Below are 288,358 nucleotides of genomic sequence, written 5' to 3'. Positions count from 1 at the left end.
AAATGGACCTAACAGACATAAAGAATATTCTATTCAATAGCAGCAGAATGCACATTATTCTCAAATGCATATAGAACATTTTCCAGGAGATCATATGTTAGGCCACAAAATAAGTCTTAACAAATCTAAAATTGAAATTATATCTTTTCAACAACAATGGCATAAAATTAGAAGTCAGTAACAGGAGAAATTTTAGAAAATTCACTAATACGTGAAAATTAAACAGCATAGTCCTGAATAACTATGTTGCCAAACATAATGAGCCAAACATAAAACAAAAGGGAGTTAAAAAAATAACTTGAGACAATGGAAATGAAAATAAACATTTCAAAACTTATGGGATGCAGCAAAAACAGTTCTAAAAGGGAAGTTTATGGCAACATTTTCTCTCATTTCTTGAGAGAAAAGAGAGATCACAAATAAATGACCTAAATTTACACCCCAAGGAACTAAAAGAAGAAGAACAATCTAAGTCCAAGGATAGCAGAAAAAGTAAACAACAGAGATCAAAGCAAAAATAAATAAAATAGAGGCTAAAAAGACAATAGAATAGATCAATACCACTAATAGTGGATTTTTTGAAAAGAAATACAAAACTGACAAATCTTTAGCTAGACTAAGGGAAGAGTTAAATAAATAAAATTAGAAATGAAAGAGAAAACATTACAACTGATACCCTACAAAACAAATGATCTTAAGCTATATTGAACAATTATATGCCAACAAATTAGATAACCTAGACTAAACAGATAAATTCCTAGAAACATACAACTTACCACAAATGAATCAGGAAGAAGTGAAAAATCTGTATGGACCAATAGCAAGTAGGGAGATCAAAGCCCTAGTCAGAAACCTCCCAACAAGAAAAACCCCAGAACCAGATGGATTTACAGGTGAGTTCTATCAAGCATTTAAAAAAAAGAATAAACAACAATTCTTCTCAAACTCTTCCAAAAATTTCAAGAGGAAGTAACATTTTTAATCTGATTTTATCTCATTTTATGAGGCCAGTATTACCCTCATACTAAAGCCAAATTAGGACACTATAAAGGAAAATGTAACTACAAGCCAAAATTTCTGGTAAACATAGAGCAAAAATCCTCAACGAAATACTAAACACCAAATTAAACAGCATATAAAAAGAATCATACGCCATGACCAAGTGGAATTCATCCTTGTGATATGAGGATGGATCAACCTGTGCAAATTAATAATTATGGCATGCCACGTTAAAAAAATGAAAAATAAAACTATGTGATTATCTAAATAGATGCAGAAAAAACAGTCAGAAAATTCAACATTCTTTCATAATAAAAAATCTCAATAAAGTGAAGTAGGACTGCACCTCAACATAATAGAGGACAAACATGAGAAGCCCTGAGCTAACATCATATTCAACAATGAACCTTTCACTTTTTCTTCCAAGATCAGAAACAAGACAATGGCACTCACATTTATATTTCTATTCAATATTGTACTGGAAGATATAGCCAGAGCAATTAGCCAAGCAAAAGAAAAAGACATAAAAAGGCACCAGAATCAGAAATGAAGTCACATTGTCTCTGTTTGTAGATGACATTACTTTTTTTAAAAATAGAAATCCCCAAAGGGTTTCTGAGGCAGAGCAAGATGGTGAAATACAAACCTTTACTGATCATCCTCCCTACAAGGACACCAAGTTAATCACCATCTACACAGAGAAAAACACCTTCATAAAAACTAAAAATCAGGTGAGCACTTACAGTACCTGGTTTTAACTTCAGAGGCACTGAAGAAATAGACAAAGCAGCCCTGAATTGCCAACGCCACCCCTCCCCCATCCCTGGCAGCAGCAGCGTCATGTGGAGAGCACCTCTGAGTGCTGAGGAGGGAGAATACAGCAATTGTGAGGCACTGAACTCAGTGCTGTTTAGTTAGAGAAGAAAGGAAAACCAGATGAAACTCAGCTGATGCCTGCCCATGGAAGGAACATTTAAACCAGCCTTAGCCAGAGGGGATGACCAATTCCAGTGGTCCAAATTTGAGTGCCTACAAACCTTGCCACCAAGGTCCCTCTACAGCACTCTGTATCTCCAAGTAAACTTGAAAGGCAATCTAGGCCATAAGGACTGCAACTCTTAGGTGAGTCCTAGTGCTGAACTAGTCTCAGAGACAGTGAACTGGGGAGGTCTCAGAGACAGTGGATTGGGAAGACAGTGGATTGACAGTGGATTGTCTCAGTATGCAACACACTGAGACACAAGCTGGGGCAGCCAAGAAAGTGCTAGCATTACTCCTCTTCTAACTGAAGGCTACACAGCTCCAAAAGACACCCCTTCCTTCCACTTGAGGAAGGGAGAGGGATGAGTAGGGAGGACTTTGTCTTGCATTTAGGATACCAGCTCAGCCACAGCAGGATGGCAACTAGTCAGAGTCAGGAGGCCCCTGTTTCAGGCTGTAGCTACCAGACAACATTTCTAGACACACCCTGCACCAGAAGGGAACTCACTGCTTTGAAGGAAAGGACAGTCCTGGCAGCATTCATCACTTGCTAACTGAAGAGCCCTTGGGCTCTGAATAAACAGCAGCAATACCCAGGTACTACGTTGAGGACCTTGGGTGAGCCTCTGAGACTTGCTGATGTCAGGTGAAACTCAGCACATTACCAGCTGTGGTGGCTACAGGGCAAAACTCCTGCTCAAGAAAAGCAGAGGGCAAAGTAAGGAGAACTTCATCTTGTACCTTAAGTACCAGCATGGCCACCAAGGGGTAGAGCACAAAGTGGGCTCTTGGAGTCCCTGATTCCAGGACTTGACCCTTGGACAGACTTTCTGGGCCTGCCTTGGGCCAGAGGGGAGCTCACTGCCGTGAAAGGTGAGTCCCAGGCCAGGCAGCATTCCCCAAAATCTGACTTAAGAGCCCTTGGGACTAAAGGAAACATTGGCGGCAGTCTGGCAGTACCCCTTGTGGGTTGGCGTGGTGGTGACTATGGAGTGAGGCTTCTCTGACTTTGGAAAGAGGAGAGAACAGGTAGAAGGACTGTGTCTTGTGGTTTGAGTGCCAGCTCCACCACAATACCATAGCACACCAGGTAGACTTCTGAGGTTTTTGACTCAAGTCCCTGACTTCTGGGCTGCATCTCTGGACACATCTGAGGCCTGGGGGACCTTGTTGCCCTGAAGGGAAAAATACTGGCATGGTGATTGTAGAGTCCCAGGACCTTGAGTAAACATAGGCAGTAGCCAGGGAGTGGTTACAGAGAGCCTTGGGCAAGACCCAGTTCTGTGCTGGCTTCAGGTCTGACCCAGTGCAGTCATAGTGGTGTTGGCGACAAGGGTGCTTGTATTACTGTACCCCCAGTTTTAGGTGGCTCAGAACAGAGAGTGAGACTCTGTTTGGGAGAAAGTAAGGAAAGAGTACAATAGTCTCTGGTAATCCAAAGAATTCTCCCAGATCTTGTTCAAGACCATAAAGATGGTCCCTCTACAAGTCTGCAAGAACCACAGGGTTACTGGGCTTGGGGTACCCTCTAAAGCAGATACAGCCTAGATCACAACACCCAAGTCCTTTCAAATATCTGGAAAACCTCCCCCACCCCCCAAAAATGGCTTCAAATAAGCCCTGACAGTGGAGACTACAATAAATATCTAGCTCTTTAATACCCAGACACTCAGGAACACCTACCAGCACCAACACATTCCAGGAAAACATGAGCTGACCAAATGAACTAACTGAGGCACCAGTGACCCATCCTGGAGAAACAGAGATATGTGACCTCTGAGGTGAGACAGAGAATTCAAAATAGCTGTGTTGAGGAAACTTGAAGAAATTCAATGTAACACAGAAGGAATTCAAACTTCTCTTCGGTAAATTTAACAGAGATTAAAATAATTTAAAAGAACCATGCACAAATTCTGGAGCTGAGAAATGCAGTTTGGCATACTGAAGAATGCATCAGAGTCTTTTCATAGCAGAATTGATCAAGCAGAACAAAGAACTAGTGAGCTTAAAGACAGAATATTTAAAAATACACAGTCAGAGGAGACAAAAGAGAAAAGAATTTAAAAAAATAAAGCATGCCTACAATTTCTAGAAAATAGCCCCAAAAGGGCAAATCTAAGTTATTGGCCTTAGAGAGGAGGTAGAGAAAGATAGTTGTAGAAAATATATTCAAAGGAATAGCGGATAACTTTCTAAACCTACAGAAAAATATATACAAGTAGAGGAAGGTTATAGAACATCAAGCAGGTTTACCCCCAAAGAAGACTATCTCAAGGCATTTAATAATCAAATTCCAAGGGTCAAAGATAAAGCAAGAATCCTAAAAGCTGCAAGAGAAAAGAAACAGGTAACATACAATGAAGCTCCAATAAGTTTTACAGCTTTTCAGTGGAAACTTTACAGGCCAGGAGTGTGGCATAACATATTTAATGTGCTAAAGGAAAAAAACTTTTTTTGTTTTTTTGAGATGGAGTCTCACTCTGTCATCCAGGCTGGAGTACAGTGGCATGATCTTGGCTCACTGCAAACTCTGCCTCTTGGGTTCAAGAGATTCTCCTGCCTCAGCCTCCTGAGTAGCTGGGATTACAGGTGCATGCCACCATGCCTGGCTAATTTTTGTATTTTTAGTAGAGATGGGTTTTCACCATGTTGGTCAGGCTGGTCTTGAACTCCTGACCTCCTGGTCCACCTACCTCGGCCTCCCAAAGTGCTGGGATTACAGGCATGAGCCACCACGCCCATCTGGAAAAAAGCTTTTATCCTGGAATACTATACTCAGTGAAAATATCCTTCAAGCCTTAAAGAGAAATGAAGACTTTCCCAGAGAAATAAAAGCTGAGGGATTTCATCAATACTGGACCTGTCCTACAAGAAATACTAAAGGGAGTACTTCAGTCAGAAAGAAAAGGACGTTAATGAGCAATAACCTCTTGAAGGTACAAAACTCTCTGATAATAGTTAAGTACACAGAAAACACAGAATATTACAATATTGAAAGTGTGGTGTGTAAGCTACTCTTATTCCAGGTAGAAAAACTAAATGATGAGCCAATCAAAAATAATAACTACAAATTTTCAGGACATAATCAGTTCAATAAGATATACATAGAAAAAAAGTTAAAAAGCCAAAGGACAAAATTAAGGCATAAAGTTTTTAAAAGTTTTTTTCCTGTTTGTTTTTCTGTTTATGCAAATTGGGTTAAATTATCAGGTTACAATAATGAGTTATAAGATAGTAATTGTAAGCCTCATGGTAACCTCAAACCAAATAATGTACAATAAATACAAAAAAAAAAAGAAACTAAATCATATCATCAGAGTAAATCACCTTCACTAGAGGAAAACAGTAAGGAAATAAGGAAGAGAAGACCAGAAAACAAATAACAAGATGGCAGGAAGAGAAGACCAGAAAACAAATAACAAGATGGCAGGAGTAAGTTCTTACTTATCAATAATAACAGTGAATGTAAATGAACTAAACTCTTCAATGAAATGACATAGACCGGCTGAACACATGAAAAAACAAGACCCATCTATCTGCTGGTTACAAGAAACAAACTTCACCTATGATGTGATGCACGGACTAAAAAATAAGGCATGGAAAAGGATATTCCATGCCAATGGAAACCAAAAAAAGCAGGAATAGCTATTTTATATCAATCAAAATAGACTTCAAGACAAAAACTGTAAGAAGAGTCAAAGAAGGTTACCATATAATAATAAAGAGGTCAATCCAGCAAGAGGATATAGCTATTTTAAGTGTATATGCAACCAACACTGGAACACCTAGGTATAGAAATCAAACACTGTTAAAGCTAATAGAGAGAGATAGACCCCAATAAAATAATTACTAGAGACTTCAACAGCTCCCTTTCAGCATTGGACAGATCTTCTAGAGAGAAAATCAACAAAGAATTATCAGACTTAGTCTGCACTGTAGACCAAATGGATCTAATATTTACAGAACATTTCATTGCAGAATACACATTCTTTTCCTTAGCACATTTATTATTCTCAAAGAAAGATCACATGTTAGGTCACAAAACAAGTCTTAAAACATTGAATAAAAATTAAAATAATATCAAGCATCTTCTCCGACCCAATGACATAAAACTACAATCAATAACAAGAGAAATTTTGGAAATCATGCATATATATGAAAATTAAACAGTATGCTCCTGAATCACCAGTGGATCAATGAAGAAATCAAGAAGAAAATAAAAATAATTTCTTGAAACAAATAACAATAAAAACACAACATTCCAAAACCTATGGGATACAGCAAAAGCAGTACTAAGACGGGATTTATAGCAATAAGTGCCTACACTGAAAAAAGAAAAAAACTTAAAATAAAAAATCTAATGATGCATCATAAAGAACTGGAAAAGCAAGAGCAAATGAAACACAAAATTAGAAGAAAAAATAAAGATCAGAGCAGAGAGAAATGAAATTGAATAAAAAAGTACAGAAGATCAATGACAAAAGTTGGTGTTTTGAAGTTAAACAAAATGGACAAACCTTTACTCAGACTAAGAAAAAAAAGAAATAACCCAAATAAATAAAGTCAACAACAATAAAGGAAACATTGCAACTGATACTGCAAAAATTCAAAGATCATTAGTGCCCGAACACACCAATAACAAGTAATTATAACAAAGCCATAATAAAATGTCTCCCAGTAAAGAAAAGCATGAGACCTGATGGCTTCACTGCTGAATTCTACCAAACTTTTTTTTTTTTTAATTTTAAGTTTCAGGCTACATGTGCAGGATATATGGGTTTGTTACATAGATAAACCTGTGCTGTGGAATTCTACCAAACATTTAAATAACTACTAATACCAATCCTATTCAAACTATTCTGAAAAGTAAAGGAGGAGGGAACACTTTTAAACTCCTTCTATGAGGCCAATATTAATTACCCTGATACCAAAACCAGATAAAGGCATATTAAAAAAAACTACAAGCCAAATCTCTGATGATTATTGATGCAAAAATTGTCAACAAAATACTATAAAACAGAATTCAACAATAGATTAGAAAAACCATTCATCATGCCCAAGTGGAATGTGAGAAGGATTCAACATACACACATCAATCAATGTGATAAATCATACAACAAAATAAAGGATAAAAACCACATAATCATTTCAATGAATGCTGAGAAAGCATTCGATAAAATTCAACATTGCTTCATAATAAAAACCCTAAAAAAACTGGGGATAGAAGAAACATACCTCAACACAATAAAAGTCATATATGACAGATCCATAGCTAATATCATACTGAATAGGGAGAAACTAAAAGCCTTTCCTCTAAGATCTGAATACAAGGATGCCCACCGTCACCCCTGTTGTTCAAAATAGTACTGAAAGTTTTAGCTAGAGCAATCAGACAGGAGAAAGACATAATGAGAATCCAAATTGGAATGGAAGAAGTCAAGTTATCCTTGTTTGCAGATGATATGATCTTATATTTGGAAAAACCTAAAGACTCCATGAGAAAAATATTAGAACTGATAAACAAATTCAGTAAAGTTTCAGGTTACAAAATTAACACACAAAAACCACTGGCATTTGCATATTCCAATAGTGAACAATCTATAAAAGATATTAAAGAGTAATCCCATTTATAATAGCCATACATAAAATTAATACCTAGAAATTAACCAAAAAAGTAAAAGATTTCTAGCATTAAAATGATAAAACACTGATGAAAGAAATTGAAGAGGACATAAAAAATATAAAAATATTCCATATTCATTGATGGGAAGAATAAACATTATTAAAGTGCTCAGACTACCCAAAGCGACCTACAGATTCAATGCAATCCCTATAAAAATACCAATAGTATTAATCACAGAAATGGCGAAAAAAGCTCTAAAATTTATATGGAACCACAAAAGACCTAGAATAGCCAAAAGTATCCTAAGTAAAAAGAACAAAAATGGAAGAATCACATTACCTGACCTTAAATTATATTACAGAGCTGTACTAACCCAAACATCATGGTCCTGGAATAAAAGAGACACATATAACAATGGAACAAAATAGAGAACCCGGAAACAAATTCACATACCTAAAGTGAATTAACTTTTGACAAAGGTGCCAAGGACATACACTGCAGAAAATACAGTCTCTTCAATAAATGGTGCTGGGAAAACTGGATATCCATATGCACAGGAATAAAACTAGACCCCTATCTCTCACTGTATATAAAAACCAATTCAGAATGGATTAAAGACTCAAATTTAAAACTTCAGACTATGAAACTACTACAATAAAACATTGGGAAAAATCTCCAGGACATTGGTCAGGGCAAAGATTTCTTAAGCAATACCCCACAAAGACAGGCAACTAAAGCAGAAATAAACAAATGGGATTACATCAAGTTAAAAAACTTCTGCACAGCAAAAGATATAAACAACAAAGTAAAGGGACAACCCACAGAATGGGAGGAAATATTTGCAAACTACCCATCTGACAAGGGATTAATAACCAGAATATATAAGGAGTTCAAACAGCTGTAAAGGAAACCATCTAATAATCTGATCCAAAATGGCAAAATACTTGAATAGACATTTCTCAAAAAAAGACATATGTATGGCAAACAAGCATATGAAAAGGAGTTCAACATCACTGACCATCAGAGAAATGAAAATTAAAACCACAATGAAATATTATCTCATCCTACTTTAACTGGGATGAGATAATATCTCATTGTAGATTATCTTCAAAAGACAGGCAATAACAAACGTTGGTGAAGATGTGGAGAAAAGGGAACCCTTGTACACTGTGGGTGGAAATGTAAATTAGTACAATCACTATGAAGAATAGTTTGGAGGTTCCTCAAAAAGCTAAAAATTTACTTACCATATGATCCAGCAATTCCTCTGCTGAGTATATATCCTGAAGAAAGGAAATTAGTATAGCAAAGAGATATCTGCACTCCCATGTTTGTTGCAGCACTGTTTACAATAAATAAAATTTGGAAGCAAGCTAAGTGTCCATTAATAGATAAATGGATAAATAAAAGGTGGTACATATTCACAATGGAGGATGATTCTGTCATAAAAAGAATGTGATTCAATCATTTGCAACAACATGGATGGAACTGGAGATCATTTTGTTTAGCAAAATGAATCAGATACAGAAAGACAAACATCGCATGTTCTCAACTATTTGTGGGATCTGAAAATCAAAACCATTAAACTCATGGACACAGAGGGTAGAAGGATTGTTACCAGAGGCTAGGAAGGGTAGTGGGAGGCTCGGGAGTATATTGGGATACTTATTGGGTACAAAAACAGGAAGAAATAATACACCTACTATTTGATAGCACTATAGGGTGACTATAGTCTATAATAACTTAATTGTAGATTTTAAACTAACTTAAAGAGTATAATTTGCATTGTTTGTAACTCAAAGGATAAATGCTTGAGGGGATGGATACCACATTCTCCGTGATGTGCTTATCTCATATGGCATGCCTGTACCAAAATATCTCATGTATCCCATAAATACATACATCTACTATGCACCCACGAAAATAAAAAAAGGAAAACCCCAGAGACTCCATCCAAAAACTGTCCCAACTAATAAATAAATCCTGTAAAGTGGAAGAATATAAAATTCAACATACAACAATCAGTAGTGTTTCATGCACGTGTATGTTTACTGCAGCACTGTTCCCAATAGCAAAGACTTGGAATCAACCCAAATGCCCATCAACGATAGACTGGATAAAGAAAACGTGGCACATATACACCATGGAATACTATGCAGCCATAAAAAGAATGAGTTCATGTTCTTTGAAGGGACATGGATGAAGCTGGAAATCATCATTCTCAGCAAACTAACACAGGAACAGAAAACCAAACACTGCATGTTCTCACTCATAAGTGGGAGTTGAACAATGAGAACACATGAACACAGGGAGGGGAACATCACACACCGGGGCCTGTTGGAAGGTGGGAGGCTAGAGGAGGGATAGCACTAGGAGAAATACCTAATGTAGATGACGGGTTGATGGGTGCAGCAAACCACCATGGCACATGTATACCTATGTAACAAACCTGTACATTCTGCACATGTATCCCAGAACTTAAAGTATAATAATAATAAAAAATCAGTAGTGTTTCTACACACTACAGTAAACTATTTGAAAAAGAAATTAAGAAAGCAATTGAATTTAGGATAGCATCAAAAACAATACTTAGAAATCGAACAAGGAGATGAGAGATATGTACACTGAAAAATATAAAATATTTATGTCAAAAATTAAAGAAGACACATATATATGAAAAGATACCCCATGTTCATGAACTGGAAGAATTAATAAATTATCCATACTATCCAAAGTGATCTACAGATTTAATGTAATTCCTACCAAAATTCCAATATCATTTTTCAAAAAAAATAGCAAAAAATCCTAAAATTAGTATGTAAACACAAAAGACCCCAAATAGCAAAACCAATCTTGAGCAAAAAGAACAAAGCCGAAGGCATCATATTTCGTGATTTCAAACTATATTACAAAGCTATGTAATCAGAATAATATCATACTGGCATAAGAACAGACAAATAGACCAATGGAAGAGAATAGTGAGTCCAGTAATAAACTCACATATATATGGTCAACTAATCTTTGACAAGGATGCCAAGAATGCACAATTGGTAAAAGATAGTCTTTTCAATAACTGGTGTTGAGAAACAGCATACCCAGACTCAAAAGGATGAAATTTGACCCTTAGCATATACCATAAGCAAAAATTAACTCAGAATAGATTAAACTTACATGTAAGTTCTGAACAAAAACTTCTAAAAGAAAATATAGAGAAAAAGCTCCTTAACATTGGTCTTGGAATGATTTGTTAAATATGATGGTGAAAACACAGGCAACAACAACAAAAAAACAAGTGGGACTGTATCAAACTAAAAAGTTTCTGCAAAACAACAAAATGAAACAGCAAACCCCAGAAACAGAGAAAATATTTTCAAGTCAAACATTCCACAAGTGGTTAATGTCTAAATATATAAGGGACTCCTGCAAGTCAAAAGCAAAAAAGAAAATCTGATTAAAAAATGATCAGAGGACCTGAATAGATATTTTTCAAAGAGGACATACAAATGGCCAACAACTATGTAAAAAGGTGCTCAGCATCAATAATCATTAGGTAAATGCAAATTAAAACTGTAATGACGTATTACTTCATACCTATTAGGATGGCTATTATCAAAAAGTCAAAAGATAAGTGTTAGTGAGGATGTGGAAAAAAGGAAACCCTTGTACACTGTTGTAGTGAATGTAAATTGGTACAACCATTATGGAAAAAAGTATGGAGGTTCCTCAAAAAATTTAAAAGAGAATTACCACAGGACCCAGCAATTCCATTTCTGGATATATATTTAAAGGAAATGAAAGTAGTATATCCAAGAGATATTGTCATCACCATATTCATTGCAGCATTATTCGCAAGATTCAATATATCAATATAATCTAAACATCCACTGACAAAGAAAATGTGGCATAAAATGAGATACCACTTCACACCAGTCAGAATGGCTATTATTAAAAAGTCAAAAAATAACAGATAATGTCAAGATTGTGGAGAAAAGGGAACTCTTACACACTGCTAGTGGGAATGTAAATTAGTTCAGCCACTGTGGAAAGCAGTTTGGAGATTTCTCAAAGACTTTAAAACAGAACTACCATTTGATCCAGCAGTCCCATCACTGGATATAGACCCAAAGGAATATAAATTGTAGCATAAAGACACATGCACATATATGTTCATTGCAGCACTATTCACAATAGCAAACACATGAAATCAACCTAGATGCTTATCAGTGGTGGACTGCATAAAGCAAACATCATACATATACACCATGGAATACTATGAAACCATAAAAAATTATGTTTTCTGCTGTAATATGGATGCTGCAAGTGGCCATTATCCTAAGTGAATTAATGCATAAACCAAATACTACACGTTCTCACAAGTGAAAGCCAAACACTGAATACACATGGATACTAAGAAGGGAATGATAGATACTGGGGCCTAATTGAGGGTGGAGAGAGGGAGAAGGGCAAAAATCAAAAAATAACCCATCAGGTACTATGCTCATTACCTGGGTGATAAAATAATCAGACTACTAAACCCCCATGACATGCAACTTATCTAGTAACAAACCTGCACATGTACTCCTTGAACCTAAAATAAAAGTTGGAAGAAAAAAATTTAAAAAGCACTTAAACCACCCACCCTACAAAATAATAAAAAATGTTATTTCCTTTATCAAAAAAAGAAAATGTATATATACAATGGAATAGTATTTGACAATAAAAAAGAAGGAAATCACGCCATTTCTGAAAACATAGAGAAACCTGGAAGACATTATGCTAAGTGAAAGAAGCCAGACTCAGAAAGAAAGAAAAATAGTATACTATCTCATGCATATGTGGGATCTAAAGAAGTAGAGCACATAGAAGCAGAATGTAAAACATAGGTTGCCAGAGGCTGGGAAGTGGAGAAAATGGGGAGATGTTGGCTGATCTTAGTATATACTAAGAATTTTACTTGGTAGTAGGATAAATATAAAATATGACTGAATAGGTAGCAGATTTACTTTAGGCTGAATTAACAGAAATATAGTATGTAGAATGAAGCAGGCGACAGTCCTATCTTCTTGTGCTCTGATTAACTCCTGAAGTACTGCATTCATTTCAGAAAGCCACACCTTAAAACATGCCCAAACAAGCTAAAATGTGTTTAGAGAACCAGCATGGTGAGGGGACTCCAAATCAAGTCACATGAGGAAAGGTTGAAGAGATTTTGAATATTTGGTATAGCCAGGAGAAGACTGAGGGCTGAAGGGATAGTAGGAAGAAGGACCACTATCTTTACGAGTTTGAAGGCCTATCATGTAGAGGCAGCATTAGATTTGTCATATATGGTCCAGAGGAGTTGAATTAGAATAAACAGTTAAAAAGTAAAGCTCTTTCCTTGGCATAAGTAGAAAACTTGAAACAGTAGAGCTATTCAAAGATTTAACAGACTTCCATGGGAGGCAATTAATTCCTCATCAATAAAAATATTTAACAACATGCTGGAATATTATAGAAAATTGAAATACAATATGACTTGTTAGGTGATCTTTCCTGCAACCAAACCTTAAACATAAGGGTTTGCAGACCTGTGAACATACTCAGGATCCAATTTTTAAAATGGCATATTATAGGGGCATAGTCATTTTTTTTTCTTGCTCCCCAAAATACCTTTACAAATAGGAAGAGAAGAAAGAAGAAAAAGAGAAAACTCTATGAGTAATTATGTGTCCATCTAGCCACATATTTTTATTTTAAAGCTCTAAAAGCAAGATGTATAGAAGATCACAACCAGTAGCTAAATATACATTATAAGTGTACTTCAATTTTCAGTGGACAACACTATCCCAGCATGACACATAAGCAAATATCTTCTTTAAAAAGTTTTTTTTTTCTTTTTACTATACTTTAAATTGTGAGATACATGTGCAGAACATGCAGGTTTGTTACATAGAAATACACATGCCATGGTAGTTTGCTGCAACCATCAACCCGTCATCTCTATTAGCTATTTCTCCTAATGCTATGTCTCCCCTAGCCCCCCAGCCTCTGACAGGCCCTCGTGTGTGATGTTTCCCTCCCTGTGTCCATGTTTTCTCATTGTTCAACTCCCACTTGTGAGTGAGAACATGTGGTGTTTGGTTTTCTGTTCCTGTGTCAGTTTTCTGAGAATGATGGTTTCCAGCTTCATCCATGTCCCTGCAAAGGATGTGAACTCATTCCTTTTTATGGCTGCATAGTATTCCATGGTGTATATGTGCCACGTTTTCTTTATCCAGTCTATCGTTGATGGGCATTTGGGTTGATTCCAAGTCTTTGCTATTGTGAACAGTGCTGTAATAAACATACATGTGCATGTGTCTTTTTTTTTTTAAATTATATATGATTCTTTTTATTTATTTTTATTTATTTATTTTTTTTCTTCTTTTATTATTATTATTATTATACTTTAGGTTTTATGGTACATGTGCGCAATGTGCAGGTAAGTTACATATGTATACATGTGCCATGCTGGTGCGCTGCACCCACCAAATCGTCATCTAGCATTAGGTATACCTCTCAATGCTATCCCTCCCCTCTCCCCCCACCCCACAACAGTCCCCGAAGTGTGATGTTCCCCTTCCTGTGTCCATGTGTTCTCATTGTTCAATTCCCACCTATGAGTGAGAATATGCGGTGTTTGGTTTTTTGTTCTTGCGATAGTTTACTGAGAATGATGATTTCCAATTTCATCCATGTCCCTACAAAGGACATGAACTCATCATTTTTTATGGCTGCATAGTATTCCATGGTGTATATGTGCCACATTTTCTTAATCCAGTCTATCATTGTTGGACATTTGGGTTGGTTCCAAGTCTTTGCTATTGTGAATAATGCGGCAATAAACATACGTGTGCATGTGTCTTTATAGCAGCATGATTTATAGTCCTTTGGGTATATACCCAGTAATGGGATGGCTGGGTCGAATGGAACTTCTAGTTCTAGATCCCTGAGGAATCGCCACACTGACTTCCACAAGGGTTGAACTAGTTTACAATCCCACCAACAGTGTAAAAGTGTTCCTATTTCTCCACATCCTCTCCAGCACCTGTTGTTTCCTGACTTTTTAATGATTGCCATTCTAACTGGTGTGAGATGGTATCTCATTGTGGTTTTGATTTGCATTTCTCTGATGGCCAGTGATGGTGAGCATTTTTTCATGTGTTTTTTGGCTGCATCAATGTCTTCTTTTGAGAAGTGTCTGTTCATGTCCTTCGCACACTTTTTGATGGGGTTGTTTGTTTTTTTCTTGTAAATTTGTTGGAGTTCATTGTAGATTCTGGATATTAGCCCTTTGTCAGATGAGTAGGTTGCGAAAATTTTCTCCCATTTTGTAGGTTGCCTGTTCACTCTGATGGTAGTTTCTTTTGCTGTGCAGAAGCTCTTCAGTTTAATTAGATCCCATTTGTCAATTTTGGCTTTTGTTGCCATTGCTTTTGGTGTTTTAGACATGAAGTCCTTGCCCATGCCTATGTCCTGAATGGTAATGCCTCGGTTTTCTTCTAGGGTTTTTATGGTTTTAGGTCTAACATTTAAGTCTTTAATCCATCTTGAATTGATTTTTGTATAAGGTGTAAGGAAGGGATCCAGTTTCAGCTTTCTACATATGGCTAGCCAGTTTTCCCAGCACCATTTATTAAATAGGGAATCCTTTCGCCATTGCTTGTTTTTGTCAGATTTGTCAAAGATCAGATACTTGTAGATACGTGGCATTATTTCTGACGGCTCTGTTCTTTTTTTTTTTTTTTTTTTCAAGATTTTTAGCTGTTAAAGTTTATTCTTTGTGATCAGCATGGGATATATTTTATATGCTTGGTACAAGGACTGTAACTTAATGTCTTTATTTCTTGAATACCTCAGACTTAACAGTTTAAAGAGAAAACTGACCTTAAAAAACAACAACAACAAAAAACCTCTGCTTTATTTACCGCAATCCGAGTATCAGAATTGCAGCGATTTTCCCCCTAAATCCTAACAATATAGGAATGCTCATTTGCATCCTTTTACTCTTCACCTTCTCATTTTTCCCTCCCCTTTCATTTTTTTATTTTTTTTATTTTTTTTTAATTTTTTTTTCTTTTCTTCTTCTTCTTATTATTATTATACTTTAGGTTTTAGGGTACATGTGCGCAATGTGCAGGTAAGTTACATATGTATACATGTGCCATGCTGGTGCGCTGCACCCACCAACTCGTCATCTCGCATTAGGTATATCTCCCAATGCTATCCCTCCCACCTCCCCCCACCCCACAACAGTCCCCAGAGTGTGATGTTCCCCTTCCTGTGTCCATGTGTTCTCATTGTTCAATTCCCACCTATGAGTGAGAATATGCGGTGTTTGGTTTTTTGTTCTTGCGATAGTTTACTGAGAATGATGATTTCCAATTTCATCCATGTCCCTACAAAGGACGTGAACTCATCATTTTTTATGGCTGCATAGTATTCCATGGTGTATATGTGCCACATTTTCTTAATCCAGTCTACCATTGTTGGACATTTGGGTTGGTTCCCAGTCTTTGCTATTGTGAATAATGCCGCAATAAACATACGTGTGCAAGTGTCTTTATAGCAGCATGATTTATAGTGCTTTGGGTATATACCCAGTAATGGGATGGCTGGGTCGAATGGAATTTCTAGTTCTAGATCCCTGAGGAATCGCCACACTAACTTCCACAAGGGTTGAAATAGTTTACAGTCCCACCAACAGTGTAAAAGTGTTCCTATTTCTCCACATCCTCTCCAGCACCTGTTGTTTCCTGACTTTTTAATGATTGCCATTCTAACTGGTGTGAGATGGTATCTCATTGTGGTTTTGATTTGCATTTCTCTGATGGCCAGTGATGGTGAGCATTTTTTCATGTGTTTTTTGGCTGCATAAATGTCTTCTTTTGAGAAGTGTCTGTTCATGTCCTTCGCCCACTTTTTGATGGGGTTGTTTGTTTTTTTCTTGTAAATTTGTTGGAGTTCATTGTAGATTCTGGATATTAGCCCTTTGTCAGATGAGTAGGTTGCGAAAATTTTCTCCCATTTTGTAGGTTGCCTGTTCACTCTGATGGTAGTTTCTTTTGCTGTGCAGAAGCTCTTCAGTTTAATTAGATCCCATTTGTCAATTTTGGCTTTTGTTGCCATTGCTTTTGGTGTTTTAGACATGAAGTCCTTGCCCATGCCTATGTCCTGAATGGTAATGCCTAGGTTTTCTTCTAGGGTTTTTATGGTTTTAGGTCTAACATTTAAGTCTTTAATCCATCTTGAATTGATTTTTGTATAAGGTGTAAGGAAGGGATCCAGTTTCAGCTTTCTACATATGGCTAGCCAGTTTTCCCAGCACCATTTATTAAATAGGGAATCCTTTCCCCATTGCTTGTTTTTCTCAGGTTTGTCAAAGATCAGATACTTGTAGATATGTGGCATTATTTCTGACGGCTCTGTTCTGTTCCATTGATCTATATCTCTGTTTTGGTACCAGTACCATGCTGTTTTGGTTACTGTAGCCTTGTAGTATAGTTTGAAGTCAGGTAGTGTGATGCCTCCAGCTTTGTTCTTTTGGCTTAGGATTGACTTGGCGATGCGGGCTCTTTTTTGGTTCCATATGAACTTTAAAGTAGTTTTTTCCAATTCTGTGAAGAAAGTCATTGGTAGCTTGATGGGGATGACATTGAATCTGTAAATTACCTTGGGAAGGATGGCCAGTTTCATGATATTGATTCTTCCTACCCATGAGCATGGAATGTTCTTCCATTTGTTTGTATCCTCTTTTATTTCCTTGAGCAGTGGTTTGTAGTTCTCCTTGAAGAGGTCTTTCACATCCCTTGTAAGTTGGATTCCTAGGTATTTTATTCTCTTTGAAGCAATTGTGAATGGGAGTTCACTCATGATTTGGCTCTCTGTCTGTCTGTTATTGATGTATAAGAATGCTTGTGATTTTTGCACATTGATTTTGTATCCTGAGACTTTGCTGAAGTTGCTTATCAGCTTAAGGAGATTTTGTGCTGAGGCAATGGGGTTTTCTAGATATACTATCATGTCATCTGCAAACAGGGACAATTTGACTTCCTCTTTTCCTAATTGAATACCCTTGATTTCCTTCTCCTGCCTAATTGCCCTGGCCAGAACTTCCAACACTATGTTGAATAGAAGTGGGAGAGAGGGCATCCCTGTCTTGTGCCAGTTTTCAAAGGGAATGCTTCCAGTTTTTGCCCATTCAGTATGATATTGGCTGTGGGTTTGTCATAGAGAGCTCTTATTATTTTGAGATTCATCCCATCAATTCCTAATTTATTGAGAGTTTTTAGGATGAAGGGTTGTTGAATTTTGTCAAAGGCCTTTTCTGCATCTATTGAGAAAATCATGTGGTTTTTGTCTTTGGTTCTGTTTATATGCTGGATTACATTTATTGATTTGCGTATATTGAACCAGCCTTGCATCCCAGGGATGAAGCCCACTTGATCATGGTGGATAAGCTTTTTGATGTGCTGCTGGATTCTGTTTGCCAGTATTTTATTGAGGATTTTTGCATCAATGTTCATCAAGGATATTGGTCTAAAATTCTCTTTTTTTGTTGTGTCTCTGCCCGGCTTTGGTATCAGGATGATGCTGGCCTCATAAAATGAGTTAGGGAGGATTCCCTCTTTTTCTATTGATTGGAATAGTTTCAGAAGGAATGGTACCAGCTCCTCCTTGTACCTCTGGTAGAATTCGGCTGTGAACCCATCTGGTCCTGGACTTTTTTTGGCTGGTAAGCTATTGATTATTGCCACAATTTCAGCTCCTGTTATTGGTCTATTGAGAGATTCAACTTCTTCCTGGTTTAGTCTTGGGAGAGTGTATGTGTCGAGGAATTTATCCATTTCTTCTAGATTTTCTAGTTTATTTGCATAGAGGTGTTTGTAGTATTCTCTGATGGTAGTTTGTATTTCTGTGGGATCGGTGGTGATATCCCCTTTATCATTTGTTATTGCATCTATTTGATTCTTCTCTCTTTTTTTCTTTATTAATCTTGCTAGCGATCTATCAGTTTTGTTGATCCTTTCAGAAAACCAGCTCCTGGATTCATTAATTTTTTGAAGGGTTTTTTGTGTCTCTATTTCCTTCAGTTCTGCTCTGATTTTAGTTATTTCTTGCCTTCTGCTAGCTTTTGAATGTGTTTGCTCTTGCTTTTCTAGTTCTTTTAATTGTGATGTTAGGGTGTCAATTTTGGATCTTTCCTGCTTTCTCTTGTGGGCATTTAGTGCTATCAATTTCCCTCTACACACTGCTTTGAATGCATCCCAGAGATTCTGGTATGTTGTGTCTTGGTTCTCGTTGGTTTCAAAGATCATCTTTATTTCTGCCTTCATTTCGTTATGTACCCAGTAGTCATTCAGGAGCAGGTTGTTCAGTTTCCATGTAGTTGAGCGGTTTTGAGTGAGATTCTTAATCCTGAGTTCTAGCTTGATTGCACTGTGATCTGAGAGACAGTTTGTTACAATTTCTGTTCTTTTACATTTATTGAGGAGAGCTTTACTTCCAAGTATATGGTCAATTTTGGAATAGGTGTGGTGTGGTGCTGAAAAAAATGTATATTCTGTTGATTTGGGGTGGAGAGTTCTGTAGATGTCTATTAGGTCTGCTTGGTGCAGAGCTGAGTTCAATTCCTGGGTATCCTTGTTGACTTTCTGTCTCATTGATCTGTCTAATGTTGACAGTGGAGTGTTAAAGTCTCCCATTATTAATGTGTGGGAGTCTAAGTCTCTTTGTAGGTCTCTCAGGACTTGCTTTATGAATCTGGGTGTTCCTGTATTGGGTGCATATATATTTAGGGTAGTTAGCTCTTCTTGTTGAATTAATCCCTTTACCATTATGTAATGGCCTTGTTTGTCTCTTTTGATCTTTGTTGGTTTAAAGTCTGTTTTATCAGAGACTAGGATTGCAACCCCTGCCTTTTTTTGTTTTCCATTTGCTTGGTAGATCTTCCTCCATCCTTTTATTTTGAGCCTATCTGTGTCTCTGCACGTGAGATGGTTTTCCTGAATACAGCACACTGATGGGTCTTGAGTCTTTATCCAATTTGCCAGTCTGTGTCTTTTAATTGGAACATTTAGTCCATTTACATTTAAAGTTAATATTGTTATGTGTGAATTTGATCCTGTCATTACGATGTTAGCTGGATATTTTGCTCGTTAGTTGATGCAGTCTCTTCCTAGTCTCGATGGTCTTTACATTTCGGTATGATTTTGCAGTGGCTGGTACCGGTTGTGCCTTTCCATGTTTAGCACTTCCTTCAGGAGCTCTTTTAGGGCAGGCCTGGTGGTGACAAAATCTCTCAGCCTTTGCTTGTCTGTAAAGTATTTTATTTCTCCTTCACTTATGAAGCTTAGTTTGGCAGGATATGAAATTCTGGGTTGAAAATTCTTTTCTTTAAGAATGTTGAATATTGGCCCCCACTCTCTTCTGGCTTGTAGGGTTTCTGCTGAGAGATCCACTGTTAGTCTGATGGGCTTCACTTTGATGGTAACCCGACCTTTCTCTCTGGCTGCCCTTAACATTTTTTCCTTCATTTCAACTTTGGTGAATCTGACAATTATGTGTCTTGGAGTTGCTCTTCTCGAGGAGTATCTTTGTGGCGTTCTCTGTATTTCCTAAATCTGAATGTTGGCCTGCCTTGCTGGATTGGGGAAGTTCTCCTGGATAATATCCTGCAGAGTGTTTTCCAACTTGTTTCCATTCTCCCCGTCACTTTCAGGTACACCAATCAGACGTAGATTTCGTCTTTTCACATAGTCCCACATTTATTGGAGGCTTTGCTCATTTCTTTTTATTCTTTTTTCTCTAAACTTCCCTTCTCACTTCATTTCATTCATTTCATCTTCCAGGGCTGATACCCTTTCTTCCATTTGATTGCATCGGCTCCTGAGGCTTCTGCATTCTTCACGTAGTTCTCGAGCCTTGGTTTTCAGCTCCATCAGCTCCTTTAAGCACTTCTCTGTATTGGTTATTCTAGTTATACATTCTTCTAAATTTTTTTCAAAGTTTTCAACTTCTTTGCCTTTGGTTTGAATATCCTCCCGTAGCTCGGAGTAATTTGATTGTCTGAAGCCTTCTTCTCTCAGCTCGTCAAAGTCATTCTCCGTCCAGCTTTGTTCCGTTGCTGGTGAGGAACTGCGTTCCTTTGGAGGAGGAGAGGTACTCTGGTTTTTAGAGTTTCCAGTTTTTCTGCTCTGTTTTTTCCCCATCTTTGTGGTTTTATCTACTTTTGGTCTTTGATGATGGTGATGTACAGATGGGTTTTTGTTGTGGATGTCCTTTCTGTTAGTTTTCCTTCTAACAGACAGAACCCTCAGCTGCAGGTCTGTTGGAGTACCTGGCTGGCCGTGTGAGGTGTCAGTCTGCCCCTGCTGGGGGATGCCTCCCAGTTAGGCTGCTCGGGGGTCAGGGGTCAGGGACCCACTTGAGGAGGCAGTCAGCCCGTTCTCAGATCTCCAGCTGGGTGCTGGGAGAACCACTGCTCTCCTCACAGCTGTCAGACAGGGACATTTAAGTCTGCAGAGGTTACTGCTGTCTTTTTGTTTGTCTGTGTCCTGCCCCCAGAGGTGGAGCCTACAGAGGCAGGCAGGCCTCCTTGAGCTGTGGTGGGCTCCTCCCAGTTCAAGCTTCCAGGCTGCTTTGTTTACCTAAGCGAGCCTGGGCAATGGCGGGCACCCCTCCCCCAGCCTCGCTGCCGCCTTGCTCTTTGATCTCAGACTGCTGTGCTAGCAATCAGCGAGACTCTGTGGGCGTAAGACCCTCTGAGCCAGGTGCGGGCTATACTCTCCTGGGGCACCGTTTCCTAAGCCCGTCAGAAAAGCACAGTATTTGGGTGGGAGTAGCCCGATTTTCCAGGTGCCGTCTGTCACCCCTGGAAGGGGAATTCCCTGACCCCTTGCACTTCCCGAGTGAGGCAATGCCTCGCCCCTGCTTCGGCTGGTGCACGGTGCGCTCACCCACTGACCTGCGCCCACTTTCTGGCACTCCCTAGTGAGATGAACACGGTACCTCAGATGGAAATGCAGAAATCACCAGTCTTCTGCGTCGCTCGCGCTGGGAGCTGTAGACCGGAGCTGTTCCTATTCGGCCATCTTGGCTCCTCCCCCTGCATGTGTCTTTATAGTAGAATGATTTATAATCCCTGGGGTATATACTCAGTAATGGGATTGCTGCGTCAAATGGTATTTCTGATTCTAGATCCTTCAGCAATTGCTACACTGTCTTCAACAATGATTGCACTAATTTACAATCCCACCAACAGTGTAAAAGCATTCCTATTTCTCCACATCCTTGCCAGCATCTGTGGTTTCCTGACTTTTTAATGATCGGCATTCTAATTGGCATGAGATGGTATCTCATTGTGGTTTTGATTTGCATTTCTCTAATGACCAGTGATGATGAGCTTTTCTTCATATGTTTGTTCGCTACATAAATGTTTTCTTTTGAGAAGTGTCTGTTCATATCCTTTGTCCACTTTTTGATGAGGTTGTTTGTTTTTTTCTTGTAAATTTGTTTAAGTTCTTTGTAGATTCTTGATATTATCCCTTTGTCAGATGGATATATTGCAGAAATTTTCTCCCATTCTGTGGGTTGCCTGTTCACTCTGATGATAGTTTCTTCTGCTGTGCAGAGACTCTTTAGTTTAATTAGATCCCATTTGTCAATTTTTGCTTTTGTCGCTTTTGCTTTTGGTGTTTGAATCATGAAGTCTTTGCCCATGCCTATGTCCTGAATGGTATTGCCTAGGTTTTCTTCTAGGGTTTTTATGGTTTTAGGTCTTACATTTAAGTCTTTAATCCATCTTGAGTTAATTTTTGTATAAGGTGTAAGGAAGGGGTCCAGTTTCAGTTTTCTGCATATGGCTAGCCAGTTTTCCCAACACTACTTATTAAATAGGGAATTTTTTCCCCATTGCTTATTTTTGTTGGTTTCACAGAATTAGAAAAAACTACTTTAAATTTTATATGGAACCAAAAATGAGCCCACATAGCTAAGACAGTCCTAAGCAAAAATAACCTAGCTATAGGTATCACACTACCTGACTTCAAACTATACTACAAGGGTTCAGTAACCAAAACAGCATGGTACTGGTGCCAAAACAGATATACAGACAAATGGAACAGAACAGAGGCCTCATAAATAACACCACACATCTACAACCATCTAATATTTGACAAATATCTTCTAAATTCTTCCTCTTTTGCCATTTTCCATGCTCTTCAGTTTCCGTTGTCTTTGCATTTATCTGTTCTTCTTGTCCCACTTACACTCTGGCAAATATCTCCATTATCAGCATTGCTAATCCTGTTTTATTGAAGAACATCTTGCAGGAAGGCAAATGATCCTGCGTGGCTAGGAAAAAAAATAAACGATATAAGAATAAACACTCTGGAGAGCTGTTTGCCCCAATGCCATATTGTATACAATTCAAAACAGAGAACTTAGTAGTAGTCTATTATTTTAAGGGCAATCCAAACACTAGAACAAAGTAAATGAGTAGTTAATATTGAATTCAATAATGCATACAACAGAATGCCGGCTCTCCCTAAAGGGAGATTATGAATCACCAAGACCAAATTCTTTATTTTACAGATGAGGAAATGAAAGCCCAGGGAGATGAATTCATTTTCTCATAATTCTATAGCCAGATGCTTTAGTTTGTTGAGCTGAATAGATATTTTGCTTCAAAATATTTATGATAGTTACAGCAAGTTCACTTGATGTCTTTGTTTTGGTTACTGATTACTTTTTAAAAAATGCTTCACTTTGGAATTTCCACAGTTTTTTCCTGTTTTTGGCTCAAGTCACAGGTATTAAGTTAAGTTTTGATTTCCAATATTATTAATAAAAGTAGGTTTACCAGTGATAACAAAGTGTTTTACCTATGTTGCAATGATAATTCTGAGCCATTCACAGTGGAAAACATGCTTGTCTAGGCAAATGAAGTTGTGCTTCTGCAAAAGGGAATGGTTGTACTTTGAGTCTCCTATCCCCTGCTCTCATTATTAAATAAATAAGCTCTAAGAAAACTCTAAATCTAAAATCTCATTTTCTCCTAGTGTTCCTGGTAGTTCAGTTTACCAGATTTCTAAGGCATTGTACTTCATTCTTTAGAGTTATCAGCAATCTCAGTCCATTTAGTCTTGGGATGATCTGGGGCTGAGAACTGAGTACAAAACAGAAGTTGGCACCGACCACCTTCCATAAACAATGGTGGAAGAAGAACATGAGTAATCAAGACTCCAAAGACACCTTTTTTTGGAGGCTTGTTCCAGTAGTACTCTTTTGAGTCAGAAGAAGTTACCAACGTCAGTGAGTAGAGAGAGCAAAGGTTTATTTCTGTTAACAAATGAAGTGTGATAAATTCCTAGCTATTACTCCAAAATGTCCCAGGAAGGGGTACACCTTATGTATGCTTCACCCCACTATGTAACAAGATAGTTTAGTGCTTGTTGTTCATTTTAATTCAATACAGCTGTCACCACAAAGTTGACAATTAACATGAATACAAGTTTTCATAACTTACCCTCCAATAATAATCTGTCCTTCTGCCGATGGGTATTATTATCTATAAGTTTATTTTAAAAGCTAATATAAGAACTCAAACCAAAAGAAGAAGCAAAGGAAAGATAACTCCTTTGCTTTGAGATAACTCAAACCAAAAGAAGAAGCAAAGGAAAGGTTGGAGAACTCATTGAGGTGAACTGCTAGTGTCAAAGAAACCCTATTATGCAGAGCCATGTTCTGTCATTAGGTTGATACCTTTTCTACCAGAATCAGGGACTATTATGAGCAACTATTCACTAATAAACCTAGAGGAAATGAATAAATTCCTGGACACATATAACCTACCAAGAATGAATCAAGAAGAAATAGAAAACGTGAACAGGCCAATAACAGGTAATGAAATCAAAACAATACTAAAAACTCTCCCCCCACCAAAAAAAAGTCCAGGACTGGATGGGTTCACTGCCCAATTCTACCAAACTTTCAAAGAAGAACTAACACAAATTATCTTAAAACTATTCCAAAAAATCAAAGAGGAGGATTTCTCTCTTACTCATTCTACAAGGTCAGTATTATTTTGATACCAAAACCAGACAAAGACACAAAAAGAAAAGAAAACTACAGTCCAATACCCCTGATGAGCATAGACACAAAAATCTTCAGCAAAATACTGGCAAACCAAATCCAACAGCACATCAAAAAAAGTAATACAATATGATCAGTTGATATTTACCCCAGGGATTTAAGGGGTATTTACCCCAGGGATTTAAGTTGATATTTACCCCAGGGATTCAATATGTATAAATCAATAAGTGTGATACATCATGTTAACAGAATCAAGGACAAAAACCATATAATCATTCCAACAGACACAGAAAAATCAGCTGATAAAATTCAGCAAACTTTATAATGAAACTCAACACACTCTGTGTAGAAGAGACGTATCCCCCCCAAATAAAGACCAGATATGACAAACCCACAGCTAACGCTGCACTGAATGGGTAAAATCTGAAAGCCTTTCACTGAGGACTAACTGGAACAGGGTGCCCACTTTTACCACTACTATTCAACATAGTACTGGAAGTCTTAACCATAAAATCAGGCAAGAGAAAGAAATAAAAAGCAAAGAAACAGGAAAAGAGGAAGTCAAATTGTCCCTCTCTACTAATGACAATATGATCTTGTATCTAGAAAAATCCATAGTCTGTTACTGAAATGCCAGGGTCTAGTTCCTGTTAATCACCACACAGAAAGCCAATCACTGAGATAATGACTATTGCCAGGGAAGATGGCTTTTATTTAGGCAATATCAATCAGGAGAATGGGAGATACATCTCAAATCTGTCTCCTCAACTGACTAAAACTGAATGTTCTCATAGTGGGGAAGGAATGTGAAACGGGAACTAGGGAGGGGTATGGAAGGTAATCATATGAGGGGTCTAGCATCTCACTGTCTGGATGCAGTGATCTGGTGAGCTTCATTCGCTTGCTTGACAGACAGTTTCCTGAGGAAAGAACTCACATGAGACAAATATTAAGTTTCAAGTTTGAAGACTGGCGGTGGTGGGGGGGTCAATTTCTATGTTTATTCCAAAAACCTCATAAATATTAGTTCTATAGGACAATTGGGTTGGTTTAAGCTACACCTAAAAACTCTTATCTGATTAGTAAATTTGGTAAAGTTAGAGAATACAAAATCATACATCAGTAGTGTTTCAAATCAGCAATGATAAACTAGCTGAGAAAGAAATCAAGAATGCATTCCTATTTTCAATAGCTACAAAAATGACATACCTAGGAATAAATTTAACCAAGAAGGTGAAAAATCTCTATAAAGAAAGTTACAAAAGACTGATAAAAGACATTATAGAGGACACAACCAAATAGAAAGCAATCCCATGCTCATGGATTGGAAAAAATAATATCGTTAAAATGACCATACTGCCCAAAGCAATCCATAGATTCAATGCAATTCCTATAAAAATACAAAAGTCATTTTTCATAGAATTAGAAAAAAAATCCTAAAATTCCAGTTGAATCACAGAAGACACTGAATAGTCAAAGAAACCCTAAGCAAAACAGTTAAAAGCTGTTGGCATCACACTACTTGACTTCAAAATATATTACAAGGCTATAGTAACCAAAACAGCATAGAATTTATATAAAAACAGACACACAGACCAATGGAACAGAGTAGAGAATGCAGAAACAAAGCAATGCATTTATAGCCAACTGATTTTTGACAGAAATGTCAAGAAAATGCACAGGGGAAAGGACACCCTCTTCAATAAATGGTGCAGGGAAAATTTATATACATATGCAGAAAAATGAACCTGGACCTCTATCTTTCACCATATACAAAAATAAAATCAAGATATGTTAAAGACTTAAATGTGAGACCCAAAACTATAAAACTGCTAGAAGAGACCATAGGCAAAACACGATAGGACATTCGTATAGGCAAAGATTTTATGGCTGAGACCTCAAAAGCACAGTTAACACAAACAAAAATAGAGAAATGGGACTATATTAAACTAAAAAAGCTTCTGTACAGCAAAGGAAGCAATTGAGAATGAAGAGACAACCTATAGAATTGGAGAAAATATTTGTAAACTATCAACTTAACAAGGGACTAATATCCAGAACAAAACTGGACTTTATCTCACCATATACAAAAATTAACTCAAGATGGATCAAAAACTTAAATTTAAGCCCCAGATTAGATGGATTCACAGCCAAATCCTATGAAATATACAAAGAAGAGCTGGTACCTATACTATGAAATTATTCCTTTCTGAAAAAAAAATAAAAGAGGACCCTAACTCATTCTATGAAGCCAACATCACCCTGATACCAAAATCTGGCAAAGACAATTAAAAAAGAAAACTACAGGCCAATATCCCTGATGAATATAGATGCAAAAATCCTCAACAAAATACAAGCAAATTGAATCCAACAGCACATCAAAAAGTTAATTCACCAGGATCAAGTAGACTTCATTTCTGGGATGCAAGGTTGGTTCAACATGCAAATCGATAAATGTGATTCACCACATAAATAGAACTAAAAACAAAAGCCATATGATCATCTCAATAAATGGAAAAAATAATCCAACATATCTTCATGATAAAAAATACCCTCAAGAAACTAGGCATCAAGGGAACATACCTCAAAATAATAAGCGTCATCTATGAGAAACCCATAGCCAATATCATACTGAATAGTCAAAAACTGTAAGCATTCCACTTGAGAACTGGAGTAAGACTGTGATGCCAACTCTCACCACTCCTATTCAACATAGTACTAGATGTCCTAACCAGGGAAATTAGGCAAGAAAAATAAATTAAAAGCATCCAAATAGGAAAAGTGGAATTCAAACTGTCTTTGTTTGGAGATAATATGATTTTTTACCTAGGAAACCCTATAGACTCTGCCAAAAGGATCTTGGAACTGATAAACAACTTCTGTAAAGTTTCAGGATATGAGATCTAAGTACAAAAATCAGTAGCATTTCTATACACCAATAATGTTCAAGCTGAGAGTGAAATCAAGAACACAATTCCATTTACAATACCCACCAAAACATAAAATACCTAGAAATACATCTAACCAAGGAATTGAAAGATGTTTATAAAAAGAACTACAAAACACTGCTGAAAGAAATCAGACATGACACAAACAAATAGAAAAACATTGTATGCTCATGGATTAGAAGAATCAATATCAAAAAAAGATCATGCTGCCCAAAGCAATATATGCATTCAGTACAATTCCTATCAAATTGCCAATGTCATTTTTCACAGAATTAGAAAAATTATTTGAAAATTTGCATGGAACCAAAAAAGAGACCAAATGACCAAAGCAATCCTAAGTAAAAAGAACAAAGCTAGAGGCATAACACTACCTGACTTCAAACCATACTACAAGCCTACAGTAACCAAAACAGCATGGTACTGGTAGAACAGACATATATACCAATGAACAGAATAGAGAACCTGGGAATAAAGCTTCACATCTACAGCCATTTGATGTTTGACAAAGTTGACAAAAATAAGCAATGGGGAAAAGATTCCCTATTTAATAAATGGTGGTGGGATAGCTGGCTAGCCATATGCAGAAGAATCAAACTGGTTTCCTATGTTTCACCATATACAAAACTTAAATCAATATGGACTAAAGATTTAAATGTAAGACCTCATACTATAAGTAGAAGAAAACCTAGGAAACATCATTCTGAACATTGGTCTTGGGAAATCATTTATGACTAAGTCCCCAAAAGCAACTGCAACAAAAACAAAAATTGAAAAGAGGGATCTAATTAAACTAAACAGCTTCTGAACAGCAAAACAAACTATCAACAGAGTGAATAGACAACCTACATAATGGGAGAAAATATTTGTAAGTTGTGCATCAACAAAGATCTACTATTCAGAATCTATAAGGAAGTTAAACAATTCAACAAGCAAAAAACAACCCCATTAAAAGTGGGCAAAGGCATGAACACATATTTCTCCAAAGAAGACACACAAGTGGCCAATAAACATGAAAAAATGTTCCATAAAACTAATCATCACAGAAGTGCAAAGCCAAGCCACAATGAGGTACCAACCCACACCAGTCAGATGGCTGCTATTAAAAGGTCAAAAAAACTTCAGATGCTGACAGGGCTACAGAGTAAAGGGAATACAGATACACTGTTGGTGGGAATGTAAATTAGTTCAGCCACTGTAAAAAGCAGTTTGGAGATTTCTCAAAAGAACTTAAAACAGAACTACCATTTGATCCAGCAATTCCATTTCTGTGTATATATCAAAAATAAAAGAAATCATTCTATCAAAAAGATACTTGCACCCATATGTTCAACACAGCACTATTCACAATAGCAAAGATATCAAATCAATCTAGGTACCCATTATTGGTGGATTGGGTAAAGAAAATGTGGTACATATGCATGTTCTCACTCTTAAGTGGGAGTTGAACAATGAGAACACATAGACACAGGGAGGGTAACATCATACACTGGGGCCTGTCGGGGGTGGGGAGAAAGGGGAGGGAGAGCATTAGGACAAATACCTTATGCATGCAGGGCTTAAAACCGAGATGATGGGTTGATAGGTGCAGCAAACCACCATGGCACATGTACACCTATGCAACAAACCTGCACGTTCAGCACATGTATCCCAGAACTTAAAGTTAAATAAAAAATAGAAAAATAAAAAATAAAAAACCAAAAACTAAGTTGTGATGATAGATCACTATGATTTTTAGCATTTAAAAAATTGAGTGATACTCATGAAAAATAAGTAAAACTTCCTTCCATTTCTCTCCAAAAAAGAAAAAAGAAAATGTGGTACATATACACCATGGAATACTATGCAGCCATAAAAAGAACAAAATTATGTCATTTGCAGCAACATGGATATAGGTGGAGGCCATTATTCTAAGAGAATTAATGCAGCAACAGAAAACCAAATACAACTTGTTCTCATTTATAAGTTAAACATTAGGTACTCATGGATATAAAGATGGCAACAATTGAAACTGGACTCTTAGAGTGGGGAGGAAGAGAGGGGGACACAGGTTGAAAAACTATTGCATACTATGCTCAGTACCTGGGTGATGGGATAATTCTTACCCTAAACCTCAGCATCATGCAATATACCCAGGTAACAGACCTGCACATGTACTCCTGAACCTATAATAAAAGTTAAAAATAAAATAACTAAAAAGTGGCCAAATTTGGCCAAAGGACATTAAGAGACATTTCTCAAAAGAAGATATACAAGTGGCCAATGAGCATATGAATAAATGCTCATCACCACTAATCAGAGAAATACAAATCAAAACCACCATGAGATACCATGCCACAACAGTCAGAATGGCTATGACTATTATTTACAGACAAGGTCTTACTCTGTTACCCAAGTTGGAGTGCAGTGACATGGTCAGAGCTCACTGTAACCTCAAACTCCAGAGCTCAAGTGATTCTCCCACCTCAGCCTCCTGAGTAGCTAAGACTACAGGTGTGTGCCACCATGCCTGGCTATTTTTTTTTTTTAAGTAGAGACAGGTTCTTGCTATGTTGCCCAGACTGATCTCAAACTCCTGGCCTCAAATGATCCTCCTGCCTCAGCTTCTCAAAGCACTTGGATTACAGGCATGAGGCACCATGCCAGGTCCAGAATACTATTATTAACAAGTTTAAAAATAACAGATGTTGACAAGGATGCAGAGAAAAGAGAATGCTTATACATTGTTGATGGTAACATAAATTAGTATTTCATCTATGGAAAATAGTATGGAGATTTTTCAGAGAACTAAAAATAGGACTCCCATTTGACTCAGCAATGCCACTACGGGGTATCTACCCAAAAGAAAAGAAATTGTTATATCAAAAAAAACACCTGCACTCATATGCTTATCACAGCACTATTTGCAATAGCAAAGTAATGGAATCAACCTAAGTGTCCATCAGTGGATGACTGGATAAAGAAAATGTGAGGTGAGTGTGTGTGTGTGTGTGTGTGTGTGTGTGTGTACACCACCAAATACTATGCAATCATTAAAAGGAATGAGATTACGTCTTTTGCAACAATGTGGATGGAACTGTAGGCCATTATCTTAGGCGAAATAACTTGAAAACAGAAAACCAGCCCTTTTGCGGCCATCACCGAAGCGGGAGCGGCCAAAATGAAGTTTAATCCCTTTATGACTTCCGACCGGAGCAAGAATTGCAAAAGGCATTTCAATGCACCTTCCCACATTCGAAGGAAGATTATGTCTTCTCCTCTTTCCAAAGAGCTGAGACAGAAATACAACGTGCGATCCATGCCCATCCGAAAGGATGATGAAGTTCAGGTTGTACGTGGACACTATAAAGGTCAGCAAATTGGCAAAGTAGTCCAGGTTTACCGGAAGAAATGTTATCTACATTGAACGGGTGCAGCGGGAAAAGGCTAATGGCACAACTGTCCACGTAGGCATTCACCCCAGCAAGGTGGTTATCACTAGGCTAAAACTGGACAAAGACTGCAAAAAGATCCTTGAATGGAAAGCCAAATCTCGCCAAGTAGGAAAGGAAAAGGGCAAATACAAGGAAGAAACAATTGAGAAGATGCAGGAATAAAGTAATCTTATATACAAGCTTTGATTAAAACTTGAAACAAAAAAAAAAAAAGAAAACAGAAAACCAAATACAGTGTATTCTCACTTATAAGTGGGAGCTAAACAAGGTGTACACATAGACACAGAAGAAAATAACAGACACTGGGGACTCCAAAAGGGGCAAGGGTTGGAGGGTGATAAGGGTTGAAAAATTACCTGTTAGGCACAATGTTCACTAGTCAGGTGATGGATACACTAGAAGCCCAAATTTTACCACTACACAATATATCCATGTAACAAAACTGAAAATGTACCCTCTGAATCCTTACAAATAAATTAAATAAACAAATAAGAAAACGTGGTATATACACACAATGGAATATTATCAGGCCACAAAAATAATAAAATCATGTCATTTGCAGCAACATGGATAAATGTGGAAGACATTATGTTAAGTGAAACAAACCAGACACAAAAAGACAAATATTGCATGTCCTTACTTATTTGTGGGAGCTAAAACTGTTGATCTCATGGAGGTAGAGAATAGAATGATAAATACCAGAGGCTGGGAAGTAGGTGTACATGGGAGGGAGGGATGAAGTGAGGTTGGTTAATAGGTACAAACATACAGTTAGATAGAAGGAATAAGTTCTGAAGTATGATAGCAGAGTAGGGTGAATGTAGTTATCAACAATGTATTGTATATTTCTAAGTAACTAGACGAGAGGGCTTGAAATACTCCCAACATATAGATAGAAATTATAAATATTCAAAGAGATGGATACCCCAAATATCCCAACTTGAGCATTAAACATTCTATGCATGTAACAAATACTCACATGTACCCCATAAATATGTAAAATATTACGTATCAATTTAAAATCCCAGCCAGGTTTGGTGTTTCATGCTTGTAATCCCAGAATTTTGGGAGGCTGAGCTGGGAGGACTGTTCGAGGCTAGGAGTTTGAGATCAGCTTGGGCAACATAGCAAGACCTTTCTCTACAAAAAAATTGAAAAAATTTAGGAAGACCCTGTTTAAAAATACACCTAGGACAAAAAATAGAGATCCAAATGCAAACAAAATTTGTGTATTTAATATCTTAGAGGTCAAAGTGCTTTGCAGACATTTATTATTGCATGTTTCAGAAAGGAAAGAATCAGGATTGTGCATTAATCCTGATTTTATGGAAGGTGAGACTGTGATATGGGAAGGTTAAACACCACTTTCCCACAGTAGTAAAAATGATCCAATGTATGTTTTAAATGCTTCCATTTATAGGGCTTGTTTATCAGATAGTTCCTTAAATTTGTTCAGTAAACAATATCGGATACTCTACCTAGGAGGGGAGAAGTAGAAAGGGTATCCTGAGTTCATTTCACACTGGAAAAACCTAATTTCCTCTAACATGTCCCCAACCTTTCAATGTGAACTTATCTAAATGAAATACCAGAGTGGTTTCAACCCTCAGGAATGGAATCCACACCTCAGCCACTTCAGCTCTTACCTCTAGAAGGAAGTGTCCACCTGCAGTCACAGGGATTAGTATGAAATTCCTATTCATCTCAAGGTTTAGAAGGCTGTATTGTTCATCAATCTGGGTCTCTTCAGTTAAAGGGAACTCCTGATTCAATTCAATAGTTTAGCAGATAGGCAAATAACTTACAAGTCAAGGGAGAGGTAGTATGACAAGCAAAAGTTCTGGGGAGATAAGAGGTGGTTTCTCCTTTGCTCATGGGGAAAAAAAAATATATATATATATATATAATCTATGTATCTATATATAATCTATCTATCTATCTATATATCTCTCTCTATATAATCTATCTATCTATCTATCTATCTATCTATCTATCATCTAGAGAAAATGAATTAATCTGAGTATCACTGAACCTATGACCAGGGAAGGTCTAATTCTCCCTCACACTACCAATAAGAATGTATGTACTTACCTCTGTAAAGCCACTCAGGGTTCATCTTCCAGCTTCAAGTCGCCCCTTGCATTGCACTCTGCTTCAGTTGACTCTGGTTCCTGCTCTCTAGACAGCTCTGGGTTTAGGCCTCTGGATCTGTGGACAGGATATGGGTAGGCATGCTGTAGGAACTAAACATTAATGGTAACTGTTGTAGCAACCACAATAACTAGCCAAGAAGGAGAGAAGCAGACAAGCAATGAGTGAGGGATGCTAGAGTCTAGGATTGGGTAGAGATGAATGTTAGCAGAGGTGAGGTCATGTAGAGTGGGAGGAGGGAGATAATGTCAGTTCAGTGGCCTGGCCCCTGGCTGGCAGAGAACTAGCACAGACTTTGGCTAGAGCATAAGCTTTTGTCACAGCCCTTCTCCGAGTCTTCTAAAAATAAAAACGTGTGTGTGTGTGTGTGTGTGTGTGGTGTGTGTGTGAAAGAGATGGAGAGGTGAGGTAGAGATTGTGAGTTTCAGTTGGGGAGGGGTTATCTAGGATGAGAGGAAGTATACATTTATAGAGCCGTAAGGGCTTACTGTCTTTGGAGGGCCTAGAAAACACTGGCACCTAGGTTCTCCACTAGGGTGGAAGTGCTAAAATAAATGTCGGTGGACCAGTTGATATGTTGTAGGGTAGCTGGTTGACCCTATACTCTTTTTTTCATTGGGTTGCAGGGCGGGTGGGGGCGGGTGGCGGCACACAGCCTCTGGGTCAGGTACTGGATCTCCTTCCCTTACAAAGCTGCCAAATCTTTCCAACAGAGCTGGACTCTCCTTCCTGCCCAGCTGCACAGAGTTTTAAATAGTTACTTGGTTTCTCAATAGTTCTCCCAGAGGGCTAAAGATTGAGTCCCTTTGTTCTTCTGTCAACCCAAATTGTAGACTCATTGGATTGAATGTGCTCTTAATGACAGTTAAAAGAAAGCAAGAGAACAGTATTTATGCTCATTGGCCTCTCCCTGTTGGAACGCTGCCACAGTTCCCTACCATCCACCAAGCCTGGTGGCTGGGACCTGGGTGCAATGCCTATAACTCTGCTGCCTATTCTAACATCTTTAAAGCCCATGCTAATGGCATGGATGCACATTAACTCTGCTAGCTCTTACCCCAGACTCCCTGCCATTTCTTGACAAAGGGCACTTCTGGCCCCCATTATCCTCTCAATTATTGTAGAAGTGTCAACGTTACCCAGTGGTCTTCCCTCCAATGCCTGAAATAACACCATCAGCCCTATTTTGTTCTTGTTCAGTACCCTGAACATGAACCACTGTACTAAGGGCTGTCACTCCCTTTCTTGACAAAATAGCAGCTCCCTTTTTGGCTTTTGTTCAGGAAAAAATGCCTTTTGCCTTCATACTAACCTCTGGGTCTATATACTGGTGTTGTACCATGTACAAACATTTTGGAAGGCAGGGACATGCAGGAGAAGGTTGCATATTAGGATTGGGATGAATATTGCTTTCTTATTTATACTTTTTCCTATTTTGCTAAACATTTAGTTTAAAAAATAGCACTTAAAAAAGACAAAGTAGGGAAAAAAGTACCACATTAGGGTACTTTCTTTTTCTTTTTCTTTTTTCTTTTCTTTTTGAGATGGAGTCCCACTCTGTCGCCAGGCTGGGGCCCAGTGGCACCATCTCAGCTCACTGCAACCTCTGCCTCCCGGGTTCAAGTGGTTCTTCTGCCTCAGTCTCCTGAGTAGCTGGGACTACAGACGTGCACCACCAGGCCCAGTTAATTTTTGTATTTTTAGTAGAGATGGGGTTTCACCTTGTTGGTCAGGCTGGTCTTGATCTCTTGACCTCGTTATCCACCCGCCTTGGCATCCCGAAGTGCTGGGCTTACAGGCGTGAGCCACCACACCTGGCCCACATTAGGGTACTTTCTAGGGTACTTGCTGGGGTTCTTTTTATCCAGTCCAACCTTTGCTTGGAGACAAGCAACAGGCGCCTAACTCATTTCAGGTGGATGAGTGTTTCTACAACCATTTTCATTTTAAAATTCTTTAGGAAGTTTCTTATAAGTCTGGGATCTTCTTACCTGTCATCTCACAACCTCCACTCAATAAAGCAATATTTCTGTTTTAAAAGAAAAATACCATCTCCTTTCACAGTTCCTTCCCTTTAAATTACTTCAACAGACTTTCTTTGACCCTAGGTTTCTTTGTGTCCTCCTTAAATGTATGGCAGTTCCAACTGCTTGGGTTCTCAATAGGCCTAGGGCTTGTATGTTTTATAAATACTGCCAGCCACAGTGGTAAGGGGGAGGCATTAATGTATTAGCCATAACTACACTAGACACCAGGGCAATTGAACTGATTCACTATGAGTATCAAACATTTAGAAGCAGTCAGGATATCTGATACTCTAATTTAATCTTCACATTTGATGTGTAAGAAAAAGAGGTGGATTTGTTCCAGGCCACATAGTCTGAACTACTAAAATAACTCAAGTCTTCTGTTTCACAACTCTAGTGCTCTTTTTACCATATTACTTAAGGGATTTTATAAAATGTAGATATGTCAAGCATTTGGGCACCACTTTGAAATAAGAAAACTAGTCTTTGGCACCATTCTACCCAGGACTTTTACTGGGAGCTTGCCCTATATTCTGGGCTTTTCCTTTTTCTGCATCTTTCATTAATACGTCTACCCCAGGCCAGCTCTTCAGGGCTTTGTTGCTGCTTTCCAAGGTGACAGCAGGTATGTTAACAGCCCACTCTCTCTCCATTCCTGTATTCTGGCAACAGTGTCATAGCTTAGAAGAATGATTAGCAGAATAAACTTCAGGCACTGTGAAAGATCAGCAAGAAGGATGTTTAGGGATGGTGAGATTCTGTGATGGTTCTCAAATCATACTATGTTAGTGGTATTTTAAGATTATACATTTGGCCAGGTGCGGTGGCTGACTCCTGTAATCCCAGCACTTTGGGAGGCCAAGGTGGGTGGATTACCTGAGGTCAGGAGTTTGAGACCAGCCTGGCCAACATGGCGAAACCACATCTCTACTAAAAATACAAAAATTAGCTGGGCATGGTGATGGGCACCTGTAATCTCAGCTATTTAGGAGGCTGAGGCAGGAGAGTTGCTTGAACCCAGGAGGCGGAGGTTGCAGTGAGCCGAGATTGTGTTATTGCACTCCAGCCTGGGAAACAGCAGCAAAACTCCGTCTCAGGAAAAAAAAAAAAAAAAAAAAAAGCTTATACATTAATGGCCAGAACTTACAATGTTGTAGAAAATGGAAAAATATCTTTACTGTTGATAGAGGCACATCATTTTCCAAGCTTACCAGCCTCTCTAACTTTAGAGGCATGAAACCTCATGGACTTATAGGCAAGTCACTTGATCTTATATACCTTGTTTTCTTCATTACGGTTGATATGGTTTGTCTCTGTCTCCCTACCCAAATCTTATCTCAAATTGTAATCCCCACATATTGAGGGAGGGACTTGGTGGGAGGTGATTGGATTATGGGGACAGGTTACCCCATGCTGTTTTCATGATAGTTTCATGAGGGAGTTCTCATGAGAGCTGATGCCTACACAAATGTTTGGCAGTCCCTTCTTTGCTCTCTCTCTCTGCTGCTGCCTTGTGAAGATGTGCCTTGCTTCCCCTTTACCTTCTGCCATGATTGTAACTTTCCTGAGGCCTCCCCAGCCATGCAAAACTGTGAGTCAATTAAACCTCCTTTGTTTATAAATTATCCAGTCTCAGTATCTTTATAGCAGTGTGAGAATGGACTGATACAGAGAATTGGTACTGGCAGAGTGGGGTACTGCTATAAAGATAACCTGAAAATGTGGAAGGAACTTTGGAACTGGGTAACAGGCAGAGGTTGGAACAGTTTGGAGGTCTCAAAAGAAGACAGGAAGAAGTGGGAAAGTTTGGAACTTTCTAGAGACTTGTTGAATGGTTTTGACCAAAATGCTTATAGTGATATTAAAAATGAAGTCCAGGCTGAGGTGGTCTCAGATGGAGATGAGGAACTTATTAAGAACTGGAATAAAGGTCACTTATGCTATACTTTAGCAAAGAGACTGGCAGCATTTTGCCTCTGCCCTAGATATCTGTGAAAGTTTGAATTTGAGAGAGATGATTTAGTATATCTGGCAAAAGAAATTTCTAAGCGACAAAGCATTCAAGAGGTGACCTGGCTTATTCTGAAAGTGTTCAATTATATGCGTTCACAAAGAGATGGTTTGAAATTGGGACTTATGTTTAAAAAAGAAGCAGAACATAAAGGATTGAAAATTTTGCAGCTTGACAATGTGGTAGAAAAGAAAAACCCATTTTCTAGGGAAGAATTTGAGCTGGCTACAGAAATTTGCATAAGTAACGAAGAGCTGAATGTTTATAGCCAAGACAATGGGGAAACTGTCTCCAGGCCATGTCAGAGACCTTCATGGCAGCCTGTCCCATTACAGGCCTGAAGGCCTAAGAGGGAAAAATGATTTCATGGGCCAGGCCAAGGGCCATGTTGCTCTGTGCAGCCTTGGAACTTGGTGCCCTGTGTCCCAACTACTCCAGATCCAGTCATGGTTAAAAGGTGCTGACATGCAGCTCAGGATGTTGCTTCAGAGGACACAACCCCCAAGACTTGGTGGCTTCCATGTGGTGTTGGGCCTGCAGGTCTCCCAGAGATTCTGATTGTTTTGGAGTGGGGCTCATGCATTGATGTTTATTATATTTCTCAAGTAAATATCAAAAGTTGGGTTTGAAAACTACTGGACTATGTGTGATTCTATGAGATGACCATTCCCAGAAAAGCAGTTGTAAATATAAGCTATGTTCAAAAGGATTTGTAAAAGCAGCTCAGGCATGTACAGAGACACAGGAGATTTACATACTCTGGCCCCAAGATCCCCGGCAAAGGTGACTACAACTCAGGCAAGGCAGGCAGGTCCATACATACCCCTGGGAAGACGGATGAATCCAGGGGGTCAAGCAGCGTTGGTCTGCAGGCCCCACTTCCATGGCATCTCACAAGATAAGACCAACTGTCTTGGAATTCCATCCAGCCACTGGCAACAGGGTAGCACCTGCCTGAGGTGGGATGAAGTCATTGCGGGGAGGGCTAGGTAATCAACTTTGCTGTTTGGATGACTCAGGCATTCCAGCCTGTGGGTCATGGAGTGTCCAAACAGTTTGGACTCTCAGCTGCTTTACCAATACATGGTCAGACTGCTTCTTTAAGCAGGACCCCAATCCATTCCTTTTCCAGCCAGGGCCTCCAGGCACCCTCACCCATATTCTCTTTTTTTTTTTTTTTGGCTTGTAACAATACATTTATTATTTTAGAGTTCTATAGGTTAAAAGCCCAACATAATTCTCATGGAGCCAAAATCAAGGTTTCATCAGAGATCTGTTCCTTTCTGGAGGTTCAAAGGGAGATTTTATTTCCTTGTCTTTTCCAGTATTAAGTCACCACCTTCTACCACTTTCAAAGCCAGCAATGTTATATCTCTCTGACCCTTATTTTTTCTTTTTCTTTTTTAATTAATTAATTAATTAATTTCTTATTATTATACTTTAGGTTTTAGGGTACATGTGCGCAATGTGCAGGTTAGTTACATATGTATACATGTGCCATGCTGGTGCGCTGCACCCACTAACTCATCATCTAGCATTAGGTATATCTCCTAATGCTATCCCTCCCCCCTCCCCCCCACCCCGCAACAGTCCCCAGAGTGTGATGTTCCCCTTCCTGTGTCCATGTGTTCCCATTGTTCAATTCCCACCTATGAGTGAGAATATGCGGTGTTTGGTTTTTTGTTCTTGTGATAGTTTACTGAGAATGATGATTTCCAATTTCATCCATGTCCCTACAAAGAACATGAACTCATCATTTTTTATGGCTGCATAGTATTCCATGGTGTATACGTGCCACATTTTCTTAATCCAGTCTATCATTGTTGGACATTTGGGTTGGTTCCAAGTCTTTGCTATTGTGAATAATGCTGCAATAAACATACGTGTGCATGTGTTTTTATAGCAGCATGATTTATAGTCCTTTGGGTACATACCCAGTAATGGGATGGCTGGGTCAAATGGAATTTCTAGTTCTAGATCCCTGACGAATCGCCATACTGACTTCCACAAGGGTTGAACTAGTTTACAGTCCCACCAACAGTGTAAAAGTGTTCCTATTTCTCCACATCGTCTCCAGCACCTGTTTCCTAACTTTTTAATGATTGCCATTCTAACGGGTGTGAGATGTTATCTCATTGTGGTTTTGATTTGCATTTCTCTGATGGCCAGTGATGGTGGGCATTTTTTCATGTATTTTTTGGCTACATAAATGTCTCCTTTTGAGAAGTGTCTGTTCACATCCTTTGCCTACTTTTTGATGGAGTTGTTTGTTTTTTTCTTGTAAATTTGTTTGAGTTCATTGTAGATTCTGGATATTAGCCCTTTGTCAGATGAGTAGGTTGTGAAAATTTTCTCCCATTTTGTAGGTTGCCTATTCACTCTGATGGTAGTTTCTTTTGCTGTGCAGAAGCTCTTGAGTTTAATTAGATCCCATTTGTCAATTTTGGCTTTTGTTGCCATTGCTTTTGGTGTTGTAGACATGAAGTCCTTGCCCATGCCTATGTCCTGAATGGTAATGCCTAGGTTTTCTTCTAGGGTTTTTATGGTTTTAGGTCTAACGTTTAAGTCTTTAATTCATTTTGAATTGATTTTTGTATAAGGTGTAAGGAAGGGATCCAGTTTCAGCTTTCTACATATGGCTAGCCAGTTTTCCCAGCACCATTTATTAAATAGGGAATCCTTTCCCCATTGCTTGTTTTTCTCAGGTTTGTCAAAGATCAGATAGTGGTAGCTATGTGGCGTTATTTCTGAGGGCTCTGTTCTGTTCCATTGATCTATATCCCTGTTTTGGTACCAGTAACATGCTGTTTTGGTTACTGTAGCCTTGTAGTATAGTTTGAAGTCAGGTAGTGTGATGCCTCCAGCTTTGTTCTTTTGGCTTAGGATTGACTTGGCGATGCAGGCTCTTTTTTGGTTCCATATGAACTTTAAAGTAGTTTTTTCCAATTCTGTGAAGAAAGTCATTAGTAGCTTGATGGGGATGACATTGAATCTGTAAATTACCTTGGGCAGTATGGCCATTTTCACGATATTGATTCTTCCTACCCATGAGCATGGAATGTTCTTCCATTTGTTTGTATCCTCTTTTATTTCCTTGAGCAGTGGTTGTAGTTCTCCTTGAAGAGGTCCTTCACGTCCCTTGTAAGTTGGATTCCTAGGTATTTTATTCCCTTTGAAGCAATTGTGAATGGGAGTTCACTCATGATTTGGCTCTCTGTTTGTCTATTATTGGTGTATAAGAATGCTTGTGATTTTTGCACTTTGATTTTGTATCCTGAGACTTTGCTGAAGTTGCTTATCAGCTTAAGGAGATTTTGGGCTGAGACGATGGGGTTTTCTAGATATACAATCATGTTGTCTGCAAACAGGGACAATTTGACTTCCTCTTTTCCTAGTTGAATGCCCTTTATTTCCTTCTCCTGCCTAATTGCCCTGGCCAGAACTTCCAACACTATGTTGAATAGGAGTGGTGAGAGACGGCATCCCTGTCTTGTGCCAGTTTTCAAAGGGAATGCTTCCAGTTTTTGCCCATTCAGTATGATATTGGCTGTGGGTTTGTCATAGATAGCTCTTATTATTTTGAGATACGTCCCATCAATACCTAATTTATTGAGAGTTTTTGGCATGAAGTGTTGTTGAATTTTGTGAAAGGCCTTTTCTGCATCTATTGAGATAATCATGTGGTTTTTGTCTTAGGTTCTGTTTATATGCTGGATTACATTTATTGATTTGCATATATTGAACCAGCCTTGCATCCCAGGGATGAAGCCCACTTGATCATGGTGGATAAGCTTTTTGATGTGCTGCTGGATTCAGTTTGCCAGTATTTTATTGAGGATTTTTGCATCAATGTTCATCAAGGATATTGGTCTACAATTCTCTTTTTTGGTTGTGTCTCTGCCAGGCTTTGGTATCAGGATGATGCTGGCCTCATAAAATGAGTTAGGGAGGATTCCCTCTTTTTCTATTGATTGGAATAGTTTCAGAAGGAATGGTACCCGTTCCTCCTCATACCTCTGGTAGAATTCGGCTGTGAATCCATCTGGTCCTGGACTCTTTTTGGTTGGTAAGCTATTGATTATTGCCACAATTTCAGCTCCTGTTATTGGTCTATTCAGAGATTCAACTTCTTCCTGGTTTAGTCTTGGGAAAGTGTATGTGTCAAGGAATTTATCCATTTCTTCTAGATTTTCTAGTTTATTTGTGTAGAGGTGTTTGTAGTATTCTCTGATGGTAGTTTGTATTTCTGTGGGATCAGTGGTGATATTCCCCTTATGATTTTTTATTGCATCTATTTGATTCTTCTCTCTTTTTTTCTTTATTAATCTTGCCAGCGGTCTATCAATTTTGTTGACCCTTTCAAAAAACCAGCTCCTGGATTCATTAATTTTTTGAAGGGTTTTTTGTGTCTCTATTTCCCTCAGTTCTGCTCTGATTTTAGTTATTTCTTGCCTTCTGCTAGCTTTTGAATGTGTTTGCTCTTGCTTTTCTAGTTCTTTTAATTGTGATGTTAGGGTGTCAATTTTGGATCTTTCCTGCTTTCTCTTGTGGGCATTTAGTGCTATAAATTTCCCTCTACACACTGCTTTGAATGCATCCCAGAAATTCTGGTATGTTGTGTCTTGGTTCTCATTGGTTTCAAAGAACATCTTTATTTCTGCCCTCATTTCGTTATGTACCCAATAGTCATCCAGGAGCAGGTTGTTCAGTTTCCATGTAGTTGAGCGGTTTTGAGTGAGATTCTTAATCCTGAGTTGTAGCTTGATTGCACTGTGATCTGAGAGATAGTTTGTTATAATTTCTGTTCTTTTACAGTTGCTGAGGAGAGCTTTACTTCCAAGTATGTGGTCAATTTTGAAATAGGTGTGGTGTGGTGCTGAAAACAACGTATATTCTGTTGATTTGGGGTGGAGAGTTCTGTAGATGTCTATTAGGTCTGCTTGGTGCAGAGCTGAGTTCAGTTCCTGGATATCCTTGTTAACTTTCTGTCTCATTGATCTGTCTAATGTTGACAGTGGGGTGTTAAAGTCTCCCATTATTATTGTGTGGGAGTCTAAGTCTCTTTGTAGGTCACCGAGGACTTGCTTTATGAATCTGGGTGCTCCTGTATTGGGTGCATATATATTTAGGATAGTTAGCTCTTCTTGTTGAATTGATCCCTTTACCATTATGTAATGGCCTTCTTTGTCTCTTTTGATCTTTGTTGGTTTAAAGTCTGTTTTATCAGAGACTAGGATTGCAACCCCTGCCTTTTTTTGTTTTCCATTTGCTTGGTAGATCTTCCTCCATCCTTTTATTTTGAGCCTATGTGTGTCTCTGCATATGAGATGGGTTTCCTGAATACAGCACACTGATGGGTCTTGAGTCTTTATCCAATTTGCCAGTCTGTGTCTTTTAATTGGAGCATTTAGTCCATTTACATTTAAAGTTAATATTGTTATGTGTGAATTTGATCCTGTCATTATGATGTTAGCTGACTATTTTGTTCGTTAGTTGATGCAGTGTCTTCCTAGTCTCGATGGTCTTTACATTTTTGCATGATTTTGCAGTGGCTGGTACCAGTTGTTCCTTTCCATGTTTAGTGCTTCCTTCAGGAGCTCTTTTAGTGCAGGCCTGGTGGTGACAAAATCTCTCAGCATTTGCTTGTCTGTAAAGGATTTTATTTCTCCTTCACTTATGAAGCTTAGTTTGGCTGGATATGAAATTCTGGGTTGAAAATTCTTGTCTTTAAGAATGTTGAATATTGGTCCCCACTCTCTTCTGGCTTGTAGTGTTTCTGCCGAGAGATCCGCTGTTAGTCTGTTGGGCTTCCCTTTGAGGGTAACCCGACTTTTCTCTCTGGCTGCCCTTAATATTTTTTCCTTCATTTCAACTTTGGTGAATCTGACAATTATGTGTCTTGGAGTTGCTCTTCTCGAGGAGTATCTTTGTGGCATTCTCTGTATTTCCTGAATCTGAATGTTGGCCTGCCTTGCTAGATTGGGGAAGTTCTCCTGGATAATATCCTGCAGAGTGTTTTCCAACTTGGTTCCCTTCTCCCCGTCACTTTCAGATACACCAATCAGACGTAGATTTGATCTTTTCACCTAGTCCCATATTTCTTGGCGGCTTTGCTCGTTTCTTTGTATTCTTTATTCTCCAAACTTCCCTTCTCGCTTCATTTCATTCATTTCATCTTCCATCGCTGATACCCTTTCTTGCATTTGATCACATCAGCTCCTGAGGCTTCTGCATTCTTCACGTAGTTCTCAAGCCTTGGTTTTCAGCTCCATCAGCTCCTTTAAGCACTTCTCTGTATTGGTTATTCTAGTTATATATTCTTCTAAATTTTTTTCAAAGTCTTCAACTTCTCTGCCTTTGGTTTGACTATCCTCCCATAGCTCAGAGTAATTTGATCATCTGAAGCCTTCTTCTCTCAGCTCGTCAAAGTCATTCTCCGTCCAGCTTTGTTCCGTTGCTGGTGAGGAACTGCGTTCCTTTGGAGGAGGAGAGGCACTCTGCTTTTTAGAGTTTCCAGTTTTTCTGCTCTGTTTCTCCCCCATCTTTGTGGTTTTATCTACTTTTGGTCTTTGATGATGGTGATGTACAGATGGGTTTTTGGTGTGGATGTCCTTTCTGTTTGTTAGATTTCCTTCTAACAGACAGGACCCTCAGCTGCAAGTCTGTTGGGGTACCCAGCAGGCCATGTGAGGTGTCAGACTGCCTCTGCTGGGGGGTGCCTCCCAGTTAGGCTGCTCAGGGGTCAGGGGTCAGGGACCCACTTGAAGAGGCAGTCTGCCCATTCTCAGATCTCCAGCTGCATGCTGGGATAACCACTGCTCTCTTCAAAGCTGTCAGACAGGGACATTTAAGTCTGCAGAAGTTACTGCTGTGTTTTTGTTTGTCTGTGCCCTGCCGCCAGAGGTGGAGCCTGCAGAGGCAGGCAGGCCTCCTTGAGCTGTTGTGGGCTCCACCCAGTTCGAGCTTCCTGGCTGCTTTGTTTACCTGAGCAAGCCTGGGCAATGGCGGGCGTCCCTCCCCCAGCCTCACTGCCGCCTTGCAGTTTGATCTCAGACTGCTGTGCTAGCAATCAGTGAGACTCTGTGGGCATAGGACCCTCTGAGCCAGGTGCGGGATATTATTCTCCTGTTGCGCCGTTTTTTAAGCCCGTCGGAAAAGCGCAGTATTTTGGTGGGAGTGTCCCAATTTTCCGGGTGCCGTCTGTCACCCCCTTCTTTGACTAGGAAAGGGAACTCCCTGACCCCTTGCGCTTCCCGAGTGAGGCAATGCCTCACCCTTCTTTGGCTCATGCATGGTGTGCACACCCACTGAGCTGTGCCCACTGTCTGGCACTCCCTAGTGAGATGAACCCATTACCTCAGATGGAAATGCAGAAATCACCCGTCTTTGCGTCGCTCACACTGAGACCTGTAGACCGGAGCTGTTCCTATTCGGCCATCTTGGCTCCTCCCCCTCACCCATGTTCTATGGATTGAATTCTGATTTCTCCCTGGGACAGAGTACCCAGAGGGTGGGGTGGGCCACCAACTTTGCAGTTTGCACAACTCAGCCATTCTAGCCTGTGGGCTTAGGAGAATCCAAGCTGCCTGGGGCAGAGGTGGTTCACCCGCACAGTACTGCTGTTTTGTTGAGGTGTGGCCAGATTGCTTCTTTAAATGGACCCCAGCACATTCCTCCTTGCTGGTTGGTCCTCCCAGCCAGAAACTCTGGCCACCCCCACCTGTGTCTTATAGCCAATAGAGTTCTAATTTCTTCCTGGGATGGAGAGTACCACCTTTGCTGTTTGAGCATCACAGTTGTTCCATCCTGTGGGCCTTGGAAATCCAAACCAATTGGTGGCTGAAGGGATCCCCAATACAGCACAGCCACTCTACCAAAATGCAGGCAGATTGCTTCTTTTTGTTTTTATTTTAAGTTCTGGGATACATGTGCAGATTGTACAGGTTTGTCTCATATGTATACATGTGCCATGGTGGTTTGCTGTACCTATGAACATGTCATCTATGTTTTAAGCCCCACATGCATTAGGTATTTGTCCTTATGCTTTCCCTCCCATTGCCCCCCACCCCCGACAGGCCCCAGTGTGTGATGCTCCCCTCCCTGTGCCCATGTGTTCTCATTGTTCAACTCCCACTTATGAGTGAGAAGATACAGTGTTTGGTTTTCTGTTCCTGTGTTAGTTTGCTGAGAATAATGGCTTCCAGCTTCATCCATGTCCTTGTACTCATTCCTTTTTATGGCCGAAATGCAGCCAGCCTGCTTCTTTAAGTGGGTGTCTGATCCCCTTCCTGTTGACTGGGTAAGAACTCCCAACCAGTGACTCCAGCCACATTCTACAGGTGTGTTCAGGCAGGCTCCCAGAGGTAGGAGCAGGCTGTTATCTTTACTGTTTTGCAGTCTTCAATGGTGATGCCTCCAGATACTGGAAAAACTGAGGCAACTAGGCTCTGGAGTGGACCCCCAGCAAACCACAGCAGCCCTAGGGAGGAGTGGCCAGACTGTTACAAGAAAAACAAACAAACCACCAACAACAAAACTACAAAAGACGAAAACCCCATCCAAAAATTAACAACTTCAAACTCAAAGGTAGATAAGTTCACAAAGATGAGAAACATCAGTGCAAAGACACTCAAAACTCAAAAAGCCACAGAGCCCCCTTACCTCCAAATGACTGCAGCACCTCTCCAGCAAGAGATCAGAACTGACCTGAGGCTGGGATGGCTGAAGTGACAGAAGTAGGGTTCAGAAGGTGAATAAAAATGAGCTTTGCTGAGCTAAAGGAGCATATTGTAAACCAATGCAAAAATCTAAGAATCATAATAAAACAATGTAGGAGTTGGCAGCCAAAATAGTATAGAGAGGAAAAAAGAACCAACCTGATAGAGCTGAAAAACAAAACACAAGAACCTCACAATGCAATCACAAGTATTAATAGGAGAATAGACCAAGCAAAGGAAAGAATCTCAGAGCTTGAAGACTGTCTTTCTGAAGTAAGCAGGCAGACAACTATAGAGATAAAAGAATAAAAAGGAATGAACAAAACCTCCAAGAAATATGGTATTATGTAAAGAGATGGAATCTATGACTGATTGGGGTACCTGAAAGAGACAGGGAAAATGGAACCAAGTTGGAAAATACACTTCAGGATATAATTCAAGAGAAGTTCCGCAATCTAGCTAGACAGGCCAACATCCAAATTCAGGAAATGAAGAGAGCCACAGTAAGATACTCCATGAGAAGATCTCCCTAAGACACAGAGAATCATCAGATTCTCCAAGGTCAAAATGAAAGAAAAAATATTCAGGGCAGCCAGAGAGAAAGGCTAGGTCACATACAAATGAAATTCCATCAGACTAAGGGCAGACTTCTCAGGGAAAACTCTATAAACCAGAAGAAATTTGGGACCAGTATTTAACATTCTTAAAAGAATTTCGAACCCTGAAGTTCATGTCCAGCCAAACTAACCTTCCTAAGTGAAGGAGAAATAAAATCCTTTTAGGACAAGCAGATGCTGAGGGAATTCATCACCACCAGATCTGCCCTGCAGGAAGGAAGCTCTAAATATGGAAAGGAAAAGCTGTTACTAGCCATTACGAAAACATACTGAAGTACATAGACCAGTGACACTATGAAGCAACCACATAAACAGGTCTGCAAAACCACCAGATAACGTCAGGATGAGAGGATTAAATCTACACATAACAACAGTAACCTTAAATGTAAATGGGCTAAATGCCCCAATTAAAAGACAGAGTGGCAAGTGGGATAAAGAACCATGACCCACAGGTATGCTGTCTTCAAGAGACCCATCTCAAGCAAAAACACACAAAAAATGGAGAAGTGCCTCCCTTTGGACAGATGCTGGCCCAGCCACCCCATGAATCCTCACAGAAAGGCAGCTACCACCACAGCCCCCAGGAAGAAGAAAAACGAGTTGGGCTGTGAGGGAATAGAGATAAAACAATAAAAAGAAATGAACAAAACCTCTGAGAAATATGGGATCATGTACAGAGACCGAATCTAGGACTGATTGAGGTACCAAGAAAATGGAAAACACAGAAAGCAAGTGTTGCAGGCCTAGTTTCTGACAAAACAGACTTTAAACCAACAAATATAAATAAAGACAAAGAAGGGCATTACATAATGGTAAGGAGTTCAATTCAACAAAAAGAGCTAACTATCCTAAATAGCTATGTTCCCAACACAGGAGCACTCAGATTCATAAAGCAAGTTCTTAGAGACCATTAAAGGGATTTGAACAACCACACAATAATAGTGAAAGACTTTAATACCTCACCAACAATATTAGCCCAATCATCAAGACAGAAAATTAACAAAGACATTTGGGACTTTAACTCAGCACTAGATCAAGCAGACCTAACAGACATCTACAGAACTGTCCATCCCAAATCAACTTTACTATGTAAAAATAACTAGCATTCCTGTACATCAACAATAGGCAATCCAAAAGCCAAATCACGAGTAAACTCTCATTCACAATTGCCACAATAAGAATAAAATACCTAGAAATACAGCTTACAAGGGAAGTGACAGATCTCTTCAAAGATGGCTAAAAACCACTGCTCAAAGACATCAGAAATGATACAAACAAGTAGAAAAACATTCCATGCTCATGGATGGATAGGAGAAATAAATATTGTGAAAATGGTCATACTTCCCAAGGCAATTTATATATTTAATGCTATTCCCATTAAACTACCATTAACATTTATCACAGAATTAAAAAAAACTATTTTAAAATTCATGTGGAATCAAAAAAGAGCCTGAATAGCCAAGGCAATTCTAAGCAAAGAGAACAAAGTTGGAGGCATCATACTTCCCAAATTCAAACTTTGCTAAAGGCCTACAGTAACTAAAATAGCATGGTACTGGTACAAAAACAGACACATAAACCCCTGGACAGAATAGAGAAACCAGAAATAAGATGGCACACTTACAACCATCTGAACTTCGACAAACCTGACAAAAACAAGCAATGGGAATATGATTCCCTATTCACTAAATGGTGCTGGGAGAACTGGTTAGCCATATGCAGAAAATTGAAACTTGACCCTTCCCTAACACTATATACAAAAATCAACTTAAGATGTATTAAAGACTTAAATCTAAAACCAAAAATCAGCTGGGCATGATAGCTCATGCCTGTAATCCTGGCACTTTGGGAGGCCGAGGTGGGTGGATCACCTGAGGTCAGGAGTTCGAGACCAGCCTGGCCAACATGGTGAAACCCTGTCTCTACTAAAAACACAAAAATTAGCTGGGCGTGGTGGTACATGCCTGTAATCCCAGCTACCTGGGGGGCTAAAGTAGGAGATCTCTTGAACCCAGGAGGCAGAGGTTGCAGTGAGCTGAGATCGTGCCATTGCACTCCAGCAAGGGCAACAAGACTGAAATTCTGTCAAAAACAAACAAACAACAACAACAACCCAAATCACAAAGTCTCTAGATGAAAACTTAGGCAATACCATTCTGGATGTAGGCATGGGCAAAGATTTTATGACAAAGCCACCAAAAACAATTGCAATGAATGCAAATACTGACAAATGGGATCTAATTAAATTAAAGAGCTTCTGCACAGCAAAAGAAACTATCAGAGTGAACAATCTACAGAATTGGGGAAAATTTTTTCCATCTATTTATCTGACAAATTTCTAATATCCAGCACCTACAAGGAACTTAAACAAATTTACAAGAAAAAAAAAACCATTAAAAAGTGGGCAAAGCACATGAACAGACACCTCTCAAAAGAAGATATACATGCAGCCAACAAACATGAAAAAAGCTCAACATCACTGATCATTAGAGAAATGCAAATCAAAACTACAATGAGATGCCATCTCACACCAGTCATAATGCCTATTATTAGAAAGTCAAAAAATAACAGATGCTGGAGAGATTGTGGAGAAAAAGAAATGCTCTTACACTGTTGGTGGGAATGTAAATTAGTTCAACCATTGGGGAAGACAGTGTGGGAATTCCTCAATGATCTAGAGACAGAACTACCATTTGACCCAGCAATCCCATTACTGGGTATGTACCCAAAGGAATAGAAATCATTCTATTATAAAGACACATGCATGTGTATCTTAATTGCAGCAGTATTCATAACAGCAAGGACATGGATCAATGTAAATGCCTATCAATTATAGACCGGATAAAGATAATGTGGTGCATATACACCATAGCATTCTACACAGCCAGGAACAAGATCATGTCCTTTGCAGGGATATGGACGGAGCTGGAGGCCGTTATCCTTAGCAAACTAATGCAGGAACTGAAAACCAAATACTGCCTGTTCTCATTTATAAGTGGATCAGGAAGAATAGCTTGTGGATTCTGGGATTAATACCTGGGTGATGGGATGATTTGTGCAGCAAACCACTATGCCACACATTTATCTATGTAACAAACCTGCACATTCTGCATGCATACCCTTGAACTTAAAATAAAAGTCAGAAATAAAAAAAGGAAACATTGGACTTAAATTGGACTTTAGACCAAATGGGCCTAACAGACATTTACAAAACATTGTACCCAACAACTGCAGAATATACATTCTACTCATCAGCATATAGAGCATTCTCCAAGATAGACCATATGTTGGGCCTCAAAACAAGTTTCAATATTTTTTTTAAAATGGAAATCACATCAAGTATCTTCTCAAATCAAGCAGAATTGACCTAGAAATCAATAACAAGAGGAACTCTTGAAACAATAGAAACACATAGAAGTTAGACAACATGCTCCTAATTGATCTCTGGGTCCATGACAAAATTAGGGCATACATTAAAAAAATTAAACAAATGGAAATGGAAACACAACATAAACAACATACCAAAACCTCTAAGAGACAGCAAGAGCAGTGCTAAGAGGAAAGTTCATAGCATTAAATGCCTACATCAAAAAATACAAAGATCAGAAATTAAAAGCCTAACATTGTACCTCAAGAAAATAGAAAAACATGAACAAACTGAAGCTAAAGCTAGCAGAAGAAAATAATGATCAGAGCAGAACTAAATAAAATTGAGGCCAATAAAACAATACAAATGATCAATGAAATGAAAAGCTGGTTCTTTGAAAAGACAAATGGAATTGATAAACAGCTAGCTAGACTCACCAAGAAAAGAAAGAAAATCTAAAATCATAATCAGAAATGAAAAATAAGACACTACAACTGATGCCTCTGTAATACAAAATATCATCAGAGAGTACTATGAACAACCATATTCTTACAAACTAGGAAACCTAGAGGAAATGGATAAAGTCCTGGAAACACACAACCTCTCAAGAGTGTGCCAGGAAAAAATAGAAACTCTGAACAGCCCAATAACAAATAATGAGACTGAATCAATAATTTAAAAAAGTCTCCCAACAAGAACAGAAAAAAAACCCAGGACACTTGGATTCACAGATGAATTCTACCAAATGTGAAAAGAAGAACTGGTACCAATTTTCCTGAAACAGTTTTAAAAAATGGAGGAGAGAATTCTTCCTCTCATTCTATGAAGCCAGCATCACTCTGATTCTAAAACCAGGCAAAGACATAACAAAAAAGAAAATCATGGGCCAATATCTCTGATGAAAATAGATGCAAAAATCCTCAAGAAAAAAAATACTGGCAAACTGAATCCAACAACACATCAAAAAGAGAATACACAAGTGGGTTTTATTCCAGGGATTCAAGGATGGTTCAAATATACAAATCAATAAATGTGATTCATCACACAAACAATTAAGGGTAAAAACATAGGGCCATTAGAATAGATTAGAAAAGACATTTGATAAAATTCAGTCTCCCTTCATGATAAAAACCCTTAGTAAAGTAGGCATAGAAAAAACATACCTCAAAATAATAATGGCCATATACAACAAATGTCAGTCAACATGATACTGAAGGGGAAAAGTTGAAAGCATGCCCCCTAAGAAGGGAACAAGATAAGGATGCTCACTTTTACCTCTCCTATTTAAGATTGTACTAGAAATCCTAGCTAGCCAGAGCAATCAGGCAAGAAACGAAATAAAAGGCATCCAAAGCGGAAAAGAAGAAGTCAAATTATCTCTCCTTGCTGATGATGTAAGCTTATATCTAGAAAACCCTCAAGACTCCTCCATCAAAAAACTTCAAAATATACTACACTTACCTAACTTCAAAATATACTACAAGACTATAGTAACAAACACAGCATGGTACTGGTGTAAAAATAGACACATAGACCAATGGAACAGTTGAGAACTCACAAATAAAGCCACATATCTATGCCAACTGATCTTTGACACAGTTGACAAAACATACACTGGGGAAAGGATACCCTTTTCAATACACAGTTCTGGGAAAATTAGATTTCCATATGCAGAAGAGAGACACAGTGGGAGGTGATTGAATCATGGGGGCTGGTGTTTCTTGTGCTATTCTTGTGGTAGTGAATAAGTCTAATGGGATCTGATGGGTTTATCAGGGGTTTCCGCTTTTGCTTCTTCCTCGTTTTCTTTTGCTGCTGCCATGTAAGAAGTGCCTTTAGCCCTCCTCCAGGATTGTGAGACCTCCCCAGCCATGTGGAACTGTAAGTCAAAATAAACCTCCTTTTCTTCCCAGTCTCAGGCATGTCTTTATTAGCAGCAGGAAAATGGACTAATACAACCTCAAACAATAAAAATACTTGATGAAAACCTAGGGAAAGTTCTCCTGGACATTGGTCTAGGCAAATAATTCATGATTAAGATCTCAAAAGCACAAGCAAAAAAACCAAAAACAGACAAATGGGATTTAAGTAAACTAAAAAAACTTCTGCACAGCAAAAGAAATAATCAGAGTGAACATACAACCTACAGAATGGGAAAAAATATTTTTGAACCATTAGTTCAAATTATTAATTGGGACTAATATTCAGGATTTACAAAGAACTCAACAACAACCACAAACCCAATAAGCCCATTAAAAAGTGGGCAAAGAACATGAACAGACATTTCTCAAAAGACATGCAAATGGCCAATAAGCATATGAAAAAATGTTCAACATTGCTAATCAGAGAAATGCAAATTTAAACCACAATGAGATATCATTTTATGTAGGAGATTGGTCAGGGTGGTGGGAAAAGTTGTAGAAAGATGCAAACCTTCTTTGAAGGCTGGGTGATTTTACAAGAGCTTTGGAAAAGGATTTAGCTGAGGGCAGCCAAATTCTCTTATCCTGTGCCTGAAAGATTAGGTTGGATAACAAGGGGATGTAAAGAAACTGATCTAGAGAAGTTAGTTTACTTAGGCCTCAGAACCTGGCCTTTAATCATTCGCACACAGGACTGCTCTCTTGGGAGGTGGTGTGGGGGCAATCATGTTAATTACCCACAAGTGTGTTAACTCAAGGCCTTTGTCATTAAATCTGTACGAAATAAATGCCCGCAGTGCCAGCTTGTCAGGGCCACAGCTGTTACAACTCTTTCTGTGAGTGGTCTGGTCCCCTAGCCCACTCTTTCACTGGATATCTGTGTTGGAGTGCATTTGTTCATCCATCGTTCAGCCAGGGTCTGTGGGTCAGACCCAGCATTTTTACATCAGTTAGGACACCTACTACCAAAAAGTTAAAAAATAACATGTTGGTGAGGATGCAGCAAAAAGAGAACACTTATACACTGTTGGTGGGAATGTAAATTACTACAGCCTCTATGGAGAACAGCATGGAGATTTCTCAAAGAACTAAAACTAGAACTACCATTTGATCCAGCAATTCTACTACTGGGTATCTACCCAGAGGTAATCATTATATAAAAAAGCTACCTGCACTCATATGTTTATCACAGTACTCCTCACTATAACAAAGATATGGAATCAACATGCTTGTCAACTGATTATTGGATAAAGTAAATGATATATATATACACACAGTGGAATACTATTCAGCCATAAAGAATAATAAAATCATGTCTTTTGGAGCAACATGAATGGAACTGGAGGCCATTATCTTAAGTGTAACAACTCAGAAACAAAATCAAATACCACATGTTCTCACTTATAAAAGCAGGGGCAAAATACTGTGATCACAGGGACATAGAATGTAAATTAATAAACACTGGAGACTTGAAATGGTGGGAGTGTGGGAGGGGGAGGGGGATGAGAAGTTACTTAATGGGTACAATGTTCATTATTCAGGTGATGGCTACCCTAGAAGTTTAGACTCCACCACTACATGATATATCCATGTAAAAACACTACACTTGTATCTGTTAAATCTTGACAAAAAATGGAATAATAATAAAGGAACCAATGTTGGAAAGGTTTTCAAGAAGCAGGAACAATTATGAATTGCTATAATGATATAACTAGGCAGTATAAATCTTTATAGAGAGCAGTTTGGCATTGTGCATTGAGAGGTCATTAAAAAGTCAGCTTGCCCTTTAACTCAGCAATCTCATTTTTGGAATGTAGCCTAAGGAAACACTTATAAATAAATTAAAAAATATCTGTATAAAATGATTCATATTTTTATTAATGAAAAATTGGGAATTGTCAAAAACCCTACAATGAAAAAATATTTAAATCCTAAAATCATAGAATGCTAAAGCTAGAATCTTTGAGGTCATTTTGTCCAAATATCATTTATTTTCCACCCCTTTTTATTTTTCAGAGGAAGCAACTGAACTCATGTAAACTCTAATATCAACTGAAATGCATATGCTACAGCCAAACTTGATAAAGACTATAAAATATAAGAAAAGGTATGGCTACAATATGGTAGTCACAGCTTTCGATGAAAATGTAATAAAAAGGGGAAAACAAAAATACAGCCTGTGAAAAGTTAAATTTTTAGGCCCACTCTTTGACAGCTATTTGACATCTCTAAATTATCAAACAGCTGGCAACATGCTTCTTGGATAATTTGCCTGATTCAGTGACAATTTGTCCAGAAATAGGCATAGAGAAAGGAGGTGGTCTTGTACTTAAAGTGAATATAATTCAATGGAAACAGAATAAGAAATACTACATTGAAAATAAGGCAATTTTAGCTTCAGTTCCAACTCTGCCATTAAAACCAATCTCTGACTCCACTCTGGGACTGTGCTTTCTTGTTTCTTTTGGAGTAGATGACCTCAAAGATCTTTATTTATAGCCAACATTTTATGTCATTCTATAATATGGTTCCTGGAAGCTTAAAATTAAATTCAAAGAGTTGGTTAGAACATCATGCTCCTAATGCCAAACCCCTGAGTTTAAATCTTACATGCTTCCCTTGTTCTAGAATCGCAAGCTAACCCCTCAACCCTAGGTAGCAATCTTGAAAATATGTTACTTGTCATGGGGAGGCCTGAATGAAACTGTTTGGGCTACATTCTCAAAACTGGCAAACAATGCCAATATAATACTGCCTGATATTAGGACAGCAAGGCATAATCTGCTTATTCCAATCAATAGAAAAAGAGGGAATCCTCCCTAACTCATTTTATGAGGCCAGCATCATCCTGATACCAAAGCCTGGCAGAGACACAACAAAAAAAGAGAATTTTAGACCAATATCCTTGATGAACATTGATGCAAAAATCCTCAATAAAATACTGGCAAACAGAATCCAGCAGCACATCAAAAAGCTTATCCACCATGATCAAGTGGGCTTCATCCCTGGGATGCAAGGCTGGTTCAATATATGCAAATCAATAAATGTAATCCAGCATATAAACATAACCAAAGACAAAAACCACATGATTATCTCAATAGATGCAGAAAAGGCCTTTGACAAAATTCAACAACCCTTCATGCTAACAACTGTCAATAAATTAGGTATTGATTGGACGTATCTCAAAATAATAAGAGCTATGTATGACAAACCCACATTCAATATCATACTGAATGGGCAAAAACTGGAAGCATTCCCTTTGAAAACTGGCACAAGACAGGGATGTCCTCTCTCACCACTCCTATTCAACATAGTGTTGGAAGTTCTGGCCAGGGAAATTAGGCAGGAGAAGGAAATAAAGGGTATTCAATTAGGAAAAGAAGAAATCAAATTGTCCCTGTTTGCAGATGACATGATTGTATATTTAGAAAACCCCATCATTTCAGCCCAAAATCTCCTTAAGCTGATTAGCAACTTCAGCAAAGTCTCAGGATACAAAATCAAAGTACAAAAATCACAAGCATTCTTATACACCAATAACAGACAAACGGAGAGCCAAATCATGAGTGAACTCCCATTCACAATTGCTTCAAAGAGAATAAAATACTTAGGAATCCAACTTACAAGGGACGTGAAGGACATCTTCAAGAAGAACTACAAACCACTGCTCAAGGAAATAAAAGAGGATACAAACAAATGGAAGAACATTCCATGCTCATGGGTAGGAAGAATCAATATCGTGAAAATGGCCATACTGCCCAAGGTAATTTACAGATTCAATGCCATCCCCATCAAGCTACCAATGACTTTCTTCACAGAATTGGAAAAAACTACTTTAAAGTTCATATGGAACCAAAAAAGAGCCTGCATGGCCAAGTCAATCTTAAGCCAAAAGAACAAAGCTGGAGGCATCACACTACCTGACTTCAAACTATACTACAAGCCTACAGTAACCAAAACAGCATGGTACTGGTACCAAAACAGAGATATAGATCAATGGAACAGAACAGAGCCCTCAGAAATAACGCTGCATGTCTACAACTATCTGATCTTTGACAAACCTGAGAAAAACAAGCAATGGGGAAAGGATTCCCTATTTAATAAATGGTGCTGGGAAAACTGGCTAGCCATATGTAGAAAGCTGAAACTGGATCCCTTCCTTACACCTTATACAAAAATTAATTCAAGATGGATTAAAGACTTAAATGTTAGACCTAAAACCATAAAAACCCTAGAAGAAAACCTAGACATTACCATTCGGGACACAGGCATGGGCAAGGACTTCATGTCTACAACACCAAAAGCAATGGCAACAAAAGCCAAAATTGACAAATGGGATCTAATTAAACTCAAGAGCTTCTGCACAGCAAAAGAAACTACCATCAGAGTGAACAGGCAACCTACAAAATGGGAGAAAATTTTCGCAACCTACTCATCTGACAAAGGGCTAATATCCAGAATCTACAATGAATCCAGATATACTCTTTTAATTATTTTAAAATTTACAATTAATTAAAATTGAAATCTGGTGAGGATAAAGGAAACAACTTGGCTGATCATGCAGTAAAAGTGCCTGCCTTGAGTTTTACTAAGACTGAAAACCTTACAGCTAACATTATTTTCCAAAAAAGGATTTAAATGATGTGGTTAAACACGGTCAGTCTTGAGTACCACATAAATAAAAATTTATTTGGGCTGATAATGGTTGCATTATTTGCCCAACAAGAGATTTATGGTATGGTTCCAATAATAAATTGGTATTATTAGAATCTATGAAAAAAACCTTACTCAAAATGACACATAAGAGGACTCACTGTTCAACAAAGTTATAAGTTTACTTTTTATTTTTTTCTTTTTCTTCTTCTTCTTCTTCTTATACTTTAAGTTCTAGGGTACATGTGCACAATGTGCAGGTTTTATACATAGGTATACATGCGCGATGTTGGTTTGCTGCACCCATCAACTCATCATTTACATTAAGTATTTCTCCTAATGCTATCCCTCCCCCAGACCTCCACCCTGCAACAGGCCCTGGTGTGTGATGTTCCCCGCCCTGTGTCCAAGTGATCTCATTGTTCAATTCCCACCTATGAGTGAGAACATGTGGTGTTTGGTTTTCTGTCCTTGTGATAGTTTGCTGAGAATGATGGTTTCCAACTTCATCCATGTCCCTGCAAAGGAGATGAACTCATCATTTTTTATGGCTGCATAGTATTCCATGGTGTATATGTGCCACGTTATCTTTATCCAGTCTATCATTGGGCATTTGGGTTGGTTTCAAGTCTTTGCTATTGTGGATAGTGCCATAATAAACATATGTGTGCATGCATCTTTATAGCAGCATGATTTATAATCCTTTGGGTATATACCCAGTAATGGAATTGCTGGGTCAAATGGTAATTCTCGTTCTAGATCCTTGAGGAATCGCTACACTATCTTCCACAATGGTTGAACTAATTTACACTCCCACTAACAGTGTAAAAGCATTCCTATATCTCCGCATGCTCTCCAGCATCTGCTGTTTCCTGACTTTTTAATGATTACCATTCTAACTAGTGTGAGATGGTATCTCATTGTGGTTTTGATTTGCATTTCTCTGATGGCCAGTGATGATGAGCATTTTTTCATGTGTCTGTTGGCTGCACTGATGTCTTCTTTTGAGAAGTGTCTGTTCATATACTTTGCCCACTTTTTGATGGGGTTGTTTTTTTCTTGTAAATTTGTTTGAGTTCTTTGTAGATTCTGGATATTAGCCCTTTGTCAGATGGGTAGATTGAAAAAATTTTCTCTCATTCCACAGGCTGCCTGTGCATTCTGATGGTAGTTTCTTTTGCCATGCAGAAGCTCTTTAGTTAAATTAGATCCCATTTGTCAATTTTGGCTTTTGTTGCTATTGCTTTTGGTGTTTTAGTCATGAAGTCCTTGTCCATGCTTATTTCCTGAATGGTATTGCCTAGGTTTTCTTCTAGAGTTTTTATGGTGTTAGGTCTAACATTTAAGTCTTTAATCCATCTTGCATTTATTTTTGTATAAGGTGTAAGGAAGGGATCCAGTTTCAACTTTCTACATATGGCTAGCCAGTTTTTCCAGCACCATTTATTAAATAGGGAATCCTTTCCCCATTTCTTGTTGTTGTCAGTTTTGTCAAAGATCAGATGGTTGTAGATGTGTGGTGTTATTTCTGAGGCCTCTGTTCTGTTCCATTGGTCTATATCTGTTTTGTTACTAGTACCATGCTGTTTTGGTTACTGTAGTCTTGTAGTATAGTTTGAAGTCAGGTAACATGATGCCTCCAGCTTTGTTCTTTTTGCTTAGGATTGTCTTGGCAATGTGGGCTCTTTTTTGGTTCCATATGAACTTTAAAGTAGTTTTTTCCAATTCTGTGAAGAAAGTCATTGGTAGCTTGATGGTGATGGCATTGAATCTATAAACTACTGTGGGTGGTATGGCCATTTTCATGATATTGATTCTTCCTATCCATGAGCACGGAATATTCTTCCATTTGTTTGCATCCTCTTTTATTTCATTGAGCAGTGTTTTATAGTTTTCCTTGAAGAGGTCCTTCACATGCCTTGTAAGTTGGATTCCTAGGTGTTTTATTCTCTTTGAAGCAATTGTGAATGGGAGTTCACTCATGATTTGGCTCTCTGTCTGTTAGTGGTGAATAGGAATGTTTGTGATTTTTGCACATTGATTTTGTATTCTGGGACTTTGCTGAAATTCCTTATCAGATTAAGAAGATTTTTGCCTAAGACGATGGGGTTTTCTAAATATACAATCATGTCATCTGCAAACAGGGACAATTTGACTTCCTCATTTCCTAATTGAATACCCTTTATGTCTTTCTCTCACCTGATTGCCCTTGCCAGAACTTCCAACACTATGTTGAATAGGAGTAGTGAGAGAGGGCATCCTTGTCTTGTGCTGATATTCAAAGGGAATTCTTCCAGTTTTTGCCCATTCAGTATGATATTGCCTGTGGGTTTGTCATAAATAGCTCTTATTATTTTGAGATGTGTTCCATCAATACCTAGTTTATTGAGAGTTTTTGCATGAAGCACTGTTGAATTTTGTCAAAGGCCTTTTCTGCATCTATTGAGATAATCATGTGGTTTTTGTCATTGGTTCTGTTGATGTGATGGATTACGTTTATTGATTTGTGTATATTGAACCAGCATTGCATCCCAGGGATGAAGTTGACTTGCTCGTGGTGGATAGGCTTTTTGATGTGCTGCTGGTTTCTGTTTGCCAGTATTTTATTGAGTATTTTCACATCGATGTTCATCAGGGACATTGGTCTAAAATTCTCTTTTTTTGTTGTGTCTCTGACAGGCTTTGGTATCGGGATGATGTTGGCGCATAGAATGAGTTAGGGAGGATTCCCTCTTTTTCTATTGATTGGAATAGTTTCAGAAGGAATGGACCAGCTCCTCTTTGTACCTCTCGTAGAATTCGGCCGTGAATCTGCCTGGTACTGGACTTTTGGCTATTAATTATTGCCTCAATTTCAGAGCCCGTTATTGGCCTATTCAGAGATTCGACTTCTTCCTGTTTAGTCTTGGGAGAATGTATTTTTCCAGGAATCTATCCATTTCTTCTAGATTTTCTAGTTTATTTGCATGGAGGTGTTTGTGGTATTCTCTGATGGTAGTTTGTATTTCTTTGGGATCAGTGGTGATATCCCCTTAATCATTTTTTATTGCATCTATTTGATTCTTTTCTCTTTTTTTCTTTATTAGTCTTGCTAGCAGTCTGTCAATTTTGTTGATCTTTTCAAAAAAACAGCTCCTGGATTCATTGATTTTTCAGAGGGTGTTTTGTGCCTCTATCTCTTTCAATTCTGCTCTGTTCTTTGTTATTTCTTGCCTTCTGCTAGCTTTTGAATTTGTTTGCTCTTGCTTCTCTGGTTCTTTTAATTGTGATGTTAGGGTGTCGAGTTTAGATCTTTCCTGCTTTCTCTTGTGGGCATTTAGTGCTGTAAGTTTTCCTCTACACATGCTTTAGATGTGTCCCAGAGATTTTGGTATGTTTTGTTTCTTTTCTCATTGGTTTCAAAGAACATCTTTATTTCTCCCTTCATTTCATTATTTACCCAGTAGTCATTCAGGAGCAGATTGTTCAGTTTCCATGTAGTTGTGTGGTTTTGAGTGAGTTTCTTAATCCTGAGTTCTAATTTGATTGCACTGTGGTCTGAGAGACAGTTTGTTGTGATTTCTGTTCTTTTACATTTGTTGAGGAGTGCTTTACTTCCAATTATGTGGTCAATTTTAGAATAAGTGCGATGTGGTGCTGAGAACAATGTATATTCTGTTGATTTGGGGTGGAGAGTTCTGTAGATGTCTATTAGGTCTGCTTGTTCCAGAACTAAGTTCAAGTCCTGGATATCCTTGTTAACCTTCTGTCTGATTGATCTGCCTAATATTGACAGTGGGGTGTTAACATCTCCCATTATTATTGTGTGGGAGTCTCAGTCTCTTTGTGGGTCTCTAAGAACTTGCTTTATGAATCTGAGTGCTCCTGTATTGGTGCATATATATTTAGGATAGTTAGCTCTTCTTGTTGAAATGATCCCTTTACCATTATGTAATGGTCTTATTTGTCTCTTTTTATCTTTGTTGGTTTACAGTCTGTTTTATCAGAGACTACGATTGCAACCCCTGTTTTTTTTTTTTATTTCCATTTTCTTGGTAGATCTTCCTCCATCCCTTTATTCTGAGCTTATGTGCATCTTTGCTCATGAGATGGGTCTCCTGAATACAGTACACTGATGGGTCTTGACTATCCAATTTGCCAGTCTGTGTCTCTTTTAATTGGGGCATTTAGTCCATTTACATTTAAGTTTAATATTGTTGTGTGTGAATTTGTTTCTGTCATTATGATGTTCACTGGTTATTTTGCCAATTAATTGATGCAGTTTCTTTATAACATTGATGGTCTTCACAATTTGGCATGTTTTTGCAGTGGCTGTTACCGGTGTTTCTTTCCACATTTAGTGTTTCTTTCAGGAGCTCTTGTAAGGCAGACCTGGTGGTGACAAAATCTGTCAGCATATGCTTGTCTGTAAAGGATTTTATTTCTCCTTCACTTATGAAACTTAGTTTGGCTGGATATGATATTCTACATTAAACATTCTTTTCTTTAAGAATGTTGAATATTGGCCCCCACTCTTCTAGCTTGTAGGGTTTCTGCCAAGAGATCTGCTCTTAGTCTGATGGGCTTCCCTTTGTGGGTAACTTGGCCTTTCTCTCTGGCTGCCCTTAACACTTTTTCCTTCATTTTAACCTTGGTGAATCTGATGATTATGTGTCTTGGGGTTGCTCTTCTTGAGGAGTATCTTTGTGGTGTTTTCTGTATTTCCTGAATTTGAATGTTTGCCTGCCTTGCTCAGTTGGGGAAGTTATCCTGGACAATATCCTGAAGAGTGTTTTCCAGCTTGGTTCCATTTTCCCCATCACTTTCAGGTACACCAATCAAATGTAGATTTGGTCTTTTCACATAGTCCCATATTTCTTGGAGGCTTTGTTTATTTCTTTTTACTCTTTTTTTCTCTAATCTTGTCTTCTTGCTTTACTTCATTAATTTGAGATTTAATCACTGATACCATTTCTTCCACTTGATTGAATTGGCTATTGAAGCTTGTGCATGCATCACTAAGTTCTCATGCCATGGTTTTCAGCTCCATTAGGTCATTTAAGGTCTTCTCTCCACTGTTTATTCTAGTTAGCCATTCATCTAATATTTTTTCAAGGTTTTTAACTTCCTTGTGATGGGTTTGAACATCCTCTTTAGCTTGGAGAAGTTTGTTATTACCGATCTTCTGAAGCCTACTTCTGTCAATTTGTCAAAGTCATTCTCCGTCCAGCTTTGTTCCATTGCTGGCGAGGAGCTGCGATCAGAGGTGCTTTGATTTTTAGAATTTTCAGCTTTTCTGGTCAGGTTTCTCCCCACCTTTGTGGTTTTATCTGCCTTTGATCTTTGATGTTGGTGACCTATAGATGGGGTTTTGGTGTAGATGACCTTTTTGTTGATGTTGACGCTATTCCTTTCTGTTTGTTAGTTTTCCTTCTAACAGTCAGGTCCCTCAGCTGCAAGTCTGTTGGAGTTTTCTGGAGGTCCACTCCAGACCCTGTTTTCCTGGGTATCACCAGCAGAGGCTGCAGAACAGCAAATATTGCTGCCTGATCCTTCCTCTGGAAACTTTGTCACAGAGGGGCAGCTGCCTATATGATGTGTCTATGGACCCCTACTAGGAGATGTTTCCCAGTTAACTACACAGGGGCCAGGGACCCACTTGAGGAGGCAGTCTGTCCATTTTCAGAGCTCAAATGCCATGCTGGGAGAACCACTGCTCTCTTCAGAGCTGTAAGAGAGGGAGGTTTAAGTCTGAAGAAGTTGTCTACTGTCTTTTGTTCAGCTATGCCCTGCCCACAGAGGTGGAGTCTAAAGGATGTACTTAAGGCTAAGGCTTAAAAGTGGAGTCAGGAGATTGTGAGATGATTGCACCCTCACCTGCTGAGTAAAGCCACAGGATGTTCCAATAGACTTGGATAATTACAGAAGTCAGTATCCGCTGGCCTTTAACATCTCTCAGCTGAGAGTACCCTAATAAAACAATCAAAATGGGTTTGCAATTTAGGATTACTGCATAGCCAAAGAACTGTCTTTAAAGACAACATTTTATGGAGAGCCTGTAATAAAAAAAAACCTTCCTGAGCTTCTTTTTTTTTTTTATCACTTTGCACAACGTATTTTCATTTTTAGTTATTTATTTATTATTATTATTATTATTATACTTTAAGTTTTAGGGTACATGTGCACAACGTGCAGGTATGTTACATATGTATACATGTGCCATGTTGGTGTGCTGCACCCATTAACTCGTCATTTAGCATTAGGTATATCTCCTAATGCTATCCCTCCCCCCTCCTCCCTCTCCACAACAGTCCCCGGTGTGTGATGCTCCCCTTCCTGTGTCCATGTGTTTTTATTGTTCAGTTCCCACCTATGAGTGAGAACATGCGGTGTTTGGTTTTTTGTCCTTGTGACAGTTTGCTGAGAATGATGGTTTCCAGTTTCATCCATGTCCCTACAAAGGACATGAACTCAACATTTTTTATGGCTGCATAGTATTCCATGGTGTATATGTGCCACATTTTCTTAATCCAGTCTATCATTGTTGGACATTTGGGTTGGTTCCAAGCCTTTGCTATTGTGAATAGTGCTGCAATAAACATATGTGTGCATATGTCTTTATAGCAGCATGATTTATAATCCTTTGGGTATATACCCAGTAATGGGATGGCTGGGTCAAATGGTATTTCTAGTTCTAGAACCCTAAGAATCGCCACACTGACTTCCACAATGGTTGAACTAGTTTACAGTCCCACCAACAGTGTAAAAGTGTTCCTATTTCTCCACATCCTCTCCAGCACCTGTTGTTTCCTGACTTTTTAATGATTGCCATTCTAACTGGTGTGAGATGGTATCTCATTGTGGTTTTGATTTGCATTTCTCTGATGGCCAGTGATGATGAGCATTTTTTCATGTGTTTTTTGGCTGCATAAATGTCTTCTTTTGAGAAGTGTCTGTTCACATCCTTTGCCCACTTTTTGATGGGGTTGTTTTTTTCTTGTAAATTTGTTGGAGTTCATTGTAGATTCTGGATATTAGCCCTTCGTCAGATGAGTAGGTTGTGAAAATTTTCTCCCATTCTGTAGGTTGCCTGTTCACTCTGATGGTGGTTTCTTTTGCTGTGCAGAAGCTCTTTAGCTTAATTAGATCCCATTTGTCAATTTTGGCTTTTGTTGTCATTGCTTTTGGTGTTTTAGACATGAAGTCCTTGCCCATGCCTATGTCCTGAACGGTATTGCCTAGATTTTCTTCTACGGTTTTTATGGTTTTAGGTCTAACATGTAAATCTTTAGTCCATCCTGAATTCATTTTTGTATAAGGTGTAAGGAAGGGATCCAGTTTCAGCTTTCTACCTATGGCTAGACAGTTTCCCAGCACCATTTATTAAAAAGGGAATCCTTTCCCCATTGCTTGTTTTTGTCAGGTTTGTCAAAGATCATATAGTTGTAGACATGCGGCATTATTTCTGAGGGCTCTGTTCTGTTCCATTGAACTATATCTCTGTTTTGGTACCAGTACCATGCTGTTTTGGTTACTGTAGCCTTGTAGTATAGTTTGAAGTCAGGTAGTGTGATGCCTCCAGCTTTGTTCTTTTGGCTTAGGATTGACTTGGCCATGCGGGCTCTTTTTTGGTTCCATATGAACTTTAAAGTAGTTTTTTCCAATTGTGTGAAGAAAGTCATTGGTAGCTTGATGGGGATGGCATTGAATCTGTAAATTACCTTGGGCAGTATGGCCATTTTCACGATATTGATTCTTCCTATCCATGAGCATGGAATGTTCTTCCATTTGTTTGTATCCTCTTTTATTTCACTGAGCAGTGGTTTGTAGTTCTCCTTGAAGAGGTCCTTCACATCCCTTTTAAGTTGGATTCCTAAGTATTTTATTCTCTTTGAAGCAATTGTGAATGAGAGTTCACTCATGATTTGGCTCTCTGTTTGTCTGTTTTTGGTGTATAAGAATGCTTGTGATTTTTGCACATTGATTTTGTATCCTGAGACTTTGCTGAAGTTGCTAATCAGCTTGAGGGGATTTTGGGCTGAGACGAAGGGGTTTTCTAGATACACAATCATGTCATCTGCAAACAGGGACAATTTGACTTCCTCTTTTCCTTATTGAACACCCTTTATTTCCTTCTCCTGCCTAATTGCCCTGGCCACAACTTCCAACACTATGTTGAATAGGAGTAGTGAGAGAGGGCATCCTTGTCTTGTGTCAGGTTTCAAAGGGAATGCTTCCAGTTTTTGTGCATTCAGTATGATATTGGCTGTGGGTTTGTCATAGGTAGCTCTTATTATTTTGAGATACATCCCATCAATACCTAATTTATTGAGAATTTTTAGCATGAAGGGTTGTTGAATTTTATCAAAGGCCTTTTCTGCATCTATTGAGATAATCATGTGGTTTTTGTCTTTGGTTATGTTTATATTCTTGATTACATTTATTGATTTTCGTATGTTGAACCAGCCTTGCATTACAGGGATGAAGCCCACTTGATCATGGTGGATAAGCTTTTTGATGTGCTGCTGGATTCAGTTTGCAAGTATTTTATTGGGGATTTTTGCATCAATTTTCTTCAAGGATATTGGTCTAAAATTCTCTTTTTTGGTTGTGTCTCTGTCTGGCTTTGGTATCAGGATGATGCTGGCCTCACGAAAAGAGTTAGGGAGGATTCCATCTTTTTCTATTGATTGGAATAGTTTCAGAAGGAATGGTACCAGCTCCTCCTTGTATCTGTGTAGAATTCGGCTGTGAATCTGTCTGGTCCTGGATTTTTTTTTTTGGTAAGCTACTAATTATTGCCTCAATTTCAGATCCTGTTATTGTTCTATTCAGAGATTCAACTTCTTCCTGGTTTAGTCTTGAGAGAGTGTATGTGTTGAGGAATGTATCCATTTATTCTAGATTTTCTAGTTTATTTGTGTAGAGGTGTTTATAGTATTCTCTGATGGTAGTTTGTATTTCTGTGGGATTGGTGGTGATATCCCCTTTGTCATTTTTTATTGCATCTATTTGATTCTTCTCTCTTTTTTTCTTTATTTGTCTTGCTAGCAGTCTATCAATTTTGTTGATCTTTTCAAAAAAAAGCTCCTGGATTCATTGATTTTTTGAAGGGTTTTTTGTGTGTCTATTTCCTTCAGTTCTGCTCTGATTTTAGTTATTTCTTGCCTTCTGCTAGCTTTTGAATGTGTTTGCTCTTGCTTCTCTGGTTCTTTTAATTGTGATGTTAGTGTGTCAATTTTGGATCTTTCCTGCTTTCTCTTGTAGGCATTTAGTGCTATAAATTTCCCTCTACACACTGCTTTGAATGTCTCCCAGAGATTCTGGTATATTGTGTCTTTGTTCTCGTTGGTTTCAAAGAACATCTTTATTTCTGCCTTCATTTTGTTATGTACACAGTACTCAATCAGGGGCAGGTTTTTCAGTTTCCATGTAGTTGAGTGGTTTTGAGTGAGTTTCTTAATCCTGAGTTCTACTTTGATTGCACTGTGGTCTGAGAGACAGTTTGTTATAATTTCTGTCCTTTTACATTTGCTGAGGAGTGCTTTACTTCCAATTATGTGGTCAATTTTGGAATAGGTGTGGTGTCATGCTGAAAAGAATCTATATTCTGTTGATTTGGGGTGGAGAGTTCTGTAGATGTGTATTAGGTCCGCTTGGTGCAGAGCTGAGTTCAATTCCTGGGTATCCTTGTTAACTTTCTGTCCTGTTGATCTGCCTAATGTTGACAGTGGGGTGTTAAAGTCTCCCATTATTATTGTGTGGGAGTCTAAGTCTCTTTGTAGGTCACTAAGGACTTGCTTTATGAATCTGGGTGCTCCTGTATTGGGTGCATATATATTTAGGATAGTTAGCTCTTCTTGTTGAATCGATCCCTTTACCATTATGTAATGGCCTTCTTTGTCTCCTTTGATCTTTGTTGGTTTAAAGTCTTTTTTATCAGAGACTATGATTGCAATCCCTGCCTTTTTTTGTTTTCCGTTTGCTTGGTAGATCTTCCTCCATCCTTTTATTTTGAGCCTATGTGTGTCTCTGCACATGAGATGGGTTTCCTGAATACAGCACACTGATGGGTCTTGACTCTTTATCCAATTTGCCAGTCTGTGTCTTTTAATTGGAGCATTTAGTCCATTTACATTTACGGTTAGTATGTTAATTGTGAATTTGATCCTGTCATTATGAGGTTAGCTGGTTATTTTGCTCATTAGTTGATGCAGTTTCTTCCTAGCCTTGATGGTCTTTACAATTTGGCATGTTTTTGCAGTGGGTGGTACCGGTTGTTCCTTTCCATGTTTAGTGCTTCCTTCAGGAGCTCTTTTAGGGCAGGCCTGGTGGTGAAAAAATCTCTCAGCATTTGCTTGTCTGTAAAGGATTTTATTTCTCCTTCACTTATGAAGCTTAGTTTGGCTGAATATGAAATTCTGGGTTGAAAATTTTTTTCTTTAAGAATTTTGAATATTGGCCCCCACTGTCTTCTGGCTTGTAGAGTTTCTGCCAAGAGATCAGCTTTTAGTCTGATGGGCTTCCCTTTGTGGGTAACTCGACCTTTCTCTCTGGCTGCCCTTAACATTTTTTCCTTCATTTCAACTTTGGTGAATCTGACAATTATGTGTCTTGGAGTTGTTCTTCTTGAGGAGTATCTTTGTGGCATTCTCTGTGTTTCCTGAATTTTAATGTTGGTCTACCTTGCGAGATTGGGGAAGTTCTCCTGAATAATATCCTGCAGAGTGTTTTCCAACTTTGTTCCTTCTCCCTGTCACTTTCAGGTACACCAATCAGACGTAGATTTGGTCTTTTCACATAGTCCCATATTTCTTGGAGGCTTTGTTCGTTTCTCTTTATTCTTTTTTCTCTAAACTTCTCTTCATGCTGCATTTCATTCATTTCGTCTTCCATCACTGATACCCTTTCTTTCAGTTGACTGCATTGGTTACTGAGTGTTACGCATTTGTCACGTAGTTCTTGTGCCATGGTTTTCAGCTCCATCAGGTTCTTTAAGGACTTCTCTGCATTAGTTATTCTAGTTATCCATTTGTCTAATTTTTTTTCAAAGTTTTTAACTTCTTTGCCATTGGTTCAAACTTCCTCCTTTACCTCGGAGTAGTTTGATTGTCTGAAGCCTTCTTCTCTTAACTCATCAAAGTCATTCTCCATCCAGCTTTGTTCCATTGCTGGTGAGAAGCTGCGTTGCTTTGGAGGAGGAGAGGCGCTCTGAATTTTAGAGTTTCCAGTTTTTCTGCTCTGTTTTTTTCCCATCTTTGTGGTTTTATCTACCTTTGGTCTTTGATGATGGTGACGTACAGATGGGGTTTTGGTGTGGATGTCCTTTCTGTTTGTTAGTTTTCCTTCTAACAGTCAGGACCCTCAGCTGCAGGTCTGTTGGAGTTTGTTAGAGGTCCACTCTAGATCCTGTTTTCCTGGGTATCAGCAGCGGTGGCTGCAGAACAGGGGATATTGGTGAACTGCAAATGCTGCTACCTGATCGTTCCTCTGGAAATTTTGTCTCAGAGGAGTACCCGGCCCTGTGAGGTGTCAGTCCATCCCTACTGAGTGGTGCCTCCCAGTTAGGCTACTTGGGGTTTAGGGACCCACTTGAGGAGGTAGTCTGCCCATTCTCAGTTCTCAAGCTACATGCTGGGAGAACGACTACTCTCTTCAAAGCTGTCAGACAAGGACATTTAAGTCCACAGAGGTTATTGCTGTCTTTTGTTTGTCTGTGCCCTGCCCCTAGAGGTAGAGACTACAGAGGCAGGCAGGCCTCCTTGAGCTGTGGTGGGCTCCACCCAGTTTGAGCCAGGGCCGCTTTGTTTACCTGCTCAAGCCTGGGCAATGGTGGGCGTCCGTTCCCCAGCCTCGCTACTGCCTTGCAGTTTGATCTCAGACTGCTTTGCTAGCAATGAGTGAGTCTTCGTGGGTGTAGGAACCTCTGAGCCAGGTGCGGGATATAATCTCCTGGTGTGCCATTTGTTAAGCCCGTTGGAAGAGCGCAGTATTAGGGTGGGAGTGACCCGATTTTCCAGATGCCGTCTGTCACCCCTTTCTTTGACTAGGAAAGGGAATTCCCTGACCCCTTGCACTTCCTTGGTGAGGTGATGCCTCGCCCTGCTTTGGCTCATGCACAGTGCACTGCACCCACTGTTCTGCACCCACTGTCTGGCACTCCCCAGTGAGATGAACCCGGTACCTCAGTTGGAAATGCAGAAATCACCCGTCTTCCGTGTTGCTCATGCTGGGAGCTGTAGACTGGAGCTTTTCCTATTTTGCCATCTTGGCTCCACCCTCTTCCTGAGCTTCTGTGAGAGGATATTAATTGGGGTTGCATGATTCAGTATACATGAATTGCAACTTTTAAAAAATTATACTTTAAGTTCTCAGACACATGTGCAGAACGTGCAGGTTTGTTACATAGGAATACATGTGTCGGTGTGGAGCCAAGATGGCCGAATAGGAACAGCTCCGGTCTACAGCTCCCAGCGCGAGCGACGCAGAAGACGGGTGATTTCTGCATTTCCATCTGAGGTACCGTGTTCATCTCACTAGGGAGTGCCAGACAGTGGGCGCAGGTCAGTGGGTGAGCGCACCGTGCGCCAGCCGAAGCAGGGGCGAGGCATTGCCTCACTCGGGAAGCGCAAGGGGTCAGGGAGTTCCCCTTCCAGGGGTGACAGACGGCACCTGGAAAATCGGGCCACTCCCACCCGAATACTGTGCTTTTCCGACGGGCTTAGGAAACGGTGCCCCAGGAGAGTATAGCCCGCACCTGGCTCAGAGGGTCCTACGCCCACGGAGTCTCGCTGATTGCTAGCACAGCAGTCTGAGATCAAACAGCAAGTCGGCAGCGAGGCTGGGGGAGGGGCGCCCGCCATTGCCCAGGCTCGCTTAGGTAAACAAAGCAGCCTGGAATCTTGAACTGGGTGGAGCCCACCACAGCTCAAGGAGGCCTGCATGCCTCTGTAGGCTCCACCTCTGGGGGCAGGACACAGACAAACAAAAAGACAGCAGTAACCTCTGCAGACTTAAATGTCCCTGTCTGACAGCTGTGAGGAGAGCAGTGGTTCTCCCAGCACGCAGCTGGAGATCTCAGAACGGGCTGACTGCCTCCTCAAGTGGGTCCCTGACCCCTGACCCCTGAGCAGCCTAACTGGGAGGCACCCCCCAGCAGGGGCAGACTGACACCTCACACGGCCGGACAGGTACTCCAACAGACCTGCAGCTGAGGGTTCTGTCTGTTAGAAGGAAAACTAACAGAAAGGACATCCACACCAAAAACCCATCTGTACATCACCATCATCAAAGACCAAAAGTAGATAAAACCACAAAGATGGGGAAAAAACAGAGCAGAAAAACTGGAAACTCTAAAAACCAGAGTACCTCTCCTCCTCCAAAGGAATGCAGTTCCTCACCAGCAACGGAACAAAGCTGGACAGAGAATGACTTTGACGAGCTGAGAGAAGAAGGCTTCAGATGATCAAATTACTCCGAGCTACGGGAGGATATTCAAACCAAAGGCAAAGAAGTTGAAAACTTTGAAAAAAATTTAGAAGAATGTATAACTAGAATAACTAATACAGAGAAGTGCTTAAAGGAGCTGATGGAGCTGAAAACCAAGGCTCGAGAACTACGTGAAGAATGCAGAAGCCTCAGGAGCCGATGCGATCAAATGGAAGAAAGGGTATCAGCCCTGGAAGATGAAATGAATTAAATGAAGCGAGAAGGGAAGTTTAGAGAAAAAAGAATAAAAAGAAACGAGCAAAGCCTCCAAGAAATGTGGGACTATGTGAAAAGACCAAATCTACGTCTGATTGGTGTACCTGAAAGTGACGGGGAGAATGGAACCAAGTTGGAAAACACTCTGCAGGATATTATCCAGGAGAACTTCCCCAATCTAGCAAGGCAGGCCAACATTCAGATTCAGGAAATACAGAGAACGCCACAAAGATACTCCTCGAGAAGAGCAACTCCAAGACACATAATTGTCAGATTCACCAAAGTTGAAATGAAGGAAAAAATGTTAAGGGCAGCCAGAGAGAAAGGTCGGGTTACCATCAAAGGGAAGCCCATCAGACTAACAGCGGATCTCTCGGCAGAAACCCTACAAGCCAGAAGAGAGTGGGGGCCAATATTCAACATTCTTAAAGAAAAGAATTTTCAACCCAGAATTTCATATCCTGCCAAACTAAGCTTCATAAGTGAAGGAGAAATAAAATCCTTTACAGACAAGCAAATGCTGAGAGATTTTGTCACCACCAGGCCTGCCCTAAAAGAGCTCCTGAAGGAAGCGCTAAACATGGAAAGGCACAACCGGTACCAGCCACTGCAAAATCATACCGAAATGTAAAGAACATCGAGACTAGGAAGAGACTGCATCAACTAACGAGAAAAATATCCAGCTAACATCATAATGACAGGATCAAATTCACACATAACAATATTAACTTTAAATGTAAATGGACTAAATGCTCCAATTAAAAGACACAGACTGGCAAACTGGATAAAGACTCAAGACCCATCAGTGTGCTGTATTCAGGAAACCCATCTCACGTGCAGAGACACACATAGGCTCAAAATAAAAGGATGGAGGAAGATCTACCAAGCAAATGGAAAACAAAAAAAGGCAGGGGTTGCAATCCTAGTCTCTGATAAAACAGACTTTAAACCAACAAAGATCAAAAGAGACAAAGAAGGCCATTACATAATGGTAAAGGGATTAATTCAACAAGAAGAGCTAACTATCCTAAATATATATGCACCCAATACAGGAGCACCCAGATTCATAAAGCAAGTCCTGAGTGACCTACAAAGAGACTTAGACTCCCACACATTAATAATGGGAGACTTTACCACCCCACTATCAACATTAGACAGATCAACGAGACAGAAAGTCAACAAGGATACCCAGGAATTGAACTCAGCTCTGCACCAAGCAGACCTAATAGACATCTACAGAACTCTCCACCCCAAATCAACAGAATATACATTTTTTTCAGCACCACACCACACCTATTCCAAAATTGACCATATACTTGGAAGTAAAGCTCTCCTCAATAAATGTAAAAGAACAGAAATTGTAACAAACTGTCTCTCAGATCACAGTGCAATCAAGCTAGAACTCAGGATTAAGAATCTCACTCAAAACCGCTCAACTACATGGAAACTGAACAACCTGCTCCTGAATGACTACTGGGTACATAACGAAATGAAGGCAGAAATAAAGATGTTCTTTGAAACCAACGAGAACCAAGACACAACATACCAGAATCTCTGGGATGCATTCAAAGCAGTGTGTAGAGGGAAATTTATAGCACTAAATGCCCACAAGAGAAAGCAGGAAAGATCCAAAATTGACACCCTAACATCACAATTAAAAGAACTAGAAAAGCAAGAGCAAACACATTCAAAAGCTAGCAGAAGGCAAGAAATAACTAAAATCAGAGCAGAACTGAAGGAAATAGAGACACAAAAAACCCTTCAAAAAATTAATGAATACAGGAGCTGGTTTTTTGAAAGGATCAACAAAATTGATAGACCGCTAGCAAGATTAATAAAGAAAAAAAGAGAGAAGAATCAAATAGATGCAATAAAAAATGATAAAGGGGATATCACCACCGATCCCACAGAAATACAAACTACCATCAGAGAATATTACAAACACCTCTATGCAAATAAACTAGAAAATCTAGAAGAAATGGATAAATTCCTCAACACATACACCCTCCCAAGACTAAACCAGGAAGAAGTTGAATCTCTGAATAGACCAATAACAGGAGCTGAAATTGGGGCAATAATCAATAGCTTACCAACCAAAAAAAGTCCAGGTCCAGATGGATTCACAGCCGAATTCTACCAGAGGTACAAGGAGGAGCTGGTACCATTACTTCTGAAACTATTCCAATCGATAGAAAAAGAGGGAATCCTCCCTAACTCATTTTATGAGGCCAGCATCATCCTGATACCAAAGCCTGGCAGAGACACAACAAAAAAAGAGAATTTTAGACCAATATCCTTGATGAACATTGATGCAAAAATCCTCAATAAAATACTGGCAAATCGAATCCAGCAGCACATCAAAAAGCTTATCCACCATGATCAAGTGGGCTTCATCCCTGGGATGCAAGGCTGGTTCAATATACGCAAATCAATAAATGTAATCCAGCATATAAACAGAACGAAAGACAAAAACCACATGATTATCTCAATAGATGCAGAAAAGGCCTTTGACAAAATTCAACAACCCTTCATGCTAAAAACTCTCAATAAATTAGGAATTGATGGGACGTATCTCAAAATAATAAGAGCTATTTATGACAAACCCACAGCCAATATCATACTGAATGGGCAAAAACTGGAAGCATTCCCTTTGAAAACAGGCACAAGACAGGGATGCCCTCTCTCACCACTCTTATTCAACATAGTGTTGGAAGTTCTGGCCAGGGCAATTAGGCAGGAGAAGGAAATCAAGGGTATTCAATTAGGAAAAGAGGAAGTCAAATTGTCCCTGTTTGCAGATGACATGATAGTATGTCTAGAAAACCCCATTGTCTCAGCCCAAAATCTCCTTAAGCTGATAAGCAACTTCAGCAAAGTCTCAGGATACAAAATCAATGTGCAAAAATCACAAGCGTTCTTATACATCAATAACAGACAAACAGAGAGCCAAATCATGAGTGAACTCCCATTCACAATTGCTTCAAAGAGAATAAAATACCTAGGAATGCAACTTACAAGGGATGTGAAAGACCTCTTCAAGGAGAACTACAAACCACTGCTCAAGGAAATAAAAGAGGATACAAACAAATGGAAGAACATTCCATGCTCATGGGTAGGAAGAATCAATATCATGAAAATGGCCATCCTTCCCAAGGTAATTTACAGATTCAATGCCATCCCCATCAAACTACCAATGACTTTCTTCACAGAATTGGAAAAAACTACTTTAAAGTTCATATGGAACCAAAAAAGAGCCCGCATCGCCAAGTCAATCCTAAGCCAAAAGAACAAAGCTGGAGGCATCACACTACCTGACTTCAAACTATACTACAAGGCTACAGTAACCAAAACAGCATGGTACTGGTACCAAAACAGAGATATAGATCAATGGAACAGAACAGAGCCGTCAGAAATAATGCCACATATCTACAAGTATCTGATCTTTGACAAACCTGACAAAAACAAGCAATGGGGAAAGGATTCCCTATTTAATAAATGGTGCTGGGAAAACTGGCTAGCCATATGTAGAAAGCTGAAACTGGATCCCTTCCTTACACCTTATACAAAAATCAATTCAAGATGGATTAAAGACTTAAATGTTAGACCTAAAACCATAAAAACCCTAGAAGAAAACCTAGGCATTACCATTCAGGACATAGGCATGGGCAAGGACTTCATGTCTAAAACACCAAAAGCAATGGCAACAAAAGCCAAAATTGACAAATGGGATCTAATTAAACTCAAGAGCTTCTGCACAGCAAAAGAAACTACCATCAGAGTGAACAGGCAACCTACAAAATGGGAGAAAATTTTCGCAACCTACTCATCCGACAAAGGGCTAATATCCAGAATCTACAATGAACTCCAACAAATTTACAAGAAAAAAACAAACAACCCCATCAAAAAGTGGGCAAAGGACATGAACAGACACTTCTCAAAAGAAGACATTGATGCAGCCAAAAAACACATGAAAAAATGCTCACCATCACTGGCTATCAGAGAAATGCAAATCAAAACCACAATGAGATACCATCTCACACCAGTTAGAATGGCAATCATTAAAAAGTCAGGAAACAACAGGTGCTGGAGAGGATGTGGAGAAATAGGAACACTTTTACACTGTTGGTGGGACTGTAAACTAGTTCAACCCTTGTGGAAGTCAGTGTGGCGATTCCTCAGGGATCTAGAACTAGAAATTCCATTCGACCCAGCCATCCCATTACTGGGTATATACCCAAAGGACTATAAATCATGCTGCTATAAAGACACATGCACACGTATGTTTATTGCCGCATTATTCACAATAGCAAAGACTTGGAACCAACCCAAATGTCCAACAATGATAGACTAGATTAAGAAAATGTGGCACATATACACCATGGAATACTATGCAGCCATAAAAAATGATGAGTTCACGTCCTTTGTAGGGACATGGATGAAATTGGAAATCATCATTCTCAGTAAACTATCGCAAGAACAAAAAACAAAACACCGCATATTCTCACTCATAGGTGGGAATTGAACAATGAGAACACATGGACACAGGAAGGGGAACATCACACTCTGGGGACTGTTGTGGGGTGGGGGGAGGGGGGAGGGATAGCATTGGGAGATATACCTAATGCTAGATGACGAGTTGGTGGGTGCAGCGCACCAGCATGGCACATGTATACATATGTAACTTACCTGCACATTGTGCACATGTACCATAAAACCTAAAGTATAATAATAATAATAATAAAAGAAAAAAAAAAAAAAAAAAAAAAAAGGAATACATGTGTCATGGTTGTTTGCTGCATCCAGCGACCTGTCATCTATATTAGGTGTTTCCCCTAATGCTGTCCCTCTCCTAGCCCCTCATCCCCTGATAGGACTTGGTGTGTGATGTTCCCCTCCTTGTGTCCATGTGTTCTAATTGTTCATCTCCCACTTATGGGTGAAAATATGTGGTGTTTGGTTTTCTGTTCTTGTGTTAGTTTGCTGAGAATGATGGTTTCCAGTTTCATCCATCTCCATACAAATAACATGAGCTCATCCTTTTTTACGGCTGCATAGTATTCCATGGGGTTTATGTGCAACATGTTTTTCATCCAGTCTATGATTGATGGGCGTTTGGGTGGGTTCAAAGTCTTTGCTATTGTGAACAGTCCAGCAATAAATATACGTGTGCATGTGTCCTTATAGTAGAATTACTTATAATACTTTGGGTATATACCCAGTAATGGGATTGATGGATCAAATGGTATTTCTGCTTCTAGATCCTTGAGCAATTGCCACACCATCTTCCACAATTGTTGAATTAATTTACACTCCTACTAACAGTGTAAAAGCATTCCTATTTCTCCACATTTACTACAGCATCTGTTGTTTCCTGACTTTCTAATCATCTCCATTCTAACTGGTGTGATATGGTATCTCATTGTGGTTTTCATTTGCATTTCTCTAATGACCAGTGATGATGAGCTTTTTATCATATGTTTGTTGGGTGCACAAATGTCTTCTATTGAAAAGTGTCTGTTCATATCTTTTGCCCACTCTTTGATGGGGTTGTTTTTTTCTTGTAAATTTGTTTAAGTTCTTTGTAGATTCTTGGTATTAGCATTTTGTCAAATAGATAGATAGCAAAAATTTTCTCCCATTCTGTAGGTTGCCTGTTCACTCTGATGATGGTTTCTTTTGCTGGGCAGATGTTCTTTAGTTTAATTAGATCCCATTTCTCAATTTTGGCTTTTGTTGCCATTGCTTTTGGTGTTTTAGTCATGAAGTCTTTGCCCATGCCTATGTCCTGAATGGTATTGCCTAGGTTTTCTTCTAGGGTTTTTTTGGTGTTAGGTCTTACATTTAAGTCTTTAATCCATCTGAGTTAATTTTTGTATAAAGTGTAAGGAAGGAATACAGTTTCTGTTTTCTGCATATGGCTAGCCAGTTTTCCCACCACCATTTATTAAATGGGGAACCATTTCCCCATTGCTTGTTGTTGGCAGGTTTGTCAAAGATCAGATAGTTGTAGATATGCAGCATTATTTCTGAGGTCTCTGTTCTGCTCCATTGGTCTATATCTGTTTTAATACAATACCAAGCTGTTTTGGTTAGTATAGCCTTGTAGTATAGTTTGAAGTCAGGTAGCATGATGCCTCCAGCTTTGTTCTTTTTGCTTAGGATTGTCTTGGCTATATGAGCACTTTTTTGGTTCCATATGAAATTTAAAGTAGTTGTTTCTAATTCTGTGAAGAAAGTCAATGGTAGCTTGATGGGTACAGCACTGAATCTATAAATTACTTTGGGCAGTAGGGCCATTTTCACAATATTGATGTTTCCTATTCATGGGCATGGAATTTTCTCCATTTGTTTGTGTCCTCTCTTATTTCCTTGACCAGGGGTTTGTATTTCTCCTTGAAGAGGTCCTTCGCATCCATTTTAAGTTGTATTCCTAGGTATTTTATTCTCCTTGTAGCAATTGTGAATGGGAGTTCACACATGATTTGACTCTCTGTCTGTTATTGGTGTATAGAAATGCTGTGACTTTTGCACATTGATTTTTTAATTTAATTTTATTTTTATTTATATTTATTATTATTATACTTTAGGTATATTGCCCAATGCTATCCCTCCCCCTCCCCCCACCCCACAACAGTCCTCAGAGTGTGATGTTTCCCTTCCTGTGTCCATGTGTTCTCATTGTTCACTTCCCACCTACGAGTGAGAATATGTGGTGTTTGGTTTTTTGTTCTTGTGATAGTTTACTGAGAATGATGATTTCCAATTTCATCCATGTCCCTACAAAGGACATGAACTCATCATTTTTTATGGCTGCATAGTATTCCATGGTGTATATGTGCCACATTTTCTTTTTTTTTCTTTTCTTTTTTATTTTTTTTCCTTTTTTTATTATTATTATTATTATTATACTTTAGGCTCTATGGTACATGTGCGCAACATGCAGGTAAGTTACATATGTATACACGTGCCATGCTGGTGCGCTGCACCCACCAACTCGTCATCTAGCATTAGGTATATCTCCCAATGCTATCCCTCCCTCCTCCCCCCACCCCACAACAGTCCCCGAAGTGTGATGTTCCCCTTCCTGTGTCCTTGTGTTCTCATTGTTCAATTCCCACCTATGAGTGAGAATATGCGGTGTTTGGTTTTTTGTTCTTGCGATAGTTTACTGAGAATGATGATTTCCAATTTCATCCATGTCCCTACAAAGGACATGAACTCATCCTTTTTTATGGCTGCATAGGATTCCATGGTGTATATGTGCCACATTTTCTTAATCCAGTCTATCATTGTTGGACATTTGAGTTGGTTCCAAGTCTTTGCTATTGTGAATAATGCTGCAAAAAACATACGTGTGCATGTGTCTTTATAGCAGCATGATTTATAGTCCTTTGGGTATATACCCAGTAATGGGATGGCTGGGTCAAATGGAATTTCTAGTTCTAGATCCCTGAGGAATCACCACACTGACTTCCACAAGGGTTGAACTAGTTTACAGTCCCACCAACAGTGTAAAAGTGTTCCAATTTCTCCACATCCTCCCCAGCACCTGTTGTTTCCTAACTTTTTAATGATTGCCATTCTAACTGGTGTGAAATGGTATCTCACTGTGGTTTCGATTTGCATTTTTCTGATGGCCAGTGATGGTGTGCATTTCTTCATGTGTTTTTTTGGCTGCATAAATGTCTTCTTTTGAGAAGTGTCTGTTCACGTCCTTCACCCACTTTTTGATGAGGTTGTTTGTTTGTTTCTTGTAAATTTGTTGGAGTTCATTGTAGATTCTGGATATTAGCCCTTTGTCAGATGAGTTGGTTGCGAAAATTTTCTCCCATTTTGTAGGTTGCCTGTTCACTCTGATGGTAGTTTCTTTTTCTGTGCAGAAGCTCTTGAGTTTAATTAGATCCCATTTGTCAATTTTGGCTTTTGTTGCCATTGCTTTTGGTGTTTTAGACATGAAGTCCTTGCCCATGCCTATGTCCTGAATGGTAATGCCTAGGTTTTCTTCTAGGGTTTTTATGGTTTTAGGTCTAACATTTAAGTCTTTAATCCATCTTGAATTGATTTTTGTATAAGGTGTAAGGAAGGGATCCAGTTTCAGCTTTCTACATATGGCTAGCCAGTTTTCCCAGCACCATTTATTAAATAGGGAATCCTTTCCCCATTGCTTGTTTTTCTCAGGTTTGTCAAAGATCAGATAGTTGTAGCTATGTGGCGTTATTTCTGATGGCTCTGTTCTGTTCCATTGATCTATATCCCTGTTTTGGTACCAGTAACATGCTGTTTTGGTTACTGTAGCCTTGTAGTATTGTTTGAAGTCAGGTAGTGTGATGCCTCCAGCTTTGTTCTTTTGGCTTAAGATTGACTTGGCAATGCGGGCTCTTTTTTGGTTCCATATGAACTTTAAAGTAGTTTTTTCCAATTGTGTGAAGAAAGTCATTGGTAGCTTTATGGCGATGGCATTGAATCTGTAAATTACCTTGGGAAGGATGGCCATTTTCACAATATTGATTCTTCCTACCCATGAGTAAGGAATGTTCTTCCATTTGTTTGTATCCTCTTTTATTTCCTTGAGCAGTGGTTTGCAGTTCTCCTTGAAGAGGTCCTTCACGTCCCTTGTAAGTTGGATTCCTAAGTATTTTATTCTCTTTGAAGCAATTGTGAATGGGAGTTCACTCATGATTTGGCTCTCTGTTTGTCTGTTGTTGGTGTATAAGAATGCTTGTGATTTTTGTACATTGATTTTGTATCCTGAGACTTTGCTGAAGTTGCTTATCAGCTTAAGGAGATTTTGGGCTGAGACAATGGGGTTTTCTAGATGTACCATCATGTCGTCTGCAAACAGGGACTATTTGACTTCCTCTTTTCCTAATTGAATACCCATTATTTCCTTCTCCTGCCTAATTTCCCTGGCCAGAACTTCCAACATCATGTTGAATAGGAGTGGTGAGAGAAGGCATCCCTGTCTTGTGCCAGTTTTCAAAGGGAATGCTTCTGGTTTTTGCCCATTCAATATGATATTGGCTCTGGGTTTGTCATAGATAGCTCTTATTATTTTGAGATACGTCCCATCAATACCTAATTTATTGAGAGTTTTTAGCATGAAGGGCTGTTGAATTTTGTCAAAGGCCTTTTCTGCATCTATTGAGATAATCGTGTGGTTTTTGTCTTTGGTTCTGTTTATATGCTGGATTACATTTATTGATTTGCATATATTGAACCAGCCTTGTATCCCAGGGATGAAGCCCACTTGATCATGGTGGATAAGCTTTTTGATGTGCTGCTGGATTCGGTTTGCCAGTATTTTATTGAGGATTTTTGCATGAACGTTCATCAAGGATATTGGTCTAAAAATCTCTTTTTTGGCTGTGTCTCTGCCTGGCTTTGGTATCAGGATGATGCTGGCCTCATAAAATGAGTTAGGGAGGATTGCCTCTTTTTCTGTTGATTGGAATAGTTTCAGAAGGAATGGTACCAGTTCCTCCTTGTACCTCTGGTAGAATTCGGCTGTGAATCCATCTGGTCCTGGACTCTTTGGTTGGTAAGCTATTGATTATTGCCACAATTTCAGCTCCTGTTATTGGTCTATTCAGAGATTCAACTTCTTCCTGGTTTAGTCTTGGGAGAGTGTATGTGTCGAGGAATTTATCCATTTCTTCTAGATTTTCTGGTTTATTTGCATAGAGGTGTTTGTAATATTCTCTGATGGTAGTTTGTATTTCTGTGGGATCGGTGGTGATATCCCCTTTATCATTTTTTATTGCATCTATTTGATTCTTCTCTCTTTTTTTCTTTATTAGTCTTGCTAGTGGTCTATCAATTTTGTTGATCCTTTCAAAAAACTAGCTCCTGGATTCATTAATTTTTAATTTTTTGAAGGGTTTTTTGTGTCTCCATTTCCTTCAGTTCTGCTCTGATTTTAGTTATTTCTTGCCTTCTGCTAGCTTTTGAATGTGTTTGCTCTTGCTTTTCTAGTTCTTTTAATTGTGATGTTGGGGTGTCAATTTTGGATCTTTCCTGCTTTCTCTTGTGGGCATTTAGTGCTATAAATTTCCCTCTACACACTGCTTTGAATGCATCCCAGAGATTCTGGTATGTTGTGTTTGTTCTCATTGGTTTCAAAGAACATCTTTATTTCTGCCTTCGTTTCGTTATGTACCCAGTAGTCATTCAGGAGCAGGTTGTTCAGTTTCCATGTAGTTGAGTGGTTTTGAGTGAGATTCTTAATCCTGAGTTGTAGCTTGATTGCACTGTGATCTGAGAGATAGTTTGTTGTAATTTCTGTTGTTTTACATTTGCTGAGGAGAGCTTTACTTCCAAGTATGTGGTAAATTTTGGAATAGGTGTGGTGTGGTGCTGACAAAATGTATATTCTGTTGATTTGGGGTGGAGAGTTCTGTAGATGTCTATTAGGTCCTCTTGGTGCAGAGCTGAGTTCAATTCCTGGGTATCCTTCTTGACTTTCTGTCTCGTTGATCTGTCTAATGTTGACTGTGGGGTGTTAAAGTCTCCCATTATTAATGTGTGGGATTCTAAGTCTCTGTGTAGGTCACTTAGGACTTGCTTTATGAATCTGGGTGCTCCTGTATTGGGTGCATATATATTTAGGATAGTTAGCTCTTCTTGTTGAATTCATCCCTTTACCATTATGTAATGGCCTTGTTTGTCTCTTTTGATCTTTGTTGGTTTAAAGTCTATTTTATCAGAGACTAGGATTGCAATCCCTGCCTTTTTTTGTTTTCCGTTTGCTTGGTAGATCTTCCTCCATCCTTTTATTTTGAGCCTATGTGTGTCTCTGCACGTGAGATGGGTTTCCTGAATACAGCACACTGATGGGTCTTGACTCTTTATCCAATTTGCCAGTCTGTGTCTTTTAATTGGAGCATTTAGTCCATTTACATTTAAAGTTAATATTGTTATGTGTGAATTTGATCCTGTCATTATGATGTTAGCTGGTTATTTTGCTCGTTAGTTGATGCAGTCTCTTCCTAGTCCTGATGGTCTTTACATTTTGGCATGATTTTGCAGTGGCTGGTACTGGTTTTGCCTTTCCATGTTTAGTGCTTCCTTCAGGAGCTCTTTTAGGTCAGGCCTGGTGGTGACAAAATCTGTCAGCATTGGCTTATCTGTAACGTATTTTATTTCTCATTCGCTTATGAAGCTTAGTTTGGCTGGATATGAAATTCTGGGTTGAAAATTCTTTTAAGAATGTTGAATATTGGCCCCCACTCTCTTCTGGCTTGTAGAGTTTGTGCTGAGAGATCCACTGTTAGTCTGATGGGCCTCCCTTTGAGGGTAACCCGACCTTTCTCTCTGGCTGCCCTTAACATTTTTTCCTTCATTTCAACTTTGGTGAATCTGACAATTGTGTGTCTTGGAGTTGCTCTTCTTGAGGAGTATCTTTGTGGCATTCTCTGTATTTCCTGAATCTGAATGTTGGCCTGCCTTGCTAGATTGGGGAAGTTCTCCTGGATAATATCCTGCAGAGTGTTTTCCAACTTGTTTCCATTCTCCCCGTCACTTTCAGTTACACCAATCAGACGTGGATTTAGTCTTTTCACATAGTCCCATATTTCTTGGATGCTGTGCTCGTTTCTTTTTATTCTTTTTTCTCTAAACTTCCCTTCTCGCTTCATTTCATTCATTTCATCTTCCATCGCTGATACCCTTTTTTCCCTTTGATCGCATCGGCTTCTGAGGCTTCTGCATTCTTCACGCAGTTCTCAAGCCTTGGTTTTCAGCTCTTTCAGCTCCTTTCAGCACTTCTCTGTATTGGTTATTCTAGTTATACATTCTTCTAAATTTTTTTCAAAGTTTTCAACTTCTTTGTCTTTGGTTTGAATATCCTCCCATAGCTCAGAGTAATTTGATCATCTGAAGGTCCTCTCTCAAGTCGTCAAAGTCATTCTCCGTCCAGCTTTGTTCCGTTGCTCGTGAGGAACTGCGTTCCTTTGGAGGAGGAGAGGCACTCTGCTTTTTAGAGTTTCCAGTTTTTCTGCTGTTTTTTCCCCATCTTTGTGGTTTTATCTACTTTTCGTCTTTGATGATGGTGATGATGGGTTTTTGGTGTGGATGTCCTTTCTGTTTGTTAGATTTCCTTCTAACAGAGAGGACCCTCAGCTGCAGGTCTGTTGGAGTACCTGGCCGTGTGTGGTGTCAGTCTGCCCCTGCTGGGGGGTGCCTCCCAGTTAGGCTGCTCGAGGGTCAGGGTCAGGGACCCACTTGAGGAGGCAGTCTGCCCGTTCTCAGATCTCCAGCTGCATGCTGGGAAAACCACTGCTCTCTTCAAAGCTGTCAGACAGGGGCATTTAAGTCTGCAGAGGTCTGCACACTGATTTTGTATTCTGAGACTTTGCTGAAGTTGCTTATCAGCTTAAAGAATTTTTTGGCTGAGACGATGGGGTTTCTAAATACACAATCATTTCATCTGCAAACAGAAGCAATTTGACTTCCTCTCTTCCTATTTGAATACCTTTATTTTTTTCTCTTGCCTGATTGCCCTGGCCAGAACTTCCAATACTATATTGAATAGGAGTGGTGAGAGAAGGCATCCTTGTCTTGTGCCAATTTTCAAAGGGAATGCTTCCAGCATTTGCCCATTCAGTATCATATTGCCTGTGGGTTTGTGATAGATAGCTCTTATTATTTTGAGATATGTTCCATCAATACCTAGTTTATTGAGAGTTTTTAGCATGTAAGCTGTTGAATTTTATCAAAGGCCTTTTCTTCATCTATTGAGATAATCATGTGGTTTTTGTCATTTGTTCTGTTGATGTGATGGATTACATTTATTGATTTGCAGATGTTGAACCAGCCTTGCATCCCAGGAATGAAGCTGACTTGATCATGCTGGATAAGCTTTTTGATGTGCTGCTGGATTTGGTTGCATTTTATTGAGTATTTTCGCATTAATGTTCATCAGGAAATTTGGCCTGAAATTTCCTTTTTTTTTTTTTTGTTATGTCTCTGCTAGGTTTTGGTATCAAAATGATGCAGGCCTCCCTCATAAAATAAATTAGGGAGGATTCCCTCTTTTTCTGTTGTTTGGAATAGTTTCAGAAGGAATGGTACCAGCTCCTCTTTGTACCTCTGGTGGAATTCAGGTGTGAATCTGGCCCTGGGTTTTTTTTGGTTGGTAGGCTATTAATTACTACCTCAATTTTAGAACTTATTATTGGTCCTTTCAGGGATTCGACTTCTTCCTGGTTTAGTCCTGATAGGGTGAATGTGTCCAGGAATTTATCCATTTCTTCTAGGTCTTCTAGTTTATTCACATAGAGGTGTTTATAGTATTCTCTGATGGTAGTTTGTATTTCTGTGGGATCAGTGGTGATATCCCCTTTATCATTTTTTATGGTGTGTATTTGATTCTTCTCTTTTTTCTTCTTCATTAGTTTGGATACTGGTCTAACTATTTTGTTAATCTTTTCAAAAAAGCAGCTGCTGGATTCATTGATTTTTTGTGTCTGTATCTCTTTCAGTTCTGCTCTGATCTTAGTTATTTCTTGTCTTCTGCTAGCTTTTGAATTTTTTGCTCTTGCTTCTCTAGTTCTTTTAATTGTGATGCTAGGGTGTCAATTTTCTTTCTTTCCTTTTTTCTCTTGTGGGCATTTAGTGCTATACATTTTCCTCTAAACAGTGCTTTAATGGTGTCCCAGAGATTCTGGTACATTGTGTCTTTATTTTCATTGGTTTCAAAGAACTTATTTATTTCTGCTTTAATTTAGTTACACAGTAGTCATTCAAGATCAGGTTGTTCAGTTTCCATGTAGTTGTGCTGTTTCAAGTGAGTTTCTTAATCCTAAATTCTAATTTGATTGCACTGTGGTCCTAAAGATTTTTTTTATGATTTCTGTTCTTTTGCATTTGCTGAGGAGTGTTTTCCTTCCAATTATGTGGTCAATTTTAGAAGAAGTGCCATGACATGCTGGGAATAATGTATATTCTGTGGATTTGGGGTGGAGAGTTCTGTAGATGTTTATTAGTTCTCCTTGGCCAGAGCTGAGTTCAAGTCTTGAATATTCTTGTTAATTTTCTGTCTCATTGATCTGTGTAATATTGACAGTGGGGTGTTAAAGTCTCCCAATATTATTATTTGTGAGTCTAAGTCTCTTTTTAGGTCTCTAAGAACTTGCTTTATAAATCTGAGTGCTCCTGTATTGGGTACATATATATTTAGGATAGTTAGCTCTTCTTGTTGCATTGATCCCTTTAGCATTATGTAATGCGCTTCTTTGTCTTCTTTAATCTTTGTTGATTTACAGTCTGTTTTATCAGTGACTAGGATTGTAACCCCTCCTTTTTTTTTGCTTTCCATTTGCTTGGTAAATATTCCTCCATCCCTTTACTTTAAGCCTATGTGTGTCTTTCCACATGAGATGGGTCTTCTGAACACAGCACAGCAATTGGTCTTGACTCTTTATCTAATTTGCCAGTCTGTGTCTTTTAATTGGGGCATTTAGCCCATTTATATTTAAGGTTAGTATTGCTATGTGTGAATTTGAGCCTGTCATTATGATGCTGTCTGGTTATTTTGCCCATTAGTTGATGCGGTTTCTTTACAGTGTTGATGGTCTTTACAATTTGGTATATTTTTGCAGTGGCTGATAACTTTTTCTTTTCCATATTTAGTGCTTCTTTCAGGAGCTCTTCTAAGGCAGGCTTTGTAATGACAAAATCTCTCAGTATTTGATTATCTGTAAAGGATTTTATTTCTCCTTCACTTATGAAGCTTAGTTTGGCTGAATATGAAATTCTGGGTTGAAAATTCTTTTCTTTAAGAATGTTGAATATTGCCCCCCACTCTCTTCTGGCTTGTAGGGTTTCTGCTGAGAGATCAGCTGTTAGTCTGATGGGCTTCCCTTTGTGGGTTACCTGACCTTTCTCTCTGGTTGTCCTTAACATTTTTCCCTTCATTTCAGCCTTGGTGAATCTGATGATCATGTGTCTTGGGGTTGCCCTTCTTGAGGAGTATCTTTGTGGTGTTCTCTGTATTTCCTGAATTTGAATGTTGGCCTGTTTTGCTAGGTTGGGGACGTTCTTCTGGATAATATCCTGAAGAGTGTTTTCCAGCTTGGTTCCATTCTCCCCGTTAATTTCAGGTACAACAATCAAACGTAGGTTTGGCCTTTTCACATGGTCCCATATTTCTTGTAGGCTCTGTTCATTCCTTTTCATTGTTTTTTTTCTCTAATCTTGTCTTCACACTTTATTTCATTATGTTGATCTTCAATGTCTGATATCCTTTCTTCTGCTTGATTGATTTGGCTATTGATACTTGTGTATGCTTCACGAAGTTCTCGTGCTGTGTTTTTCAGCTCCGTCAGGTCATTTATGTTCTTCTCGAAATGGGTTATTCTAGTTAGCAATTCATCTAACTTTTTTTCAAGGTTCTTAGCTTCCTTGCATTGGGTTAGAACATGCTCCTGTGTTTTTCAGCTCCATCAGGTCATTTATGTTCTTCTCTAAATGGGTTATTCTAGTTAGCAGTTCATCTAGCTTTTTTTTCAAGGTTCTCAGCTTCCTTGCATTGGGTTAGAACATGCTCCTTTAGCTTGGAGGAGTTTGTTATTACCCTCTTTCTGAAGCCTACTTCTGTCAATTCATCAAACTCATTCTCCATCCGTTTTGTTCCCTTGCTGGTGAGGAGTTGTGATCCTTTGGAGGAGAAGAGGCATTCTGGTTTTTAGAATTTTCAGCCATTTTATGCTGGTTTCTCCCCATCTTCGTGGATTTATCTGTCTTTGGTCTTTGATGTTGGTGACCTTTGGATGGGGTTTCTGAGTGGACATCCTTTCTGTTGATGTTGATGCTATTCCTTTCTGTTTGTTAGTTGTCCTTTTAACAGTCAGGCCCCTCGGCTGCAGGTCTGCTGGAGTTTGCTGGAGGTTCACTCCAGACCCTGTTTGCCTGGGTATCAGCAGCAGAAGCTGCAGAACAGCAAAGATTGCCTGCTCCTTCCTCTGGAAGTTTCATCTCAGAGGGGCTCCCATGAGATGCCAGCCAGAGCTCTACTGTATGAGGTGTCTGTTAACCCTTCCTGGGAGGTGTCTCCTAGTCAGAAGCCATGGGTGTCAGGGACCCACTTGAGGAGGCAGTCTTTTAGCAGAGCTCGATCACTGTGCTGAGAGATCCAGTGCTCTCTTCAGAGCTGACAGGCAGGAACATTTAAGTCTGCTGAAACTTTGCCTACAGCTGTCCCTTCCCAAAGGTGCTCTGTCCCAGGGAGATGGGAGTTTTATCTGTAAGCCCCTGACTGGGGATCCTGCCTTTCTTTCAGAGATGCCCTGCCCAGAGAGGAGCAATTTAGGGAAGCAGTCTGGCTACAGAGCCTTTGCGGAGCTGCGGTGGGCTCCACCCAATTCGAACTTCCTGGTGGCTTGTTTACACTGTGAGGGAAAAACCTCCTACTCAAGCCTCAGTAATGGTGAACACCCCTCCCTCTACCAAGCTTGAGTATCTCAGGTCGACTTCAGACTGCTGTGCTGGCAGTGAGCATTTCAAGCTAGTGGATCGTAGCTTGCTGGGCTCTATGGGGGTGGGATCCACTGAGCTAGACCACATGGCTCCCTGGCTTCAGCTCCCTTTCCAGGGGAGTGAACAGTTCTGTCTTGCTGGCATTCCAGGTGCCACTGGGGTATGAAAAAAACTCCTGCAGCTAGCTCAGTGTCTGCCCAAATGGCCAACCAGTTTTGTGCTTGAATTTCAGGGCCCTGGTGGCATGAGCACCCGAAGGAATCTCCTGGTCTGTGGGCTGCAAAGACCATGCGAAAAGCATAGTTTCTGGACTGGAGTGTATCGTTCCTCATGGCACTGTCTCTCAAGGCTTCCCTTGGCTAGGGGAGGGAGCTCCCCAACCCCTTACACTTCCTGGGTGAGGTGACGCCACACCCTGCTTCTGATTGCCCTCCATGGGCTGCACCCACTCTCTAATCATCCTAATGAGATGAGCCAAGTACCTCAGTTGGAAATGCAGAAATCACCCACCTTCTGCATTAATCTCGCTGGGAGCTGCAGACTGGAGCTCTTCCTATTTGGCCATCTTGCCTCCTCTTGCCAAATTACAATTCTTTATTTCCCAATCAAATGCTATTTTCTTTGACCTCTGTGTAAATTTTTTCTTTAGTTAAAATGGCAGATTTATCTTTTGAAAACATTTTGTGGTCTCCTTTGATCTCCTTCTGCCTTACATTCTGACCATTATTGATGCCACTCTAAATATCTGCATTGCTACCCACTTTTCATCTGTGAAACCTCTTGTCAAACTGCAAGTACTTCAGGATGCTTTCTCAGACAAGAGAAATGAGAACTGGACTTTCAGATACCTCAGTGTTCTGCTGGTTGATTGGATCCACTTCTGTCCTCCAACTTCTATCAAATAATTCATTTCTAATCCATACTGATTAAAACATGTTTTATTAAAAAAATACAAAGCAGAATGCAAAGCTTCTCAAGTAACAATATGGTTGCTACTTAATGTGCTGTATCATTAGATGTATTTATTCAAGTGTATTGTGTGTGTATATGAAGTATTAAATATGTATATGTGTATATTCATAGGGAGTGTATGATGTCACAATAGCAAGGTGGCTAAGAATATAGTCTCTGGAGAGACAAAAGTGTGGGAATAATGCTTAATGTTGTGCCTAGTACATAGTAACTGCTCACAAAGTATTGACTGAATAAATGAAAGAATGAATCAATGAACTGTGCTATCTTAGAGGGTTAGCTTCCAGAAGGTAGGGATCATATCCTCTATAGACATGGCAGGGAACCATGCACATGATGGGTGTATAAGGAATGACCAAAAACCTGAGGAGTGCCCCTAACTAAACAGAACTGAGAAACAACCCTTAACCTCTACCTTGGCAGAGTTTTGAATGGTCAACATATCTAACATAAGAACCAGCAGGTGATCCTTACAGTTCTTTTTAAAAGGTCAGATTATTTCTATTTTACAAAAGAAATCAAGGCTAAAACAGTTTACTTTCTGAAAATTTTCTAGAGAAAGAAATGGCAGGCAGGAAGCATAAAGCCAGTTATACTTAATCCAGTGCTCCTTTCTCTGAATTGTTCCTGCCTTCGAGAACGGATAAAGCAGGAAAGAGGCAGCCATGTTAGGGGAGTGTAAAATAACCCTAGAGGGGCCCAGAATATGGCAAGTAATATGTGAGGCGAGAGCTTGTTCATAGTTTTCAACAGGTGAAGTCAAATTTTAAAAATCGCCAAAGGAAGCAGTGAGGGAAAATGGCCATTGAAGTCTGTGGTTGATGTTTGGGAGAGGGGAATAAGCAGTTTGTTTTCCCATCTGATTGCTGAAAGATGGGAGGGGGATATTTACAGACTGACACATTTCTCTTTCTCTCTCTCTCTCTTTTTTTTTTTTTGCTGATGCTATTCAGCTATAAGAGCTCTGTAAATCAGAATTCAAGAGGTGATGATTTCTTTCACTGATTTATAGTGACAGTTCTGCAGGGCTGACGGTTGATGGTATTTCATGTGCCCTTGATTGGAGGATCAAGAATCCTCTATTCTACTCTTAGCTGCTAGGGATGGCCATTTTATTCCTACATTTTTTTTTTTTTTGCCTGCACCCAGCCCCAATTAGCAGCTCTAAGTAATGTGTCTGTTAATTCCTGCTCTTATTTAACCTCATCTATCCAGCAGAAGACATGCCCAGTTTCAGAATGTATCTCCCACGCCTTTCCTAAATCAATTTTGCAATACAGACTTCATACCCATTCAACCAATAATCAATTTATAGAAACCAATATGAAGGAAATGATCAGATTGAGGCAAAGATTTCTGTATAAAGATGCTCATGAAGTCATTATTCATTGTTGTAAAATACTGAAAACAGACGAAATACCAAATAATGGGAAATAATGAAATTATAGTATATTCATACATTGTGCTGCTATATAACCATAATTTAGTTTTGAAGAATAGATATATGGAAAAATGTTAAAATGTAAAAACAGTATTCAATAGACAATATAATTAACTACCAGTTACACATTTACTGGTAGTTAATTATATAATTAACTACCAGTATATATATTTACTGGTAGTTAATATATAATTAACTACCAGTTATATATATACTGGTAGTTAATATATAATTAACTACCAGTTATATATTTACTGGTAGTTAATATATAATTAACTACCAGTTATATATTTACTGGTAGTTAATATATAATTAACTACCAATATTCAATAGACAATGTAATTAACTACCATTTGACCCAGCAATCCCATTACTATTAAAGGAACTATTACTAATAAAGGAATAGACCCAGCAATCCCATTACTATTGAAGGAACTATTACTATTAAAGGACTAGAAGTCATTCTATTACAAAAATACATGCACATGTATGATTATTACAGCACTATTCACAATAGCAAAGACATGGAACCAACCCAAATGCCCATCAATGATAGACTGGATAAAAAAATGTGGTGGTACATATACACCATAGAATAGTATGCAGCCATATAAAGGAATGAGATCATGTCCTTTGCAGGGACATGGACGAAGCTGGAAGCCATCATCATCAGCAAACGAACACAGGAACAGAAAACCAAACACATGTTCTCACTCATAAGTAAGAGCTGAACTAGAACACACGGTCACAGGGAGGGGAATAACACACACCAGGGCCTGTTGGGGCGGGGAGAGAGGGAAGGAGAGCATCAGGATAAATAGCTAATGCATACCGGGCTTAATACCTAGGTGATGGGTTGACAGGTGCAGCAAACCACCATGGTACACATTTACCTATGTAACAAACCTGCACATTCTGCACCTGGAACATAAAATAAAAATTTTAAAAAGTACTATATGCATATACATAAGTAATATAGTGCAATTTTAAAACATTAAAATGGTAGTAGATGGTTGGGTTAATGAGAGATATTAATTTTCTTCTTCATAATTGCTTCTACTAGAAAATGTATTTTTATAATAAAGAAAAAATTCTGTTAACAGCCATATCTCTCATTCATCAGACACTAATACAGGCCTCATGGAAAAAAAAAACCTAATTTAGTCCTGGTTGCAGTGTCTAAACTTAATGAGTTAAGCCTATTTTTGAAATAAGAAATTTTCATTTAGATTAATGCCAATTTGGTTCAATGTAATGTAAGAAAAAAATCCCAATCAGTAGTCTTATCCACATAAGAAAATAAAAGGCAGGTTATATAGATTCCCACCAAGAGTTTTTTTTAACCATGTTAATATCACCTTGGGCAATATCACCCTTGGGAGATAACAAAGCCAATGCTGCTTTGGGTGGCTGACCAAACTTTGCTGAAAAGATATGAAGTGAAAAAACGGTTCTAAAATAATGTGTTGGTCTTCCCAGCTAGTGGCTATGTTTCACTAAAAGCAGTCTGTTATGCCACTATTCTATTTGGAAGCTTAGCAAGTTTCATAAACAGCATCCATTCATCATCATACACACACTTACAAAGGCATAATGATTTCAAATACCCCAATGTTCTAAGAATCATTTCATGGAAACTCAATGTCAGAATTAGATGAGACTTTAGAGATTGTCTCTAAGGGATCTCAGGGATCAGGAAATCAAGTGCCCACAATCACCAGATAACAACAATGAACGAAGCAGGTCATTTTCAAAATGGTTCCCTTTCACATACACACACAGTAGTCTCTTCATTTCCATCTCCCTCAATTTTTGTAAATAATATATGTAGCTATCATGGTCTGTATTTTTTTGATTTTGAAAGAAACATGGGTTCAAGAAATATTTTGCTTTCCTTTTAACTGAATCATAAGAAAACTTGGATTTCAGAAAGACAAGAGGGAATAATGGTGACCATGGCAAAACAGAAAATAAATCTTCCATCTAAAAGGGACAGGCTGTTACTCAGCTCTAGCTGATTGTCCATATGTGAAATTCAAAGAAAGCCAGAAATCTGGATTTCTATATGAAGACTTTTAAGTCTGTTACGATGTGTAAAAGAAATTCTGTAGGTCAAAAAGACATGTCTGAGGACTGGATACAGCTCAGTTTACAACCTTGATCTAGCTCAACCTCCCACCTTGGGTACGACAGACAAAATTAGGCTCACTGAGTGTACTAAGTTTTCGCTAGAGGTAACCTAGGTGACCAAGGATTTTAACTCAAATTCCTAGTAATTATAACTGGAGCATTCTACTATCCCCCAGAGGATTTCCTACATTTATGTAAGTGAAGTATCTTATAAAGCATTAAGTATTTAATAATAGATGTAATGTCATATGGCTTCTGCCCTCAATGTAAAGTTGAATGTAAAAGTATTTCCCACATAGCATATTCTACTTCACTTCTAAGAAGTCATCAATAAAAGTATGCTTTTTTACCCCATCCATATAATAAAGCTTTGAAAAAAATTTTAAACAAAGCATTATGAAACTTTTATATAAGTTTAAGTGTGTTATCATCTCTGCTTTAACATTTTGAAATTCATAATCTTTTTGAAATATTCGGTAAAATTACCAAATATATTGGGAAATATTCATGTTTGTCTTGTATATGTTGTACTTTGAATTTGCAAAAATTAGGCATAACCTTAAAAAATCTATTATTGCATAAAATCAGCTTGAGTAGTAACTGAAGTAGAAGATATTAACACTTGAATTTCTTACACAATCTGAAGAAGTGTCAAAACGTTTGCCAAGTAGCTTCACATTTCCACATCCCTGCACTAAAAATTTATACTCAATAAGGTGGAACTATACTTATACTTAAATTTTACAGTTTATAGGTAGCTATGCAGTGTAAATGCAAAGTCATTTAGAAATAACTTCCTACTTAGCCAAATGCCAAACGCTGGGAACAACACAGGTCTCCAAACCCAATATACAAGCAAAGCTCACGTTACTGTGCTTCATTTTGTTGTGCTCTGAAGATATTGTGGATTTTACAAATTGAAGATTTGTGGAAACTCTGCATTGAGTAAGTCTATTGGCACCATTTTTTTCGAACAGCATGTGCTCACATCATGTCTCTGTCACATTTTGTTAATTCTTAAAATATTTCAAACTTTTTCATTATTAAAATCTGTTATGGTGATTTATGATCAATGATCTTTGATGTTACTATTGTAATTGTTTTGGGGGACCATGGACTGCACTCATGTAAGATTGCAAACTTAATAAATGTTGTGTTTTGACTGCCCCACTGATGTGCTGTTTCCCCAGCTCTCTTCTTCCTCAGGCCTCCCTATTCCGAGACAAAATAATATTGAAATTAGGCCGGCTAATAACCCTACAATAGCCTCTCAATGTTCAAGTGAAAAAAAGAGTTGCATGTTTTTCACTTTAAATCAAAAGCTTGAAATGATTAAGTTTAGCAAGGAAGGCATGTCAAAAGCTGCGAGAAGGTAAAAGCTAGGCCTCTTTCACGAGTTAGCAAATTGTAAATGCAAAGAAAAATGCCTTAAAGGAAATATAAAGTGCTATTCCAGTGAACAAATGAATGATAAGAAAGCAATACAGCCTTATTGCAGATATGGAGAAAGTTTTAGTTGTCTTGATAGAAGATCAAAGATCCAACCAGCCACAACACACCCTCAAGCCAAAGCTTAATCCAGAGCTAGGCCCTAATTCTCTTCAATTCTATGAAGGCCGACAGAGGTGAGAAAGGAGCAGAAGAAAAGTTTGAAGCTAGCAGAGATTGGTTCATAAAGTTGAAGGAAAGAAGTTTTCTCTATAAAAGTGCAAGATGAAGTAACAAGCTATCCAGAAGAGTTAGCTAAGATCATAGATGAAGTTGGCTACACTAAATAACATATTTTCAATGTAGGCAAAACAGCCTTATATTGAAAGACGACACCATCTAAGACTTTCATAGCTAGAGAGGGGAAGTCAATGCCTGGCTTCAAAGTTTCAAAGGACATGCTGACTCTCTTGTTAGGGGCTAAGCCAATGCTCGTTTATCATTCCAAAAATCCCAGGACCTTTAAGAATTATACTAAATCTTCTCGGCCTGTGTCCTACAAATAGAATAACAAAGCCCGGATGACAGCATGTCTTTTTACAGCATGGCTTACTATTTTAAGCCCACTATTGAGACCTACTGTTCAGAATAAAAAAGATTCCTTTTAAAATATTACTGCTCATTGACAATGCACTTAGTCACCCAAGCTCCAATGGAGATGTACAAGAAAATTAATGTTGTTTTCATGACTGCTAACACAATATCGATTTGGCAATCCATGGATCAACAAGTAACTCAACTTTCAAGTCTTTTTAAGAAATACATTTTGTAAGGCTATAGCTGCCATAGATAGTGATTCCTCTGATCGATCTCTGGGCAATGTAAATTGGAAATCTACTGGAAAGGATTTACTGTTCTAGGTGCCATTAAAAACATCTGTGATTCATGGAGGGTCAAAATATCAATGTTAACAGGAGTTTGGAAGAAATTGATTCCAACCCCTCAAGGATGACTTTGAGAGATTCAACACTTCAGCGGAGGAAGTAACTGCAGGTGTGGTAAAAACAGCAAGAGGATTAGAAGTGGAACCTGAAGATGTGACTGAATTGCTGCAATTTCACGATAAGGCTTGAATGGATGCTCATCTTACAGATTAGCAAAAAAGTGGTTTCTTAAGATGGAATCTACTCCTGGTGAAAATGCCGTGAATACTGTTGAAATGACAACAAATGATTTAGAATATTACATAAACTTAGTTGATAAGTAGTAGCTAGGTCTGAGGGGACTGACTCCAATTTCGAAAGTTCTGTGGGTAAAATGCTATCAATCAGTATTGCATGCCGCAGAGAAATCTTTTGTGAAAGGAAGAATCAAGCAATATGGCAAACTTCACTGTCTTAGTTTAGGAAATTGCAAAAGCCACCCTAACCTTCAGCAATGACCTGCCCCATCAGTCAGCAGCCATCAACACTGAAGCAAGACCCCCCACAAACAAAAATATTATGACTCGTGGAAGGCTCAGATGATCACTAGTATTTTTTTAGCAATACAATATTTTAAATTAAGGTATGTACTTTTTTTTAGAAATAATGTTATTGCATACTTAATAGACTACATTATAGTGTAAACACAAATTTTATATGCACTGGGAAACCCCAAAATTTGTGTGACTTATTTTGGTTGTCTGGAACTGAATTCACACTTCTCTGAGGCATGTGTTTATAGCATAAAATACTTACAGGATTGAACATTAACACTAGTATATGTGGAAAAAGGCCAGATATAAAATGCAATTTTTAAAAGGAAGCCTAAATTAATTGCCTTATAATGATGGACATATAGGGAAGGGAAGAAAGGAAGATGCATTAAAAAAACACAGAATTCAATTCATTAACATAGATTTACACTTTATTTTAAATTTGCATCCTGAGATAATAAAATTTTATCTGACAAATGAACAATGACAGAAGCAGCAGTGAAAGTTTCAGAGAGGCAGGTATCCTTCATTTTGGCACAGCTGTATATAGATTGAGTTTTTCCAGGGAAGTCATTCCTGGACTCAAGGGAGAAAAAATGAATTCATTCCACAGGCTATGTAACAATGCAAGATGCATGAAAGTTCTTAATTTGGATGAATATATCCACTATTATTCTTTTCTGGTAAAGCTGTCCCAACAGGAATCCTCTGACAAAAAGTCGAAATCCTAGGCTTCTCCACCAGATATTTTTATCAATGCCCACTCTCTAGTTACCTGGATATCCTGTTTTTGCAGCCAGATTCATATTTGTATGTGGTTAGTCCAAGGAGGGCAAATTCGCTTGTAGATTATATACTTTCAAACACTTGTTACTTGTTTCAAAGTCCAGGCATTAAAACAATTTTACACTATTTGCGTACTAGAAAAAATGGAAAATAAAAAGTCGAGATAAAAACAAAGAAATAAAAGAACATTTGAGAAATTATTGCCTTGATTCATCATGTTGAATTTATATACAGAACTACTTTAAGAATCAGAAATTGATATTTAGTCCAATGCTAGAAGACGACATTATAACATTTTCCACATTTGTAATCCTATATGTGTGTGTATGTATGAGCAACATGTACACACCTAAATAAATTAGGCCAGTGATATTCTAAAACAGAAAAAAAACTGAAGGCAAATTCTAACCTGAAGTTATATAGCCTAATATAGCCAAAACACACAAACACACACATTTCATTATTTAGAGACTAGGTAAGCAATCTGTGGAGGGGGTCAAATAATCTTAGTTCCTTTATAAAAGTGGTTCCCAACATTTTCACCATAAGAATCCCTTCATTATTGTTTTCCCATGTTTCCAAGTACTTAATAAGTTGCACATAATAGGATTTCTTATTTTATTATTAATCAAAAACATACTGCCATTCACAGCTTTTGAGAGAATATAGGCAAAATGCATGGAAATTTAATGTCTTAATTGGCTTGTGAAGCAGGAATATTATAGGTAAATGTATAATTTCTAATATACTTTTTGAAATATTACAAAAAGCTCAAGGATACCCTCCACTGCTATCATCTGCTGAAGTTGGGAACCACTGATTTACATCCACCTGCTTTTTCTCCCTAAGTATGTATTAACATAATACAATTATCCACGTTTAACACATAGGGGATTAATAACAAAATTTACTATTAAAATAATAGACCAAGTGCAACAGTCATTCTGTAGGACCTGACTGAGAAAGAAAACATAGCATGGATTTAAAGAAATCTATTTAGAAATTATATAATTATGATATCCAGTATATCTTTCAGTCAACTTCAAAGCACATTAATATATGAAAATATCCTCAATTCCCCTGTGAGGTAGGTCCAGATTATTGTCCCCACTTCAACAATGAGGACGTGAGGTACAGAGGAATTAAGCAGCAGAGCCAATAATTAAACCAGAAGTGACTTGCATTTGTGTTCCATACCACTTTCCTTTCCACCTAATTTTATCAATTTGTTCCAACACATCTTTTTGAGGGTATGGAATTTGATTAGACACTAAAGTAAATGTTGGATAGGATATGAAATCTTTACATAAATGCCAAAGTGGGTCCTCCAATATTTCCATTGTTGTTACAGCTATAATTCTTGCTTGAATACCAACTGCATAGACAGATTTTACACAGGCAAAGCACACAGACCTCAGTGCTCAGTTCCTAGGAAAACAACATTTACTCTTAGCATCACCGAGGAACTAAGGTCTAGCAAGTATCAGGTTCTTGGAGTCTGTGTGATAATTAACACATGTCAGCTAGTCGGCAAATCAAATTTTACTGCATGCAAGGCACTGTGAGAGTTTCCACCAAGGACAGTAGATCTGAGAATAATCATTCTGAGATTCTATAGAGTAAAAATGTCCTAAGAATTCCTTGAATCACAGAATGTTAAGTGATCTCTAATTTTTTGTCCAGCTCTAGGTTCCACCTCATAATTTTACAGAAGAAGAGACAGACATGCAATTAAGATGACCTGCCTGGGGCCCACAATATTAGATCCTCATATAGTATGAATTTGACAAAGTTCACAGAAAATGGAACATACTCACAGGGTGCCATCAAAACAAAAAGGCTGGCTCAGAATCAGGTAAGAAAAATTTGGGGCAAGATAAGATCATTCATTTTTATACACAGATATATATCAATTGTTTTAGTCCACATACTACATGAACAGGTATTAATAAAACCTATTCATTTTTGTGGAAAATTTCCCAACTGTTTGCTATTTAAAGGAACTCAAATAATTTGACAGTTGTTGCAAAATATTTTTAAAGTATACTTTTATAGGCATAAGAGAATCTAATTTCAATAAATTTGAGCACTTATAATCAAATTAGCAAAAAGTATTTCCACTATGTGAAACTGCTCCAGTTAATCGGGTGAATATAATTTCTATATCCTCCCAGGTTGATATAGTACATTTTAATACAATATTGTTTGGGAGCTTTATGTTCAAGTAGTGAGGTTTTATTTTTTTTAAATGGCAGCTTATTTGTAAACAAAATAAAAATGCTAATGATCTTTTAAAGCTTTCATACATTTGTTCAAAGGCTTACACGTTTTTAAACTTTATTCAAATTTCATCAAAAATGGTGGATAAAACAGTTTGAATCCTCAGATGTTAGTGTTTACAGGCCATAATAATATGAATAGTATGTACATTAAATACTTTAATGGGTTTTGGTGGGGCTTTAATCAAAGACAACTGTCCTTCCAGAACTAAATTAAATTACATGTTTACTAGCATTAGAATTATACTGTTTTTTTAAGTGACTGATAGTCCAGTTCTGTAATATTTTGTCACTAATACATCATGATTGGGGAAAAGGAAGGAAAGAGGCTTTACATAATAAATAAAAGATAATACACTAGTAAAATATTCTTAGACCTAGTTGAAAAGGATGATTTCTAATCTAATGATCCACCAATTCATTTATTATGCTTCCTTACACGTAATGTGTTATCTTTGTTCTAAAAAGACAAGGCACTTCTCCATCTTCTTCTAAAGTTTTACTACAGTGGTCTCTTTCCTAAATTAGCATAAGTGTTAGGAGGGAACAAAGAGTGGAGATATATCTGGGATGGAGTTAATAAATCTGTAAATAACACTTGCCCATATTAGTTATTAGGAATAAACATGTTATTGGCTTTTAGGACAAGCTTAAAAATAGCCAGTTGGACAATTTATTAAGCCAGAATCTTGGGCCAAATAAGAAAAATTGGAACATTAATTTTAAAAAACAATTTTAGCTTGTAACCTCAAAGCCTTGTGAGATTTATATACTTTGGCAAATACATGTTGTTTTGCTCTGGAAACTATCACAAGTTTCATAAAGGAATATTATGTAACAAAGAAATACAAAATTACTTTCTTCAGTCTAAAAACAACTTTCACAAAAGTATGTTACTAACCTAATGGAAAATTACAAGTGTGTTCTATCCTAAGCATAACAGAAAAAAAGCTCCACGGGGGAGGAATTAATCACCAGTGTGCTGTGTCATTTTAGCATTCATTGCAACCAATTTCACTGAAAACAAAGCAAACCCCCCAAACATTACAAAATACTCAATTGCTAATCAGCCCCCTGCAAAGGAAAACAGTTTGAAAAAGTAGTCATACAAGAGAGGAAAAAAACTGGTATTTTTTTGGGTAGTTGAAAAACTAAGATGAGTCAACCAGCATAGCGAACAATAAAATAATAAACTCGAGTGATTAGAATAGGCTTTAAAATTAAGTTTACACATGCTGACAAATGGTTTTTGTGACAAATGCTACTGTAACTTGTATTATACTGTGTCATTTCCAGATACACTCTATTCTCATTCTCAATAATTGTTTCATGGAAACAATTCACCACTTCCTGCTGTTCTTTGAGCAAAACCAAGTGTGATTTATACATGGCAGAAAAAGTTCCTACGACCATCATATGATCAAATTCTAAGGTTACAGAAAAAAATAAGATTTCTAAGGATCAACACTTAAAAGCAATTATTCTATCAGTGAAAATGAGACATTTTGTATTATGCTGAAAATCGATTTTGGTATTAAAATATCACAGTTTGAAGCATAAATCTGATAACATTAGCTGGAACATAAACCTCAGATACAATTTTTCCCTGACCTTAGCTATAAAACAAGACATTTGGTATACATTTTCAGAGGCTTCTACCTTGTCTATAAAAATACACCTTCAATTTTGCAGCAGGCAAACACGTGATATTTGCAGGCATACACATTACTAAAGGTTAGAGATTTGGGGGTGACTGAGTGGCATAGAGGTAATGGGGCACAGAGGAAGGTGGAAAAGTGTTTGTGCAAACAATTATAATCACATATCAAATAGTGTCTTCTTTTTCCTCTCTTTTTTAAACTGGTCAAGGACTGTGGATTTCAAATAAGGCATAAATTTTAAAAGTGGCTTAAAAAGGCTTGACCTTGTATGAAGAAATGATTGTTTACTTCACTGAGAAGAATCTTGCCTAAAAGGTTTACTAAAAGCAGTAAGAGTAAGATGACAAAATATTACTGAGCCCTAGACACTTTTATTTTTAGCACTATGAATTACAAATAATGCCTACAAACAGGCATACATTTGCAGTTGAATTAATGTGATATAAAGCTTTCATTATACTGAATTTTCGAATTCTAGTTGTGTGGTGCTAGCAATCATTTTAATTGTGAAGAAAAATAGAGAAATATGTACCAAATAAATGTTACATATGTGCTGAATTTATAAACTAAAATACTTTTGTCTAAACACTTGTCTTTCCTCATTAATGTTTTATAAAGGATCGTCAAAAACAGAATTGAGAAATCTTTTTCAATTATGAATCAGCTGCTATATACTCTTTAGCTACAGCTTCTCAATTAGTTCTCTCTCTTTCTCAAACTAGAATATCAGAACTGCAGAAAGGTGTTAGTGGCTTTCAAGAGGGTCTAGATACCTTCTGAAGATGTCTGAAATCTCAAAATACTCCTTAAAGGTCATAATTGTGTGTATTTTCAAAGGAAGAAAAGGCTAATAAATGCAGGATAGTGAGACTGTGAAATGTGTCAGATGTCAAATAATTTTTTTGTGGGAAGGAGTAGAGAACAAAATGGAAATTATTAAATGAAATGGAAAAATAAAGGTCATGGTTTCAGGTGCAATACAGAATATCTGAGATAATAATTTCAATTTTAATCCACTTGTTACAAAGGGCAACCTTGCCCTACACCTGAAATTCTTAACATACTCATTATGGCCTTGCCACAAAACAGCATGTTAGCAGTCTCTACATTCAAAGGGATGCTTGCAAACTTCATTCATATTAAAATCTACGTAAAATTGTTGGCAATACAATAAGAGTAATATTACATTATGTAAATCATGGCATACCACATTTTACATTATGCAAAGAGGCAATATTTACAAGTCTTTAGGAGTTTAAGTATTTTATCCACTAACATAAGTGATAAAGCAAAGTGCAGGACAAAACCACTGCCATTAATTGCATGTCCTTTAAAAGCATGTCCTTTAAAAGCAGAGTAAAACCATTTCTAAAAGCTACCAAAAGCTTATTTAAGTTTGTCCAGTAAGGGATTACAGAGCATCAAGTAGCCTAGAAAAATGATGCGAGTTTAGAAACAATGAGTATGAAAATTATAAGGCAGCATGCTCAGAACAAGCTTTTGTTTTTTAAACACCAACACTGAAGATTTATCTTTAATGGCAACTATCTATATATGTATATGCACACACGCATGTGTGTGTATTTAAAATTGAGAGTGCAAAACACAAGCCTCATTTAAAGACAAACAAGATGTGCAAATTTTCTTCATAAACCAACACAAAAGAGCGAGAAGAATATTCTACCATTATAAAGAATAAGTTGAACACAGCAAAGGAGACCATCTTCATTCCAAATCTACAAGGCACTAAGGGTAGGAAATGACAGGTAACACAGAAGTGACTGGATAAAACTCCTCAGTCAGGTCGGAATATGGGATATTTTGGTAAGAATTCTATTAGTATTACCTGCAAAATAAAAACAAGAATATATTTACAAAATATTTTTCATTTAATATAACTTATAAATAACCCAGAAAGTCTATAATCATTTTTCATAGGACAATATTTCAATCCTGAACCATATAAAGTAAGTGAAATACATGAAAAAATTATGTAAAGAACTTAAACCACAAGTTGTTATTAGATTGGCCATTTAAAAATTAAGCTGGCAAACAAAACTACTTATTGTAGCTAACAGATTTTACTATCTGATTTACAATAACTATTTGTCTAGGTTCACAGGAGCAAACTCCATTAAATTATATTATGTTTTTCCCCGACACCCCTATCTTTTTGTTAGCAAAGGAGAGATTAAAAAATGCTATACAGATTAAAAAATGCCTTTATATTAGATTTATATATTTTTCAATTAAAGCAACTGATATTAGTTGGAGATTACTATCGTTCACAAGTTGTGAAAAATGAATGTGCCCAAATGGACTGAGTAAAACATATTAATTACAAAAGGTTTGTAAACATAATTTTAAAAAACTCAGATAGTTTTGAATGTTTTATCTATAATGAATTTTAGACTTGTGGTCATATGCATATTTTGCATATTTTCCCCAAAATTATTCAAAGTGTAGAGAGATACCATAATAATCCTTACTTATGAAACACACATGGAATGTTCATTATTAAATATATACTACGTATTGGAAGTTTGAATAAATTTAATATTCTTTTCAATGTTAATTATGCTAAATTGATCACATTGGCTATATGTGAATTTATGTCTTATGACTAAGATTGTATATCTTTCTGTTAAAACAAAAATTAGAACCTACAGTTTCTTCACTAAAAGTTAAATGTCAGCCAAAAAAATAAAAAATAAAGCCAGTAATAGGAATCCAGAATGCAGATGTCAACTCCTATTTTATGCAAGTTTTGACAAGATTACATTTAGAAATATTTGTTCAACAGCAGCTTTCCCCACTACCACATGCTATGGTTTGCGCCTATGTTAAATGATTAAAGTTGTACAATGTTTTCATTTTAGCATACTAACTGAAACTTTTCTAAGACCCAAATGATTGTTAGCTTTCAAGATATTTTAGGTTGGCTACAAATCTAAAGAAGATAGAAGAAAACCTCTATATTTCAATGGACAAAAGTTCTGGCTGAGGAGAAAAAAGAAGGAATAGTTGACAAATGATAAACACAGGAAAATGGTACATTAAGAATGAATCAAAAAATAATTAAAAACAACCTCATACTTACATACTCCATCATATTGCTAGTTTCACATTTCCTCTTAGTCAACTTCCAGTGCAAAGCAAGCTAAGAAAGTATAGTCTTGTTAAAAATTTTTATATTAACTTAAACTAATTACAACCTATACATTTGAATAAATCACTGAAAACAATCCAGGAAAAGTACAGGATACAAAACAGAGCACTTAAAAATACCTTGTAAAGAATATATATTAAAAATGGAGTATTAATTCTCTAATCCATTCCTTTGTGGACTAAAAATTCCCATTTTGTATTTATTTTTCAATTTAATACTGCAAATATATGAATGGGGCAATTATTTGCTTAAAATTTCTTACCTTGTGATATAATCTGTTATTTTCCCATTCTATTAACTTCTGAATTGATCTTCTGGTCTAAGAAAAATGATCAAGACTTTGTTACAAGATGACCTGAAGAGCTTTGTAAACTATGTGCATCTATATTTTTCTGCCTACTTGTAACATCCCATTACTTTCTCCTTGTTTTTCTATTAGAAATGAGAAATAAGCAATATCAGTGGCAGAAAATGCTAAAAAGGAGTAAGATTTGGATGACTATTATAACAAGATTATCTACCTGTCAATCAATCAGATTTTTATATATGCTTTCTAAAATGAAATATGTATGAATTTCTTTGTGTTGTGAGGCCATTGACTGGACTACTGTGAAAACCTAAACAATATACTAACTTGAGATAGTAGTCCATTTATGAATTTAATCTAGATTTTCACATAACTGTCATAGGATTACTTTAAATAATCATCTAATGCCAAGCTAATCTAATTTCTCATGGAAAGTTTTCCTACCACCGCTCCTGCCACAATACCTGTCATACAGCATTCAGTTAAGGTCTACAGGCTGAATAAAGCAAGCCAACATATATCAGAATTTCCACAGAAAAGAACATGTTAAAAACAGCCAGTGGAAAAACATACTTAGAAAAACATAAATCAGAGAAGCAGTAATGTAGCAAAGAGGGGGATAGAGACTGAGTTTCTTCATTTAGAATCTGTATATTTTGTAGGGAGTACATAATGTTAAAAAAGCTTTTCAAAACATTAAAATAAAAGATGAAACCTACCTAGCCCATCATGGACACTGCCAACACCAGTGTTCCCTACCTGAGAACTAATGGACCCACCCACTGGTCCACTGCAGACACTGTCAGCACCTACGTCCTCCTCCCAGGGCCCCAGGGACTATCTGGCCTGGGAGCCTGAAGAGCAAACTTCTTGGCACACTGGGACCTGCATGCCCTGAGTGAGGGCCTGAGGACTGGCCCACCCAGGGCCTGCTGCCACCACTTTTTACACCTGCATGGCCCACGCATGGTCCAAAGACTGATATACTCAGGGCAAGCCAATGCCAGTACCCACATGCACTATCTAGGGGCTTGAGGACCAGTCTACCTGGCATTGCTATCCCAAACAAAGCCTTACCACAGCCTCCACAATCAACTGCAGCCTAAACCACTAAGGAACTCAAAGACACTGCTGAAATTGATTACAGCTGAAGTAATCAAAGGAGATTACACTGTGCTGCCCATGCAGAACCAAAGCCAAAGCACCCTACCCAACCAACATTATAGACACATCTACAGGAAAAACTCTTTCTCTATGGGAGCTACTCCATACAAATGAATGAAGTGGCAATTATAGCAGATGTGGATATCAACGCAAGGACAAAAAAAAAAAAACAAAAAACCAACCTCCAAAAGGACACAATAATTTTCAAGCAACAGACTCCAAAGAAAATTAAACTTATGAAGTTCCTGAAAAGGCATTAAAAGTGATCTTAAGAAAATTGAGAGGGAGCAGCCAAGATGGCCGAATAGGAACAGCTCTGGTTTACAGCTCCAAGTGTGAGCGATGCAGAAGACGGGTGATTTCTGCATTTCCAACTGAGGTACCGGGTTCATCTCACTAGGGAGTGCCAGAGAGTGGGTGAAGAACAGTGGGTGCAGCGCACTGTGCATAAGCTGAAGCAGGGTGAGGCATCGCCTCACCCAGGAAGCGCAAGAGGTCAGGGAATTCCCTTTCCTAGTCAAAGAAAGGGGTGACAGACGGCACCTGGAAAATTGGGTCACTCCCACCCAAATACTGCGCTTTTCCAACGGGCTAAAAAAACGGCACAACAGGAGATTCTATCCCACACCTGGCTTGGAGGGTCCTATGCCCACAGAGTCTCGCTCATTGTTAGCACAGGAGTCCGAGATCAAACTGCAAGGTGGCAGCGAGGCTGGGGCAGGGGTGCCCGCCATTGCCGAGTTAGTTGTTTGATTAGGTAAACAAAGCAGCCGGGAAGCTCGAACTGGGTGGAGCCCATCCCAGCTCAAGGAGGCCTGCCTGCCTCTGTAGGCTCCACCTCTGGGGGCAGGGCACAGACAAACAAAAAGACAGCAGTAACCTCTGCAGACTTAAATGTCCCTCTCTGACAGCTTTGAAGAGAGTAGTGGTTCTCCCAGTACGCAGCTTGAGATCTGAGAATGGACAGACTGCCTCCTCAAGTGGGTCCCTCACCCTTGAGTAGCCTAACTGGGAGGCACCCCCCAGTAGGGGCGGACTGACACCTCAAAGGGCTGGGTACTCCTCTGAGACAAAAATTCCAGAGGAACGATCAGGTAGCAGCATTTGCAGTTCGCAAGCATCTGCTGTTCTGCAGCCACCGCTGCTGATACCCAGGCAAACAGGATCTGGAGTAGACCTCTAGCAAACTCCAACAGACCTGCAGCTGAGGGTACTGTCTGTTAGAAAGAAAACTAACAAACAGAAAGGACATCCACACCAAAAACCCATCTGTACGTCACCATCATCAAAGACCAAAGGTAGATAAAACCACAAAGATGGAGAAAAAACAGAGCAGAAAAACTGGAAACTCTAAAAATCAGAGTGCCTCTCCTCCTCCAAAGCAATGCAGCTTCTCACCAGCAATGGAACAAAGCTGGATGGAGAATGACTTTGACGAGTTGAGAGAAGAAGGCTTCAGACGAGTTGAGGTACAGGAAGAAATTCGAACCAATGGCAAAGAAGTTAAAAGCTTTGAAAAAAAATTAGACGAATGGATAACTAGAATAACCAATGCAGAGAAGTCTTTAAAGGACCTGATGGAGCTGAAAACCAAGGCACAAGAGCTATGTGACGAATGCAGAAGCCTCACTAGCTGATGCGATCAACTGGAAGAAAGGGTATCAGTGACGGAAGATGAAATGAATGAAATGAAGTGAAAACGGAAGTTCAGAGAAAAAAGAATAAAAAAAAATGAACAAAGCCTCCAAGAAATATGGGTCTATGTGAAAAGACCAAATCTACGTCTGACTGGTGTACCTCAAAGTGACAGGGAGAAGGGAACCAAGTTGGAAAACACTCTGCAGGATATTATCCAGGAGAACTTCCCCAATCTAGCAAGGCAGGCCAACATTCAAATTCAGGAAATACAGAGAACACCACAAAGATACTCCTTGAGAAGAGCAACTCCAAGACACATAATTGTCAGATTCACCAAAGTTGAAATGAAGGAAAAAATGTTAAGGGCAGCCAGAGAGAAAGGTCGGATTACCCACAAAGGGAAGCCCATCAGACTAACAGCTGATCTCTCAGCAGAAACTCTACAAGCCAGAAGAGAGTGGGGACCAATATTCAACATTCTTAAAGAAAAGAATTTTCAACCCAGAATTTCATATTCAGCCAAACTAAGCTTCATAAGTGAAGGAGAAATAAAATACTTTACAGACAAGCAAATGTTCAGAGATTTTGTCACCACCAGGCCTGCCCTAAAAGAGCTCCTGAAGGAAGCACTAAACATGGAAAGGAACAACTGGTAGCAGCCACTGCAAAAACAGGCCAAACCGTAAAGACCATCGAGGCTAGGAAGAAACTGCATCAACCAACGAGCAAAATAACCAGCTAACATCATAATGACAAGATCAAATTCACACATAACAATATTAACTTTAAATGCAAATGGACTAAATGCTCCAATTAAAAGACACAGACTGGCAAATTGGATAAAGAGTCAAGACCCATCAGTGTGCTGTATTCAGGAAAACCATCTCCCATGCAGAGACACACATAGGCTCAAAATAAAAGGATGGAGGAAGATCTACCAAGCAAATGGAAAACAAAAAAAGGCAGGGGTTGCAATCATAGTCTCGGATAAAACAGACTTTAAACCAACAAAGATCAAAAGAGACAAAGAAGGCCATTACATAATGGTAAAGGGATCAATTCAACAAGAAGAGCTAACTATCCTCAATATATATGCACCCAGTACAGGAGCACCCAGATTGATAAAGCAAGTCCTGAGTGACCTACAAAGAGACTTAGACTCCCACACAATAATAATGGGAGACTTTAACACCCCACTGTCAACATTAGACAGATCAACGGGACACAAAGCTAACAAGGATACCCAGGAATTGAACTCAGATCTGCATCAAGCAGACCTAATAGACATCTACAGAACTCTCCACCCAAAATCCACAGAATATACATTTTTTTCAGCACCACACCACACCTATTCCAAAATGGACCATATAGTTGGAAGTAAAGCTCTCCTCAGTAAATGTAAAAGAACAGAAATTATAACAAACTGTCTCTCAGACCACAGTGCAATCAAACTAGAACTCAGGATTAAGAAACTCACTCAAAACCGCTCAACTACATGGAAACTGAACAACCTGCTCCTGAATGACTACTGGGTACATAACGAAAGGAAGGCAGAAATAAAGATGGTCTTTGAAACCAACGAGAACAAAGACACAACATACCAGAATCTCTGGGACGCATTCAAAGCTGTGTGTAGAGGGAAATTTATAGCACTAAATGCCCACAAGAGAAAGCAGGAAAGATCCAAAATTGACACCCCAACATCACAATTAAAAGAACTAGAAAAGCAAGAGCAAACACATTCAAAAGCTAGCAGAAGGCAAGAAATAACTAAAATCAGAGCAGAACTGAAGGAAATAGAGAAACAAAAACCCTTCAAAAAATTAATGAATCCAGGAGCTGGTTTTTTGATAGGATCAACAAAATTGATAGACCACTAGCAAGACTAATAAAGAAGAAAAGAGAGAAGAATCAAATAGACGCAATGAAAAATGATAAAGGGAATATCACCACCGATCCCACAGAAATACAAACTACCATCAGAGAATACTACAAACACCTCTACGCAAATAAACTAGAAAATCTAGAAGAAACGGATAAATTCCTCGACACATACACCCTCCCAAGACTAAACCAGGAAGAAGTTGAATCTCTGAATAGACCAATAACAGGCTCTGAAATAGTGGCAATACTCAATAGCTTACCGACCAAAAAGAGTCCAGGACCAGATGGATTCACAGCCGAATTCTACCACAGGTACAAGGAGGAACTGGTACCATTCCTTCTGAAACTATTCCAATCAATAGAAAAAGAGGGAATCCTCCCTAACTCATTTTATGAGGCCAGCATCATCCTGATACCAAAGCCTGGCAGAGACACAATCAAAAAAGATAATTTTAGACCAATATCCTTGATGAACATTGATGCAAAAATCCTCAATAAAATACTGGCAAACTGAATCCCGCAGCACATCAAAAAGCTTATCCACCATGATCAAGTGGGCTTCATCCCTGGGATGCAAGGCTGGTTCAATATACACAAATCAATAAATGTAATCCAGCATATAAACAGAACCAAAGACAAAAACCACATGATTATCTCAATAGATGCAGAAAAGGCCTTTGACAAAATTCAACAACCCTTCCTGCTAAAAACTCTCAATCAATTAGGTATTGATGGGACGTATCTCAAAATAATAAGAGCTATCTATGACAAACCCACAGCCAATATCATACTGAATGGGCAAAAACTGGAAGCATTCCCTTTGAAAACTGGCACAAGACAGGGATGCCTTCTCTCACCACTCCTATTCAACATAGTGTTGGAAGTTCTGGCCAGGGCAATTAGGCAGGAGAAGGAAATAAAGGGTTTTCAATTAGGAAAAGAAGAAGTCAAATTGTCCCTGTTTGCAGATGACATGATTGTATATCTAGAAAACCCCATTGTCTCAGCCCAAAATCTCCTTAAGCTGATAAGCAACTTCAGCAAAGTCTCAGGATACAAAATCAATGTACAAAAATCACAAGCATTCTTATACACCAATAACAGACAAACAGAGAGCCAAATCATGAGTGAACTCCCATTCACAATTGCTTCAAAGAGAATAAAATACCTAGGAATCCAACTTACAAGGGACGTGAAGGACCTCTTCAAGGAGAACTACAAACCACTGCTCAATGAAATAAAAGAGGATCCAAACAAATGGAAGAATATTCCAGGCTCATGGGTAGGAAGAATGAATATCGTGAAAATGGCCATACTGCCCAAGGTAATTTAAAGATTCAATGCCATCCCCATCAAGCTACCAATGACTTTCTTCACAGAATTGGAAAAAACTACTTTAAAGTTCATATGGAACCAAAAAAGAGCCCACATTGCCAAGTCAATCTTAAGCCAAAAGAACAAAGCTGGAGGCATCATGCTACCTGACTTCAAACTATACTACAAGGCTACAGTAACCAAAACAGCATGGTACTGGTACCAAAACAGAGATACAGATCAGTGGAACAGAACAGAGCCCTCAGAAATAACGCCGCATATCTACAACTATCTGATCTTTGACAAACCTGAGAAAAACAAGCAATGGGGAAAGGATTCCCTATTTAATAAATGGTGCTGGGAAAACTGGCTAGCCATATGTAGAAAGCTGAAACTGGATCCCTTCCTTACACCTTATACAAAAATGAATTCAAGATGGATTAAAGACTTAAACATTAGACCTAAAACCATAAAAACTCTAGAAGAAAACCTAGGCATTACCATTCAGGACGCAGGCATGGGCAAGGACTTCATGTCTAAAACACCAAAAGCAATGGCAACAAAAGCCAAAATTGACAAATGGGATCTAATTAAACTCAAGAGCTTCTGCACAGCAAAAGAAACTACCATCAGAGTGAACAGGCAACCTACAAAATGGGAGAAAATTTTCGCAACCTACTCATCTGACAAAGGGGTAATATCCAGAATCTACAATGAACTCAAACAAATTTACAAGAAAAAAAGAAATAACCCCCTTAAAAAGTGGGCGAAGGACATGAACAGACACTTCTCAAAAGAAGACATTTATGCAGCCAAAAAACACATGAAGAAATGCTCACCATCACTGGCCATCAGAGAAATGCAAATCAAAACCACAATGAGATACCATCTCACACCAGTTAGAATGGCAATCATTAAAAAGTCAGGAAACAACAGGTGCTGGAGAGGATGTGGAGAAATAGGAACACTTTTACACTGTTGGTGGGACTGTAAACTAGTTCAACCATTGTGGAAGTCAGTGTGGCGATTCCTCAGGTATCTAGAACTAGAAATAGCATTTGATCCAGCCATCCCATTACTGGGTATATACCCAAAGGACTATAAATCATGCTGCTATAAAGACACATACACAGGTATGCTTATTGCGGCACTATTCATAATAGCAAAGACTTGGAACCAGCCCAAATGTCCAACAATGATAGACGGGATTAAGAAGATGTGGCACATATACACCATGGAATACTATGCAGCCATAAAAAATGATGAGTTCATGTCCTTTGTAGGGACATGGATGAAATTGGAAATCACCATTCTCAGTAAACTATCGCAAGGACAAAAAACCAAACACCGCATGTTCTCACTCATAGGTGGGAATTGAACAATGAGAACACATGGAGACAGGAAGGGGAACATCACACTCTGGGGACTGTTGTGGGGTGGGGGGAGGGGGGAGGGATAGCATTATGAGATATACCTAATGCTAAATGACGAGTTAATGTGTGCAGCACACCAGCATGGCACATGTATACATATGTAACTAACCTGCAGATTGTTCACATGTACCCTAAAACTTAAAGTATAATAATAATAAAAGAAAAAAAAAGAAAGCACTAAATATGGAAAGGAAAAACTGTCATCAGCCACTACAAAAACATACTTAAGTACATAGACCAGTGACAGAATGAAGCAATCACATAAACAAGTTTGCAAAATAACCAGCTAACATCATGATGAAAAAAATCAAATCCATACATAATAACACTAACCTTAAATGTAAATGGCTAAATGCCCCAATTAAAGGACACAGAATGACAAGCTGGATAAAGAACAAAGACATATTGGTATGCTGTCTTCAAGAGACCCATCCTACATGCAAAGACAAAAACATGCTAAAAATAAAGGGATGGAAGAAAATTTACTAAGTAAATGAAAAGCAGAAAAAAGCAGGGGTTGCAATCCTAGTTTCTGAAAAACCAGATTTTAAACCAACAAAGATCAAAAAAGACAAAGGAGGGCATTACATAATGGTAAAGGGTTCAATTCAACAAGAAGAGCTAACTACCTAAATATATATGCAACCAATACAATAGCAGCCATATTCGTAAAGCAAGTTTTTAGAGACTTTCAAAAAGCTTAGACTCCCACACAATAATAGTGAAAGACTTTAACACCCCACTGGCACTATTAGACAGATCATTGAGATAGAAGGTTAACAGACATTCAGGACTTAAACTCAGCTCTGGATCAAGTGGACCTGATAGATATCTAAGAACTTTCCACCCCCAAAACAACAGAATATACATTCTTCTCATCGCCACATGGTATTTACTCTAAAATTGATCACATAATTGGAAGTAAAACACTCCTCAGCAAATGCAAAGAACAGAAATCATAATAGTCTCTCAGAGCACAGAACAATCAATTTAGAACACAAGATTAAGAAATTCACTCAAAACCACTGTGATGTTTATCACTGAGTGTCAACTTGGTTGGATTGAAGGATACAAAGTATTGATCCTGGGTGTGACTGTGATGGTGTTGCCAAAAGAGGTTAACATTTGAGTCAGTGGGTTGGGGAAGGCAGATCCACCCTTAATCTGGTGGGCACAATCTAATCAGCTGCCAATAAATATAAAGCAGGCAGAAAAATGTGAAAAGGAGAGACTGGCCTAGCCTCCCAGCCTACATCTTTCTCCCATGCTGGATGCTTCCTACTCTTGAACATTGGACTCCAAGTTCTTCTGTTTCGGGACTCGGACTGTCTCTCCTTCCTCCTCAGCTTGCAGACAGCCTATTGTGGGACCTTGTGATTGTGTAAGTTAATACGTAATAAACTCCCCAATACAAGCACACAACTGCATTGAAACTGAACAATGTGCTCCTAAATGACTCTCGGGTACATAATGAAATTAAGGCAGATGTAGGAGATTGGTTATGGGGGTGGGAGAAATTATAGGAAAAATGCAAACCTTCTTGGAAGGCCGGGAGGTTTTGCAAAAGCTTGGAAAGATAATTTGGCTGAAGGCAGCCAAATTCTCTTATCCAGAGCCTGAGAGCAAATAGTATATAACAAGGAAATGTAAAGGAATTGATCTAGATAAGTGAGTTTACTTAGGCCTCAGCACCCGGCCTTTAGTCATTTGTTTGTGGGACTGCTCTCTCCAGGGGGGTGACCATGTTAATTACCCACAAGTGTGTTGACTCAAGGCCTTTGTCATTAAATCTGTACTAAATAAATCCCCGCAGCACTGGCTTGTCAGGGCCGTGGCTGCTGGGACTCTTTATGGTGCCCTCCTTGGTGTCTGTGGGTGCCCCAGTCCCCTAGCCACGTGACCAGGCAAAAAACCTGTGTCTGCATACATTTTTTCATCCATCACTCTGCCAGGGTCTGCTGGTCAGACCCGGCAGCTGGTGCCCTGTGTGAGAAATAGCTGCAATGGATGACAACGGAACCCTTGAAAATGAAGATGAAGAGACTGCACAGTCAGTAAGTCCTTGGTGCCTGCTCAGGATTTGCAAGTTTGAGGACGTTGTTCAGGCTAGGGTTTCATCATGGGACAACAGTTATCAGCTCAACAGCAACAGTATATAAAAGTATTGAAACAGCTGCTTAAAGCTAGTGGAGCCTCGGTTTCGCAGGCTCAATTAAGGGACCTAATGCAAACTGTTATTTCCCATAACCCATGATTCCCGGAAGAAGGTATGCTAGATGTAGAGCTCTGAGAACAAGTGAAGAGAAATCTTCAAGAACATCATGTACAAGGGCAACAGGTCCCAATAACATCTCTAACAGCATGGGCTTTAGTAAGGGCTGCTTTGGTCCCACTATATACAGAAGAGCCTAAAAGGGGGAGGGAAGAGGAACCATCACCTACTTTTCCACCTCCACCTCCCTCAGTCTTGCCATTTCTGGGCAAAAATAACAAAGAGGAAACGGAGGTTTTGCCTGAGCCCCCTCCTCCAATAAATTGGAAAAAAGACAAGGGATACACTACAGCTATGGGACCCTGTCTTAGGCAAGTGGCATTAGAAGGGGAGCTCTTGGCCTGCCTGTTAATGCAAAATTGACAAGGCAATCAGGTATATGAACCCATTTCTTTTAACGTTTATAAAAAGATAAAAAGCATTAAAGTAAATGGAGTTGCTAGCCCATTTACGAAAGGAATAATTGAAGCCATGGCAGACAACTTCTGTATGACCCCATGGGACTAGTCAGTGCTAGCTAAAAGAACTTTGGAGCCCAGCCAATACCTCCTCTGGAGGGCAGAATATGATGAGTTGTGCGAACAACAAGCCAACCAGAATCAAGTGGCCAGGCAAGACACAACCACTGCTATGCTCCAGGGGAGGGAGTCCCCATTCCGATGAACAACAACAACTAAATTTTGATCCCCAGGTGGAGTTCAACAGGGATCTTTTGTAAATGTTCGACAAGGGCCTCAGGAGCCATTTGTTGAATTTATCAGTTGGTTAACCCAGGCAATTAAGAGACAAATTAGTCACATCCAGGCCACTGATATCTTATTGTTGCAATTGGCTTATGAAAATGCTAACATCAACTGCCAGCAAGCAATGCAGGCAATCAGAGGAAAGGCAGCCACAGTTGGGGAACTTCTACAAGCATGTCAACTGGTGGGGACTAAAACACACAAAGCCAAAATATTGGCTATGGCATTAAGGCCTCCTGAAGTGAAAAGGGAGAGAAACCCAAATTGTTTTCTATGTGGAGAGCCAGGTCATATGAAGTGGAAATGCCCCCCAATAATAGAGACTAAGGTAACTCAGGAAAACAACCTCTTTCTATATGCCCCGATGTAAAAAGGGAAACATTGGACAAATCAATGCAGGTACAAATTGATAAAAACAGCAACCCCATAAGTAATCAGGTGGGAAACCTCATGAGGGACTGGTCCCAGGCCCTGTTCTAAATTGGAGCAATGCCAGTGGCTTTCCTCGGTCAGATGAAAAGCCCACAGTCCTCTCTCTCAGAGCTGCCACCACTGGGAGCACAGGACTGGACTTACTCTGCCCTAAAGAATTAGGGCTAAAAGAAGGAGAAGACCCTAAAAGGGTTGCAACTGGGATCTGGGGCCCCTGCCTCTGGGAACAGTGGGATTAGTCCTAGGGTGATCAAGTCTATCCAGTAAAGGAATTAATGTGCTTACCGGGGTAGTGATTATCAAGGTGAGATACTAGTTATGATGGAATGTAAAGGTCTGCATATTCTTCCCCCTGGATCAAAGATAGCTCGGTTAATACTCTACCGTATTGGGTCCCTAACGCCCAGGGAAAAGAAAGGGGAAAGGGAAGTTTTGGAAGCACGGGAGCCACAGGAGCATATCTGAACCAATTAATCACTGATCAGAATGCATGATTACCTTAAAACTTGGAAATAAAAATTTTACTGGCTTATTGGACACAGGGGCGGACATTTTGATAATTAGTCATCAAAACTGGACAGAAACTTGGCCTTGGGTCACTCAGAAACAAAAAATTGTCAGCGTCGGGGAAGCACACACAGCCAAGCAGAGCACATGCCCCCTAACACGTTGCAATTCAGAGGGAAGAAAGGCACTTATACAACCTCTAATCATGCGCATCCCTGTTAAACTTTGGGGAACGAGACCTATTAGCCCAATGGGGGAGTCACTTTGCAGACCCCTTTCTAATAATGGCCACTGTTATTATCCTTCCCCTACCCCTGACATGGCTCTCTCAAGATCCAATTTGGGTAGCACAGTGGCTTTTAAAGGGAGAAAAATTACAAAGAGCCCATGAATTAGGTGAGCAATTAAAAGCCGGCCATATAGAACCATCAAACAGCCCTTGGAATTCGCCCATTTTCGTCATTCCCCAAAAGTCTGGTAAATGGAGACTTTTGCATGACCTATGGGCTATCAATGCTAATTTGCAACCTATGGGACCCCTTCAACAGGGCCTCCCTTCCCCGATGGTGATTCCTCAAGATTGGCCTTAGTTGTTATTAACTTAAAAGACTGTTTTTATACTATTCCCGTTACAGAACAGGACAGAGAAAAATTTCCGTTTACAATACCAGCTATCAATAATGAAAGGCTAGCTCACCAATTTCATTGGAAAGTGCTTCTTCAAGGAATGCTCCACAGTCCTACCACATGTCAGTATCATGTAAATCAAGCTTTGCTCCCTAATAGAAAATAATTTCCTAATTGCACAGTTATTCATTTTATGGATGATATTCTACTAGCAGCCCCAATGAGCCAGTACTTTTAAGTTTATATGCCTCTGTTGTAAAGAATACAGTTAAGAGGTTTAATCATAGCACTTGAAAAAGTACAAATGTTCTCTCCTTGGAAATATCTCAGGTACATACTAACTTCCTGGTCAGTAAGACCTCAAAAAGGTTAAATTAAATACTAGCAACTTGCACATCTTAAATGATTATCAGAAATTACTAGGCGATATTAACTGACTTCACCCCACCTTGGGCAAAACTACGGATAAGTTACAAAACCTGTTTTCTATCTTAAAGGGTGATGCTGCCCTAGACTCTCCAAGGTATTTAACTCCTGCAGCAAAAAGGGAAATAGAAGAAATAGAGCAAGCTATTTCTCAGGGGCAACTAGATTGCATAAGATCCACAATATTCAGTTCAGTTGTTTGTTTTTCCCACTAAACATTCCCCAACAGGGTTAACAGGACAGACGCCCCCAGGGCTGAGCTTTCTAGAACAGGTTTTTTGCTCACTACTGGGACTAAAACACTCTCTCCCTATATCCAACTAGTTAGTAAAGTCATCCATTCAGGTGGCAGATGATGCAATCAGTTGCTAGGTTATGACCCCGATGTCATCAGAATTCCTTTAAGTAAAAAGCAATTCGAAGCAGTATTGCCCTTATCTTTAGACCTGCAAATAGCACTTTCTGATTACACAGGCCATATAGAGCATGCCCTTCCTGCTGATAAACTACTTCAGTTCTTATCTCATACTTCTGTGGTTTTGCCTACAAAAATATTTCACTCCCCCATACCTAACGCTTTAACACTGTTTACGAATGGCTCTGGTAAACATGGAAAAGTGGCTGTTTGGTGGAGAGCGCATAATTCCCTCACTCATTCTGGATTTACTAGCACTCAGAGAGCTGAAGTTGGAGCCCTGGAAACTTTTTCTGCTCAGCCCATCAATATTGTTAGTGACTCTGCTTATTCTGTTTATTTACTGCAGAACCTTGAAACAGCCCTCATGAAGTCCACTCTGGAGCCCACCCTGTGTGCATTTTTTCTTTGACTTCAGCAACTGCTAGATCAATGTACATATCCAAATATCACATATCTGAGCCCACAGCTCACTGCCTGGCCCATTGGCTTATGGCAATGATCAAGTAGACTTACAAGTTATGACATCACTGCTTGATCAAGCCACCCAATTGCATCAATTTTTCCACCAAAATTAGAGAAACTTAACAATTTCAACTTACCCAGAGACTAGCTAAATAAATTATCCTGCAATGCCCAGATTGCCAGCTCACAGGCATGTCTCCTCCTTCAAGAGGTGTTAACCCTAGAGGACTAGAACCTAATCATTTATGGCAAACAGATGTTACACACATCCCTGAATTTGGAAAACTAAGATATGTACATGTATCTGTTGATACCAATTCTCACTTAATTAGCACTCATGCCTTTCCTGGAGAGTCCACCTGACACGTCATTAAACATCTTCTTTTAACTTTTGCCTTTATGGCGCAGCCCACAAAACTTAAAACTGACAATGGTATGGCTTATGCCAGCTCACAATTTCAACAATTTTGTCACACATGGAACATCCAACATGCCACAAGCATCCTGTATAACCCCCAAGGACAGGCCATAGTAGAACGTACCCACGCCACCCTTAAAAATATGCTCAAAAAACAAAAAAGGCGGACTATGAGTAAGGACCCTGCAACACCACTAGCACAAGCCTTATTTACCCTTAATTTCTTAAATTTAAATGATAAATTTCAGTCAGCTGTAGAAAAGCACTTTGCTAAAACCTCTCAAGACATAAAGCCCACTGTTTTATGGAAAGACATAAACAGTAATGTATGGTGTGGTCCAAATAATTTGTTAATGTGGGGAAGAGGATATGCTTGTGTTCACACCCCCTCAGGTCCTCTTTGGATTCCAGCACAATGCATCAAACCATACCATGGCGTGGCTAGGACCCAACCCAGTACCAGAAATGAAGAAAATGACCCTGCAGGATCTGCAGCCCCAGACGATGCTGCTCCCTTGGACCACACAAGCCCTGGACATTATCTGGGGGATGCTGAAGAAGACAACTCTGGAGGCTGAGCGAATCCTGCTCTGGACACAAGACACCATTCACTCCAGATAATTTGTTCCTTGCTATGCTCTCTGTTGTACACTGCAACTCGCGTAGGGTATTAATCCTTTTTATGCTCTTGCTTTTCTGCAACCTGTACCTACTACACTCTATTGGGCTCATATCTTGCATCCGCCTTTCTTCTGCCCTGTCATCTGGGCAGACACCCCCTTTCCAGCCTCTAATAATGTAACTGCTTGGATAGGAGGAATAGATTTACCCCCAGTGGGGTCCCTCATTAATGGCACACATTGGACTAAGGTGCCAGGTAACACTACATAACACTCCACTATCCTCCTACTGTGTGTAAGTTATAAAAGTTCTAACCCTTACTGTGTACCTGCCCAAACACAATTATGGCTACATCATGGTAAAGGAAATGCCTTAACAGTCTTAGTTGCAGGTAGCCTCAAACTGGGCAACACCACCAATGCTACTTTCCCCAGCATTCCTCCCTGTGTTAAAGAACAAAGCCAAGAAAGTAATGGATTCCACTTTGGCTGAGAGGTCTGTCATGGGGGACAAACCCACAGCCTCCAGTTAGGCAATTGTAACATCTTAGACTGGAGCTCCCACAGCCATTTCAGGGTGATCATACTGATGACTGCATCTATCATGGCATCAATGACAGTTTTGTAGCCATGTCCTGCTCCCCTATAATTTGGGCCAATAGGGGAATGGGGTATCCCAGACCCCAAGTAGAGTCCATGCCACCCCAAGACACGTTATGGTGCCTGGGACATCTTAGCACCTCCCTTTACACCTGGCATGGGACATATCATAATTCCAGTCACAATTACACTATGACATTTCTTCATAATCACACTGATCATGCCTGATTTGCACTATCCATCCATATGTTTTCCTTACGGGAACCAATATTTCCATTACATCCCAAAACTCCACGTTTGTGACCTGAGTGCAGGGACAGGCTTGGTTCGCCTCTTGTATCACTAATTACAACATATCTAATTTAAATTACAAGTGTCATGGTATTAAGGAGACAATCTAAGGCATTCCTGCCAGTCAATTTGACATGCGATTGGCAAGGTTCCTCTGCTCTTATCACCTTAGAATGTGCCCTGTCCCAGGTCAGACACAGAAGATTCATAGTTACATTGCCACACACATCTGCACTCCTCAATGAACAAAACCTGATGCAAAAAAATAAAAAAAAAAAAAAAAAAAAAAAAAAAAAAGAAAAGGGGAAGATGGAGATCATTCAGGGTGGTGGGAGAAATTATAGGAAAAACATAAACCTTCTTGGAAGGCCAGGTTTTGCAAAAGCTTTGAAAGATAATTTGACTGAAGGCAGCCAAATTCTCTTATCCAGAGCCTGAGAGCAAGAGGTAGATAACAAGGAAGTGTAAAGGAATTGATCTAGATAAGTTACTTTACTTAGGCCTTGGAACCTGGCCTTTAATCATTTGCGTGCAGCACTGCTCTCTCCAGGGAGGTGACCATGTTAATTACCCACAAGTATGTTGACTGAAAGCCTTTGTCATTAAATCTGTACTATATAAATCCCCGCAGCACTGGCTTGTCAGGGCCACGGCTGCTGGGACTCTTTATGGCACCCTCCTCAGTGTCTGTGGGTGGCCTGGTCCCCTAGCCACACGGCCAGGCAAAAAACCTATGTCTGCATAAATTTTTTCATCCATTGCTTGGCCAGGGTCTGCCGGTCAGACTTGGCAGACAGAAATCAAGAAGTTCTTTAAACAAATAAGAACAAAGATAAAATGTGCCAGAATCTCTGGGATGCAGCTAAAGCAGTGTTAAGAGGGAAATTTATAGCACTAAAATGCCCACATCATAATCTAGAAAGACCTCAAGTTAGCAACCTAACATCATAACAAAAAGAACTAGAGAACCAAGAACAAACATGCCAAATTTAGTAGCAGATAAGAAATATGCAAGATCAGAGTGGAACTGAAAGAGATAGAGACACAAAAAGAAACCTTCAAAAAACAAATCCAGGAGCTGGATTTTTTTTTTTTAAATAATAAAATAGAATTCTACCTAGACTAATAAAGAAAAAAAGAGAGAAGATTATCAAGTAAACACAATCAGAAATGATAAGGAAAATAACACCACTGACCACACAGAAATAAAACCAACCATCAGAGAATACTATAAATACCTCTATACACATAAACTAGAAAATAAAGAAGAAATGGATATTTTCCCGGGCACATACAACATCCCAGGACTGAACCAGGAAGAAAGTGAATCCCTGAATAGACCAATAATGAGTTCTGAAATTGTGGCAGTAATAAATAGCCTACCAACCAAAGAAAAAAAAAAAAAAACCCAGGACAAGGATTCACAGCTGAATTCTAGCAGAGGTAAAAAGAAGAGCTGGTACCATTCCTACTAAAACTATTCCAATAAATTGAAAAGGAGAGACTCCTCCCTAATTTATTCTATGAAGCCAGCATCATCCTAATACCGCAAAATGGCAGAGATACAACAAAAAAACCTTCAGGCCAATATCCTTGACAACATCGATGCAAAAATCTTCAACAAAATACTGGCAATCCAAATCCAGCAGCACATTAAAAGGCTTATCCACCATGATCAAGTTGTCTTTCTCCCTGGAATACAAGGTTGGTTCAACATATACAAATCAAAAAATGTGATTCATCACATAAATAGAAGTAAAGAAAAAAACTACATAATTATCTCAATAGACGCAAAAAGGCCTTCAATAAAATTCAACATCCCTTCATGTTAAAAGCTCTCAATAACCTAGATATTGAAGGAATATACCTCAAAATAATAAGAGCCATAAATGAAAAACCTACAGCCAATATCATACTGAATGAGCAAAAGCTGGAAGCATTCTCCTTGAAAATTGGTAAAACACAAGAATGCCCCCTCACCATTCCTATTCAACATAGTATTGGAAATTCTGACTAGGGCAATTAGGCAAGAAAAAGAAATAAAGCATATTCAAATATCAAGAGAAGAAGTTAAACTATCTTTATTTGCAGTTGACCTGATTCTATATCTAGAACATCCCAACGTCTCAGCCCAAAAGCTTCTTAAGTTGATAAGCAACTTCAGGAAAGTTACAAGATACAAAATCAATGTGCAAAAATCACTGGCATTCCTATACACGAACAACAGGCAAGCCAAGAGCCAAATCATGAATGAACTCCCATTCACAATTTCCACGATAAGAATATAAAATACGGCTGGGTGCGGTGGCTCAAGCCTGTAATCCCAGCACTTTGGGAGGCTGAGGTGGGTGGATCATGAGGTCGGGGATCAAGACCATTCTGGCTGACATGGTGAAACCCCGTCTCTACTAAAAAATACAAAAAAACTAGCCGGGCATGGTGGCGGGCACCTGTAGTCCCAGCTGCTCTGGAGGCTGAGGTGGGAGAATGGCGTGAACCCGGAAGGTGGAGCTTGCAGCGAGCCGAGATCGTGCCACTGCACTCCAGTCTGGGTGATGGAGTAAGACTCCGTCTCAAAAAAAAAAAAATTAAAAAAAGAATATAAAATACCTAGGAATATAGCCTACAAGGGAAGTAAAGGACCTCTTCAAGGAGAGCTACAAAACACTGCTCAAAGAAATCAGAAATGACACAAAACAAGTGGAAAAAATTCCATGCTCACGGATAGGAAGAATCAATATTGTGAAAATAACCACACTGCCCAAAGCAATTTAGAAATGCAATGCTATTCCCATTAAACTACCACTGACATTCTTCACAGACTTAGAAAAACTATTTTAAAATTCATATGACACAAAAAAAAAGCTTGAATAGCCAAGGCTATCCTAGGCAAAAACAATAAAGCTGGAGGCATCATGCTACCTGACTCTGAACTACACTACAAGGCTACAGTAATCAAAACAGCATGGCACTGGTACAAGAACAGACACATAGACCATTGGAACAGAATAGAGAACCCAGAAGTAAGACTGCACACCTACAACCAACTGATCTTTGACAAACCTGAGAAAAACAAGCAATGGGAAAGGATTCCATGTTTAATAAATGGTGCTGGGAGAACTGGCTAGCCATATGCAAAAAACTGAAAGTAGATCTATTCCTTACACCATATATAAAAATCAACTCAAGACTGATGAAAGACTTAAATATAAAACCCCAAACTATAAAATCCCTAAAAGAAAATCTAGGCAACATCATTCAGGAAATAGACAGGAACAAACATTTCACGATGAAGATGCCAAAAGCAATTGCAACAAAAGCAAAAATGGACAAATGGGATCTAATTAAACTAAAGAGCTTCTGCATAGCAAAATAAACTATTATCAGGGTGAACAGAAAACCTACAGAATAGGAGAAAATTTTTGCAATCCATCCATCTGAAAAGGTCTAATATCCAGCATCTACAAGGACCTTAAACAAACTTACAAGAGAAAAACCCATTAAAAAGTGTGCAAAAGACATAAACAGACACCTCTCAAAGGAAGACATACATACGCCTAACAAACATAAAAAAATGCTCAATATCACTGATCATTAGAGTAATGCAAATCAAAACTACAATGAGATACCATCTCACATCAGTCGGAATGCCTATTATTAAAAAGTCAAAAAACAACAGATGCTAGTGAAGTTGTGGAGGCAAAGGAATGCTTTTACACCGTTGGTGGGAGTGTAAATTAGTTTAACCATTATGGAAGAGAGTGTGGCAATTCCTCAAATACCTAGAGGCAGAAATACTATTTGACCCAGCAATCCCATTCCTGGGAATATACCAAAGGAATATAAATCATTCTATTATAAAGATAAGCATGCATATGTTAATTGCAGCACTACTCACAGCAGCAAAGAGAGAATCAAAAGAACCAATGGAATCAACAGAAATGCCCATCAATGATAGACTTGATAATGCTGTGTGTTTATATATATATATACACACACAATATTGTGTGTGTATATATATACACACACACTATATATACACACAATATTGTATATATGTGTATATATATATATACACACAATATTGTATATATGTGTATATATATATATACACACACAGTATTGTGTGTATATATAGTGTGTATGCGTGTGTATATATATATAGTGTATATATATAGGGTGTGTATATATATATACACACACAATATTGTGTATATATATATACACACGCATACACACACACACACACACACGCACACACACACCACCACCACCACGGAATATTATGTAGCCATGAAAAGGAATGCGATCGTATCCTTTGAAGTGACATGAATGGAGCTCGAGGCCATTATCCTCAGCAAATAATGCAGGAAGAGAAAACCAAATACCCACATTCTCACTCATAAATTGGAGCTGAATGATGAGAACACACAGACACACAGTGGGGAACAACACACTGGGGCTTGTCAGAGGGTGGAAGGTGAGAATGAGAGCATCAGAAAGAACAACTAATGGATGATGGGCTTAATACCTAGGTGATGGGATGATCTGTGTGGCAAACCACCATGGCACACATTTACCTATGTAACAAACCTGCATATTTGTCACATGTACCTTTGAACTTAAAATAGAAGAAGAAAAATCCAAATAAATAAAATCAAATTGAAAAAGGAGACATTATAAGGGATACTATAGAAATAAAAAGAATCACTAGAGACTGTTATGAACTATATGCCAACAAACTGGAAAACCAAAATAATCGACAAATTCCTGGACAAATTTACCAAGACTGAATCAGAAAGAACACTAAAACCTGAACAGACCAATAATGTGTAATGTGATTCATTCACCAATAAAACATCTCAAAACAACAAAATGCCCAGGAGTGGATGGCTTTATGGCTGAATTCTGCCAAACTTTTAAAGAAGAACTAATAACAATTCCTCTCAAACTACTCTAAAAAACTGAAAACAAAGAAATGCTTCCTAATTCATTCTACAAGGCCCACATTAACCTGATACCAAAGCCAGAGAATACAAGAGAAAAACTACAGGCTAATACACGTCATGAACATAAATGCAAAAATCCTCAACAAAATACTAGCAAAATGAACATCTAGCAACACATTAAAAAGATAAATACCATGGTCAAGTAGGATTTATCCCAGGAATGTAAGGAGAGCTCAACATACACAATCAGTAAATGTGATAAACCATATCAACAGAATAAAAGAGTAAAAATATAAATCATTTTAATCAGTGCAGAAAAAGCATTTGATAAAATTCAACAACCTTCAAAGTAAAAACTCTCAGCAAACTGAGTACAGAAGGAATATATCTCAAAAACAATAATGCCCATATATGATAAACCCACAGCTAACATTATACTAAATAGGGAAAAATTGAAAGTGTTTCCTTTAAGATCTGGAACAAAACCAGGATGTCCACTTTCACTATTTTGACCAAAATTTTACTAGAAGTTTTAGCCACAGCAATAAGGCAAAAGGAAGAAATATAAAGCAACAAAGAAAGAAAGAACTCAAATTGCCCTATTTGCAGATGACATGATCATATATAATTAGGAAAGCCTAAAGATGTCACCAATCTTTCAAATTCAGTAAAGTTGCAGGATACAAAATCAACACATGAATGTCAGTAGCATATCTATATGCCAACAATAAACAATCTGAAAAAGGAATTTCTAAAAATCCCATTTACAATAGATACAAAAAAATTTTTAGGAATAGATTTACTCAAAGAGGTAAAATATTTCTGTAATGAAAATCATAAAACATTGATGAAAGAAATTAAAAAGGGCACACACACAAAAAAACAGAAAGACAGCCCATGCTAATAGGTTAGAAGAATTAATATTGTTAAAATGCCCATACTACCCGAAGCAATATACAAATTCAATGCACTCCCAATCACAATACAAATTACATTCTTCATAGAAAGAGAAAATAATTATAAAATGTGAATGGAAATACACAACACCCTGAATAAGCAAAGCAATCTTGCACAAAAAGAACAAAACTGTAGGCACTAAAATAATTTCAAAATATACTACTAAGCTACAGTAACCAAAGCAGCATGTACTGGCATAAAAAAACAGACACACACACCAGGACAGAACAGAGGACCCTGAAGTAAATCCACATATTTTACAGCCAACTGATTTTCTTTTCATTTTACTTTAAGTTCCAGGATACATGTGCAGAACATGCAGGTTTGTTACATAGGTATACGTGTACCATGGTAGTTTGCTGCATCTATTGACCCATCCTCTAGGTTCCCTCCCCTCATCCCACACCCCCCAACAGGCCCCAGAGTGTGTTGTTCCCCTCCCTGTGTCCATGTGTTCTTATTGTTCAACTCCTACTTATGAGTGAGAGCATGAGGTGCTTGGTTTTCTGTTCCTGTGTTAGTTTACTGAGGAAGATGGCTTCCAGCTTTATCCATGTCCCTGCAAAGGAAATAATCTCTTTTTATGGCTGCATAGTATTCCATGGTGTATATGTACCACATTTTCTTTATCCAGTTTAAATTGATGGGCATTTTGGTTGGTTCCATGTTACTGCTATTGTGAATAGTACTGCAATAAACATATGTGTGCATGTATCTTTATAATAGAATGATTTCTATTCCTTCGGGTATATATCCAGTAATGAAATTGCTGGGTCAAATGATATTTCTGGTTCTAGGTCCTTGAGGAATCGCCACACTGTCTTCCACAATGGTTGAACTAATTTACATTCCCACCAATAATGTAAAAGCATTCCGATTTCTTCACAGTCTCACCAACAACTGTTGTTTACTGACTTTTTAATAATTGCCATTCTGACTGGCATGAGATGATATCTTATTGTGGTTTTGATTTGCATTTCTCTAATGATCAGTGATGTTGAGCTTTTTTTCCATATGTTTGTTGGCCACATAAATGTCTTCTTTTGAATAGCGTCTGTTCATATACTTTGCCCACATTTTGATGACATTGTTTTTATCTTGTAAACTTAAGTTCCTAGTAGATTCTGGATATTAGACCTTGGTCAGGTGGGTAGACTGCAAAAATTTTCTCCCATTCTGTAGGTCACCTGTTCACTCTGATGATAGTTTCTTTTGCTGTGAAGAAGCTCTTTAGTTTCATTAGATCCCATTTTTCAATTTTGGCTTTTGTTGCAATTGCTTTTGGTGTTTATGTCATGAAGTCTTTGCCCATGCCTATGTCCTGAATGTTATTGCCTAGGTTTTTTTCTAAGGCTTTTATGGTTTTGGGATTTACATTTGAGTCTTTATTCCATATTGAGTTAATTTTTGTATAAGGTGTAAGGAAGGGGTACAGTTTCTGCTTTTTGCATATGGGCTAGCCAGTTCTCCCAGCACCATTTATTGAATAGAGAATCCTTTCCCTGTTGCTTGTTTTTGTCAGGTTCATCGAAGAACAGATGGTTGTAGATGTGTGGTGTTATTTCTAAGGTCTCTGTTCTGTTCCACTGGTCTGTCTGTCTTGGTATCAGTACCATGCTGTTTTGGTTACTGTAGCCTTGTATTATAGTTTAAAGTCAGGTAGTGTGATGCCTCCAGCTTTGTTCTTTTTGCTTAGAACTGTCTTGGCTATATGGGCTCTTCTTTGGTTCCATACGAACTTTAAAGTAGTTTTTTCTAATTCTGTGAAGAATGTCAATGGTAGTTTGATGGGAAGAGCATTAAATCTATAAATTACTATGGGCAGTATGGCCATGTTCATGATATTGATTCTTCCTATCCATGAGCATGGAATGTTTTTCCATTTGTTTGTGTCCTCTCTTATTTCCTTGAGCAGTGGTTTGTAGTTCTCCTTGAAGAGGTCCTTAAGGTCCTTCACATCCCTTGTTAGCTGTATCCTTAGGTATTTTATTCTCTTTGTAGCAAGTATGATTGGGAGTTCACTCATGATTTGGCTTTCTGCTTGTCTATTGTTGATGTATAGGAATGCATGTAATTTTTGCACATTGATTTTGTATCCTGAGACTTTGCTGAAGTTACTTATCAGCTTAAGGAGTTTTGTGGCTGAGACAATGGGGTTCTCTAAATATACAATCATGTCATCTACAAAGAGAGACAGTTTGACTTCCTCTCTTCCTATTTGAATATCCTTTATTTGTCTCTCTTGCCTGATTGCCCTGGCCAGAACTTCCAATACTATGTTGAAAAAAAAGTGGTGAGAGAGGGCATCCTTGTCTTGTGCTGGTTTTCAAAGGAAATGTTTCCAGCTTTTGCCCATTCAATATGATATTGGCTGTGTGTTTGTCTAATTCTGTGAAGAATGTGAATGGTAGTTTGATGGGAATAACATTATATCTATAAATTATTATTTTGAGATATGTTCCATCAATATCTAGTTTGTTGAGAGTTTTAACATGAAGGAATGTGAAATTTTATTAAAGGCCTTTTCTGCATCTATTGAGATAATCATGTGGTTTTTGTCTTTGGTTCTGTTTATGTGATGGATTACGTTTATTGACTTGCGTATGTTGAACCAGCCTTGCATCCCAAGGATGAAGCTGCCTTGATCATGGTGGATAAGTTTTTTGATGTGCTGCTGGATTCGGTTTGCCAGTATTTTACTGAGAATTTTTGTATCAATGTTCATCAGGAATATCGGCCTGAAGTTTCCTTTTTTTGTTGTGTCTCTGCTAGGTTTGGGTATCAGGATGATGCTGACCTCATAAAATGAGTTAGGGAGGAGTCCCTCCTTTTCAATTTTTTGGAATAGTTTCAGAAGAAATGGTACCAACTCCTCTTTGTACTTCTGGTAGATTTCGGCTGTGAATCTGTCTGCTTCTGGGCTTTTTTTTTTTTTTTTTTTTTGGTTGGTAGGCTATTAATTACTGCTTCAATTTCAGAACTTGTTATTGGTCTATTCAAGAATTTGACTTCTTCCTGGTTTAGTCTTGGGAGGGCGTATGTGTCGAGGAGTTTATCAATTTCTTCTAGATTTTCTAGTTTATTTGTGGAGAGGTGTTTATAGTATTCTCTGAGGATAGTTTCTGTTTCTGTGGGGTCAGTGGTGATATCCCCTTTATCATTTTTCATTGTGCCTATCTGATTCTTCTCTCTTTTCTTCTTTATTAGTCTAGCTAGCAGTCTATATCGTTAATTTCTTCAAAAACCAGTTCCTAGATACATTGATTTTTGGAGGGCTTTTTTGTGTCTCTATCTCCTTCAGTTCTGCTCTGATCTTAGTTATGTCTTGTCTTCTGATAGCTTTTGGATTTGTTTGCTCTTGCTTCTCTAGTTCTTTTAATTGTGATGTTAGGGTGTCGATTTCAAAGCTTTCCAGTTTTCTGATGTGAGCATTTAGTGCATAAATTTCCTTCTAAACACTGCTTTAGCTGTGTCCCAGAGATTCTGGTACGTTGTCTCATTGTTCTCATTGGTTTCAAACAACTTGATTCCTGCCTTAATTTTGCTATTTATCCAGGAATCTTTCAGGAACAGGTTTTTCAATTTCCATGTAGTTGTGTGGTTTTGAGTGAGTTTCTTAATCCTGAGTTCTAATTTGATTGCACTGTGGTCTGAGAGACTGTTATGATTTCCATTGTTTTGCACTTGTTGAGTAGTGTTTTACTTCCAATTATGTGGTCAATTCTAGAATAAGTGCCATGTGGCACTGAGAAGAATGTATATTCTGCAGATTTGGGATGCAGAGTTCTTTAGATGTCTATTAGTTCTGCTTGGTCCAGAGCGGAGTTCAAGTCCTGAATATCCTTGTTAATTTTCTGTCTCGTTGATCTGTCTAATACTGATAGTGGGGTGTTAAAGTCTCCCATTTTTGTTGTGTGGGAGTCTAAGTCTCTTTGTAGGTCTCTAAGAACTTGTTTTATGAATCTGGGTGTTCCTATATTGGGTGCATATATGTTTAGGATAGTTAGCTCTTCTTGTTGCATTGATCCTTTTAGTATTATGTAATGTCCTTTGTCTTTTTTGATCTTTGTTGGGAAGTTTGTTTTATCAGAGACTAGGATTGCAACCCTTGCTTTTTTTGCTTTCCATTTGTTTGGTAAATATTCCTCCATTCCTTTATTTTGAGCCTGTGTCTTTGCACATGAGATGGGTCTCCTGAATACAGCATACTGATGGGTCTTGACTCTTTATCTAATTTGCCACTCTGTGTCTTTTAATTAGGGCATTTAGCTCATTTACATTTAAGGTTAATATTGTTATATGTGAATTTGATGCTGTCATCATGATCCTAGCTGGTTATTTTGCACACTAGTTGATACAGTTTCTTCATGGTGTCATTGGTCTTTACCTTTTGGTGTGTTTTTGCAGTGGCTGGTTCTAGTTTTTCCTTTCCATATTTAGTGCTTCCTTCAGGAGCTCTTGCAAGGAAGGCCTGGTGGTGAAAAAAATCCCTCAGCATTTGCTTGTCTGGAAAAGATTTTATTTCTCCTTCAGTTAAAAGCTTAATTTGTCTGGAAATGAAATTCTGGGTTGAAAAATCTTTTCTTTTAGAATGTTGAATATCGGCCCCCACTTTCTTCTGGCTTGTAAGGTTTCTGCTGAGAGATCTGCTGTTAGTCTGATGGTCTTCCCTTTGTAGGTTACCTGACCTTTCTCTCTGGCTGCCTTAAAACTTTTTCCTTCATTTTGACCTTGGAGAATCTGATGATTATGTGTCTTCGGGTTGATCTTCTCATGAAGTATCTTAGTAGTGTTCTCTGTATTTCCTGAATTTGAATGTTGTTCTTACTAGGTTAGGGAATTTCTCCTGGAGTGTGTTTTCCAGCTTGTTTCCATTCTCCCCATCTCCTTCAGGTACTCCAGTCAATCATAGGTTCAGTCTTTATATAGTCCCATATTTCTCTGAGGCTTTGTTCGTTCCTTTTCATTCTTTTTTCTCTAATTTTGTATGCATGCCCTTTTTCAGCAAGATGGTCTTCAAACTCTGATATCCTTTCTTCCACTTGGTCAATTCACCTATTGATACTTGTGTATGCTTCACCAAGTTCTTGTGCTGTGTGTTTCAGCTCCATCAGGTCATTTATATTCCTCTCTAAAATGGTTATTCTAGTCAGCAGCTCCTTTAACCCTTTATCTACCTTCTTAGCTTCTTTGCATTGGGTTAAAATATGCTTCTTTCACTCAGCAAAGTTTGTTATCACCCATCTTCTGAAGCCTACTTCTGTCAATTCATCCATCTCATCCTCTGTCCAGTTCTGCACCCTTGCTGGAGAGGAGTTCAATCATTTGGAGGAAAAGAGGAACTCTGGTATTTTGGGTTCTTAGGGTTTTTTTTGTTGTTGTTGTTGATTCTTTCTCTTCTTCATGAGTTTGTCTAAGTTTTGATTTTTGGAGCTGCTGTCCCTTGGCGTTTTTGTTGGTACTTTTTTTGTGGTTGATACTGTTGTTGTTGCTTTCTGTTTGTTTTTCTTTCAACGGTCAGGTCCCTCTTCTCTACAGCTGCTGTGGTTTGCCGGGGGTTCACTTCAGGCCCTATTCATCTGGTTCTCTTCCACATCTGGAGGCTGGAGAACAGCAAAGTTGGGTGCTTATTTCTTCCTTTGGGATCTCTGATCTCAAGGGACATTGACTTGATGTCAGTAGAATTGCTCCTGTATAGGGTATCTGACCACTCCTGTTGAAGGGTCTCACCCAGTTGGGTGGCACGGGGAACAGAATCCATTTAATCAAGCACTTTGACTGCCCCTTGGTGGAGGGGATGTACCTCACTGGGCAGAAACCCACTCGTCTAGGCTGCCTGGATTCCTCAGCAGTAGCAGGAAGAAAGGCTAAGTCTGCTGGTCCACAGAGACTGTGGCCATGCCTTCCCCTAGGGGCTCAGGCCCAGGGAGATCAGAGTTCTGTCCCTGAGCCCATGGATGAAGTTGGTGGAGTTCCTGCAGGGAGGCCCCACACAGTGAGGAGGGATAGGTCAGCATCAAGGCTGAAGAGGTGCTCTGGCCACAGTCTGCCACACAGCCAGTGTGTCAGGCTGTGGGGGACATCCCTTGGGACCAAGTCATCCAGCCTCCCTGGCTCCAGCAGGGGAAAATTGTGGCCTCAAGCTATAGAGATGGCTCCCACCCTTCCCCTGCCCATGGAGCTTGGTGTGTTAGGCAGCTGTCAGTCCCAGTGCTGGCAGTTGCCTCTCCCCCCAAGGAGCTCAATCAGCTTAACAGGCAGCCGCAGCTGTGGTGCTGGCCACCCATCTCTCCAGGAACTCAGCAGGGGAGTTCTAGAAACTCCCTAGAACTGAACTCTAGTTAAGTTCTAACTAGAAACTTAATCAGATTCTAGCTGAGATGCTGTTAAGAATCTGCATGGCTCCAATGTTAGAACCCTAGTCCCTGGTGGCATGGATTTATAAGTGGGATCTTCCAATACATGGGTTGCACAGTTCTGTGGAAAAAGCATGGTTTCCCTAGCTGGGTAGCACGCTCACTCCCCACCTCCATTCAGCCAACTCACTTTCAATGAAGGCACCAAAGACATACCATGGGTAAAGTGTATCCTCTTCAATAAATGGTACTGGGAAAACTGGATATCCATATGCAGAAGAATGAAACTAGACTCCTATCTCTCACCATATACAAAAATCAAATAGAAATGTATTTTAGACTTAAATGTAAGACCTGAAACTATGAAACTACTAGTTGGAGAAATGCTTCAAGGCATTGGTCTGGTCAAAGATTTTATGGATAAAACTTTGAAAGTAAAAATAGACAAATGGAATTACAACAAAGAAATAAAAGCTAACAAAGTCAAAAAGACAGAAGTGAAATTGTCTCTGTTTGCTTATAACCTTATCCTATAAATAGAAAACCTGACAGATTCCACCAAAAAACTGTTAAGAGTTGATAAACAAATTCAGTAAATTTACAAGATACAAAATCAACATACAAGTTTCAGTTATGTTTCTATATGCTACAAACTAAGAAAGAAATTAAGAAAGCAATCCCATTTACAACAGCATAACAAAAATGTACTCAGGATTAAAGTTCACTTAGGATGTGAAAGATCTGTATCCTGAAAACTGCAAAACAATGATAATAGAAATGGAAGAACACACAAATGGAAGGATATTTTGTGTTTGTGCATTGAAAGAATATTGTTAAAATGTCCATACTACCTAAAGCAACCTACAGATTCAAAACAATCCCTATGAAAATTCCAAATTTATATTTCACAAAAATAGAAAAAGCATTTCCTAAAATTCATTTGGAACCACAAAAGATTGCAAATAGCCAAAATAGTCTTGAGAAAAAAGAACAAAGCTGGAGGCCTCGCACTACCTGATTTCAAAATATATTACAAAGCTATAAAAATCAAAACTGCATGGTAACAGCATAAATACAGACACATTGGACAACAGAACAGGATAGATGCCCAGAAATAAACTTACATTTATTCATGGTCAAACCATGGTCAATGGGTTTGACAAAGTTGCTAAGAACACACAATAGAGAAAGGACAGTCTCTTTAATAAATGATATTGGAACAACTGAATATCCACATGCAGAGGAATAAAACTGGACCCTTACCTCACACCATACATAAAAATCAGCTCAAAATGTATTAAAGGCTTAAAAGTAAGACCTGAAAATATAAAACTACTAGAAGAAAACACAGGGTAAAAACTCCATGCCACTGGTCTGGGTAGTAATTTCTTGGTAAAAGCGCAGGCAACAAAAGCAGAAATAAATGAATAGGACTGCATGAAACTATTTCCTTTGCAAAGCAAAGGAAATAATTAACAGAGTGAAGAGACAATTGCATGGATTGGAAGAAAATATTTGCAAACCATACATCTGACAAGGCTAATATCCAAAACATAAGAAACTCAAACAGTAATAAAACAATCCAATTACCAAAAATAGGTGGAGGATCTGAATAGATACTTCTCAAAAGAAGACATACAGGTAGCCAAGAGGTATATAAAAAGGTGCTCAACATCACTAATCATCAGGGCAATTCAAATGAATACCATAATGAGATATTACCTCACACCTATTAGAATGGCTACTACGAAAAAGACAACAGATAACAAGTATTGGTGAGGATGTAGAATAAAGGGAATTCTTTGACACTGTTGGCAGAAATGTAAATTAATACAGCTGTTATGGAAAACAGAATGGATGTTCCTCAAACAACTAAAAATAGAATTCCCATATGATCCAGCAATCCCACTTCTGGGTATACATCCAAAAAAATTGAAATAAGTATGTCAAATGGGTATCTGAACTCCCATGTTCATTGCAGCATTATTCACAATAGCCAAGATAGAGAGATACCTAAGTGTCCATCAATGGACTAATGAATAAAGAAAATGTAGCACATATACATGATAGAATTCTACGCAGCATTAAGAAAAGAAAATTCTATCATTTTTGACAACACAGATAGCCTGAAAGACATTATGTTAAGTGATAAAAGCCAGGCACAGATATATACTGTGTGATCTCACTTATATGTGGAATCTGAAAAAATTGAACTCAGCTTCTGGAGCCAAGATGGCCGAATAGGAACAGCTCCAGTCTACAGCTCCCAGTGTGAGCGACGCAGAAGACGGGTGATTTCTGCATTTCCATCTGAGGTACCGGGTTCATCTCACTAGGCAGTGCCAGACAGTGGGCACAGGACAGTGGGTGCAGCGCACCGGGTGCGAGCTGAAGCAGGGCGAGGCATTGCCTCACTTGGGAAGTGCAAGGGGTCAGGGAGTTCCCTTTCCTAGTCAAAGAAAGGGATGACAGATGGCACCTGGAAAATCGGGTCACTCCCACCCTAATACTGTGCTTTTCCAACAGGCTTAAAAAATGGCACACCAGATTATATCCCACACCTGGCTCGGAGGGTCCTACGCCCATGGAGTCTTGCTGATTGCTAGCACAGTAGTCTGAGATCAAACAGCAAGGCAGCACTGAGGTTGGGGGAGGGGCGCCTAACATTGCCCAGGCTTGATTAGGTAAACAAAGCAGCCCGGAAGCTCGAACTGGGTGGAGCTCACCACAGCTCAAGGAGGCATGCCTGCCTCTGTAGGATCCACCTCTGGGGGCAGGGCACAGACAAACAGACAGCAGTAACCTCTGCAGACTTAAATGTCCCTGTCAGACAGCTTTGAAGAGAGTAGTGGTTCTCCCAGCACGCAGCTGGAGATATGAGAATGGGCAGACTGCCTCCTCAAGTGGGTCCCTGACCCCCGAGCAGCCTAACTGGGAGGCACCCCTCAGTAGGGGCAGACTGACACCTCACACGGCCGGGTACTCCTCTGAGACAAAATTTCCAGAAGAATGATCAGGCAGCAGCATTTGCGGATCACCAATATCTGCTGTTCTACAGCCACTGCTGTTCTACAGACACCGCTGTTCTGCAGCCACCCAGGCAAACAGGGTCTGGAGTGGACCTCTAGCAAACTCCAACAGACCTGCGGCTGAGGGTCCTGTCTATTAGAAGGAAAGCTAACAAACAAAAGGGACATCCACACCAAAAACCCATCTGTACATCACCATCATCAAAGACCAAAAGTAGATAAAACCACAAAGATGGGGAAAAAACAGAGCAGAAAAACTGGAAACTCTAAAAAGCAGAGTGCCTCTCATCCTCCAAAGGAATGCAGCTCCTCACCAGCAACGGAACAAAGCTGGATGGAGAATGACTTTGATGAGTTGACAGAAGAAGGCTTCAGACGATCAAACTACTACGAGCTACAGGAGGAAATTCAAACCAATGGCAACGAAGTCAAAAACTTTGAAAAAAAATTACACGAATGGATACTAAGAATAACCAATGCAGACAAGTCCTTAAAGGAGCTGATGGAGCTGAAAGCCAAGGCTTGAGAACCATGTGAAGAATGCAGAAGCTTCAGGAGCCGATGCAATCAAATGGAAGGAAGGGTATCAGTGATAGAAGACGAAATGAATGAAATGAAGTGAGAAGGGAAGTTTAGAGAAAAAAGAATAAAAAGAAACCAACAAAGCCTCCACGAAATATGGGACTATGTGAAAAGACCAAATCTACGTCTGATTGGTGTACCTGAAAGTGACGGGGAGAATGGAACCAAGTTGGAAAACACTCTGCAGGATATTATCCAGGAGAACTTCCCCAATCTAGCAAGGCAGGCCAACATTCAAATTCAGGAAATACAGAGAACGCCACAAAGATACTCCTCGAGAAGAGCAACCCCAAGACACATAATTGTCAGATTCACCAAAGTTGAAATGAAGGAAAAAATGTTAAGGGCAGCCAGACAGAAAGGTCAGGTTACCCACAAAGGGAAGCCCATCAGACTAACAGCTGATCTCTCGGCAGAAACTCTACAAGCCAGAAGAGAGTGGGGGCCAATATTCAACATTCTTAAAGAATTTTCAACCCAGAATTTCATATCCAGCCAAACTAAGATTCATAAGTGAAGGAGAAATAAAATCCTTTACAGACAAGGAAATGCTGAGAGAGTCTGTCACCACCAGGCCTGCCCTAAAAGAGCTCCTGAAGGAAGCACTAAACATGGAAAGGAACAACCGGTACCAGCCACTGCAAAAACATGCCAAAATGTAAAGACCACCGAGGCTAGGAAGAAACTGCATCAACTAACGAGCAAAATAACCAGCTAACCTCATAATGACAGGATCAAATTCACACATAACAATATTAACTTTAAATGTAAATGGACTAAATACTCCAATTAAGACACAGACTGGCAAATTGGATAAAGAGTCAAGACACATCATCCATCAGTGAACCCATCTCACATGAAGAGACACACATAGGCTCAAAATAAAGGGATGGAGGAAGATCAACCAAGCAAATGGAAAACAAAAAAAGGCAGGGGTTGCAATCATAGTCTCTGATAAAACAGACTTTAAACCAACAAAGATCAAAAGAGACAAAGAAGGCCATTACATAATGGTAAAGGGATCAATTCAACAAGAAGAACTAACTATCCTAAATATATATGCACCCAATACTGGAGCACCCAGATTCATAAAGCAAGTCCTTAGTGAACTACAAAGAGACTTAGACTCCCACACAATAATAATGGGAGACTTTAACACCCCACTGTCAATATTAGACAGATCAATGAGACAGAAAGTTAACAAGGATACCCAGGAATTGAACTCAGCTCTGCACCAAGCGGACCTAATAGACATTTACAGAACTCTCCACCCAAAATCAACAGAATATACATTCTTTTCAGCACCACACCACACCTATTCCAAAACTGACCACATAGTTGGAAGTAAAGCACTCCTCAGCAAATGTAAAAGGACAGAAATTATAACAAACTGTCTCTCAGACCACAGTGCAAACTACAACTCAGGATTAAGAAACTCACTCAAAACCACTCAACTACATGGAAACTGAACAACCTGCTCCTGAATGACTACTGGGTACATAATGAAATGAAGGCAGAAATAAAGATGTTCTTTGAAACCAACGAGAACCAAGACACAACATACCAGAATCTCTGGGACACATTCAAAGCAGTGTGTAGAGGGAAATTTATAGCACTAAATGCCCACAAGAGAAAGCAGGAAAGATCCAAAATTGACACCCTAACATCACAATTAAAATAACTAGAAAAGCAAGAGCAAACACATTCAAAAGCTAGCCGAAAGTAACAAATAACTAAAATCAGAGCAGAACTGAAGGAAATGGAGACACAAAAAACCCTTCAAAAAATTAATGAATCCAGGAGCTGGTTTTTTGAAAAGATCAACAAAATTGATAGACCACTAGCAAGATTAATAAAGAAGAAAAGAGAGAAGAATCAAATAGACACAATAAAAAATGATAAAGGGGATATCACCACCGATCCCACAGAAATAGAAACTACCATCAGAGAATACTACAAACACCTCTATGCAAATAAACTAGAAAATCTAGAAGAAATGGATAAATTCCTCGACATATACACACTCCCAAGACTAAACCAGGAAGAAGTTGAATCTCTGAATAGACCCATAACAGGCTCTGAAATAGTGGCAATAATCAATAGCTTACCAACCAAAGAGTCCAGGACCAGATGGATTCACAGCTAATTCTACCAGAGGTACAAGGAAGAGCTGGTACCATTCCTTCTGAAACTATTCCAATCAATAGAAAAAGAGGGAATCCTCCCTAACTCATTTTATGAGGCCAGCATCATCCTGATACCAAAGCCTGGCAGAGACACAACAAAAAAAGAGAATTTTAGACCAATATCCTGGATGAACATTGCCGCAAAAATCCTCAATAAAATACCGGCAAACTGAATCCAACAGCACATCAAAAAGCTTATCCACCATGATCAAGTGGGCTTCATCCCTGGGATGCAAGGCTCGTTCAACATACGCAAATCAATAAATGTAATCCAGCATATAAACAGAACCAAAGTCAAAAACCACATGATTATTTCAATAGATGCAGAAAAGGCCTTTGACAAAATTCAACAACCCTTCATGCTAAAAACTCTCAATAAATTAGGTATTGATGGGACGCATCTCAAAATAATAAGAGCTATCTATGACAAACCCACAGCCAATATCATACTGAATGGACAAAAACTGGAAGCATTCCCTTTGAAAACTGGCACAAGACAGGGATGCCCTCTCTCACCACTCCTATTCAACACTGTGTTGGAAGTTCTGGCCAGGGCAATCAGGCAGGAGAAGGAAATAAAGGGCATTCAATTAGGAAAAGAGGAAGTCAAATTGTCCCTGTTTGCAGATGACATGATTGTATATCTAGAAAACCCCATTGTCTCAGCACAAAATCTCCTTAAGCTGATAAGCAACTTCAGCAAAGTCTTAGGATACAAAATCAATGTACAAAAATCACAAGCATTCTTATACACCAATAACAGACAAACAGAGAGCCAAATCATGAGTGAACTCCCATTCACAATTGCTTCAAAGAGAATAAAATACCTAGGAATCCAACTTAGAAGGGAAGTGAAGGACCTCTTCAAGGAGAACTACAAACCACTGCTCAATGAAATAAAAGAGGATACAAAGAAATGGAAGAACATTCCATGCTCATGGGTAGGAAGAATCAATATCGTGAAAATGGCCATACTGCCCAAGGTAATTTACAGATTCAATGCCATTCCCATCAAGTTACCAATGACTTTCTTCACAGAATTGGAAGAAACTACTTTAAAGTTCATATGGAACCAAAAAAGAGCCTGCATCACCAAGTCAATCCTAAGCCAAAAGAACAAAGCTGGAGGCATCACGCTACATGACTTCAAACTATACTACAAGGCTACAGTAACCAAAACAGCATGGTACTGGTACCAAAACAGAGATATAGATCAGTGGAACAGAACAGAGCCCTCAGAAATAATGCCACATATCTACAACCATCTGGTCTTTGAGAAACCTGACAAAAACAAGCAAAGGGGAAAGGATTCCCTATTTAATAAATGGTGCTGGGAAAACTGGCTAGCCATATGTAGAAAGCTGAAACTGGATCCCTTCCTTACACCTTATACAAAACTCAATTCAAGATGGATTAAAGACTTACATGTTAGACCTAAAACCATAAAAACCCTAGAAGGAAACCTAGGCAATACCATTCAGGACATAGGCATGGGCAAGGACTTCATGTCTAAAACACCAAAAGCAATGGCAACAAAAGCCAAAATTGACAAATGGGATCTTATTAAACTAAAGAGCTTCTGCACAGCAAAGAAACTACCATCAGAGTGAACAGGCAACCTATAGAAAAGGAGAAAATTTTCGCAACCTACTCATCTGACAAAGGGCTAATATCCAGAATCTACAATGAACTCAAACAAATTTACAAGAAAAAAAACAACCCCATCAAAAAGTGGGTGAAGGATATGAACAGACACTTCTCAAAAGAGGACATTTATGCAGCCAAAAAACACATGAAAAAATGCTCACCATCACTGGCCATCAGAGAAATGCAAATCAAAACCACAATGAGATACCATCTCACACCAGTTAGAATGGCAATCATTAAAAAGTCAGGAAACAACAGGTGCTGGAGAGGATGTGGAGAAATAGGAACACTTTTTCACTGTTGGTGGGGCTGTAAACTAGTTCAACCATTGTGGAAGTCAGTGTGGCGATTCCTCAGGGATCTAGAACTAGAAATACCATTTGACCCAGCCATCCCATTACTGGGTATATACCCAAAGGATTATAAATCATGCTGCTATAAAGGCACATGCACATGTATGTTTATTGCGGCACTATTCATAATAGCAAAGACTTGGAACCAACCCAAATGTCCAACAATGATAGACTGGATTAAGAAAATGTGGCACATATACACCATGGAATACTATGCAGCCATAATAAATGATGAGTTCATGTCCTTTGTAGGGACATGGATGAAACTGAAAAGCATCATTCTCGGCAAACTATCGCAAGGACAAAAAACCAAACACTGCATGTTCTCACTGATAGGTGGGAATTGAACAATGAGAACACATGGACACAGGAAGGGGAACATCACACTCCGGGGACGGTTGTGGGGTGGGGGGAGAGGGGAGGGATAGTATTAGGAGATATACCTAATGCTAAATGACGAGTTAATGGGTGCAGCACACCAACATGGCACATGTATACATATGTAACAAACCTGCACATTGTGCACATGTACCCTAAAACTTAAAGTATAATAATAATGAAATTTAAAAAAAAATTCATCTTATAAAAGTAGAGAGTGGAACAGTGGTTAGCAGTAAAAGGGGTTTGGGGAAGATCAAAGGTGAGATATTGGTCAAAGGATACAAAGTTTCAGTTAGATCAAGGCAGAAAATTAACAAAGATATAAAGGGCCCAAACTCAACCTGACCAAATGGACCTAATCAATATCTACAGAACTCTTCACTCCAAAACAATGCGAGATACATTCTTCTCATTGCCACATGGCACATATTCTAAAATTGACCATACAATCAGACAAAACAATCCTCAGCAAATTAATAAAAATCATACCAACCACAATCTCAGATCACTACACAATAAAAACAGAAATAAATACTGAGAAAATAACTCAAAACCATACAGTTACAAAGAAACTAAACAACCTGTTCCTGAATGACTTCTGGGTAAAAAATAAAATTCAGGCAGAAGTCAAGAAATTTTTCGAAACTAATGAGAACATGATAATAATGTACCAGAATCTCTGGGAGATGGCTAAGGCAGTGTTAAAAGGGACATTTATAGCACTAAGTGTCCACATCAAAAAGTTAGAAACATCTCAAATTAACAACCTAAACCACAACTAGAAGAACTAGAGAAGCAAGAGCAAACTAACCACAAAGCTAGCAGAAAAGAAGAAATAACCAAAATCAGAGCTGAATTGAAGGAAAATCTAGAGAAAACCATACAAAAGATCAACAAATCCAGGAGTGTCTTCTTTGAAAAAATTAGTAAGGTAGACTGCTTGTTAGAGTAATAAAGAAAAAAACAGATCCAAATAAATACAATTATAAATAACAAAGGGGATATTAGAAATGACATATAAATACAAAAAGAATCCCATCAGAGAGTACTATAAACACCTCTATAAACACAAACAAGAAAATTTAGAAGAAATGGACAAATTCCTACACACATTCATCCTCCCCAGACTGAAGAAGAAACTGAATCCCTGAATGAACTAATAACAAGTTTCAAAACTGAATCAGCTGGCAGAGACACACACAAAAAGAAAACTTCAGGCCAATATCCTCGATGAACGTAGATGTAAAAATCCTCAACAAAATACTAGCAAACTCAATCCAGCAGCACAGCAAAAGAGTAATCCGCCACGATCAAGTAAGATTTATCCCTGGGATGCAAGCTTGGTTCAATATATGAAAATAAATAAATGTGATTCATCACATAAACAGAACTAAAAACAAAAACCACATGATTATCTCAATAGATGCAGAAAACGCTTTCACAAAATCAATATCTTGTCATGTTAAAAACCATCAATAAACTAGGCCATTGAAGGAATATACTTTAAAGTAATAAGACACATCTAGAACAAACCCACAGCCAACACCATACCGAATAATGGATGAAAGCTGGAAGCATTCCCATGGAAAACTGACATAAGACAAGGATGTCTTCTCTCACCACTCCTATTAAATATAGTATTGGAAATCCTGGCCAGGACAATCAGGTAAGAAAAGGAAATAAAGAGCATCCAAATAAAAAGTGAGGAAGTCAAACTATTAGTTTGCAGATGACAAGATTCTTCATCTAAAAGCCCCATATTCTCTGCCCAAAAGCTCCTTGAGCTGGTAAACAACTTCAGCAAAGTTTCACAATACAAAATCAACATACAAAAATCAGTAGCATTCCTATATGCTAACAACATTCAAGCTGAGAGCCAAATCAGAAATGTAGTCCAATTCACAATTACCATAAAAAGAATAAAATAACTAGGCAAACAGCTAAATAGGGAGGTGAAAGACCTCTACAACGAGAGTTACAAAACACTGGACCACTTTCCTACATCATATAAAAAAATTAACTCAATTAATTAAAGACTTAAATGTAAAACCCAAAACTATTAAAACACTGGAAGATAATCTAGGAAATACCCTTCTGGACATAGGACCTGGAAAAGATTTAATGATGAAGATGCCAAAAGTAACTGCAACAAAAGCAAAAATGGACAAATTGAATCTAATTAAACTAAAGTGCTTCTGCATAGCCAAAGAAACTATCAACAGAGAAAACAATGTACAAAATGGGCAAAACTAATTTGCAAACTATGCATTCAACAAAGTTTTAATATCCATAATCTAGAAGGAACTTAAATTTCCAAGAAAAAACAAACACCCCATTAAAAAGTGGGCAAAGGACATGAATAGATACTTTTCAAAAGAAGACATATATGTGGCCAAGCAACATATAAAAAATCAACATCACTAATCATTAGAGAAATGAAAATCAAAACCACAGTGAGATACTATCTCAGGTCAGTCAGAATAGCTATTATTAAAAGGTCAAAAAATGAGAGGTTGCTGTTGAGGTTGCATAGAAAAGGATATACTTAGCTGCTGGTGGGAATGTAGAAAATGTGAAAACCACTGTAGAAAATGGTGTGGTGATTCCTCAAAGAGCTTAAAACACAATTATTGTTTGTCCCAGCAGTCCCATGACTGGGTATATACCCAAAGGAATATAAATTGTTCTACCATAAAGATACATGCACACATATGTTCACTGCAGTACTGCTGACAATAGCAAGGACATGGAATCAACCTAAATGCCCATCAACAGTAGACTGGATAGAGAAAATGTGGTACATATACTCCATGGAATACTATGCAGCCATAAAAAATAAGATCATTTCCTTTGCAGCAACATGGATGAAGCTGGAGGATATTATCCTAAGCAAACTAACACAGGAATACAAAATCCAATACTGTATGTTCTCACTTATAAGTGGGAGTTAAACAACAAGAACACAGGGACACAAAGAGGGAAACAACAGACACAGAGGCCTACTTGAGGAAGGAGGGTAGGAGGGAGAGAATCAGAAAAAATATGTATCAGGTACTCTGCTAATTACCTGGGTGACAAAATGATCCATACGACACACCTCTGAGAAACACATTAACCTATATGACAAACGTGCACATGTACCCTGAACCTAAAATTTTTTTTTTTTTAAAGAAAAGACATCTTCAAAATGGGGGGAAAGGTTTTGTGGCATTTTTCCTTGCTCTCTCCTTGCCTTACCCCACCACGTATGGCAGTAACCTTGGTCTGAATGAGGTAGGAACTCAGATCTCAATTCTCTCTCAAAACAGAGAAAGAAGAGCAGACATTATTTCCAATGTTCTAACCTGTCTGAAGACAAACTGAAGGACTCATTTCTTTTTCACCTACCTTGGATCTCAGGTGGGGAAAGCAGAAGGCACTCCTCATAAACACTGCAGAGAGGCAACAGACATGTAGAAGGCTAGGGCAAGAGATTACAAGTCAATACATAAAAATTGACCAGCTAAAGTTCCAAAGATGAGACTGGTTGTGAAATTAAGACACTGAAACATAGTCATGTATATGGGGAATTGAGAAAGCCACACACAGGCCCAGGCAAGATGCATACTCAGAAAATACCTGAGAAGATCTTAGCTTTTCATCTCATTCCTATGCTAAGATCAAGTTCTGGTAATCTATTAAGAACTGCTCCTGAACAGAGCCGGTCTGCAAAGATTGGCAGATGAGGTTGTTTTTTCAAATTCCCAATGTTCAACAACGAAATAACAGGGCATACAAGAGAACAAGAAGGCATAGCCCACTCCTAGGAACAAATAAACTGGCAGAAAACATTCATAAGAAAGTCCAGACATTGCACTTATGTGACAGACTTTAAAAGAGCTTTCTTAAATATTGTGAAAGAACTAAAGAAAAACATAAATACAGAAATAAAATCAAGAAAATGATAAAATTAAAATTTAAAAAAAGAGATAGAAGATGTAAAAAGAAACCAAACTAAATTCTGGAGTTGAAAAATAAAATAACTGAAATAGAAATTCAATAGAGGGAGTTGAAGAACAGAGTTGAGCAGGCAGAAGAATCAACAAAGCAGAAGTTAGGACAATGAAGTTACTGAATCTGAAGAGAAGAAAGAAAATGAAGAAAAATGAGCAGTGACTATGGGACTTGTGAGACACCATTAAATGGACAAATATGTGTATTATGGGCTTCCAAGAAGAGACTTGGGATACAGGAGCAGAAACTTTGAAGAAATTATGGCTAAAACCTTCCCAAATTTAATGAATGAAATGAATTTACAAATCCAAGCTCAATGATGTCCAAGTGTGATAAATCCAAAGAGACCAACACCAAGACACACTCCAACTATCAAAAGAAAAAGACCAAAAAAAAAAAAAAAAACTTAAAATCAGCAAGAGAAGTAACTTGTCATATACAAGGGATCCTCAGTAAGATTTTTGCTGATTTCTCAGAAGAAACTTTGGAGGCAAGAAGGCAGTGAAGATATACTTAAAGTATTGCAATAAAAACACCTGTTAACAGAATTCCATATGCAGCAAAACTTTCCTTCAAAAATAAAGGAAAAATTAAGACGTTCTAAGATAAACAAAAGCTGAGGAAGTACATTACCATTAGATCTGCCCTACAAAAATGCTAAACGATGCTAGAAAGTAACTCAATGCCAGAGGACAATATAAACATCTCTGGTAAAGGTAAACACATGCACATATATAAAAGACATCATTATTATAATATTGTAATATACTGCATTTTTTATTTCTATAAAACAAATGATAAACACATAAAATAATTGTGAGCCTACACTAGTGGATATACAATGTATACAATGTAATTTGTGACATCAATAACAAAGTGTCAGAGGAACAGATATATACATAAATAGAGATTCTGTATCTCATTTATGTTCAGTTGTTATTAATTTAAAGTGGACTCTTGTAAATTTTTAATGTCCTATGTAACCTCCATGGTAACCACAAATATCTATAAAATAAACACAAAGACAATTAGAAGAAAATAAAAATGTGTCATCACAAAAAAAAAAGAACTAAACAGAAAATGGTAGTAAGGGAAAGCAATAAGGGACAAAACAGTTATAAGACATGAAGAAAAGAAATAAATGGCACAGTAAGTTTTTACTTACTATAATTTTTTTAAATGTACATTGATTAAACTCTCTACCAAAATTTCGGAGATTGGGGGAGTGGATAAAAAGTGCTCTCAGTTGAGTGCAGCAGTGGGTACCTGTAGTTCCAGCCTCTCAGGAGTCTAAAGCAGGAAGATTGCTTGAGGCTAGGAGTTTGAGGCTGTACTGCACTGTGATCATTCCTGTGAATAGCCATTGCACTCCAGCTGGGCCAACACAGTAAGACCTCATCTTTAGAAATATAAAACATAAAGAAATGCTATCTATAAGGACTCACTTTGGATTAAATACACAAATACATGGAAAGTAAAGTGATAAAAAATATTACATGCTAATAGTAACCAAAAGAGAGCAAAAATAAATACACTAATGTCAGACCAAACTGGCCTTAAGTAAAAATCTTACAAGTGACAAAGAACAACATTTTAAAAAATGGTCAATGTAGCAGCTAAGAATACGTAAAAAGTATAAAAAGATATATACCAAACATCACAGCTCTAACCATATGAAGCAAGCATTGACAAAATTGAAGTGATAATAGCTTCAGACTTCTATACACCACTTTCAATAATGAAGTTAACAACAAGAGAGAAAGAAAAGAGAGTACTTGAATAACATCATGAGCCAACAGGACCTAAGAGACATATACACAACACTCCATCCAACAGCAGAATACACATTATTTTCAATGGTACATGAAACATTCTCCAGGATAACCCAAAAGTTAGTTATTGAAAAAGATAAACAAAATTGACAAACCTTTAGCTAGACTGATGAAGAAAAAAGAGAAGACTCAATAAAATCAGAAATAAATATGGGGACTTTACTACTGGTTTAAAAAAATAAAAAATGAATTGTAAGAGAATATGGTAAATAACTACATGCAAATTGGCTAGCCTAAATGAAATGGCTAAATTCTTAGAAACACAAAAACTACTAAGGCTGAATCAGGAATAAACAGAAAACCTAAATAGAACAATAGGTAGTAAGATGATTTAATCAGAAATAAAAACCTCCCCCAAATGAAAGACCTAGACAATATGACTTCATTGGTGAATTATTCCTAACATTTAAAGAAGAATTAACACCAGTCCTTCTCAAACTCTTCCAAAAATTGAAAGAACACTTAACTGATTCTCTGAGGACATTACCCATTTAACAAAGCTATTCAAACACACCACAAAGAAAGAAAACTAGTCTTACATCCCTTATTAATACTGATGCAAAAATTCACAACAAAATAGCAGCAAATCAAAGTCAGTAGCATAATAAAAGGATTGTAAACCATGATCGAGTATGATGTATTCCTGCAATGCAAGAATGATTCATCATATGAAAGCCAGTGTGATATACTACATTAACAGAATGAATGAAAACAACCACATGATCATTTACATTGATGCAAAACAAACATTTGAAAAATTAAAGAGTAACATCACCAGGATGGCAGAACAAGAGGTTCCAGCTTTCATTCCCCTACAGATACACTGGTTTTGGCAACCACCCATAGATGAGAATACTTTTGTGGGAGCCAGAGTCTAACTAAGGTTTCAGCACTATAATACGGCAAAAATCCTGAAAGTGGACACATTAAAGAGGGCAAAAACTACAGTTTCAATTTATCCATGTCATCTCTCCACCAAGATGGCACAGCTTGATGCCAAAAAAGCCCCCCTCCTTAACCTGCGATTTCTACCATGGAGAAAAGTTAACGTTAACACTTTGCTTCCTCAGACTTGCAGGATATGGCCCAGGAGGCCATATCTATCTCTCTGCACCTTGAATACTGAGGGAATCTGCATGGTTAAATTGTCTGGGGACAACAAGAAGCAAAAAGAAGGGGAGGGAGAGCACAACAACCAGTGTGCAGTTTAAAACAGTGGCTATAGATCCTGTTAACTTGCTTAAAGACTCCACCACAAGGCCCACCCAAGAAATCTGAAGAATGACTTGCCTGAGGAACCCCCCAACTAGCCAACATGAGCTGTGAGCACTTAATGAACCCCTACAACCTTGTGGATGGTGCCCATACTTCCCTGAGCACAGCCTGCCTGACCTCCCACAGACAGTACACGAATCTCAATAGCAGGTACGTATCTTAATAGCTGGCTTGACTCTCTTGGTTTGAGAAAAGGCATTCAACCTTGTTCATGCTTTGGCAGTGCCATAGGGAAAAGAAACAGAAGGCTTATCACCATACCTGGCTTGACAGGATAGAGTAAAGGCACACAATCCTAACACTCGTCCCCTAGGACAGAACAAGTGAAGCAGGTGGGCACATTCACAGAAAAGTTCTGAGAGACCTTTGGAATCTCTACCTAGGCTCATTGGTAAAGGTCTATCTCTCCTGAAGCCAAAGAATAAAGACTGGAGAAGGTGAGTGTTCCTTCAACTGTGAAGACAGCAATGTGTGGCTAAAAGGAAAATAAAGGATCAAGGAAATATGATACCACAAAAAGAATAAAATAAAGTTCCAGTGAAGACCCTGAATAAATAGAGAATCCACAAAGAGCTTGACAAACATTCAAAATAATCATCTTAAGGAAACTCATTAAGAAGAGAACACAGACAATTACACAATATCAGAAAAACAATAAAAGAACAAAATGAAAACTTCAAAAAAGCAGTAGAAAATCTATTAAAAAAAACCCAGAAATCCTGCAGCTGAAAATCACAATGACTAAAAAGAAAAATTCAATAAAGACCACCAATGTCTGACTTGATGAAGCTGAGGACAATATCAGCATCCTCAAAGACAGATCATTTGAAATTATCCAGTTATAGAGAGAAAAAGAAAAAAAAATGAGAATGAGTAAAGAAAGCCAATGAGACTTATTGGACAAAAGCAAGTGAACCAATATAAACATTCTGGGAGTCAATGAAGGAGGAGAAAAAGAGAAAGAACAGAAAGCTTATTTAAATAAATAATGATGGGCAACTTCCCAAATCTGGAAAAGGAAATGGACATCCAGATGCATGAAGCTTAAAGAACTCCAAATAGGTTGAGAGCCAAGAGGTCTTCACTGAGATACGTTTTAATGAAATCGTCAAAAGTCAAAAACAGACGATTTTGAAAGTGAAAACAACTCATCACATCTAAGGGAACTATTCACCATTGCCCCAATAAGAAAATCAGCAGATTTCTCAGCAGAAACCTTACAAGCCATAAGAGAGTGAGATCATATATTCAAAGTGCTGAAGGAAAAAAAAAACTGCCAATCAATAATACTATACCTAGTAAAGCTGTCCTTTAGAAATGAAGGAGATAAAGAGATTTCCACACAAATGTAGGGGGTCAGTGGCGGGGGGAGGGATGTAAGTTCATCACCAGTAAATCTGCCTTGTAAGAAATGCTAAACGAGGTTTTTCAAATTGAAATAAAAGAATGCTTATTAGCAACATAAAAACATATAAAAGTATAAAACTCACAGTAAAGGTAAGCAGAGTCAAGTTAAAAATAACAATACTGGCCAGGCGTGGTGGCTCATGCCTTTAATCCTAGCACTTTGTGAGGCTGAGGCCGGCGGATCACAAGGTCAGGAGATCGAGACCATCCTGGCTAACACGGTGAAACCCCGTCTCTATTAAAAATACAAAAAATTAGCTGGGCATGGTGGCGGGTGCCTGTAGTCCCAGCTACTCGGGAGGCTGAGGCAGGACAAAGTCGTGAACCCGGGAGGCGGAGCTTGCAGTCAGCCGAGATTGTGCCACTGCACTCCAGCCTGGGTGACAGAGCAAGACTCTGTCTCAAAAAAAAAAAAAAAAAAAAAAAAAAAAAAGAATAACAATACTGTAATGGTGGTTAAAATCACTTATCTCTATGATAAAAGTTAAAAGACAAAGTATTACAACTATAGCTACATTAATTTGTCAATGGATACATAACATAAAAAGAAAAAAATAACCTCATGGTAACTTCCAAAGAATAAAACCTATAGTAGACACACAAAAGATGAGAAAAAAAAATAAAAGCATACTACTATGAAAAAAAAAATCAACAAATGAAAAGGACAGCAAAAGAGGAAGAAAGAAACTACAAACAAGTCAGGAAATGCTTTAAAAAATAGCAATAACAAGTCCTTACCTACCAATAATTAATTTAAATGTCAACAAATTAAACTCTCCAATAGAAAAATAGAGTTGCTGAATGCATTAACAAACAACACCGTATTATATGCTGCTCACGAGACACACACTAGGCTGAAAGTGAAGAATGGAAAAAGACAGTCCATGCAAATAGTAAACAAAAATTAGCAGGGGTAATTATACTGGAAAAAATATTTTCAATCACAATCTGTCACAAGAAACAATGGACAGTATATAATAAAGTGGTCAATTTATCAAGAGGATATATATCAAGAAGATATTATAAATGCATATGCTCCCAAGTTCAGAGCACGTAAATATACATTTATAAACCACTTGCAACAATGGATAAATCATACAGACAGAAAATCAGTATGGAAAGAGTGGACTTGAATAAGAATGTAAAACAAACAGACCTAGCAGACATTCGCAGAAAATTCCATCCAACAGCAGAATACGCAATCTTCTCAATTGCATATAGAGCAATCTCCAGAACAGAGCATACGTTAGGCCAGAAAATGAGTCTTAACAAATTTCACAAGATTATAATCATATCAAGTATATTTTCCTAATACAATTGTACAGAACTAGAAATAACAGGATAAAAATTGGAAAACTCACAAATATGTGGAAATTAGGCAAGATACTTCTGCACAACCAATGGGTCAAAAAAATCTAAAGGAAAGTTTAAAAACAATTCTGAGATGAACAAAAATGGAAACAAAACATATCACAACTTATGAGATGCAACAAAAGCAGTTCTAAGAGGAAAGTTTATAGTGATAAATGCTTACATTAAAACATATATCAAATAACCTTTTTTTTTTTGAGATGGAGTCTCTGTTGCTCAGGCTGGAGTGCAGTCTGCAATCTCAGCTCACTGTAACCTCTGCTTCCTGGATTCAAATGATTCTCCTGCCTCAGCCTCCTGAGTAGCTGGAATTACAGGCATGTGCCACCACACCCAGCTAATTTTTTTTTTTTTTTTTTTTTTTTTGTATTTTTAGTAGAGATGGGGTTTAAACAGGTTGGCCAGGCTGGTCTCGAACTCCCAACCTCAGGTGATCTGCCTGCCTAAGCCTCCCAAAGTGTTGAGATTACAGGCGTGAGCCACTACGCCCAGCCTAAACAACCTAATTTTACACCTCAAGTAAATAGCAAGAATAGAATAAACCAAGCCCAAAGTTAGCAGAATGAAGGAAATAATAAAGATAGGAACAGAAATAAATAAAATAGAATCTAGAAAAACAATTTAAAAGATCTAAAAAACTATGAGTCTTTTTGAAAAGATAAAGAAAATTGACAAACCTTTTGCTAGCTTAACCAAGAAAAAAGGAGAACACTCAAATAAATAAAATCATAAATGAAAGAAGAGCCATTACAACTGGTAACAGAGAAATACAAAAGGTCAGAAGACACTATTATGAACAATTATATGTCAATGAACTGGATAGCCTAGAATAAATGGCTAAATTCCTAGAGAAATATAATATACCAAGAAACACCAAGACTAACCATGAAGAAACAGAAAATACGAACAGAACAAAAAAGAGCAAGGAGATAAAATCAGTACTCAAATATCTTCCAACAAAGAAAAGTACAGGATCAGATGGCTTCATGGGTAAATTCTACCAAGCACTGAAAAACTAATTAATGCCAATCCTTCTCAAACTCTTCCAAAAAACTGAATAGGAGGAAACAATTCCAAATATATTCTACAAGGCCAGCATTACCCTGATACCAAAGCTAGGCAAGGACACAAGAGGAAATTAAAATTATAGGCCAATATCCCTGAAGCAAATAGATGCAAAAATCTTGAACACGATATTAGCAAACCAAATTCAACAGCACATTGAAAGGATCATACATCACAATCATGTAGATTTTTCTGTGGAATGTAAGGATGGGTCAACATACTCAAATCAATAAATGCGGTAAACAACACTAAAAGAATGAAGGATAAAAATCATGATCATATCAATATGTGCAGAAAGAACATTAACAAAATTCAACATCATTTCATAAAAAAACTCTTAACATATTAGGTAAATAAAAATATACTCAATATAATAAAGGCCATATATGACAAGCACACAGGTAATATCATATGCAATGATGAAATCCTGAGGAATAAGACAAGGATGCCTACTCTTGACACTTTTGTTCTACTTACTACTGGAAGTCATAGCCAGTGCAATTAGTCAATAAGTAAATAGATAAGTTAATTAAAATTAAAAGGCAACAAAATCTAAAAGAAAGAAGTAAAATTTTGTTTGCTAATGACATAATCCTATATATAGAAAATCCCATAAAGACCCCACCAAAAAATTGTTAGCACTGTAAAATGAATTCCGTAAAGGTTTGAATATAAAAACAACATACAAAAACAGTTGTGTTTCTATACAGTATAAACTATCCAAAAGAGGAATTAAGAAAACAATTCCGTTTACAATAGCTGACTAAGGAGGTGAAATATTTGTATAGTGAAGTATAAAACACTAATGAAAGAAATTTAAGAAGACACAAATACATGAAAGATATCTCATTCATGGACTGGAAGAATTTATATGGCTAAAATGTCCATACTACCCAAAGCAATCTACAGATTCAATGCAATCCTATGAAAATTCCAATGGCATTTTCTTCCCACAGAAATAAAAAAAAATCCTAAAATTTACACGGAACCACAGAAGATCTTGGATAGCCAAAAGAATCTTGAGAATAAAGAACAAAGCTGGAGGCCCTAATCTTCCTGATTTCAAAATATATTTCCAAGCTATAGTAATCAAAACAGTATGATACTGACATAAAAGTAGACAAATACACCAACAGAGCCCAGAAATAAACTCATGCATATATGGTCAACTAATTATTGAAAAGGAAAACAAGCATACACATTGGAAAAAGGATAATCTTTTCAATAAATGGTGTTGGGGAGCTGTATATCCATTTGCAAAGGAATGAAACTGTATGCTTGTCTTATACCATACAAAAATTAACTAAAAATAAATTAAACATTTAAACATGACTTAAAAATGTAAAACTTCTAAAAGAAAACATAGGGAATAAGCCCACTAACATTGCTACTGACAATGATTTTTGAGTTGTGATTTTAAAAAACACAGGCAACAAAAGCAACAATAAGACAGACAACATCAAACTAAAAAGCCTCTGCACAGCCAAGGAGACAATCAACAAAATAAAAAGGCAATCTACGGAATGTGAGAACACAAATGCCAACAATATATCTGATATGAGGTTAACATCCAAAATATGTAAGAACCTCATGAAAGAAAAATAACTGAATAGAAAAAAAATCCTGATTAAAAAATGAGCAAAAGAAAAAAGACATATAAATGGCCAACAGGTATATGAAAAGGTGCTCAACATCACTGATTATCAGAGAATGCAAATCAACACCACAATGAGGTATCACCTAAAACCTATTAGGATGCCTACTATTTAAAAAAAGATAACAAGTGTGGGCAAGGAAATATAGTAAAGAGAATCTTGAACTCTACTGGTGGTAATATAAGCTAGTAGAGTCAATAGGTAGAAGAGTATGGAGTTTCCTCAAAAATTAAAAAAAGATTGGGAGAAAAATGGCACAATAGAATGCTCCACCAATTGTCCCCATCCCCACAAGGAAATCGAGTTAACAACTATCTATAAAGAAATAACACTTCCATAAGAACCCAAAATTAGGTGACCACTCATAGTACCTGGTTTTAACTTCATATCACTGAAAGAGGCACTGAAGAGATACAAAAAACAGTCCAGAATCACAGAAGCCACCCCTCCCCCAACCCTGACAACAGTGGTGTGGTGCAGAGAGCATCTCTGCCTGCTAGGGGAGAAAGAACACAGCAAGTGTGAGGCACTGAACACAGTGCTGTCCTGCTAGAGCAGAAAGAAAAACTGGACCAAACTCAGCTGATGCCCACCCATCATGGAGGGAGCATTCAAACCAGCCCTAGCCAGAGGGGAATCGCAGATTCCAGTATATGGAACTTGAGTTCCTACAAACCTTGCCACAAAGGGCCACAGCTCTCTGTCTCCAAGTAAACTTGAAAGGTGGTCTACCCCATAAGGACTGAAACTTTTAGGTGAGTCCTAGTCCTGAAATAGTCCCAGAAACAGTGGACTGTGAGTCACACAACATGCTGAGATGCCAGCTGGAGCGGTCAAGGGAGTGCTGGTATCATGACTTCCCTAAACTCAGGCTGCACAGCTCTTGGCTTCAAAAGAGACCCCCTCCTTCAACTTGAGAGCAAAGGAAAGAGTGGGGAGAACTTTGTCTTCCATCTTGGATACTATCTTAGCCACAGCAGAACAGGCCGCCAGACAGTTGTGAGACTCCCATTCCAGGACCTAGCTCCCAGATATTTCTAGACACAACCTGGGCCAGAAGGGAACCCACTGCTTTGAAGGAAAGGACCAAGTCCTGGAAGCATTTATCACCTGCTGACTGAAGAGCTCTTGAACTCGAAATAACCAGCAGCAATATCCAGGTACAACATCGAGGGTCTTGGGTGAGCCTCTGAGACTTGCTGGCTTCAGGTGAGACTCAGCACATTACCAGCAGTGGCTATGGGGCAAAACTCCTGACTAAGAAAAGCAGAGGGCAAAGTAAAGAAGACTTTCTTAGATACCACCACGACCAGGGCAGGGCAGAGCACCAAGCTGGCTCTTGGGGTCTCTGATTTCAAGACTTGACTCTTGGACAGCATTTCTCAACCTACCATGGGCCAGAGGAGAGCACACTGCCCTGAAGGGTGATTTGAAGGCTGGGCAGCTTTCACCACAAGCTGACTTAAGAGCCCTTGGGGCTGAAGGAAACATTGGCTGGTGCTCTGGTAGAATTCTTCGTGGCATGAGGTGGCAGTGGCTATGGGGTCAAGCTCCTCTGCCTTTGGAAAGGGAAGAATGGGAAGGACTGCGTCTTATGGTTTCAGTGCCAACTTAGCCACAATACCATAGAACACCAGGTAGGCTTCTAAGGTTTTTGACTCTAGTCCCTGACTCTAGGACAGCACCTCTGGACCTATCCAAGGCCTGGGTGATCTTGCCATCCTGAAGGGAAGGACATAGGCCTGGCTGGATTTGCCACCTGATTGTAGAACTCCAGGGCCTTGAGTGAACATAGGTAGTAGTCAGTGAGTGGTTACAGAAGGCCTTGGGCTATACCCAGTGCTGTGATGGCTTCAGGTCTGACCAAGCACAGTCATAGTGATAGTGGCCACAAGGGTGCTTATGTTACTCCACTCCCAGCTTTAGATGGCTCAGAACAGAGAGAGAAAGACTCTGTTTTTTTTTTGTTTTGTTTTGTTTTGTTTTTGGGAGAAATTAAAGAAAGAAGAAGAGTCTCTGCCTGGAAATACAGATAATGCTTCCAGATCTTGTCCAAGACCAAAAAGGTGGTATCTCTACGAGTCTGCAAAAACCACAGGGTTAGTAGGCTTGGGATGCCCCCTATGCAGACACAGTTTAGCTCACAACACCTGAGCCCTTTAAAATATCTCGAAAACCTTCTCAAGAAGGATGTCTACAAATAATCCCAGACAATTAAGACTGCAATAAATACCCAACTCTTCAATGCACAGACACCGAAGAATATCTACTAGCATCAACAGCATCCAGGAAAACATGACCTTATCAAATGAATGAAATAAGGCACTAGGAACCAATCCTGGAGAAACAGAGAAATGTGATCCTTCAAACAGACATTTAAAAATAGCTGTGTTGAGGAAACTCAAAGAAATTCAAGATAACAAAGAAAAAGAATTCAGAATTCTATCAGATAAATTTAACAAAGAGATTGAAATAATTATTAAAAATCTAGAAGAAATTCTGGAGCAGAAAAAACAATTGGCATACTGAAGAATACATGAGTCTTTTAACAGCAGAATTAATCAAGCAGAAGAAAGAACTAGCTTCTTGAAGAAAGGCTATGAGAAAATGCAGTCAGAGGAGAAAAATGAAAATAAATAAAAAACTGTAAAGCATGCCAACAGGATCTAGAAAATAATATCAAAAAGGCAAATCTGAGAGTTATTGGCCCTAAAAAGGAGATAGAGAAAGAGACAGAAGTAGTAAGTTTATTCAAAGTGATAATAACAGAAAAGTCCCCAAACTTGGAGAAAGATACCAATATCCAAGTACAAGAAAGTTATAGAACACCAAGCAGATTTATCCCAATGAAGACTACTACCTCAAGACATTTAATAATCATACTCCCAAAGTTAAACGATACAGAAAGAATCCTTTAAATGCAGCAAGACAGAGGAAACAACATACAATGGAGCTCTGGCTGTTCCGCTATGGAGTAGCCATTCTTTTATTTCTTTACTTTCTTAATAAACTTGCTTTCACTTTATGGATTCACCTCAAAATCTTTCTTGTGCAAGCTCCAAGAACCCTCTCTTGGGGTCTGGATTGGGACCCCTTTCTAGTAACATCTTCCTGGCGAACCATGAAGGGATGATACTGAGGAGACCCCCGACCCAAAGGAAATAGACTGCAGCAACAATTGACTGACTTTGGGTAAGTGGTGGGGTATCCAGTAAAGGATGGGATTGAGTTAGAGGCCCAATTTAGGGGAGTTAGAGCATCTCCTAGAAACAGAGAGGGTTAAAGCACTTTCTCTGGAGACAGAGAGGGTTAAAGGCCCCTCTTAAAAGGCAATGACACTTGACCAAACTTGGGTTTGAGGCCCAATTTAGGAAGGTTACAGACCTTCCTAACATTTAGGAGGTTAGAGGATCCTCTGAATAAAGTCCCTGTCGGCTAAAAAATTGATTTGACACTATGGGATGTTAACTGTTACTCTCTTTGGATTAATCTGCCTTGCACTCTGCTGATGGCTGTGACAGGATTAGGCAGGTACAGGATCATGGGATAAGGGGAGCTTTTTTTTCCCTAAAGGGGAAAACTTGAGAGCTAATGGGAATGCTGGAGAAGATCCTTTGTGACCAACAAACAGCTGCCTGAACTTTTGATTAAATGTCACTGCAATGGGTGGGTCTTTCTCTAGCCTCCCTGAGCTCTTCGCCTTCCCCACCTTGCAGCAGGCAATGCTTTTCTCTCTCTCTCTTCTTTCCCTTTATTATTTTTTCTGTTACTTGGGGTGACCATCTTGCCCAGAGAAACACATGTTGAAACTATTTTAATCCACTTTGAATGGATTAAAGATGACAGAGCCCATCAGGCGGCAAGTTTGAGCTTTGCCAGCTCAATATTGGTATGGTTTGTCATATGTATTTTTCTCTAGCTGAATGGAAAATATTAATTCAGGTCCCCCATACAGCCAGTTGGGTGGCCACTTGCAAAATTGAGAGGCTTTTGCCTGTGGTTCCATGAAACAGAAAAAAAAATTCTTTTGTGTTGTGGCTTGGCCCCAAGGGCTTTGATGTAGCAAGCAAGGTTACTAGGGCTGCTCAGGGAAAGAGAACCCAGAAACCTGACATGTTAGCAAAAGGGTAAGGATTTCTTACTGGTCAGACTTCTGTCCTCTTTCTTTATGCAAACTGGTTGAATGAATGGTAAAATTCACTGTTTATCTCCTCTGTAAAGTTTTGATTAATGGGAAAAACAATTTGTGAGGCTAGTCTTAAGCTGTAGCAAATCTGGTATGCTTTGTGTGTCTTTCTGTATCATTCTGTCATAAAGAGGAATACCTTAGGATAGAACATGGGCTTAGGATCTCAGTTACAAACTGCTGCAGGTCTCTGAAACAACAAAAAAACTGGATGAAGTTTCCTTCTCATCTTGTTTCATATCCTTGGGAGCTTGACCTTGTAACCACGTGGCGGTACTCTCTTGGTCTCTGCTATCCAGGGAACAGAAATTTGAGGGCTCATGTCATAGTTAGCCCTAAAAATTATATTGAGCAGTTAAAAGCCTACACAAGCTCAAAACTGACTGCTCTAGGCTCCTTCTGGGAAGAGCAATAGAACTGTCCAGTGCTGTAGCTTAGTAGCTAAGGCTTATTAGTTTCACCTGGGAGAAAGTTCAAAAGCCAGAAATATTGGCCATTGGCCTGGCTAATGTCAGGTAGTAAGAGATTAAAAAAATTTTTCTTTAAAGAGCACTATGGTTAAAAGTCAGCTTAATTAAAATCAGATAGATCCCTCTCAAAATCTAAGCCTCTATTCTGTTTTGCATTACGTTATCTGATGGTTTTGATTTTTGGGGGTGTCACATTATGAGAGAAACTTGGTGTGTAGTAACTAGGTAGAAAATGTACCTTTGAAAACAGCTAATGGCAGTTATGAAAAAATACATGGCTCTTTGCATATTTGGATCAGAGGAGCATGCTCTTGGCCACCTAGAAGTTATGGAAATTTCCCCACCCCCACCTGAGAGATAAGACTCCCATGGGGAATGGGCTGATTCCCTATTTTTTAAGATCCAGTATCTAGTATAAAAATGAGATCCTTAATTTTGGGGGATTTCTTTTGCCTTCCAGCTGTGCCTGCTTATTAGGCCCTAGTAACTGCATACTTTAAAGAGAAACTTTAAAACTGGCAAATGAAAACACTTACAACTACTGGATTTTCTTTTATCTGTGTATTTATACGTGTTGTGTGTGATGTTTATATATGAAAGAGCTTTAATTGGTTTAAAATAATAAAAGGTTAAATCAAATATTTTGTCAAAAAAGTAAAGTGTAATGCCTTTTAGTTCATGTGACTTAGGTAATCTTTGGGAAATAAAAACAATTTTATAAAAGGTGTGTAAGAAAAGTGAAATGTATTTTTGGTAAAATATCATAAGAAGTTAAAGAAATGTAAATTTTTTTGCTAAGTTTAGAGGGTTAAAATATTGTTTTAAGTTAGATAGGATAAAGCTGAAGGCTTAAGCAAGTTGTGGAAGATTTGTGAAAAATCAATCTTGTAAAAAATTCTACGTGTGTAGGCTAAAAATAAAGGGATGGAGGAATGTTTACCAAGCAAATGCAAAGAAAAAAAACCAGCAGGTATTCCAATCCTAGTCTCTGATAAAACAGACTTTAAACTAACAAAGATCAAAAAAGACAAAGAAGGGCATTACAATAGGTAAAGGGATCAATGCAACAAGAAGAGCTAACTATCCTAAATATATATGCACCCAATACAGGAGCAATGAGATTCATAAAGCAGGTTCTTAGAGACCTAGAAAGAGACTTAGACTCCCACACAATAGTAGTGGGAGACTTTAACACCCCACTGTCAATATTAGACAGATCAATGAGACAGAAAATTAACAAGGATATTCAGGTATTGAACACAGCTCTAGACCAAGCAGAACTAATAGACATTTAAAGAACTCTCTACCCCAAATCAAGAAAATATAAAGTCTTCTCAGCACCACATCACACTTATGCTAAAATTGACCACATAATTGGAAGTAAAACACTACTCAGCAAATGCAAAAGAACAGAAATCATAACAGTCTCTCAGACCACAGTGCAATCAAATTAAAACTCAGGATGAAGAAACTCACTCAAAACCACGTAACTACTTGGAAACTGAACAACCTGCTCCTGAATGACTACTGGATAAATAATGAAATTAATGCAGAAATAAGTAAGTTCTTTGAAACCAATGACAACAAAGACACAACATACCAGAATCTCTGGGACACAGCAAAAGCAGTGTTTGGAGGGAAATTTATAGCACTAAATGCCCACAGGAGAAAGTGGGAAAGATGTAAAATTGACAGTCTAACATCATAATCAAAATGACTAGAAAAGCAACAGCAAACAAATTAAAAAGTTAGCAGAAGACAAGAAATAACTAAGAACAGAGAAGAACTGGAGGAGACAGAAACACAAAAAAAACCCTTCAAAAAGTCAATGAATCCAGTAGCTGTTTTTTTCAAAAGATTAACAAAATAGTTAGACTGCTAGCCAAAACAATAAAGAAGAGTGAAAAATAAAATACACACAATAAAAAATAAAGTGGATATCACCACTGATCCTACAGAAACACAAACTGCCATCACAGAATAGTATAAACACCTCCACGCAAATAAACTAGAAAATCTCGAAGAAATGGATAAACTCCTCAACACATAAACCCTCCCAAGACTAAACCAGGAAGGAGTCGAATCCCTGAATAGACCAATAACAGGCTCTGAAATTGAGGCAGTAATTAATAGCCTACCAACCAAAAAAAGCCCAGGGCCAGACAGATTCATAGCCGAATTCTACAAGAGGTACAAACAGGAGCTGGTACCATGCCTTCTGAAACTATTCCAAACAACAGAAAAAGAGGGACTCCTCCCTAACTCATTCTATGAGGCCAGCATCATCCTGATACCAAAACCTGGTAGAGATACAATAAAAAAAGAAAATTTCAGGCCAATATCCCTGATGAACATCGATGCAAAAATCCTCAATAAAATACTGGCAAACCAAATCCAGCAGCAAATCAAAAAGCTTATCCACCATGATCAAGTCTGTTTCATCCCTGGGGTGCAAGGCTGGTTCAATATATGCAAATCAAAAAACTTAATCCATCACATCAACAGAACCAATGACAAAAACCACATGATTATCTCAATAGATGCAGAAAAAGCCTTTGACAAAATTCAACAGCCCTTCATGCTAAAAACTCTCAATAAACTAGATATTTATGGAATGTATCTCAAAATAATAAGAGCTATTCATAACAAACCCACAGCCAATATCATACTGAATGGGCAAAAGCTGGAAGCATTCCCTTTGAAAACCAGCACAAGACAAGGATGCCCTCTCTCACAACTCCTATTCACCATAATATTTGAAGTTCTGGCCAGGGCAATCAGGCAAGACAAAGAAATAAAGGGTATTAAAATAGGAAGAGAGGAAGTCAAATTGCCTCTGTTTGCATATGACATGATTGTATATTTAGAAACCCCACTGTCTCAGCCCCAAATTTCCTTCAGTTGATAAGCAACTTTAGCAAAGTCTCAGCATACAAATCAATGTGCAAAAATCACAAGCATTCCTATAAACCAATAATAGACAAACAGAGAGCCACATCATGAGTGAACTCCCATTCACAAATGCTACAAAGAAAATAAAATACCTACAAATAGAACTTACAAAGGATGTGAAGGATCTCTTTAAGGAGAACTATAAAGCACTGCTCAAGGAAAAGAGAGGACACCAAAAAATGGAAAAACATTCCCTGCTCATGGATAGGAAGAATCAATATTGTGAAAATGGCCATACTGCCCAAAGTAATTCATAGATTGAATGATATCCCCATCAATCTACCATTGACTTTCCTCACAAAATCAGAGAAAACTACCTTAAATTTCATATGGAACCAAAAAAGAGCCCATATAGCCAAGACAATCCTAAGCAAAAAGAACAAAGCTGGAGGCATCACGCTACCTGACTTCAAACTATACTGCAAGGCTACAGTAACCAAAACAGCATGGTACTGGTGCAAAAACAGATATATAGTCCAATGGAACAGAACAGAGGCCTCAGAAATAATGCCACACATCTACAACCATCTGATCTTTGACAAACCTGAAAAAATAAGCAATGGGGAAAGGATTCCCTATTTAATAAATGGTGTTGCGAAAACTTGCTAGTCATATGCAGAAAACTTACACCTCATGCAAAAATTAACTCAAGATGGATTAAAGACTTAAAAGTAAAACCCAAAACCATAAAAACTCTAGAAGAAAACCTGGCAATACCATTCAGGACATAGGCATGGGCAAAGACTTCATGACTAAAACACCAAAATCAATTTCAAGAAAAGCCAAAATTGACAAATGGGGTGTAATTAAACTAAAGAACTTCTGCACAGCAAAAGAAACTATCATCAGAGTGAACAGGCAACATACAGAATGGGAGAAAATTTTTACCATCTATCCATCTGAGAAAGAGCTAATATCCAGCATCTACAAGGAACTTAAACAAATTTACAAGATAGAAACAACCCCATCAAAAAGTGGGCAAAGGATATGAACAGACACTTCTTAAAAGAAGGCATTCATGCGGCCAACAAACATGAAAAAAAGCTCATCATCACTGGTCATTAGAGAAATGCAAGTCAAAACCAAAATGAGATACCATCTCATGCTAATTAGAATGGCGATCATTAAAAAGTCAGGAAACAACAAATGCTGAAGAGTATGTGGAGAAATAGGAACGCTTTTACACTGTTGGTGGGAGTGTAAATTAGTTCAACCATTGTGGAAGACAGTGTGGTGATTCCTCAAGCATCTAGAGCCAGAAAAACCATTTGACCCAGCAATCCCATTACTGGGTATATACCCAAAGAATTATAAATCATTCTGCTCTAAAGACACATGCACGTGTATGTTTATTGCAGCACTGTTCACAATAGCAAAGACTTGGAACCCACCCAAATGCCCATCAATGATAGACTGGATAAGGAAAATGTGACACATACACACCATGGAATACTATGCAGCCATAAAAACGGATGAGCTCATGTCCTTTGTAGGGACATGGATGAAACTGGAAACCATCATTCTCAGCAAACTAACACAGGAACAGAAAGCCAAACACCGCATGTTCTCACTCATAAGTGGGAGTTGAACAATGAGAACACATGGACACAGGGAGGGGAACATCACACACCAGGGCCTTTTGGAGGGTGGAGGAAAAGGGGAGGGATAGCATTAGGAGAAATACCTAATGTAGATTACAGGTCGATGGGTGCAGCAAACCACCATGGCACATGTATACCTATGTAACAAACCTGCATGATCTGCACATGTATCCCAGAACTTAAGTATAATAATTTTAAAGAAAAAAAGTGGGAAGGATAAAGTTAAAATGTAGAGTTTTTATTAGTTTTCTCTTTGCTTGCTTTTTATATAATTGTTAACTTGTCATCAGTTTAAAATAATATGTTAGTTGCAAGCCTTATGGTAGCCTCAAATCAAAAATTACTTATACAACATATAACAAAAAGAAGCTAGACATTAAAGAACAGCACCAGGGAAAATCACTTTCACCGAAAGGAAGACAGGAAGGAAAGAAGGAGGGAAGAGAAGACAACAAAATACCAGTAAACAAGAAAATGAAAGGAGTAAATCATTACTGATCAATAATAACACTGAATATAACTGGATTAAACTCTCCAGTGAAAAGAAATAGAGTGGCTGGGGAGAAGAAAGAAAAACAGCAGATAGGAGGCAGGACTAAACTGCGGCTCCCACTCAGAAGGACAGAGCAGTGTGTGGAGATTCATATTGTGAACTCCTGCTCCAAGGACTACTGCATGAATATACAAAGAAAGCTAAGAGAATCCATAGACCTTTTGAAGGAAGCAGATTGCTCCTGCATACCCCAGGAGACAGCCCAAAACCTGTGAGTCCCCAAAGTGTAAAAGTGTGAAAGGTGGATCATCTTACCCCTGAACACACACCCTCACTGGGGAACCTAAGGTCCAGATCATGGGAGAAAGATATGACCTTACCTGGAACTGAGACGATTTTAGAGAGCCGAGCAAAATGCAGGGGTAGAAGAAGCAGCAGGAATTGCCCTGTGGGCTCTCTTGGCCCCCAAAGAAGCCATTTCTGACTTTGTCTTGCAGAGGTCCTTAAGGAGGGCTGCCAGAGGAACTGGGAAAAGACCAGAGGAAGAAGAAAACTTCTAGCTGAACTTTGTAAAAAAGAAAATCGACCTAATGTGAATTTTCTTGGACAGAAATCAGGGGAGGAGGTGAATCCAGAGTGCAGATATAGCACAGAAGCCACAGCAGGTGGGGAGGAATAAAACCTGAAAGCCCTGCTTGCTTTCGCAGCCAGGAGGCTGGTAGCCTGGGGCAGGTTCTCAGCCCTGCTTACCTGCTGCCTGAAAACCAACTTGGTGCTGTTGGGAGCGGGGCATGGTGGAAGTGAGACCAGTGTTTTGGGCTGCATGGGAGCTGGATGAAGCCTGTAATGGCTCTCTTTCCCCCAGTTCCCTGACAACCTGCAGGACACAGCAGAGGCAACCATAATCCCCTGGGAACATAACTCTACTGGCCTGAGAACCACACCCCCAGTCCTTACGGCAGCCACAGCAGACCCCACCCAAGGAGAGTCTGAGCTCAGACACACTCAACCGTACCCTCATGCGATGGTCTTTCTCTACCCACTCTGGTAGCAAAAGACAAAGGACATATTATCTTGGGAGTTCTAGGACCCTGTGCGTTGCCTGATCATCCCTATACTACTACAGCTGATGCTCTATTGAAAGTGCCACCTCCTGGCAAGCCAAACAGCACAAAACTAGTGCAATAAAACTACAACTAAGGACCCTTGCAGAGTCCATTTCACTCCACTGCCACCTCCATCATAGTAGGTACGGCTATCCATGGCGGAGAGACCTGAAGACAGTTCACATCACAGGACTATGTGCAGACACCTCCCAGTACCAGCCAGGAGCCTGGTAGCTCCGCTGGGTGGCTAAATCCAAAAAAGAAATAATCACTGCAGTTCGGCTCCAAGGAAGCCACGTACCTAGGAAAAGGGGGAGAATACTACAGCAATGAAGCACCCCACGGGACAAAAGAATCTGAAGAGTAGCCCTTAAGACACAGATCTTCCCTCTCACATAGTCTACCCAAATGAGAAAGAACCAGAAAAACAATTCTGGTAGTAGGACAAAACAAATTTCTTTAACACTCTGATATGGTTTGGCTGTGTCCCCACCCAAATCTCATCTTGAATTGTAGATCCCCTAATTCCCATGTGTTGTGGGAGGTACCTGGTGAGAGAGAATTGAATCATGGGGGCAGTTTCCCCCATACTGTTCTCATGGTAGTGAATAAGTCTCATGAGAACTGATGGTTTTATAAGGGGAAATCCATTTTGCTTGGTTCTCATTCTCTCTTGCCACCACCATGTAAGAAGTGCCTTTTGCCTTCTGCCATGATTGTGAGGCCTCCCTAGCCATGTAGAACTGTGAGTTCATTAAACCTCTTTTTCCTTATACATTATCCAGTCTCGGGGAAGGCTTTATTAGCAGCATGGGAACAGAATAATACAGTAAATTGGTACTGGTAGAGTGGGGTCCTGCTGTAAAGATATCTGAAAATGTAGAATGACTTTGGAACTGGGTAACAGGCAGAGGCTAGAACAGTTTGGAAGGCTCAGAAGAAGACAGAAAAATGTGGGAAAGTTTGGAACTTTGTAACTTGTTGAATGGCTTTGACCAAAATGCTAATAATAATATGGACAATGAAATCCAGGCTGAGGTGGTCTCAAACGAAGATGAGGAACTTGTTGGGAACTGGAGTAAAGGTGACTCTTGCTATGTTTTAGCAAACAGACTGGTGGCATTTTGCCCCTATCCTAGAGATTTGTGAATCTTTCAACTTGAGGGAGATGATTTAGGGTATCAGGCAGAAAAAAAATTTTGAAGCAGCAAAACATTCAAGAGGTGACTTGGGTGCTATTAAAATTATTTACTTTTAAAAGGGAAACAGCATAAAAGTTCAGAAAATTTGCAGCCTGATGATGTGATAGAAAAGTAAAACACATTTTCTCAGAAGAAATTCAAGCTGGCTGCAGAAATTTGCATAAGTAAAAAGGAGCCAAATGTTAATTGCCAAGACAATGAGGAAAATGTCTCCAGGGCATGTCAGAGACCTTTGTGGAAGCCCCTACCATCACAGGCCCAGAGGCATAGTAAGAAAAAATGGTTTTGTGGGCCAGGCCTAGGGGCCCCCTGCTGTGTGCAGCCTAGGGACTTGGTACTCTCCATCCCAGCCACTCTAGCCATGGATAAAATGGGCCAAGGTACAGCTTGGGCCATGGTTTCAGAGGGAGCAAGCCCCAAGCCTTGGCAGCTTCCATGTGGTGTTGATCCTGTGGGTGCACAAGAGTCAAGAACTGAGGTTTGGGAATCTCCACCTAGGTTTCAGAGGATGTATGGAAATGCCTGGATGTTCAGGCAGAAGTTTGCTGCAGGGGTGGGGCTCTCATGGAGAACATCTGCTAGGGCAACGTAAGGAAAATGTGGGGTTGAAGCCCCCACACAAAGTCCTCACTGGTGCACTGCCTAGTGGAGCTGTGAGAAGAGGGCCACTGTCCTCCAGACCCCCGAGTGGTAGATCCACTGACAACTCTCCCCATACACCTGAAAAAGCTGCAGACATTCAATGCCAGCCTGTGAAAGCAACTGGGAGGGAGGCTGTACCATGCAAAGCCACAGGGGCAGAGCTGCACAAGACCATGGGAATCCACCTCTTGCATCAGTGTGACCTGGATGTGAGACATGGACTAAAAAGAGATCATTTTGGAGCTTTAAGATTTGACCGCCCTGCTGGATTTTGGACTTGCATGGGGCCTGTAGACCCTTTGTTTTGGCCAATTTCTCCCATTTGGAATGCCTGTATTTACCCAATGCCTGTACCCTAATTGTATCTAGGAAGTAACTAACTTGCTTTTGATTTTACAGGCTCACAGGCAGATGGGACTTGCCTTGACTCAGATGAGACTTTGGACTGTGGACTTTTGAGGTAATGCTGAAATAAGTTAAGACTTTGGGGGACTGTTGGGAAGGCATGATTGGTTTTGAAATGTGAGAACATGAGATTTGGGAGGGGCCAGGGGCAGATTGATATAATTTGGCTGTGTTCCCACCCAAATCTCATGTTGAATTTTAGCTCCCACAATTCCCATGTGTTGTAGGAGGGACCCAGTGGAAAATAATTGAATCATGGGGGCAGTTCCCCGATACTGTTCTCATGGTAGTGAATAAGTCTCATGAGATCTGATGGTTTTATAAGGGAAAACCCCTTTTGTTTGGTTCTCATTTTCTCCTGCTGCCACCATGTAACAAGTGCCTTTTGCCTTTCACCATGATTGTGAGGCCTCCTCAGCCATGTGGAACTGTGAGTCCAACAAACCTCTTTTTCTTCATAAATTACCCAGTCTCAGGTATATCTTTAATAGGAGCATGAGAACAGACTAATACACCCCCACCTAAAGACAACAACAGCTCATCAGCAATAGATCCAAATGAAGAAGAAATCCCCGTGTTGCCAGAAAAAGAATTCAGAAGGGTGATTATTAAGCTAATCAAGGAGGCACCAGAGAAAGGTGAAGTACAACTTAATGAAATCAAAAAAATCATACAAGATATGAAGGGAAAAATCTTCAGTGAGATAGATAATATAAGTAAAAAACAATCACAACTTCTGGAAATAAAGAACACACATAGAGAAATGCAAAATGTACTGCAAAGTGTCAGTAATATAATCTAACAAGAAGAAGAAAAAATTTCAGAGCTCAAAGACAAGGTTTTTGAATTAACCCAATCCAACAAAGAAAAAACTAAAAGAATTAAAAAAAAAAAAGAACAAAGCCTCCAAAAAGTTTGGAATTATGATAATGACCAAACCTAAGAATAACTGGTGTTCTTGAGGAAGAAAAGAAATCTAAAAGTTTAGAAAACATATTTGAGGGAATAATCAAGGAAAACTTCCCCAGCCTTGCTAGAGATTTAGACATCCAAACACAAGAAGCTCAAAGAACACCTGAAAAATTCACTGCAAAAAGATCATTGGGTAGACACATAGTCATCAGGTTATCTAATGTCAAGACACAGGAGAGAATCTTAAGAGCTGCCAAGCAAAAGCATGAGGTAACCTATAAAGAAAAACCTATCAGATTAACAGCAGATTTCTCAGCAGAAACCCTACAAGCAAGAAGGGTTTGAGGCACTACCTTCAGCCTCCTTCAACAAAACAATTATCAGCGAAGAATTTTGCATCCTGAGAAACTAAGTTTCATAAATGAAGGAAAGATACAATCTTTTTCAGACAAACAAATGCTAAGAGAATTCACCACTACCAAGTCAGCACTACAAGAACTACTAAAAGATCAATCTACCAATGACTTTCTTCACACAATTGGAAAAAACTACTTTAAAGTTCATATGGAACCAAAAAAGAGCCTGCATCGCCAAGTCAATCCTAAGCCAAAAGAACAAAGCTGGAGGCATCACACTACCTGACTTCAAACTATACTACAAGGCTACAGTAACCAAAACAGCATGGTACTGGTACCAAAACAGAGATATAGATCAATGGAACAGAACAGAGCCCTCAGAAATAACGCCACGTATCTACAACTATCTGATCTTTGACAAACCTGAGAAAAACAAGAAATGGGGAAAGGATTCCCTATTTAATAAATGGTGCTGGGAAAACTGGCTAGCCATACGTAGAAAACTGAAACTGGATCCCTTCCTTACACCTTATACAAAAATTAATTCAAGATGGATTAAAGACTTAAACATTAGACCTAAAACCATAAAAACCCTAGAAGAAAACCTAGGCATTACCATTCAGGACACAGGCATGGGCAAGGACTTCATGTCTAAAACACCAAAAGTAATGGCAACAAAAGCCAAAATTGACAAATGGGATCTAATTAAACTAAAGAGCTTCTGCACAGAAAAAGAAACTACCATCAGAGTGAACAGGCAACCTACAAAATGGGAGAAAATTTTTGCAACCTACTCATCTGACAAAGGGCTAATATCCAGAATCTACAAAGAACTCAAACAAATTTACAAGAAAAAAACGAACAACCCCATCAAAAAGTAGGCGAAGGATATGAACAGACACTTCTCAAAAGAACATTTATGCAGCCAAAAGACACATGAAAAAATGCTCATCATCACTGGCCATCAGAGAAATGCAAATCAAAACCACAATGAGATACCATCTCACACAGTTAGAATGGCAATCATTAAAAAGTCAGGAAACAACAGGTGCTGGAGAGGATGTGGAGAAATAGGAACACTTTTACACTGTTGGTGGGACTGTAAACTAGTTCAACCCTTGTGGAAGTCAGTGTGGCGATTCCTCAGGGATCTAGAACTAGAAATACCACTTGACCCAGCCATCCCATTACTGGGTATATACTCAAAGGACTATAAATCATGCTGCTATAAAGACACATGCACACGTATGTTTATTGTGGCACTATTCACAAGCACACGTATGTTTATTGTGGCACTATTCACAATAGCAAAGACTTGGAACCAACCCAAATGTCCAACAATGATAGACTGGATTAAGAAAATGTGGCACATATACACCATGGAATACTATGCAGCCATAAAAAATGATGAGTTCATGTCCTTTGTAGGGACATGGATGAAATTGGAAATCATCATTCTCAGTAAACTATCGCAAGGACAAAAAACCAAACACCGTGTGTTCTCACTGATAGGTGGGAATTGAACAATGAGAACACATGGACACAGGAAGGGGAACATCGCACTCTGGGGACTGTTGTGGGGTGGGGGGAGTGGGGAGGGATAGCATTAGGAGATATACCTAATGCTAAATGATGAGTTAGTGGGTGCAGCACACCAGCATGGCACATGTATACATATGTAACTTACCTGCACATTGTGCACATGGATTTTGTATGACCCAAAATCCATACAAAGGGTGAATGAAACCAAAGGTTGGTTTTTTGAAGGGATAAACAAGATCTGTAGATTGATAGCTAAATTAATAAAGAAAAATGAGAGATGATCCAAATAAGCACAATGAGAAATGACAAAGGAGACAGTACAACCAATGTGCACATTGTGCACATTGTGCACCCTAAAAGTTAAAGTATAATAATCATAATAAAATAAAATAAAAAAAAAGAAAAAAAGAAAAAAAAAGAAAAAAAAACCAAGATGAGATCAAACTCAAGAAAGAGTTTCAGAGATTGAAGACTGGCCTTTTCAATCAAGCCAGTCAGGGAAAAATAAAGAAAACAGAATTATAAAAAAGGAACAAAGTCTCTGAGAAATAGGGAATTATGTAGATAGACCAAACTATGACACATTAGGACTCCTGAGACAGAAGGAAACAGAGTAAGCGACATGGAAAACATATTTGAGGATATAGTCCATGAACATTTCCCTAATCTTGCTAGAGGTCGACATGCAAATTCAAGAAATTCAGAGAACCTCTCCGTGATACTATACAAGACAATCATCCACAAAACACAAAGTCTCTAGGATGCAGCAAAAGCAGCATGAAGAGGAAAGTTTACAGTGCCAAATGCCTACAGTCAAAACTTAGAAGGATCTCAAATTATCAATCTAACATTGCACCTAGAGGAACTAGAAAAACAAAAACAAACTAACAAAGCTAGCAGAAGAAAACAAAAATCAGAGGAGCACTGAAAGGAACTGAGACCCCAAAATCCATACAAAGGGTCAATGAAACCAAAAGTTGGTTTTTTGAAGGGATAAACAAGAACTGTAGATTGACAGCTAAATTAACAAAGAAAAATGAGAGATGATCCAAATAAGCACAATGAGAAATGACAAAGGAGACAGTACAACCAATCTCACAGAAATATAAAAGATCCTCAGATACTATCATGAATACCTCTATGCATACTAATTAGAAAATCTAGAGGAAATGAATAAATTTCTGCAAACACACAGGCTCCTAAGATTGAATCAGGAAAAAAAAAATGGAAACCCTGAACAGAACAATAACATGTTCCAAAATTGAAACAGCAATTAAAAACCTACCAATGAAGAAAAACCCTAAACCAGATGGATTCACAGCTGAATTCGACCAGAAGTACGAAGAAGAGCTAGTACCAATCATACTAAAATTATTCCAAAAAATAGAGGAGGAGAGACTCCTCCTTAATTCATCCTATGAAGCCAGCATCATCCTGATACCAAAATATGGCAAAGACACAATGAAAAAAAACTTCAGGCCAATATCCCTGATGAACATAGACACAAAAATCCCCAACAAATACTAGCAATCTGAATCCAGCAGCACATCAAAAAATTAATTCTCCACAATCAAGTAGGCTTTAATCCTAGGATACAAGGTTGGTTCAACATACGCAAATCAATAAATGTGATTCACCACATAAACAGGACGAAAAAGACCATATAATCATGTCAACAGACACAGAAAAGGCCTTTTATAAAACCCAATTTCACTTCATAAAAACCCTTAACAAACCAGCCATCAAAGAAATATATCTCAAAATAGTTAAGAGCCATCTATGGCAAACCCATAGCTAACATCATATAGAACAGGCAAAAGCTGGAACCATTTCCCCAGCTTTTTTGAGAACTGGAACAAGAAAAGGATACTCACTCCCACCACTCCTATTCAACACAGTACTGGAAGTCCTAGACAGAGCAAGCAGTCAAGACAAAAAAATAAAAGGCACATAAATAGGTAAAAAAGTGAAACTACCTCTTTTTGCTGATGGTATTATTCTATACCTAGAAAAACCCAAAAGACTCTGCCAAAAGGCTCCTTGAACTGATCAAAAAAATCTTCAGTAAAGTTTCAGAATACAAAATCACAATATTTTGTGATTATCGAAAAAATGATTCTAAAGTTTATACGGAAAAGTAAAAGATCCATAATAGTCAACACAGTATTTAAGGAGAACAAAGAGGACTGATACTACTTGACCTCATGACTTACTATAAAGCTACAGTAATCAAGATAGTGTGGAATTGGTGAAAGAACTGATTAGTAATTCAATGGAACAGAATAGAGAAGCCAGAAATAGACCTCTGACAAAAAGGCAATTCAAGGAAATTGTTGTCTTTTCAACAGATGGTGCTGGTACAACTGGACATCAACATGCAAGGAAAACTGAATGTATTCACATACCTTACACCTTTCACAAATGCCAAACTCTTAAAATTCCTAGAATATAACATAAAACAAAATCTAGGTGACCTTGGGTTTGGCAATGAATTCTTACATACAACACCAGAAAGCAAGATGCATAAAAGAAAACATTAATAAGTTGAAATTCATTAAAATTAAAATGTTCTACTCTACAAAATATACTATTAAGAGCGTAAAAAGACAAACCACAGGCCGAGAGAAAATATTTGCAAAACACATACTTTGTAGAAAACTGGTATCCAAAGTATACAAATAACTCTTTAACAACTCTACAATAATAACATAAACAACCCAATGAAAAAGTGTGCATAGGCTCCTCAGTCCTCACCCCCACTAGAGTCTCCTCCAGAAATTGGTGGGTGAGGGAATTTAGAGGCCACTAAGCCCTCTTTTCCTTCAGGAACCATCCTGTACCCGTGCCATTAAAAAAAAGGTAGTCATAGGCCTGATCAGAAACCTCTTCAAAGAAGATACATGGAAGGAAAATAAGCTTGTAAAAAGCTGCTCAATATCGTATGACTATGCAGAATTAGAAATTAAAACAATAGTGAGATATCACTACCTACATTTTAGAATGGCCAAAATCCACAATACTGACAACACCAAACGTTGATGAAGATGTAGAACAACAGGAAGTCTTATTCATTGCTGGTGGGAATACAAAATGGCACAGCGACTTTGCAAGACAGTTTGGCAGTTTCTCACAAAACTAAACATACTCTTACCACATGATCCAGCAATCATCAAATGAGTTCAAAACTGCCCACTCAAAAACCTGTACTTGAATGTTTATAACAGTCTTATTTATCATTTTGAAATCTTGGAAGCAACCAAGAAACCCTTTAATAGGTGAATAGATAAACTGTGGCAAACCCCAAAACTGGAATATTATTCAGTGATAAAAAGAAATGAGCTATCAAGCCAGAAAAAGACAGGGAGGAACCTTAAATGCATATTGGTAAGTGAAAGAAGCCAATATGAATATATTCTATATAATTTCAACTCATATGACATTCTGGAAAAGGCAAACCTATGGAGACAATAAAAAGTTAGGTGATTGCTCAGGATATGCGGGTGGGATGAAACAGGTGTAGCATAATGGAGTTTTAGGGCAGTGAAACTGCTATTCTGTATGATACTGTGATGATGGCTACATATCATTATACACTTGCCAAAATCCATAGGATGTAGAACACAAAGAGTGAAGCCTAATGTAAACCATGGACTTTAGTTAATTATAAGATATCAATATTGGGTCATCAATTGTAACAATTGTACCACACTAATGTAAGATCTCAATTGTAGGGGAAATTGGTATAGGATGAGGGGGGTTTATGGAATCTGTGCTTTTTGCTCATTTTTTTTCTGTAAACCTAAAATTGTTTTTAAAAATCTATTAATTAAAAATTGCATATTAAAAAGTGAAGACAAAATAAAGACATTCCTAAATAAAAACTGAGAGTATCTGTGGCCTGCAGACCCCGCTTATGTGAAACACTAAAAGAAGTTCTTCAGGCTGGCATCAAGTGACACCAGATACTAATTTGAAACTGCACACAGAAAAAAAACATTCCAAGAAGCCAAATAAATTCCAATTAGGATAAACTCAAAGTGAACCATACCAAGATAAAGTATAATTAACTGTTGAAAGTAAAAAACAAAGAGGGAAATCTTGAAAGCAGTAAGAAAGAAGTGACTTGTTAAGTACAAGAGATTCTCCATAAGATTAACAGTTAATTTCACATCAGAAACCATGAAGGTCAGAGGCAGTGGGATGGCATATAGTATTTAAAGTGCAGAAATTACAAAACAAACAAGCAAACTCTGTCAACCAAAAATTCTATACTGAGCAAAATTATCTTTCAAAAAAAAAAGAAATGAAGAAATTCCCAGACAACCAAGGGCTGAGGGTGTTCATCACTATTAGGACAGCTTTTTAATAAACTCTAAAGAGAGATCCTTAGGCTGAAATGAAAGGACACTAGACAATAACTTGAGGCATGTGATAAAGAACACTGGTAAAGGTAACTGCACAAATATATTTAAAAGCCAATATTGTATTTTTGGGTTGGAACTCTTTTTCTCGTATGATTAAAAGACAAAATGATAATCATAAATCTGTTAATGGACACACAATATATAACATATAATTTGTGATGACAACATAAAAGGGGAGGTATGGATATATATAGCAGTAGAATTTACATACTATTAAAGCTAAGGTGATACTAATTCAAACTAGTGTGTTTTAAGTTTAAGATGTTAATTGTAACAACTAAGAAAATAACTTAAAAAGATACAGAAAAGGAAATAAGGTATACAGTACACTAAAAAACTCAATCAAACATAAAATAAATAAGTAATGAAGGAATTGAGGAACAAAAAACATACAACATGGAAAACATAAAAAAATAGTGGAAGTCCTTCCTTATGTGTTATGGGCTGAATTATATTCCCTCAAAATTCATACACTGAAATCACAACTCCCAGTATCTCAGAATGTGAGTAAGCAATGTTTCAAAGAAAACTGAGGGCAGTAAATGCCTACATTAAGAAAGAAGAACGATCTCAAATCAATAACCTAAATTTAGACCTTATGGAACTAAAAAGAGCAAACTAAACCCAAACATAGCAGAAGAAAGGAAAAAATAGAGTGGAGAGAAATAAAATACAGAATAGAACAATAGAAAAAATGAACAAGACCAAAAGTTTTTTCTTTGAAAAGAAATTTGACAAACTTTCAGCTACAAGGATTAAGAAAAAAAAGAAGACTGAGATGACTAGAATCAGAAATGAAAATAGGGGCATTACATATCACTCTTACAGTAATTTAGAAAAAAATTAGAAGTGAATACTAAAAATAATTGTAGGCCAACAAACTAGACAACCTAGACGAAATGAACAAACTCCTAGAATTGACTCAAGTAGAAATAGAAAATCTGAATAGACCTATAACAAGTAAATATTGAATGTGTAATCAAAAACCTACCAAGAAAAGAAATCTCAAGATCAGATGGTGTCACTGTTATGCCCAAAAGAAAGGAAATTCTCCCAAATGTTTAAAAGGAAAATACCAATCCTTCTTAAACTTTTGTAAAATACAGAAAAGAGGGCAACACTTTTTAACTTCCTAACTGAGGGGAAGGAAAATGAGAAATGACTGCTTAATAGATATGAGATTTTCCTTGCAGGTGATAAAAAATTTCTGAAACTAGATAGTGGATGGTTGCATAACACTGTCAGTGTAGTTAATGCCACTGAATTATACACTTTAAAGTGGTTAAAAATGCAAATTTTATGTCATGTGTATTTTTCCACAAAAACCATTATGCTCAGTTTTAAAAGCCATGAAAGAGTACATATCATATAAAATGTTCAAAAATGCAAACATAAGAGAGAAAGTAGATCAGTTGTATAGGGCTGGGAGGATTGGAGGGAAATTGGGAGTGACTAAAAGTGGTCACAAGGTTTACCTTTAGGATGATGGAAATGTTCTAAAATTAGATTATGGTGATAGTTACACAACTCTGTAAGTACATTAATATTCAATGAATTGTTCTCTTAATATGTTCTGTAAATTATTATGTTAACTTTATGTTCTGTAAATTATTTCCCAATAAATTATTTTTTTAAACCAGATGGCTGACTCTCAAGCTGACCAGAAAAGTATCAAAGTTAGCTTAATACCAATCACTGTACTTCTACAGAGCACATACAATCCTACATTCAATACAATTAGCCAATAAAGCTAACAAAAAAGGAAGCAAACTTATCAGCTTTTAGTATTAATATGCCATAAACATCATTTTCTTATATATGGCTCAAATGACTCAAGGTTGACCTATAAATTAAAAGGTTCAAAGATAGTAAGGAAAAGGCAGTCTATGACCAAGTTATAATACTCTATGCACTCACTTTATGCACGTTGTCTTTGCCCAAGAGCACAAAACGTATTTTATGAAAGGCCTAAATTATACATAGATTACACGTAATTTGCTTAATTCTTGGCAGAACTATTTGTCTCTCATTGCAAAGACTGATTTTCTTTTCCAAATGGCAAAATGTATGGATGGGGCATTTGTTTCTATCATATGCTTTTCCTTCTTTTTACAATTAGCTACAAAAACACAGAATCAAACAGGACAGTGAATTATAACCTGTCTCCTAAAACATCATATTCATGTCATGAGTCAGAAAGTAGTCCTTTCCTCTGACCATCTCAATTTAATGAGTATAAAAGCAAAAAAGGAAAGAATAAAAGTAATTTCAAATTTTGAGTGATAGCATGACTGGGGCTGAAATTGACTATGATATCACAGTTGGTTCAGTGGTAGATAGAAGAACAGCTAAATGAAAAGCCTCATTTCATGTATCATGTAGCTGTGAAATCGCACCAGAGCCAAGAGAGATTAGGGAGAACTCAAGGCACTCTGACCTATATTTCTTTATCACCTAATTTGCTAGAGAAAATTCTCATGAATTACACTGCCAAAAAAAATTATAAGGCAGACTATCTACATAAAATTTTTTATCCTAGAAACATTTTCAATAATTGGCTAACATAGCATCTTCATTACTATTTCCATTTTATTTTGTGAGCAAACAGAGATATGACGTCCATAAAGCTAGATACCCAATTAGAGATGGCTAGAGCAAGGTGTCAAACAACAGCCCATAGGCCAGATCTGGCTTGCTGCCTGTTTTTGTAAATCAAGTTTTATGAGAACACAGTAATGCTCACTCATTTACATATGCTTATGGCTGTTCACATGTGACAATGCCACAGTTGAGTGGTTGCAACAGAGACCTCTGGCTCACAAAGGCTAAAATATTTACTATTTGGTTCTTTAAGAAAAAGTTTTCTATCCACTGCTAAAGAATTAAAATTCAGTGGGCTGTTTATTATACAACTTACACAAACATTTCTGGTCTCAGGACTAGTCAATTTGATGTAAGAAACATGATGTAGTCAAGAGAATGCAGTATAAAGACACAAACAAAAACAAAATAAAGCAAGGATTATTTTTATGGCTGTGCTATTTGCCATGTGACTCTGAGAAAGTAACTTCACCCTCTGGATTTATGTCCACACCTGTAAAATAAGGGATTTGAACTATATGAATGTGAATCATACTTCCAATTAAACTATTATAGTCTATTCAACTTATTTTACAGATTAGAAAATCAGTAGTGAAGGTATAAAAATTCTTAATTATATTTTATACTTCTTCATGTAGACAAAAATCTTTGAGTTGCTTTAAATTTCATCATAAAACCATGTTAAAAGTAACTAGTAGTGTCCTGATTTTATAGGCGAGAAAACTTGAGGCTACAGAAAGAACAGTGACTTGCACAAGGTTACCAGCATGTTCTTAATGTTTTGCTGTCTACTATAGTGTTGACAACATGGCACATACAAAATCAGAGGCCGTGAACTATAATGCTTACAGAGCAAGGCAGATAATGTAAACTATGGGTGGTTTCTAAGATGAACCAGAGAATGTATGTTCTACTTAAAGGAAGCAGCCACCACTCAGAGCCAACTGCTGACATATACCCATGTGGGCCTGGTATTGCCAGATCTTTAGATTTTACAAGAGGCTAGATATCATGAATTTTATTTTAAATATTACAATGTTTAAATGTTGGTAAACTGATTAAAATGTTTAAAAACAGGGGGGCTGGAGCCAAGATGGCCGAATAGGAACAGCTCCGGTCTACAGCTCCCAGCGTGAGCAACACAGAAGATAGGTGATTTCTGCATTTCCATCTGAGGTACCGGGTTCGTCTCACTAGGGAGTGCCAGACAGTGGGCGCAGGACAGTGGGTGCAGCGCACCGTGTGTGAGCCAAAGCAGGGCGAGGCATTGCCTCACTCGGGAAGCACAAGGGGTCAGGGATTCCCTTTCCTAGTCAAAGAAAGGAGTGACAGATGGCACCTGGAAAATCGGGTCACTCCCACCCTAATACTGCGCTTTTCCAATGGGCTTAAAAAACGGCACACCAGGAGATTATATCCTGCATCTGGCTCAGAGGGTCCTACGCCCACGGAGTCTCGCTGATTGCTACCACAGCACTCTGAGATCAAACTGCAAGGCAGCAGTGAGGCTGGGGGAGGGACACCCGCCATTGCCCAGGCTTGCTTAGGTAAACAAAGCAGCCTGGAAGCTCGAACTGGGTGGAGCCCACCACAGCTCAAGGAGGCCTGCCTGCCTCTGTAGGCTCCACCTCTGGGGGCAGGGCACAGACAAACAAAAAGACAGCAGTAACCTCTGCAGACTTAAATGTCCCTGTCTGACAGCTTTGAAGAGAGCAGTGGTTCTCCCAGCACGCAGCTGGAGATCTGAGAACGGGCAGACTGCCTCCTCAAGTGGGTCCCTGACCCCTGACCCCCAAGCAGCCTAACTGGGAGGCACCCACCAGTAGGGGCAGACTGACACCTGACACGGCCGGGTACTCCTCTGAGACAAAACTTCCAGAAGAACGATCACACAGCAGCATTCACGGTTCACGAAAATCCGCTGTTCTGCAGCCACCGCTGCTGATACCCAGGCAAACAGGGTCTGGATTGGACCTCTAGCAAACTCCAACAGACCTGCAGCTGAGGGTCCTGTCTGTTAGAAGGAAAACTAACAAACAGAAAGGACATCCATACCAAAAACCCATCTGTACATCACCATCATCAAAGACCAAAAGTAGATAAAACCACAACGATGGGGAAAACACAGAGCAGAAAAACTGGAAACTCTAAAAAGCAGAGCACCTCTCCTCCTCCAAAGGAACGCAGTTCCTCACCAGCAACGGAACAAAGCTGGATGGAGAATGACTTTGATGAGCTGAGAGAAGAAGGCTTCAGACGATCAAACTACTCCGAGCTACATGAGGAAATTCAAACCAAAGGCAAAGAAGTTGAAAACTTTGAAAAAAATTTAGACGAATGTATTAACTAGAATAACCAATACAGAGAAGTCCTTAAAGGAGCTGATGGAGCTGAAAGCCAAGGCTCGAGAACTACGTGAAGAATGCAGAAGCCTCAGGAGCTAATGTGATTGACTGGAAGAAAGGGTATCAGTGATAGAAGACGAAATGAATGAAATGAAGTGAGAAGGGAAGTTTAGAGAAAAAAGAATAAAAAGAAACGAGCAAAGCCTCCAAGAAATATGGGACTATGTGAAAAGACCAAATCTACGTCTGATTGGTGTACCTGAAAGTGACGGGGAGAATGGAACCAAGTTGGAAAACACTCTGCAGGATATTATCCAGGAGAACTTCCCCAATCTAGCAAGGCAGGCCAACATTCAGATTCAGGAAATACAGAGAACGCCACAAAGATACTCCTCGAGAAGAGCAACTCCAAGACACATAATTATCAGATTCACCAAAGTTGAAATGAAGGAAAAAATGTTAAGGGCAGCCAGAGAGAAAGGTCGGGTTACCCTCAAAGGGAAGCACATCAGACTAACAGCGGATCTCTCGGCAGAAACTCTATAAGCCAGAAGAGAGTGGGGGCCAATATTCAACATTCTTAAAGAAAAGAATTCTCAAACCAGAATTTCATATCCAGCCAAACTAAGCTTCATAAATGAAGGAGAAATAAAATCCTTTACAGACAAGCAAATGCTGAGAGATTTTGTCACCACCAGGCCTGCCCTAAAAGAGCTCCTGAAGGAAGCACTAAACATGGAAAGGAACAACCAGCCACTGCAAAATCATGCCAAACTGTAAAGACCATCGAGGCTAGGAAGAAACTGCATCAACTAACGAGCAAAATAACCAGCTAACATCATAATGACAGGATCAAATTCACACATAACAATATTAACTTTAAATGTAAATGGACTAAATGCTCCAATTAAAAGACACAGACTGGCAAACTGGATAAAGAGTCAAGACCCATCAGTGTGCTGTATTCAGGAAACCCATCTCACGTGCAGACACACATAGGCTCAAAATAAAAGGATGGAGGAAGATCCACTAAGCAAACGGAAAACAAAAAAGGCAGGGGTTGCAATCCTAGTCTCGGATAAAACAGACTTTAAACCAATAAAGATCAAAAGAGACAAAGAAGGCCATTATATAATGGTAAAGGGATCAATTCAACAAGAAGAGCTAACTATCCTAAATATATATGTACCCAATACAGGAGCACCCAGATTCATAAAGCAAGTCCTGAGTGACCTACAAAGAGACTTAGACTCCCACACAATAATAATGGGAGACTTTAACACCTCACTGTCAACATCAGAAAGATCAACGAGACAGAATGTTATCAAGGATATCCAGGAATTGAACTCAGCTCTGCACCAAGCGGACCTAATAGACATCTACAGAACTCTCCACCCAAAATCCACAGAATATACATTTTTTTCAGCACCACACCACACCTATTCCAAAATGGACCACATAGTTGGAAGTAAAGCTCTCCTTAGCAAATGTAAAAGAACAGAAATTATAACGAACTGTCTCTCAGACCACAGTGCAATCAAACTAGAACTCAGAATTAAGAAACTCACTCAAAACCACTCAGCTACATGGAAACTGAACAACCTGCTCCTGAATGACTACTGGGTACATAACGAAATGAAGGCAGAAATAAACATGTTCTTTGAAACCAACAAGAACAAAGACACAACATACCAGAATCTCCGGGACACATTCAGTGTGTAGAGGGAAATTTATAGCACTAAATGCCCACAAGAGAAAGCAGGAAAGATCCAAAATTGACACCCCAACATCACAATTAAAAGAACTAGAAAAGCAAGAGCAAACACATGCAAAAGCTAGCAGAAGGCAAGAAATAACTAAAATCAGAGCAGAACTGAAGGAAATAGAGACACAAAAAACCCTTCAAAAAATTAATGAATCCAGGAGCTGGTTTTTCGAAAGGACCAACAAAACTGATAGACCGCTAGCAAGACTAATAAAGAAGAAAAGAGAGAACAATCAAATAGATGCAATAAAAAATGAAAAACGGGATATCATCACCAATCCCACAGAAATACACACTACCATCAGAGAATATTATAAACACCTGTACGCAAATAAACTAGAAAATCTAGAAGAAATGGATAAATTCCTCGACACATACACCCTCCCAAGACTAAATCAGGAAGAAGTTGAATCTCTCAATAGACCAATAACAGGAGCTGAAATTGTGGCAATAATCAATAGCTCACCGACCAAAAAGAGTCCAGGACCAGATGGATTCACAGCCGAATTCTACCAGAGGTACAAGGAGGAACTGGTACCATTCCTTCTGAAACTATTCCAATCAATAGAAAAAGAGGGAATCCTCCCTAACTCATTTTATGAGGCCAGCATCATCCTGATACCAAAGCCTGGCAGAGACACAGCCAAAAAAGAGAATTTTAGACCAATATCCTGGATGAACATTGATACAAAATCCTCAATAAATACTGGCAAACCGAATCCAGCAGCACATCAAAAAGCTTATCCACCTATCCACCATGATCAAGTGGGCTTCATCCCTGGGATGCAAGGCTGGTTCAATGTACGCAAATTAACAAATGTAATCCAGCATATAAACAGAACCAAAGACAAAAACCACATGATTATCTCAATAGATGCAGAAAAGGCCTTTGACAAAATTCAACAACGCTTCATGCTAAAAACTCTCAATAAATTAGGTATTGATGGGACGTATCTCAAAATAATAAGAGCTATCTATGACAAACCCACAGCCAATATCATACTGAATGGGCAAAAACTGGAAGCATTCCCTTTGAAAACTGGCACAAGACAGGGATGCCCTCTCTCACCACTCCTATTCAATATAGTGTTGGAAGTTCTGGCCAGGGCAATTAGGCAGGAGAAGGAAATAAAGGGCATTCAACTAGGAAAAGAGGAAGTCAAATTGTCCCTGTTTGCAGATGACATGATTGTATATCTAGAAAACCCCATCGTCTCAGCCCAAAATCTCCTTAAGCTGATAAGCAACTTCAGCAAAGTCTCAGGATATAAAATCAATGTACAAAAATCACAAGCATTCTTATACAACAATAACAGACAAACAGAGAGACAAATCATAAGTGAACTCCCATTCACAATTGCTTCAAAGAGAATAAAATACCTAGGAATCCAACTTACAAGGGAAGTGAAGGACCTCTTCAAGGAGAACTACAAACCACTGCTCAATGAAATAAAAGAGGATACAAACAAATGGAAGAACATTCCATGCTCATGGGTAGGAAGAATCAATATCACGAAAATGGCCATACTGCCCAAGGTAATTTATAGATTCAATGCCATCCCCATCAAGCTTACAATGACTTTCTTCACAGAATTGAAAGAAACTACTTTAAAGTTCATATGGAACCAAAAAAGAGCCCGCATCGCCAAGTCAATCCTAAGCCAAAAGAACAAAGCTGGAGGCATCACGCTGCCTGACTTCAAACTATACTACAAGGCTACAGTAACCAAAACAGCATGGTACTGGTACCAAAACAGAGATATAGATCAATGGAACAGAACAGAGCCCTCAGAAATAACGCCACATATCTACAACTATCTGATCTTTGACAAACCTGAGAAAAACAAGCAATGGGGAAAGGATTCCCTATTTAATAAATGGTGCTGGGAAAACTGGCTAGCCATATGTAGAAAGCTGAAACTGGATCCCTTCCTTACACCTTATACAAAAATTAATTCAAGATGGATTAAAGACTTAAATGTTAGACCTAAAACCATAAAAACCCTAGAAGAAAACCTAGGCATTACCATTCAGGACATAGGCACGGGCAAGGACTTCATGTCTAAAACACCAAAAGCAATGGCAACAAAAGCCAAAATTGACAAATGGGATCTAATTAAACTAAAGAGCTTCTGCACAGCAAAAGAAACTACCATCAGAGTGAACAGGCAACCTACAAAATGGGAGAAAATTTTTGCAACCTACTCACCTGACAAAGGGCTAATATCCAGAATCTACAATGAACTCAAATTTACAAGAAAAAATCAAACAACCCCATCAAAAAGTAGGCGAAGGATATGAACAGACACTTCTCAAAAGAAGACATTTATGCAGCCAAAAAACACATGAAAAAATGCTCACCATCACTGGCCATCAGAGAAATGCAAATCAAAACCACAATGAGATACCATCTCACACCAGTTAGAATGGCAATCATTAAAAAGTCAGGAAACAACAGGTGCTGGAGAGGATATGGAGAAATAGGAACACTTTTTCACTGTTGGTGGGACCGTAAACTAGTTCAACCATTTTGGAAGTCAGTGTGGTGATTCCTCAGGGTTCTAGAACTAGAAATACCATTTGACCCAGCCATCCCATTACTGGGTATATACCCAAAGGACTATAAATCATGCCACTATAAAGACATATGCACACGTATGTTTATTACAGCACTATTCACAATAGCAAAGACTTGGAACCAACCCAAATGTCCAAGAACGATAGACTGGATTAAGAAAATGTGGCACATATACACCATGGAATACTATGCAGCCATAAAAAATGATGAGTTCATGTCCTTTGTAGGGACATGGATGAAATTGGAAATCATCATTCTCAGTAAACTATCGCAAGAACAAAAAACCAAACACCGCATGTTCTCACTCATAGGTGGGAACTGAACAATGAGAACACATGGACACAGGAAGGGGAACATCACACTCTGGGGACTGTTGTGGGGTGGGGGGGAGGGGGGAGGGATAACATTAGGAGATATACCTAATGCTAAATGACGAGTTAATGGGTGCAGCACACCAGCATGGCACATGTATACATATATAACTAACCTGCACATTGTGCACATGTACCCTAATACTTAAAGTATAATAATAATAAAGAAAACCAAAAAAACAAAAACAAAAAAATGTTTAAAAACAGAGTGGGCTGGATTTGGCTCATGGATGACAATTTGCAAATCTATATTAAATAAATGTTTTAAATTGACAGATTTGCGAACCAGAATATACTGATGCCTCAACTTCACTATGAGCTTTTAATTATCCAAAGTAATGGAGGATAGGAGAGATCACAGCATCAGTATTATCTTAGTTTTCATTGAGTATTCGATTCAAAGTATTGATAGTAAAATCAAATGACTGAAAAAAAATGTTTCTCCTTATTTCAGGCCTTCTGGTGAGGGTATTAACAAATAGACAAAGTGTAAACAGGTCATCAGAAAAAGAGATAGTCCTGGATAATACAGAAACAAACAAACAAAAAAGTCTGTTCTTAAGTAATTGAGATTAGCTGTATTTACATGATGGGAAATTCAAACATGATTAATTCATACTGAGGCTTTTAAAATAATAGGGATGGGTAGGAGTTATTGATTGTGACTTTTAAAAGTAAGACATGACAATTAAGAAAAGGAATTTATGCTGTCAGCTTTTTTTATTTATAGAAAACCAATTGAGAATATTGTACCTGCTTTGACAAACAATAGACTAAGCAATATTTAAAGTGAAGCTCTGACCTACTTGTGATTACCAACAGACTCAATAAAATGCTTAACTTTTCCATTCAAAAGTCATAGAGTTGGCAATATTTCATTATTTGTTTTTTTTGAAGTAAACATTAAACCAGGCAGGAAAAGAATGGAGATAAAAAAAATAATGAGTACTTCTTGGGAATATTTTTGGCTTTAATGAAATAACTGCACCACTAATTATTCTTCCACAAGGCACTATAATTTTGAATCTGATTTCATTGGCTACTTATTATTTAAAAGTTTAAATGAAATCATTCATACGGTACTAGGAAAAACACTTTAGGTAAAATGAATTAATTTTCCTCATTGGCTTCAATTAAAATATTTTAAAGGCATCGTCCCACCAGAGGAAAAAATTCACAAAAACTAATGTGAAATTTTAAAGAAGACAAGATTAAGAGAGTACTCTTAAATCCATGACATAAGTAGTAACGCTATGCTAGCATGTTATTGCAACATGTTTAAAACTAAGGATTTGCCCTGCAAACTTTGTAGGTTACTCTCACTTTTGCCTTTCTTCAGATCAGAAGCTCTCCTTTATACCTATAACTTGGAAATACCTTAAGTCACAGCATCAGGTATTTTAAAAAGAATAAGTAGCCCACTTACATTTATAATTACTTAGTATTTAACTTATACTGCTTTTATGTAAAATGATGGGAACCCATATTAAATGGTAAAGTGTTGACAAAAGTTGGACAAATAACAATGTGCCTGTCCCCAAGTTTCCTTATCTGTAAAATAAAGATAGCATTGTTACAAGAATTAACTAAATTGTGTAAAGTACTTGAAAGGAGTTCATAGCACATAGTAAGTTTTCCATAAATGTTAGTTATTATTATTATTATACAATAAAACAGTTACTCACTCTTTTGTTGAGACAAATAACAGGCCATAGGCTGCAACCCAGTGTGCAACAGCAGCAGAGACAACCACACAGCAGCCATTTCACATTGACCGGGAGAGCCTTTTTCAAACATGCATTCACACGGCCAATGCTGGTTTTAAATTCTTCTGGGGCCACCTACAAGAGGGTACAATCTTTAGCAGTTTGTGGGCAGCTTTTCACTATTTATCTCTAAATCTAAGAAAAATGTTTATTACAAATAATTTAAGGAATCACAAATATCTAAATAGATATATTCCCCATAAATATGTTCATACACTCTAGGATGATGTTGAAAAGCACAACGATATAATTTCATGTTGATAGAACTTAGCCTGATGTTGAAAAACAATCTTCTGAAATGACCACCAATAAAATGACTACAATAAAGTTGACGGAAAAGGATAACTTTCAAGCCGTTTTCTTACCAAATATTCTCATTATCAAGGCAGTATAATTGATAGTCTCTAATCATTCTGAGTAAAAGCTGGGTAAGACTGGAAGCATAACACAACAATAAAAAACCCAAATACTACTAGAGAAAATGCAATTAAAATTAGACCTTGGCAATACTCCTGGATTACTTTGAAAAAAGGCAACTCTCAAACCCTTATTCCCTGGCAAATTTGCAATATAACGATTTTAACATTAGCCACTGTTAGTTACACTAACAAAAGACAATGCCTAGTGATTGCATTCAAAACAGCCTGTTAATATTCAGTATAAAATGGATTCATAACTGCTGTAAATTTTCGAAGTTGAAAGGTCTTTAAATACACAAGTTTAATATTTGTAGTTACTACCTCCATTCCTGGAAGTGGCTGCTTGTGCTTCTCTGTAAACAAGGACAAAGTCAGTTCAAAGGCATGCACATGACTGGAATAATTAGATTTATACCAAAAATTCTGCTTGAAGGTTATACAATTCAAACGTATACTAAAAATAGTTTGCTTTCAATGAAATCACATTTCTGGATTACAAAAATGATTCCCTTTCATTCAGAAAGCTGTCAGACTATAAAGTTTATGAAAGAACTTTTAGCATCTGGGTATAAAAGCAAAAATTATGCAATTGTTAGGAAAAGTAAGGTATTATAAAATAAAAACCGCATTAGCAGGTTAGGAATCAAAAATATAGAGCTTTACTACTACTATTCCAAATAAAAATTGTACTCGACGAATCAATTTATTACATTTTTGTCTCTTAATAGAGATGTCTTAGAATCAACACTACAAAACATATACCTATTAGCAAATGTTATAAAAATACATGATCACAGAATTCAGCACTAAAGTAAGCTAAACATTAAGTATATGAGCTTTATTAGAAGCTTTATTAGAATTGTTCATGTCAATCAATAAGGTTAATTGCTTAGCCCATGAATCTGATTTTCTTACTAATATGTTAACAAACAATAGTTGTGAAATTATAAGGCTCAAAACTTTGTTTACACAGAGCAAGTAAACTAATTTCATTCTCCATCTGGACTGTCAGCAACATGATGTAAAGACAATCACTGGGTGCAAAGAATTCCAATTAAATGGCAAAATTTCTAAGTAAATATGAAAACAAATTCAGAGAGCCTTGCCTTATAATTGAAATTAGAAAACACTAACAAACTTAGTGCACAAGAGTGCACTAAGCACATTAAACTAAGACAAACTAAAAACACTGAAAAACAGATAGAGAGACTTGAATTATAGTTACTTATTAGCTATGAAAAATCCTAGGCAAAATCATTTAATTTTTCTGAGTTTCAGTTTCCCACCGATAAAATGAGAATAATAATCTTTGTTTTATATACTTCACAGAAAATGTAAATTAATCCTTGGAAGTAACCTCCTGCCTGAAATGCTTTGAAAAAGAAAGTCCATAAATCATGTCTCTGAGAAGGTTTGGAGAAAGAAAAGAAACAGCTCTCTTCTGCATGAAGTCTCACCTGAAGGCAATGGGTTTACTCAAGTAACTATTAATATTCCATAGTTTTCCTATATACTACATTATAAACAAAAGGATAATTTGTTTACAATCTGCTGCATGTTAAATGCAGATTCAATGCTCTTTAATTCTTCAGCAAAAAAAAATCAAGCTCTTCTTTCTAAAAACAAGGTACCAAGTTTCTATCTTAAGATTTACCCCTCCAACAGCAATATTCAACTTCTTTTCTCCTGGGAATCACTGGGCAACCAAATAGAAGTTAAAATAAAGAAAAAATATGTACATATTTAGCTTTAATCTGTAATATTACATTACTGTCAACTCTCTTTAAATTATGTATCCAGAATAGCTAACATATTTTTTAAATATGGTAAATTTTGATATAAACTCATTCAAATCATAAAATTATTAAATCTGTCCATTTACAAATTTAAATGCTTATAATTGGAATTTACATTTTTATTTAAAAAGTAAGTACAAACACAGATGGAAAAAAATAAAACTAAAAGGTGCAGAAATGAGTCAGTCCAAAAGAAAAAAAAATTGTTTATAAGGAGCCTTAGAAAAGAAAGCTCCACTTCTACCAGGGATGAAATAGTATTAGAAGACTGAGGGAGACAAAAGCTAGAGAATAAAAGAGGGAAGAGAAAATGGCTTTTTATTTCAAACACTGTGAATAAAATAAATTGTATGTTGAGGTATATAAAATTTGTTATAAAATGTGCCTTTTATTATATGCTTCTGGAATTGAAAACAAAAACATTACCTAAAAATGTGGTCATTTTCCTTCTTTCCTGCCAACACTTTCTTCTTTTTAACATATAATAGTCTCAATTTCTATTTTCTTACCATAGACGAATTAAAAACTAAAATATTCAAGTTACTAAAAATGAGAATTCAAATTTTTTTGAGGTCATAAGACAAATATATTGAAAAGAAAAGCTTTTACTAGAGTTTCAAACAATAAACTAAAATCTGCATTTTGACTTTAAAAGGAGGCCAGGATTGTCTTTGAAAGAAATCTGTATTTGAGTAACAGTAAAAGTCATAAAACAGAGCTAAAGACATAAGAAGTGAGAATTAGTTAACTCAATTTTAAACAACGTGAAAGAAATGTTTAGTTAACTGTGTAGAATCAGAGTTAACATTTTACTCATTTACTTTCATATAATTAAGTGTCTCTAGCAATGAAGGTTAGACAGCAGAAGACCCTTACTTTCTAGCTGAACAGTAGGTTGTAAAGAAACATTTCATTTCTTTTGGCTTTCTTGGAATGAAAAAAGAAAACCACACCAGAAAGGTGGGATAAAGGGTCATAATATTTTATAACAGGATGCAAGAGACTCTGTAAACAGAAGAAACTCTAAGCAAACCCCAGCAGGACTCATCTGCCTTCTTCAATCATGGGGAATACAGCCCTATCAATCAGCTGTCATACTGTATCACAATAGTAAAGGTCGATTTTTATTGCTTACAATTCCCAAACACTGCACACTAGTCTCCCCATAACACAGTTTAATTGTTTCAAGCTGAGGGCCAAAAGCTTTACTTTCTTTTCTAAATTTCTGTGGTTCTTTCATTTTCTGGTCACTAGAATCTGTGTGTATACACCTGTTTGATATGAAATAGGGAAAACAATCTTTTCTGCACTTAATATAAAAGGTCATCTTTTTGTTTGCATTAAAAGCATTAACACATAAGAAGCAAAAAATTAATATTGAGCCACAGAGCTTGTCAAAATGGTTTTTTTAGGTTTTCAGACTTCCCTCTGCAATTTTGCTTAGCTCAGGCAGGCATAAAAGCTATTTAGAATCACATTCATATTGGAAGACTGATTTCATAAAAGGTAGATATTTTTTCTACTTTAGCTATCAAGATTATTCATTTTAAAATATTTTAATGTAAGAGCTGTTAAGTCTGGAATTTAGACCCTTTTTTCTTTTATTTTTTCCCTCAGATATACATTAATTATGTTTGCCTTTTCTCTCCAGTTATCTGAGAAGCATTTTGATAATGCAAAGGAACCTAAACAAATGAAAGTGCCTGTCAGAGAAAAATTATCTCATTAACGAGAAAATGAATAAAGCTAATGTTACCACCATGTGACTTTTAAATCAGATCTTCAGAATTCCTTTTAGTGTTTTTCCCATCACCAAACACATGCTAAGAAAAATATCAGTTATAATTTATGCCTTATCCAACACATGATAAATTTTGTACACTATACATAATGTACACTTAAATAAATACTCAAGTCATTATGATAATGTGCTACAAAAACACTCACTTGAAAAGAATGGATATATTTATGAGCAGCTCATATCCAGATAATTTAGGTTGTGTGAGTGCATACCAAAAGCAGCTTATTATTCTTACTCCTCTAGTATAAAACAGTCTACTACCTTTGGGGCCACTGGAATTTTTAGTTTCAGAAGGCTTGTAAAGAAATGAGAAGGTGCGAAAAGATATTCTGAAGATTCCTTGAGCATATAAAATTGGCCAATTTTGAAAACGGATAATTTGTATGCCTGGGAATTTTATACACTGACTTTTTTTTGATTATTCATTTCTAGAATTTCTTGGACCTGTATTTCAAAGCCAATGGTAAAGTTGGATATAACTACACCTACAACACATGCAGCAGCATCAAAGGAAACATGAAGAATAAGTTTTTTACTGAAGTTCTTATAACTCACATTCTCTTTAATTTTAATAATGAATTTGCCATCTTTCTACAAAAATACATTATTATTCAAGATATATTTCAATAGCTACTTTATTCATTTGAAAAAACATTTATGATTAATTCATATAAAACAAATCTAAGTCTAGGCTGCTGCTTCAATTGGTAAATTACTCCAATTGATCAGGATAGGAAGGTAGAACATACTGAAGAGTGAGCCAAAATCTCACACCAAAGGGTTCTTTGTGTCCTAAATGTTAAATGGCCACATATTTTCTAAGGCTAACTTAGCCACGAACTATGATCACCTGTTTAGTATTCTGTGGAATGATTTGATATTATACCTCAGGAGAGACAGAAAAGGTCAACAGTCAACAGAACAAATTAGTGGTGAGGCCAGAGAATAATAATGTATTCTCTTAGAATTAGATGATGAAAATTTGCAAAAGCAATGAAAAATTGAAAGCCAGTGAGTAGAATGAAAAGCAACCAGGGTGAAACTACAATACAATGATGAAGAATAGTCAACTGCAACTACAAACTAACATTGAGAAGCTAATAAGTACATGACAAAATACTAGGAATTTTATATATGCTCTCTCATTTAGCTCTTAAATCAAAAAGTGAGGTAATTATCAGCATTATCTCTATTTTTCACATAAGAACTGAGGCTCAGAGAAGTGACTTGCCCAAGCCCACACAGTAAGTGACATAACCTGGATTCCAACCCAGATTTGACTGCAAAGCTTGTTTAACTACTATATCCTGTCTCAAGCTACCTCCCATTTTTCAAGGGGAAAATGAGGCAAATAAAGTGTAACATACCTTGCAGGGTTAAATTAAACAGAATTTCTTATGATTTCAAAGATATTCCTTGAAAAAAGAAATAGGTCTGCTGTCTACCCTGCAAAGAGGCTGGGGGGAAGATTGTGATTAGGCCAAAAGCAAAAAGAGTACATAGTTGGAAAATGCATGACAAAAAGCAGCAAATATCAATAGAAGCATCTTATCTGGTTTTCAAAGAGTTTAGAACAAGGGACAGTGAATGAAGAAAAAATTAAAGTTCAAAAGGTAATATAGTCACATGGTTTAAAAATGAAAGCAATACTAAAAGATATTCAGAAAAGTCTCATCCTTACCCTTGCCTCTATCCATCACATTCCTCTTCTCTCATCAAAGGTAATAACTTTTATTAGTTTCATGTGTATCTCTCTAGAACTTCTTTATGTAAAAATACATTTATTAATGGGCTTATTTCTCCAATTTATTATACATACTAAACACACTGATTTTCATTTTGCTTTTCTCACCAACAATATGAGAATAATTGACACTACAATAGAATAAAAAGCCTGTTAGATAATGAGATAATTTTAAAACATGACCAAAATCTATACTGACAAATACCATTATTCTAGTACTAAAATTAAATATATTGAATTTAAAGGCTCCAAAATACAAAAAGTTAACTTCCTTTAACCCCTAATCATCTTTTTAGCTATCCAAGCATTCAACTATTAACCATTTGGAAATGATTGAGTATTCCGTAATATAATGGTTTTTCTCTCCTGTTCTACACTACCTCAAGTAACAAACATAGGTAAATAACTTTTTGCCTTAGGCAGAGCCTTCTCCTTTGGGCACAGAAAGTTCACATTATTGTCATAAGATGATCTTCCAAATATAGTTTCTTTTTAAAAATTGTATATATTTAAGGTGTACAACATGATGTTTTGATGTACATATACACAGTAAGATAATTACTAGTCAAACACATTAGCATATCCATCTCCTCACAGTCACCTTTTTGTTATTTTGTGATAACACCTGAAATCTACTCTCAGCAAATTTCCAGTATATAATACAATATTATCAACTATAGTAATCAGGCTGTGCATTAGGTCTTTAAATTTATAGTTTTGAATCCTAGTAAACCTTTGATTTACTAGGAAATACTACTCAATGTAGAGGAACCAGGGAATAGAAAGGTACTAATTTATTACAGTGAGTCCAATCTTACTAACTCCAACTATCTAAAAGTCAGAAAAACATCTAATCAAAAATTTAATTATTTTCATGTATAACAAATCATACCAGATGGTACTTTAAAAATTAATAGAGTGATACAGTTAAAAAAATAACTTTAACTCTACTGGAAATTAATGACCCAAATAAAAACAATTATAGCTACCTATGCTCCGAAAAAAAAAGCAAAAGTGAAAAAGCTGAACGGACAAATAAATAATGGCTGGCATTAATGGACAATAAACAAAATAACTGGTCAGAGGCTGGTAGCCATGGCAACAGCTTTCAAACAGTATAAACACAGCTTCCAACTACTGAGGCCTCCTATTACTTGACTTCATTAACAATGATTCAAAGCATTTGTCATAACAATGAGTAAGCCATAAAACAATGCTTTAGAACTGAAAAGTTCAAAGCAAATTCTCACTTACCTTCCCTGTTAGAACGGAGGGAAATTCAGTATCAAACTTGTTGCTCAAGCCAAACCTTCAAAACAAAGACAGAACAAAATATGTTCTACCCAGCATACTTAAATCTTCCCTTTTTTTAAAAAAAGAAGTTATAAACCCATGCATTTTTCTTTTGGCCTTTTAATTTAAAAATGTGCCCTGAAAATTTTTTTATATGACATTTATAGAAAATAAATCTTTGATTATTAATCCAAACTAATATATTTTTTAAAAAGCTTAACAAAAAGCAAATATTAAAGTGGGATTCTAACTCAACCCATGATGTAGGATTAAAAAATAATAAGTTAGAGAAACACATATTGAGCTGGAAGTGTCCATTTTTAACTGAGATGTTTCCGTTAAAACCTACTTTAGTTGATAACTGTTGGAGCTGGATTATGGGTACTATGTGGGATTTCATTATACTATTCTTTCCACTTTTGTGTATGTATGCAAATGTTCCTAATACAAACTACCCCTCCACAACTAATACAGCCTTTGGAACTACAGAGTTTGACCACTTGTGACCAGTTGCTATTCAGATACTCAAAGTTTAATCCTTATGAATGGCTTTCATGTCTGTGCTCAACCAATTTTGAGAAAACAGATACCAGACTTGAAAACTCTCTTTTCCAGTACACTCAGTGAAATCTGCATTAAGAAGTCAAAATGAATTTTATAAGGCTTTGCTCACTTGCTTGTTGATTTCAAGGATAACAAAGGTCACTTCCTGAATGTTAGATGATACTATTTCATATTAACTACAATGTTACATTAGTAGAGGATAGGTTGTAAGCAAAAAGGAAAAGACAGTAACATTTACTGAGAACTCCATATGAGGTGGGCAATAACAGTAACAGCTACCAATAACTAGGTACTCACCATGGGCTAGACACTGTGCTAAGTAAATATAGTCACATGCTACATAACATGTTTCAAAGATAGAGTGCATATATGATGGTGGTCCCATAAGATTATCATGGAGCTGAAAAATTTCTATTGCCTAGTATTGTCATAGCGCTTGTAATGTCATAGTCATAGCCTTCATAACATCGTAGTACAATGCATTATACACGTTTGTGTTGATACTGGTATAAACAAACTTACTTTGCCACCATAGAAAAGTATAGCACATATAATTACATACAATACATAATACATGATGATAATAACAAATGACCGTTACTGGCTTATGTATTTACTATACTATACTTTTTATTGTCATTTTAGTATATATTCCTTCTTCTAACAAAAAGTTAACTGTAAAATAGCCTCAGGCAGGCCCTTTTAGAAGTATTCTAGAAGGTATTGTTACCACAGGAGATGACAGCTCCGTGTTATTATTGTCCCTAAAGACTTTCCAATGGGATAACTGTGAAGGTGGAAGTGATACTGATGATCATGACCCTGTGTAAACCTAGGCTAATGTGTGTGTTTGTGTCTTAGATTTCAACAAAAAAGTTTAAAAAGTAAAAAAAAATTAATAGAATAAGGATATAAAGAAAATATTTTTGTACAGCTGTACAATGCATTTGTGTTTTAAGCTAAGTATTATTACAAAAGAGTCAACGAGTTTCTAAAAATTGAACAGTTTATAAACTTAAAAAGTTACAGTAAGCTAAGGTTAATTTATTATTGAACAAAGAATAGCATTTGAAAATAAATTTATTGTAGCCTAAGTATACGGTATTTACAAATTCTACAGTAGTATACAGTAATATCCTGGGCCTTCACATTCACTTACCACTCACTCACTCACTCACACAGAGCAACTTCTGGTCCTTCAAGATCTATTCATGGTAAGTGCCCTATTAAAGGTATACCACTTTTTGTCTTTTATATTTTCTTTGTACTTTCTCTATGTTTAGATACCCAAATACTTACCATTGTGTTACAATTGCCTATAGTAATCAGTACAGTCACATGCTGTACAGGTTTGCAGCCTAGGAGCAATAGGCTTACCATATAGCTTAGGTGTGTACTAGGCTATACCATCTAGGTTTGTGTAAGTACACTCTATGATGTTCACACAATGATAAAATTGCCTAACAATACATTTCTCAGGAGGTATCCCCATTGTTAAGTGACACATGACTCTACATTACTTTTACGCTTTAAAAGCCTTCAAGAGAAGTATTGTCAACCCCATTTTAAAGACAAAGAAGCTAACATCCAGAAAAAAATTCAAAACATAAATGATTTGCCCACAGTCATGTATTAAGTGGGAGAAATCAAAACTCCAATGTTGACCCCCTAAATCCTTATTTTATCCTAAATTAAGTTCCTTGAAAACAGGAACTATGGGTTATTTTGCTATTTTCTATTATACCTAGTAGCATAATGAAATCTAATCAGTGTTGAAAAATGTTTGTCAAATAATAAACTACTGTACTGTTTAACTGATTTATGGCACTTGGTTGTAGGGTCACTTTAAAGAAATGTTAAGAATCCAATGTCTGATTAAAACTCTATGCAGGACCTAGAGGAACTAGGAAAACAAGAACAAAATAACCCCAGAGCTAGCAGAAGAAAATCTGAGACACAAAAATCCATACAAAGAATCAATGAAACCAAAAGTTGGTTCTTTCAAAGAATAAACAAGATTTACAGACTGCTAGCTAGAATAACAAAGAAAAAAGAGAGAAGATCCAAATAAGTGCAATCAGAAATGACAAAGATGACATTACAACCTATCCCACATAAATACAAAAAAATCTTCGTATAACTATTATGAACACCTAGCACACAAAATAGAAAATCTAGATGAAATGGGTAAAATTCTGGAAACACACAAGCTCCCAAGATTGAATCAGGAAGATTTGAAGCCCTAAACAGACCAATATCAAGTTCCAAAATTGAATCAGAAATAAAACACCAACCAACCAAAAAAAGCTCAAGACCATACTGATTCACAACCAAATTCTATCAGATGTACAAAGAAGAGCTGGTACTAATCCCACTGAAACGATTCCAAAAAATTGAAAAGGAAGGACTCCTTCCCAACTCATCCTATGAAGCTAGCATCATCCTTATAGGAAAAGCTGGCAGAGATAGAAGGAAAAAAGAAAACTACTGGCCAATATCCCTGACATCCCATAGACACAAACATCCTCAACAAAATATTAGCAATCCGAATCCAGCAGCACATCAAAAAGTTAATTCACCACAATCAAACAGCCTTTATTCCTGGGATGCAAGGTTGGTTCAACATACACAAATCAATAAATGTAATTTACCACATAAACAGGATTAAAAACAAACAAACAAAAAATGATCATCTTAATAGGCACAGAAAAAGCTTTCGATAAAATTCAATGTCCCTTATGATAAAACCGTCAACAAACTAACCATCAAAAGAATGTACCTCAAAATAATAAGAGCTATGTATGAGAAATGCACAGCCACCATCATGCCGAATAGGCAAAAGCTGGAACCATTCCCCTTGAGAACTGGAACAAGAAAAAAAATGTCCACCTCACCACTCCTTTTCAACATAGTACTGCAAGTACTACTCAGAGCAATCAGGCAAGAGAAAGAAATAAAGGCATGCAAACAGGAAAAAGAAGAAGTCAAACGATCTCTTTTTGCAGACAATATGATTCTATACCTAGAAAACCCTAAAGACTTGCCAAAATGCTCCTTGAACTGATAAAGAAAAAACTTCAGTAAAGTTTCAGGATATAAAATCAATGTAAAAAGTCAGTAGAGTTTCTATACACCAATAACGTTTAAGCTGAGAGCCAAATCCAGAATGGCATCACATTTACAATAGCAAAAAAAAAAAAAAAAAAAAAAAACACACACCCTAGGGATACATCTAACCAAGGAGGTGAAAGATGTCTACAAGGAGAACTATAAAACACTGCTGAAAGAAATCAGAGATGACAGAAACAAATGGAAAGACATTTCATGCTTATGGATTGGAAGAATCAACAACATAAAAATGGCCATACTGCCCAAAGCAATCTAAAGATTCAATGCTATACCTATCAAACTACAAACATCATTCTTCATGGAATTAGAAACAACTATTCTACAATTTATATAGAAACAAAAAAGGACCTAAATAGCCAAAGCAATCCTAAGCAAAAATAACAAAGCCAGAGGCATCATATTACCTGACTTCAAACTATACTACAAGGGTACAGTAACCAAAACAACATGGTACTGGCACAAAAACACACATAGACCAATGGAACAGAATAGACCACAGAAATAAAGCTGCACACCTACTACCATCTGATCTTTGACAAAACTGACAAATCTGAGTAATGGAGAAGGGGCCTCTCGATTCAATAAATGGAGCTGGGATAACTGGCCAGTCATATACAGAAGAATTAAGCTGGAACACTACCTGTCATGATACACACAAATTAACTCAAGACGGATTAAGTACTTAAATGTAAGACTTCAAATTATAAAAATCCTAGAAGAAAACCTGGGAAACACCCTTCTCAACATTGGCCTTGGCAAAGGATTCATGACTAAGTCCTTAAAAGCAACTACAACAAAAACAAAAATTGATTAAGACCTACTTAAACGAAACAGCTTCTGCACAGCAAAAGAAATTATCAATAAACAGACAACATACAGAATGGGAGAAAATATCCACGATCTATGTATCAACAAAGGTATAATATACAGAATCTATTACGAATTTAAATAATTCAATAAGCAATAAACAAATAGCCCCATCAAAAAGTGGGCAAAGGGCATGAATATACATTTCTCAAAAAAACACATATAAGTGGCCAACAAACATATGAAAAAATGCTCATAATCACTAATCATTAGAGAAATACAAATCAAAACTACATCTCATGCCAGTCAGAATGGCAATTATTAAAAAGTAAAAAATAACAGATGTTGCCGGGGCTGCTGAGAAAAGAGGACACGTATACAACATTGGTGGGAATTTAAATTATTTCAGCTACTGTAGAAAGCAGTTTGGAGATTTCTCAAAGAATCAAAAATAGAACTACAATTTAAACCAGCAATTCCGTTACTGGGTATATACCCAAGGGAAGATACATTGTTCTACCAAAATTACAAACATGCCCATATGCTCATCGCAGCATTATTCATAGCAGCAAGGATATGGAATTGACCTAGGGGTCCATCAATGGTGGACTAGATAAAGAAAATATGGAATATATACACCATGGAATCCTATGCAGCCATAAAAAAGAACAAAATCATGTTCTTTGCAGTAACATGGATGCAGCTGGAGGCCATTATCCTAAATGAATTAACACAGAAACATGCAAAACCAAATACCGCATGTTCTCACTTATAAGTGGGAGCTAAACATTAAGTACACATGAACATAAAGATGGGAATCATAGACACTGTGGACTACACGAAGGGGGAAGAACGGAGGTGAGTACGGGTTGTAAAACTACCTATGGGTACTGTGCTCACCACCTGGGTGATGGGTTCAATTGTACCCCAAACCTCAGCATCATGTAATATACCTTTGTAATAAAACTGTACATGTATACCCCAAATCTAAAATTTGACAAAAAAAAAAAAACCCTCTATGCAGGAATTTCATACTGTCCTTGTATCATTTATGCTAATAACTCATTTTCAAGGACACAGGCAGTTTTAAGCAAAAAAACTCTCTATATTTAGCAGCTAGTAGCAAGATACATACCTGTACATAAATATACTATATTATGTATGTTTAAAATGTATTTTAAAACAAATTCTATATTTAAAATAGTTGACTAAATAAATCAGCAATTGAAAAAAGATTTTAACTACATTTAAAAAAATCCTTCATTAATTCTGTTCAGGTGTGTCAGTACAACATGTAATGAGAATATTATATGCAAATACATATTCCTTTTAAATCAATACATAGACACAAGAGTATAGCTAAACTGAAAACAAGATGGGACACCACTATGCATGAATTTTTACGGCAATCTTCATCTGCTTCTTGAGAAATTGACATTCTAGTATTAAACCTACTGTAATTATTTGCTAACTTAGCAATCAATAACAAATATTTAATATTACAAGAAATATTTTATTTAAATCTATTTAGCTAGTGAAGTAGTGACTTTATCACTAGTGAAAAGATGCAATTCATTATTACACGAAGAGTAAATTCTTATTGTACAAAGACATAGATGCAGTTTTCATTTTTAGAAAGTAGATATGATCATTTTAAGTAGACCTCTATTTCCACATCTTGCCTAAATGCCTTATAGATGCAACATCAGTAACATGTTCCTACCTTGATTAGCAATTGCTGCTAATTTAGCTTTTGCCAGCTGTCATTCCCCTACTAGATATCAAATATACAGTCAATACAGACAGATATATCCTTCAAAATGTATAGAATATTTTTATTGTTTTAAAAATTCTTAGGTTTACTATTCCCTCTTTTCACTTACCACCAGACAAATGAACTGTCCACTGCTTCCATTTCCCTAATATCTCCTTTCTTAAGAAATTTTGAAACTTGATTTTTGATACTGTCATTTTGCTGAAAATAATATCTTATTCAGTAAATTTACTCAAAATGACAAGTCCATCTTGTCTTCGTTATTGCCAAATTCAATGTCTTCTCAGAACTTTTTCTCTTGACTTTGTTTGCAGCTATGACACTTGATCACTTCCTTCCTAACATTCCCATTCTTTCATTCTGCCCTTAGACTCTATACTTCTTCTAAAATTTAGCTTTTAGTCTTCTGCTTTTTTTTCTTTCTAAGCAAACTACAAAAGTTCATCTGTATTTGACAACTTCGACAATCATTTATCTGTTAACGATCACCAAATCTATAGCTCTAGTAATATATTTTCATATGTGCTCTGGTCTCTCATCTTTAATTGTATACTGAAAATTTCTGTTTGGACACCTTGCCACAAAATAATACCACCTTAAGTGAAACCTGTCTAAAACTAAATGTTACATTTTCTTGGAACCCGGTTCCCCCTTTCAAATTCATTTCTATCAATGGCACATTACTCTCTTCCTTTAACCTATACCTTGGTATCATATTCGCACCTTCCCTCTCCTATGTTTTGCATCTTGCTTACAGCCAGGTGGTCCCTAAATCCTCTTATTTGCTCCTTTGAAATCATTCTCATAATGATCCCTTCCTTCACTGTCACTGTTACATTGGCTCTGGTCCTTGCTCATGTGTCTCCTTGCTTCCCCTCCAAAGTTTAAGTCTAAGTCCTATGCAGCCTTCAAGCCCCAAGTGAAGTTCCAACCCCTGCTGTAATGTCTTGAATGCCCAAGCCTTCACGTATTCCTTCTTTCTCTGAATACTCACAGCCACTTCTAATGTGCACTATACAATTCAACAGTTAACAAAATGTTGTCTTTTATTCCTTGCTCCTCCATATCAATATCTTAAAGGCAATTTTCCTGTTAGCTTTGTAAAGCAAAGCCTATACTTTGTTTTCTCTATATTCTTCACAGTGTTTAGCCCAGTGCTCAAGTTCTAGAGACATACTTGCTATATTCACATTACTAACTTTCTTCTCCAATATATAAAGGGATTTCCTTTTCTAAAATATAAAAAGTATATTAGAAATGGTAACTAAAGTGTTGCTTTATTTCTTAAAATACTCCCTTATGACCTAAATATATCCATATAAAAAAGTATGAAGAAAGGCAAAGTAGGCTTGATGCTCTCATAGTTTTGGCTAATAGGCAGCAGCAATCTTGTTCCTGCCTACAAGATATTTTTTCCCTTAACTTTCCCTTTTATAGACTCAGCACACTAAAAAAATACTTAAATAACTTTAGGTACATTTCACTTAGCAGCTACTAGGAAAATGTTGAAATGGCTGCTGCTGAATAAACACCTCAGTTAGGTTTCATAAACAAACCATTAAGTTAAGAATTATGAGTCCAGAGAGGCTAGACAAACTCATCTACTTATTACTGATCAGTGGTAGAAATTAGCCAAGATGTGGGGCTCAGCAGGCACTTGGGAAGTGCTCACACTATTATTTTATCAACTTCATTAAATATACAATCTACTGTATGTTTGAACGACCCAGCTGGTAGTTCTCAATAATTGTATTTTCTTCGTCAAGTGTCTTCAATGCCCACATTTTTAATTTCTTAGACAAATTCTTTGAAGTAAAGGAAACTGAGGCAAAGGATCTATACCCTTAGTTCCTCTTCCCTTTTCTCTCCCTCCCTATACCTCTCACCATTTTTCATATTTGAAAATGGCTATATACCAGCCTTTCAAAATCTTGCACAAATTAAAGTTCACGTACTCAGTTTGTTAAAGAAAATGTGGTAAAATTCTGCCAATAAGACATGACTTCACTAGAAAACCATGCACTTATAGTAATACTGATTCTGAAGCATGTTCACTGAACTCTATTTGCTACACCAAGGAAAAGGCTATGCCACAAAATAAAAGGAGATTTTTAAAAGATTCTAGTTAAATCTCTTTAATATTTCATATGGGAAAAATGTCTTCCCACACTATACAATGGCAAGTTACCATGGCCTCAATATTCTCAAAGCCTAAAATCTTAAAAAAATTCACCTTATATAAAAACAAATTAACAATCATCACTGTAATTTCTCAGACAACTGTTACAGAAAAGGCGTTCCATTCCCTGATTTGAGAAGTATCAATATTTGTAGTACTAAGTTTTTGGAGATATAAACTGTTTGGTAAAATTGGCCATCTTTTCCAATTCTATAATAACTTCAGCTTTCTTAGATTAATTTTAATGAGAATGTTATGAGCCTCTGAGGATTAGTAATATGCTGTCTCTACTAATTTTTATGCAGGTGTAATATCAATGGTAAATATATATATATTTTAAGTAATATAAAGAGGGTGGTAATGTCTATAAGGAAAAAACCTCATGTGATGTAATATTTTTTTCTGTATTTCAATATATTAGATCCAAATACTTATACTAAAAATATCAAGAAGAAATGTGATAGTTATATTATTCAGATGTATAGTATTTTTGAAGCACAATACTTCCAAGAGATATTTCATTATTTCTGTTTCTATAGTCTCAAATCTGTAAGAGTTAATATAATCATATTTTTTAAAATTTGGAAAAAGATCTCCTAATATCCATTTATGATTATCATCTCAGAATTGGAAATACAAGTAGTATGACTAGGTCATTCTACTTCTTAAGAAATCATAATGAATTTCATGTTAAAAGACTAATATCTTGTTAAAGTAACTAGAAACCCAAAACATTAAGATAATACTCTGACACATAGGGGACAGTTTAACAAAGCTTTCAGAGGTAAGCTCATGCCATAAACGCCATCACTGGTGATACTGGTACTGGTGATACTGTTGTATTCATACACATCTATGCTCAGAAACAAGTGCTCTCCACAGCATGATTCAACTAACGTATTTGTTGAGGGCCTATAGTATAGTTTGTACTATGTGGGCACACTGAATGTTACTAAAGTGAGCCAGTATTCATTCAACTCACCTCTTGTCAGGTGCTGTGCTATGCACTGAGGATTCATAGGGAATCAGAAATTGTTCTTGTCATTGCAATTTACAATTTAGTGGAAAAAAAGGAGACTTGCAGAAGGTGGTGACATATAGAGAGCCAGGGAAATGGGAGCCAGGGAAACGGGAGGTGAATATTAGCATTCTAGGTGGAGGCCCCATATTGAGCAGAGGCAATGAGATAAAAAAACAGCATGCTGTGAACAGCAACATACAAGCAGTAAGGGAAATGGCAAGAGTTTAGGCTGATAGATACACAGGGTCTATTTCTGTATGCTCTGTTATGGAGCTTAGACTCTATCTTGCAGGTGAAGGGAAAAACCACAAGATAATCTTAAGTAGGAAAAGTGGTTTGATTAGATCTGTACTTTCTGTGTCTTAATCTAGCAGCAGGCTGGAGGATGGATGTGAGGATGACAAGGATGAAGGCAAGATGACTAGCTAGGGTAGTGAAAGGGTCCTGAATCAATGAAGTGGTGGTAGAGAGGAAAAGAAGAAATTCTTAAGCCATGTATTGTTGATATTTGCTAATTGCTTAGCAGTGGGAAGTGTGAGTGGGGAGAACCAAGCATGCTTTAATGGGATAGGTGGAGGTGCACTCAACTGATGTTGCGAATACAGAAATAGGAAGGCTTTTTTGAGCATTTGGGGGTGGGGATATGAGAGGGGTGTCGGAAGATTTTTGTTTATGTCAAATTTAAGATAACAGTAAGCTATTGAGTGAAGAAGCCCAGATAAGAGCCCATGCAGAGACTGGTAAAGAAATCCCTACTTGGGAGCCATGAGATAACTGAATCTATGAGAGGTAAGATGAGACCACCTAGGGAGAGTAGGGAATAAGAAGAGTAGTGGGCTGAGAACAAAACTCTAGAGATTGCTGGTATTTAAGGGTCAAGAAGGAAGAGAAGCCCATGAATGAACAGTTGAGAAACTGCCAGAAAAATAAAAGGAACACCAGGAGAGTGAAGTGGCCAAGGAGTTCTGTGATTTTTTTGGCTGGCAAAATGTTTTTTCTTAAATTAGAACTTGAATACCATTAGTTGAGACGTATAACTTTCAGTTCCACTAAAGCCCCATGTCTCCTTATGCTGCACTATTTTCTGTGACCTGCCTTGCCTCTGAAGGCCTGTGTGTTTGTGAACCCTGGAGTAGAAGCTTCTAAAAAAGAAGAAATCATCATAAGTGTCAAATGCAGCAGAGAGAACCTGAAGGATAGGGAATGAAAGATGTCCACTAATTTAGCAACAAGAGGGTCACAGTGATATTAATTAAGGATAGCTCCTCTGTGGTTTTGGTAGCAGAATCCAGATCAGAGAGGGGTAAAGAGAAAACAGATAAGGTAAATGTAGCTACTTTTTTAGAAATCTGAAAGATAAGAAAGAGAGACTGGATAGTAGCTAAAGGGAACATGGACATAGGAAGGCTTTTGTCTTATTTTGTTTTTTAAAAATTAGAGACTGAATATGGGTACGGGCTGAGCCAGTAGAGAGGTAATATTGGAGAGATGGGTGGCCTGGTTGAGCAAGATCTGGGAGGAGGCTGGAAGAGAAAGGTATGGAAGGCACAAATGGACAGGTGAGCATTGGACAAATGGAGGGTCTCTTTGAACTCTGAGATTGAAGGAAGATGGCACAGAAACTCAGAGCTAATTAAGATCCAGTGCAGGTTTTCAGCAGGAAAGTGACATGATTAAACTGTGTTTTAAGAAAATTAGTTTGGCACAAGCACACAGGATGGATTGGAGTAGGGAGAGGCAGCAGACTGGCAATAAGTCAAGCAGGAGATGATGGCAACCCAAACTAGAGTGGTGCCAAATAGGAATGAGAAAATGAAAAATCTAAGAGGTATTTCAGAAACTATGATGACATAATTCTGGGGCAGACTGACACAGAGCAATTCAAGGAGAAGGAAGAGTCAAAATGACTCAAAGGTTTTGAATATTACCCTGGGAGATCAGAATGGGGGCATCAAGGAAAGAAATGAAACAAATGAAAAGCACGGGCAATGTGGAGAGGGATGTTGGGCTTAAAATATACTGAGTTTGAGGTGAGGGCTCTCAAATTTTAAACTTTGGGAAGAAACAAAATGGTCTATACAATAGAAGACTGCACAAAGAATGGAAAAAAAATCAGGGCTGAGAGAGAATATTAAATATTTCATTCAGATAGGGTATATAGTTTAAGGCAACTCTAACACTCCTATGCCAGAAAAAAAATAAACAGAAGTTGATATTTTAGAAGTCGCAAAATAAGATTTTAGAAGTCTCAGAATAAGATTACCTACTTCATAAGGATATTACTTTACCTGATAAAAGGAAGGCTTCACTACCATACAAAGACCCATTTCTCAGATCCAGTTAAATTTTCTCCTAGACATGTAATCTCTTTCAAATCGCAAGACATTTAATGTCATATGTGATTTCTAGGTGTAAGAATGTGTACAATAAAACTAAATAAGTTTCCAAAGTATATACAATGGTTAGTGAGTCTAGTACTGGTTTGCTTCTTTTCAGGTTTTGGTTTCAGTCAATGAATACCAACAGTACTACCCGCATGCTCCTAATAAGAAGGACATTATACCAATCAGAAGGGCCTGGGCATGGCAAGTGTCAGTGTTCTTCTAATGAAGCAAATAGGTTGGTAAGTAACTGTGCAGGGTCGAATGGAACCACAAATAAATTTCAGGTAACTTAAATTTTATTTTCTTGTTCCTTCTCCTCTGCCTGAATTTTGCAAATGTGGAGGTGGAATGTTGGAGTATAAAATTACGGACTAAAGGGTCATGTAAAATAATCTGCATAAAAGTAACCTTTGGTACCAGCCATCATAATTAGTTTGAGTAATAAATTGTCTCCCTAGTGACAAAAGGAATGGAAGTAAAACCGTGCAATAAGTTGGCATCTGAATATTGTAGGCTATCTGCAAAATTCTTGGACCAAGAAAAATTGTCTTAAAATTTCCTAATCAAAAAGCAGCTCTAAAACCCTCCCCCAATCCTTCCCCAATTTCAAAATATTTGTTAATATATTTGACGCAAAGATTACAAAAGTATATTACAATTAAAATACTCAACATGTCACGCCTGTAGTCCCAGCTACTCAGGAGGCTGAGACAGGAGAATTGCTTGAACCTGGGAGGCAGAGGCTGCAGTAAGCCAAGATCGCACCACTGCACTCCAGCCTAGGCGACAGAGTGAGACTTCGTCTCAAAAAAAAAAAAAAACTCAACATGTTAAAAATTGAAGCTATTATAAGGGAGGTAGTATATATATGATTTAATGTAACATGAACTCAATTGAAAGTCAAAGGGACTAGGTGAGCCATTATCAAAACCAGAGGCAGCATGACATAACAACAAAAGGCAACCTATTTTGAAAATGCGGTAAAAGACAGCATAGTTCAGAGGATGAACATGACACAGTACTCAAACTTCCAAATAGTTATGGTCCAAGCAAATAAAAATGAGGAAGCACTCTTTAAAGCCCGGAGAATCATCAACATTTTTGCCTTGTAGCTATGTTATGAAGTCCCTCCCCATTTTATTTTCTGAAATATTCAATTTTTTCTCAAGATTTCAATTTTTTAAAAAACCACCCTGGATAAATTTTAAAGAAATCATGCTCAGCTCCCAAAGTATTAATTTCCATATATATTTAATGCCTGTATATTTCATACTTGGGCATACAAAATCCCTTGGAGGTAAATTATCTCAGAACTGAAAAGCTTTAGAAACCATCTACTCCAAACCCTTTATTTTAGAGATGAAGAAATCAAGGCGCAGAAATGAGAAAAAGCAACCTGACCAAGGTCACAGGGCCAGAAAGAAGCAAAACCGGGACTAGCGTCTAAGAGCCCTGACTCAATCCATTTCTCTTTCTACTTTCCACAGCTGCCTCTCATCCTGAACCTCTAATCGAGTGATATATAAGGAAGGATTCGATAGGAAGAATGGATGGATGAATATGTGGGTGAATGAACATTCTATTATTATTCACAAAATATATCATGTTTCCGTTTTGAAGAATGCAAGCCTAGTTCTTGTCACATGTTACAGCAATTGCCGTTTCCCACAAAGTATCAATCTTGTCAGCAAAAAACCCTCTGGTACATCCTGCAGTTTAGAGACTGTTCACTTGCCAGCATACATACAAGAAAGGAGACTCACCCCTACTCCAATCGCTCTGGCTCCCAAACCCCTAACTTCCCTCTCCTATACTCACTCTTTACCTGGCATTGGTGCATCATATTTACATTCTCCTCACTTCCTTCACACGTATCCACCCATGGTTTCTCCATTTAGACCAGGTGTCCTTTCCTAACTGTACGCCTCAATCAGTCAACCCTCCCCCACTCCACAGGCCCCTCAATCACTTCTCATTCCTCTGTTGCCAAATCTCAGGCTTTTCAAGTCCCAAGACCCCCTCTCGCTTACACAGTGATGTGGCCGGCACCCCGCACTAATACAGGGTCGGGAGCATATCTCCGCAGATGCTCCTCGCTCACTACCCGAGGCGGGGGCGGCGCCTCCTCCTCCTCTTCCTCCTCCTCCTCTTCTTCCTCCTCCTCCTCTTCCTCCTCCTCTTCCTCCTCATCCTCCTCGTCATCGTCAGGCCCAGATACCGACGACGACGACGACGGCGACGACGACGACGTTGCCGCTTCTTCTTCCTCCTCCTCCTCCAGTTCCGAGATGGTGTCGAACTCCGCCATGTTGGGCAGCAGGATGCTCATCACGTGACCTCGCGATCGCCGCCACTCTCTGGGAGAAGAGTTTGAACCTGCTGAGGTGCTGCAAGAGGAGGGGGAACGAAATGAAGAGAAAGAGGGGGGTGTAGAGACAGGATTTGAGGAGACGCGCCTGCGTGTTGGGCAGACGGGGGGTTGGGGGGCCGGCTGCTGGAGGCGGGGGCACTAGAGAGGAGCAAAGTCAGCGTACGCTTGCGCAGCTCCAAGGGGAGGGGGCCGCTAGAGGTGAACTCCAAGAAATTATCCAGGTCCGGTCTGCGGGTGCTCGCCTTAATACTGCTCTCTGAGCGTCAGCTACTTGTATTCGGGGTATCTTCTGATTTTATTTCCTATTAATTGATGCTGGGCATTATTAACCCAACTGCAGGCGGGTGAGAGAAAGCATATTGTATAAAAGTAAGGTTAGAACTTTGTCCAAAATATCTCAAGGTATATACCAATCCCTTACGTTTGTTCAGCATTACAGTTTAAGAGCCTTGCGTCATAACTTTGCCACAATCTTGGGAGGCAGGGTAAGCACTTTTATTAGCATTTTACTTAAGAGGAAACTTTTTACTACTTCTCGTATGTAATACTTAACGGAGGACTTATTAACTCAGGGACTGTGCTAAGTGCTCTGTATGTATATCTCATTTAATCCTCTGCAACCCTATGAGGTATGTATCATGATGATTTTATTTTACAGATGGGAAATCTAGGTGCAGAGAAAATAAGTAATTTGTCCAGTGTCAGGGAGCTACTAAATGGCAGACCTGGTTTTAAATTTGGTGGTCTCTTCTGATTCCAGAATCCCAGTACTCTTAACCAAAGGGCTGTACTGCCTGAAGTTGTTTGGAAAGATTTTGTAGAATGGTGCCTCTTGGGCTCTTCCTTAAAAGATAAATCACAATATGCATGTTTGAATTTTGGAGTGTTTTTTGGGGGAGGGGGCGGATGGAGGGGGTGAAAGGAGCATTCCAACCTAAGGAAACCTTAATTAACATCATTTTTCAGACACTGAGCTAGACCCTCACATACAATTTCAGTTAACCCTTAATTCTGAGAGGTAGGTATCATTATATCTATTTTATTACATGACAAAAGTGGGTCTCAGAAGTTTAAGTAATTTATTCAGGTCTATGGTGACCTTTTGTCCAAAATTTTCCATTTTAAACAGTCTATCCTATCTTCTTTACACTTACTAAAATGTTGTGGAGATCACATATTTTGCGTTTCGAAATAGTGTGCAAAACTGTTTCATACTTGGCAGCAGCACAAAAATCCATATCATTAAGACAGTAAAGTCACACAGCTGCTAAGTAACGGAACAAACACTGTAATCCAAGCATTCTAATACCAGCTTCACTGCTCTTTCTGCTACTCTACGGCTGCATCCCGATCAGATGGTGTGTCTCTGGGGAAACAGACATAGTCAAATTTTAATTTAGGATGAGCATGACATTATCAGTGTAAACAAAGCATTTAATGTGTGTGAAGTAGGAAGAAATTAGTTCTGTAAGAGAAATGAATCAAACCATTATCATCAAGGAGTATATGTTATTAAAATGAAAAGCCCATTTTTATTCAAAAGTTGGTTTATTTAGGGAACTTTAAAAATAAGTCATAACACTATCAATAAGCAACAAATTATAACTTTTTGTAGTTTAGATAACTGTATCTACTAGCCAGGAATTATAGAAGATAGAACCTTAAAATATTTTGTAGTAGCCTTCTGGCAAGACATATATATCTTTGCTTTTTTGGGGTGTTAATGTGTCAGAGTTAAGATCAAAATTAATACTTTGCAACAGTTCTTCTCTTTCAAGAAGCAAAAAAAAAAAAACTGTAAACGACATTTAAAATTTTTCCAAATATCTTATCCACGAAGGTCCACTAAGTCTGTGTCTAGAGGGAAAAGTATTTCACTGACTACTGCTTAAATGGTAGTTTCTCCTCACACTCAAGATTAGGCTAGGAAAGGCTGTTTGAAGGACAGGAAGGGAAAGGAGTAGGGGGTGGACTTTGTAATAAGTGCAAGTAAGATATTGGAACTATGGTAAAAGTGGAGAAATTATGGCCATGGAGAATGAGAAGGAAGGAAAGGGATGGGGAAAATCTGTTAAAATAGAAAGAGGCCCCTCATGTTTAGTCAGATGTCAAAAAGACCAAACAGTTCAGGGAAGTGCTATACTTGGCTAAACACACAAGTGTAGTCAAATCTGTCCATCTGTTTTCTGGCTTATATGTTGTGATTAAAAGTCATATGTGATTCCAAAAGTGATTTGTTTTGCTTAAATATAGGAGAATTTGGAATTAAGCAAGCTGAAGAAAAATACATTTTGTTTATCTATTGTCAGTAAACACAAGTAACACCACGGTTTCTAAATGATACCTTAGTATTAAGAATAGTAAATTGAGGAGTAGATGGAGAAGAAAGCAGGTCATGTAACATTATGCCTAACTTGCTAAGTGGGGTATGGGGGTATTTCTCCCATATAATTAATAGAGACCTGAGGCATGAGATCATTAACCATCTGAGAGGGTTTCAACCTTAAACAGCTGAAAAGAATTGTAACCTTTTAAAGACAGCTTTATTTTATTTATTTATTAAAGCATTCAATTCACTGATTTTAGTCACAGAGTTGTGCAACTGTCACTACAAACTAAAACATTTGCATCATCCCCAAAAGAAATCTCTGTCCCATTTTTCAGCCATTCCCCATTCATCCCCAACACTTGGTAAGCATTAATCTACTTTCTTTTCTACAGATTTGTTTAATGGACATTTAAATAAATGAGATCATACACTATGTGGTCTTTGTGTCTAGCTTCTTTCACGTAGCATATAATGTTTTTGTGGTTCATCAATGTTGTTTCATGTATCAGTACTTTATTCCTTTTAATTGATGAATAACATTTCATTGTTGGGATAAATCGCATTTTGTTTATCCGCTTACCAGTCGATGACATATGGGTTGCTGCCACATTTTGCAGGTTATGAAAATGCCACTATGAACATTTACACACATGCTTCTGTTTGAACATAGGTTTTAATTTCTCTTGGATAGATAACCTATGAGTGGAATTCCTGAGTCATATGCTAAGATGATGTTGAACTTATTAAGAAACTGCCAAGCTGTTTTTCCAAAGAGATTTCATCAATTTACATTCCCACAAGGAATGCAGGAGAGCTTCACTTTTTTCACATCCTCTCCAACACTTGTTATTGTCTTTTTTATTATAACCATTCTTATGGGTGTGCATCATGGTTTTGCTTTGCATTTCCCTAATGACTAGCGATGAACATCTTTTCATGTACCTGATGTCTGTTTGTATAGCTTCTTTGATGAAATGTCTACCCAAATCTTTAGCCCCATTTTAAAATAAAGCTCTTTTTGAAATACTTGTAGATTCATATGTAGGTGTAAAAAATAATACAGAGAGATCCTGTTTACACTTTACTTAGTATCCCCCAATAGCAACATCTTGCATAACTATTGTTATGCAGATTTAACAATTGCAAAATTGACATTGATACAATCCATCTGTTTTATTCAGATTTTCCATCATAGATGTACTCATTTGTGTCTGTGTGTGTGTCCATTTAGTTCTGTGCAATTTTATCAGAGGTATAGGTTCTCATGACCATCACTACAGTCGATACAGAACAATTACATCACCATAAGGATCCCTCCTGTTATATTTTCATAATACTTCTTACCCTCCTCCTTACATTATGTAAATTGTGTCATACTATATGTAATTTTGGGGGCTTAGATTTTTTTCACTCGGCATACTTATACTGAGAATCATCCAAGTTATTGTGTGTATCAGTGGTTATTTTTATTGCTGTGTAATATTCCACAGTATAGATTTACCACAATTTGTTTAGCTATTCACCCACCAAAAGGCATGTGTTGTTTTCAGGTTTCAGATGTTATGAATAAACTGCTATAAAAAAATTGTGCACAGCTTTTTTGCCCTTTAAAAAATTGGGCTATTTGACTTCTTATGGATTTATAAATGTTCTTTATGCATCCTAGATAGAAGTCTTTTATTACATATATGATGTGCAAGTATTTTGTCCCAGTCTTTGGCTTGCCTTTTCTCATGGTTAATGATATCTTTAGGATGGAAAAGTTTTAAATTTTGATCAGTTCATCAATTTTTAATCACTTATGCTTCTGATGACATAGCTAAGGAATTTTTGGCTAACCCATTATCACAAATATTTGCTCTTAGGTTTTCTTCTAAGAGTTTTATTGTTTTTTTTTTTTTTTTTTTTGAGACAGAGTCTTGCTCTGTCACCCAGGCTGGCGTGCAGTGGCACGATCTCAGCTCACTGCAAGCTCTGCCTCCCGGGTTCACGCCATTCTTCTGCCTCAGCCTCCCAAGTAGCTGGGACTACAGGCGCCCACCACCATGCCCGGCTAATTTTTTTTGTATTTTCAGTAGAGATGGGGTTTCACCATGTTAGTCAAGATGGTCTCGATCTCCTGACCTCGTGATCCCCCTGCCTTGGCCTCCCAAAGTGCTGGGATTACAGGCGTGAGCCACTGCACTCAGCTGAGTTTTCTTGTTTTAACTCTAACATTCAGGTCTGTGATTCATTCTGAATTAATTTTTTGTGTATGGTATTAAGGGTCTAAATTTATAATTTTGCATTGTGGTTATTAAATTATTCTAGCACCATTTACTGAAGACTGTCCTGTTTTCATTGAATTGCCTTGATATTGATACAGGAGATAAAAAGAAATTATTTAGGCAAATAGCGAGGGCAAAAGAGTGTCCTCAGCAGAACTTCTTTTCCAACAAAAAGCAGCCCGAGAAATCATTTCTTTTCTAACAAAGGGAAACCTGGAAGATCGTGCTGCAAACATAGATAAGGAAGCTGGAAGCTTGCACAGGGGATGCCAGCAGCTGTACCTATATTATAGAAAGGGCTACCTGGGGCCAGGCATGTCCACCATGGGGTCTCCACCTTCCCTGTTTTGTTAGCATGTGCACAGTAAGAAAGAAATAAGCAACATGGAGTAGCTCAGGCAGAGGACCCACCTGCATAGTAAAAGATTGGGGTTAGGGCTGCCAGAGATTTGCACCCTATGTAGATGGCACATATGGTCCTAACCGGTTTTTCAGGTCCTTTGTCGATCAGATACTGCCTCCCAACTAGCTCATCTATAAAAACCCTTGCATTTCACTGCACGTTGGCAATCCATTTTTCTGGGAACCCTCTCTGTGGCAGACAAATTTCTTTTGTCTATTAAAATTCTGCTCTAAACCTCACCCTTTGTCTGCATCCTTGATCTCTGTGGCCGTGAGACCAAGAACGTCAGATGTCACGCCATTCAATGAGGCTGCTTCAATATCTTTGTTGAAAACTGACCATTAATGTTTGGGTTTATTTTGGAACTCTTAATTCTAGTCAATTTTTCTTTATGTCTATCTTCATGCCAGCACCAAATCATCTTGAATATTGTAGCTTTATAGGAAGGTTTTAATTAGAACATTTAAGACCATCAAATTTGTTCTTTTTCAATATTATTTTGGCTATCCTGAGTCTTTGCATTTTCATGTAAATTTTAGGGTCATGTCATCAGTTTCTTTTTAAAAAACCAGCTGGAATTTTGATAGGAATTGCTTTGAATCTGTAGATCAATTTGAGAATGTCATCAACTTCACAATGTTGAAGTTGCACATGTTTTGTAAAATCCTGGGATAAATTCTAATTGGTCTATATATTTTTTTTCCTTGTGATATTGGTTTGGCTTTGTTATCAGACTGAGGACTTTCCCTGTTTTCTCTATTTCCTGGGAGAAACTGTGAAGTATTGTTATTTTTCTTCTTTAAACGTTTGATAGAATTCAGCATGCCTGGGCTTTTCATTGTAGGGGTATTTTTTTATTACTAATTTATTCTTTTTACTTGTAGTAGTTCTGTTGAGATTTTCTATTTAAGTCAGTTTCAGTATTTTTGTCTTTCTAGGAATTTGTTTCGTATAAATTGTCTAATTAGTTGGCCTAACATGTTTCATAGTTTTTCTTGTAATTTTTTAAAAAATTCTGTAAGGTTAGTAGGTAGTTATGTCCCCTTGTTCATTATAAATTTAGTAATTTTGTGTTCTCTTTTTTTTTACTTGTACTGCCTAGCCATAGATTTTTCTATTTCATTCATATAAACCAAGAATAAAATCCTAAGTCCCCCAACTCACTGAACAGACCACCTTTTGGCCAAGGAGACCCCAGAGAAACCTGAAAAACTGACCAACAATGACAGAAAGGGAGGTCAGACATGCCTCATTATACCCCATCATTTTCAAGATTAGGCACTACTGACCAGCATTAACATTGAACTAGAGATCATAAGACTGACAAAACACTCTTTGTGGCAATAAGTTACCAAATTCCAACCTGATTGTTATGTAACATCACATGACAGCATATCCTTAAAAAATAAAAATATTTGACCCCAAAGTAATATTTCTTTGATGTATTTTGAAATGGTCCTGAAAAACCATCTCTTGTTAGGGAAATTTGCATCTGTACAGAACCTCCATTAATGCAGCCAAGACTTCCTTTCTAGATCTTTCCCAGATCTAGGACAGATTACATGACAGTCTGACATCATTAAGGTCTGAAAAAAGACATTTACCATCTATTCTCTCTGAAGGGGGCTACCTGGAGACTTCATCTACATAACAAGAGCTTTGGCCTCCATAACCCTTATCTTAACTCAAGCATTTATTTCTACTGACTTCAAGTTTTTTTAAAAAGTTAAACTCTTTCAACCAATTGTCAGTCAGAAAATCTTTGAAACCACCCATGACTCGTGAGCCTCCACTTCAAGATATCCTGCCTCTTTAGGCTGTACTAATGTATACCTTCCATGGATTAATTTATGATCTTATGTACAATTCCTGTCTCCCTAAAAGCTATAAAACCAAACTGTAACCTGATCACCTCAGGCACTGCTTGAATCTGTTCCCCAGGTCTTGGTCATTCATATTAGCTCTAAATAAACCTTCTTAAAATATTTTACAGGGTTTGGTTTTCCCATTAACATGTATCTTTTCACAAAATCAACTGTTGGTTTCACTGATTTTCTGTATTATTTTTGTTACCCATTCCTTTGATTTGTCCAGCGCATAGTTTTGATGTTTGTCCCCTTCAAATCTCATGCTGAAATATAATCCTCAATTTTGGAGGTGAGGCTTGGCAGGAGGTGTTTGTGTCATGAGGGTAGATCCCTCATTAATGACTTGCTGCTCTCCCCACAGTAATGAGTGAGTTCTTGCTGTATCTGTTCATGCAAGAGCTGGTTGTTTAAAAGGGCCTGGCGCCTCTTGCTCTCACTCTTGCTCCCTCTCTCGCCATGTGAAATGCTTGCTGCGCCTTCACCTTCCATCATTAGTAAAAGCTTCCCATGGCCTCACCAGAAACCAAGCAGATGCTGGTGTTATGCATGTACAATCTGGAGAAGTGTGAACCAAATAAAACTCTTTTCTATATAAATTACCCAGTCTCAGGTATTCCCTATATAGCAATGCAAAATGGACTACTACTTAGAGTAATCTTTATTCTTTTCTTTCTTCTGCTTGCTTTGGGTTAAGTTTGCTCTTCTTTTTGTAATTTATTAAGGCTGAAACTGAGGTTATTGATTTGAGATCTTTCATATATTTTATATATATATATATACTGATATGGTTTGGCTCTGTGTTCCCACCCAAATCTCATCTCAAATTGTAATCCCCAGGTGTTGAGGGAGGGACCTGGTGAGAGGTGATTGGATCATGGGGGTCATTTCACCCATGCTGTTCTTCTGATAGTGAGTGAGTTCTCAGGAGATCTGATGGTTTTATGAGGGACTCTTCCCCCTTTTTCTTATTCTCTCACCTGCCACCATGTAAGACATGCCTGCTTCCTCTTCCACCATGATCGTAAGTTTCCCAAGGCCTTGCCAGCCATGTGTAACTGAGTCAATTAAACCTCTTTCCTTTATAAATTACTCAGTCTTGGGTATGTCTTTATAGCAATGTGAAAATGGACAAATACATGTACTCTTATATATTTCCTTCTAGGGACTGATTTAGCTATCTCTGATACATTTTTCCATGTTGCGTTTTTCTTTATACCCAGCTCAAAATTTTTGCTAATTTCTCTGATGATTTTTCTTTGCCCTATAGGTTATTATAAATTTGTTTAACTTCGAGATATTTGAAGATTGCCAAAATTTCTAAGTTAATTCCAGTATGGCTTCAGAGCATAAAAGTTATATAATATGGAACCCTTAAAATTTATTGAGACTTGTCTTATGACCTATCATATTAATTTTTAGAAGGTTTTACATGCATTTGGGAAGAATATATATTCTGCTGCTATTGGTTGGAGTATTCTGAAAATATCATTTATGTCTACTTTATATTGCTATGCAAATCTTTTATATCCTTGTAGAATTTCTGTCTCTATTTTTTTGTCCATTACTGAGAGTGGGGCATTGAAGTCTCCAGCTATTATTGTTGAATCTTCCATTTTTTTCTTCAATTTTGTTAGTTTTTACTTCATGTAGTATTGGGTGCTCTTGCTAGGTGAAGATATATTTATAATTATATTTTCCAATAAATTGATCATTTAATTATTATAAAATACATTTCTTTATATCTAGTAATACAGTTGGTCATAAAGCTCATATTTTTATTTTAGTATACATACTCCAGCTTTGTTATTGTTACTGTTTTCATCAGTTTCCCCTCCTTTTCTTTAACACTATTTGTATCTTTGAATCTAAAATGTATCTCCTGTAGGCAGCATACCATTGGATCTTTTATTTTTAAATTGAGTCTCACATTTGCTGCATTTTTATTGGAGGCTTTAATCCATCAAATTTAATATTAATATTGATATGGTTCGATTTCTGCCTGCTTTTTGTTTTCAATGCATCTCATGTGTTTTTTGTTTATTGCTCCTTTACTTTCTTCTTTTGGATTTACTATCTTCCTAATGCACCATTTTAATTTATTTGTGTATTTTTAAACTATCTTTGGTGGTGGTTTCTTCATGGTTCCTCTAGGGATTAAGATATGCATTTTACCATATCACAGTCTATTTCATATTGATGCCAACTCAATTTCAGTAAAATGTAAAAACTGTGCCAATATAATTACATTGCCTCATACCATTTTTTGTGCTATTATTGTCATGTATTATGTATAAATTTGTGTTTAATTCAATAATATACTTTTAATTTTTGCTTTACACAAATTTAATATCTTTCAAAGACATTAAGAAGAAAACACTTTATGAGTCCTATCTATTAATCTACATATTAACAATTTTTACTAGTCTTTCTACCTGTAGATACAAGTTCGCTTTGGGAGTCATTTTTTTTTTTGCTCCAATAAGCTTCATTCCCTCATTATTCTTTTGTTTTATTGTTGTTATATATATCTTTATATGCTATCAGTCCAACAGTAAAATATTATAATCATTATTTTATGTAATTTTCTTTTGAATCACATGAGAGAGGTAAAGAAAAAATATATACTTATACCATCTTTTATACTTATTGCTATAATTACCTCTACAGGTGATCTTTGTTGTTGTTGTTGTTGTTTAAATGTAAATTTGAATTACTATCTAATGTCACTTCCTTTCTTCCTGAAGAATTTTCTTTGGTATTTCTTGTAAGGTAAGTCTTCTAGCAACAAATTATCTTTCTTTGCTTATTGTACATGTATTTATATTGCCTACATTTTTTGAAGAATAGATTTGCTGGATATAGGATATTTGGCTGACTTTTTTTTCTAGTACTTTGGGTATGTCATTCCATTCCCTCCTGGCCTCAATTACTTCTGATGACAGGTCAATTTTGGATTATATTGTGGTTGCCTTGTACATGTTGAGTAGTTTTCCTCTTGTTGCTTTCAAGGTTTTTACTTTGCCTTTGAACAGTGTAACATATGTCTAGATGTGAATCTCTTTGTGCTTGTCTCACTTGGAGTTCGTGGGAAATTTTCAACCATTATTTGTTCAATTATTTTTTTTCCTACTCAATTTCTCTCTATCTTCTCCTTCTGAGACTCCCATTAAATGTGTGATGGCACACTTAATCAGGTCTTGAAGGCTCTGTTCATTTTTTAAATTCTTTTTTCTATTATTCAGATTAGAGAACTTTTATTGATCTATATAAAATTTGTCTGGTTCTTACTTTGCCTACTCAAATCAGCTGTTAAGCACCTTAGTTACTGTCATTTCCAACTTTAGAATTTCAATTTTTGTAATAATTTCTTTTTTTTATTGTCCTGTATTTAGTGATTCCCTTTGTCATACCTTTAATTTTTAAACATGGTTTTTATTATTCTTTGAATATATTTACAATAGCTTTATATCTTTTTTTCTTTTTCAACTTTTGGGTTTGAGGATACATGTGCAGCTTTGTTACATGGGTAAATTAGGAGCCACTAGAGTTTGGTGTATAAATGATTTTGTCACCCAGGTAGTGAGCATAGTACTGTATAGGTAGTTTTTTGACTACTGCTCTCCTCCCAGCCTCCCCACTCAAGTAGGCCCCAGTGTCCATTGTTCCCATCTTTGTGTCCATGCATACTCAATGTTTAGCTCCCTCTTATAAGTGAGAATATGCTGTATTTGGTTTTCGGTTTCTGCGCTAATTCACTTTGGATAATGGCCTCTAGCTACAACCACGTTGCTGCAAAGGCCATGATTTCAAGGGGTTTTGTGGCTGCATAGTATTCTGTAGTGTATATGTACCACATTTTCTTTATTGATTCCACCATTTATGGACATCCAGGTTGATTCCATGTCTTTGCTGTTGTGAATAGTGCTTCAATGAACATATGGGTGCATGTGTCTCTTTGGTATAATTATTTATATTCCTTTGGGAATATACCCAATAATGCTATTGCTGAGTCAAATGGCCATTCTGTTTTATGTTCTTTCAGAAATCTCCAAACCACTTTCCACAGTGGCTAGACTAATTTACATACCCACCAGCATTGGATAAGCATTTCCTTTTCTTTGCGACCTCACTAAGATCTGTTATTTTCTTAATTTTTAATAATAGCCATTCTGACTGGTGTGAGATAGTATCTCATTGTGGTTTTGATTTGCATTACTCTGATGATTAGTGATGTTGAGCCTTGTTTCATATGCTTGTTGGCCACTTGTATGTCTTATTTTGAGGAGTATCTGTTCATGTCCTTTGAACATTTCTTAAATGGAGTTGGGGTTTCTTTGCTTGTAAATTTGTTTAAGTTCCTTATAGATGGTGGATATTAGACCTTTGTTAGATGTATAGTTTGCAAATATTTCTCCCATTCTGTAGGTTGTCTGTTTACTCTGTTGAAAGTTTCGTGTACTGTGCAGAAGTTCTTCAGTTTATTTAGGTCTCACTTGTCTATTTTTTGTTGTGTTGCAATTGCTTTTGGAAATATCATTATGAAATCTTTGCCAAGGCCTGTATCCAGAATGGTATTTTCTAAATTTCCTTCTGAGGTTTACGACTTATTTTTAGGTCTTTAATCTATTTTGAGTTGATTTTTGTATATGGTGAAGGTAAGGAGTCCAGATTCAATCTTCTGCATATGGCTAGCCAGTTATCCCAGCATCATTTATTGAATAGAAAGTTCTTTTTCCAGTACTTGTTATTGTCAACTTTGTCAAAGATAGATGGTTGTCAGTGTGCAGCCTTTAGTATTTTTGTAGGGTGGATCTGTTGGCAATGAATTCCCTCAGTTTTGTTTGTCTAAGAAAGAATTTCTTTCCACTTTTGAATTTTTTTTACGTTATGTAGAATTTTGTATTAACATTTTTTGTCCTTCAACAATTTAAATATATCACTCTATTTTTTTGATAGTTTGAATTTCTTTTTTTTCTTTTTTTAAATTATTTTTCTTATTTCTTATTTATTTTATTTTAAGTTCTAGGATACATGGGCAGAATGTGCAGGTTTGTTACATAGGGATACATGTACCATGGTGGTTTGCTGCACCTATCAATCTGTCTTCTAGGTTTTAAGCCTCACATGTATTAGGTATTTGTCCTAATGCTCTCCCTCCACTTGGCCCCCACCCCCTGACAAGCCCTGATGGGTGATGTTCTCCTCCCTGTGTCCATGCATTCTCATTGTTCAACTCCCACTTATGAGAACCTATGGTATTTGATTTTCTGTTCTTGTGTTAGTTTGCTGAGAATGATGGGTTCCAGCTTCACCCATGTCCCTGAAAAGGACGTGAACTCATTCTTTTTTATGGCTGCATATTATTCCATGGTGTATATGTGCCACATTTTCTTTATTTGGTCTATCATTGATGGGCATTTGGGTTGGTTCCAAGCCTTTGCTATTGTAAATAGTGCTGCAATAAACAAACGTGTGCATGTATCTGTATAATAGAATGATTTATAATCCTTTGGGTATATACCCATTAATGGGATTGCTGAGTCAAATGGTATTTCTGGTTCTAGGTCTTTGAGGAATTGCCACACTCTCTTCCACAATGATTGAACTGATTTACACTCTGACCAACAGTGTAAGTGTTTCTGTTTCTCCACAGCCTCGCCAGCATCTGTTGTTTCCTGACTTTTTAATAATCACCATTATAACTGGAGTGAGATGGTATCTCATTGTGGTTTTGATTTGCCTTCCTTTCCCTAATGAACAGTGATGTTGAGCTTTTCTTCATATGTTTGTTGGCCACATGAATGTCTTCTTTTGAGAAGTGTCTGTTCATACCCTGCACCCACTTTTTGATGGTGGTGTTTTTTTTTTCTTGTGAATTTGTGTAAGTTCCTTGTAAATTCTGGATATTAGACCTTTGTCAGATGGTTAGATTGCAAAAATTTTCTCCATTCTGTAGGGTGCCTGTTAACTCTGATGATAGTTTCTTTTGCTATGTGGAAGCTCTTTAATTAGATTCCATTTGTCAATTTTGGCTTTTGTTGAAATTGGTTTTGGGGTTTTAGTCATGAAGTCTTTGCTCATGTGTGTGTCCTGAATGGTATTGCCTAGGTTTTCTTCCAGGATTTTTATGGTTTTGGATTTTATATTTAAGTCTTTAATCCATCTTAATTTTTGTATAAGGTGTAAGGAAAGTGTCCATTTCTATTTTCTGCATATGGCTAGCCAGTTATTTCAGCACCATTATTTAATAGGGAATCCTTTCCCTATTACTTGTTTTTGTCAGGTTTGTTGAGGGTCAGATTGTTGTAGATGTGTGATGTTATTTCTGAGGTCTCTGTTCTGTTCAATTAATCTATATATCTGTTTTGGTACCAGTACCATGCTGTTTTGGTTACTGCAGCCTTGTAGTATAGTTTGAAGTCAGGTAGCATGATGCCTCCAGCTTTGTTCTTTTTGCTTAGTATTGTCTTGGGTATATGGGCTTCTTTTTGGTTCCATATGAAATTTAATGTAGCTTTTTCACATTGTGCAAAGAAAGTTAATGGTAGCTTGATGGGAATAGCCTTGAATCTATAAATTCCTTTGTGCAGTATGGCATTTTCATGATATTGATTCTTCCTATCCATGAGCATGGAATGTTTTTCCATTTGTTTGTGTTGTCTCTTATTTCCTTGAGCAGTGGCATGTAGTTCTGCTTTAAGGGGCCCTTCACATCCCTTGTAAGTTGTATTCCTAGGTATTTTATTCTTTTTGCAGCAATTGTGAATGGGAGTTCACTCATGATTTGGCTCTCTGCTTGTCTATTGTTGGTATGTAGGAGTGCTTGTGATTTTTCCACATTGATTTTTATATCCTGAGACATTGCTGAAGTTGCTTATCAGCTTAAGGAGTTTTTGGGCTTAGACAATGGGGTTTCTAAATATACAATCATGTCATCTGCAAACAGACAATTTAACTTCCTCTCTTACTATTTGAATACCCTTTATTTCTTTCTCTTGCCTGATTGCCCTGGCCGGAACTTCCAATATTATGTTAAATAAGAGTGGTGAGAAAGGGCATCCTTGTCTTGTGCCAGTTTTCAAAGGGAATGCTTGCTGCTTTTGCTCATTCAGTATGATATTGGTTATGGGTTTTTCATAAATAGGTCTTATTATTTTGAGATATGTTCCATCAATACCTAGTTTATGGAGAGTTTTTAGCATGAAGAGATGTTTAATTTTATCAAAGGCCTTTTCTGCATCTATTGAGATAATCGCATGGTTTTTGTCATTGGTTCTGTTTATGTGATGGATTATGTTTATTTATTTGGGTATGTTAAACCAGCCTTGCATCCCAGGGATGAAGCTGACTTGATTGTGGTAGATAAGCTTTTTGATGTGCTGCTGTATTCAGTTTTCCAGTATTTTATTGAGGATTTAACTTCAATGTTCATCAGGGATATTGGCCTGAAATTTTCTTTTTTTGTTGTGTTTCTGCCAGGTTTTGGTGTCAGGAAAATGCTGGCCTCATAAAATGAGTTAAAGAGGAATCCCTGTTTTTCTATTGTTTGGAATAGTTTCAGAAAGAATGGTACCAGCTCCTCTTTGTACCTTTGGTAGAATTCAGTGTGATTCCATCTGTTCCTGGGCTTTTTTTTTTGTTTGGTAGGCTATTAATTACTGCCTCAATTTCAGAACTTGTTATAGTATTCAGGGATTCCACTTCTTCCTGGTTTAGTCATGGGAGGGTGTATGTGTCCAGGAATTTATCCATTTCTTTTCAATTATCTAGTTTATTTGCATAGAGGTGTTTATAGTATTCTCTGATGTTAGTTTGTATTTCTGTGGGTCACTGGTGATATCCCCTTTATCATTTTTTATTGTATCTTTGATTCTTCTCTCTTTTCTTCTTTATTAGTCTAGCTAGCAGTCTGTCTATTTTGTTAATATTTTCAAAAAACCAGTGCCTGGATTCATTGATTTTTTGAAGTGTTTTTCATGTCTTTATCTTCTTCAGTTCTGCTCTGATCTTAGTTATTTCTTGTCTTCTGTTAGCATTTGAATTTGTTTGCTCTTGCTTCTCTAGTTCTTTTAATTGTGATGTTAGGGTGTCCATTTTAGATCTTTACAGCTTTCTCATGTGGGCATTTAGTGTATAAATTTCCCTTTTAACACTGCTTTAGCTGTGTCCCAGAGATTCTGGTACATTGTCTCTTTGTTCTCATTGGTTTCAAAGAACTTTTTGATATCTGCCATAACTTTGTTATTTGCCCAGTGGTCCTTCAGGAGCAGGTGGTTCAATTTTTATGTAGTTGTGCAGTGTTGAGTGAGTTTCTTAATCCTGAGTTCTAATTTGATTACACTGTGGTCTGAGAGATTGTTTGTTATGATTTCTGCTCTTTTGCATTTCCTGAGGAGTGTGTTACTTCCAAGTATGTGGTTGATTTTAGAATAAGTGCTGTGTGGCACTGAAAAGAATGTATATTCTGTTGATTTGGAGTGGAGAATTCTGTAGATGTCTATTAGTTCTGCTTGGTCTAGAGCTGAATTCAAGTCCTGAACATTCTTGTTAATTTTCTGTCCCATTGATCTGTCTGATATTGACAGTGGAGAGTTAATGTCTCCCACTATTATTGTGTGGGAGTCTAAGTTTCTTTGAAGGTCTCTAAGAACTAGTTTTATGAATCTGGATGCTACTGTATTAGGTGCATAGATATTTAGGATAGTTAGCTCTTCTTGTTGCATTGATCACTTTACCATTATTTAATGCCCTTCTTTGTCTTTTCTGATTTTTGTTGGTTTAAAGTCTGTTTTATCAGGAACTAGGATTGCAACCCCTGCTTTTTTTTTCCATTTTCTTTGTAAATATTCTGCCATCCCTTTATTTTGAGCCTATGCTTCTCATTGCATGTGAGATGGGTCTCCTGAATACAGCACACCAATGGATCTTGACTCTTTATCCAATTTGCCAGTCTGTGTCTTTTCACTGGGGCATTTAGCCCATTTACGTATAAGATTAATATTGTTATGTGTGAATTTGATTCTGTTATCATGATCCTGCTTGGTTATTTTGCTCACTAGTTGATGCAGTTTTTGCATAGTGTCATTGGTCTTTATATTTTGGTGTGTTTTTGCAGTGGCTGCTACCAGAGTTTCCTTTCCATATTTATTGCTTCCTTCAAAAGATCTTGTAAGGTAGGCCTGGTGGTGACAAATTACCTCAGCATTTACTTGTCTGGAAAGGATTTTATTTCTCCTTTGCTTATGAAGTTTAGTAGGGCTGGATATGAAATTCTGGTTTGAATATTCTTTTCTTTAAAAATGTTGAATATTGACGCCACTCTTTTCTGGCTGGTAGGGTTTCTGCAGAGATATCTGCCGTTAGTCTGATGGGCTTCCCTTTGTGGGTAACCCGACCTTTCTCTTTGGCTGCCCTTAACATTTTTTTCTCCATTTCAACCTTGTTGAATCTGCCGATTATGTATCTTGGTGTTGCTCTTCTCAAGGAGTATCTTTTTATATATATATATATATATTTAACTTTAAGTTCTGGGGTACATGTGTAGAACATGCAGTTTTGTTACATAGGTATACACATGTCGTGGTAGTTTGCTGCACACATCAATGCATCACCTACATTAGGTATTTCTCCTAATGCAATCCCTCCCCTGACCCCCACCCCGACAGGCCCTGGTGTGTGATGTTCCCTTCCCTGTGTCCATGTGTTCTCATCATTCAACTCCCACTTATGAGTGAGAACATGTGGTGTTTGGTTTTCTGTTTTTGTGTTAGTTTGCTGAGAATGATGGTTTTCAGTTTCATCCATGTCCCCACAAAGGACATGAAGTCATTCTTTTTTATGGCTGCATAGTATACCATGGTGTATATGTGCCACATTTTCTTTATCCAGACTATCATTCATCGACATTTGGGTTGGTTCCAAGTCTTTTCTATTATGAATAGTGCCGCAGTAAACATACGTGTCCATGTGTCTTTATAGTAGAATGATTTATAATCCTTTGGGTATATACCCTGTAATGAGATTGCTGGGTCAAATGGTATTTCTGGTTCTAGATCCTTGAGGAATCACCACACTGTCTTCCACAATGGTTGAACTAATTTACACTCCCACCAATGGTGTAAAAGCATTCCTATTTCTCCACATCCTCTCCAGTATCTGTTGTTTTCTGACTTTTTAGTGATTGCCATTCTGAATGGTGTGAGATGGTATCTCATTGTGGTTTTAATTTGCATTTCTCTAATGACCAGTGATGATGAGCTTTTTTTCATGTTTGCTGGCTGCATAAATGTCTTCTTTTGAGAAGTGTCTGTTCATATCCTTGTCCCACAGTTTGATGGGGTTGTTTTTTTCTTGTAAATTTGTTTAAGTTCTTTGTAGATTCTGCATATTAGCCGATTGTTGGAGGGACAGATTGCAAAAATTTTCTGTCATTTTGTAGGTCGCCTGTTAATTCTGATGATAGTTTCTCTTGCTGTGCAGAAGCTCTTTAGTTTAATTAGATCTCATTTGTCAATTTTGGCTTTTGTTGCCATTGCTTTTGGTGTTTTAGACATGAATTTTTTCTTATGCCTATGTGCTGAATGGTATTGCCTAGGTTTTCTTCCAGAATTTTTATGCTTTTAGGTCTTATGTTTAAGTCTTTAATCCATCTTTAGTTAATTTTTATGTAAGGTGTAAGGAAGGTGTCCATTTTCAGTTTTCTACATATGGCTAGCCAGTTTTCTTAACACCACTTAATAAATAGGGAATCCTTTCCCCATAGCTTGTTTTTGTCATGTTTGTCAAAGATCAGATGGGTGTAGATGTGTGGTTTTATGTCTGAAGCCTCTGTTCTCTTCCATTGGTCTATATATCTCTTTTGGTACCAGTGTCAAGCTGTTTTGGTTACTGTAGCCTTGTAGTTTAGTTTGAAGTCAGGTAGCTTGATGCCTCCAGCTTTGTTCTTTTTGCTTAGGATTGTCTTGGCTATACAGGCTCTCTTTTGGTTCCATATGAAGTTTAAAGAAGTTTTTTCCAATTCTGTGAAGAAAGCCAATGCTAGCTTGATGGGGAAAGTATTGACTCTATGAATTACTTTGGATAGTGTGGCCATTTTCTGGATATTGATTCTTCCTATCCATGAATATGGAATGTCTTTCCATTTATTTGTGTCCTCTCTTATTTCCTTGAGCAGTGGTTTGTAGTTCTCCTTGAAGATGTCCTTCACATCCCATGTAAGTTGTATTCCTAGGTATTTTATTCTCTCTGTAGCAATTGCGAATGGGGGTTCACTCATGATTTGGCTCTCTGTTTGTCTATTATTGGTATATAGGAATGCTTGTGGTTTTTCCAGATCGATTTTGTATTCTGAGATTTGCTGAAGTTGCTTATCAGTTAAAGGAGATTTGGGGCTGAGATGGTGGGGTTTTCTAAATATACAGTCATGTCATCTGCAAAGAGAGACAATTTAACTTCCTGTCTTCCTATTTGTATACCATTTATTTCTTTCTCTTGCCTGATTGTCCAGAGAAGTTCCAATACTCTGTTGAATAGGAATGGTGAGAGAGGGCATCCTTGTCTTGTGCCGGTTTTCATAGAGAATGATTTCAGGTTTGCCCATTTGGTATGATATTGGCTGTGGGTTTGTCATAAATAACTCTTATTATTATTTTGAGAAACATTCCATCAATACCTAGTTTATTGAGAGTTTTTAGCATTTAGTGCTGTTGAATTTAATCTAAGGCCTTTTCTGCATCTATTGAGATAATCATGTGATTTTGTTTATTGGTTTTCTTTATGTGATGGATTACTTTTGTTGATTTATGTATGTTGAACCAGCCTTTCATCCCAGGTATGAAGTCAACTTGACCATGGTGGATAAGCTTTTTGATTTTCTGCTGGATTCAGTTTCCCAGTATTCTATTGAGGATTTTCACATCAATGTTCATCAGGGATATTGGCCTGAAATTTTTCTTTTTAGTTGTGTCTCTGCCAGGTTTTGGTATCAGGATGATGCTGGCCTCATAAAATGAGTTAGGGAGGATTCCCTGTTTTCTATTTGAAATAGTTTGAGAAGGAATGATACCAGCTCCTCTTTGTAGCTCTGGTAGAATTCGGCTGTGAATCTGTCTGGTTCTGGACTGTTTTTGGTTGGTAGGCTATTAATTACTACCTCAATTTCAGAACTTGTTATTGGTCTATTCAGGGATTTGACTTCTTTCTGGTTTAGACTTGGGAGGGTATCCAAGGAATTTATCCATTTCTTCTAGATTTTCTAGTTTATTTGCGTAGAGGTGTTTATAGTATTCTTTCATGGTAGTTTGTATTTCTGTGGGATCTGTGGTGATATCCCCTTTATTATTTTTAATCATCTATTTGATTCTTTTTTCTTCTTTATTAGTCTGGCTAGTGGTCTATCTATTTTGTTGAGCATTTCAAAAAATCAGCTCCTGGATTCATTGATTTTTGAATGGTTTTTCATGTCTCTATCTCCCTCAGTTCTGTTCTGATCTTAGTTATTTCTTGTCTTCTGCCAGCTCTTGAATTTATTTGCTCTTCTCTAGTTCATTTAATTGTGATATTAAGATGTTGGTTTTAGATCTTTCCTGATTTCTCTTGTGGGCATTTAGTGTCATAAATTTCTGTCTAAACACTGCTTAAATGTCTCCCAGAGATTCTGGTACATTGTGTCTATGTTCTCATTGGTTTCAAAGAATGTCTTTATTTCTGCCTTCATTTCATTATTTACCCAGTAATCATTCAAGAGCAGGTTGTTCAGTTTCGATGTCGTTGTGTGGTTTTTAGTGAGTTTCTTCATCCTGAGTTTTAATTTGATTGCCCTGTGGTCTGAGAGACTGTTTGTTATGATTTCTGTTCTTTTGCATTTTCTGAGTAGTGTTTTACTTCCATTTATGTTGTCAATTTTAGAATAAGTGCCATGATGTTTTGAGAATTATGTATATTCTGTTGATTTGGGGTGGAGAATTTTTAGATGTCTATTAGGTCCACTTGGTCCAGAAGTGAGTTCAAGTCCTGAATATTCTTGTTAATTTTGTCTCGTTGATCTGTCTAATATTGAGAGTGGGGTGTTAAAGTCTCCCACTATTATTGTGTGAGAGTCTGAGTCTCTTTGTAGTTCTCTAAGAACTTGCTTTATGAATCTGGGTGCTCCTGTATTGGGTGAATATATATTTAGGATAGTTAGCTCTTCTTGATGCACTGATCCCTTTACTATTATGTAATGCCCTTCTTTGTCTCTTTTGATTTTTGTTGGTTTAAAGTCTGTTTTATCAGATACTAGGATTTCAACCCCTGCTTTTTTTTTTTTTTTTTTTTTTTTTTTTTTTTTTTTTTGCTTTTCATTTGCTTGGTAAATATTCCTCCATCCCTTTATTTTGAGTCTATGTGTGTCTTTGCACATGAGATGGGTCTCCTCAATACAGCACACTGATTGGTCTTGACTCTTTATCCAATGTGCCAGTCTGTGTCTTTTAATTGGGGCATTTAGCCCATTTACATTTAAGGTTAATGTTGTTATGTGTGAATTTGATTTTGTCATTAGGATGCTAGCTAGTTATTTTGCCCATTAGTTGATGCAGTTTTTTCATAGTGTCAATGGCCTTTAGAATTTGATATATTTTTGCAGTGACTGGTACTGGTTATTCTCCTCCATATTTAGTGCTTCCTTCAGGAGCTCTTGTAAGGTAAACCTGGTGGTGACAAAATCTCTCAGCATTTGCTTGTCTGTAAAGGATTTTATTTCTCCTTCATTTATGAAACTTGGTTCAGCTGGATATGAAATTCTGGGTTGAAAATTCTTTTCTTTAAGAATGTTGAAATTTGGCCTTCACTTTCTTCTGGCTCATAGGGTTTCTGCAGAGAGATCTGCTGTTAGTCTGATGGGCTTCCCTTTGTGGGTAACCCAGCCTTTTTCTCTGGCTGCCCTTAACATTTTTTTCTTCATTTCAACCTTGGTTAATCTGACAATTATGTGTCTTCGGGTTGCTCTTCTCTAGGAGTATCTTTGTGGTTTTATCTGTATTTCCTAAATTTGAATGTTGTCCTGTCTTGCTAGGTTGGAGAGCTTCTCCTGGATAATATCTTGAAGAGTGTTTTGCAACTTGGATCTATTCTACCCGTCACCTTCAGGTATACCATTCAAACATAGATTTGGTCTTTTCACATAGTCCCATATTTCTTGGAGGCTTTTTTTTTGTTCCTTTTCATTCTTTTTTCTCTAATCTTGTCTTCTTACTTTATTTCATTAATTTGATCTTCAGTCTCTACTATCTTTTCTTCCACTTGATCGATTTGACTATTGATACCTGTGTATGCTTCATGAAGATCTCATTCTGTGTTTTTCGGCTCCATCAGGTCATTTATATTCTTCTCTAAACTGGTTATTCTAGTTAGCAATTTGTCTAATTATTTTTTCAATGTTCTTAACTTCCTTGCATTGCATTAGAACATGCTCCTTTAGCTCAGAGGAGTTTGTTATTACTCACCTTCTGAATCCTACTTCTGTCAATTCGTCAAACTCATTCTCCATCCAGTTTTGTTCCCTTGCTGCTGAGGAGTTGTGATCCTTTGGAGGAAAAGAGGAGTTCTGATTTTGGGAATTTTCAGCCATTTTGCACTGGTTTTTCTTCATCTTCATGGGTTTATCTACCTTTGATCTTGGATGATGGTGACCTTCAGATTGGGACTCTGAGTGGACGTGCTATTCCTTTCTGTTTGTTAGTTTTCCTTCTAATAATCAGGCCCCTCTGCTGCAGGTCTGCTGCAGTTTGCTGGAGTTCCACTCCAGACCCTGTTTGCCAGAGTAACACCAGCAGAGGCTGCATAACAGCAAAGATTCTTGCCTGTTCTTTCCTCTAGAAGCTTTGTCTCAGAGGGGCACATGCAAGATGCCAGGCAGAACTCTCCTATATGAAGTTTCTCTCTGTCCCTACTGGGAGGTGTCTCTCAATAAGGATACAGAAGGGTCAGGGTCCCATTTGAGGAGGCAGTCTGACCCTTAGCAGAGCTTGAACGCTGTGCTGGGAGATCTGCTGCTCTCTTCAGAGCCATCAGGCAGGGCCATTTCAGCCTGCTGAAGCTGCCTCCACAGCCACCCCTTCCACCAGGTGCTCTGTCCCAAAGAGATGGAAGTTTTATCTATAAGTCCCTGATTGGGGCTGCTGCCTTTTTTTCAGAGATGCCCTGCCCAGAGAGGAGGAATCTAGAGAGGCAGTCTGGCCATGGCTGCCTTGCTGAGCCGTGGTGGGCTCCGCCTAGTTCAAAATTCCTGGTGGCTTTGTTTACATTGTGAGGGTAAAACCACCTGCTGAAGCCTCAGCAATGGTGGACACCCCTCCCCCACCAAGCTCGAGTGTCCCAGGTCGACCTTAGACTGCTGTGCTGGCAGCAAGTATTTCAAGCCAGTTGATCTTAGCTTGCTGGGCTCCATGGGTGTGGGACCTGCCGAGCCAAACCACTTGGCTTTCTGGCTTCATCTCCCTTTCTGGAAGAGTGAACAGTTATGTCTCACTGGTGTTTCAGGCAACATTAGGGTATGAAAAAACAAAAAAAGAAACAAACAACAAAAAAAACTCCTGCCGCTAGCTCAATGTCTGCCCAAATGGCCGCCTAGTTTTGTGCTTGAACTCAGGGCCCTGGTGGCGTAGGCTCCGGAGGGAATCTCCTGGTCTGCAGGTTGTGAAGATCATGGGAAAAGTGCAGTATCTGGGCCAGAGTGCACCATTCCTCAGGCATAGTCCCTTATGGCTTCCCTTGGGCTGGGGAGAGAATTTCCCAGCCTCTCACACTTCCTGGGTAAGGCGATGCCCCACGCTGCTTCGTTTTGCCCTCTGTGGGCTGCACTCACTGTCCAACCAGTCCCAGTGGAATAAAACAAGTACCTCAGTTGGAAATGCAGAAATCACCCGCCTTCTGCATGGTTCTCACTGGGAGCTGCAGACCAGAGCTGTTCCTATTCGGCCATCTTGCCAGCAGTCCTTGAGGAGTATATTAGTAGTGGTGTTCTCTCTATTTCCTGAATTCAAATTTTGGCCTGTATTGCTACATTGGGGAAATTCTCCTGGATAATATCCTGAAGAGTGTTTTCCAACTTGGTTCCATTCTCACCATCACTTTCAGGTACATCAATCAAATGTAGGTTTGGTCTTTTCACATAGTCCCATATTTCTTGGAGATTTTGTATGTTCCTTTTCATTCTTTATTCTCTAATCTTGTCTTCATGCCTCATTTCAGTAAGTTGATGTTCAATCTCTGATGTATTTTCTTCTACCTGATCAATTTGGCTATTGATACTTGTGTATGCTTCACAAAGTTCTTGTGCTGTGTTTTTTAGCTCCATCAGGTCATTTATGTTCCTCTCTAAACTGTTTATTTTAGTTAGCAGTTCCTGTAACCTTTATCAATCTTCTTAGCTTCCTTGCATTGGGTTAGAACATGCTCCTTTAGCTCAGAGGAGTTTGTTATTACCCACCTTCTGAAGCCTACTTCTGTCAATTCATCAATCTCATTCTTTGTCAAGTTTTTTGCCCTTGCTGGAGAGGAGTTCCTATCATTTGGAGGAGAAGAGGCATGGTTTTCAGACTTTTCAGTGTTTTTGTCCTGGTTTTTCCTCATCTTCATGGATTTATCTACCTTTGATCTTTGAGGCTGATGACCTTTCGATGGGGTTTTTCTGTGGGGGTCCTTTATATTCATGTTGATGTTTTTGCTTTCTGTTTGTTAGGTTTTCTTCTAACAGTCAGGCCCCTCTTCTGTAGGTCTGCTGCAGTTTGCTGGAGGTCCACTCCAGACCCTGCCCACCTGGGTATTACCAGTGGAGACTGTAGAACAGCAAAGATTGCTGTCTGCTCCTTCCTCTGGAAGCTTCATCCCAGAGGGGCACCAGAATGATGCCAGCCAGAGCTCTCCTGTATGAGGTGTTTCTTGACCCCTGTTGGGAGGTGCCCCCAGTCAGGAGGCATGAGAACCCACTTGAGGAGGTAGTCTGTCCCTTAGCAGAACTTGTGTACTGTCCTGGAAGAATCCTTCTTCTCAGAATCAGCTGCTCTCTTCAGATCCGGCAGGCAGGAATGAATAAATCCACTGAACTGCACCCACAGCCACCCCTTCACCCAGGTGCTCTATCCCAGGGAGATGGGAGTTTATCTGTAAGCCCCTGACTGGGGCTGTTACCTTTCCTTCTGAGATGCCTTTCCCCATGAGGAAGAATCTAGAGATGCAGACTGGCCACAGTAGCTTTGCCACTCTCTGGTGAATTCACCCAGTCCATACCTTCCAGCCTCCTTAGTACTGTCAGGGGAAAACCACCTACTCAATCCTCAGTAATGGCAGATGCATCTCCCCCCACCAAACTTGATCTTCCCAGGCAGTCTTGATCTTCAGACTGCTATGCTGGCAGCGAAAATTTCAAGCCAAGTCAAGACTTCCCATAGCAGTCTTGATCTTCAGACTGCTATGCCGGCAGCGAAAATTTCAAGCCAGTGTTTCTTAGCTTCCTGGACTCCATGGTAGTGAGACCCACTGAGCAAGACAACTTGGCTCTCTGGCTTCAGTCCCATTTTCAGGGGATTGAACGGTTCCGTCTTGCTGGGGTTCCAGGTGCCACTGGGGTACCAAAAAATACTCCTGCAGCTAGCTTGGTGTCTGCCCAAAAAGCCGCCCAGTTTTGTGCTTGAAACCCAGGGCCCTGGTGGTGTAGGTACATGAGGGAATCTCCTGATCTGCAGATTGCAAAAACCATGGGAAAAGCGTAGTAACCCAGCTGGGTAGCACAGTTCCCTTGCCTAGGGGAGGGTGATCTCCCAGCTTCTTGAAATTTTGGAGTGAAGCTACACCCTACCCTGCTTCTGCTCGCCCACTGTGGGTTGGAACTGCTACCTAACCAGTCCCAATGAGATAAACTTGGTACCTCAGTTGGAAATGCAGAAATCACCCGCCTTCTGTGTTGGTCTCACTGGGAACTGCAGAGCAGAGCTGTTCCTATTTGGTCATCTTGGCCCCTCACCTCTACCTTCTTTTTGCCTGTAGGATTTCTGATAAGAATTCTGCTGTAATTCTCATGTTCTGTAGGTAATGACATTTCTTGTTGGTCTGCCTTCATAATTTTCCTTTGTTTGAATTTCACTAGTTTGAATTTGATATGTTTTGGTGGATTTTTTGCTTGTTTGCTTGACATCTGCCCTGCTTGTTCTCTGTGCTTCTTCAATCTGTGATTTTGTGCCCGACACAGTTTTTATTTTGTCATTATTTTTTCAAATGTTTTTTCTGTCATGTTTTCTTTTTTTGTTTTTTTTTCTGAGATTACAATTACACATGTCATGCCCATTCAGTATTATCCAACAGCTTTTGGATGTAGTGTTCTGTTTCTTACAGTATAGTTTTTCCATGTCTGTGTCAGTTTTTGTCATTTCTGTTTACCTGTTCTCAAGTTACCTGATTCTTTCCCTTAACTGTTTCAAGTCTCCTGGTATCTAGCAAAGTCTTCTTTATTTTTGTTATTGCATTTTTGCCTTCTTGAATTTTCATTTGATTCTTTATTATATTTTGGATCTCTCTGTTAGAATTACCTATCTGATTTTGTGTGTCCTCTATCTTTTCCATTAGAGTCTTTAGCATATTAATTATGACTATTTTATGTATAATAAATTTTATTCAGCAAATTTACTAAACCTCTTATTAATGATAGGAATATATGTGTAGATTTATTGGATTTTTTCTGTTTATTTTTTCTATCTTTATTGAAGTATACTTGAGTATGTGAAGTATATATCACATACTTATTTTTTGTGCTATGAATACTTAAGATCAACTCTTTTAGCAAATTCCAAATCTATAATACAGTATTTCATAGTTATTATATAGTATTATAGTCACCATGTTGTACATTAAATCCCTAGAACTTATTTATCCCACATGGCTAAACTTTTATACCTTTTTACTTACAGCTCTCCATTTTTTTACATTGCATTTCTTGGCAAACAATGTTCTAATCGCTACTTACATGAGTTAAACTTGTTTGTTTATTTATATATTTTTTAAATTTCAGAGATGGGGAATGCAGTGGCATGATCATAACTCACTGCAACCTTTAACTCCTGGCTCAAGCAATCCTCCTGCCTCACCCTCCCAAGTAGCTCGGACTACAGGGTGTGTGCAACCATGCCCAGCTATTTTTTTTTTTTTTTTTAATGGAGACTAGGTCTTGCTATGTTGTCTAGGCTGATCTCCTACTTTTATCCTCAAGCAATCCTTCCATCTTGGCCTCCCAACGCTCTGGAATTACAGGTATGAGTCACCACACCTAGCCAACTCAAGTTTTTTAGAATCCACATATAAGGGAGACATTGCAATATTTATCTTTCGATGTCTGGCTTATTTCACTTCACGTAATATCTTCCTAGTTTATCTACATTGTCACAAATGACAGACTTTTCTTCTTTTAAGGCTAGATAATATTCCGTGTGTGTGTGTGTGTGTGTGTGTGTGTGTGTGTGTGTGTGTATACTTTAGAAATCCATTTATTTGACAAACACTTAGATTGTTTCTATATTTTGGCTATTGTGAATAATGTTGCAATGGACGTGGGGGTGCTGATATCGCTTCAAGATACTGATTTTATTTCCCTTGTATATATATCCAGAAATGGAATTGATGGATAGTACAGTAGTTCTCTTTTTAAGTTTTTGAGGAATCTCTATATTGTGTTCCATAATGACTGTACCAATTTATACTCCTGTCAACAGTATACTAGGGTTCCTCTTTCCCCACATCTTCACCAACACATTTATTTATTTATTTTCTGGGATGAAGTTTCACTCTGTCACGCAGGCTGGAGTGCAGTGGTGTTATCTCAGCTCACTGCAACCTCTGCCTCCTGGGTTCCAGTGATTCTCCTGCCTCAGCCTCCCAAGTAGGTGGGATTACAGGCTTGTACCATCATGCCTGGCTAATTTTTGTATTTTTAGTAGAGATGAGGTTTCACTGTGTTGGCCAGGCTGGTCTTGAACTCCTGGCCTCAAGTGATCCACCTGCTCAGGCTTCCCAAAGTGCTACTATTACAGGTGCGAGCCACCAAGCCCAGCCTCTTTTGTCTTTTTGATAATAGCCATTCTAACAGATTTGATATTGTCATTATTGTTTTGATTTACATTTCCCTGGTGATTAGTGATACTGAGCATATTTTCATATACCTGTTAGCCATTTGTATATCTTCTTTTAAAAAATGTCTATTCAAGTCCTATTGTAGTTCACTGAGCTTTCTTAAAACAATTGTTTTGATTTCTTTGTTAGTCAATTTGTAAATCTTCCTTTATTTGAGATTGATTACTAAAATTTTACTAATTTCTTCTTGTAGTGTCTTATTCACCTGATTCTTTGGTGATCTATGCAGTCTCTGCACTTGAAGGAGCAAATACCTCTCCGTGTCTTTGCAGACTGGTTTTAGCAAGTACAGACATTTTCTCACTGGTCCCAGATTGATGGGACTGACTCCAGAATGGCAGCTGAGTGAGGGTGGAGTCAGATTAATTGGCTGCTACTGGTCCACATTTGGGTCTCAGCAGGACTGTTGTGGGAATATAGGTGGGTGTTATTCCTGTTGGATCCTGAGGCAGATAGGACTATTTCTGGAACCATGGTTAAGCAGAGCTGGAGCCAAGTCACAGGGCTGCTTTTTTGTTCCACTCAAGTGGGCAGATGGCAGGCCTTCTACTTGGGGCAGAAATGGGTCTCACTGGGTCCCTGAATGGTCTCCTGCTGGTCCCTGAGTGGGTCTCAGGGTTGGCAGTACTGCTTCCAGACCACAACAGAGTGGGGGCTGGAGCCAGGTCACTGGTCTGCCTCAGGGACTTCAATTGGGTCTGAAATTAGTGGGCTTATTACTAGGGACACGGTCAGGCATGTGTTCCACCAGTTTCCTTTGCGGGCAAAACTGACACCAGGCTATGGGATAGTGGGCCTGGAGCCACATTTATAGGGAAATGGGGCTGCTTTTAGTCTGCAGCTGGGACCACATTAGTGACCCTGACTCTTGAGTATGGGTTTTCTTCTCAAAATGGCTCTCAGGCTTGGGCTTCAACAGTGTTTTCCAATCTTCTACCTGGATCTGAAAGATTCCATAAGGCAGTTTTGTCCATAGATGGCTGCCAGATCATTATTTGTGTGAGACCACATGACCTGGAGACCTCCTATTCTGCCATCTTCCTCCTATTTTTAATCATAATTATTTTAAATTTGGCTTCCAGTAGTTCTAACATCTGTGTCATATCTGAATCTCATTCTGATCTTTACTTTGTCTCTTCAGACTGTCTTTCTTGCCTTTGGTGTACCTCATAATTTTTTACTGAAAACTGGAAATTTGTAGTGGTCACCAGATATTGTAATAAATATGTTTTATGCTTGGAGAATACATTTCCTTCTGCTATGCTTTTAGTATGGCACGTTTTGTTAATTTAGTTAGAAATTAGTCTGCATTTAAAATTTGTCATTGCTGTTTACCAGAGATGAAGTGTGTTATTGCTATGGTAACAGGGGACTTCAAATTTTTCTAGTGATACCATTTTTTTCTCCTTTCTAGTGATACCTTGTTTTTCCCTTTGGATTTTTCTTTTGTGCTGTACTGCAGAAAAATTCTGTGTTTTGTAGTTCTCCCAGCTGCGCTTCCCTGTTAGTTTGGCTCAGGGCATTTTAGTGTGGTGTTTGGGGTGGAGGGAAGGGGACATTCTTCATTGTTGTGAATAAGCCTATGTCTTTGCAAAGCACTATAGACCTGAATCACAGTGTTGGCCTTCATAAATATTTCTGTTCTCTTCCATAGGTAGAATTTTGTTCTCCAGTTCCCTTGCCTCAGTTTCAGTGTATATCCAACAGTGTCCATAGGCCATGATTTTGGGAACCTTCTTCCTTAAGATTAAAAATTTTGTGTCTTTAGTGAGATAGGAAAGAAAAACCTGGGTAGAGTTTTATGATACCCTCTGTTCTCTTTCCTCAGCTGCAATGGGAATGCATTAGTAAGCTCAAGGTAAAAATTTTTATAATTTTAAAGATTTTTTTATTTGCCTTTAGTTTTTTAACATTTTACTTGGTTATGTCTAGGTTTGGGTATTATGTATTTATCCTGCTTGAATTGTGTAGGGATTCTTTAATCTGTGGCTTTTTATCTTCTTTTAATTTTGATAATTCTTAACCATTGTTCTCTCCAAATCTTCTTCTCTCCTCTTCTTTTTCTTCTATCTTTTTGGATATACATTATAGATAGACTTTTCCTGCTCTGTCCACTATGTATCTTGCTGCTCTTTTTGATACATTATTATTTTTTTTAATTTGAAAGCATTCACTGTTTATTAACTGACTGGATTACAGAAACTATTGTGGTGGACACCTTAGTTCATCCATCTAATAGGCCTGTTGTTCTCCTCTTTCCTGTTGGTCATCTCCACTTTCTACAAAATGGATGGTCTTTTTCTTCATTCCACCTCATAGAGAGAATAATTTGAAGGACCAAAAGAAGTCATTTGCTTCTTTGAAGCATTTTCTGAGAGTATAGATCTCATGAATCAGATCTGCCATGCAGATGATGCTATATTTACCTAGAGACCAAGCAATCAAAGTGTTATTTGTCAAGGCAATTCGCTTCTTAGTGATTTTGCCATAACCACACTTGTAGATTAGTTTATTTACTGACTTCAGGTTTGGGTACCCCTATGCAATATATGGTTCTACAATTTTCAGCATGTTAATTGAAGCCCTGTTGAGCTTAACAAAGTTTCCATTGAAGATCCGACAAAGGGGAAGAAACTGCAACAACTTTTGGACCTTTGGGCTCACACCATTGATACCTCTGATCCTAATGACAAGCTGCCAATTTGGGTTCTGCAGGTTGGTAGAGGTTGCCAGCTTTTCTTGCCATCCTAGCCATTCAAATCTCAGTTCTGTGCATCTGTCTATATTACTTGTGGTAGTTCTCAGCTTTTTCATGTATAAGCTTCCTCCTTGCCTTTAGAAGCATCTTTTGGGAAACTTTTCTCAGGCGTTTGATCTTCAGTTCTGTGAAATTTCTTCCCTTTTTCTTAAAGCTTTCTGGCACAGCAAGAACCTTATTCTTCTCTTCAACACCCTCCATTGTTCCAGCCAGAAAAGAGTTCATCCCTTTGTCTCTCAGAGTTTTATTCTTGATACTTTTGTCTGCCTTACTCTGTGATTATTTCTATGATTTATTGTTTTTCTTCATATTTGATCATGTCATCTTTTTCTTCAAATGCCTTATTACTTTATTGAGTGCTGAACACTGTAGATGATAAGTTATAAGTTATAGAGATAACTTGAGGCCAAGCATAATGTTGTCTCCATTCAGAGAGGGTTTATATTTCCTTATATGGAATAGCTAGGAGCACTAGATAACACTTAGAGATAAAATAGATTATATGTATTCAATTGTAGTTTGAGAGAGTTCCATCTGAACTTAAGTTTCTGTGAGGAATAGGATATTTCCTGTTCATTCTTATTTCTACAATCAATTCAAAGCCTAAAGTATTTACCAGCACTTTACTCACATTGGTAGTACCTAAACTCTAATTTTTTTTTGTACAATCCCAATGAGTGTACAAAAATTTCTGCTCAGCTCCTTAGGCTGTTAGCAATCTCTTCTACCACAATTTATTTATTCATACACCTGTTGATATACATTTGCTTTTCTTCCACTTGTGTTTGGCTATTACAAAAGAAGATATATGCACTTATTCTTAAAAATTTTATATTATAGAAAATATTAATCACATACTGTGTTAGCCAATTTGCATTGCTGTAGTGGAATACTTGAGACTTGGTAATTTATACAGAAAAGAGATTTAACTGGCCATGGTTTTGCAGGCTGTACAGGAAGCATGGTTCTGGCATCTGCATAGCTTCTTGTGAGGCCTCAGGGAGGTTTTACTCATGGCAGAAGGTGAAGCAGGATGTATTAGTTTGTTCTTATATTGCTATAAAGAAATACCTGAAACTGAGTAATTTATAAAGAAAAGAAGTTTAACATGCTCATGGTTCTACAGGCTGTACAGGATGCATAAGGCTTCTGCTTTTGGGGAGGCCTCAGGAAGCTTCCAATCATGGTGCAAGGCAAAGGAGGAGCAAGGCATCTGACATGGCAGGCAGAGGAAGAAGGGAGAGAGCTGGGGGGAGGTGCTACACACTTTCAAACAACCAGGTTATGTGAGAACTCACTCACTATCATGAGAATAGCACCAAGGGTGTGGAGCTAAACCATTCATAAAAAATCTAACCCCATAATACAGTCACCTCCCACCAGGCCCCACCTCTAACACTAGGGATTATAATTGAACATGAGATTTGGGTGGGGACAGAGATGCAAACCATATCATGGAAGTAACATGTCACATAGCAACAGCAGAAGCAAGATAGAGGGGTAGGTGCCATACTATTTTAAACAATCAGATCTCACATGAACTCAGAGTGAGAATACACTCATTATTGTGAGGATAGGATCAAGGCATTCATGAGGGATCCACCCTTACGACACAAACACCTCCCACCACGGCTCATTTCCAACATTAGAGATTACATTTCAAAATGAGATTTGGAGAGGAAAAATATCCAAACCATATCATTCGACCCCTAGCCCCCAAATCTCAGGTTCTTCTCACATTGCAAAATATAATGATTTTCACTCACATCTGTGTGAAGAGACCACCAAACAGGCTTTGTGTGAGCAACAAGGCTGTTTATTTTACCTGGGTGCATGTGGGATGAGTCTGAAAAGAGAGTCAGTGGAGGGAGATAGGGGTGGGACCATTTTATAAGATTTGGGTAGGTAAAGAAAAATTACAGTCAAAGGGGGTTGTTCTCTGGTGGGCAGGGGTGGGGGTCACAAGGTGCTCAGTGGGGGAGCTGTTGAGCCAGGATGAGCCAGGAGAAGGAATTTCACAAGGTAACATCAGCAGTTAAGACAGGAACAGGCCATTTTCACTTCTTTTGTGATTCTTCAGTTACTTCGGGCCATCTGGATGTATATGTGCAGGTCACAGGGGATATGATGGCTTAGCTTGGGCTCAGAGGCCTGACATTCCGTCTTCTTATATTAATAAGAAAAATAAAATGAAATAGTGGTAAAGTGTTGGGGCAGTGAAAATTTTTGGTGGTGGTATGGAGAGATAATGGGTGATGTTTCTCAGGACTGCTTTGAGCGGGATTAGGGGCAGCATGGGAACCTAGAGTGAGAGAGATTAAGCTGAAGGAAGATTTTGTGGTAAGGGGTGATATTGTGGGGTTGTTAGAAGAAACATTTGTCATATAGAATTATTGGTGATGGCATGAATACGGTTTTGTATGAATTGAAAAACTAAATGGAGTAAAAGAAGGAGAAAAACAGGTATTAAAGGACTAAGAATTGGGAGGACCCAGGACATCCAATTATAGAGTGCTTAAGGAGGTTCGGCATAGCCCTGCCAACAAAGATTATTTATTTACTTTAAGAGTTAAGAGTGGCAGTTTGGGGATAGCACCAGGAGATATCAGCTGTGATGGCTTGGAAAAACAGTGTAAACCAGCAGTGTAAACAAGAGCAGGGCATTTATGAGTAGTTGAGAATGGTGAATAGGAGTATGGCTAGACAGAAGATAGTAGGGATGACAAGTTTCTTGGGGCACAGTCCAAGTTGGTCTGGTGTCTGGAATGAGACTTGGGCCTAACAAAAAGGAGCATCCATACAGGAGCTCAAATGGGCTATACACTCCAGCATTCTTAGGACAGGCCCAAATTCTGAGAAGGGAAAGTGGTAAAAGTATTGTCCAGTCCTTTTTAAGTTGTTGGCTGAGCTTGGTGAGGAGTTTTTTTTAAAAGACCATTAGTTCACTGAATACCAAGAGCCTGAGAAACTGCTTAGGTGATTTGACTAATAAAGGCCGGTCTGTTAACAGACTGTATAGAGGTGGGAAGGCCAAATCAAGGAATTATGTCTGACAGAAGGGAAGAAATGACTGTGGTGGCCTTCTCAGACCCTGTGGAAAAGGCCTCTACCCATCCAGTGAAAGTGTCTACCTAGACCAAGAGGTATTTTAGTTTCCTGATGCAGGCATGTGAGTAAAGTCAATTTGCCAGTCCTAGGCAGGGGCAAATCCCAGAGCTTGATGTGTAGGGAAGGGAGGGGGCCTGAGAAATTCCTGAGGAGTAGTAGAATAGCAGATGGAACACTGAGAAGTGATTTCCTTGAGGACAGATTTCCACGATGGAAATGAAATGAGAGATTCTAAGAGGCAGCCTAGTGGCTTGTAACCTACATGGAAGAGGTTATGAAATGACAACAGAATAGAATGGGCCTGTGAGGCTGGAAGGAGATATTTTCCTTGATCCAAGAACCATTTCCCTTGTGTGGGAAGAGATTGATAGGTGGAAGTTTCAGTGGGGGAATAGGTGGGAGTGGCCAGATGAGAAGGAGAAAAACTGCCATAAGGGATAAAAGTTGGAATGCTAGCTGCTTTTTTAGCTACCTTATCAGCATAAGCATTGCCCTGAGCGATGGGATCTGATGCCTTTTGATGGCTGCTTTTTTAGCTACCTTATCAGCATAAGCATTGTCCTGAGTGATGGGATCTGGTGCCTTTTGATGGCCTTTACAGTGAATGAATCCATCTTCCTTTGGAAGTAAAGCAGTTTTGAGAAGCGTTTTTATTAAAGAGGCATTAATGATGGAGGACCCTTGCGTAGTGAGGAAACCTCTTTCAGCCCATATAACAGCATGGTGGTGCAGGATATGGAAGGCATATTTAGAGTCAGTGTAAATATTGATGCATAGTCCCTTTGCAAGAGTGAGGGCTTCAGTTAAGGCAATGAGTTTGGCTTGTTGAGAGGTAGTGGAGGGGGGCAGAGCGGTGACTCAATGATAGGTGTGGAAGATACTGTAGCATAGCCTGCCTTTGCTGGTGAGTGGCGATTAGGCCTGGTAGAACTGCCATCAATAAACCAAGTGTGTTCAGGGTGAGGAACAGGAAAGAGGTAAATATGGGGAAATGGAGTGAATGTCAGGTGGCTCAGAGATACCGTCATGAGGGTCACGTGTGTTATCAGGAATAATATGGGAGGCCGGATTGAAGTCCAGGCCAGGAACAATGGTAATTGTGGGAGACTCAACAAAGAGTGAGTATAGCTGAAGGAGCCAGGGAGCAGAAAGTATATGCGTCAGGTGGGAGGAAGAAAACAGATTTTGGAAGTTATGAGAACTGTAGAGAGTGAGTTGAGCATAGTTTGTGATTTTGAGGGCCTCTAAAAGTATTAAGGCAGCGGCAGCCGCTGCACACCAACATGAGGGCTAGGCTAAAACAATAAGGTCAAGTTGTTTGGACAGAAAGGCTACAGGGCACGGTCCCGGCTCTTGTGTAAGAATTCTGACCACATTAACCATGCCTAGGAGGGAAAGGGGTTGTTGTTTTGTAGAAGGGATTGGGGTTTGGGAGATTAGTTGGACATGATCAGCAGGGAGAGCACGTGTGTTTTTATGAAGAATTATGTCAAGATAGGTAATGGATGAGGAAGAAATTTGGGCTTGACTGAAGTAATGGGGGCTGTCTGTGAAGCCTTGAGGCAGTACAGCCCAGGTAATTTGCTGAGCCTGATGGGTGTCAGGGTCAGTCTAAGTGAAAGTGAAGGGAGGCTGGGATGAAGGGTGCAAAGGAATAGTAAAGAAAGCATGTTTGAGATCCAGAACAGAATAATGGGTTGTGGAGGGAGGTATTGAAGATAGGAGAGAGTACATGGGTTTGGCACTATGGAGTGGATAGGCAAGACAATTTGGTTGATAAGAGGCAGATCCTGAAATAACCTGTAAGGCTTGTCTGGTTTTTGGACAGGTAAAATGGAATTATAAAGAGAGTTTATAGGCTTTAAAAGGCCATGCTGTAACAGGTGAATGATAACAGGCTTTAATCCTTTTAAAACATGCTGTGGGATGGGATATTGGCATTGAGTGGGGTAAGGGTGATTAGGTTTTAATGGGATAGTAATGGGCATGGGATTGGTTGCCAGGGAGGGAATAGAGGTGTCCCATATTTGTGGGTTAAGGTGGGGAGATACAAGGGGAGGATGTGAAGGAGGCTTTGAATTGGGGAAAAGGGTGGCAATGAGGTGTGGCTGTAGCCTAGGAATAGTCAGGGAAGCAGATAATTTAGTTAAAATGTTTCAGCCTAATAAGGGAACTAGGCAGGTGGGGATAACTAAAAAGGAGTGCATAAAAGAATATTGTCCAAGTTGGCTCTAGAGTTGGGGAGTTTTAAGAGGTTTAGAAGCCTGGCCATCAATACCCACAACAGTCATGGAGGCAAGGGAAACAGGCCCTTGAAAAGAAGGTAACGTGGAGTGGGTAGCCTCCGTATTGATTAAGATTAAGAAGGGGATGGACTTACCCTCCACTGTGAGAGTTACCTGAAGTTTGGCATCTGTGATGGTCTAAGGGGCTTCCAAGGCAATCGGGAAGCATCAGTCTTCAGCTGCTAAGCCAAGAAGATCTGGGAAGGAGTCAGTCAGATAGCCTTGGGCCAGAGTTCCAGGGGCTCTGTGAGTGGCTGCCAGGTGAGGTGAACAGTCTGATGTTCAGTGGGGTCCTCCACAGATGGGACATGGCTTAGCAGGAATCCTGGGCTGCAGGCATTCCTTGGCCCAGTGGCCAGATTTCCAGCATTTGTAGCAAGCTCCTGGGGGAGGAGGTCCTGGAAGAACCCCTGGCAGCTGTGGTTCAGGCGTTTGGAGTTCTTGTGTGCTGGAGATGTGGCTGGGGTTTGTCTCACAATGGAGGCAAGGAATTGCAACTCAGAAACACATTGCTACTTGGCTGCCTCTACTCTATTATTGTACACCTTGAAGGTGAGGTTAATTAAGTCCTGTTGTGGAGCTTGAGGGCCGGAATTTAATTTTTGGAGCTTTATTCTATTTTCAGGAGCTGACTGGGTGATAAAATGCATATTTAGAATGAGACAGCCTTCTGACCCTTCAGGGTCTAGGGCTGTAAAGAGTCTAAGGATTGCTGCCAAATTGGCCATGAACTGGGCTAGGTTTTTCATATTTGATGAAAAAGAGCCTAAATGCTAACTGATTTTGGAGAGGTTGGATAAAGAAAAAGGAGCATTAATCTTGACTATGCCTTTAGCTCCAGCCAACTTTTTAAGAGGAAATTGCTGGGCAGGTGGGGGAGGGCTAGTCATGGAATGAAATTGTATGCCAGACCAGGTGTGAGGAGCAGAGGTGAAAAAAGGATTATAGGGTGGGGGAGTGGAGGCTGAGAAAGAATTGGGACCTAGCTCAGCCTGGTGAGGAGCAGCTTAGGGAGGAGGGGAAAGGTCAGATGGGTCCGTAAAAAAGGAAGATTGGAAAGACTCAGTGATGCTTGGGGTTGAGACTGAGGGGACAGGCAGGAGGGAAAGAATGAATATTTGGGATGAGTTACATTGGGAACAGAGACTAGGGAGGGACTGATGTGTAAAAGAATGCCTGGACGTCAGGCACCTCAGACCATTTGCCCATTTTATGACAAGAATTATTTAGGTCTTGTAGGATGGAGAAATCGAAAGTGCCGTTTTCTGGCCATTTAGAACCATTATCGAGTTTGTATTGGGGTTAAGCGGCATTGCGGAAGAAAATAAGGCATTTAGGTTTTAGGTCGGTGTGAGTTGAAGAGGTTTTAAGTTCTCAAGAAGACAGCCTAAGGGAGAAGAAGGAGAAATGGAGGGTGGAAGGTTGCCTATAATGAAGGAGGCAAGTCCAGAGAAAAGAGAGGGTAGAGACACAGAGAGAAGGGGTGGGGGGGGGGTGCTTGCCCCCCAGGAAAGTGGAAAAGGGGTGGGAGGTGCTTGCCCACCAGGAAAGTGGAAAATGGGTAGAGACATCTAGAGAAGGGGTTGGGGGGGTGCTTGCCCCCCAGAAAAGCGGTGATTGCTGCTAAGGGTGAAGGACCAAGGCAGGCATCCCTGCATGGTCAGACACCTCTGAAACGTGGGTGAATAATCAAGCAGGTGTCCCCATGTGATTAAACACCAAGGGAAGACTGTCTTCCCAAGTCCGTGACCAGCAGCAGAGTTTTGGGCTCATGGATAAAATGCATCTCCTGTCTCTACCAGAAAAGGAAAGGAACTGAAATTAAGAGAAGGGAGAGACTGAAATGTGGCACCAAGATTGAAAGGAGAAAGAGGTTGAGGGATAGTGAGAGAGGTTGGAGGAGAGAGTAAAAAGAGGCTGCTTACCTGATTTAAAATTGGTGAGATGTTCCTTGGGCTGGTTGGTCTGAGGACCCATGGTCATAGGTGGATCTTTCTCACGGAGCAAAGAGCAGGAGGACAGGGGATTGATCTCCCAAGGGAGGTCCCCTGATCCGAGTCACGGCACCAAATTTCACTTGCGTTCATGTGAAGAGACCACCAAACAGGCTTTGTGTGAGCAACAAGGCTGTTTATTTCACCTGGGTGCAGGCGGGCTGAGTCCAAAAAGAGAGTCAGGGAAGGGAGATGGGGTGGGGCCATTTTATAAGATTTGGGTAGGTAAAGGAAAACTACAGTCAAGGCTGGGCGCAGTGGCTCATGCCTGTAATCCCAGCACTTTGGGAGGCTGAGGTGGGCAGATCAAGAGGTCAGGAGTTCGAGACCAGCCTGACCAACATAGTGAAACCCCGTCTCTACTAAAAATACACACACACACACACAAATTAGCCAGGCATGGTGGCAGGCACCTATAGTCCCAGCTGCTTGGGAGGCTGAGGCAGGAGAATGATGTGAACCCGGGAGGTGGAGGTTGCAGTGAGCCAAGTCGCGCCACTGCACTCCAGCCTGGGCGACAGAGAGAGACTCCATCTCAAAAAAAAAAAAAAAAAAAAGGAAAATTACAGTCAAAAGGGGTTGTTCTCTGGCAGGCAGGGATGGGGATCACAAGGTGCTCAGTGGGAGAGCTTTTGAGCCAGGATGAGCCAGGAGAAGGAATTTTACAAGGTAATGTCATCAATTAAGGCGGGAACAGGCCATTTTCACTTCTTTTGTGATTCTTCAGTTACTTCAGGCCATCTGGATGTATACATGCAGGTCACAGGCAATATGATGGCTTAGCTTGGGCTCAAAGGCCTGACAATGATCCCTTCTCAGTTGTCCCCCCAAGTCTTAACTTGTTTCAGCCCCAACTCAAAAGTTCCCAAGTCCAATTTCCAAAGCCTCATCTGAGACTCAAGTTCCTTCCATCTATGAACCTGTATAATCAAAATCAAGTTATTTACTCCCAAGATATAATGGTGGTACTGGCATTGGGTAAACATCCCCATTCCAAAAGAGAGAATTCAGCCAAAAGAAAGGGCTAATAGGCCTCACACAAGTCTTAAACCCAACAGGATACTCATTAACTCTTAAAGCTCCAAAATAATCTCACTCGACTCGATGTCCTGCATCCAGGGCACACTGGTGTGAGGAGAGGACTTCCAAAGCCATGGGTAGCTCTGCTTCTATGGAATTGCTGAATCCAGCTGACATGGCTGCCCTGATGGGTTGGAGTCCAGTGCTTATGACTTTTTCAGGCTGAGGGTGCAAGCTGCCCTTACCTCTGTTATTCTTGGGTCTAGAGGATGGCAGCCCCCTCTCACAGCTCCATTAGGCAGTGACCTGGTGGGGAGTGTGTGTTGGAACTGCAATGTCACATTTCCCCTCAGCACTGCCCTAGTAGAGGCACTCTGTTGTACCTCCATTTCTGTGGCAAGTTTCTGCCTGGGCACCCATGCTTTCTCATACAACCTTTGAAATTTTAGGTGGAAGTTGCCGAGCCTCCTTTACTCTTGCATTCTTTGTGCCCACAGGCTTAACACCACATGGAAGCTGCTGGTTTACAGCATGTGCCGACTGAAGCAGTGTCCTGGACTCCTTTGAGCCAAGGCTGGAGCCAGAGCAGCCAGGATATGAAGAGCAGTGTCCCGAGGCTGTGTAGGATAGCACAGCCCAGGGCTTGGCCCCTGAAACCATTATTTCCTGGTAGACCTCTGGGCTGCCCCAAAGACTTTTGAAATGCCTCCTAGTCTTTTTTTTCCCTCATTGTCTTGGATATTAGCACTTGGCTCCCTTTTAGTAATGCTAATCTCTCTAGCAAGTGATTGCTCTACAGCCTGCTTGGATTCTTTCTTTACCACAAGGTTAAGATGCACATTTTCTGAACTTATGCTCTACTTTCCTTTTAAATATAAGTACTAACTTCATCATTTATTTACTCCTATATCTGATAATATGCTGTTATAAGCAACCAGGCTACATCTTGAATGCTTTCCTGCTTAGAAATTTATTGTGCCAGAGCTGCATTGCAGCCGCCACGGCATCGCTAGGCTCCTCACTCCCAACAATGGCAGCTCTGAGCCTGAGCGGCGGCTGCGGCTCCAGGTGCAGCAAGGCAGTGGCACCCCGGGGCATGTAGGATCCCTGGAGCCAGGCCACCCAGCCATCAGCAGCATGCAGGGTAAACGCAAAGCACTGAAGTTGAATTTTGCAAATCCACCTTTCAAATCTACAGCAAGGTTTACTCTGAATCCCAATCCTACAGGAGTTCAAAACCCACAGATAGAGAGACTGAGATCACATAGCATTAAGTCATCAGGAAAACTGAAGATCTCCCCTTAACAACACTGGGATTTCACTGCAGAGGACTTGAAAGACCTTGGAGAAATTGGATGAGGAGCTTATGGTTCTGTCAACAAAATGGTTCACAAACCAAGTGGGCAAATAATGGCAGTTAAAAGAATTCGGTCAACAGTGAATGAAAAAGAACAAAAACAACCTCTTACGGATTTGGATGAAGTAATGTGGAGTAGTGATTGCCCTTACATTGTTCAGTTTTATGATGCATTCTTCAGAGAGGGTGACTGTTGGACCTGTATGGAACTCATGTCTATCTCGTTTGATAAGTTTTACAAATATGTGTATAGTTTATTAGATGATGTTATTCCAGAAGAAATTGTAGGCAAAATCACTTTAGCAGCTGTGAAAGCACTAAATCACTTAAAAGAAAACTTGAAAATTATTCACAGAGACATCAAACCTTCCAAAATTCTTCTGGACAGAAGTGAAAATATTAAACTCTATGACTTTGGCATCAGTGGACAGCTTGTGGACTCTATTGCCAAGACAAAAGATGCTGGCTGTAGGCCATACATGGCACCCGAAAGAATAGACCCAAGTGCATCATGACAAGCATATGATGTCCGCTCTGATGTCTGGAGTTTGGGGATCACATTGTGTGAGTTGGCCACGGGCCAATTTCCTTATCCAAAGTGGAATAGTATATTTGATCAACTAACACAAGTCGTGAAAGGAGATCCTCCGCAGCTGAGTAATTCTGAGAAAAGGGAATTCTCCCCAAGTTTCATCAACTTTGTCAACTTGTGCCTTACGAAGGATGAATCCAAAAGACCAAAGTATAAAGAGCTTCTGAAACATCTTTTTATTTTGATGTATGAAGAACGTACCGTTGAGGTTGCATGCTATGTTTGTAAAATCCTGGATCAAATGCCAGCTACTCCCAGCTTTTCCCATGTATGTCGATTGATATCACTGCTACATCAGACTCTAAAAAAAGGGCTGAGAGGAAGCAAAAGGTAAAGAATTTTCATCCCGTATCACAGTGTTTTTATTGCTCACCCAGACACCATGTGCAATGACATTGGTGTTCATTTTCATCATGTCTATATATTCCTGTCACCTAGAACGTGCATCCTGGTAATACTAGATTGATCACACAGTGTTAGCACTGGTCAGAGAGACCTCATCCTGCTCTTTTGTGATGAACATATTCATGAAATGTAGAAGTCAGTATGATCAAGTTGTTGACTGTGATTAGATCACATCTTAAATTCATTTATAGACTCCAAATCTGGAGATGTAGCTACTGGAATGGTGTTTTATCAGACTTCCAAATCCTGGAAGGACACAGTGATGGATGTACTATGTCTGAACATAGAGACTCGGGATTGAGTGAGAAGAGCTTGCACAGCCAACGAGACACATTGCCTTCTGGAGCAAGGAGACAAAGGAGGAATTTACTTTCTTCACCAAGTGCAATAGATTTACTGATGTGGTTGGTATTCTGTTGCTTTACAGTTACAGTTGATGTTTGGGGATCGATGTGCTCAGCCAAATTTCCTGTTTGAAATATCATGTTAAATTAGAATGAATTTATCTTTACCAAAAACCATGTTGCGTTCAAAGAGGTGAACATTAAAATATTGAGACAGGACCGGATGTGTTCTTTTCTCCTTTACCAGTCCTACTTTGCATTGGGAAGACTCAGGAGTCTGCCACTTGTCAAAGAAGGAGCTGATCCTAAGAATTTTTCATTCTCAGAATTCGGTGTGCTGCCAACTTGATGTTCCACCTGCCACAAACCACCAGGACTGAAAGAAGAAAACAGTACAGAAGGCAAAGTTTACAGATGTTTTTAATTCTACTATTTTATCTGGAACAACTTGTAGCAGTTATATATTTCCCTTTGGTGCTAAGCCTGATACTTTAGCCATCATAACTCACTAACAGGGAGAAATAGCTAGTAGCAATGTGCCTTGATTGATTAGATAAAGATTTCTAGTAGGCAGCAAAAGACCAAATCTCGGTTGTTTCCTTCTTGCCATCACTGGTCCAGGTCTTCAGTTTCCGAATCTCTTTCCCTTCCCCTGTGGTCTGCTGTCGCTATGTGACTTTTGCTTAATCCAATATTTTGCCTTTTTTTATATCAAAAAACCTTTATAATTACCAGGGATGTTCCTTACCAAGGATTTTTAGCCCCAAATCTCTCATATGTGCTAGTGTTTAAAAGGCTAAGAATAGTGGGGCCCAGCCGATGTGGTAGGTGATAAAGAGGCATCTTTTCTAGAGACACATTGGACCAGATGAGGATCTGAAATGGCAGCCTTTACATTCATCACCAGCTAGAACCTCCTGTAGTACACCATTTCTTGGCATTGGAAGTCTACTGGAAAAAATACAAAAAGCAAAACAAACCCTCAGCACTGTTACAAGAGACCATTTAAGTATCTTGTGCTTCTTAACTTACCCATTAGCCAGGTTCTCATTAGATTTTGCTCGGGCCTCCCTGGCACTGAACCTTAAGGCTTTGTATGACAGTGAAGCAGCACTGTGAGTTGTTCAAGCACACTGGAATATAAAACAGCCATGGTCTGAGATGCAGGTGATGCCATTACAGAACCAAATCATGGCAGGTATTGCTGTGTCTCCTCTTAGAGTGACAGTCATAAATACTATCAAACAATAAAGGGAGAATGGTGCTGTTTAAAATCACATCCCTGTAAATTGCAGAATTCAAAAATGATTATCCCTTTGGTCTACTTGCCTTATTTCCTTATCTTCTCCCCCATGGCATCCTAAATTTTAGACTTCCCACTGTTCTGAAAGGAGACATTGCTTTATGTCTCCCTTTGACCACGGCAAGCTGTCATCCTCCATCTTTCCCGGGAACTCAAGAGGAATCTGTTTCTCTGCTGTCAACTTCCCATCTGGCTCAGCATAGGGTCACTTTGCCATTATGCAAATGGAGATAAAAGCAATTCTGAATGTCCAGGAGCGAATCTGACCGTTCTATTGTGTGGATGACCACATAGAAAGGAAATTTTCATGTATTAATCATAGATTATTATAAACTATAAACTTAAGGGCAAGAAGTTTATTACAATGTATCTTTATTAAAACAAAAGGGTAAATAGTGTTCACAAACTGTGAAAATAGTGTAAGAACTGTACATTGTTAGCTCTGGTTATTTTTCTCTTGTACCAGAGAAAAATGTATAAAAATTATCAAAAAGGTAATGTGAAGGGATATTGCCTTATTTGTCTGTAAAAAATGGAGCTCAGTAACATAACTGCTTCTTGGAGCTTTGGAATATTTTATCCTGTATTCTTGTTTGAATTCCTCCTCTATTTCAGTTGTATACGTGGAATCAAAGTGTTTATGTAATAGTTCTGTCCTTTTGCCTGCAGGTCAGTTGTAATAAATCTAGGATGTGCTGATGAAAAAAAAAGAAAGAAAGAAATTTCTTGCACCAGGTACCCGAGGTTGACAATCTTAAGTTCAAACTTCCACAGTTCCCCAGGGCATGAACACAATGCATCTGAGTTCTTTGCTAGCATGTAACAAGGGTTACTTTTACTCTAGTTTCCAATAACTTTCTCATTTCCATCTGAGATCTCTTTAGCCTGTACTTTACTGTCCATATCTGTAAGGGCATTTTGGTCACAACCATTTAACCAGTCTCTAAGAAATTCCAAACTTTACTTCATTTTCCTGTCTTCTTCCGAACCCTCCAAACTCTTCCAATCTCTGCCCATTACCCAGTTCTAAAGTCGTTTCCACATTTTCAGGCATCTTTATGGTAAAACCCCACTCCTGGTAACAATTTTGTGTGTTAATGTGTTTGTTTTGCTCTAAAGGAATTCCTGAGACTGGGTAATTTATGAAGAAAAGAGATTTAATTGGCTTATCGTTGCACAGAGCTGTACAGGAAGTGTGGTGCCAGCATCCTTTTGGCTTTGGGTCAGGCCTCAGGGAGCCTTTACTTATGGTGGGAGGTAAAGTAGAAACAACATGTCACATAGTGAGAGTGGGAGCAAGAGACAGATGTAGGAGGTGCCACACACTTTTAAACAGTCGTATCTCACATGAACTCACAGCAAGAACTCACTCATTTTTGTGACAACAGCACCCAAACATTCATAAGGAATCTGCTCCCATGACCCTAACACCTCCCACCAGGCCCCACTTCTAACACTGGAGATTACATTTCAACATGAGAAATTGAGGGGACAAATATCCAAACCATCTCACATTTAAAAAAATAGAATTGTATGATAAATCACAGTGTATTCATTATTGAGTTCAAGAATCACTCAGCAAAAACAATATAATCAATATTTACTTTTATCAGTACACCCATTCACTTTTCTTTTTCTTATATTTATTTTGAAGAAAATTCTACACATCACATTTCACTCATAAGTATTCAATACATTAAAAAATATAGCTCCCAATGGTATTATTTTAACAAACCACAGTATCACAATCATACGCAACATACTAATTATATTCTCAACATCCAGTGTTCAAATTTCCAATTAGCTCATAAATGACAGAAATAATTTTTTCCATTTTATTGGACTTTGGATACAAATGAAGATCACCACTAAGATTCCTTGATATGTTTTTAGTGTTTTTATTTAAATTACAATATTTCTTATTAAATAAATGATAAATATTTGTTGGTAGTTTATTCATTTTTTCTCTTTACATATGGTAAACATACTTTTTGTTGTATAATTCTATGAGTGTTGACAAATGCAAACAGGTGTAATCACAACCACAATCAAAATATGAAATAATTCCATCATCCCCCAAAAGTTCATTGTGCTGTATCCTTGTAGTCCAACCCTTCCTGAACCCTCATCCACTGGCATCCACTTATAATTTTTCCTTTTCCATAATGGCATTTCTATCATTTGAATGCTTGTGTCCCCACCAAAATTTATGTTGAAACATAATCTCCAATGAAACAGTATTAAGAGGTGATGCCTGTAGGAAGTGATTAGGCCATGATGGCTCTGCTTTCATGGGTTGGATTAGTGCCTTATGAAAAGGCCGTGGGCAACTAAGTAGGCCTTTTATTCCCCATCTGCTATGTGAGTACACGACATTCATCCCATCTGGGGGATTCAACAACGAGATGTCATCTTGGACGTTGAGAGTAGCCTTCACCAGGCACTGAATCTGCTGGTGCCTTGATCTTGGATACCCAGCCTCCAGATTTGTAAGAAATACACTTCTATTATTAATAAATTACTCAGTCTGTGGTATTTTATTATAGCAGCCTGAACTGACTGAGCCAGAAATGGGTACTAATGACTCATGTATTTCTGTAACAAATATCTGAATATGTGGAAGTGGCTTTAGAACTGGTTAATGGTTAGAGGCTGCAGGAATTTAAAGGTAATGCTAGAAAAAGCCTGGATTGATGTCAATGGAGGATTAAGGGTGATTCTGTTGAGGGCTTAAAATAGGGTAGCTCTAGACAGAGCCTGAATCTTCTTAGAGATTATCTAAGTGGTTATGATAAGAATGTTGGTAGAAATATGGAAAGTAAAGGTCTTAGACAGAAAATAGGAATATCTTATTGGAAAATATTGAAAATTTTATTAGAAAAAGACCACCTTTATGACAAAGTGGCAAATAACTTGTCTGAATTGTTTCCATATCTTAGCACTTTGTGGAAAGCAGAATTTAAGAGTGATAAACTAGGATATTTGGTGGAAGAAATCTCCAAGCAAATTGTTTGAGGTGTGGCATGGCTTCTTTTGACTGCTTATAGTAGAATGTGAGAAAAGAGAAGTTAAAAATGAAATTGGCTGAGCAAGATGTCTTATGCTTGTAATCCCAGTGTTTTTGAGGCCAAGCCAGAAGAAACACTTGAGGCCAGAAGTTCAAGACCAGCCTGGGCAACATGGTGAGACCCCATCTCTACAATTTTTTTTAAATAAGCCAGTCATGGTGGTATGTGCCTGTAGTCCTAGCCATGCAGGAGCATTAGGCAGAAGGATCATTTTAGTGTAGGAGTTCAAAGCTGCAGCAGGCTATAATCATGCCACTGAATTCCAGCCTGGGTGACAGAGTAAGACTCTGTCTTAATAAATGAATGAATGAATGAGGCCAGGCAAGGTGGCTCATGCCTATAATCCCAGCACTTTGGGAGGCCAAGTTGGGTGGATCACCTGAGGTCAGGAGTTTAAGACCAGCCTGGCCAATATGGTGAAACCCTGTCTCTACTAAAAATACAAAAATTAACTGTGTGTGGTGGCATGCACCTGTAGTCCCAGCTACTCAGAGAAGCTGAGGCAGGAGAATCGCTTGAACCAGGGAGGTGGAGGTTTCAGTGAGCTGAGATTGTGCCACTGCACTCCAGCATGGGTGACAGAGCGAGACCTTATCTCAAAACAAACAAACAAACAAAATAAATGAATGAATAGATAAATAAAAATAAATTTATAATCAAAAGGGAAGTAGAACTTAAAGATTTTATAAAATTTTCAGCCTAGCCATTTAAAGAATATAAAGCATATTCGGGAGAGAATACCTAGGGTGTGGCCAAGCAAATATTTGATAAGGAGGTTAGTATGGACATAAGGAAGTCAGATGTTGTTTATCAAGAATGAAAGAATGACACTGACAACATTTTAGAGATCTTCAAGGCTACCATGCCCATCACAGGCCCCGAGTGCCAAGGCCTTGAGGATATAACAGGTTCAAAGAAAGGACCCAAATGACTTGTGGAACCATGGGGCTCATTGCCCAGTGCCATCTCAAGTTTCTGCTCCTTGCATTTGGGCACAGCACTCCCTGGCTACCCCAAATGTGGTTCAAGAGGACTCAGGTGTGGCTCTGGCCACCCCTTCAAAAGGTACAAGTAGTAAATCTTGGCAATGTCTATGTGGCATCATCTTTGCAGGCATGCAGTGTGCAAGAGCTGTGGAGGCATGGCTACCTTCACCTAGATTTCAAAAGATTCTTAGGATAAAACCTCAGGGCCCAGATAGATAAGTGCCACAGGGGTGAGGCCACCTCAGAGAGCCTCCATTAGGGCAATGCCTTGTCTACAATGTGGGTGGGACCATTGCAGAGAGTCTCCACTTAGAGGAATGCCAAGAGGTGTGGAATTGAGGCTAATGAAGAGATCCCCTACTAGGGCAATTCCAAGCAGAGCTGTGAGGGTAAGGCTGCCTCCAAGACCCCAGAAATAGACAGCCTCCAGCATGAAACATCAACCTAGGAGAGCTGAAAGTACCTGACTCCAAACCTTGAGAGCTGCTTTGTGGGTTATCCACAGCAAAGTCATGGGGTCAGGGTTGTCTGGAGCCTTAGAGGCCCAAACCCTACCCCAGTGTATCTGGAATGCAGGATATAGAGTCAGAAAAGGTTATTCTCAAGCCCCAAGGTTTAATGTTATGTGCCTTGTTGGGTTTTGGACTTACTTGGGACATGTTACCCTTTTCTTCTTGCCTATTTCTCCCTTTTGGAATGGGAATGTCTATCCTATGCTGGTCCCACCATTGTAGTTCAGAATACACAACTTGTTTGATTTCACAGCTGGAGGGGTAATTTTCCTCAGGACGAATGATACATTGAATCTCACCCATATTTGATCTAGATGAGACTCTTGACTTAGACTTTAAAGATGATACTGGAATGAATTAAGATGTTTTGGGCTATTAAGATACAAATATCACACATATTTTACATGTGAGAAGGACATGAATTTGGGGTGGGCCAGGAGCAGAATGCTGTAGTTTGGATGTTTGTATCCTCTCCAAAATTCATGTTGATACTTGATCCCCCAGTGTAACAGTATTAAGAGGTGAGGCCTTAGGAGGTTATTTGGTCATAAGGACTCTGCTCTCATGGTTATAATTAGTGCTGTATAAAAGCACTGGAAAGAACTAGCTCAGCCTTTTTATTCCCCTTCTGTTCCTTTTGTCATATGAGGATACAGTATTATTCCCCTCTGAAGAATGCAGCATAGTACCATCTTGCAAGCAGAGACCAAGCTCTCAACAGAGACCAAACCTGCCAACATCTTCATCTTGAACTTCTAGCCTCTAGAATTATGAGAAATAATTTTAAGTTCTATATAAATTAGCTGGTTTCAGATATTTTGTTGTAACAGCAGGAATAAACTAAGACAGGCATATAATATGCCATCAAATAGTATGTAGCTTTTTGAGTCTTACCTTTTTCTTCTAATACTCATCATGTTGCATGTATCAATTCACTTTTATTACTGAGTAGCATTACACATTGTATAAATGTTCCATAGTTTGTTTATTCATTCAACAGCTGATAGACATTTAGTTGCTTCCAGTTTTTGGCAATTAGGAATACAGCTACTATAAACACTTTTATACAGGGTTTTTTTTTTGTACTTACATAGTTTTTAGTTATCTGGGCAATAATCTAAGAGTGTGATTGCTGTATTATATTGTAAGTGGATGTTTAATCTTACATGAAACTAAAACTGTTTTTCCAAGATTGTTATACCATTTTGTATAACCAACAATAATCCCAGTTATGCCACATTCTCAACAGCACCACATTTTCAGTTCTTTTAATGTTAAATTTTTTAAATTTAGTTACAAAATTTAAGTTTCAATTTTGAGTTTTAATATGTGTTTAGTAGTATCTCATCATCATTTTAATTTGCACTTTACTGATGACTAATATATTGAGCATATTTTTATGTGCCTCTTTGCTACCTGTATAATTTTTGGTTAACTGTTCAAGACTTTTGCCTGTTTTCAAATGGAGTTGTTTCCTTATAACTGAATTTCAAGAGTTGTTCACATATGCTGAATAAAAGGCTTTTTTGACAGATGTGTGATTTTCAATGATTTCACTGAAGTCTATGGCTTAGTTTCTTATTCTATTAACCATGTATTTCACAGAGAAGAAATATATTGTTTTTCTTTTGAAAAGTTTGAGAAAGTCTAATTTATCATTTTTTCTTATGGGTCATTCTTTTGGTGTCATTTCTAAGGAATATTTGCTTAATGCAAGGCCAAAAGGTTTTTCTCTCATATATTCTTTTAGAATTTTTGTACTTTTCAGGGTTACATTTAGATTTATAATATACTTTGAGTTAATTAGTTATGAAGTGTAAATTATGAGCGGACTTTCATTTATCTGTTTGCATACAGATGTCCAGTAGTTTCAGCAATCTTTATTGAAAAGACAATCCTTTCTTCATTAAGTTGCATTGAGTTGCCTTTGCAACTTAATAAAAATCAATTGACTAATCCAAAATATACAGATAAAATAGAAAATTACTCATCATACCAGGAATATAGGAGGTCAAAACTTAAAATCACAAAATGAAATAAAAAAGGCATTCACCAGATGCCAAAACTGACATGACACAGGAATTGAAATGATCTGCAATGGTTTTAAAACAGGTATCACAAAGATGCTTTTATCAGAAATTTCAAATTCTCTTGAAATAAATGAAAAAATAAAAGAAGTAAAAAATTACAATGTGGTAAAAAGGAATTAAATGTAAATTATAGACTGAAAATTAAAGTTACAAAAATAGAAAATTTACTAGCTAAATTCAATGCTAGAATGGATACAACAGTGTAGAATCAGTGAACTAGAGGATAGTTCAAGAGGTTTTACCTAACTGAAACAACAAAGAAAAAGTAGGCTGAAAAGAATAAGTGAGTCTCAAAGACCTGGGAGACAATGATAAATTTGACATTTATATCATTGGAGTTTTAGAAAGATGGGAAAATAAGTGTGGGTTTAAAAGAGTACTTGAAATTTGACAAAAGACACGAACATATAGATTCAAGATGCTCAATGTAAACTAAACAAGATTAACCCAAAGAAATCCACACCAAGACACATCATAATCAGACTTTTAAAAACTAAAGAAAAAAATTGAATACAGAGAAAAATGATGCATAGAAGAATACCAATATAAAAAACTGAATTTCTCAACCGAAATCATATAGGCCAAAAGGAAGTGGCACAGCATTTTCAAGTACTGAAATTAGAGAATGGTTAACTCAAAATTTTATATTCAGCAAAATATCCTCCAAGAATGAATGGAAAATAGAGTTTCTCAGGCAAAAAGATTAAAAGAATTTGTCATAAGTAAACCTACCCCTAAAGAATAGCTACAGAAATTTCACTTAACAGAAAAAAAAAGAAACAATAGAAGCAGAAACCTTGGAATCTCCAAAAGAAAACAAGAATATAGAATTGAGTAACAATAAGGATAAAAATATAATACGTCTTTTTTTCATGTGGTTTCTGAATCATGTTTGACAGGTTGAAGCAAAAATTATAGCACCATCTGATATGGTGGTCAACGTGTGTAGAAGAAATATGTCCAAGACAACTACATTTAAAAAGCGGGCAGGGTAAAGGGCGGTAAGTTGAAGTAGGGTTTCAATACTTAATTTGAAGCTGTTTAATGTTGGTAGTAGTTTGTAGTATCACAGTAGACTGTGGTAAGTTGCATAAACACACACACTAACGCATGAGGACTAAACTCATATTTTTATCTAATTTCTACCTAAGGGATTTGGGGAGCCATGCCCTACAAATAATAAATTCTAATCAGATGAGTTTTATTTAACCTTATATATCATGATTTACTTTCCAAACTGACTCTGGCATAACATTACAAGACAAAGAAGAAAATAAAAATATTTTATCTCCAAACATGTTTCTTTGCCATATTTTGAAATGGCCCTGCAAAGCTGTTCTTTGTAGGGGAAAATTTGCATCTGTAAAGCATCTCTATTAACATAGCTAGATCTTTTTCTTCCAGACCCTCCTAAACCTAAAGAGATTAACTAAGATCTGGATAGGAAACCTTTATTACCTATTGCCTCTAAGGGCAGCCACTATAAGACTTTAAAGAACTCTGGTCTCCACAATCTTTATCTTAACCTGAACATTCCCTTTCTATCTATCCCAAGTCTTTAGATAAACTCAACTAATTGTCAATCAGAAAATGTTTAAATTCACCTATAGCCTGGAAGCCTCTGCTTTGAGTTGTTCCACCTTTTGGGACCAAACCAATATATTTCTTAAATGTATTTGATTGAGGTCTCATGCCTCTATAAAATGTATAAAACCAAGCTGCACCCCAACCACATTGGGCACATGTTCTCAGGACCTCCTGAGGGCTGTGTCAGGGGCCATGGTCACTCATATTTGGCTCAGAATAAATCTCTTCAAATATGTTACAGAGTTCGACCCTTTTCCCCTTTTCTTCGATCCACATGTGTATGGAGATATATATATATGAATTAAAACTATAAAAAGAAGGATATTAAAGATAGTATAAGTAAATAAAAATGGAATTCTAAAAATATTCAAGAAATTATCAGAATGACAAGAAAAGGAAAACAGAAGAATGAGAAATAGAACAAACAACAAATAATAAAATGGTAGACTTAAGCCTTAACTAACAAAAATTACTTCAAGAGCAAATGGTCTAAATATGCCAATTAAAGGCAGAAGTTGACAGAGTGGATTAAAAAATAAAACAAGCCCAATAATATGCTGTCTACAAATAACATTTCAAATGTAATGATTGAAAGTAAGCCAGCACACGATGTACACATGTAACATACATGCACATGTACTCCCTGAATCTAACACTAAAAAAATACAAAAAAAATGGTCATGAGAAAATATGCCATGTGAACACTAATAAAAATAAAATGGGCCAGTAGATATAAAACAATTGAAATAATTTTGAGTACATTATCTGCTCACAGTAGAATCAAGCTAGAAATCAATAATAGAAAGATAATAGAAAAATCTCCAAACATTTATAAATTAAATAATGTACTTTTAAATAATTCATGTGTAAGTCTCAAAGAAATATTTTTTAAAAGTACAAAAACCTAAATTAAAATGAAAACATATCAAAATCCATGGAATGCAGCTATAGCAGGACTGAGAAAAATTTATAGCAATGAATACTTAAATTAGAAAAGGGAGACCAGGTGCGGTGGCTCATGCCTGGAATCCCAGCACTTTGGGAGGCCTAAATTAGGAAGCATAACTTTTTCAACAAACGATGCTGGAGCAATTAGACACCCACAGGCAAGAAAAATTGGCAAAGACCCAAATTTCCCTCATAAGTCACTTGACAGATAAAGGTAAACCTCTACAGGGGAGTACCACTCAGCAATAAAAAGAAATGTGCTGTTAATACATGCAGCAACTTGGATGGATCTAAACAATTTTATGCTCAGGGAAAAAAGCCATACGCCAAATGCTACAGTAATGTAACACATGTTATCAATTAATCGATTGACTTTGTTGAGTTTTTAAAAACCCAGATTTCAGTTTTGTCAATTTTCTCCATTTAAAAAAAAAATATTTCGTTGGTTGTTCTCTTATTCGCTTTATTAGTTTCTTTCCTTTTGCTCACTTTAGGTTTTTTTTTCTTTTTTTTCCCTCTAGTTTCTTAAGGTGGAGGCTGAGATAATTGATCTCAGTCTTTTCTTGCTTTCTGAAATAGTCTATAAATTTTCTCTAAATATTGGTTTAGTGGCATCCCACACAGTTTGAGATGTATTTTAATTTTCATTCAGTAAGAATACTTTCTAATTTTTCTTTTGATTTCTTCCTTGACCTGTGTGTTTTTAATTTACTCATTGATATTATGTTTAGTTGACAAATCGTAATTGTATACATGTATTGAGTACAATATGATGTTTTGTTATGTGTATATAACATAGAATGATTAAATCTGGCTAGTTAACATTTCTATCACTCCCTTCATTTAATTTTTATGGTGAGGCATTTGAAATGTACTCTGTTAGTTATTTTGAAATATAATCATATATCACATAATGATTTTTTGGTTAACAATGAAGTGCATGTATGATGGTGGCTTCATAAAATTATATTATAGTATTTTAACTTAACCTTTTCTATGTTTAGATATGTTTAGATACACAAATACTTATCATGATGTTACAATTGCCTACTAGTAATCAGTATAGTCACAATGTGTACAGCTTTATAGCCTAGGAGCAATAGGCTATTTTATATAGCCTAGGTGCATGGTAGGCTATACCAAGTAGATTTGTGTGAGTACACTCTATGATGTTCACATAATGACAAAATCACCTAATGACATATTTCTCAGAAAGTATCCCTGTAATTAAGTGATGCATGACTGTATACATTATTATTGATTATGATCACCCTGCTGTGTAATAGATCTCAAAACATATTCCTCCTGTCTTTCTGCAACTTTGTACCCTTTGACCAAGAAGTCCTCATTCCCTCCATCACTCCCCTTCCAGACTCTGGTAAATATCATTCCACTCTCTACTTTTATGAGTTCAATTTTACAGAAATCACATATAAATGAGATTATGTGGTATTTGTTTTTCTGTGCCTAGCTTATTTTACTTAGCATAATGTCCTCCAGGCTCGTCCACACAAACACAAATGACAGAATTCCCTTAATTTTCAAAGGCCAAAAAGTATTACATTGTGTATATATACACCACATTTTCTTTATTCATTTTATCCACTGATGGACACTTAGGTTGCATCTATATATTGGCTATTATGGATAATGCTGTAATACGCATAGAAGTGCAGCAACACTTTTGAATTACAGATTTCAATTCCTTTGGATATACACACAGAAGTGGGATTCCCGGATCATATGGTAGTTCTATTTTTAGTTTTTTGAGAAAACTCCATACTGTTTTCCATAATCATTTTACTAATTTACATTCCTACCAACAGTGTACAAGAATTTTCTTTCCTCTGTATCCTTGCCATGTTTATCTTTCATTTTTTTTGTAGAAAGCCATTCTAACATGTGTGAGACTATCTCATTATAATTTTAATTTGCATTTATCCTAGTGATTAGTGATGCTTATCTCCAGCATCCGTTGTTTCCTCACTTTTTAAAGATGCCCATTCTAACTGGTGTGAGATGGTATCTCATTGTGGTTTTGATTTGCATTTCTCTGATGACCAGTGATAATGAGCATTTTTTCATGTGTCTGTTGGCTGCATAAATGTCTTCTTTTCAGAAGTGTCTGTTCAGGTACTTTGCCCACTTTTTGATGAGGTTGTTTGTTTTTTCTTGTAAATTTGATTCAGTTCTTTGTAGATTCTGGATATTAACCCTTTGTCAGATGAGTAGATTGCAAAAATTTTCTCCCATTCTGTAGGTTGCCTGTTCACTCTGATGGTAGTTTCTTTTGCTGTGCAGAAGCTCTTGAGTTTATTTAGATCTCATTTGTCTATTTTGGCTTTTGTTGCTATTGCTTTTGGTGTTTTAGTCATGAATCCCTTGCCCATGCCTATGTCCTGAATGGTATTGCCTAGGTTTTCTCCTAGGGTTTTTATGGTTTTAGGTCTAACATTGAAGTCTTTAATCCACCTTGAATTAATTTTTGTATAAGGTGTAAGGAAGGGATCCAGTTTCAGCTTTCTATATATGGCTAGCCAGTTTTCCCAGCACCATTTATTAAATAGGAAATCCTTTCCCCATTTCTTGTTTCTGTCAGGTTTGTCAAAGATCAGACTGTTATAGATGTGTGGTGTTATTTCTGAGGCTTCTGTTCTGTTCCATTGGTCTATATCTCTGTATTGGTTCCAGTACCATGCTGTTTTGGTTACTGTAGGCTTGTAGTATAGTTTGAAGTCAGGTAGCATGATGCCTCCAGCTTTGTTCTTTTGGCTTAGGATTGTCTTGGCAATGTAGGCTCTTTTTTGGTTCCTTATGAACTTTAAAGTAGTTTTTTCCAATTCTGTGAAGAAAGTCATTGATATCTTGATGGGGATCGCACTGAATCTATAAATTACCTTGGGCAGTATGGCCATTTTCACGATATTGATTCTTCCTATCCATGAACAAGGAATGTTCTTCCATTTGTTTGTGTCCTCTTTTATTTCATTGAGTAGTGATTTGTAGTTCTCCTTGAAGAGGCCCTTCACATCCCTTGTAAGTTGGATTCCTAGGTATTTTATTCTCTTTATAGCAATTGTGAATGGGAGTTGCTCTCTGTTTGTCTGTTTTTGGTGTATAGGTATGCTTTTGATTTTTGCACATTGATTTTGTATCCTGAGACTTTGCTGAAGTTGCTTATCAGCTTAAGGAGATTTTGGGCTGAGATGATGGGGTTTTCTGAATATACAATCATGTCATCTACAAACAGACACAATTTGACTTCCTCTTTTCCTAATTGAATACCCTTTATTTCTTTCTCTTGCCTGTTTGCTCTGGCCAGAACTTCCAACACTATATTGAATAGGAGTGGTGAGAGAGGGCATCCCTCTCTTTTGCCAGTTTTCAAAGAAAATGCTTCCAGTTTTTGCCCATTCAGTATGATATTGGCTGTGGGTTTGTCATAAATAGCTTTTATTATTTTGAGATATGTTCCATCAATGCCTTGTTTACTGAGAGTTTTTAGCATGAAGGGCTGTTGAATTTTGTTGAAGGCCTTTTCTGCATCTATTGAGATAATCATGTGGTTTTTGTCTTTGGTTCTGTTTATATGCTGGATTACATTTATTGATTTGTGTATATTGAACCAGCTTTGCATCCCAGGGATGACACCGACTTGATTATGGTGGATAAGCTTTTTGATGTGCTGCTAGATTCTGTTTGCCAGTATTTTATTGAGGATTTTTGCATCGATGTTCATCAGGGATATTGGTCTAAAATTCTCTTTTTTTGTTGTGTCTCTGCCAGGCTTTGGTATCAGGATGATGCTGGCCCTCATAAAATGAGTTAGGGAGAACTCCCTTTTTTTCTATTGATTGGAATACTTTCAGAAGGAATGGTACCAGCTCCTCTTTGTACCTCTGGTAGAATTCGGCTGTGAATCAGTCTGGTCCTGGACTTTTTTTTTGTTGGTAGGCAGTTAATTATTGCCTCAATTTCAGAGCCTGTTATTGATCTATTCAGAGATTCATCTTCTTCCTGGTTTAGTCTTGGGAGGGTGTATGCCTCCAGGAATTTATCCGTTTCTTCTAGATTTTCTAGTTTATTTATGTAGAGGTGTTTATCATATTCTCGGATGGTAGTTTGTATTTCTGTGGGATCAGTGGTAAAATCCCCTTTATCATTTTTTATTGCATCTATTTGATTCTTCTCTCTTTTCTTCTTTATTAGTCTTGCTAGCAGTCTATCTATTTTGTTGATCTTTTCAAAAAAGCTGCTCCTGGACTCATTGATTTTTTGAAGGTTTTTTAAATCTCCTTCAGTTCTGCTCTGATCTTAACTATTTCTTGCCTTCTGCTAGCTTTTGAATTTGTTTGCTCTTGTTTCTCTAGTTATTTTAATTGTGATGTTAGGGTATCGATTTTAGATATTTCCTGCCTTCTCTTATGGACACTTAGTGCTATAAATTTCCTTCTACACACTGCTTTGACTGTGTCCCAGAGATTCTGGTACATTGTGTCTTTCTTCTCATTGGTTTCAAAGAACATTTTTATTTCTGCCTTCATTTCGTTATTTACCCAGTAGTCATTCAGGAGCAAGTTGTTCAGTTCCCACGTAGTTGTGTGATTTTGAGTGAGTTTCCTAATCCTGAGTTCTAATTTGATTGCACTGTGGTCTGAAAGACAGTTTGTTGTGATTTCTGTTCTTTTACATTTGCCGAGGAGTGCTTTATTTCCAATTTTGTGGTCAATTTTAGAATAAATGCGATGTGGTGCTGACAAGAATTTATATTCTATTGCTTTGGGGTGGAGAGTTCTATAGATGTCTTTCAGGTCTGCTTGGTGCAGAGCTGAGTTCAGTTCGTGGTTATCCTTGTTAACCTTCTGTCTCACTGATCTGTCTAATATTGACAGTGGGGTGTTAAAGTCTCCCATTATTATTGTGCGGGAGTCTAAGTCTCTTTCTATGTCTCTAAGGACTTGCTGTATGAATCTGGGTGCCTCTGTATTGGGTGCATATATATTTAGGATAGTTAGCTCTTCTTGTTGAATTGATCCCTTTACCATTATGTAATGACCTTCTTTGTCTCTTTTGATGTTTGTTGGTTTAAAGTCTGTTTTTTTCAGAGACTAGGATTGCAACCCCTGCTTTTTTTTGCTTTCCATTTGCTTGGTAGGTCTTCCTCCATCCCTTTATTTTGAGCCTATGTGTGTCTCTGCACATGAGATGGGTCTCCTGAATACAGCACACTGATGGATCTTGACTCTTTATCCAATTTGCCAGTCTGTGCCTTTTAATTGGGGTATTCATCCCATTTACATTTAAGGTTAATATTGTTATGTGTTAATTTGATCCTTTTATTATGATGTTGGCTGGTTATTTTGCCCTTTAGTTGATGCAGTTTCTTCCTAGCATGTTTCTTTACAATTTGGCATGTTTTTGCAGTGGCTGGTACTGGTTGTTCCTTTCCATCTTTAGTGTTTCCTTCAGGAGCTCCTGTAAGGCAGACCTGGTGGTGAGAAAATCTCTAAGTATTTGCTTGTCTGTAATGGATTTTATTTATTCTTTACTTATGAAGCTTAGTTTGGCTGGATATGAAATTCTGGTTTGAAAATTCCTTTCTTTAAGAATTTTTGATATTGGCCCCCACTCTCTACTGGCTTGTAGAGTTTCTGCTGAGGGATCCACTGTTAGTCTGATGAGCTTCCCTTTGTGGGTAACCCCACCTTTCTCTCTGGCTGCCCTTAACATTTTTTCCTTCATTTCAATGTTGGTGAATCTGACAATTAGGTGTCTTGGGGTTGCTTTTCTCGAGGAGTATCTTAGTGGTGTTCTCTGTGTTTCCTGAATTTGAATGTTGGCCTGCCTTGCTAGGTTGGGGCAGTTCTCCTGGATAATATCCTGAAGAGTGTTTTCCAACTTGGTTCCATTCTCCCCATAACTTTCAGGTACACCAATCAAATGTAGATTTGGTCTTTACACATAGTCCCATATTTCTTGGAGGCTTTGTTCATTTCTTTTTACTCTTTTTTCTCTAAACTTCTCTTCTCACTTTATTTCATTAATTTGATCTTCAATCACTGATACCCTGTCTTCCACTTGCTCGAATCACCTATTGAAGCTTGTCCATGTACCACATAGTGCTCGTGCCATGGTTTTCAGCTCCATCAGTCATTTAAGGTCTTCTCTACACTGTTTATTCTAGTTAGTCATTCTTCTAATCTTTTTTCAAGGTTTTTAACTTCCTTGCGATGGGTTCGAACAATGTACTTTAGCTTGGAGACATTTGTTATTATCGACCTTCTGAAGCTTACTTCTGTTAACTCATCGTTTTCCATCCAGCTTTGTTTTGTTGCTGTCGAGGAGCTGCGATCCTTTTCAGGAGAAGAGGCACTCTAGTTTTTAGAATTTTCAGCTTTTCTGCTCTGTTTTCTCCCTATCTTTGTGTTTTTATCTACCTTTGGTCTTTGATGTTGCTGACCTACAGATAGGGTTTTGGTGTGGATAGTCTTTTTCTTTTTTTTTTTTTTATTATTATTATTATACTTTAGGTTTTATGGTACATGTGCGCAATGTGCAGGTAAGTTACGTATGTATACATGTGCCATGCTAGTGCGCTGCACCCACCAACTCGTCATCTAGCGTTAGGTATATCTCTCAATGCTATCCCTCCCCCCTCCCCCCACCCCACAACAGTCCCCGAAGTGTGATGTTCCCCTTCCTGTGTCCATGTGTTCTCATTGTTCAATTCCCACCTATGAGTGAGAATATGCGGTGTTTGGTTTTTTGTTCTTGCGATAGTTTACTGAGAATGATGATTTCCAATTTCATCCATGTCCCTACAAAGGACATGAACTCATCATTTTTTATGGCTGCATAGTATTCCATGGTGTATATGTGCCACATTTTCTTAATCCAGTCTATCATTGTTGGACATTTGGGTTGGTTCCAAGTCTTTGCTATTGTGAATAATGCGGCAATAAACATACGTGTGCATGTGTCTTTATAGCAGCATGATTTATAGTCCTTTGGGTATATACCCAGTAATGGGATGGCTGGGTCAAATGGAATTTCTAGTTCTAGATCCCTGAGGAATCGCCACACTGACTTCCACAAGGGTTGAACTAGTTTACAATCCCACCAACAGTGTAAAAGTGTTCCTGTTTCTCCACATGTTCTCCAGCACCTGTTGTTTCCTGACTTTTTAATGATTGCCATTCTGTTGATGCTATTCCTTTCTCTTTGTTGGTTTTCCTTCTAACAGTCAGGTCCCTCAGCTGCAGGTCTGTTGGAGTTTGCTGGAGGTCCACTCCAGACCCCGTTTGCCTGGGTATCACCAGTGGAAGCTGTAGAATAGCAAATATTGCAGAACAGCAAATATCGCTGCCTGATCCTTCCTCTGGAAGCTTCGTCCCAGAGGGGCACCCACCTGTATTAGGTGTCAGTCGGCTCCTACTCAGAGTGTCTCCCAGTTAGGCTACACGGGGTTCAGAGACCCACTTGAGGAGGCAGTCTGTCCATTCTCAGAGCTCAAACACCATACTGGGAAAACCACTGCTTTCTTCAGAGCTGTCAGACTGGGACATTTAAGTCCGCAGAAGTTTCTGCTGCCTTTTGTTCAGCTATGCCCTGCCCCCAGAGATGGAGTCTACAGAGGCAGCAGACCTTGGTGAGCTGCAGTGGGCTCCACCCAGTTTGAGCTTCCCCAGACACTTTGTTTACCTACTTAAGCCTCAGCAAAGGCGGACGCCCCTCCCCCCCCCAGGCTGCCACCTCAAAAGTCAATATCAGACTACTGTGCTAGCAGTGAGCAAGGATCCATGGATGTGGGTCCTGCCAAGTCAGGCATGGGATATAATCTCCTGGTTTGTCATTTGCTAAGATCACTGGAAAAGTGCAGTATTTGGGCAGGAATGCCCCGTTTTTCCAGGTACCATTTGTCATGGCTTCCTTTGGCTAAGAAGGGGAAATCCCCTGACCACTTGTGCTTCTTGGGTGAGGTGATGCCCCACCCTGCTTTGGCTCAACCTCCATGAGCTACACCCACTGTCCAACCAGTCTGAATGAGATGAACCAGGTACCTCAGTTGAAAATGCAGAAATCACCCATCTTCTGCATTGATCACGCTGGGAGCTGCAGACCAGAGCTGTTCCTATTTGGCCGTCTTGGAATAGACCTTCAAATTAGACACATTTTTTAATAAGACTAGTTCCCAGGAGGGTTTTGGCCTCCAATGCCACTCAGAGAAGTGCTGAATTTAACAAATTATTAATAACAGAAGGGGAATTATAGGTATAAATTTCAGGGCATGCAAGCATAGGGCAATGTGTGTTGAGAGCTGCTGTTACAACAAGGCATAGGCCTTTTCATTTTATTGAAAGTTGCAAATAGACCTGGTTTTAAAACAGGAAAGAGTATCCTGTTCCTGCCAGGGAAATTCAAGTGGTAGGTCCTTGTAGAACTACATTACGTTTATTGGTATTTATTCCAGATTCATTAGCCATGATGCTTGGATTCCATTTTTCCCAAGGGTCAAAGTTCCTAGGCCTTATATCTGAAAAACAATTGCATAAGGGGTGATAGTCTTCATCATCATTTTTATGGGAGTGGTTAGATCAACATAATATTGTTCAGATTCTACCCGTTTGGAAGAAAACAAATTGAAGAAAAACTAGAATGACTACTATTATCCAACTTATGATAACTATGCAACAAAGACACCAAGAAAAGTTGGTAAGCATTTACTTATTTCTTGGTTGTTTTTTAAATGGATACTTCAGGTCTTCTACCAGTTCACAAGTATAGTGGCTGCTGAGAGCTTCTGGTTCCAGGTTCAGGGCTTCAGGTATTGCTGGTTTGATCCTAGAAAGATGTATTCAACTATCTAACCCTAAAACTTTAATTGCTGAGGACATGGCCAATATTACTGAAAATGGTCCCTTCCATTTGGGTTGTAGTTGTTGAGCAGGTAACCCCTCTTTCCATGTTTTAATTAGCACCATATCTCCTGGCTTTATTTTATATTTCTGGTTAGTTCCCAGTGTGGGGAGTCATTAACTCCCAGGCTTCTGTAATGTTTGCTGAAAATTGTTCCAGTTTAACTAAGTATTTTATTAGACTGGCTTTTTCTAGATCATTATTTAAGTCATTAGTTAAAAGTAACCTCCCATATAACATTTTATATGGGCTCATATTAATTCTTGCTCTTGGGGAATTACAGACTCTTAAGAGGGCTATGGGCAACAAATGAATCCAACTTTCTGATGTTTCCTGACATAGTTTAGCTAATGCTCATCTTAGAGTTTTATTAGCTCTTTACACTTTTCTGGAAGATTGTGGTCTCCTTGCTGAATGTAAATAGTATTTGATTCCAAGAGCTCTAGCAACCCCCTGAGTTATTTGGGAGACAAAAGATGGGCCGTTATCACTTTGGAGACCCTGGAGTAACCCAAACTGGGGGATTATTTCTTTTAATAGAATCTTCACAACTTTGTTAGCCCTCTCTGTTCTGGTAGGGTAAGTTTCAACCCAGACAGTAAAGATATCTATTAGCATTAGCAGAAATTTGTACCCTCTACAAACTGGCATATGGGTAAAGTCCAATTGCCAGTTTTCCCTGGGTAAGTTCCCTTTCTCTGGATTGTCCCCATTAGAGGAAGCATTTTGTGTCCATGTTTGTTGACTGCCCTCAGTGTACAGGCCTGACAGACATGTTTAACTACCAGAGCTAAATTAGACCCCATGAAGACCCTGTTTACCATGGCCAAAGTGGCATCTCTCACAACATGAAAAGAGCCATGTAGGGATTTTATGATTTTCCACAGGGCTGCTTGGGGAAGTATATTTTTGATCCCATATGCCACCAAAATTCCTGTTTCAGTTCCCCTTGCTATTTTATTAACTGTTATTCCTGTGATGTATATTCTGGTTTTATTAAGGAGTCACAAAAAGGGAACAGTGCTAGGATTTGCTGAGACTGCACCCTGGGGGTCACTACTTTGGCTTCCTTATCAGCTTTTCTGTTCCCTTGTGCTGTAAGGATTAAATACTTTTGATGTCCCTTACAATGTATTGTGGCTATTGCCTTTGGCAGATATATTACTTCCAGTAGTTAAATAATTTTGGGCCCATGTTTTATGGAAGTTTCTCCCAGTCAATAATCTTCTTTCTTTCCATACTGCAGCATGAGAATGAACCACAAAAAAGGCATGCCTGGGGTCTGTATATATGTTAAGGCTTTTCCCTTTTCTTAATACCAGAGCTTGGGTAAGAGGAATAATCTCAGCCTTTTGTGCAGACCTGCCTTGGAGCAACAGCTGGGCCTTAATAACAGTATTATGGTTTACTATTGCATACCGAGCTCAGTGCTCCCCATTTGACACAAAACTACTACCATCTGTGAACCAGTCATCTTCAGAATCTGGGAGAGGTTAATCCTTTAAATCAGGCTGGCTTACATATATATGTGTAATGACCTGTTCACAGGAGTGATGAGTCACTGGGCCTGTAGGCATAAATGAAGCTGGATTTAAAGTGTTACAGGTTTTAATGGCTACATCTGGATTGTCTAGGAGCATGGCCTGATATTTGTTTAACATTTACCCTGTCATCCAGACGTGTCCTTTTATTTCTAAGACTGACTTACCTGATGTGGGGATAACACTTCTAGGGACTGGCCCAAGGTTATCTTAATGGCTTCTTCCACTAACATAGCAGTAGCTGCTATTGCTTGTAAGCAGTTTGGCTACCTGGTGGCTACCCCTATCTAATTTTTTTGAAAACTAGGCAACAGGTCTGGGTTATTTTTCTAATTTTTGAGCAAGTACTCATATTGCTATGCCTTTTTTCCTTTCTGCCACATACAAGAAAAAGGGCTTAGTGAGGTTTGGAATGCTGAGTGCAAGAGCCTGACTGAGAGCTTATTTTAACTTGGTAAAGACTTTCTTCATTTCTGGGGTCCATTCCTTTGGCTCATTTTCTGACCCCCCTGTGGCCTTATAGAGGGGTTTTGCTGTGAGTTCAAAAGTTGGGATTTATATTCTACAAAATACAGCCATTCCCAGAAATGTGCAAAGCTGTTGCTTATTGTGAGGAGGTCCCAAGCCACATATGGATTGTACCCACTCTGGGAATATTTGTGGGGTTCCAGGTGTTAAAATGTACCCCAAATATTGAACTTGTATGAAGAGTAATTTGGGCTTTTTTCTTTGACACTTTATAACCCTATTCTACCAGAAAGCTCAATGCTTTTATAGTATTTTGGTCAGAAGTTTCCCTGGTAAGATTATTTGTGTGTAAGAATATCATTCACATACTGGAGTATGCTTCCATTATCTAGCTGTAAGTCTCTCAGATCTTTTTCTAAGTCTCGGGCAAAACAATGGAGGCTATCCCAAAAGCCCTGGGGGAGCATTGTCCAAGTGTATTGTTGCTTTTCTGTTGTACTTGCATCTTCCTATTCAAACACAAAAAGATATTGAGATTTTGGGGCCAGAGGAATGGAGAAAAAGGCATCTTTGAAATCTAAGATTGAAAACCATTTGGCATCTCATGGCACTTGAGCGAGGAGAGTATATGGATCTGCTACCAGTGGGTGGAGGGAGATAACAGCTTCATTAATTATTCTAAGATCTTGTGCTAGCCAGTATTCTCCTTAAGGTTTTAAGATTAATATAGGGTTGTTGCAAGGGGAGCTGCAAGGTATCAAAAGTCCATGGGCTAGCAGTTCCTGAATTATGGGAAGTAATCCTCTCCTTGTTTCTGGTTTAATTGGATATTGTTTTTGGCTAGGAAAGTATTCAGGGTTTTTAAGCTGTATTTTGACTGGTATTGCCATTTTAGCTTTCCCCGGTTTCCCAGTATACCATGGTAGCTGGTTGACCTGTTTATTAATATGCTCCAGGACATTGTTTATATTTTTAATCATTAATATCCATGCCTGGCAGTGCTTGAACTGCAGCAGTGCCTCTATTTTGACCATAATGTCCCTTCCTAATAAAGGAACTGGGTGGCTTGGCATTACTAGAAACTCCTGCTGAAAAATTTTTGTTTCAAATGGCAGATCAGAGGAAGAGTAAAAATTCTAGTCTATGGCTTTCTTTCCATTCCCATAACACTTGTAGATCAGGGGGAGTTATCCTGTGTAAGCAGTGAGGACAGAGAAATTTGCCCGTGTCAAAAAGAAATGAAAAATGGGTGACAATGACGCCCAGAGTTACCTGGGTCTCCTCAGTGGTAATGATGATGTTCCTGGACAGGGACAGTGAGGAAGACCTTGGACCCCTTCAGTCTTTGTTTAGTTTCCCCTTTTGCACTGCTGGAGTTTTAACTGGCTGGGGCCCTCAGTGAGACTGTGGACAGTCAATTCTCCAGTGCCAGGGATTATGGTAGGAACCTTTGCATTGCTGACAGGGGCTTGGAGGGGGCTTGGTGAAATTCTTTACCCAATGTACATTTTTCCTGGATTTAAAGCAAGAACTCTTATCTCTGGGCCCTCACTGGCTTCCCTCAGACACCTCTTGGGCCTTTGGGACATTGCCAATGAGGCAATCATAATTTTGTCTTGCGGTTCCTTTTCTTCCCTTCCTCCTGGTTATGGTTGTTATATACCATGAAGGAAGTATCAAGAAGTTCTGCTTGGGGTGTTTGTGACTCCATCTGCAGCTTCTGGAGCTTGCACCTAATGTCTGGGGTGGATTGGCTGATAAAATGCTGAGCCATAAGTATTTTCCCTTTCTGAGAGGCCAGATCTAAGTTGATCAATATTTTTAAAAGCCTGTTCTAGCCAGCTATACAACATGACTGGATTTTCTTCTCTACCTTGGGTGACTTCTCTTAGCTTGTCATAGTTTACAGGCTCTGCTATTCTCTTTCTTATTCCCCCTATAAGAACCTCTAGAAATTTTGCTTCATGGGTCATCCATCTAGGGAGTTATAATTCCATTCAGGGTCAATTATGGGAATGGCATCGACCCTGTGATGATTTCTGTCTGGATTTAGGGTAAATAAATTATCTGCTTCCTGATGGGCAGCCTCAAAAATCTGTTCTTTCTCTAACGGTGTGCAACAAGTAGCTAGGATGAATTGTACATTCCTCCATGAAAGATCAAATGCCAGGAAGAGAGTTTGAAACCATTTTACAAACTTCCTGGGATTTTCAGAATGGCTTCCTAGTTTTTTCTTGCATTGTTGTATATCTGTCACTGAGAAAGGGGCCTGTACTCTCATTGGGCTTTCTGATCCTGCCACTTCTCTGAGAGGGAGCAGGGTTGGACAAGGATCAGCATATGGGATGCACTGGCAGGTGTAGGGAAGGCTTAATGGAGCTTCTATGGGTCCCTGTGGTTATCTTTCTGGCATACTAGGTGGGGAATGATATGGAGGTAGATGTTGCTCCCTCTGAGAGACTGGAGTACCCTGCAATAGGGGATTTTCTACTATGTCTAATTCTGCCTTGGAACTCCCCTTTTGAGAACCTTTCCTTGGGGCCTTGCATATGGATGGATTTTGATATAAAGCCAAAAAGGCTTGAACATATGGGATTTCTGATCATTTTCTTTGCTTTTTGCCAAATAGGTCTAGCTGCAGGATGATGTTAAAATTAAGGCTATCATTGACCATCCATTGTTTCTGACTGGCTAATTGGTAATGTGGCCAAACCATGTTACAGTAGAATATTAGGTGTTTCTTCTGCAAGTCGTCAGGGTCAAATTGTTCCCAGTGGTTGAGGATGCACCCAAGACGGGTATCAGGCAAAATTGAGACAAAGTTTTCATATCTGGCTGTGGAGGAGTATAAGGGGAAACTTCAGGATCTCTGGCCTAATGCTTCTCACTGGGTGTACCCTGTGGAGTGTCTGTGCCAGAGATGAAATCCACTGGGGCATCCCCCATATGGTTCTCTTTTCAGTGTGCCAGACATCTGTGGTCTTAGAATGTCAGATATTTCTGACCTTGGATGGGCACCAGTGCCACTTAGAACCTGGGGATTTCTTCACAACTGGTGACCAATAATGAGTTTTCCCTTTGTGCCTGGGTGTAATCCCTGGCTCTTTAGATCCCTGTAACCAGCAAAAATGGTTTTTTCTCCAAAGAGCCTTCCTAGCTAGGTAGGAGACTGTGGCTCTGATTGCTAATTCTTGTAAAGGATGGGCCTAGAATTGGTTAGTTGAAGGCCTATCAAGAGAGTTTCTCTAGACTCACAAGCTATACCAAAGAAGCCAGGCAATGCAATTTCCTCAACCATCACCCGCATGTTTGAAGAAGTAGTATCAAATGTGCCATTACGTCCTATGGCTTAACATGCAGTCTATTATACGAGGTTTCCCCCTAAGTCAGAGCCATCACACACACACACACACAAACCCACTCTACTCTGTTCAGCCAATGATGGGGCCCCATAAGTGGAAATAATGGGAGCCCTTCTGTTCCCCACATAGCATATGCAACCGTTATAATTCTCTCTTTAGAGGAAATGTCCTGTATTGACCTACACTTATTGTTGGGATTTAATACCTTTGTTCCCTTATCCCTAATATGGCATAAAATAAACATCTGATCTTAAATAGGAAAGATCTGAAGTCATAATATTATTGCCACACACACATAAACCTCTCTGAGGCAGGGATTTGTCTTGCACCTGGCAGAGCCTAATTGCTCCATTCCCTGACCAAGTTATCCTGTCATGGGAGTCTTCTCCCTAATGGCTCTTAACTGCCCGACCCATGCCCATAAGGGAGTGGCTTGGACACAAGACAACAGAAAGACACGAAGAAAAATAAAATTTTACCTCCTGGCTCACCAAATTTGTTACTAGATGGTGCCATGCAGTTGCAGGCTCTTAGTGTCCCAAACAAAGAATTGTATGTGACACACACAGCAAAGCAAAGCACCATTAGTTTATTAAGTGCAGTATTACACTCTCAGAGTGGGAGGGCAGACTGACCTTTGTGAAATGACATCAGCCCCAGCTTGGTGTAGTTTGAATTTTTTTATGTTTTTTTCTCTTGTTTTTCCCAAGGCTGCCTAATCTCTAGCCAGTGTGTGCCTTTTGATCGATCAGTGGGTTGCTTAGTTTATTTGGCCTTTGTGTGCTTGCATGTCATTTCCATCCCATAATTTTAAGTACAGGCATAATATGCAGTCTATATGCATGAACTTCAAGTAGCTAATTACCATATGGGGACATTTTAAGGATAATTTTTCTCTTTAATGTGCATGCCCATCTCTGAGGAGTTGCCCCTGACAGGTTTGGCCTGGATCTAGCCAGCCATGGGGGCTCCTTACTCATTTTTTTAAAAATCTCACTTTTGTTTTGGCTGCTGAACCTCTGCTTCTTCTCTACCTTCTTGCTCACTCACCCCTTCACCATGCTTCTGCTGTCATGCTCTTACTCATTCTGCCCTTTATCCAATATCTGATTTTCTCTACTATCTCCTGCCTCAATTCCAGATTTCTATCAAGCTCTTATTCCATAGGTCAGGGAACCAATAAGGAATTTTGCACATTGCTGAGCCTAATTGTTCTAATTATGCATGCCCAAACTAGGGAAATAACTCTAGGATGAGTTTGCAGAACCACTGGATCTACTGTAGATGGACTTAAGCTGAAAGTCTATTGATCATCTGATCTACATAAACTCCTACTCTAGTTAACAACAGTGACATTCTGGGTCTTCTGGAATTAGTCTATTCAGGGCCAGTGCCTATTTAATCCTTGAAAGGTCAGTTTTTTTCTTATCTCTTTGCACAGTCAGCCTGTTAAAAGATCGTAGGTGCCTTTGGGGGAAGCTTGGAGAAAGATTACCAGTATAAATTTGTGGCAGTGTAGCTGGATCCCTTATTAAGGGGTCCTGGTCTCTCCTTTGTTCAAGGAATCTGGGTCTGTAAACTGTCTCAAATATGTTCATTAATTAAGGAGTTGTAACTCTTTATTTTAAAATTCAAATTAGGCATCTGCTTGATAGACTTAGAACTCTTCCACTTACACAAACCAAGTAATAATTTGGTAGACTGCTCATCTATTTCACTGTGAACAACTAACTAGTCAATGCCATATGTCCCTGAAAGAAAGACTATCTCATTACTACTTTGACTGCTGCCCATTATGGAAACCATGTTTACATTGTCTTGTCAATTAAGTTCTGCCACTTGGCGCTTGTCCTCCTAGGATCCAATTTATCCTCATTGCATTTAGGGTTTTCAATTTGGTGGCAGTAGTTTCCACTGTAGTTTTTGCCTGCAGAAAAAAGTGACCATAGGACTCAAGGATGTTGGAGATCCACTCACAAATTGATTTCTCATTATTATGGAGAAAAGTGTGTTCTTTGGACCCTCCTGGGATATAGAAATATTACATGATAAATCCCCTCTAACATTCCAATCTCTACCAAAGGCAGTTCTGGCATTTCTACTTCATTTGCAGTAGGCCATCTTTTGGTTCTTGTTTCAATCAATTAACCATCCAAATGGACAGAACCGTTTCTAATCTCTCAGGTTAAAACATTGAATCCAGAATCTCTGCTTAGTAGACCCATATCAACAATTTCAGTCTGATCCAACTCTGTGTTTCTTCCACCGTTATCCTACACCCTGATATCCATTTCTAAGCATATAACCCAGATTTTTGTCTATATAAATTAGAAAAATCATGGAAATCTCTTGGTGTGTAGCATGCTTCCTCATGGGTCACACTTTATAGCTCACCCTTTGGGGCCTGCTGGGACCTTAGTCTAGTTATAGACTCATACACACTTACACACACACGTGCACACACATGCATGCACATACAGTTTTTCTTACATAACAAACTTTGTACCCTTTCACCACCTCAGTCCCCAAGCCACCCCTGGGTAACCACCATTCTTCTCTCTATGTCTATGAATTGGACTTTAAAATTCCACACATAAATAAAATTATACAGTATTTTTCTTTCTATTTCTGGGTTATTTCACTTTACATAATGTCTTCTAGGTTCATCCATGTTGTTGCAAATGTCAGTATTTCCTTCCTTTTTAAGAGTAAATAACATTACATTACATATAATGAAATACATATACACACAGGTATGTACACATATATATTATTATTTCTTTGTCCATTCATTCATCAATGGACTACGGTTGTTTTTTTTTCTTTTTTGGGGTGAGGGATGAAAAGGAGAAGAGGAAGAAGGGCCATTTCTACCCAGGATTAAGGGCTACAAAAGCTCATTGTAGTTGCTTTCTACCAATATGATGTGTGCAAACCAGCTTCAACCCTTGCCTCAAGAAACCAGGTGAGATCTACTATTCTCCCACCTATGAGCCAAGCCCTCATTTTAGGATATTTACCCTGTTCTTGTGTTCTCCTGGATCTCAAAGTAATTTTTAAAAAATTACATGTAAAATGTGTTTGCTAACTGCAACAACAACAACAACAAAAAAGCATGCTGCTTTTCAGCTACAATTGCCAACCTCTCACAGGTTAGCTTGACTAGGTCCAAGACTTATTGTTTTGGGCTGGAGGAGGGGGCACAAGAAAAGCCCTTTTGTGACCACAACACCTGATCTTCTACTTGTTTCCTCATCCCTGGGTGCTTCCTTCCACCATTCTTGTGAAGGTGAAAGGAAGCCAGTTTGACAGTGTGGAAGGAGGAATTTTACCAGCTGCCTTTGCAGTGTAGAGGAAAAGGACTGCTCTGTAAACCTTATCTGTGGCCACTCTCCACCATTCTGTGGTGGGGTCCTGAGGTCTGGGAATAGAGGGACTGAAGGGAGCCACTGGACAGATGTTTAGGGGGTGGCTTTGTTAGCATTTGAGGGGGTTGCTGAGCAGCAAATACAGAAAGGACAGTGCCTACCTGCCCCACAGTACCCAAAAGGCACCTCTGTTTGTAATTTCTCCCCATCACACTCCTCCCCTACATCAAGTGGACCACCTTCCAGGTGAGATGAAAAAGAAAAGGACTCTTCGGGGTGGCAGCTTGGAAGGATGCACATCCAGCTGCTCCAAGCTGGTTTATCTGCTGTTTTTCCCCTTGAGCATCAGCCTTGGACCTGGGAACTATAACTGCGTGCTTCCTCTGACCTTAAGTGGAGCAGAATGGTGCAGCCAGACCTCACAAACACTTTTTCTAGAGGCTCTGACAGAAGCAGGAAGAGAAACTACTGAGATGTACCCTGAGTGTCACATGGCTTAGAGCTCAGTTGATTGAGGTGGAAGGAACTTGGTATTTGCAAAAGCCAGCTCTTGACAAAAGCTCAACCCAAAGCCTGCCTCCCACTCTTTTTATAATTGCACAAATACACTTAACAGTATAATTTTACACAGAATGCTGACAGCACTTTTCTTCATATTTTACAGAAGGGCTTGAAAGATATAATTTTTTATTAGTAGTCATACTACAGCACACCCAAATCTATTTTTTCTTGGCAGACTGCTTTGTTGGTAGCAGTTAGTACATATCAATAAATATTGATTCCCCCAAAGAAGACACAGTTATTTATCAAATTACTGGTCCATAGAGACCTCTTTACCACTGAAAATAGAATCCATTTCAGAAAACCCAGAACCAATTCAGATAATTCATCTTTCAGATTCTGTTCCTCGAGGATCACTCTTAAATCTGTGTCAGTGTTCTATCAGAGCAGCAGAACTAGAAAGGAGATGATAGATAGATTAGATGGATAGATAGATAGATTAGATGGATAGATAGATAGATAGATAGATAGATAGATAGATAGATAGATATTAATTTATTGCAAGCAATTGGCTTATGTGATTGTGGTGACTGGCTAGGAAAGCATGAAATCTGTAGGGCAGTTGAAAGGCTAGAACCTCTCAGGCAGAAGGTGACACTGCAGTCCACAGGGTGAAATTTCCTCTTCCTCAGGGAAACATCAGTTTTGCTCTTAAGGCCTAATGCTTAGGATTAAGACCAAAGATGTACAAGACTTGTGCACTGAAAACTACAAAACAGTGCTGAAATAAATTTTAAAAGATATCAATAAATGGAAAGACATCTTGTGTTTATGGTTTGAAATATTTAATGTTAAGATGTCAATACTATGCAAGTTTACCTACAGATTCAAAGCAATCCCTAATAAAATTCCAACAGCTCTCTGTGTGTGCTTGTGTGTGTGTGTCAAAATGGAAAAGCTGATTTTTAAATTCATATTAAATTGCAAAAGACCCTGAATAGCCAAAACAATCTTTTAAAAGAAGAAAAAAGTGGAAGACTCACATCCTTATTTCAAAACTTAGCACAAAGCTACATTTATCAACATAGTCTGGTACTGGCATAAGGAGAGTAATGAAAATATTCTAGAATTGAATCGCTATGATGGTTGCACAACATAGTGAATTCACCAAAAGCCACTGAATTGTACATATTAAAATGGTTAAAATGGTGAATTATATGTTATGTGAATTTTACTGTGTGATGGTTAGTTTTATGTGTCAGCTTGACTAGGCCACAGGGTATCCAGAAATTTTGTCAAACATATTATGTGTGATTTTGTGAGGCTGTTTAGGATGAACTTAATGTTTTGAATGAATGTACTGAGTAAATTGAATCACCTTCTCTAATGCAGGTGGCCCTCATCTAGTAAACTGAAGGCCCAAATAAAACAAAAAGCCTGACCATCTCAGGAACAAGAGGGAACTCCTTGTGTCTGACTTCTTTGAACTGGGACATTGATCTTGCCTAACGTTTTGATTCAAACTAAAATATTGACTCATCTTAAGACAGGTCTCCTAGCATTTGAATTAGAACTTGTAGTATTGGCTTTTATTATTCTCAGGCATTCAGACTCAGATTGGAACTACATATCAATTCTCCTGCTCTCCCTCTTGCTCACTGCATGTCTTGGGATTTCTCAGCCTTTATAATTGCATCAGAAAATTATATATATATATATATAGTTTTAGAATAGGATATATTCTATTCTGTTCAATAGAATATATATATTTTCTATTGGTTCTGTTTCTCTGGAGAACTCTGACTAATATGCACTTCAATTCAAAAAACAGCCTAATGCTATACAATAAAATATCATTATTAACTTAAAAGACAAATAAAAATTATAAAATAGAAAAATGAAATTTAGAAAACTCAGGTAATGGGCTTAGTAGTAGAATAAATATATAAAAGGATAGAATCAGTTAACTTGAGAATAGCTTAGCAGAATTTATCTAGTATGAATTAATAAAAATTGGCACAAAATATGAAGAATCAAGCTTTGGGGATCTGTGGGAAAATATAAATAGTTAAAGATTTGTATTACCAGAATTCTGGAAGGAAAGGAGAAAGAGAATATAGTTCAAATTATATTTAAAGAAATAATGACTGAATGAATCCCTAAAATGGCAAAAGATATAAACCTGCAAATTCAAGAGGCTGGGTGAAGAACAAATGAAATAAACCCAAATAATCCTGCATGAAGACATGTAATAATCACACTTGAAAAAAATAAATGCGAAAGCACCTTAAAAGCTGCAAGAGAAAAATGACACATTACTTAAAGGAAACACTAACTCAAAAGACATAAAATTCTCATCTAAAACCATGAAGGCTAGAAAGAATTGGCACAACATTTTTCCAGTTCTAACAGAAAAATTGATCAACTGTGAATTTTACATGTCAAAACTGTCCCTCAAGAAGGTAAGGGAAACACAGAGTTCTAAAATAAAGGAAGTCTTTAAAAATTTTTCATTAGTAGGCCGACCATTAGAGAGTGGACAAATAAATTTTCTCAAAATAGAAAATCATCAAAGAAGTAATCGTGGAACATCAGGGAGAATTTTTTTAAGAAAATAAGAAATATAAGTAAATACAATAGATTAGCCTCATAATTTTAAGTGATATTTTGTAATTGAAACAAAAATTATAACATTATCTGATACTGAATATAGTAATATTTAAAAGTTAAGAGGGTAAAGGAATATAAATGGAAGTGCTTACAATACTTCACTCAAAGGGGTAAAATGTTAATGCCATTAGACTTTAATGTCACAAATTTACATTTTAATACCCATTGCAACTATCAAAAAATGTAACATGATGCACTAATAAAAACATAGAAATCGAAATAGAATCCTTAAAAATGTTAAAGTAACCCACAGGAAAACAATAAAAGGGAACTAGAGGAATATAAGATTGGAAAACAAATAATAAAATGGCAGACTTAAGCGCTAACATAAAGACATTATGTTAAATATTACCTTGTCCAATATTATCTTAAATATAATTGGTCTAAATATACCAATTAAAAAGAAGACTGCCTGGGCATGGAGTAAAAATAGCATCCTGATTTTGTACCCAGGTCTGGGGAAATGCCTGAAGCTTTCTTGGTATCTTTCCCTCTCAGCACCTCTAAACCTCTCCCCAAGTTAGCTTGGGAGAAACAAAGTGCTCTCCCTTGGCCTGGGTTCCTTAGATATTCAGTGAAAAGGTAAGTCACAAAGGGAGGCTTTCTGCCCTTCTTACATGCTAGAACTTAACACACTTTTATCAGCCAGATACCCTCACAGGGGCTGCTTGCCTATAATCTCCTCTGCCATGATCTAGGGTGTCCTTCACAATTTCAGTGGATTCCTGTTTTCTTTCTTGAATTAAAGCTCACAGAGTCATCACATTACCCAACTTCAATCTATACTACAGGCTACAGTAACTGAAACATCATGGTACTAGCATACAAAGACAGACACATAGACCAATGGAACAGAATGGAGAACTTAAAACTAAAACTACACACAGACAGACATATGATCTTTGACAAAGTTGAGAAAAGTGAGGGGGAAAAAACTCACTATTCAATAATGGTGCTGGGATAGCTGGGTAGCCATATGCCAAAGAATGAAACTGAACCTCTATCTTTCACCATCCACAAATCTTACATGTAAGATTAAAGACTTACATGTAAGACCTCAAACTATAAGAATCTTAGAAGAAAACTGAGGAAACATCATACTGGATATCAGCCTTGGAGAAGAATTTATGACTATGTCCTCGAAAGCAATGGCAACAAAAACAAAAACTGACAAGTGGGACCTAATTAAAGAGCTTCTGCACAGCAAAAGAAACTATCAAGAGTAAACAAATGACCTACAGAATGGGAAAAAATATTTGCATACTGTACATCTAGAAGGTCTAATATTCATAACCTATAAGGAATTCAAACAATGCAACAAACAAAAAACAAATAACTCCATTAAAAAGTGGGCAAAAGATAAAAGCAGACACTTCTCAAAAGAAGACATACAAGCAGCCAACAACCATAAAAAATTTTCAACATCACTAATAATTAGGGAAATGCAAATCAAAACCATGATGAAATACCATCTCATACCGGTCAGAATGACTATTATTAAAAAGTAAAAAATAATGGATGCTAACGAAGCTGCAGAGAAAAGAAACATGTATACACTGTTGATGGGAATGTAAATTAGTTCAGCCACTGTGGAAAGCAGTTTGGAGATTTCTCAAAGAACTTAAAATAGAACTATCATTCAACCCAGCAATCCCATTACTGGGTATATACCTAAAGAAAAATAAATCATTCCACCAAAAAGACACATACACCCATAGGTTCATTACGGCTATTTTGTTATTGCTATTTACAGTAGCAGTAACATGGAATCAGCCTAGGTGCCCAACAATGGTAAATTGAATAAAGAAAATATGGTACATATACATCATGGAATACTATGCAGCCATAAAAAAAAAATCATGTTCTTGGCAGCATCGTGGATGCAGCTGGAGGCCATTATCCTAAACAAAGTAATGCAAGAACAGAAAACCAAATACCATATGTTCTCACTTATAAATGGGAGCTACTCATTGGGTACACATGGACATAATGATGGGAACAATAGACACTGGGGACTACTAGGGGTGGGAAAGAGGAGGAGGGGAGAAGGGCTTAAAAGCTACATATTGGACACTATGCTCACTACCGCGGTGACAGGATCATTTATACTCCAAACCTCAACATCACACAATATACTCACATATTAAATTTGCATGTGTATTCCCTAAATCTAAAATAAAAGTTAAAGTATTAAAAATATAAAAATAAAAACAGACTGGTAGAATGGATAAAAAATATAATTCCATTCTATGCTGTCTACAATAAATTCACATCATATATAAAAATATGGGAAACTTAAGAGTGAAACTATTTAAAAAAATATGTACCAGGAAAGCATTATTTACAAAATAAGTAGCTATATTAGTATCAGATAAAATATATTTCACAGCAAAGAAAATTACTATAGACAAAGAAGGACATTGTACAATGATAGGGTGATCAATCCACCAGGAAAACATAATTATTCTAAATGTATATGCACCAAACCATACAGCTTCTAAATATGTGTAGAATAAGCTGATAGAGCTGAAATGGAAAATAGAGACATCCACAACTATGGTTGCAGACATGACAACTCTCATCTCAGCAAGTAATAAAAGTACTTATGTAGAAAATTACCAATAATACAGAAGAGCCAAACAATATAATCACTCAGTAGGACCTCCACACAACAATAGCAACATACACAATTTTCAAGCACTCATGGAATATTCAAGATAACTCATATCTGACACACAAAGCAAACTTTGGCAAATTTAGAAGACTTGTAATCATATAGATTATGTAGCATGAACCATGGTGGAATCAAAGTAGAAACCAATAATAGAAAGATAACCAGAGAATATAACAGAAAAAATATTTTAAAACTTAGAATCACAACAATTAATTTCTCAATAGTGCATGGGTAAAAGAGAAAGTCTCAAAGTAAATTTGAAAATACATTAAACTGGATGAAATTTTTAAAAATCCTTCATCCCACACACAAAAAATTTAATTTGTAGGATGCAAGTAAGGTAATGCTGAGAGGAGAATTAGTTTATTGTACCAAAATATAACATTTTAAAAGAAGACATGAATAAAGTCAATAGTCTAAGTTTTGACTTTAAGAACTAGAAAAAGAAGAGCAAAATAAACTCAAAACAAGTATAAGGAAGGATATAATAAATGTAAGAGCATAAGTCAATGAAATTTAAAATAGGATAACAATAGGAAAACGTAAAGTAACAAAAACTTGGGTCTTCAAAAAAGTCAAAATTAACAAACATTTACCAAATTTGACCAAAAAAAAAAGACAAAAATCACCAATATCATGAATAAAACAAGAAATATGAATACAAATCTTGCAACCATTAAAATAGAAATATAGTAATACAATGTATACTTCTAGCTCATATATACAACACCTTAGAAGAAATGGACCATTTTCTTAATAGCCACAAACTACTCAAATTGAAACAAGACAAAATTGATATCTTGAATATTTCAATAACCATTAAAGAAATTGAATTTATAATTTATATGCCTCGCCTAAAAGAAATCTTTATCCTCAGTTGTTTTCAATAGAGAATTTGCCCAAAAACATGAAGAATTAAGACCAATTATATACAATCTCTTCCAGAAAATACAAAAGGTGAGAACACTTCTAAACTGATTTTTTGAAGCCAGTGTTTGTTGCGGGAAGTCAGGGACTCTGAATGGAGAGACCAGCTGAAGCCATGGCAGAAGAACATAAATTGTGAAGATTTCATGGACTTTATTAGTTCCCCAAATAAATACTTTTATAATTTCTTACACCTGTCTTCACTGCACTCTCTGAACATAAATTGTGAAGATTTCATGGACGCTTTTCACTTCCCCAATCAATACTCCTGTGATTTCCTAAGCCTGTCTTTACTTTAATCTCTTAATCCCGTCATCTTTGTAAGGTGAGGATGTATGTCACCTCAGGACACTGTGATGATTGCGTTAACTGCACAAATTGTTTAAACAGTATGAAATCTGGGTACCTTGAAAAAAGAACAGGATAACAGTGATGTTCAGGGAACAAGGGAGATAACCTTAAAGTCTGGCTGCCTGTGGGCCAGGCAGGACAGAGCAATATTTCTCTTATTGCTGAAAACGGGTAAGAGATGTATTGCTGAATTCTTTCCCCAGTAAGGAATATTAATAATTAACAGCCCTGGGAAAAGAACGCATTCCCAGGGGAGGCCTCTGAAATGGATGCCCTGAGCGTGTCTGCCTTTATGCAGATGTAGATAGGGATGAAACATGCCCTAGTCTCCTGTAGCACCCCAAGACTTGCTAGAATTAGGAAATTCCAGCCTGGCAAATTCTAGTCAGACCGGTTCTCTGCTCTTGAACCCTGACAATGCATGCACAGCAGGACATGGAAGTTCATTAGTGATTCTAGTTTCACCCTGACCTTCTTTCTTGTGATCTTTTGTCACCCTTGAAGCATGTGATCTTTGTGATCCACACCCTATTCATGCACTCCCTCCCCTTTGAAAATTGCTAATAAAAACTTGCTGGTTTTACGGCTCAGGGAGCATCACAGAACCTGCTGACATGTGATGTCTCCCCCGGACACCCAGCTTTAAAATTTCTCTCTTTTGTACTCTTTCCCTTTATTTCTCTGACTGGCTGACACTTAGGGAAAATAGAAAACAACCTACGTGAAATATCAGGGGCTGAATTTCCCCCGATAAGTGCTGCTATGATACTAAAATCAGGCAGACAGTACAAATTTTAAAAAATAAAACTACATCTCAATATGTGTCATGAATTTAGACAGAAAATTGTTAACAAAATATTAACAAATCAAAGCAAACAATGTATTTAAAGGATTCTAAGTCATAGCAAGTAAGATTTATTTCAAGTATAAATTTATCACTATATCAATAAGCTAAAGAAGAAAAATGTATATTCATATCAAGTAACACAGAAAAATAATTTGACAAAATGGAGGACTCACATATGACAAAATGCTCAGCAAACTAGGAATAACAGAACTATTCCATAACTTAATGAAGAGAATCTATAAAAGGTCTACAGCTAACCACATACTTTATGGTTAAAGAGTAAATATTTTCCCTTCAAGATTGGGAACAAGGAAAGGTGTCTGCTCTCACCACTCTTATAATTGATATTACCAGAAGTTCTAGCCAGTGCAATAAAGTATGAAATAATTTAAGGCATGCTTTTAGAAAAGAAGGAAATTAAACTGTCCCTATTTCAAATGTCATAATTGTCTATGTGGAAAATCCCTAGTATTCTACAAAACACTTACTATAATGAATAAGTGAGATCGGTAAGATTGCAGGACACAGGATACAATCAAAATAGAAATTACATTTCTAGGCCAGGTGTGGTGGCTCAAGCCTGTAATCCCAGCACTTTGGGAGGCCAAGGCAGAAGGATCACTTAAGCCTAGGAGTTCAAGAACAGCCTGAGCAACACAGGGAGACTGCATCTCTACAAAAAATAAAATAAAGTAAAATAAATTAACCAGGCATAGTGGTACATGCCTGTGGTCTCAGCTTTTCAGGAGGCTAAAGCTGCAGATTGACTTGGCTCTGGGAGGTGGAGGCTGCAGTGAGTCATGTTTTTGCCACTGCACTCCAGCCTGGGGAACAGAGCAAGACTCTGTCTCAAAAACAAACAAACAAAAAATACAATTACACATACTAATAATGAGTGTGTAGAAGTAAATATTAAAAAACACAATATCATTCATTAAGTGCATAAAAATAAGAGACTTGGGTATAAACTTAACAATGAGTCATGCAGTGTATAGGATCTCTATGCAGAAAATTACAAAATGCTGATGAAATCAATAAAAGACCTAAATTAATGAAGAAACAAAATGTATTGCTGGATTAGAAGACCAAATATAGTAAAGAAGTCAAACTTCCCCTTATTGATGAACCTATTTAACACAATATTTATCAAAGTCCCACCAAGGGTTTTGTAGATATAGAAAAGTTTATTCTAATATTTGTATGCAAAGTCACATGCCCCAGAACACCAAGCTGGACAAAAACTGAAAAAAACCCACATGAAAATATATCACAGTCAAACTGCAGAAAACCAAAAATGAAAGGAAAATCTTGAAAGAATCAAAAGAAACAAACTCATGTATGGAAGAAAGAAGTTACAGCATACCTTTCATCAGAAACCATGCAGTTAAATCTTTAATATGGTGAAAGAAAAATCTACACACCTAGTATTCTACATCCAGAAAGAAAATTTTCCTTCAAAATTGAAGGAGAAATAAAAAACATTTTGGACAGATACTGTGGTAATTTATTACCAGAAGACATGTCCTACAAGAAATGTTAGAAGTTTATCATCAGAAAGTAAATTTGTTAGGCATATAAGAAACTTGGATCTACATACAAATTAAAATTATCAGAAAAGGAATTAATAAAAATAAAACAATTTATTATTATTTTTATTATTAATCTAAAATATAACTGCTTAAAGCAATAATAGCAGAAACGTATTGGTATTTATAGTATATACATAAGTAAAATAAATAACAGCAATACCAAAAAAGACAGAAAAAAGCAATTAGGCATACTCTGATAAAATATATTTACACTATGCATGCAGTGTATAATGTTATGTGAAGGTAGAATCCAACTATTTAAAATGGATATTATAAACCTCAAAGTAACTGCCAAAATGTTAAAAACAAAAAAGTATAAATGATACAGCAAGAGAAGAGATAATATGTAATCTTAAATCATACTCAAGAGAGGCTGGCAAGATGGCTGAATAGGAACTGCTCCAGTCTGCAGCTCCCAGCAAGATCAATGCAGAAAGTGGGTGATTTCTGCATTTCCAACTGAGGTACCTAGAGCTTCTCAATGAGACTTGTTAGACAGTGGGTGTAGCCCACAGAGGATGAGCTGAAGTAGGATGGGGAGTTGCCTCACCTGAGAAGTGCAAGGTGTCAGGGAACTCCCTCCCCTAGCCAAAGGAAGCCATGAGAGACTGTGCCATGAGGAATGGTGCACTCTCACCCAGATACTATGCTTTTCCCATTGTCTTCGCAACCCACAGACCAGGAGATTCCCTCAGGTGCCTATGCCACCAGTGCCCTGGGTTTCAAGCACAAAACTAGGTGGCCATTTGGGCAGACACTGAGCTAGCTGCAAGATATATATATATATATATATCTCTCAGTGGCACCTGGAATGTCAGTGAGACTCAGCTGTTCACTTCCAGGAAAGGGGGGCTGAAGCCAGGGATCCAAGTGGTCTAGTTCAAGAGAGCTCACCCCCACAGATCCCAGCAAGCTAAGATCCACTGGCTTGAAATTCTCACTGCAGGCACAGCAGTCTGAAGTTGACCTGGGACACCTGAGCTTGGTGGGGGGAGAGACATCCAACATTACTGAGGCTTGAGTAGGTGGTTGTCTCATTACAGTGTAAAAAAACCTGTGGGGACGTTTCAACTGGGTGGAGCCCTCCACAGCTCAGCAAAGCCAATGTGGCCAGACTGCCCCTCCAGATTCCTCCTCTATGGGCAGGGCATCTCTGAAAAAAGGCAGTAGCCCCATTCGGGGGCTTATAGATAAAATCCCCATCTCCCTGGGACAGATCACCTGGGGGAAGAGGTGGCTGTGGGTGCAGCTTCAACAGACTTAAACGTACCTGCCTGCCTGCCCTAAAGAGAGCAGCAGATCTCCCAGTACAGCATTTGAGCTCTGCTAAGGGTCAGACTGCCTGCACAAGTGGGTCCCTGATCCCCATGTCTCCTGACTAGGAGACATCTCACAGCAGAAACTGACAGACACCTCATACAGGAGAGCTCTGGCTGGCATCTGGTAGGTGCCTCTCTGGGATGAAGCTTCCAGAGGAAGAAGAAGGCAGCAATCTTTGCTGTTCTGTGGACTCTGATGGTGATAACCAGACAAAGAGAGTCTGGAGTGAACCTCCAGCAAACTCCAGTAGACCTGCAGCTGAGGGGTCTAACTATTAGAAGGAAAACTAACAAACAGAAAGGAATAACATCAACATTAATGAAAAGGACATCCAAAGAGAAACCCCATCTGGAGGTCACCAACATCAAAGACCAAAGGTAGACAAATCCATGAAGATGAGAAAAAAACAGTGCAAAAAGGCTGAAAATTCCAAAAACCAGAAGGCCTTTTCTCCTCCAGAGGATCACAACTCCTTGCCAGCAAGGGAACAAAACTGGATGGAGAATGTTTGACGAATTGACAGAAGTAGGCTTCAGAAGGTGGGTAATAACAAACACCTCCAAACTAAGGAGCATGTTCTAACCCAATGCAAGGAAGCTAAGAAACTTGAAAAAGGTTAGAGGAATTGCTAAGTAGAATAACAAGTTTAGAGAAGAACGTAAATGATCTGATGGAGCTGAAAAACACAGCACAAGAACTCATGAAGCATAAACAAGCATCAATAGCCAAATCGATAAAGCAGAAGAAAGCACATCAGAGATTGAATATCAACTTAATGAAATAAAGCCTGAAGACAAGATTAGAGAAAAAAGAATGAAAAGGAATGAACAAAGCCTCCAAGTTACATGGGACTATGTGAAAAGACCAAACTTACGTTTGATGGGTGTACCTGAAGGTTACAGGGAGAATGGAGCCAAGTTGGAAAACACTTTTCAGGATATTATACAGGAGAACTTCCCCAACCTAGCAAGACAAGCCAACATTCAAATTCTGAAAATACAGAGAACACCACGAAGATACTCCTCGAGAAGAGCAAACCCAAGACACATAATTGCCAGATTCACAAAGGTTGAAATGAAGGAAAAAAATGTTAAGGGCAGCCAGAGAGAAAGGTTGGGTAACCTACAAAGGGAAGCTCATCAGACTAACAGCAAATCTCTATGTAGAAACCCTACAAGCCAGAAGAGAGTGGGGACAAATATTCAACATGTTTGAAGAAAAGAATTTTCAACTCAGAATTTCATATTCAGCCAAACTAAGCTTCATAAGTGAAGGAGAAGTAAAATTCCTTACAGACAAGCAAATGCTGAGAGATTCTGTCACCACCAGGTCTGCCTTACAAAAGCTCCTGAAGGAGGCAGTACATATGGAAAGGAAAAACTGGTACCAGCCACTGCAAAAACATATTGAATTGTAAAGACCATTGACACTATGAATTAACTGCATCAACTAACGGGCAAAATAAGTAGCTAGCATCATAATGACAAAATCACATTTACACATAACAATAGTAACACTAAACGTAAACTGAATAAATGCCCCAATTAAAAGACACAGACTGGCAAATTGGATGAAGAATCAAGACCCATAGGTTTGCTGTGTTCAGAAGACCCATCTCATGTACAAAGACATGCATAGGCTGAAAATTAAGGGATGGAGAATATTTACCAAGAAAATGGAAAGCAAAAGAAGTAGAGCTTGCAATCCTAGTCTCTTATAAAAGAGACTTTAAACCAACAAAGATCAAGAAAGACAAAGAAGGGCATTACATAATGGTAAAGGGATCAATGCAACAAGAAGAGCTAACTGTCCTAAATATACATGCATTCTATACAGGAGAACCCAGATTCATAAAGCAAGTCCTTGGAGACCTGCAAAGAGACTTAGACTCCCACACAATAAGAGTAGGAGACTTTAATGCCCCACTGTCAATATTTGACAGATCAATGAAACAGAAAATTAACAAGGATATTCAAGACGTGAACTCAGCTCTGAATTAAGTGGACCTAATAGACATCTACACAACTTTCCACCTCACATCAAGGGAATATACATTATTTTCAGCACCACATCAAACTTATTTTAAAATTGACCACGTAATTGGAAGTAAAACACTTCTCAGCAAATGCAGAACAATGGAAATCATAACAGTCTTTGAGACCACAGTGCAATAAATTTAGAACTCAGGATTAACAAACTCACTCAAAACCGCATAACTACATGGAAATGGAACAATCTGCTCCTGAATGACTACTGGGTAAATAACAAAATTAAGGCAAATGTAAATAAGTTCTTTGAAACCAATGAGAACAAAGACACAATGTACCAGAGTCACTGGGACACAGCTAAAGCAGTGTTTAGAGGGAAATTTATAGCACTAAATGTGCACAAGAGAAAGCAGGAAAGATGTAAAATTGACACCCTAACATTACAATTAAAAGAACTAGAGAAGCAAGAGCAAACAAATTTAAAGGCTAGCAGAAGACAATAAATACTTAAGATCAGAGCAGAACTGAAGGAGATAGAGACACGAAAAACCCTTCAAAAAATCAATGAATCCAGGAGTTGTTTTACTGAAAAAATTAACACAGTAGATAGACTGCTATCCAGGCTAATAAAGAAGAAAAGAATGAAGAATCAAATAGACACAATAAAAATGATGAAGGGGATATCACCACTGATCACAGAGAAATAAAAACTACCATCAGAGCATACTATAAACAACTCTCTGCAAATAATCTAGAAAATCTAGAAGAAATGGATAAACTCCTGGACACATATACCCTCCCAAGATTAAACCAGGAGAAAAATGAATCCCTGAATAGATCAATAACAAGTTCTGAGATTGAGGCAGTATTTAATAGCCTACCAACAAAAAGAAGCCTAGGACCAGACAGATTCACAGCTGAATTTGACCAGAGGTACAAAGAGGAGCTGGTCCCGTTTTTGCTGAAACTATTCCAAACAATAGAAAAAGAGTGACTCCTCTCTAACTCATTTTATGAGGCCAGAATCATCCTAATACCAAAACCTGGCAGAGACACAACAAAAAAAGAAAATTTCAGGCCAATATCCTCAATAAACATTAATGCAAAACTCCTCAATAAAATACTGGCAAACTGAATCCAGCAGCACATCAAAAAGCTTATCCACCATGATCAAGTTGGTTTCATCCCTGGGATGCAAGGCTGGTTCAACATACACAAATTAATAAACATAATCTATCACATAAACAGAACCAATGCCAAAAACCACATGATTATCTCAATAGATGCAGAAAAATCCTTCAATAAAATTCAACACCTTTCATGCTTAAAAATCTCAATAAACTGGGTATTCATGGAACATATCTCAAAATAATAAGAACTATTTATGACAAACTGACAGCCAATATCAAACTGAATATGGCAAAAGCTGGAAGCATTTCCTTTGAAAGCCAGCACAAGACAAGGATGCTCTCTGTCACCACTCCTAATTCAACATAGTATCGGAAGTTCTGGCAAGGGCAATCAGGCAAGAGAAATAAATAAAGGTATTCAAATATAGAGACAGTCAAACTGTCTCTGTTTGCAGATGACATGATTATATATTTAGAGAACGCCATCATCTCAGCCCAAAATTTCCTTGAGCTGATAAGCAACTTCAGCAAACTCTCAGGATACAAAATCAATGTGCAAAAATCATAAGCATTCCTATACACCAATAATAGACAAACAGAGAGCCAAATCATGAGTGAGCTCCATTTCACAATTGCTACAAAGAGAATAAAACACCTAGGAATACAACTTACAAGGGATGTGAAGGACCTCTTCAAGGAGAACTACAAACCACTGCTCAAGGAAATAAGAGAGGACACAAACAAATGGTAGAACATTCCATGCTCATGGATTGAAAGAATCAGTATCATGAAAATGGCCATACTGCCTAAAGTAATTCAAAGATTCAATACTATTCCCACCAAGCTACCATTGACTTTCTTCATAGAATTAAGAAAAACTACTTTATATTTCATATGGAACCAAAAAAAAAAAAAAAAGCCCGTATAGCCAAGACAATCCTAAGGGAACAGAACAAAGCTGGAGGCATCATGCTACCTGATTACAAACCATACTACGAGACTACAGTAAACAAAACAGCATGGTACTGGTACCAAAACAGACATGTAGACCAATGGAGCAGAACAGAGACCTCAGAAATAATACCACAAATATACAGCCATCTGATCTTTGACAAACCTGACAGAAACAGGCAATGGGAAAAGGATCTCGTATTCAGTAAATGGTGCTGGGAAAACATGCTAACCATATGCAGAAAACTGAAACTGGACCCATTCCTTACACCTTATACAAAAATTAACTCAAGATGGATTAAAGACTTAAAAGTAAAACCCAAAACCATGAAAACTCTAGAAGTAAACCTAGGCAATACCATTCAGGACATAGGCATGGGCAAAGACCTCATGACTAAAACACCAAAAACAATGGCAACAGAAGCCAAAATTGACAAATGGGATCTAATTAAACTAAAGTGCTTCTGCACAGCAAAAGAAGCTATCATCAGAGTGGACAGGCAACCTACAGAATGAGAGAAAATTTTTACAATCTATCCATCTGACAAACGTCTAATATCCAGAATCTACAAGGAGATTAAAGAAATTTGGAAGCAAAAAACAAACAACCCCATCAAAATGTGGGGAAAGGGTATGAATAGACACTTCTCAAAAGAAGACATTTATGCAGGCAGCAAACATTTAAAAAAGCTTATCACCACTGGTCATTAGAGAAACGCA

General features: G+C 38.2%; 1 protein-coding gene and 2 pseudogenes across 1 annotated transcript; 2 read left to right on the top strand and 1 right to left on the bottom strand.

The window, feature by feature from the left end:
- The first annotated feature begins 30,802 nt into the window (after nt 1-30,802).
- On the top strand, nt 30,803-31,308 carry LOC129024737 (large ribosomal subunit protein uL24-like; annotated as a pseudogene).
- A 63,271-nt stretch (nt 31,309-94,579) lies between these two features.
- On the bottom strand, nt 94,580-205,430 carry CHIC1 (cysteine rich hydrophobic domain 1). Its single transcript, XM_054472302.2, has 6 exons — nt 203,314-205,430; nt 189,387-189,441; nt 182,292-182,447; nt 102,324-102,380; nt 101,993-102,052; nt 94,580-100,738 (listed from the first exon to the last, which is right to left on the bottom strand). The coding sequence occupies exons 1-6, from the start codon at nt 203,610-203,612 to the stop codon at nt 100,688-100,690; spliced, it is 678 nt and encodes a 225-aa protein (XP_054328277.1). The 5' UTR covers nt 203,613-205,430; the 3' UTR covers nt 94,580-100,687.
- Nucleotides 205,431-242,947: 37,517 nt separating this feature from the next.
- On the top strand, nt 242,948-244,073 carry LOC129024955 (dual specificity mitogen-activated protein kinase kinase 4-like; annotated as a pseudogene).
- The last annotated feature ends 44,285 nt before the right edge of the window (nt 244,074-288,358 follow it).

This window comes from Pongo pygmaeus, chromosome X (assembly GCF_028885625.2).
Source record: "Pongo pygmaeus isolate AG05252 chromosome X, NHGRI_mPonPyg2-v2.0_pri, whole genome shotgun sequence".
NCBI classification, from domain to species: Eukaryota; Metazoa; Chordata; class Mammalia; order Primates; family Hominidae; genus Pongo; species Pongo pygmaeus.
The sequence above is the reverse complement of the archived record's forward strand: the minus strand, read 5'-3'. Positions and strand labels throughout refer to the sequence as shown.

Excerpts from the sequence above, each read along its gene's own strand:
- CHIC1 (XM_054472302.2), bottom strand. The coding sequence starts at position 203,612 with ATGAGCATCCTGCTGCCCAACATGGCGGAGTTCGACACCATCTCGGAA. Across the intron at positions 189,442-203,313 it reads GGTGCCGGCCACATCACTGT|GTTTGGCTTGAGCAACAAGT; the intron begins GTAAGCGAGAGG and ends TTTGTTTTGAAG. Across the intron at positions 182,448-189,386 it reads CCTCCGTTCTAACAGGGAAG|GTGGCCCCAGAAGAATTTAA; the intron begins GTAAGTGAGAAT and ends ACCCTCTTGTAG.